The sequence below is a fragment of the Malus domestica genome, chromosome 16 (genome assembly GCF_042453785.1).
Source record: "Malus domestica chromosome 16, GDT2T_hap1".
Taxonomy (NCBI): Eukaryota; Viridiplantae; Streptophyta; class Magnoliopsida; order Rosales; family Rosaceae; genus Malus; species Malus domestica.
This window is the reverse complement of record NC_091676.1, coordinates 3,676,075-3,957,841: the sequence shown is the minus strand read 5'-3', so window position 1 is coordinate 3,957,841 and position 281,767 is coordinate 3,676,075. Positions and strand designations below refer to the sequence as shown.

General features: G+C 39.2%; 24 protein-coding genes, 11 long non-coding RNA genes, 4 other non-coding genes and 5 pseudogenes across 55 annotated transcripts in view; 25 read left to right on the top strand and 19 right to left on the bottom strand.

The window, feature by feature from the left end:
• The window catches only part of LOC103402782 (uncharacterized), a 2,509-nt gene extending 2,055 nt beyond the window's left edge, over positions 1-454 (bottom strand). Inside the window, exons 1-2 of one of the 2 annotated variants that reach the window (XM_008341541.4) lie at positions 243-454; positions 28-137 (exon numbers count right to left, since the gene is read on the bottom strand). In XM_008341541.4, coding sequence (XP_008339763.3) covers positions 28-137; positions 243-303 — 171 coding nt within the window. In that variant the 5' untranslated portion in view covers positions 304-454. The remainder of the gene's footprint in view (positions 1-27; positions 138-242) is intronic. The other variant, XM_029096101.2, reaches the window with a different exon arrangement.
• A 478-nt stretch (positions 455-932) lies between these two features.
• On the top strand, positions 933-3,623 carry LOC103402781 (D-aminoacyl-tRNA deacylase-like). Its single transcript, XM_008341540.4, has 7 exons — positions 933-1,577; positions 1,711-1,774; positions 2,135-2,187; positions 2,363-2,418; positions 2,517-2,591; positions 3,028-3,225; positions 3,426-3,623. The coding sequence occupies exons 1-7, from the start codon at positions 1,008-1,010 to the stop codon at positions 3,511-3,513; spliced, it is 1,104 nt and encodes a 367-aa protein (XP_008339762.3). The 5' UTR covers positions 933-1,007; the 3' UTR covers positions 3,514-3,623.
• Positions 3,624-6,679: 3,056 nt separating this feature from the next.
• Positions 6,680-8,064, bottom strand: LOC103402780 (cytosolic sulfotransferase 5-like). The gene has a single exon (XM_008341539.4). The coding sequence runs from the start codon at positions 7,983-7,985 to the stop codon at positions 6,990-6,992; it is 996 nt and encodes a 331-aa protein (XP_008339761.1). The 5' UTR covers positions 7,986-8,064; the 3' UTR covers positions 6,680-6,989.
• An 18,770-nt stretch (positions 8,065-26,834) lies between these two features.
• LOC139192881 (uncharacterized) lies at positions 26,835-31,241 on the top strand. Its single transcript, XR_011577405.1, has 2 exons — positions 26,835-26,939; positions 30,860-31,241. It is a non-coding gene; the product is annotated as an uncharacterized lncRNA (long non-coding RNA).
• LOC103416624 (cytosolic sulfotransferase 12-like) lies at positions 28,951-30,041 on the bottom strand (annotated as a pseudogene).
• Positions 31,242-35,591: 4,350 nt separating the features above from the next.
• On the bottom strand, positions 35,592-37,695 carry LOC103416476 (cytosolic sulfotransferase 12-like). Its single transcript, XM_070815749.1, has one exon. It carries the CDS (start codon positions 37,408-37,410, stop codon positions 36,412-36,414), a length of 999 nt encoding a protein of 332 aa, XP_070671850.1. The 5' UTR covers positions 37,411-37,695; the 3' UTR covers positions 35,592-36,411.
• A 12,414-nt stretch (positions 37,696-50,109) lies between these two features.
• Positions 50,110-52,923, top strand: LOC103403251 (D-aminoacyl-tRNA deacylase-like). Of its 3 annotated transcripts, XM_070815748.1 has the most exons (7): positions 50,338-50,560; positions 50,662-50,727; positions 51,086-51,138; positions 51,314-51,369; positions 51,468-51,542; positions 51,976-52,298; positions 52,820-52,923. In XM_070815748.1, exons 2-6 carry the CDS (start codon positions 50,712-50,714, stop codon positions 52,259-52,261), a joined length of 486 nt encoding a protein of 161 aa, XP_070671849.1. In that variant the 5' UTR covers positions 50,338-50,560; positions 50,662-50,711; the 3' UTR covers positions 52,262-52,298; positions 52,820-52,923. The 3 variants fall into 3 exon arrangements, 2 of the variants coding, with proteins under 2 accessions (XP_070671849.1, XP_070671848.1); XM_070815747.1 differs by lacking the exon at positions 52,820-52,923 and having other exon boundaries at positions 51,976-52,482; XR_011577403.1 differs by lacking the exons at positions 51,086-51,138; positions 52,820-52,923 and having other exon boundaries at positions 50,110-50,560; positions 51,976-52,066.
• Positions 52,924-59,626: 6,703 nt separating this feature from the next.
• Positions 59,627-60,158, top strand: LOC139187517 (uncharacterized). Its single transcript, XR_011577404.1, has 2 exons — positions 59,627-59,760; positions 59,961-60,158. It is a non-coding gene; the product is annotated as an uncharacterized lncRNA (long non-coding RNA).
• A 13,820-nt stretch (positions 60,159-73,978) lies between these two features.
• Positions 73,979-78,582, top strand: LOC103402778 (uncharacterized). Of its 4 annotated transcripts, none has more exons than XM_029095906.2 (6): positions 73,979-74,202; positions 74,692-74,737; positions 75,852-75,932; positions 76,209-76,810; positions 77,234-78,123; positions 78,229-78,582. In XM_029095906.2, the coding sequence occupies exons 3-6, from the start codon at positions 75,923-75,925 to the stop codon at positions 78,335-78,337; spliced, it is 1,611 nt and encodes a 536-aa protein (XP_028951739.2). In that variant the 5' UTR covers positions 73,979-74,202; positions 74,692-74,737; positions 75,852-75,922; the 3' UTR covers positions 78,338-78,582. The 4 variants fall into 4 exon arrangements, with proteins under 4 accessions (XP_028951739.2, XP_028951737.2, XP_028951740.2 ...); XM_029095904.2 differs by having other exon boundaries at positions 73,991-74,202; positions 76,146-76,810; XM_029095907.2 differs by lacking the exon at positions 73,979-74,202 and adding an exon at positions 74,285-74,486.
• Positions 78,583-79,795: 1,213 nt separating this feature from the next.
• On the top strand, positions 79,796-81,634 carry LOC103402777 (protein GOLVEN 6-like). The gene is made up of 4 exons (XM_008341534.4): positions 79,796-80,040; positions 80,113-80,180; positions 80,326-80,389; positions 80,974-81,634. The coding sequence occupies exons 1-4, from the start codon at positions 79,932-79,934 to the stop codon at positions 81,168-81,170; spliced, it is 438 nt and encodes a 145-aa protein (XP_008339756.3). The 5' UTR covers positions 79,796-79,931; the 3' UTR covers positions 81,171-81,634.
• Positions 81,635-82,935: 1,301 nt separating this feature from the next.
• LOC103402775 (uncharacterized) lies at positions 82,936-85,380 on the top strand. Its single transcript, XM_008341533.4, has 6 exons — positions 82,936-83,416; positions 83,505-83,611; positions 83,828-83,925; positions 84,228-84,439; positions 84,737-84,795; positions 85,002-85,380. The coding sequence occupies exons 1-6, from the start codon at positions 83,035-83,037 to the stop codon at positions 85,032-85,034; spliced, it is 891 nt and encodes a 296-aa protein (XP_008339755.3). The 5' UTR covers positions 82,936-83,034; the 3' UTR covers positions 85,035-85,380.
• A 267-nt stretch (positions 85,381-85,647) lies between these two features.
• BHLH21 (transcription factor BIM2-like) lies at positions 85,648-88,890 on the bottom strand. Of its 2 annotated transcripts, none has more exons than XM_008341532.4 (7): positions 88,457-88,890; positions 88,124-88,208; positions 87,565-87,634; positions 87,374-87,469; positions 86,584-86,960; positions 86,186-86,315; positions 85,648-85,983 (listed from the first exon to the last, which is right to left on the bottom strand). In XM_008341532.4, exons 1-7 carry the CDS (start codon positions 88,554-88,556, stop codon positions 85,882-85,884), a joined length of 960 nt encoding a protein of 319 aa, XP_008339754.3. In that variant the 5' UTR covers positions 88,557-88,890; the 3' UTR covers positions 85,648-85,881. The 2 variants fall into 2 exon arrangements, with proteins under 2 accessions (XP_008339754.3, NP_001280774.1); NM_001293845.1 differs by having other exon boundaries at positions 85,654-85,983; positions 86,584-87,005; positions 88,457-88,867.
• A 748-nt stretch (positions 88,891-89,638) lies between these two features.
• LOC103402773 (uncharacterized) lies at positions 89,639-91,727 on the top strand. The gene is made up of 2 exons (XR_011577540.1): positions 89,639-90,570; positions 91,551-91,727. It is a non-coding gene; the product is annotated as an uncharacterized lncRNA (long non-coding RNA).
• A 6,817-nt stretch (positions 91,728-98,544) lies between these two features.
• Positions 98,545-101,166, bottom strand: LOC139192766 (uncharacterized). The gene is made up of 3 exons (XM_070815433.1): positions 100,119-101,166; positions 99,687-100,019; positions 98,545-98,660 (listed from the first exon to the last, which is right to left on the bottom strand). Exons 1-3 carry the CDS (start codon positions 101,164-101,166, stop codon positions 98,545-98,547), a joined length of 1,497 nt encoding a protein of 498 aa, XP_070671534.1.
• Positions 101,167-101,551: 385 nt separating this feature from the next.
• LOC139192880 (uncharacterized) lies at positions 101,552-103,812 on the top strand. The gene is made up of 4 exons (XR_011577402.1): positions 101,552-101,801; positions 101,978-102,115; positions 102,735-102,792; positions 103,696-103,812. It is a non-coding gene; the product is annotated as an uncharacterized lncRNA (long non-coding RNA).
• Positions 103,813-112,700: 8,888 nt separating this feature from the next.
• LOC103402772 (phosphatidylinositol 4-kinase gamma 7-like) lies at positions 112,701-116,176 on the top strand. Its single transcript, XM_008341527.4, has 2 exons — positions 112,701-113,120; positions 113,558-116,176. Exon 2 carries the CDS (start codon positions 113,829-113,831, stop codon positions 115,752-115,754), a length of 1,926 nt encoding a protein of 641 aa, XP_008339749.3. The 5' UTR covers positions 112,701-113,120; positions 113,558-113,828; the 3' UTR covers positions 115,755-116,176.
• A 2,165-nt stretch (positions 116,177-118,341) lies between these two features.
• On the bottom strand, positions 118,342-121,659 carry LOC103402771 (uncharacterized). Its single transcript, XM_008341526.4, has 5 exons — positions 121,213-121,659; positions 119,359-119,416; positions 119,185-119,268; positions 118,954-119,095; positions 118,342-118,866 (listed from the first exon to the last, which is right to left on the bottom strand). The coding sequence occupies exons 1-5, from the start codon at positions 121,595-121,597 to the stop codon at positions 118,588-118,590; spliced, it is 948 nt and encodes a 315-aa protein (XP_008339748.3). The 5' UTR covers positions 121,598-121,659; the 3' UTR covers positions 118,342-118,587.
• Positions 121,660-123,487: 1,828 nt separating this feature from the next.
• On the top strand, positions 123,488-127,375 carry LOC103402769 (putative pentatricopeptide repeat-containing protein At1g13630). 3 transcript variants are annotated; one of them, XR_011577401.1, is made up of 5 exons: positions 123,488-124,146; positions 124,358-126,443; positions 126,635-127,086; positions 127,172-127,196; positions 127,297-127,375. XR_011577401.1 is itself a non-coding variant. In XM_070815746.1 (3 exons), exons 1-2 carry the CDS (start codon positions 123,696-123,698, stop codon positions 126,409-126,411), a joined length of 2,505 nt encoding a protein of 834 aa, XP_070671847.1. In that variant the 5' UTR covers positions 123,488-123,695; the 3' UTR covers positions 126,412-126,443; positions 126,637-126,775. The 3 variants fall into 3 exon arrangements, 1 of the variants encoding a protein (XP_070671847.1); XR_011577400.1 differs by having other exon boundaries at positions 127,172-127,375; XM_070815746.1 differs by lacking the exons at positions 127,172-127,196; positions 127,297-127,375 and having other exon boundaries at positions 126,637-126,775.
• On the bottom strand, positions 127,244-129,306 carry LOC108171792 (UDP-glycosyltransferase 89A2-like; annotated as a pseudogene).
• A 183-nt stretch (positions 129,307-129,489) lies between these two features.
• Positions 129,490-131,393, bottom strand: LOC103451728 (UDP-glycosyltransferase 89A2-like). Its single transcript, XM_008391144.4, has one exon. The coding sequence runs from the start codon at positions 131,139-131,141 to the stop codon at positions 129,720-129,722; it is 1,422 nt and encodes a 473-aa protein (XP_008389366.3). The 5' UTR covers positions 131,142-131,393; the 3' UTR covers positions 129,490-129,719.
• Positions 131,394-134,151: 2,758 nt separating this feature from the next.
• LOC139192666 (uncharacterized) lies at positions 134,152-134,780 on the top strand. The gene is made up of 3 exons (XR_011576912.1): positions 134,152-134,287; positions 134,407-134,479; positions 134,656-134,780. It is a non-coding gene; the product is annotated as an uncharacterized lncRNA (long non-coding RNA).
• Positions 134,781-137,122, top strand: LOC139192765 (uncharacterized; annotated as a pseudogene).
• Positions 137,123-139,323: 2,201 nt separating this feature from the next.
• On the bottom strand, positions 139,324-140,994 carry LOC103402768 (UDP-glycosyltransferase 89A2-like). The gene has a single exon (XM_008341523.4). The coding sequence runs from the start codon at positions 140,922-140,924 to the stop codon at positions 139,482-139,484; it is 1,443 nt and encodes a 480-aa protein (XP_008339745.3). The 5' UTR covers positions 140,925-140,994; the 3' UTR covers positions 139,324-139,481.
• A 4,713-nt stretch (positions 140,995-145,707) lies between these two features.
• On the top strand, positions 145,708-147,748 carry LOC139192764 (cytochrome P450 94A1-like; annotated as a pseudogene).
• A 5,809-nt stretch (positions 147,749-153,557) lies between these two features.
• On the bottom strand, positions 153,558-154,948 carry LOC114822097 (uncharacterized). The gene is made up of 3 exons (XM_029096154.2): positions 154,785-154,948; positions 154,171-154,211; positions 153,558-153,999 (listed from the first exon to the last, which is right to left on the bottom strand). The coding sequence occupies exons 1-3, from the start codon at positions 154,867-154,869 to the stop codon at positions 153,658-153,660; spliced, it is 468 nt and encodes a 155-aa protein (XP_028951987.2). The 5' UTR covers positions 154,870-154,948; the 3' UTR covers positions 153,558-153,657.
• Positions 154,949-158,981: 4,033 nt separating this feature from the next.
• LOC103402762 (uncharacterized) lies at positions 158,982-161,682 on the top strand. The gene is made up of 6 exons (XM_008341518.4): positions 158,982-159,431; positions 159,642-159,678; positions 160,086-160,322; positions 160,424-160,471; positions 160,733-161,178; positions 161,263-161,682. The coding sequence occupies exons 1-6, from the start codon at positions 159,130-159,132 to the stop codon at positions 161,333-161,335; spliced, it is 1,143 nt and encodes a 380-aa protein (XP_008339740.3). The 5' UTR covers positions 158,982-159,129; the 3' UTR covers positions 161,336-161,682.
• Positions 161,683-162,269: 587 nt separating this feature from the next.
• On the top strand, positions 162,270-167,426 carry LOC103402763 (heat shock protein 90-5, chloroplastic). The gene is made up of 19 exons (NM_001328725.1): positions 162,270-162,542; positions 162,818-162,891; positions 163,126-163,251; positions 163,336-163,429; positions 163,583-163,666; positions 163,776-163,919; positions 164,136-164,252; positions 164,576-164,623; positions 164,709-164,783; positions 164,907-165,011; positions 165,130-165,270; positions 165,569-165,661; positions 165,797-165,874; positions 165,962-166,216; positions 166,329-166,431; positions 166,518-166,692; positions 166,774-166,879; positions 167,044-167,133; positions 167,223-167,426. Exons 1-19 carry the CDS (start codon positions 162,270-162,272, stop codon positions 167,424-167,426), a joined length of 2,385 nt encoding a protein of 794 aa, NP_001315654.1.
• A 1,209-nt stretch (positions 167,427-168,635) lies between these two features.
• Positions 168,636-175,206, top strand: LOC103402764 (DNA-directed RNA polymerase 1, mitochondrial-like). Its single transcript, XM_070815745.1, has 18 exons — positions 168,636-169,727; positions 170,197-170,454; positions 170,537-170,670; positions 170,757-170,823; positions 170,997-171,055; positions 171,160-171,277; positions 171,459-171,572; positions 171,730-171,861; positions 171,944-172,360; positions 172,471-172,521; positions 172,665-172,735; positions 172,914-172,998; positions 173,252-173,404; positions 173,494-173,568; positions 173,759-173,848; positions 173,982-174,144; positions 174,248-174,351; positions 174,484-175,206. The coding sequence occupies exons 1-18, from the start codon at positions 168,906-168,908 to the stop codon at positions 174,592-174,594; spliced, it is 3,024 nt and encodes a 1,007-aa protein (XP_070671846.1). The 5' UTR covers positions 168,636-168,905; the 3' UTR covers positions 174,595-175,206.
• A 240-nt stretch (positions 175,207-175,446) lies between these two features.
• LOC103402765 (amino acid transporter AVT6A-like) lies at positions 175,447-178,345 on the bottom strand. The gene is made up of 5 exons (XM_008341522.4): positions 177,607-178,345; positions 176,794-176,946; positions 176,425-176,628; positions 175,886-176,351; positions 175,447-175,781 (listed from the first exon to the last, which is right to left on the bottom strand). The coding sequence occupies exons 1-5, from the start codon at positions 178,028-178,030 to the stop codon at positions 175,655-175,657; spliced, it is 1,374 nt and encodes a 457-aa protein (XP_008339744.3). The 5' UTR covers positions 178,031-178,345; the 3' UTR covers positions 175,447-175,654.
• Positions 178,346-181,213: 2,868 nt separating this feature from the next.
• On the bottom strand, positions 181,214-181,761 carry LOC139192879 (uncharacterized). The gene is made up of 2 exons (XR_011577399.1): positions 181,626-181,761; positions 181,214-181,380 (listed from the first exon to the last, which is right to left on the bottom strand). It is a non-coding gene; the product is annotated as an uncharacterized lncRNA (long non-coding RNA).
• On the top strand, positions 181,644-183,458 carry LOC108169693 (uncharacterized). Of its 2 annotated transcripts, XM_070815744.1 has the most exons (4): positions 181,644-182,224; positions 182,638-182,746; positions 182,811-183,131; positions 183,220-183,458. In XM_070815744.1, the coding sequence occupies exons 1-4, from the start codon at positions 181,644-181,646 to the stop codon at positions 183,226-183,228; spliced, it is 1,020 nt and encodes a 339-aa protein (XP_070671845.1). In that variant the 3' UTR covers positions 183,229-183,458. The 2 variants fall into 2 exon arrangements, with proteins under 2 accessions (XP_070671845.1, XP_028951792.2); XM_029095959.2 differs by having other exon boundaries at positions 182,811-183,458.
• On the bottom strand, positions 182,138-183,199 carry LOC103403250 (uncharacterized). The gene is made up of 3 exons (XR_011577398.1): positions 183,060-183,199; positions 182,777-182,897; positions 182,138-182,278 (listed from the first exon to the last, which is right to left on the bottom strand). It is a non-coding gene; the product is annotated as an uncharacterized lncRNA (long non-coding RNA).
• A 250-nt stretch (positions 183,459-183,708) lies between the features above and the next one.
• On the bottom strand, positions 183,709-191,711 carry LOC139187726 (putative pentatricopeptide repeat-containing protein At1g68930; annotated as a pseudogene).
• A 477-nt stretch (positions 191,712-192,188) lies between these two features.
• On the bottom strand, positions 192,189-196,115 carry LOC103402761 (transcription factor bHLH49-like). 3 transcript variants are annotated; one of them, XM_070815264.1, is made up of 9 exons: positions 195,864-196,094; positions 194,317-195,300; positions 194,015-194,239; positions 193,881-193,946; positions 193,708-193,776; positions 193,301-193,372; positions 193,005-193,205; positions 192,749-192,842; positions 192,189-192,659 (listed from the first exon to the last, which is right to left on the bottom strand). In XM_070815264.1, the coding sequence occupies exons 2-9, from the start codon at positions 195,226-195,228 to the stop codon at positions 192,622-192,624; spliced, it is 1,677 nt and encodes a 558-aa protein (XP_070671365.1). In that variant the 5' UTR covers positions 195,229-195,300; positions 195,864-196,094; the 3' UTR covers positions 192,189-192,621. The 3 variants fall into 3 exon arrangements, with proteins under 3 accessions (XP_070671365.1, XP_070671364.1, XP_070671363.1); XM_070815263.1 differs by having other exon boundaries at positions 195,436-196,049; XM_070815262.1 differs by having other exon boundaries at positions 194,317-196,115.
• Positions 196,116-213,395: 17,280 nt separating this feature from the next.
• Positions 213,396-217,482, top strand: LOC103402759 (WPP domain-interacting tail-anchored protein 2). 3 transcript variants are annotated; one of them, XM_008341516.4, is made up of 5 exons: positions 213,396-213,942; positions 214,479-215,056; positions 215,160-216,295; positions 216,491-216,686; positions 217,022-217,482. In XM_008341516.4, the coding sequence occupies exons 2-5, from the start codon at positions 214,522-214,524 to the stop codon at positions 217,027-217,029; spliced, it is 1,875 nt and encodes a 624-aa protein (XP_008339738.3). In that variant the 5' UTR covers positions 213,396-213,942; positions 214,479-214,521; the 3' UTR covers positions 217,030-217,482. The 3 variants fall into 3 exon arrangements, with proteins under 3 accessions (XP_008339738.3, XP_017178919.3, XP_008339737.3); XM_017323430.3 differs by having other exon boundaries at positions 213,652-213,942; positions 214,448-215,056; positions 216,491-216,682; XM_008341515.4 differs by having other exon boundaries at positions 213,660-213,942; positions 216,491-216,682.
• Positions 217,483-217,570: 88 nt separating this feature from the next.
• LOC108171265 (uncharacterized) lies at positions 217,571-218,095 on the bottom strand. The gene is made up of 2 exons (XR_003770182.2): positions 217,969-218,095; positions 217,571-217,845 (listed from the first exon to the last, which is right to left on the bottom strand). It is a non-coding gene; the product is annotated as an uncharacterized lncRNA (long non-coding RNA).
• Positions 218,096-219,008: 913 nt separating this feature from the next.
• LOC108169730 (uncharacterized) lies at positions 219,009-220,241 on the top strand. The gene is made up of 2 exons (XR_001786057.3): positions 219,009-219,138; positions 219,247-220,241. It is a non-coding gene; the product is annotated as an uncharacterized lncRNA (long non-coding RNA).
• Positions 219,412-219,493, top strand: LOC114822385 (small nucleolar RNA R160). The gene has a single exon (XR_003770461.1). It is a non-coding gene; the product is annotated as a small nucleolar RNA R160 (small nucleolar RNA).
• LOC114822384 (small nucleolar RNA R160) lies at positions 219,594-219,675 on the top strand. Its single transcript, XR_003770460.1, has one exon. It is a non-coding gene; the product is annotated as a small nucleolar RNA R160 (small nucleolar RNA).
• Positions 220,242-229,945: 9,704 nt separating the features above from the next.
• On the bottom strand, positions 229,946-236,398 carry LOC103408678 (uncharacterized). Its single transcript, XR_011577397.1, has 6 exons — positions 236,229-236,398; positions 235,987-236,059; positions 230,921-230,962; positions 230,719-230,769; positions 230,525-230,600; positions 229,946-230,018 (listed from the first exon to the last, which is right to left on the bottom strand). It is a non-coding gene; the product is annotated as an uncharacterized lncRNA (long non-coding RNA).
• Positions 236,399-242,503: 6,105 nt separating this feature from the next.
• Positions 242,504-242,585, top strand: LOC114822386 (small nucleolar RNA R160). The gene has a single exon (XR_003770463.2). It is a non-coding gene; the product is annotated as a small nucleolar RNA R160 (small nucleolar RNA).
• A 100-nt stretch (positions 242,586-242,685) lies between these two features.
• On the top strand, positions 242,686-242,767 carry LOC114822383 (small nucleolar RNA R160). Its single transcript, XR_003770459.1, has one exon. It is a non-coding gene; the product is annotated as a small nucleolar RNA R160 (small nucleolar RNA).
• A 6,508-nt stretch (positions 242,768-249,275) lies between these two features.
• Positions 249,276-250,118, top strand: LOC139192640 (uncharacterized). The gene is made up of 2 exons (XR_011576872.1): positions 249,276-249,391; positions 249,563-250,118. It is a non-coding gene; the product is annotated as an uncharacterized lncRNA (long non-coding RNA).
• A 2,823-nt stretch (positions 250,119-252,941) lies between these two features.
• Positions 252,942-270,256, bottom strand: LOC103425450 (protein PHYLLO, chloroplastic). 3 transcript variants are annotated; one of them, XM_029095993.2, is made up of 28 exons: positions 269,971-270,256; positions 269,682-269,891; positions 269,399-269,601; positions 269,193-269,310; positions 268,986-269,102; positions 268,718-268,819; positions 268,566-268,625; positions 268,389-268,457; positions 268,065-268,169; positions 267,792-267,986; positions 267,608-267,706; positions 266,661-267,227; positions 266,244-266,468; positions 265,682-265,984; positions 265,519-265,586; positions 265,177-265,335; positions 264,611-264,736; positions 264,368-264,499; positions 264,159-264,276; positions 263,921-264,076; positions 255,859-256,101; positions 255,566-255,733; positions 255,184-255,327; positions 254,592-255,053; positions 254,192-254,491; positions 253,949-254,106; positions 253,749-253,856; positions 252,942-253,647 (listed from the first exon to the last, which is right to left on the bottom strand). In XM_029095993.2, exons 1-28 carry the CDS (start codon positions 270,118-270,120, stop codon positions 253,368-253,370), a joined length of 5,145 nt encoding a protein of 1,714 aa, XP_028951826.2. In that variant the 5' UTR covers positions 270,121-270,256; the 3' UTR covers positions 252,942-253,367. The 3 variants fall into 3 exon arrangements, with proteins under 3 accessions (XP_028951826.2, XP_028951828.2, XP_028951830.2); XM_029095995.2 differs by having other exon boundaries at positions 266,661-267,072; positions 267,608-267,645; XM_029095997.2 differs by lacking the exons at positions 268,718-268,819; positions 268,986-269,102; positions 269,193-269,310; ... (1 more) ...; positions 269,682-269,891; positions 269,971-270,256 and having other exon boundaries at positions 268,065-268,194; positions 268,549-268,606.
• Positions 270,257-281,767: the final 11,511 nt, after the last annotated feature.

Genomic DNA, 281,767 nt, shown 5'->3' with positions numbered 1-281,767 from the left:
ATTGGTGAAGTTTAAATTAGGGATTACAAGATTGTTGAGGTAATCGGCGTATTTGGAGAAGGCGTCTTTCATGGAGGAGGTTTCGGTGGTCATCGTCCTCGCCTTTTTGGGTCCGCTCTGCGACGTCGTATCTGCAACTGTGAGCGAGCCAATTACTCCCAGTGTAAATTCCAAAAAGCTTAACCGGAAATAAAAATACAGAGGAGAGAGAGAGAGAGAGAGAGAGAGAGAGAGAGAGATACTGGAGTGAAGGCGGTGGGGTTTGAGAGCCATCGCGAGAGATAACCGCTGCAACTTCAACATCTATCCCCTTCCCTCCGCTGTCTGCAATTTCTAACGCCCCCTGATCACTGTGCTTTCTTGATGTCGTTTATCTAGCCGCGGACGACACCGCCCTTTATGTCGTCCATTATCAAAGATTTCCGCTTATTCGTCCCACACGCTAGAATGTTTAGTTTTTAGGTTTATTTTAAGCTATGTCCTAAATTTCGATTTTGAAAATCGTCATTACATTTTTGAAAACTTAAAATTCATTCTATTTTACTATTTAAAACTCAATTCTGATTCTATTTTGTTCTTTAAAATTCAAAAGTCGTCTCTATAAATCTCAAAATTGTTCCACATTTATTTTAAATTTATTAATTTTTTATGTAGGTTTGATTTAAGTGCACAAGGCTAATTAATTAATTTTTTTTCATTTCTCCAATTTCTTTTAATTTAATATTTTTTATTGTTAAATGCTAAGAGGAGTAATAGTCAAATTTATTGCATATGTGACATAGTTTTATTGAGTGTTGAGTTACATATATATTTTAGTAAGCAACTATGAATGTCACGGAAAGAGAATCCTGTAAAACGAACAAATTTTGAAGTAAAAAAGTAATGATTTTTGAGTTACAAATATAAAATGAGACCAAAATCAAATTACAAGAGACGTAGTTGTTTTTATCTTGTCAACTTGAATCTTTTCAAATCCAAGCCATTGGACGAAACAGTCAAATGCCCAAATGGCAAAGCTCCTCAACCCGACGTCGTTTAAGGCCATCTCTCACTTCATTGCCAGTCGCGGCAAAACAGTAAACAAAAGCATTTTTCCCCTCCGCAACGCTGCTAGCTGCACAGCCACAGAAACGACAAAGGAGATGGTGACGCTGATCGTGGCGACGACGACCGACCCGGCCTCCATCAACCCGGCCAATGCCCTCCTAGCCATGCCCGGGTGGGACCCCTCCCCTTCCTGTTTACAGGACATGAAGGGGTTTGCTAATGGAGGAGGAGGAGTGAGGGTTTTGCTACACAGCAGGGGAATTGTGGAAGAAGACGACTTGGACAGGCGGTGGGAGGAGGCCACCGGGGAGCGAGTCGACGAGGTGATATTCCTGAGCAAACACACCGCCGTCTCCAACCGTCCGGCACTGACCGTACACCCGATCGGAATCCCTCATCTGCGTGAAGGCGAGGCTGGGCCGCAAGGCGGGAAGCCAGGTTGGGCTGCGCCGCCGAGCCCCCGCATTGGACCCTGGCTCAGGCACCTGAAGAAGCTTGCCCAAGCCCACAACATGGTTCCTGAGTTCGAGGTTTCCTTCTCACTCTCTTGATCTCCGTTTTTAATGCTCGTCATATGTTTGTGTAAATGTGTGTGTAAATGTGTGTGTGTGAGTCTGAGTCTGTGTGTTCATAATTTATACCGTTGTGTATGTTTGAATGTAGATTACATTGGAGGGTACGCATCATGGACCGGTAACGAATACGCCCACTATGTTCGTAGAGATTGGTGAGTTTTTGATGAACCCCGTTGCTCTTATGCTTTTCATTCTGGAATTACATTGCATGATGCTATTTGTTCTTTTTGTTGGAAGGGAAAATTATACATATTTCCATTGCGCGGCATGAATTTTTACTTTCCTCCAATGCGTTTTTAGTAATCTTATGAACATTTTTTTATACCTTTTGATGATCAGTTCGTAGAATTGATTTATTTCGTTCAAAGGGTAAAGTTTACTGCTTCTGCTATTTCTATTGTTGTAACTGCTCGGTCTGAAGTTTCGGCATATGACATGGTTTTTCGTATTTTTTACCATGCACTTGAGGGTTTCTTTGTTTTTTTTTTATTTGTTCCTTCTGGTTGATATAGGCAGTACAGATGAGTACTGGAAAAGGCAGGATGCAGCACAAGTTATTGCTCTAGTTAAGTACACAGTTAACCATTTCAATCATTTGAGCAAGAGTCATTGATACGTCCTACTGTTGAATAAATACTTTCCCTCTTCGTAACGTTTCTAGTTTTCCCTGATCTTTAAAAATAAAAAAATTGAATAAACAACTCATGAGAGTAAATTGGTGGCAATTTCTGTTCTTGCAGTTGGTTTGGGAAGGACTTGGGCTTGGAGGAGGAGCTGCTGTTGGAAACTGGAACGGGTATATTGATTTTCTTGAAAAGCTCATGTCTTTGTTTGCAATTTTAACCAAAGTTTGATGCTTCTCTAACTTCATTTTCTATATTATTGGCGATCTAGGGAGAAGGATAAGAATAAAATTCTTCTTGGATTAGGTGGTGGACATTATGCTCCTCGGCATATGGATATAGTCCTGTAAGTTATAGCATTTTACAGTTTGCTCATATCCAGCTTTATTCTTTGTTTCCTTCTTTTGCGGTTTGATGCATCACTTATTAACTGTGAACTGAACCTCATCATTTTAATTGATTGTGTTGAAGTAAATAGGTAAATAATCTGCTAAAAACAAATGGGATTACTAGACTATAGATGGCACTTTCTTCATCTCCCTCCCCACCCCCCACCCCCCCTCCTTCCCTCTTTCTCCTTCCCTCTTCTCGCTTCCCCTTTCATCTCTTTGAAATTTGTATACCTTTTTTCACATGTGAAAGTCACTTATTCTGTGAATATCTTATACTAGTCTGATTGCTGTCTGGATTTAATATGTAATGTAGAAATATTTATTGATGATGGATAAAGTGGAGAGATTTGGTTTACTCCGTGAACATAGTCCCGTTCTTTGCAAGTACAGGAAAGATGGGGTGTGGGTAGGCCATCTACTTTCGGGTTATTCCTTGCCGATGGAAGATCCAAATCAGTCCAAAGCAGGAACAAATGCAAAAGATACGAAGGACATTGGTGGAACTTGGAAACACGCAATCAAAGCAGCATTTGAGGCTACCCAGTCGGCTTTCCCTGGTGGGGAAGTTATAGCTCATCTTGATCAAAAGTAAGTTAGGTTTTTGTTAATACATGACTTGCATATCAAACATTTTTAGGTCCTAAAAGATGTAATCTGAAACACAAGAAGGTTGAAAGCTACAACTCTTAGGCAAGCCGACGTTTGTTGATTGCATGAGAGATTTTGTTTTCGCTTGTGGAAGTTTTATTGAAATGTTATCTTATACAACTTTTGATTGTTGATTGCAGGAGTTTCAAAAGCTGGCAAAAGAACGCTATAACGGCTTTCTTAGGCGAGCAGAACATCAAAATTGGCAAACCCAACGATTTCAACTAGATTCGATGAATTGCTTTGCATATATAGTGTGATTTTTAACGATTTCTACTAAAACTTGGATGAAGCAGCAAGCAAATATGAATTATAAATGAAACACATATTTTTCCAAATCAGTTTGTCATTGTGATGTAACGTTGAATCTGACTTCTGTGGCTTGAGTTGAGCCCACGAAAAATGCTTGGGCCTATGGGCTTCATCATAAAAAACATGGGCCGCCTTGCGCTGGAAACAGAGCTAAAAATTAATGAAAATTATGAAGACCCAATGCAAGAAAAAAATTAAAGAGCACAGCACTTGGCTCGGCTTTCGGAAGAGTTGCTTACAACGGGCCTATGGGGCGATTCAATTCAATTAAGTACTGATATGCTGTCACTTAGTATTATACTTTAGTGATATTCTTCTTCACTTGTAAGTGAGAGGTTTTAAGTCCTATTCTATCCCCAAAGACGAATTTAAACCATATTATTATGGCTAGTCCAATGTGAGGCTTAATCCACTACGTCTTTAGTGTAGATATTATCGTTTGTTAAAAATTAAAAAGTACTGATATGTGTTTTAATTTCAAGACATAGTAGCGCCTGAGTTTTTAAATGCCGTCACAATGACACACTCAATGCAAAGAAGTTCTTTCGAATCGTCTCATCATTGAGGCACTAAAATATAGTGAAATAAAAATTAGCATTTGGCCTTTGTGAATAAACCTTTCAAGGGGCGTTTGTTTCACCTTCTTAAGTGGGACTGGACTGGCTGGGATTATTGTCCCATGTTTGGTAAGCTTGGGGACTAACTTAAATGAGACTAGCCCGGACTCGTGTGGACTATCTCCCTCGCTAGGTCGTCTTAGCGAAGCTCCCCGAAAACCACAGGACTGCTAAGACTTGCTTCGTCTCCTTTGCGCCGCTTGGCGTCCTCCCTATGCGAAGACCTTGCTTCGTCTACGTTGCGTCTTCTCTCCAACGAGATAACAGCACCACACCAAGACCATTCCCTCGTTTCAAATCCGAGAGAACTACGACAATATTCTCGGCGACCCGACCAAATTGCACCCCTTGCCGTCTGCAACTCCAATCCCTGCCTATGCCCATACCTAGCTCCACCCACCCATGCCGTCTGCAACTTCAATCCTCACCCATGGAAGAACAAGTGAAGTTGGACGGGAAAAGAGGTAAAAGGAAGAGAGAGAGGGATTTGAACGGAAAAACAAAGGGAAGAGAGAGAGGAAGCTGAACAGGAAAGCTCACATGGCTGCCATTAAATTGGCGATTAAAGCTTGAGAGGGAGGGGTTGGGGTTTTTTGGGGGAAGACGGTAGTACTGAGAAAAAGAGGGAGAAAAGGCAGAAAAAAAGGGAGAGGGGAGGGAGTCAATGGGCGGAGATAAAAATGAATAAGGGAAGAAGATGATTCTAGCCAAATGATAAAATAATAATAAAAAAGTTAGTAGATTAGATTAAATTAATGATAAAATATTGTATACATAGATTTAATAATATAATATTAGAATCCTGCTTCTTAATCCGGCACTGCATCAAACGCTTCACTAAGTCAGTCCAGCTTAGTCTAGTCTAAGCCAGTCCAGCTTAGTCCTTAAAGCTAGTCCAGTCCGAGATAGTCCGGTGCAACAAATGCCCCCTCAATGGTCCGAAGTGCTGGATTAGTCTCTGTAGGTGTATTTTATCATTGATTACGTGATTAAGTTTCTTTGAGTTGACAATTAGTAATTATTAATGACAATTGCCAAAAGCATGCATGAACCACGACACTAAAATTAGGGTTCGTCATGCCTTACATAGACAGTCTTTCTTTGGGTGGGGGTCCACTTTAAAGTTTGAGCTACAAGATTTTTTTTTTCCTCTCTCTTTATCCCTTTTCTCTTTAGACGACAGTGCTGATAATGATGGAGTGAGTTTGACAAATTATTTGTGTTGTCACCTTAATAATGATTAAGCTCTCGTTTAACGATCGTTTCGTGTTAGTTTTCATTTGGAGGTAGGAAGAAGAGGGAAGGAAGGATGGTGGTGTACATTTCAATGGCGGAGCCACTAAGGAACTATCAGAATGGTTCCTAGCCAACCTTGCCTTTCTTTTTTCTTGCTACTATAATCAGTTTAGTACCCTTAATATTCAAGTGTGTTCTAAATCGAAACTCTTTTCAGTTATAGGTCAGACCTCATTTTCTCTCTATCCCTCTTGTTAAAGTGCAGTCTTCACTTCTCTTTATTCTATCAAGTTTCGCCACTGAAATTATAGCTCCGCCACTGAAGCGTGAGATTCTACAACACATGAAATTATAGCTCCGCCACTGAGAGTTGTAAAATAAACGTATAAGAAAAGGCATGCAAACTAAAAACTTAAAGCCATGTTAAGTTGTTTCCATTCATTCTTTTTCTTTCTTCCCTCCTTCCACCCTCCAAGCAAAAAAAAAAAATACAGAAGCTAAAAACAAAACAAAAAAGTAATTATTCAATTTGTAGGGAGAGATACACTTGTATGACTCAATTCAAGGACTCCAACTTTCTTCCAATTCACTTACTGAAACTAGAAAAATTCCCTATGTTTTATCATTTTATTTAGTTATCCTAATATTCAAGACTATATTATATACCCATATGGTCCATATTCTAAAGCATCAACTCGAATTAATTATCACAGTTTTGAACATCGAAATAGATCTGATGCAAATCGAAAAGCAAGAGCCTAAGGGAGCAAGAAAGAGAGACAGGGTTGGTGATTCAAGTTACTTTCACTCCTTCGATACTTTCAAGGCTTGACTATTGCCTTTTTTAGTAGTGATCAAACTTTCCTAGGAAGGTGGAACTGGTGGTAATTTTAGTCATTAGAGTTGGATTACTGATTTGCAGAGAGGATGACAAAAAATATTAAGCACTAGTTTATCATTACTTATATGGAATTAATAATTCAATTTCTCATTAGTGACTTATTCCAACGTTTATTAAACATGAGTACTGAGATTATTATAATTCCAGATTTCTCCTATGCTACACATGGAAAAAATAGAGATGAGTTACTACTAGGTAACTAGTTGATATGCGTTACGTCAAGGTTTATTAATACTAGGGAACTAGTTGATCCCATACATTTCCCTTCTTTCACTTCCTCATTAATGACTTCTCAACCCCAAATAAATAAAGATGTCATAAGCAGTAATAAGCAAACCCAAGAACCTTTTTTTTTTGTCACAAGGTGACGTTTTATTACCAACACACCACATATACAAGAGTGGAGGCCTTAAAAACACATAAAGCACACAACAACATTGGCACCTCCAACTACAAACGAAAAGCACAACCTAAAAGATGAGCTCTAAACAGAAAAACACACAAAGAACCCTCACACACAGATAATGGATTGCCGCCGACCTTGGCTATGGCTAAAGCCAGTGACAAAACGATTTACCAAAATTTGAAAAACTCGCTCACAAGGAGACTCACACAGAGAGAAAAAAACGATGCAAACCCTAGAACTTTAGCCCGGAACCATACAACTTCTCTTGAGTAATGGAGTCTAGTTTTTTCACCATCTCAGTGGTCAAATAATTCGTCGAATCTCCAACTTCACCTTTCCTAAAGAATGCACTATTCTCCATACCGGCCGGCAATTTCCCACTTTTATTCACAACCAAATTGCTTAAATTGTCAAAACTACACAACCTTAAGATACCGTCCACAATTCCATGCGTCTCTTCTTCCGGGGAAAATGGGCACCCCAAGAACTCGGCCAGCCTCCTCAGTTGAAGAGCGGGCTCTTGTTTCATTTCCTCAAACTTGATGAAAAATGCACTTTCAGGTCTCTTTAAGCTCTCGTTCCAAAACCCCAGTACATGATCCCAAAAGGGTCCGAACGAACTCACTCCCCGGCAGAACTTATCGAACGCTTCGTGAAGTGACATGGTTCCACTACCCACGGGTCTCAGTTTGTTCACGAAGTGCCAAAGTGAAACAAAAGCATCTTTAGGATCTCTAGACAAGTAAACAACTTTGCAACCGGAATGTTTGACAGAATCCGGCAGAGACACATACGGTAAATGAGTCGAAAAGAGCCTCGGAGGGGCCAGGGAGGAGAGGTCAGGAAGTACCTGTTTGTCAGTGTAGACATCTAACTCCAAACAGGGCACAAGAACATGAGGGTTTTCTGTGAGCAAAGGGTGTCGCCGAAGGTCCAGATAGTGCGCTCGTTTCACTAGGGCAAACAAAATTGCCATGAGCCAAGTCGTGCCTGATTTGGGAGTGGTAACGAGAATGATATCAGATTCTAGAGCTCGAAAGTGTTTCTGGCATGCCAAAACTCCCTGCATGTGCGCAGTTGCCTGCCAAAAACCTTGGTACTTGTGAAGGCTATTTCCAATCCAACCTTTTTCTGTAGGTAGAGAGGATATAAGGTCTTTGTCTTCTTGGCTAGGTTCATTTTCTTGCAAGTATCGGGGAACAACAGGAGGAGGTTGAGGTGTTTTCATGGTATATTCAGAATAGGATAGGCGCAGAAGAGGGGTGTTAAAGGTCGTGGCTGTTTTCTTCAAGGGTTAACTAGCATATATAGTTTGATCCAACATACAGTATTCAACCAACCACAACATAATCTCCTGGCTCAAATTTTCCAACCACAAAATATTATAAAAGAAAAAAAAAAGGACATTGCATGTGCATATAATGATATTAGGAGTTGGGATACTCTTCATATTGTCAATGAATTTTATGATAGAACCTCAACTTCTTTCATAATCTACCTAATTAACGTAACATGAGCAATATTAATTTAAAGAAATTCTAAAGGATTAATATGATTGAAATGATTTGATTTATGTGATTAATCTTGCCATCTTGGCACGGTATTCATCACTAAACCTGGGGCACATGCATGGTTGAAGAACTAAGGAACAGAAAGTACAGGTTAGCAGTTATTTTGTCAAATATAAATCACAAATACATACTTGGGGAACATGCATGGTTGAAGACCGGAGGAGCAGCTAGAGTGTAGCATATCAGTTATTTTGTTAACTGAATTCACAAATACGCACTGACGGGATCAGCTAGAGTGTTGGTATCACAAATATGGCATGAGTATTACCACTATTATGTTGTTTCATGTCAATTTATGTTCTTAATTATATTATTAGCGTGAGACCTTACAGTAACAATATATTCGTGCTATGTAAATTGTTATGTATTCTTTTGCCGTCCACCCTAACCACAATCAAATGGCACATCTTGTCATTAGAGACTTTAGTTTGTTTAACGAATGTTAAAAAAAAACCATAAATTGATTACTTTATTTAGTATATTTACTGCATACGTTTGACATAAGACATTTTGCCAATAATCGAAGATATTGCAAGGAATCATTTCAATCGAAAAGCTAATTTGCTAATAATTGAAGATATTGGATGGAATCATATCTATTAAAAATTAAAAAGCTAATTTTAGTGGGAGTAAATTGTAGAAATGATCCCTCAACTTTAATCAAATTGGAGCAATGGTCCCTCAACTAAAATTTCATTACCATTGGTCCCTAAGCTTATCAATACGTGTAGTTATGGTCATTTTCGTCAACTCCGTTAGAATTTTGTCAAAATGAGTTTTAGTTGAGGGATCATTGCTCCAATTGGGTTAAAGTTGAGGGACCATTTATATAATTTTTCTTATTTGATTTTCCATATTTGCCTCTTGATTTAGCCTTACGTGCATGATACGTGACTCATTTTGACGAAAATTCTAACGGAATTGACCAAAATGACCATAGCTGCACGTTTTGATAAGTTGAAGAACCAATGGTAATGGATTTTTAGTTGAGAGACCATTGTTCCAATTGGGTTAAAGTTGAAGGATCATTGCTACAATTTACTCTTTCAGTGGCAAAGTTGATGGTCTACTTTCAAAATTTATTGATTTAAGTACAATATGTTGAGTAATGTTAAGAAGACTACACATATTGGATCAAGGAGCAATCCATCATTGGATCAAGCTTCACATAACATTCTTTAATATATATATATATATATATATATATATATATATATATATAAGTGTTAGGTACACGTAAACGTAAAATATTAACGTGATAAGGGTCGATGGCCTACAAGTTTGATTCCAAATCTTTTTGCCTATTTGGTATCATCCAACTCAATGAATGGTTTATGTTAAACTAACATTCATTGTTCTTAAATGTTTGTTTAGTGGAGGAGAGTTGACTTAAATGGCATGTGTATTACCATTATTATTATTATGGTGTTTCGTATCAGCTTATGTTATTATATTATTAGCACGAGATATTACAATTACAATATATTCATGCTATGTAAGTTGTTATTCATTTTATTTTCGTCCATTATGTTAAACAGACGTTGAATGAAAGGATAGTATGTGCATTTTATTTTTGACACAAACAAAGATATCACATGCTTGGTGATGTGACACTTTTGTGAGAATTTTGGTTCTTCACCACATATTTACCAAGTCGAATGTTAATTATGGCAAGAAACGTAAGAAAACAAATTAGGGTTAAGTGAAAAAGGAGAAAGGAATTAAGGCTTGCAAATCAAGCCCTTGAGTTCAGACGGCAACTAATCTTCTTGGCGACGATGACAATTCGTTGTAAACTTGGAGAAGAGTTGTATCATTGGATGTAACGTTTATTTGACAAAATAGACGAAAATGACAGTTTTCAAATGACAAAGTGAAACGAAACCAGATTTAAAAGGTGAATGAGACTAAATTGCAATTTTCACTGGACAAATCAATAAATAAGCCTAATGTTTAGAGGAATTGATTAATATGAAAATACATTGCACATATACATCCTTGTATACGACATGGAAATTCACATACATTGGAATTAAAAATACTCGGAGCAATTTTAATTGCTCCATTTTTTTTCTTTCGAATAAGTGATTTTACTTAACCTTTCGGACTAATATTTTTCTTATGTTTGAGCTTAGTTAAGTTGGCAAATGCAGTATACTTCTTTTTATTTCCTCAAATTTGAATTATCCGTCTTCTAATTTGACTGTCGTAAAGATATCATATTTACAATAGATATGAAAATAATTATACTTATGCATCATAATGCAAGTTCAATCCTCACCGACTTCTCCACTCTTATAAACTAATTATTTAACTCATTAACGCTAGTATTAATATATAAAAAACATTTTTACACAACTTGTCAGATAATGATACGAATAAATAAAGGGAACTTTAACGAAAAGCTCCCAGTACTGTTCATTTTAACGAAAAACCAAATTTTTACACGAAAAATCAATCATGGTACTATTCACTTTACCCTTTATTTTGTCCTTATCGTTAAAATTCAATGTTTTCAAGCCATTTTCATTAGTTTTCCCATAAATGAAAATTGCGAGTCAGAAAACAAAAAGATCACTAGTGCACTAGTGTCGATCCTTTTTATATGTTTTTTTTCGTATGTCTCCTTCTTTATTTAATTTCCTTATGAAAGTTTGAAATCTTTTCCTTCTATCAGTTTTTTTTTTTAACATTGAACAATGAACCAATAACTGGTATGTCGTTTGTTTATCTTCGTTTTCTTGTAATAGTTAGCATTTGTACATCCATTCTATTACTAGGGAAATCAAATTATTAGATCATTTTTTATAGAGCACATCATATAGTTTACAAAAAATAATCTAAAAATTTATTATCTCTAACATCACCGTGTGCAATATTCAACTGAAATGCGGATCCTGAGACGGGATGTAGCCCAACCGAAATTTGAGCCGAAGAGAAATAACATAGGAACATTAGCCAATCTAGTCCACATGAGTTATACCAATCCAACTAGAGGTGGCAAACCAACGCATTGAGTTGTTAATGGGTACCCATTAAGATCCATTTAATTTGATTTCACCTTACACCATCATCATCACTACTGATCTCACCTCTATATTATAGTGATATTAAATTAAACGAATTTTGACGTGTACCTATTAGCAATTCAATGGCTGATTTGCCACCTATAAATCCAACCCATTCAGCCTAAAATATTATAAATTATTCCCATTGCACGTGCAAAGACATCAACTTTTCTCTTTGCTTCCTCTTTTGGTCTTTCGCCCTCTCTCCTCCTCTCTTAATTAAACTTGTCTCGTCTCTTCTACCTCATAAAAATTCATGCCTGCCATATTATAAGTTTATTAACAAACACTCAAAAAAACCCCGAGATCAATCTTTTTATGTCGCTCTCTTTTCTTACCTGTTTTTATGCCCAAATTTTCTCTGAACAACGATATTAAATGTTTGTTCTTAGATTTTGGCTTCAAAGTTCAGGTCGCTCTAAGTTTAGATCCTAGAGCCGTCCTTGCTGATACTGTTTGGGTTGGTTGCACGGCACAAGCTACTCAACCAACTTCACAACATTGGCATGATCTTCGTTATATAATGCTCACTTCAATATATAAACAGCATGGACTGCTTCACAAAATGTATTATATGAACTAATTTAAAAATTGTTGAACACATCAATTCTAATTGTGCATGAACATAATCAGAGATCCAGAATCAATCGTGTCACGAATCACTAAGATTTACGAGTGGTGCCCCATGCATTGTATTTGTTAATTAGGTTTTTTTAATCAAATTAGTCAAGTTAATTTAGCAGCATTCGCTGGCCGGAGAAATGTAGCAATATTCTACTTTTTTTGTTTCCGGACAGACGGGGTTATGTAACAATTAAGCCGCCGAAATTCCATAATTAATATAACTCTTTAAATATGGGATAATGTTTTTGGTTGATATGAGCATCCCACGTCCGCATCCCAATCCCACGTGATTAGGCAAACTGCAAGCAAACCATATTTTAACAACAAAAAATGTTTCACATAATAAAGTATTATATCTTAATCATATACTAAATAGAGAACCTTAACGAAAAGCTCCCGATATTATTCACTTTAATGAAAAAACACATTTTTACATTAAAAAGTCAATCTTGATTGTTGAGCAAAAATTGTACACAGTATGTAAACAAATAATTCACTCGATACGATTTCACCCTCGTTCATTTCTTGAAGAGGGTTTTATTAATTCGAGTTCGACCCATTCTAGGCTACGCGCCTATTAATTACAACCCTTCCTTTGGGAAAGGAATACCCTTTTATTATAATATGAATAAATCGTAACTTAGGGATTTGGATGTTTATTTGATTTTGTGACTGCACCTAGGTAGAGCCCTAGATTGCCTACGTACCCTCGTTGAGGGATCAAGTCACTCGTAGTTCCTTGGTATTTAGTACTTCTTTGGTTTTGATGCCTTGTTGCAGTTTTAGCTCGTGCGGGCGAGGACTTTGAGCCATTGGAGCAATAATGCCTTGTGCAGTTTTAGCTCATACGGGCGAGGACTTCATACGGGCGAGGACTTTAAGCCATTGGAGCATTAATGCCTTGTGCAGTTTTAGCTCATGCGGGCGAGGACTTTAAGCCATTGGAGCAGTTGGTGCCTTATGCAATTTTAGCTCATGCGGGTGAGGAGCATTTGAAAATTTGATATGGCTTCATGCCATTTGAGACTTTTCTTTGGCTTCATGCCACTTGGGATTTGATACTGCTTTGTGCCCTTTGAAACTTTTCTTCGGCTTTGTGCCATTTTGGTATTTGATAGTAGGAGTGAATTTAGTTTATATAAACCAGGGATTCGTTTCGGTTTCACGGTTGCGTCTAAAACTTGATATCAGACTGCCTACGTATCCTTAACGGAATCAAATCGGCGTAGTTCGTTGGCTTGATTTCATGGTTGCGTCTGAAAATTGATATCAGACTGCCTACGTATCCTTAACGGAATCAAACCAGCGTAGTTCATATTATTTGAGACTCATCGCGGCTTCGTGCCTTTTAATACTTGATATGGCTTCGTGCCATTTGTATCTTGTAAATTTAATGGGAATATTGATGAACCCACTTTTACTTTGATATTTGACTTTGTCTCGATGCCGTGCTTCTTAGACTTCTTGAATAAATTTAACTTTGATAGATATCATATTCATAAAGCCCATATTACTCATATGGAAGGGCTACGGAAGGGCTACTCTTTTTTTATCTGGATTCGTGGATAGCCTTCCCATTTAATTTGAGGGAACTGTATGTAGCAAGCTTCTTATTTCTTTCCCTTGTACACTTGATTTTTCCAAGTCCAGATGAGACATCACATGGCGTCAAAGTCCTAGCAAAAAAAAAAAGGCTTTTGATGGAATTCTTTAAGAAGTAGCTTCCATTTTTTTTTTTTTTTTTTTTTTTTAATTTTCTTTTGAATTTTCAAACCCATTTGTCATGGGATTTTGAACCCATTTGACTGACAGCAAGCTTCACTTTTATTATAACTTTAAAGCTTCCAAGTTTCAACAACCTCTGTTGCTCTCCACGTGAGGTGCAGGCTTTCCGTTTTTTTTTTCTTTGTAGACTTGGATTTCTAAACTCCGCCTATGTATCTTACATTGCCGGTCCCAAGCCCGGATAAAGGAGGAGGGGAGGGCGTCAGGTAGTCGACAGCCGGCACTCCATGATCACGTCGAATCCTTATGAAAATGAATCCAGAACAAAATCGCGCTAAAGCTAGGGCGTCACCCGTAAGTGGCGCGCTGTGTGGCCCGAGCACAGTGATAAATGAGCAAGGGTCGCTGTATCTCCATCGGCACCCGGATGCAGTGTTAAATGAGCAAGGGGGCCATAGAAACTTCTTTTCGAACGACTCCACTCAAAGTTGTTTGGGAGCATATGCTCCTATCAACTTTACACGGGACACACAAAAGAAGTACTTTGATCCTATTAGACGGGGGAAGGTGAAGAAGCTAGGACAGAAGGGTAGAGTTCAAGAGAGCAAAATGCGTTTAGGAACGTGGAATATAGGAACCTTAACGGGAAAATCTATGGAAGTAGTGGAAGTTATGGTGAGGAGAAGGTTAAATATTATGTGCCTACAAGAAATTAAGTGGGTTGGTAGTAAGGCAAAGGATCTAGAAAACTCAGGGTTTAAACTTTGGTATTCGGGCACAAATAGAACGAGAAACGGTGTTGGCATCATCGTGGACAAGAAATTGACACAAGATGTTGTAGATGTCAAGAGGGTAGGAGATAGAATCATGGCAATCAAGATTGTAATAGGACAAGAACTTATCAATGTGATTAGTGCGTACGCACCTCAAGTAGGGTTGGATGCGAGTTCGAAGGAGAAATTTTGGGAAGACCTTGGAGACTTGGTGCAAGGAATTGCTCAGACGGAGAAGTTATTTATAGGAGGAGATTTAAATGGACACGTGGGCAGGGAGACAGGCAACTATGGAGGTTTCCATGGTGGCCATGGTTTTGGGGAGAGAAACGAGGATGGGGAAGCTATCTTGGATTTTGCAATGGCATATGATCTCTTCTTAGCCAACACCTTCTTTAAGAAGAGAGAAGAACATGTGATCACCTACAAGAGTGGGTCGTCAAAAACACAAATAGATTTTCTCCTAATGAGGAAAGGGGATCGTAGAACTTGTAAGGATTGCAAAGTTATACCAGGAGAGAGCGTGGCTAATCAACATCGCTTGTTGGTGATGGATGTACATATCAAAAGAGTGAGACAAAAGAACAAGACTTGGAAGTGCCCAAGGACTAGATGGTGGAATCTAAAAGAAGAAAAACAAGCCATTTTCAAAGAGAAAGTAATCACCCAGTGTGTGTGGGATAGAGAGAGGGAAGCTAGCCAAATGTGGGATTCCATGGCTAGTTGTATTCGAAAAGTAGCAAAAGAGGTATTAGGAGAGTCCAAAGGTTTTGCCCCACACCAAAAGGAATCTTGGTGGTGGAATGAGGAGGTACAAACAAAGGTGAAGGCTAAGAAGGAATGTTGTAAAGCCTTATACAAGGATATGACCGATGAAAATGGTGAAAGGTATAGAAAAGCGAAGCAAGAAGCGAAGAAAGCTGTGAGAGAAGCTAAGTTAGCGGCTTATGACGATATGTATAAGCGACTAGATACCAAAGAAGGAGAGTTGGATATCTATAAATTAGCTAGAGCAAGGGAAAAGAAGACAAATGACCTAAACCAAGTGAGGTGCATCAAGGATGAGGATGGAAAGGTTCTTGCTACAGAGAACGCGGTTAAAGACAGATGGAAAGGTTATTTTCATAATCTTTTCAATGAAGGACATGAAAGGAGTGCTTCTTTAGGGGAGTTGAGTAACTCAGAAGAGTGTAGAAACTACTCTTTTTATCGTAGAATCCGGAAGGAAGAAGTGGTTGTAGCTTTGAAGAAGATGAAGCATAGAAAAGCAGTAGGCCCAGACGATATACCAATCGAAGTGTGGAAAGTTTTGGGAGAGACAGGTATAACATGGCTCACTGACCTTTTCAATAGGATTTTGAAAACGAAGAAGATGCCAAATGAGTGGCGAACGAGCACTTTGGTGCCTATCTACAAGAATAAGGGCGACGTACAAAATTGCATGAACTATAGAGGTATTAAGCTAATGAGTCATACAATGAAGCTCTGGGAGAGAGTCATTGAGCATAGATTAAGGCAAGAGACACGGGTTTCGGACAACCAATTCGGGTTCATGCCAGGGCGCTCAACCATGGAGGCAATCTATCTCTTACGAAGATTGATGGAAAGATATAGAGATGGGAAAAAGGATTTACACATGGTCTTTATAGATTTGGAAAAAGCGTATGATAGGGTCCCAAGAGACATTCTTTGGAGGATTTTAGAGAAGAAAGGAGTACGAGTAGCATATATCCAAGCTATAAAGGATATGTATGAAGGAGCAAAGACTGCCGTAAGAACTCATGAAGGACAAACCGAAAGCTTTCCCATAACTGTAGGATTACATCAAGGCTCATCCTTAAGTCCTTACCTTTTTGCGTTGGTAATGGATGAGTTAACATGACATATTCAAGATGATATTCCTTGGTGTATGCTTTTCGCAGACGATATAGTGTTGATAGATGAAACTCAGGAAGGGGTAAATGCAAAGCTTAACCTTTGGAGAGAAGTGCTGGAATCTAAAGGTCTTCGCCTAAGCCGATCAAAGACAGAATATATGGAGTGCAAGTTCAGTGCAAATGGAGGCCAAAACGAGTTAGGGGTGAGGATCGGAGATCAAGAAATACCAAAGAGCGACCGTTTTCGTTACCTAGGATCTATCTTGCAAAAGAACGGAGAATTAGATGGAGATCTCAACCATAGAATACAAGCTGGATGGATGAAGTGGAAGAGTGCATCCGGCGTGTTGTGTGACCGCCGTATGCCACTGAAGCTCAAGGGAAAATTTTATAGGACGGCAATAAGGCCAGCGATGCTGTATGGCACAGAATGTTAGGCGGTGAAGCATCAACACATACACAAAATGGGTGTAGCGGAGATGAGGATGCTTCGTTGGATGTGTGGGCACACGAGAAAGGATAAGATTAAGAATGAGGATATCCGGGGTAAAGTAGGAGTAGCCGAAATTGAAGGCAAGATGAGAGAAAATCGGTTACGGTGGTTTGGACATGTGCAACGAAGGCCTACTGACGCTCCGATTAGAAGATGCGACTATGGGACAGAGGTTCAGGGCCGAAGGGGTAGAGGAAGACCTAGGAAAACTTTGGAAGAGACTCTAAGAAAAGACTTAGAGTACTTGGATCTAACGAAGGACATGACACAGGACCGAGCACAATGGCGTTCTAAGATTCATATAGCCGATCCCACTCAGTGACTTGGATTTTCCAAGTCTTCAACCGAGAAGTTTTCCTCACTCGGGAAATTAAGGGAACACTACCCCAACCTACATGCTCCACTCAGAAAGCTTCAACATACAAGCTTCAACAAAAGAAAATTCAAAGAACTTAGCGAAGAAGGTTTTGGTGTAATTTAACACAATACATTGAAATGAAGGAAAACTTATTTATTGATATCCCCGATAAACTACAAATATGTACATATACATGAGTAATAAACAAACAAGAGGGAGCCTTCACAAGGGTTGCTTAGGAGAAGTCTCAGCAGTCGGTAGAGCCCCAGAAAGAAAAGGCACCGGAGGGGGATCTTTCGGAGCCTCAGTACTGGACAGAACCCTAGAAGGAGGAGGCATCAGAGGTTGATCATTTGGAGCTTCATTACGCGGTACAGCCCTAGAAGACGAAGGCAATAAATGCCTTTGGAACAAACCCACAAATCTCTGATGATCAAGTAAAACCTGACCATCAGTTTCCTTCATTTGGTCAAGCTTCCTCTTCATGTTTGTAGCATAGTCATGTGCGAGCCGGTGCAACTGTTTATTCTCATGCTTGAGCCCTCTAATCTCCTGTTTGAGACTCATCACCTCAGCCGCCAATGATTCAACTTGGCGGGTTCGAGCAAATAGGCGTTGGGCCATATTAGACACAGAACCTACACACTGAACACTGAGAGCCAGCGAATCCTTAACAGCTAACTCATCAGACCGTTTGGAAAGTAGTCTGTTATCTTTGGGCGTGAGAAGGTTCCTGGCCACCACCGCAGCAGTCATATCATTCTTCATCACGGAATCCCCAACGGTAAGAGGACCAGTAGGGGAGACGAAGGATGGGCGCCATATGTTGTCTGGAGAAGGCGGGGCTGCCTCTTCAACAAGGTTCAAGTCAAAACGACGGTCGGAGGGGCCAGACATTTTCAAAGGTGTTGAAGAGAGAAGAGGTTGGACAAATCAAGATCTTAGAAGGGCAAGAATGGAGCTTCTACTGGTGGAGATTCAAGTGTGCTTCGGAACTTAATGCCAGCCCCTATAAAAATCTGCACTCGACGGAGCTTCAGAAATCGAAGAGGCACCTGCTCAGAAATCGAAGAGGCGTTTGCTTTCTCAAAAGCTGGGCTGCTTAGAGACCACGAAGGTTGATCTCAGAAATCGAAGAGGCGTTTGCTTTCTCAAAAGTTAGGTTGCTCAAAGACCACGAAGGCCAATCTCAGAAATCGAAGAGGCGCTCGCTTTCTCAAAAGCTGGGCTCCTCAGAGACCACGAGGGCCGATCTCAGAAATCGAAGATGCACCTACTTTTCCAGCCTTGTCAGCACCTGTCACACGCACACTCAGCTTTGCGGAAATTATGGGCATTCTGTCGAAGACTTCTGAGGAAGTAGAAAACACATGAATCTTACTGTTCAATCACCCACTTCCCACACGCAACAATAGCTCATGGGTATCACAGATAACTTTGCCAAAGTTCTCTGCCAAAATTGAGCACGTAAAGCTTGCAGCTCCCACTACATCGCTCTGACCAAGAAAGGTAAAAGAATAGCAAAGAAACAGCACTAACAAAGTTTAGACCCATAAATTTTGAAGGTCTAGCTACCATATTATTACCCACAAGGGTAAAGGAACAGTACCACTGCTGGATAATTGGAAAGTCCCTGTGTGTCAACCTCTGTGCTTCGTGGCAAGGTAGACTAGCAAACATGCCCAACCTTTACTCACACTCGAGAAAACACTACCAATAAGATTGCTTGCTCCAAAATCAAAGAGGCACCGTCCTCCGAATCTCGAGAGCTAGACTCCCAACATGACTACTTTCTCAAAAATCGAAGAGAGGGTAAAGGAACAGTACCATTGCTGGATAATTGGAAAATCTCTGTGTGTCAACCTCTGTGCTTTGTGGCAAGGTAGACTAGCAAACATGCCCAACCTTTACTCACATTCGAGAAAACACTCCCAACAAGATTGCTTGCTCCAAAATCGAAGAGGCACCGCCCTCCGAATCTCGAGAGCCAGACTCCCAACATGATTACTTTCTCAAAAATCGAAGTGACACTGCTCCTCGAATCTCGAGAGCCAGACCCCCAGCATGATTGCTTTCTTAAAAATCGAAGATGCATCGTTCTCCGAATCAATCGAAAAGACGCTCGCTTTCTCAAAAGCTGGGCTGTTTAGAGACCACGAGGGCCGATCTCAGAAATCGAAGAGGCACCTACTTTTCTAGCCTTGTCAGCACCTGTCACACGCACACTCAGCTTTGCGGAAATTATGGGCATTCTGTCGAAGACTTCTCGAGAGCCAGATACCACAGACCACTTTTTCAAAGTGCTCTGACAGAGTTAAAACATGTGAAGCTGGCAGCTCCCACTACTGTGCTATGACCAAGCAGGGTAAAGGAATAGCATTACTACTTGTTAGGGAGACTCCTATATATGTCGACCTTCATCCCCAACGGACAGGCAGACCTGCAAAAATGCTCAACCCTTCCTCATATCTGAGAGGGCACTCCCCACGAAGCCTTTCGAAATATTCAGCTTTCTTTCCCCCCGATAATACCTCTGCAAACAAGCTATACTAGAGCAAGAATATCTCATATCATCAGGGTTAAAAGCAAGAGTATCCCATATCATGCTTTTTCCCTGTCTTTTCCTTTGGCCTTGTTTTTACCTGCAAGACAAGGAGAAAGAGAGCAATCAGTCAGCACTTGGCATCAAGCTTCTAGCCAGGAACTGACTGCCTGGAACCCCTTACCTGATTACTTACCTGGCATTGCTCTCGAGTACTCATCTTCAACATCTTATGTTTCCAGGGAAGATACCGCATCTGCTTGAGGAACAGATAGGGCAAGTGCGAAGGATACAAGGAAGCATGTGGAGACAAGCGTAACAGCACACGTGCCGATACATCCATTACTCTGTCAAAAGCAAAAGTATCCCATATCAGCAGGGTCGAACGTACTCTAAATTTGATGGACTTGTTTTGACCCTCAAATTCTTCAGTCGGCTCTGGAGGAAACCAGAAAACCCTCCAGCTCAGTTCAAGAATAAGCCTGTGGAAAGTTACTTCTTCAAAAGCAAAAGTATCCCATATCATCTCTTCTCATTTTTCTTCTCTTTATCCTTCATGCTGCTGCAAGATGGGGAGAAGGTGAACAATCAGCCGGAGCTCTGATTGCTTACCTTGTCTGTCACCTCTTTCAGCAGATCCCCTAGCTCGGCGACTTGGGGGATTCCTACTACATGGTTTGTATCGTGCTTGACCAAGCCTGAAACTACAAGTAAGCTTCAAGTGAAATTGATACATTACCTTGTGCATCTCCACCAGTTAAAGATACCACCCCTGGATGGAGGAAGAGTACTTCCAGAGAAGATGCCACATCTACCTATGAGACAGATAAGGCAAGTCAAGACGATACCATACTCCGATACTTAGAAGTTTCGTGATTACGAGATCATTCTCTCACAATATTTCCTAATGTCATTTGTACTAAATCATTCACTTGTACTCACTAAAGGAGAGCTTGAACCTATGTACTTGTGTAAACTCTTCACAATTAATGAGAACTCTTCTATTCCGTGGACGTAGCCAATCTGGGTGAACCACGTACATCTTGTGTTTGCTTTCCTATCTCTATTCATTTATATACTTATCCACACTAATGACTGGAGCAATCTAGCGAAGATCACAAAAAGCGACCGTTTTTGCTGCCTAGGATCTATCTTGCAAGAGAACGGAGAATTAGATGGAGATCTCAACCATAGAATACGAGCTGGATGGATGAAGTGTAAGAGTGCATCCGGCGTGTTATGTGACCGTCGTAGGCCACTGAAGCTCAAGGGAAAATTTCATAGGACGACAATAAGGCCAATGATGTTGTATGGCACAGAATGTTGGACGATGAAGCATCAACACGTACACAAAATGGGTGTAGCGGAGATGAGGATGCTTCGTGGGATGTGTGGGCACACGAGAAAGGATAAGATTGGGCATGAGGATATCCGAGGTAAAGTAGGAGTAGCCGAAATTGAAGGAAAGATGAGAGAAAATCGGTTTCGGTGATTTGGACATGGGCAAAGAAGGCCGACTGACGCTCCGGTTCGAAGATGTGACTACGGGACAGAGGTTCAGGGCCGAAGGGGTAGAGGAATACCTAGGAAAACTTTGGAAGAGACTCTAAGAAAAGACTTAGAGTACTTGGATCTAACGGAGGACATGACACAAAACCGAGCGCAATGGCGTTCTAGGATTCATATAGCCGACCCCACTTAGTGGGAAAAGGCTTTGTTGTTGTTGTTGTTGTTGTAGACTTGGATTTCTAGGTCCAAGCATGACTTCACGTGGCATCAGGGAAAAACTAAGTCATACTTAGCCTTATAAAGGTATCTGGAACACTTTTCTTCCTCTAGAGTTTTTTTAAACTCATTGTATATACTTTTTTTCCTTCCTTGTGCAAAGAAACATACTTGAAATTGGAATAAAAGCAGTCGCCCATCTTGCTTTTTTCTTCACATTTCTCAAGCAGAAGACTTCTTCGATTTTTTAGAAGCAGAGCTCTTAAATGACTTGGGTTGCTTGGGTTTTGCTGCGATACATCTCTCTCTCTCTCTGAGATAGGAGTAGGTGGAATAAGAAAGAAGAACTATTAAAGCTGCGAAGCCGGCACTTCAAAGTGTTATGGTATCGTCGTCTCGAGTTCTGCACAAAACTTTTCTTGATGAAAACTTACTTATATCCTTTACTTTTGACTTGGAGCTTCTATCAATCCATTTCATCTTATCTTTTCTTTGTGTTTGTGTCAAATTTCCCAGCAACTTTGAAGACAACTTCCCTTTTTTATTCCCTGCCGTAGTTTTCTTTTTGCAAACTTTACAATCTCCATATTTCCTTCGAATTCTTAGCTCAAAAGACTTTGATGGAACTCTTGAACAATACGTTCTCTTTCTTTTCCCTTTTTCTGGAGTTCTTTTCCTTTACAAACCATCTTTTCCATTTTCTTCTTATCTTTCGAATTCTTGGCATAAAGGACTTTGGGTGGAGCTCTTGAACAACACGTTTCCTTCCTTTCCCTTTTTCTGGACTTCTTTTCCTTTACAAACCATCTTTTCCATTTTCTCCTTTTTCTTGGACTCTATCCCCAATAAGTTTTCATAGGATTTTTAGCCAAAGGCATCCTCCATATCTTGTACCCATGAGTAGCAAAGAAAACACCAAACACGACAATTTCTTTCCTCTTAAGTTTCATCTTGCTATATGTTGCTTCCTTGCTACTTTTCTTCATAGAGACCAAATATGAGTCAGTCAAGGGGAGCAAAAGTTGCATTTTGCTTCTTTTCCCTTGTTTATTTGTCCACAAATGCATCTGTTTTCTCATTGAACCGCAAAGGATGACTTTTCAAATTGCATGGGTTTCTTCTAGCTTTATGCAACACGGCATTTGCCAAACCCATCTCCTTCAAGTCGCATAATGTACGGACGGCAAGTATGGGTTACTTAGACTTTAATTGGAACTTCACGGGGTGGTCTAGGCCACCCCGAAGAAATTCATGGGATTCTTGGAGATCATTTCTACTGCAGCTAGTGGTTCAGAATCTCCACCTCCATCTGTTTGGTGCAAGAAAAATACCAAACAAAGAAACAAAGGCAAAAAAAAAGCTAAAAGAAATATTAGAAAATTTGATTTGTCCTTCTCTTTTTTTTTTTTCCTTTTTTCCTTGCGTTGTGGACCATTGCCAAGCAAAGGGGAATGTCCTGGACCATTGCCTGGTGGTCTTCGGCTGCCATTTTTTCGTTGCTTCTTCCTTCGTGCCCTTCTCTGTTTCTTATATATATATATACAACATAACAAAAATCAAGAGAAAAATAATTTTAACAGGGCTTTGTTTTATACCTGGTGATGAATATTCTCCCTTAGTTCTTGACTTCGAAAGCACGAATGATTAAATTCCTTCTCTTTTCTGGCAGCACTTCGTTGCTCTTGGTATTTTCTCTCAATGTTTCTCTATTTTTTTCTGCAGAGTATCCCCCCTTTTTTCTGTCTGTCCCCTCCTTTACTTGCTGCAGGTGATGCTTATTTATAAGCATCCTAGGAAAGCTCTGGAATTTGCTACGTGGGGGAAGTTGGAGGCCATGATCTCCTGCCACTTTTACTTAACCTCTCCCACGAACTTGTGCAGTTTTTTTTTCACACCCTGTAGAGATGGAGGTTTCTGTGTTGCACGTTTTCTTCCCTCTTTTGTAGGAAGAAATTCATATTTTATTTTTTTATTTGTTTATTTCTGGATGTTGTTTTGTATGTAAGGCTCATCCTCATCTTTTGGGCTGGATTACATTTTGTTTTTTTTTTTGGCCTTGTAGTTTGGTCCAATTTACATGGATTTTATTTTTTATATGTCATGTATTTTTATTGTTCAACACTGATACTATTCACTTTACTCTTTATCTTTATTGTTAAAACTCAAAGTTTTCAAATTTTTTTCATTAGTTTTCCTTACTAAATATTGGTCAATATAAATACAATTCTCCTTTGGCTCTTTGATTAACTAATAAATATATTGCTGATTAATATATTTGGTGAGTCAAAAAATATTTGGTGCGCGCGCACATAAGCGTGTCTTGTGGTTCATGCCGGCCTCCTGCCCCTCGCATGTGGTATCACCTCTGCTGCTTCTTTAGGGTTTATTTATTTATTTATTTATTTTTATTTTTTTCTGGTCAATTGCTACTTCTCTAGGGTTAGGGCATACATGGTAACACACATTTTCCAGTCCCACAAAACATAGTCCAGCCCGATCCCATCTCATCATCCTCCATTTTCCCGTCCCACCAATTCCAGTCCGGCAGCAAAAATGTCTCGTTTGATTTGTATGTGTTGGATGGAACTTACATGGTTCCATTTTTCAGGAATGTGCCGCTAACTTAATTCGATATAATTATTTTTCCATTGACGATATGAAGAAAGTTAAGGTTTAACTATAAAACCAATTGGCAATATGGAAATCAACTTAACTATTTATAAGCACACCCAAGATCTTCTACCCGATGTGAAATTAATACTCTCAGCACGATGAAATTTGGTGTCTTCCATTCTAGAGTAATGGAAAGATGGGATGGCCTGAGACTGAGAGAGGCTGAGGTGGTGAAGTGGTGAAGTGCTGCTACATCTATGCGACGGCCACTTGACTAATTGCCAATTGGTTCATGATTTCTACACAAGAGGCCAACTGGCCTAGGGCGCACCAGACCAGGAAACTTACTAGGAAGGGCATTAGTCATTGTCTGTTAAACTTAGGGCTGGTTTGGTATTGCTGTGCTTTGAAGAAAAAAAACTGTTTCTGCTGTACTGTGAGAATAAGCAATTGTGAAATAAAGTAGCATAGTGTTTAGTAAACTTTTTTGTAAAGGTGTTTATGGGAAAAAAGAAAAAGCAGTATTATAGTGTTTGGTACATTTTTATGTAAAACAACTATGATTGTGTGAAATGACAAAAAATGATATAATACTAGATGTGCCATTAATTTAATTTTCTCCATCTGCATCGAGTAGTCTCTCCCACTACCCACTACTGAACCAGACTTTCCAAAAACCAAAAACATCTATCTAAAAGTCTCCCCTACAACCCCAATTTTCTCAGTTTTTTTTTTTTTTGCTCTGTCTTCTTTTTATGTTCTGCTCCGTTCTTCAATCTCTCTCACCTGTCATCTGATTTGCAGTACATACATGGTCTACCTGCTCAAGGAGTTCATAATATACATCGGGCAGGACCAACGCTCCAGGATGCTGGTTTCTTTCTTCTTTCAGGACTAATCATTTTTTCTTTTTGAAATTGTATAGTGTGAATTTGATCATACGAAGTAGTTTCCTGTATATAATTTTGGGTATTTGGAATAATTGAGTTTTGGTGTCCGTCTGGGCAATCTAGGCTCTCATACTTTGCATAAATACAAAGATCAGTCGCCTGTAAGCGGTGCAATTTGAGAATCTAGGCAAATCTATGATGCCAAAACCGAATCTGGTCCTCGCTGGAAAAGATTGTGGTATTTCTTGCAGCGATTTTGCCTATGTGGGAGTGAAAGGGGATGGACAAGAGATGGGAGGAAGGACAGAGGCAGAAACAACATCTTAGGGTATGGAATTCAAGGTCAATAATGGTGATTGTTGAAGCTGGGAGTGAACATTGTTGTGACGGGATCGACGAGGATGACCTCCCAATTGAAGTCAGCGACGTTTTCCAGTTGGCATTATGTGTAATTATTTAATTGTTTAAGGTCATTTTGGGTGTTTGAAAGTTTCATTAAAGGGCTCAGGGCCTCTTACAAATTAGGTTTGCGCAGAAGCTGTGGAAGCAAAAAAAGCTAGTTTTTCAAAGCTAGCTTTTGCTGCTTTGAACTTTTAGCTTTTTTTCATCCAAAACTGTGAAAAAAAAACTAAAGTTGAATGTTTACCAAACACAAAAAAGCTCCCAGCTTTTTTTGATACCCGTTTTTTTTAAAAGCACCTCAGTACCAAACCAGTACTTAATATGTCCACCAATTTTTCTATTTGTGGAAAATAATGGCAGATAAATGACTTATATGAAACAGAAATGTTAAATGGTAATGTTTTAAATTAATTGTACAACGATAATGTGAATAAATTTAAAAAAACGCATAATAAGTTAAAACAACGTCATCTTGACATCTTCATAGAGGCGATTTCTACTCAGCTATTGAGCCTATATCGACACAGAGAAACCTAATTGAGACCAACCATTAAGTCTCGGACATTGTCTTTCTGCCATGCACTGTCCCCACTATGGCACTATGTGTTGTACCCCATTTGGATGGGTAAACCACGTCCATGAATCGAACCCTATTCAACTGGTGTCCAAATCAGCCATTTTTTTTCTTCTAGGAAGTGTATGCCGTATGGCATGTGCAGTTTCTAAGCCAAAAAGGGTACGTATCTTGGAAGAAGAGCAACTTGTTTTCCAAGTGCCCTAAATTATCTAGTAGATATTATGATAGTGTTGTATTAACCATACACATTGGAAATTTATCATATTCTTCCCTTGTCTGGTACTTTTAGTATTGAGGTCTTTGTTAAATTGAGAATCTTAATTTGGGACAATTCAAAGAATAATGGATCAATTATATATATATATATATATATATATATAGAGAGAGAGAGAGAGAGAGAGAGAGAGAGAGAGAGAGAGAGGCCAGAGTGCACCTGCCTGCAATAAACTCAAGTGTTGCAAACTCATACTGATGCAACGTTAATGTTAAACTTAGCACATGCTGCATAATAAACACAAGTTCATTTCCATGAAATTAAAAAGTTTATTCATTTCCGGATATTTGCATTACGTACTCTTGTTTGAACTTACCTATATATTAATCATCACAGAATAGTCCAATGATTGGGGATGAATTTCATGTCTGTTTACCACACGGCATGTCTTGAAAAGTGTTGAAACGCTTGGTGTATAAGAGGCCACGGGTAGATGCTTTAGTTGGGCGGAGAGAGCTAATCTCTTCCATGTAAAGTAGGAGCCGTGTAGAAGAAGCTTGGTGGTTGAAAATATCTTCAACCATATGCTTTCCATATATGAGAGAGTAAAAAGGAAATATAAATTGTGCAACCAGAGCTAGTTACCAGAGTGTGCAAGCCAAGAGCTTGTCACACCAAGTGTAAAATGAAGGAAACAAGTCTGGGAGCCGACTTCTGAGTTTCGAAGTTTGTATGTTTTCTTCTTCTTCTTCTTTTTTTTTTTTTTTTGGTCAAAATTCCAACAGTTTGTTGATGTATGTGAAAACATTTTATGATTTAAATTATAAAATTATGATATTATGTTTGGGTTTTAGGAAGAAATTAAGAATAAAGCAGGCCACGATGAATGCAGATTAACCCTAAATTGCATATTGGGGTTAGTAAATCGAAAAGAAAAAAAAGTCTTGAAAACTCAAATCCACGAACAACAAGGCGAGATCTCAAATGTATAAGTCAGATTTTGAAGATCCAACTTAAAACAGAAAACAAAAACAAATCTGATGCAAAAAGAAGGCAAAAGTCGATGATTCAAGTTATGTTCACTCCTTCAATACTTTTAAAATGTGACTATTGTCCTTTTTTTTTTTCTTTTTTTTTTTTTGGTAGTAATCAAACTTTCCTAGGAAGGTGGAACTAGTGGTAATTTTAGTCATTAGAGTAGGATACAAATTTCCAGAGAGGATGACAAAAAATATTAAGCACTAATTTATCTTTACTTATATGCATGGAGTTAATAATTTAATCATTCTCATTAATGACTTATTCCCAACGTTTATTAAACATGAGTATTTATTATTTTAATTCGAGATTTCTCCTATGCTACACATAGAAAATATAGAGATGGGTTACTACTAGGTAACTGGTCGATATGTGTAACGTCATTGATTATTACTACTAGGGAACTAGTTGATCCCGTACACTTTCCTTCTTTCTCTTACTCATTAATGACTACCCGTCCCCAAATAAATAAGATGTCATAAGCAGCAAGAAGCAAACCCTAAAACCTTTTTTTTTTTTAGTCAAAAGGTAACATTTTATTACAAACACACTACACGTACAAGAGTTGAGGCCCAAAAACACACAAGGCATACAGCAACATTATGACCTCCAAAACAACTGAAGAAAAGCCCAACCTAAAAGGTGAGCCCTACACAAAAAAACACACAAAGAACCCTAAACGCGTGGATTCTCTCCCGCTGCCGAAGCACCTGTAGTGCTTGCCGCCGACCACGAACCAATCCTTCTGTAAACGCCAGAGATAAGAACTAGCCAAGTCCCTGAAACAAAAAAAGAACCAAATTTCATCGTCCTCTAGCAAACACCCTACTACTTGGAATCGCAGCACCAAGAAAATGAAGGGAAAGTACTCCCAACAAGTAGCAATGTCGAGATCGACACACAGAAAGAAAGTGGTGGTGTAGCAATGTCGAGATTGACACAACCAAACAAAATGGTTGCGGATTGAAGCAATTGTGGAGTAGAGAGAGGACGAATCCAAGTGGGAGAGAAAGAAATTGGTTTGAGCCGAAGCATGAAGGTGGATAGATAAGTGGGAAGAGAAGAAAGGGAAAATCGGAAAAAGAAGCTTTCCGATTGCGCGCAGAGGCTGGTTAAATCAAAGGCATAAGGGAGTGGATACAAAAGGAAACAATGGGCCGGAAAACCGAGAGCAGCAGAGGAGAAAAACAAGAAGAAGAAAGAGGAAAAGAGCTGCCACCGAATCAAGCCATGGCTAGGGCCGGCGGCAAAATGGTTTACTAGAATTTGAAGAACTAGCTCGCACAAGAAGAAAAACTCACCCACAAAGAGAAAGACTCAGACACAGAGACAAAAGATGCAAACCCTAGAGCGGGGTGTATTCAATTGAGATTTTAAGGGATTTTAATTCTTTTAATGAATCTAGGTGTATTTAATCAGGATTTTAAGTGATTATCTAAAATTCCAAGGTGTATTCAATTAGAGTTTTAAGATAGTCTATTAAAATCCTTATAAATCCGAGTGTATTCAATTATGATTTTAAAAAAGTTTATAACATTCCAGGTATATTCAATTAAAAATTGATTTTAAAGAATTTGATAAAGTTGAGAAATTAGAGGGAATTTGAGAGATTTCATAGTGTATTTTAAGCATCCACAAATCTGACCTCTCCCCATGAGATTTTGAGAGAATTAAATCAAAATTTTATATGAAATTTCTATAAATTAATTAAACTCTATAAAAATCCATGAATTTATAAATCCATTAAAATCTTTCAAATTCTCAATTAATCCGGAACCATGAAACTTCTCTTGAGTAATAGAGTTTAGTTTTTTCAGCATCTCAGTGGTCAAATAATTCATCCAATCTCCAACTTCACCTTTCCTAAAGAATGCGCTATTCTCCATACCAGACGACAATATCCCACTTTTATTCACATCCAAATTGCTTAAATTTTTAAAACTACACAACCTTAAGATACCATCCACAACTCCGTGTGTCTCTTCTTCCGGAGAAAATGGGCACCCCAAGAGCTTGGCCAGCCTCCTCAGATGAAGAGCGGGCTCTTCTTTCATTTCCTCAAACTTGATGAAAATTGCACTTTCAGGCCTCTTTAAGCTCTCCTTCCAAAACCCTAGTACGTGATCCCAAAAGGGTCCGACACACTCACTCCCCGGCAGAACTTATCGAACGCATCGTCAAGTGAAATGGTTCCACTACCCACGGGTCGTAGTTTGTTTGCAAAGTGCCAAAGTGAAACAAACGCATCTTTAGGATCTCTACACAAGTAAACAACATTGCAACCGGAATGTTTGACAGAATCCGGCAGAGAAGAATACGGTAAATGAGTCGAAAAGAGCCTCGGAGGGGCCAGGGAGGAGAGGTCAGGAAGTACCTGTATGTCAGCGTAGACATCGATCTCCAAAAACGGCACAAGAACATGAGGGTTTTCTGTGAGCAAAGGGTGTCGCTGAGGGTCCAGATAGTGCTCTCGTTTCACTAAGGCAAACAAAATTGCCTTGAGCCAAGTGGTGCCTGATTTGGGAGTGGTTACAAGAAGGATATCAGATTCTAGGGCTTGGAAGTGTTTCTGGCATGCCAAAGCTCCCTGCATGTGCGTAGTTGCCTGCCAAAAACCTTGGTACTTGTGAAGGTAATTTGCAACCCAAGCTTTTTCTGTAGGTAGAGAGGATATAAGGTCTTTGTCTTCTTGGCTGAGTTCATTTTCTTGCAAGTAGCGGGAAACAACAGGGGGAGGAGGTTGAGGTGTTTTCATGGTGTTCAGAATAGGAAAGGTGCGAAATAGGGGTGTAAGATCTTGGCTATTTTTTCTGCAATGGTTAACTAGTACAGTTTTATCCAATATATAGTACTTAACCAGCCACACACAACATAATCTCCTGGCTCAAATTTTCCAATTACAAAAAATTATAGAAGAAAAAATAAAGGACATTGCATGTGCATATAAGGAGTTGGGATACTCTTCGTATTGTCAATAAATTTTACGGTAGAACTTCAACTTTCTTCGTAATTCACCTAATGTAAAATGAGCTGGATTAATTAGAGAAATTTTAAAAAGTATTAATATGATTTACACGATTTGATTTATGAGATTAATCTTGGCACTATATCACTAAACCTGGGCGCATGCATGGTTGAAGAACTAACTAATAGAGAGTAGGATAGCAGTTATTTTATCAAATATGAATCACAAATACATACTTGGGGACAGGGCCGGCCCTGAGTATTGAGGAGCCATGTGCAAAACTTAGATGGAGGTCCTTCAATTTTTTTTAATGTTATATTTCTTTATTATTATTTTTTTAATTTTTTCATCTATAAAACTAAAATATTACAAGTTACTGCAACAAAAATAAGTTGTTGTTTGATCAGCTAGATGTTTTTCCTTACCTTTAAAGGTCTTAAGTTCGATACACGTTGGATGCTTTTTTGTTATCTCCTGTTTACAAATTTGCAAAAGCTTAAAATATAACAAAACAATATCACTGGGATTCGTACCTTCAAGGTTCTTAAGTTCGATACACGTTGGATGCTTTTTTGTTATCTCCTGTATACAAATCTTTTGAATCTAATTATTTTATATGCATCTGCATACATGTAATGAAAATTTAGGGGCCCTTCCGAATAGGGGACTTTGTGCAGTGGCACCTGTTGCACACCCTCAGGGCCGGCTCTGCTTGGGGACTATGCAATGTTGAAGGACGGAGGAGCAGAGTGTAGGATATCAGTTATTTTGTTAATTGAATTCACAAATGCGTACTGACGGGATCAAAGGACCGATGTCGTTCCACATCGATCGATGGGTTTAGCCCAAACAGTACGAGTTAGTGTTGACAGCACGTCATGTCCCATGCAAGCCTATTTGGTATCACCCAACTTACTGAATGGTTTATGTTAAACTAGCATTCATTGCTCTTAATCGTTTACTTCGCACTGAAGCCATATGAGCAAATATTGGAGGAGAATGACTTATATGTCAAGAGTAGTACTACTATTATGGTGTTTTGTGTCAATTTATGTTCTTATATTATTAGCGCGAGACATTACCATAATAATATATATTCGTGTTCAAGGTTCTAAAAGTCACTAGGCGCTAGTCGGGCGGCGGACTGGGGCCTAGCGCCTAGGCGGCTAGGCGGGCTCCTAGGCGGACTAGGCAGATTTAGGTAAATCTATCATATTTCAGGTAAATAAGTGTCTGCTTCTACTTGAAATATATATAATTTCATCATAAACTACAAAATAGAATGCATATATATCATAAAGTATTGGAACATAATGAAAACATGTGAAATAAGGATATAATGTTTATTCATTCAAGTATGCAAGTCTTTTACAATTTATTGGAAAAAAAACAAAATGCAAAATGAAAGTTATGTATTTTCTATCTAAGTGAGTTGCAACCTAGGCGGGTCTAGGCGGGTTAGGCGGGTTAGGCGGGTGCCAGGCGGGCTAGGCGGGTGCCTAGGTGGTCTAGGTGGTGGGCTGGGGCCTAGGCATTAATCGAGGCGGTGGGCTGGGGCCTAGCGCCTAGGCGGCGCTAGGCGGGGATTTTTAGAACAGTGTTCGTGTTATGTAAGTTGTTAAGTATATTTTTGTCAAGGTCTAAGGTATCCTAGGTAAGACTCGTCTTCAGTGTGGCATGGAAAGGCTAAAGGCATTTCAGCCCACTCTAAGTCTTCCCAAAACTTTCAACTAGAGAATCAGCCCAGAATTAAGACTAGTCCTATTGAAATTAATTGTAAGTGTAAATTCTTGCCTAGTGGCCAAGGATGAAAAGTATGCCAAAAGCACAAGTCTATCTCCTCAAGTATCAACGTAAATGCAGATGATTACATGGTTTAACAACACTTGGAAGGAGAAGGTATTAATATGTTCAACTCACATGAATGCAATGATGATATATATTTTCAGCGAGTTCAATACTAAACTGCGGCTTTTGTGGTTTCTTGTAGGTGGGTAGCAAAAATTGCGCAACAAGGCAAGGTACGTCAGTTACACCATTCATCTAACATAGCTATGTGTATCCATGTCTTGTGCTTCTAGTTTATGTTATATGGTTATATTGTTATAGCCTTGATACAGTAGCTGCCTCAGTGTTCCATCATGGTTCGTCGAACTAACCATGCACACAAATCGCAAGTAAGGTGAAAATATGAGTATCTGAATAATTTATCATCTACTCGAGAAAACAGCAGCAACCTTAATTATAAATTTATAGTTTTATAGGGACATATTCGCATATTTTGATTTAGCTAAAGCAACATGCTATATAACTTTGTTTCATCAATATCAAACAGATAACCTATAAGAAATTAACAGGAAGGGGCCATCCTACATTCTCATGTGAACGTCGTGTCAACGGGTTTCGATCCAAGCTCTACAAATCTAATCCACATAAGCTAAAGCCAACTGTTTTACTAAGAAAACATAAGCAGGAATTGTTCATCAAGCAGCAACCAAAGATAATGATCATGAACCGAAAATACATCCGAACAAAATGCAAGTGCCTATATAAGCTCCTTGAAATACAACCCTTGTCGAAATCAAGAACTCTTCTCCTTAATTAACTAGAACACTCATAGATTATAAGTAATTAATTAGTCAGAATGAGAATGTGACAATCAGGAATTACATTATATTTCAACATCGGGCACTGCCAATAAGAAGGAAGTTGAATCGTCGGAGCCAAGTAGCGGCATATACTCTGATCCTATTACATGAACACCGAAGCAAGCTACAGAAAGATGTAGTACAATGACATTGAGTTACTCTTCTGATAACATAAAAATACATATCGTTGAGAAAGGGATGTAGAATGTGCTTATACGAAAGCTAGCGTTAAATCTAATACGTGAATAAAAACATCACGTACCAATATATGTATGTCTAATACGTGCATAAAAACATCCCGTCCCAATATAGTGTTGAGTATCAATAAATGACAGCTCAACATTGGCTAGTTAGTGAAGCTGCCATATCATACTAAAGTTGTTAAGCTAGATATATGTGTGTATAAAAGCTATGTAATTGTAAGGATTCAATTCATTAAGTCTGAAATACAATTCATACAATTTATTCTTTCTCTCTCTCAATTGTTTCTATCTCAAGTTTTTCATTTTCCTACATTCTTTTTCGCTCTTTGATTCTTCCTCAATGTAGTTAATATACAGTACAACAACACTGAGTTAATCTTACAGAATTTAACTATCTCACATCCATGTAATCTTTGTTATCCAAATTCGGTGAATTTTCTGTTAATTTACTGATATGGCACATAATGAACCCACTCAACCAATACTTTGATGCCACATAAACGATACGTACAAGAGCCCAACAAAATCTACCCCGTCGATCCGCCATCTACTACACCCATCCACCCCTAGCCACACCCCCGTAGCCGAAATTGGCAATGAGGGAGCACGGACCAAAGCGACTTAGAATTGACTTGGTGGTGTGGGTATTTTATGTCAAATTATCAGAGAGACCCAACAACACTTACATTGTGTCCAACTTATTAATTAACACATGCACAATTAGACAGGTATGTAGTTTTATAAAAAAATGTCTTAGTATTAGTTAAATGCGAAGTTAACGTTTTAAAATGCACTTTATATATAAAGGCCAGAGCGTATTTGTTGCAAGAAACACAAGTTCATTTCCATAAAAATTAAAAACTTTATTCATTTCCGGATATTCGCATTACGATGTGCACTTGTTTGGAATTACCTAAGTGTTAAGAGATATCCATAGAGAATTTTTTTTATTCTAGGGTTTAGGATATTGAGGTGAGATTTCCACTTTATTGCGCCCACATCTGCAGCTTTATCCACTTTTATTGGAACTGGTATCCTTTCTGGATCTATGCAGAATCTGCGGACCGTAATATTTGTCTGAGTCATATTATACTTATCGGAATTGGATCCTCTTCTCCTGACCAAGGATTTTGGATTGTTGAATTTTTATTTAATGGTTACAAACAAAGAGGTCCTTTTAAAGTTATAATAATTATAGTCGTTGGATGAAAATCCAACGGTCCAAGATCTTTGGTCAGGAGGATCCTTTCCTTGGGCTTAGGAGAGAATTCAATTCCATACTTATCATCTATTTGTAGTATCTTTTTAATAAAAATAGAATCCGCCAACGTGTGTAGTCTTATCTCTATTAAAAAAATGGTACAAATGATAGTACACATAGATGATAAGAATAACATTTTTTATATTTCATACGTACTTTCCATTTTAGGTTTTGCTTTTCCTTTGTATTTGCATTTCACCAATTTTTCCTTTTCTTTTCAATAAATCATTAATATGTAGCGTACAAATTGTTGTATGCCAAAGGTAAGTTATATACTAAAGAAATTCCTGGAGACTGAGATTTTTACAAAAGATTCCCTGAAAGTATATATTCCCAGCTCTGTCAAGGAGTGCAAAGGATTCGAGCTTTGAAGGAAGCCCATGTAAGCTAGTAGTTCAAGGATGAATTAATGTTGTTTGATGAAGCAACTGAACATCCTTTTGTTTTTTAGGGGGGGGGGGGGGTGGGGGGCGGTGTTATGCTTTTTGACTTCTAAGCTTCCATTTATTCTTTGTTTTAATAGTAATGTCCGAATTTATGCTTGAGTTTTAGGAAGAAAGAATACAGCAGGTAACGATGGATGGAGATGAAAGCGATGAATGGTATTAATAATCCTAAAATTGCATGTTGGGGTTGGTAAATTGAAAAAAAAAAAAAAAAAAAGCTCTTGAAAAGTCGAATCCACGAACAACAAGATGAGATCTCAAATATATAAGTCAAATTTCAAAGATTCAAATTAAAACCAAGAACAAAAAACAGATATGATGCAAATCGAAGAAGAAAAAGTCTGGGGGAGCGAGAAAGAGAACCAGAGTTGGTGATTCAAGTTACGTTCACTCCTTCACTCATTCGATACTTTCAAAAGCGTGACTATTGTCTTTTTTTGTAGTGATCAAACTTCCTAGGAAGGTGGAACTGGTGGTGGTTTTAGTCATTAGAGTAGGATTATAGATTTACAGAGAGGATGATGAAAAATATTAAGCATTAGTTTATCTTTACTTATATGGAACTAATAATTCAACCATTCTATTAGCAACTTATTCCAACGTTTATTAAACATGCGTACTGAGATTATTCTAATTCCAGATTTCTCCTATGCTACACATGAAAAAATACAGATGAGTTACTACTAGGTAATTAGTTGATATGTGTAACGTCAAGGATTATTACTACTAGGGAACTAGTTGATCCCATACACTTTCCTTCTTTCTCTTACTCATTAATGATTTCCCGCTCAAATAAATAAAGATGTCATAAACAGTAGGACTTTTTTTTTTGGTTCAAAATGTGACATTTTATTACCAACACACCACACATACAAGAGTGGAGGCCCAAAAAACACACAAAGCACACTACAACATTATGACCTCCAAAACAACTACAAAAGAAAATCCCAACCCAAAAGGTGAGCCCTACACAGAAAAACACACAAAGAAACCCTAAATGCATGGATCCTCTTCCGCCGTCGAGATAAGAACTAACCAAGCCATGAAACAAAAAATAAATAATATAAATTTCATCATCCTCTAGCAAACACCCCACATGTTGGAACAGCAGCCACCAAGAGAAGGAAAAGAAACTACCCCAACAGGTAGCAGTGTCGAGATCAACACACAGGAGGAAATTGGTGGTGTAAAATCCGAGCCGAAGCACTACGCACAATCTAATATGGCCGTGAAACACGACTAAACAAAATGATTGCGGAATGACGCAATTGAGGAGTGGAGAGAGGACGAATCCAAGTGGGAGAGAAAGAAATTGGTTTGAGCAGATGCGTGAGGGTGGATAGATAAGTGGGAACAGAAGAAAGGGAAAATCGGAAAAAGAAGCTTTCCGATTGCGCGCAGAGGCTGGTTAAATCAAAGGCACAAGGGAGTGGATACAAAAGGAAACAATGGGCCGGAAAACAGAGAGCAGCAGAGGAGAAAAACAAGAAGAAAAAAGAGGAAAAGAGCTGCCACCGAATCAAGTCATGGCTAGGGCCGGCGGCAAAATGATTTACTAGAATTTGAAGAACTCGCTCGCACAAGAAGAAAAACTCACCCACAAAGAGAAAGACTCACACAGAAAGAAAAAAGATGCAAACCCTAGAACTTTAATCCGGAACCATGAAACTTCTCTTGAGTAATAGAGTCTAGTTTTTTCACCATCTCAGTGGTCAAATAATTCATCCAATCTCCAACTTCACCTTTCCTAAAGAATGCGCTTTTCTCCATACCAGACGACAATATCCCACTTTTATTCACATCCAAATTGCTTAAATTTTCAAAACTACACAACCTTAAGATACCATCCACAACTCCATGTGTCTCTTCTTCCGGAGAAAATGGGCACCCCAAGAACTTGGCCAGCCTCCTCAGATGAAGAGCGGGCTCTTGTTTCATTTCCTCAAACTTGATGAAAAATGCACTTTCAGGCCTCTTTAAGCTCTCCTTCCAAAACCCTAGTACGTGATCCCAAAAGGGTCCGGACGTATTCACTCCCCGGCAGAACTTATCGAACGCTTCGTCAAGTGACATGGTTCCACTACCCACGGGCCTCAGTTTGTTCGAGAAATGCCAAAGTGAAACAAACACATCTTTGGGATCTCTACACACGTAAACAACTTTGCAACCCGAATGTTTGACAGAATCCGGCAGACAAACATACGGTAGATGAGTCGAAATGAGCCTTGGACGGGCCAGGGAGGAGAGGTCAGGAAGTACCTGTCTGTCGGTGTAGATATCGAACTCCAAATTGGGCACAAGAACATGAGGATTTTCTGTGAGCAAAGGGTGTCGCTGAGGGTCCAGATAGTGCGCTCGTTTCACAAGGGCAAACAAAAGTGCCTGGAGCCAAGTGGTGCCTGATTTCGGAGTGGTAACAAGAACGATATCAGAATCTACGGCTTGGAAGTGTTTCTGGCATGCCAAAACTCCCTGCATTTGCTTAGTTGACAGCCAAAAACCATGGTACTTGTGAAGGCCATGTGCAACCCAAGCTTTTTCTGTAGGTAGAGAGAATATATCGTCTTTGTCTTCTTGGCTGAGTTCTTTTTCTTGCAAGTATCGGGGAACAACAGGAGGAGGAGGTTGACGTGTTTTCATGGTATATTGATTCAGAATAGGGAAGGCGCGGAAGAATGGTGTTAAAGGTCTTGGCTGTTTTCTTCAATGGTTAACTAGCATATATAGTTTGATCCGACATATAGTACTCAATCAGCCACAATATAATCTCCTGGCTCAAATTTTCCAACCCCAAAAAATTATAAAATAAAATAAAAAGACATGCCTATTTGGTATCACCCAACTCGATCGGGGAATGGTTTATGTTAAATTAGCATTCTTTGCTCTTAAATGTTTGCTTTATTAAAAGAGAATGGCAGGAGTATTATCTATCTATCTTATATATAAACCCAATTGAAAAGTGAATAGTGATTTTGGTGTCATCAAGCTTCAACAAAAAAATTTGGACAAAAATGCCCCCAAGACAAAAAACTTCAAAGGCATCCCAAAATAATGCATCAAATAAGTCAGGGGCATTTTCATCATTTTGATAGTGTATTTTTAATAATTAATTTTTTGGTACATTTTTTTTAATTAGTACCTCACAATAGACTAGTAATAATTTAATTTAATTTCTCTATTTTTAAACACGTTCAAAACATCTTAAGAGACGTGTAATGCCGGTTCTAAAAAAGGTATTTCGCACACGGATAAAAATGTGATTAAATAAGTTGTCAAATGATTGTTTTTTTTAACAAACGATATTATCTACACTAAGGAGGAGGGGGCTTAGCCTCACAATATGCTAGCAATAATATGATTCAATTAGTTGTTTATTAAATATTATTTTCTCTATTTTTAAACACATTCAAAACATTTTAAGATGCGTATAATGCTGGTTATAAAAAATGTATTTCGCATGTGGATAATAATGTGATTCAATTAATTGTTAAATGATTGTTTTTTTTAACCTTTCGTACGCGGATAATAATGTGATTAAATAAGTTATCAAATGATTGTTTTTTTTAACAAACAATATTATCTACACTAAGAGGGAGGAGATGAGCTTAGCCTCACAATGGACTAGCAATAATGTGATTTACTCAATTGTTTATTAAATATTATTTTCTCTATTTTTAAACACGTTCAAAACATCTTAAGAGGTGTGTAATACCGGTTATAAAAAAGGTCATTCGCACGAGGAGGTGGTGGGCTTAGTCTCACAATGAGCTAGCAATAATGTGATTCGATCAATTGTTTATTAAATATTATTTTCTCTATTCTTAATGTAAATTCTATAGAGACCAATTTTATTATGTAAATTCAGCTGCTTCAATTAGTTTATGAAGGGTTTCTTCTAGCATGATCTAAAATTATTTATTTACTTCAAATATTTGACTTTCCTATTGTCAATTTACGCATATAAATACATTTAAAACGTGTAAATCGCGCGTAACATACCGTTATTCAAAAAATGCCTTATGCACGCGCGTGAGCGGGTGCATGAAGGCTAGTTATATATAAAGAGAATGGAAAAGGTGAATAGTGAGTTGGTGTCACCATGCTTCAACAAAAACATTTGGACAAAAATGCCCCTAAAACAAAAATCTTCAAAGGCATTCCAAAATAATACATCAAGTAAGGTAGGGGCATTTTCATCATTTAACAGTATTTCTTTAATAATTTACTTTTTGGTGCTTTTTTTTAATTAGTACCTCACAATAAGCTAGCAATATATATGATTCAATTTCTTTATTTTTAAACACATTCAAAACATCTTAAGATGCATGTAATGCCGGTTATAAAAAAAAGTTTTTCGCACGCGGATAACAATGTGATTAAATAAGTTATCAAATGATTGTTTTTTTTTAACAAACGATATTATCTACACTAAGGGGGAGGGTGGGTTTAGCCTCACAATGGACTAGCAATAATATGATTCAATCAGTTATTTATTAAATATTATTTTCTCTATTTTTAAACACATTTAAAACATCTTAAGAAACGTGTAATGACGGTTATAAAAAAGGTCTTTTGCACACGGATAATAATGTGATTAAATTAATTATCAAATGATTTTTTTTAATAAATGATATTATCTACACTAAAGTGAAGGGGACGAGCTTAGCCTCACAATAGGCTAGCAATAATATGATTCAATCAATTGTTTATTAAATATTATTTTCTCCATTTTTAATGTAAATTCTATAGAGATCAATTTTATTATGTGAATTCAGCTGCTTTAATTGGTTTATGAGGGATTTCTTCTAACATGATCTAAAATTATTCATTTACTTCAAATATTTGACTTTCCTTTTGTCATTTTACGCATATAAATACATTTAAAACATATAAGTCGCGAGTAGCACGCCGTGATTCAAAAAATGTCTTCTGGACCCGCTTGAGCGCGTGCATGAAGGTTAGTCACTATTATGGTGTTTCGTGTCAATTTATATTCTTATATTATTAGCACTAGACTTTATAGTAACAATATATTCGAGCTCTTTAAGTTATTATGTATTCTTTTGCCGAAGTTTGAGATATCCTACATCTGAAAGGGTAAAACTAGTCTCCAGTGTGGCATGGAAAGACTAATGGCTTTTCAGCCCACCCTGACTACAGTCAAATGGGAATTTGGACTCCATCCGGGTCCAAATTATGGGGATCCTAGGGATCTTCGCATCTGAATCATTTATCGTACATCTTGCGGTCAGAAATCATTTGAATTTTATTAATTTAAAATTAAACACAAATAATACCTAATGAAAATTAGCAACACGATATACGATAAACGATTAAGATGTGAGGATTTTTAGAAGGGAATTTTAATGAAAAGCTCATGGTACTGTTCATTTTAACGAAAAACCATATTTTTACACTAAAAAGTCAATCTGGTATTATTCATTTTACCCTTTATTTTGTCCTTATCGTTAAAATTCAAAGTTTTCAAATCATTTTCATCAGTTTTCATTTTTTAGAATGATCACAAAGAGGATCCTCATCCGTCAAATGACATATCTTTAACATTAGAAACTTTAGTTTATTTAATGAATGTTAAAAAAAACCATAAATTGTGTTACAAAAAAAAAATAATAATAATAATACCATATATTGATTACTTTATTTAGTTTATTTACGGTTTACGGCATATACCTTGACAGCAGATAATTTGCCAATAATTGAAGATATTGGATGGAGTCATTTCACCCGAAAAGCTTTGCCAAGATATGGTCCAACAAAAAAATAATTAAAGATGTTGGATGGCCTCGTTTCACCCGAAAAGATTTGCCAAGACATGGTCCAACAAAAAAATAATTGAAGATGTTGGATGGCTTCATTTCACCCGAAAAGATTTGCCAAGATATGGTCCAGCTGGTTTGCCAAGATATTGTCCAACAAAAAAAATAAAGGAAAATTAATGAAAAGAGTTAGAAAATTTTGAGTTTTAACGATAATGACAAAATAAAAGGTAAAGTGAATAATACCAGGTTTGACTTTTTAGAGTAAAAATGTGATTTTTCGTTAAAATGAACAGTACCGCAGACTTTTCGTTAAAACTCCCAAAAAATAATTGATGATATTGGATGGCTTCATTTCTCCCGGAAAGCTGGTTTGCCAAGATATTGTCCAACAAAAAAAATAATTGAAGGTATTGGATGGAATCATTATTTATAGAAAAGCTAATTTCAGTGGACAATGATTGTATGCCCTCCACTTCCGGTGCCCTTCTCATGTCCTTCTGTTTGTGTGGTCACGATTAAGCCACGTCAACATTTTATATTACTATTCATTTTTGTCTTATTATATCTATAAAAAAACAATATAAAATGTTGACGTGACTTAACCATGATCACACAAAATATGAGGGCACAGGAAGGGCACCGGAAGTGGAGGGCAGACAATTCTTGTCCAATTTCAGTGGGGAGGTCTTTTGGAAAAAGTACAAAGTGATACGTAGTACCACGTGGCAACGCCTAATGATAGTACTCACTCATCAAATTATGACGCCTAGAATTGTGATATAACAAAAAATTATCAGTATTTTTAATTAATAATTTCTTTAATTATAAATAGAGTAAATTGTTACAATGATCTTTTAACTTTAATTCAATTAGAGTAATAGTCTCTTAACTATAAATCTATTACCATTGGTCCTTCAACTCATCAAAACATGCAGCTATGATCCCTCAACTAAAAATTCATTACCATTGGTCCCTCAACTTTAACCTAATTATAGCAATAGTCATTCCAACATAACTTATTTTGACAAAATTCTGACAAAGTTAACGAAAATGACCATAACTACAAGTTTTGATGAGTTGAGGGATCCCAATTGTAGCAATAGTCATTCCAACATAACTTATTTTGATAAAATTCTGACGAAATTGACGAAAATGACCATAGCTACAATTTTGATGAGTTGAGAGACCAATGGTAATGAATTTTTAGTTGAGAGACCATTACTCCAATTTAATTAAAATTAAGAAACCATTACTATAATTTACTCTTATCAATAAATTCCAAGCTTATCTCAATCTTCGTTTTCCGAAAAATCATTAACTTCATCTCCTCATTCCTCATCCTTTTTCTCGGCAAGCAGATTCTGTATACCACAAAAAGTAGCAGTAAACAATCCATGACGCATGGGACTAACTATCGAGCCTCGAGTCACACAAATGAACCTTTTCTCCATTCCATTGCATCTCTCATGAGATGATATTGTTCACTTTGTAAGAATAGCTTACATACATGATTATCAACTAACACATAGAATCACAATTAACTGGAGTCAATACTAACGCACAAAAATTAGACACACACCTAAGGATGAAGAAGACATGTTGCTCAAAATAAAGATAGTCTTCTACTTTCACAAAATTGGATGCTTATGCTTTCAATAGGACTCAGCACACTATAAAGCTTGTTTTTTGAGAGCAGGGACCAACCTTTTTATAGTCACATAAGGCATATTGATATTCACCTATTAGGAAAACAATAGGTATCTCAATAACTCATCATTAACTGCAATAAGTCCACTACATTATTGTTTTGAATGTTTCATATAACCTACTATTACAAAAGTCTGTTAACTTAATCAATACACTTCTATCTAAATAATGATTATGTCTACTCAAATTCTTACATTCTCTCACTTGTGTATACATAATCACATAGTATTGAACTGTATGGAATTAAGTTAACAATGATCATTGAGTTTATATAACAAGATTATCAACTTTAACGTAGATGTAATCAACTAAATCAAGCCCAGAACTATAGAAATGTTGATGCATATCAGCTGCATCATTACTTTATAATCATCGAAGCTTAACTCAATTAATCACAAAGCTACATGCCAAATAATGTAGTATAGGAAGTCTCATGTCTTAATACTCTCACATAATTGGTCCAATCTTCAAGTTTACTTAAAAAAAACCTTGTTTATTGCAGTATCAACAAATATAGCTCTTTACAGAATGAGCAAACATTGAATCACAACGTGAAACATAAATGAGAGGATATCAACACAGAAGTGGACAAGATAAGTTTATCATATGTAAATAAAAAGTAATAACTTACTCCCACTAATGAAGATCATCAAAAGATTCAACCACTCCCATCTTTGACACATGATTCTTAAATACTCCCACAGGCAAAGGCTTTGTTAATGGATCGGCCACCATTGAATAAGTGTCGATGTGCTCAACTTCAACAATTTCTTTCCTCACTTCATCTCTTAGCTACAAATACTTTGTATCCATCAACCTTGCAACTGAGGTTTTCTTATTGTTCCTAAAAAAGAACACAGTTGCCTTGTTGTCACAGTAAATCTTCAAAGCCTTTTGAATTGAATTAACAACCTTCATAGCAATCACAAGAGTTCTGAGTCAGAATGCTTGTTTAGATGTTTCATGACAAGCAATGAACTTTAATTGCATTGTTGAAGTAGCAACACATCCTTACTTAACACTTTTCCAAGAAACTGTTCCTCCAACCAAAAGAAAAATAAAGCCACTAGTCGACTTTCCATCATCTGTATAGCCAGCAAGATCTGAGTCCGAGTATACAACCATTTCAAGATTTTCCACTTCGCTATACACCAACATGTGGGCCTTTATTCTTTTCAGATACCTAAGCACCTTTTTAGCAGTTATCCAATGAGGTTCTCCAGGATTTGATTGAAATCTGCCAAGTACGCTAACGGCAAACGCCAAGTCCTGTCTAGTACAAACTTGAGCATACATTAAGCTTCCCACAAGTGACGTATATGGTTTATTTTTCATCTTTTCCTTCTCCAGATCATTTGCAGGACATTGATCCTTGTTCAGTTTATCTCATTTTCCTATCGGCAACTCACCATTTGAATATTTCTCCATGTTAAACCTCTTGAGAATTCTATCAATGTAATTCTTTTGTGAGAATCCTAGGAGCCGTCTCGTTCTGTCTCTGGTTATTTCGATTCCCAGGACAAAATGAGCTTCTCCTAAGTCATTCATTTCAAAGTTGCTAGACAACATCTTCTTGGTATCCATCAGTAATTGCAAATCTGAACTTGCCAATAGGATATCGTCAACATAAAGTACAAGAAAGTTGAATTTAGAACCACTGACCTTGAGGTAAACACAATCATCTAGCTTGTTTTCCTTAAAGCCAACAGATGTAATGATCTGATCAAATTTGATAAACCATTGCTTGGAAGCTTGTTTCAGACCATAAATTGATTTGTTGAGCTTACAAACCATAAATTATTTCCCCTTTTCAACAAATCCTGAAGGTAGTTACATGTAGACATTTTCATATCCCCATTAAGAAAAGCGATCTTGACGTCCATCTAATGAAGTTCAAGATTAAAGCGGGCAGTAAGAGCCATAATAACTCTCATAGAATCCTTGGAATAAACTGGAGAAAAGGTATCAGTGTAGTCGATACATTCTCTTTGAGTAAAACCTTTTGCCACAAGTCTTGCTTTATGCCTTTCAACTCTTCCTTGAGAATCTCGATTGGCTTTAAGGACCCACTTACATCCAATGGGCTTGATGTCTGAAGTTCTTTCAACTAGTGTCCAAACTAAATTTTTTTGCATAGAGTTAAGTTTTTCCTCCATAGCGGATTTCCACAATGCATGCTACTCACTGTTTCATAGCTTGATTAAATGTAATTAGATCACTCACATCACCAAAATCATATTATGTCTCCTATAAATACACCACATAATCGGAAGGAATCCCTGACTTCTTTTGTCTCTGAGATTTTCTGATTGGAATCACTGCATTATGATTTGCCATATCAGTTTCAGTGGGCTGTTGTTCATGATTGACAATTTGGGGATCAACTGTATCATGATCAGCAGGTTGTTCGTTGACTTGCACCTGTGGATTTGAAACTACTAGTGGCAAACTAATAATTTCATTATTAGCAACAGATATATGATCACTATCATTAATCTCTTCAAAAGTGCATTGATTAGTAACATCATCTTCTATAAACTTGGCATTATGTGTTTCATGGATTCTTGTGTGCATATCGGGACAATAAAATTTAAAGCCTTTAGATCTTTCAGCATAGCCAATAAATTGACAACTAATTGTTCTTGGATCCAACTTCTTTTCACTTAGATTATAGATTCTAGCTTCAGCCTTGCAACCCCATATTCTAAAATGATTAAAGCTAGGCTTTCTACCAGTCTAAATTTCAAAGGGAACTTTACTCACTGACTTACTTAGAACTCGGTTCAAAATGTAGTTGGTTGTCTTCAATGCTTCTCACCATAGAAAAATAGGTAATTTGGACCCAGAAAACATGCTTCTGGTTATTTCTTTCAGCGTTCTATTTCGTCTCTCAGCAACACCGTTCTGTTAAGGTGTGCCAGGAGTTATGTACTGAGCCACAATTCCATATTTCTTCAAAAACTGGGCAAATGCTTATTTTTGTTGTCCAGCTTTAATGTACCCACCAAAATACTCACCACCCCTATCGGATCGCACAATCTTAATATGTTTATCAAGTTGTTTTTCAACTTCATTTTGAAATTTTTTAAAACATTCTAACACAACAGATTTTTTAGATATTAAATAAACATAAGAGTATCTCGAAAAGTCATCAATAAAGGTGACGAAATAAGAATTTCCACATTGTTTTAGTCGGGAACGGACCACAAACGTCTGTATGGATTATTTCTAAGAGACTTTGACTCCTTGTAAAACCAGTTTTTTGAACATTTGTTAATTTTCCCTTAAAACAGTCCACACAATCAGAATAAGCATTTAAATATATTTTTGGTAACATGTCCTGTTTTATCAATTGCGTAATTCTTTCTTTTGAGATATACCCTAATCTTTTATACCAAAGCATATAAGATTTTTCGTTAATGAGCATTCTCTTCGAACTACTGCATTCAACATTAAAGCATTCATCCATATAACTGCAATCTAGTTGCCATAAACCATCTTTAAGAAAAGTAGTGACAAGCAAATACTCAAATTTATTTTTATGATAGAATTTGACGCTGTCTTCGTCTTCAACAAAAGAAAAACCTGACTTGACTAATTTTGAAGTAGAAACTAAATTCCTTTGCATGGAAGGTACATAAAGGACACTATTGAGTTCTACAACGAAACCTAAAGAAAACTTTAGTTTGACAATCCCAATAGACTCAACTGCTAGTTTTGATCCATTCCCAACGAAAACATTGTAGAATTCCTTATTTCTTCCCTCTTATTTTATGAAGCCCCGCAAAGAATTTGTGATGTGTACAAAACAACCAGTGTCAAACCACCAAGAGTTTTAAGGGACTAAAATCAAATTTGACTCTAAGCAAACAAACACATTTATTGTACCTTTCTTAACAAGCCATTCTTTGAAACCCTCACAATTTTTCCTTAAGTGGTCAGTCTTTTTGCAGAAAAAACATGGCTTCAGTTCTGTTTTCTTTACATTAAGATTATGTCCTCCTCTAAGGGAGTTAACATTCTTAAAAGGCACATTTGAAGTGGCAAAAGAAGAACCTTTAATACGCTTACCAGAGAAGGAAAATGCAACCTTTTTACCCTTTGTAGCATTGACCAAATTCACTTCTTCAGACTTCTCATTTTTCTGTCTTTCCTCCTCTTGAGCACAGATGGATATCAGATCATTAATGTTCCATTTCTCATTTTGAGTATTGTAGGAAACCTTAAGCTATCCAAACTTGGCAGGTAAAGAATTCAATGCCATATGAACTAAACATTGATCAGATATTGGTACCTCTAACACTTTAAGTTTTTCAGCAATGTCCACCATCTTCAGAATGTGCTCTCTAACACTAGTAGTGCCATCGAACTTCATGGTGGTGAGTGAGGTCAAAAAGTTTCCAGTTTAATTTTTCAAACTTGGCCTTTTGCTCAGCAGTGCTTTCCTCAATAAGAGTTACAGGCTCTTCCTCCCTAATTGCTAGATCATAATCCATGAGACCCAAGAGGATCTCAATGTCCTGTTTCCATTTCTTGTAATTACTTCCATTCACAGTCTCTATGTTAGATAAGTTCATGGAAGTAGTGTTCACAACTAAGGAAAAACAAAAGTTTGTTATTCATAGGTACCAGAATTTCTAACAACAGTAATGTTAAACCAGAAAACGATTAACAACATGTTTCGTTGGTTTAAAAAACAAAAGCTTATATCAATAGTAACACCTTTGGGCATAGACTAAGGATATAATCAAAAGTTGCATAACCAAAACAGAGAACACTTAAACATATATAAAATTCAACACCTTTGTGGTAGATGAAAAATATACAATCTAAATATTCCATGCTTCATTATACACTGATTCATAGTTGGGCTAGACTAAATAATTCCTTTGTGGAAAAATGAATCTATCTAATAACATAGAAATCACAAGTTTAATATCTTAGCAATCTTATAAGAAAACAAATAAATGATCCACTTTAGTAGAAAATCTCACTGTTTCTTAAAAGATTAAACCCAAGTCCAGATTGTTGTCGTAATAGACAAAATTCATCATAAGCAAAATTGATGAATTACATAATTGTTGATTCAAACAAAATAATCAACATGTTTCTTGTATTTAATAGAATAAAACCATACAAAATCTCTAATTTTATAATTTTCTTCAATTAAAAGATAAGAACTTGTTACTTCAAATTATTCCAGAAAAAAAAAATATTCATCCCAGCACCATCAATAAACCAAGAAAAAAAAAATTTAAAACAATTGAATTTGGGAAACAAAAGAAGTATATATACAAACAATTGAGAAACCATAGCATACCTTATCTGATTTATTTCCGAGAAATTGAAAAAAAAATCCATAGTATAAACATGATCATGATGCGGAAGCAAGAAAGACAAAAAGCCCAGGGCAAGGAACGAAAAAACAATGACGGAAGAAGACAGATTTCTACCTTCCATAGCATAAAGTTTTCGAATAGACTGAATAGCTTAGGATAAGAACCAAAACGTCAGTCTTTAAAGCAAAAGCATGCCGTTTTTATATATAAATAATATATATATGTATATATATCAAACAAATCACATACACGGTAGTTTTTGTACTAATAATTCATTTTCAATCTATACTCTCTTATAGTAGTATTGACAAAAATTGAACTCTAAGTGTGTTGATGCTCTGATACTACATGTAAGAATAGCTTACATACATGATTATCAACTAACACATAGAATCACAATTAACCAAAGTCAATACTAACACACAAAAATTAGACACACGCCTGAGGATAAAGAAGACATGATGCTCGAAGTAAAGATAGTCTTCTACTCTCACAAAATTGGATGCTTATGCTTTCAATATGACTCAGCACACTATAAAGCTTGTTTTTGGATAGCAAGGACCAATCTTTTTATAGTCACATAAGGCCTATTGATATTCACCTATTAGGAAAACAATAGGTCTCTCAATAACTCATCATTTATTGCAATAAGTCCACTACATTATTAACCTACTGTTACAAAACTCTATTAACTTAATCAATACACTTCTATCAAAATAATGATTATGTCTACTCAAATTCTTACACACGTTTGTCTGGCGTGCTCCCTATCTAGCTTCAGGACCTGGCTTCTCTGCCCTCCCAGTTCCCATACACTCACATCCCCTCCTATTTGTGCAGTCACGGTTAAGTCACGTCAACATTTTATATCACTATTACTTTTTGTCTTATTATCCCTATAAAAAATCAATATAAAATGTTGACGTGGCTTAACAGTAACCATACAAAATAGGAGGGGATGGGAGTGTATGGGAACCGGGAGGGTAGAGAAGTCGGGTCCCTAGCTTCAACATCACTTCTGCATCCTTGCTCTGCCAAAAAAGGCATAACGTCCTCACAAGTGTCAAAAAATTATTGTCCAAATATGATGCCAAAAACAGAATTGAACCACCAACGAATCGAGAAAATGGAAAGGTGGAAACTGATATCCCGGACTTGACTAGCTGTAAGGATTAAGTTGGACTAATTTAGTGAAGACTAAAAAACATGATAATTAATAAATTTTAATATTATATTAATTTATTCATACCTATTAATATTTTATTCTTAATTCTGTCATTTTTTTTCTTCTGAAAACTCTTCCGTTTCTTCTAAAATCAATTCCGGACTTTGAGCCTTTGAGGTCAAATCAAAACTAACTTTCTACAATTGCATATCAAATCAAAACCAACTCCCCACAATTACAAATCAGATCAAAATCAACTCCCGACAATTTTAAATTCCACAATTTGAGATCAAATGAAAACCAATTCCATAATTTGGCGTCTCAGGCTACTTAACCCATCTTCATCGCCTACGACCCCAAGTTGCTGTTGTCCCAATCCAAGACCTTCGTCGTCTTCATACCGTCGTGGGCATCATGTTCTTTACCCACCACTGGGTTCATAAGGATTTAGTGATTTGGGTTTCAATGGTCATCGTGTTCCTCATCAACCATTAGGTTCACAAAGATCCCGTGATTTGGGTTTGAACGAAGACCATAGGTGGCGACGATTGCCCACAATGTTTGGAGGTGGTGTAGTTATATGGATCTTGTTGGAGGAGGAAGAGACGGAAGAGAGCATAGAAGGAAGACGGTCTTAACTAGTCTCCTCCTTTTCGGGGGCTCTCGCTAAGAACTTTTAGCAAGCCTATTAGTCCACACGAGTCCTCTTTAGTCTCATTAAGCATAATCCCAGTATGTAACAAACGTTGGACTATAGTCCAGTCTAATCCAGTGAGAGTTAAGAAAGCTAAACAAACTCACCTTGAGAGACCTAACTAACACACAAGCACATGAACCACCTTGATTCAAAGGTCCGATTTAAATTTTGATCAACAATCATTCACAGTTTTAAGATTATAATATGATCTAGTATTATAATGTATCCCTCAGTAGATATGCAAGTCATTTTCGGTCTCTTAATGATCCGAAGTTCCATTAACTCTCAAATCTGGTTCACTTAGTACTTTTACTATCATGAAAGTAAATGAAACTGATGTATTGATTAGATCTGGACCTCTACCCTTTGAAGCATACAAGATAAACAAAAGTCATTATCTCAAGGCATAAAAAAGAACTTAATGTGGACTTAACACATTCACGACAATCCTTTGATGATGAGAAGTTAGAGTAACTTCGGCTTAAATACACTCATTCTCCATCTGTCATATAAAGATGGTAGTGGCACGCCTCGGCACTTAGTTAGTTTTAATTACGAACCTCACGGCCTACACCTGAGGGCCGACAAAGGCATCTTTCAAAAATGACTATGTCCTCTTCTTGTAGTCCGACAAGCAAGCGAGAGCCTGCCAACCAAAGTGCCAACTCTTCGAGGAGCTGTGTGCTCGAGCTAGGGACCCTTACCAGTGAAATTCCTGCCCGAACAGCCCGAACTAGCCATGCCTGGGTGGGACCCTTCCCCTTCCTGTTTACAGGACATGAAGGGGTTTGCTAATGGAGGAGGAGTGAGGGTTTTGCTGCACAACAGGGGAATTGTGGAAGAAGACGACTTGGACAGGCGGTGGGAGGAGGCCACCGGGGAGCGAGTCAACGAGGTGATATTCCTGAGCAAACACACCGCCGTCTCCAACCGGCCGGCACTGACGGTACACCCGATCGGAATCCCTCATCTGCGTGAAGGCGAGGCTGGGCCGCAAGGCGGGAAGCCGGGTTGGGCTGCGCCGCCGAGCTCCCGCATTGGACCCTGGCTCAGGCACCTGAAGAAGCTTGCCCAATTCCACAACTTGGTTCCTGAGTTCGAGGTTTCTTTCTCACTCTCTTGATCTCCGTTTTTAATGCTCGTCATCTGTTTGTGTAAATGTGTGTGTTCATATTTTATACTGTTGTGTATGTTTGAATGTAGATTACATTGGAGGGTACGCATCATGGACCGGTAACGAATATACGCCCACTATGTTCGTAGAGATTGGTGAGTTTTTTATGAACCCCGTAGCTCTTATGCTTTTCATTCTGGAATTACATTGCATGATGCTATTTGTTCTTTTTGTTGGAAGGGAAAATTATACATGTTTCCATTGCGCGGCATGGATTTTTACTTTCCTCCAATGCGTTTTTAGTAATCTTATGAACATTTTTTTATACATTTTGATGATCAGTTCGTAGAATCGATTTATTTCGTTCAAAGGGTAAAGTTTACTGCTTCTGCTATTTCTATTGTTGTAACTGCTCGGTCTGAAGTTTCGGTATATGACATGGTTTTTCGTATTTTTTACCATGCTCTTGAGGGTTTCTTTGTTTTTTTTATTTGTTCCTTCTGGTTGATATAGGCGGTACACATGAGTACTGGAAGAGGCAGGATGCAGTACAAGTTATTGCTCTAGTTAAGTAGACAGTTAACAATTTCAATCATTTGAGCAAGAGTCGTTGATACGTCCTACTGTTGAATAAATACTTTCCCTCTTCGTAACGTTTCTAGTTTTCCCTGATCTTTAAAAATAAAAAAATTGAATAAACAACTCATGAGAGTAAATTGGTGGCAATTTCTGTTCTTGCAGTTGGTTTGGGAAGGACTTGGGCTTGGAGGAGGAGCTGCTGTTGGAAACTGGAACGGGTATATTGATTTTCTTGAAAAGCTCATGTCTTTGTTTGCAATTTTAACCAAAGTTTGATGCTTCTCTAACTTCATTTTCTATATTATTGGCGATCTAGGGAGAAGGATAAGAATAAAATTCTTCTTGGATTAGGTGGTGGACATTATGCTCCTCGGCATATGGATATAGTCCTGTAAGTTATAGCATTTTACAGTTTGCTCATATCCAGCTTTATTCTTTGTTTCCTTCTTTTGCGGTTTGATGCATCACTTATTAACTGTGAACTGAACCTCATCATTTTAATTGATTGTGTTGAAGTAAATAGGTAAATAATCTGCTAAAAACAAATGGGATTACTAGACTATAGATGGCACTTTCTTCATCTCCCTCCCCACCCCCCACCCCCCCTCCTTCCCTCTTCTCGCTTCCCCTTTCATCTCATTGAAATTTCTATGCGTTGCATTTACCTTTTTTTACATGTGAAGGTCACTTATTCTGTGAATATCTTGTACTAGTCTGATTGCTGTCTGGATTTAATATGTAATAAAGAAATATTTATTGATGATAGATATAGTGAAGAGATTTGGTTTACTCCTTGAACATAGTCCCGTTCTTTGCAAGTACAGGAAAGACGGGGTGTGGGTAGGCCATCTACTTTCGGGTTATTCCTTGCCGATGGAAGATCCAAATCAGTCCAAAGCAGGAACAAATGCGAAAGATACGAAGGACATTGGTGGAGCTTGGAAACACGCAATCAAAGCAGCATTTTGTAGAGCCAAAAATATTCAAAAGGCGACATGTGGGTTTTTTGGACAAAAAGGACAAAAATACCCTTGCAGTACAACGAGGTTCCTACGCGCAAGCAGCGGGCAACCCTCTTTCAACCAAGACAGAAGTGCCAAAAATAGGTAACAATTCAAAGTCCATCTCATCAAATCCTTTCTACAAGGTAATTCCCAAACACATTCCTTTTAAATTATGTTAATTGGCTAATTAATGGGTTTATTGCCTAATTAACCCATTAATTCTCAATTAAACCATCCATTATATCCAAATAACCACAAAATACAACCAATTCAACCCTAAAACATCACATGGCCGGCCATCCCCTTAATCTTTCTACTTTCCCTATCTTTTCCCACTTTACTACCCCAATTAAGCTAGCTAATTGATTCTATAACCATCCATTTATTCCCTTTATGTTTAATTAGCAAATTTATCATAATAAATTGGCTAATTAAACCTAAATTAAACCTAAAAACCCTAGCCACCTCCTATCCCTATAAATATACTCCCATTCTCACCAAAAAGCTAATGCCAACACTTTGGCAAAAATCTCAAAATTCTCTAAACACTCTTTCTCTCTAAATTCTAACTTTGGCATCGGAGGTTCTTCGGCCAAAGCCCCCCCCATTCATCGTGGGCACGTGAGGCTCTTGGCCTTAACCTAAGGTGTTAATTGTTTTGTAGGTGCAAAATCGTCCAAGATCGAGGAGGAAGAAATTTGCATCCACAAATTGGTGCTTTCATTGAGAGTTGAAATCCATACTCGTAGAAGACTCTCGCACAAAAAGGTTTTTTCTTTATTTTCTAGTCCATTTGAATATTTTTCATACGTTCTTATTATTAGAATTTTTTACTTGCAAAGGTTCTTTGATAAAACGTATAAGCAAAATATAATGGCTAGAAATTTAGAAAATTCCACAAGTGAAAAGTCTAATGTTCAAGAAATGGGATTGCGGAGATCCGTGAGGCTAAATGCGACAACAAGGGGAGCGGCATCATCATCACGAGCTTCCACCATGGGAACCACCGTGGTGGCTACCTCGGTAGCCACCCGCGGCGAGGTCCATGGTGCTTTCACCACGGCCACCATGGGAACCACCGCGGTGGCTACTTCGGTAGCCACTCGTGGCGAGGTCCATGGAGCCTTCACCACGGCCCGGAGATCCGTGAGGCAAAATGCAACAATAAGGGGAGCGGCATCACCACCACGAGTTTCCACCATGGGAACCACCGCGGTGGCTACCTCGGTAGCCACCCACGGCGAGGTCCATGGTGCCTTCACCACGGCCACCATGGGAACCACCGCGGTGGCTACTTCGGTAGCCACTCGTGGCGAGGTCCATGGAGCCTTCACCACGGCCCGAGCCGTGCCATCCAAGGCTCACGGTACCAAGACCACGATCCAAGCCGTGCCATCCAAGTTTACGTGGACCCAAGCCCAAGCCTCGCATTCACATGCACCGCGCATTGAGCAGCCTGCTTCCGTGATCCAGTCTGCTCCCGTCAAGCAACCCACTCTCACGGCCCAACCTGCTCCTGCCGAGCAGCCTGCTCTCGTGACCCAGCCTGCTCCCGACGAGCAGCCCACTCCCGTGGCCCAGCCTGCTTTCGTCGAGCAGCCCACTCCGGTGGCCCAGCCGGCTCTTGCCAAGCAGTCTGCTCTCGTGACCCAGCCTGCTCCCGACAAGCAACCCACTCCCGTGGCCCAGCCTGCTTTCATCGAGCAGCCCACTCCGGTGGCCCAGCCTGCTCCTGCCAAGCAGCCCACTCCCGTGGCCCAGCCTGCTCCTGCCAAGCAGCCTGCTCATGACCCAGCCTGCTCCCGACGAGCAACCCACTCCCGTGGTCCAGCCTGCTTCTTTCGAGCAGCCCACTCTCACGGCCCAGCCTGCTCCCGTGGCTTTCCAAGCAGCCCAAGACTATCGCAACCATCCGGACCTACCATCGAGCCGGGGGCATTCTCACCACATTTTTTCGCGGATTTGACATTTCCCAACTCAAATCTCGCGCCCCACTGCCCAAGGAGGCGCATTCCTTCCAAGCTCTTCCAATCCAAATGGCGAACAACACTTGTCTCGACAAGTCATAGAGTTGACGAGCGCCCTTGCACAACAGAAAACCTTGGTGAATCAACTTTTGCAACGTATCGGGATCCAACGTGCCCCGGACGAGGTATCCCGAAGTAGGACAAGGGCAGACGAACATTTCCAGCAGCGTCCCGGTAAGCAGCCACTCGACCAGCCACGAGCCGAACGTTTGGGCAGTGTACATTCCCGTCTTAGAGCGCGAGGGAGCATGCACTCTCGACTAGGCCCACGGATGAGCATACATTCACGGTTGGGGTTATACTCCGATAGTCAACATGAGCAACCTTCCGGGCAAAGTGTCTATTCGCAGCTAAGCCCACAAGAAGCGTCCTCCACCTCACATCAGAGTAGGCAGCACGACGAATGGAGAGAAGCAGTCACTCAATCCAGCTCAAGTTCAACCAGCAGCCTGCGAAGAACTCGCTCGCCTACTAGGAACGCACCACATGCACGGCATCCGCGGCATAGACGAGCCAAACACATGGAAGAGCAGCTTAGACCAGTAAGTCATGACTGGGGGCAGCCGAGAGCTCCGCTACCCCAACAAAGGCAAATTCAGGAAGAAGTAGAGAGACTCTTGACCAAGCGATTGCATGATTTCCAACGCAACGAGGTCACCGACGAGGCACTACGACGGAACATGACCAACATAAGCAGGTCACCCTTCACGGACGAGATCGAGCAGGCAGAGCCTCCACGAGAGTTCAGCATGCCACATTTCACATCTTTCAAAGGAGATGAAGACCCGGAGAGACACTTAAAGCGCTACCGAAGCGCAATGATCCTTTATCGAAACAACGATGAGCTTATGTGCAAGATATTCGCCACCACTCTACAAGGCGAGGCGCAAGATTGGTTCTACACCCTGCCGCCACAATCCATCCAGAATTTCTACGAACTTTCTTTGGTTTTCACCAAAGAATATTCATCCTATCGCTCGATCAAAAAGAAATCTGATCATTTGTTCAACGTCAAGAAGAACCCAAAGGAGTCACTTCGCGACTATATGAGGAGGTTCAAAGTAGAGAAGGCAAAAATAGTCGGATGCAACGACTCGATAGCTAGAGCAGCCTTCCAAAAAGGACTTCTAGCAGACCACCCGCTATTCGGAAAATTGATCATGAAATAATATCTAACTCTGGCAGACTCTTTTGCTTTGGCAGAGAAGTATGCACTTTGGGATGAGGCTCGCCAATGCACATTCAAGGACTTGAAGAAGTACCCGACATCACCTCCCTAGAAGCAGCGGAGGACTTATTCACATGTTTGACGGTATCTAAAGTAGCAATAAGCTCTACCATCATGCGAGAAGAGATAAGGGCCCGACTACCTGTATTCCACAGTTACCTGTATTCTACAGTTCAAAAGTTCTCCTCGATGTTATTAAAAATTCAAAAGCTAACTTTGGCGATAGTTGTTGCAACCCAGAAGCACAAGTTTTACTTTCAAACGCATGCAATCATCCTAATGACGTACTATTCTGCCCAATCCAGACGCGCGACGATAAAGGCGTAGACCCTGGCGGATGTAAAGTTTTCTGACGAACGCAACACTGGAAAGACACACTCGAAAGCAAGTTTTGTCCTCTTCACCCTAAAAGATTCTACATATGAGCAACATGTACCGGCAGTTGAGTACTATTTCTTGCTGCGCATCACACGGCCATAGCCGACCCTTGCTCAATGATTCAACTCTAGAGTGGCCCAATACCGGCAGTTGAGCATCTCCTGTTGCGTATGACATGGCCCAATCTCCACAGCTCCCTACTGCGTCTTCACGCCGAGCCTAGGTGACGCAATAGAGCGGCCCAACAATGCCTCAGAAGTAGCCGAGCACACTCTAGCTGCGCCTACTCCACCCAATGGAGACTTCTGGCATTTGCATGTCGACGACGCAGAAAAGCCTTCATCACTGCCGGCAGAGAAGGCTCCAAAAATATGGATCCCATCTGGGAAGGTTCGTACAAGATCAGCAGAGTAAGGGGCAAAAGTAATTACACCCTCACCACCATGAAGCGGTAAAAAGATTGAAAAGAAATGGATGGCCTACAATCTGAAGAAGTACCATGTGTGACCTTCCGCTACATCAAAACCCGAAGACTCAATAAGCTCGACGGGCACCACCTCACAAGCTGAGGACTATCCAGTTGTTATGCAGTTCCTACCTTACAGCTAAAGTTCTCGTTCGTTTCACTCGTTTTTCAATGAGAAATTTAGAAGTAATCACAACTTGGCTTGGCTACATGCTTACAACAACTAATCACTCCTGCACTTCAAAAGAAGACTGCGCCCTTCTTAGGGACTCATCGCAGGAATTACGCCCCCCGAGGGACCAACCATGCTCTCCAGTGCGATAGGGTAAACCAATTCTCCGACACCCATATGGGTCAGCTCTCCAAGACGGGAGGATAAACTTTACACTCCGAATATCCAGACGTGGATGAGCCTGGCTGCCCTAGTATAACTAGATGCACGATGGCTTGCGCCGGGATTCCTAGAAGTAGCCGCAATGGTCTTTTTCAAGGCTTAGCTAACTGAAGGATTTTGGGTCTCTTGGCCTAATCCGTGGGGAACCGGGCCCTAGAGACGGAGAGGGCACATTACGCAGTACATCCGATGGACGGCTGCCCTGGAATCCTAAAGCTGCTACCGAGTGCACTAAGGTAGCCTACGGATTCCGGAAGACTGCCTACGGCTTGCCCTTCGAGCAGTGAAGCCGCACTAGACTTATACAACCGCATATTCTTGTGAAAGGTTAAACAAGCTAGCGCGCATATACGAAGTTTTATCCACTGCCGACATGCTACGTAGTCGATAAGCTTCACATCTGCCAAGCGCGGAACAACCTACACCAAGTCCTAAAGTGTTGTGATACTTGCTACGCAACCTACGGAATTAAAGAAAGTCAAGGTTAACAGCCTAGTGGTTACGCGGACTTGTCTGCTTCTGTAAGTAAGGCATCCGGCTGCCAACCCTATGGCTAACAACTTTGCAAAGTTCTACACCAACACCTACAGCTGCATAGGCTACGCGAGTTTGTCTGCTTATAAAAAAGTAGCATGCCTGCCACTGGTCTATCAAGTCTAAAGGTTAGGGCATGAACAAAAGAAGTGAAGATGAAGAAAAACGAAGGAAAACATGTTTATAAACAACTAGCAAAGGCCGAAGGAGTTCAAGCAAGACAAAAGCTACAAGGAAAAACAAAGAAAATCCTAAAGGCTACCTAAAATACTACACTACAGCAGCTTGGACATCCCACGACTACTCGGTCGCCACACCTTCAACAGCCGTAACGCTCTTAGCAGCGGCATCATCCGACGCTTCACCCCTGGCTGCCCTAGTCTGGGCACTAACTTCTCCAACTACTTCACCAATGGAAGCCTTAAAAGTAAAAGCAAACTAACACGGACGCGCTGCAACTCATCCATTCCCTTCTTAGCATAAGCAGCGAAACGAAGCTCAGAAATTGCAAGCTTAAGATCTTGAATCTGAGGCGAATCAATTTCAGCAGCAAAGGGAGCAGGCTTTGGCGCCACTTTAGCAGCAGAGTCCACCTTACCACTCTTCATAATAGCAAGTCTCTACAAAGGTGAACCGGACTTGGCTCCCAAAAAATGTCCTGGTACAGACTTCGGCACTGGGGGCATGATAAAACCTTTACGCTGAGTAATCTTATCCACAATTGTACAAGCCATTCTCAACATGGAAGACGCCACATGCTTAGATCTAGCAGCCTTACATTTCTTCCCATTGGAAGAAGTCATGTCAATCACATACCTCTCGGTAGCAAGCGGACCCTCATGAGCAGCAGAAGAAGTCTTCAGTTTTTTCTTAACTGGCATCTCATGAGCAGGCGGGGAAGATCTCTTCTTTCCATCTTCATTCATAGTAAGCTCCACGACAGCGATCAGACGAGCCAATGCATCCGCCTTGATCCTCTTTACCTCCTATTTCTGGAGCAGCCCACCTTTCTTTCAGCAAAGAGGATTAAGCAGCCAACGACATTCATGGTACTTAGCAAGGGAGTTCAACCCAGTATTCCAGCAGGCAGGAGGCCTGCATGCCCACATTCCAGCAGCCCATGAGACCCGCAATCTCCTTATTTCTCTCAATCGCCAGCCTGGCCCGAGTCAGGTCCAAGAGCCCAAAGGACATGAGCCATGCGGCTTGCCTAGCACTGCGCCCCAGCGCCACAATCCGCGACCCTAGTTGCACAAGCTGCCTTTTGGCTCAAGCCAAGCTGCCCAAACAGTGGTCCCTGCCACGATATCTCCTCGGCCCATGCCGAGCCAACTCCTGGCCCCTGCCAGCTGATGTGCCGCACCACCCTGACGGCTGCCCCGCAATAGCACTATCCAAGAATAAGGCAAGAAAAATTAAATTTTTCTTACATCGGTGCGGCACGAAGAAGACGAAGAAAGCAACGAAAGACGGTCCTTTGCACGGGCAAGATGTAGAAGATTGCTAGAGGAGGGGGAACAAATATCCTCTAAGCTATCTCTCTCTTGTAGGGTAGAATAAATCGCTCTCCAAAGTTGATTTAATAACCCACTTAAGGTGGACTTAAATAGGCTTTGAGAGAAATTTATTTCCCTTTCCTAGAAGGATCTAATTTCCTATTAAAGAGATAATCTACATCAAAATAGGAAGCAGTCCTAAGTTTCCTAAAGCAAGAAAATCTCTACACCTGCCGCCCTTTTCTGCTAGCAGCCCAACAGGTGTGGGGGCATTTGTGGAGCCAAAAATATTCACAAGGCGACATGTGGGTTTTTTGGACAAAAAGGACAAAAATACCCTTGCAGTACAACGAGGTTCCTACGCGCAAGCAGCGGGCAACCCTCTTTCAACCAAGACAGAAGTGCTCAAAATAGGTAACAATTCAAAGTCCATCTCATCAAATCCTTTCTACAAGGTAATTCCCAAACACATTCCTTTTAAATTATGTTAATTGGCTAATTAATGGGTTTATTGCCTAATTAACCCATTAATTCTCAATTAAACCATCCATTATATCCAAATAACCACAAAATACAACCAATTCAACCCTAAAACATCACATGGCCGGCCATCCCCTTAATCTTTCTACTTTCCCTATCTTTTCCCACTTTACTACCCCAATTAAGCTAGCTAATTGATTCTATAACCATCCATTTATTCCCTTTATGTTTAATTAGCAAATTTATCATAATAAATTGGCTAATTAAACCTAAATTAAACCTAAAAACCCTAGCCACCTCCTATCCCTATAAATATACTCCCATTCTCACCAAAAAGCTAATGCCAACACTTTGGCAAAAATCCGAAAATTCTCTAAACACTCTTTCTCTCTAAATTCTAACTTTGGCATCGGAGGTTCTTCGGTCAAAGCCCCCCCCATTCATCGTTGGCGCGTGAGGCTCTTGGCCTTAACCTAAGGTGTTAATTGTTTTGTAGGTGCAAAATCGTCCAAGATCGAGGAGGAAGAAATTTGCATCCACACATTTGATGCTACCCAGTCGGCTTTCCCTGGTGGGGAAGTTATAGCTCATCTTGATCAAAAGTAAGTTAGGTCTTTGTTAATACGTGACTTGCATATCAAACATTTTTAGGTCCCAAAAGATGTAATCTGAAACACAAGAAGGTTGAAAGCTACAACTCTTAGGCAAGCCGACGTTTGTTGATTGCATGAGAGATTTTGTTTTCGCTTGTGGAAGTTTTATTGAAATGTTATCTTATACAACTTTTGATTGTTGATTGCAGGAGTTTCAAAAGCTGGCAAAAGAACGCTATAACGGCTTTCTTAGGCGAGCAGAACATCAAAATTGGCAAACCCAACGATTTCTACTAGATTCGATGAATTGCTTTGCATATATAGTGTGATTTTTAACGATTTCTACTAAAACTTGGATGAAGCAGCAAGCAAATATGAATTATAAATGAAATACATATTTTTCCAAATCAGTTTGTCATTGTGATGTAATGTTAGATCTGAGGCTTGAGTTGAGCCCACGAAAAATGCTTGGGCCTATGGGTTTCATCATAAATTAAATGGGCCGCCTTGCGCTGGAAACAATAAGAATACGGAGGAGTCCTGCGGCTGGACTGAGCTAAAAATTAAAGAAAAATTAATGAAAAGTGTTCAAAAACTTTAAATTTTAACGATAATGACAAAATAAAGGGTAAAGTGAATAGTACCAAGATTAACTTTTTGGTGTAAAAATATAGTTTTCCGTTAAAATGAACAATACCGGGAGCTTTTCATTAAAGTTTCAAAAAATTAATAAAAATTATGAAGACCCAATGCAAGAAAAAATTAAAGAGCAAAGCACTTGGCTTGGCTTTCGGAAGAGTTACTTCCAACGGGATGCCCCTATGGGGTGATTCAAGTCAATTAAGTACCGATATGCTGTCACTTAATATTATACTCTAGTAATATTCTTCTTCACTTATAAGTGGGAGGTTTTAGGTTCTATTCTCGCTAAAGGCGAATTTGAACTATATTATTATGGCTAGTCCAACGTGAGGCTTAATCCGTCACGTCTTTAGTGTAGATATTATCGTTTGTTAAAAATAAAAAAGTACTGATATGCATTTAATTTCAAGACATAGCAGCACCTGAGTTTTTAAATACCGTCACAATGACACACTCAATGCATAGAAGTTCTTTCGAATCTTCTCATCTTTGAAACATTAAAATATAGTGAAATAAAAGTAGCATTTGGCCTTTGTGAATAAACCTTTCCTTAGTCTGAATGCTGGATTAGTCTCCGTCAGTGTATTTTCTCATTGATTACTTGATTAAGTTTTTCTGAGTTGACAATTAGTAATTATTAATGACAATTGCCAAAAGCATGCATGAACCACCACACTAAAATTAGGGTTCGTCATGTCTTACATAGACAGTCTTTCTTTGGGTGGGGGTCCACTTTAAAGTTTGGGCTACAAGTTTTCTTTTTTTTCTCTTTATCCCTTTTCTCTTTAGACGATAGTGATGATAATGATGGAGTGAGTTTGACAAATTATTTGTGTTGTTACCTTAATAATGATTAAGCTCTCGTTTAACGATCGTTTCGTGTTAGTTTTCATTTGGAGGTAAGAAGAAGAGGGAAGGAAGGATGGTGGTGTACATTTCACTGGCGGAGGCACTGAGGGACCACCAAAATGGTTCCTAGCCGACCTTGCCTTTTCTTTTTCTTGCTAATATAATCAGTCTAGTACCTTTAATATTCAAGTGTTCTAAATCGAAACTCTTTTCAGTTCTAGGTCATACCTCATTTTTCTCTCTATCCCTCTTATTAAGGTGCAGTCTTCACTTCTCATCTTTATTCTATCAAGTTTTCTTTGGCTTTAATTGCTTAATTACTCTCAACCTCATATTTAGGTTTTTTGGGTTTGTGCAATGTTTTAGTTCTCTCTATTGAATTTAAGGTTTTTCAATTTTTATGTGTATTACTCCAATGTCTCATGTAGGAGTTCAAATTACCTATACATGTGAGAGGTCCTCAAACACATGAAATTATAGCTCCGCCACTGAAAATTGTAAAATAAACGTACAAAAAAAGGCATGCAAACTAAAAACTAAAAACCATGTTAAGTTGTTTCCATTCATTCTTTTTCTTTCTTCCCTCCTTTCACACTCCAAGCACACAAGAAAAAAATACAAAAACTAAAAACAAAACAAAAAGTAATTATTCAACAAGCCCGAAATCTTATCTCAGAAATATGACCTGCTTGAGAAAATGGAATTAGTTAGAAGATGCATCGAACTACGTATATAATATTGAACACTTTTGACAATTTCTCATCTGTAAGTTTCCACCAAGTTTTTGCTTCTTATAGCAGAATGCCAAGTGTCAATTTTTTAGAATCATGCATATTTTACGTCAACTTTTTTTGAATCACGCAGATTTTATGTCCAACTTTTCTGTATCATGCATATTTAGAGTAAAAATAATCATGTATATTTGACGATAAATGTTATGGAGATTATTTCAAAAGTGTAATTTTTCGTGAACTTTCTATTACCTCATATTTTTTGCACAATATTTCATAATGTTGACAAGAAAATTAACGTTAAACTATGAAATGACAGATAGTCAGCGAAGAGTTCCAATTTGAAAGAGTTCTCTTAGTATTTATATTAAAATGAGAATGGAGTTCAAACTTCAAAGTATTATGTCAAGTTCAACACGCAAGGACAGAGAGATGAACAAACTAAGTCTTTAAGTACTCTCCAATTATTAGAAAGAGAATTAGAAACCAGAAATGCAAGAACGCAATCCAATGCCAGCACAGATCGCTCAGATATCCGCAGCTCCTGGTCATTGCTTTCCATAGTTTCGATCACGAAGGAGAAAGTCAACAATCCAAGGGCCAAGCCTACCCTTTTCTCAATTCGTTGGCAACACCTCCACCATTGGATCAAGCTGCACATGACATTCTTTCATATATATATATATATATATATATATATAGTAAACATAAAATATTAATGCGATAAGGGTTGACGGTCCTACATGTGCGACATTAAAATTTTCTGTCTCTTGGGTACCAGGTGACAACCTATTTGTCTTAATTAGTAAATCCAACAGCATGGAATTAAGCTTGAAGGGTGGGGCGGGGGGTATGATCACTCCACTCTCATCCATGTCGTATCGACCGACCAGGTCACTTTCACATTTGTAGGGGTTATATTCTGGAGGAGACATAGAAACACAACAAATTTGTTATTGTTTTCTGGCTTATAAGCTTATTTGACCTAATTCGTGATTTTGGTATCTCAACTTGAAAATCTATCAATATCACTCTTGAATTTAACTATCTCATATTAATGTAATCTTTATTGTATAAATCTGTTAAATTGTCTGTTAATTTGTTCACTTGACACATAGAGATCCCACACAACCAATATTTTGATGCCACGTCGATAATACCCAAAAGAAATCACTTTTTGAATCCATTAATGGTGGTGCTCTGTTTGGCAGTGTGGAGATTCGAATTATAAGTGAGGCACACATTAATGATAAAAAAATAAAAACCTTTATTTTATTTATTAGAAGAATGAGAATAACGAGCTAGATTCTTGAATCGGGATAATATAAGGTGTTATATCACTGAAGTTATAAATCTCAGTAATACCGAATGCATGTAGAACTGGACATGCACGCATGCATGCAAAGTGTTTTATTATGATTATATAGCATGATTTGGTGGGAACTCTGTGAAATTAATTAATGTTTGAATGGAAGAAATTAGGCACGCAATCTTGTAACAATTTAGCTGTACTTCTATATGTGTGTGTGTGTGTGTGTGTGTGTCATGTTGAAGAGTAAGTTCGTACTGAAATGAAAGAATTGGTAGGTTTGTGGTCCATTAAAAATATTGAAAGATTAAATCTGGAAGGTGTATTTATCAATTAATTTGGTGGAATTAATTTGTTTGGGTAGCATTAATATTGTACCCATGCACTGTCAAAGTACTGTATATATATAAAGTCATGTTGGTAGAGGTAATATCCATAAGTAGTTGTTTTTCTTATAGGTGTAGGTGATGCTATTTGCATACTAATTTCTCTCTCTCACATCCCTCCTTTTAATTTTCGATCGTCGGAATGAATGAATTGAAAAAAAAATTAATGAACAAAAAATAATAAGGATGTGGTGAGAGGTAAAAAAAGATGTGTGAATAACGCTACCATTTCTTATTTGAACATCTAAACGAAATTTATTTTTCCAAATTTAGGGTACATTTATTATTTCATGTATAAGTACAACTTGCCTCAAACATAATACACAGTTCTAAAATACCTTGCCATCTTCTTCTTCAAAAACAAAACTTCAACTTGTAAATAAGGAGTCTCAAATTCTATTCCAATAGATATGAGTTCAATATATAATTATGATTGGCTCATTTTTTATTGTATACCTTAACAACAATTCTCCTTTCACATACTTACTTTTACCTTTTACATACCCTTGTTAAATTTTTGTCATTGATTTGGTGAAATTAATTTGACACACCCCGACCCAGAGGATCAAGGCGTGCTGGCCGTCACGTGAGCGTGACATAACCAAAAGTGCAACACGGAAGCAAGATATAACAGAATATGAAGGAATTCAAATCAATATCTAGTAGAACCACCTACTAGAATAAAAGGATGAGCTATAAGGTAAACACATAAATTCAGAGCATAGGTTTAAGTGCAGTCAAGTAGGACCAAAATAAAATACATCACCCGCAGGTGAGTCCTACATGCAGAATGTCTGTTAGAATGCCGAAAAAAGACCTCGAGAGCCACCAACCGCTAACTAGAACCTGGAGGGGCGCAAAACAAAGATGAGTGGGTCAGTAAAATCAAAGATTTTCCAAAACATTTCATTTAAAACATTTCTAACCCCTCACCGTAAAACCTGTATACTTTCCCAGAAAAATAGTATATAAACATATATATATACACATATCATCAAAACTCAGCTCATATCCATCAACATAACATCTCAGAAATAATATGCCACGCCATGCCAAATATAATCAGAAATGCATCAATATCAATCAGGTGAAATAATAAATCAACCGGAGACCCTACAATGGTCCTGTACGGCTGATTCTAAAGCTCAACATCCCACTCAGCCGGAGTCACCACAGTGACCTATACGGCCCTGCCGAAGTCACCAACTGTGACATGTACGGCACTACACTGCACATCACTCGGAACTACGTATAGTAGTCTGTACGATGAAAGGTGTATAAATACGCTCTAGTGCTTCTCTCATCAATCATCAGCGCGCATAACTAAGGTCACCCACTAGTCGGAATCACATCTAGTGATCTATACGATTAGCATGTCGGAACCCTCACATGGTCTGTACGACATCCACCTACTTGGATCCAAGACGAGCGTGCGGTGTGGTGAATACTAATATAAGCACTAACACCTAGGGTGCAGGTTATGAGCTTTCAATGCAATTCTCATAAAATAACTCATCTGAATAATATAAAAACTCACCTGTGCGTACACCGCGTCAATTAACATATATATGCATCCATTATCAAACTAAATATCTCAACATTTGCATGCATGGCAATTTAAATCATAATTTTCATATAAACGCATTTTCTGGGAAATATAGTTGTATATAGGTAATACGAAAACAAAAATGCCCACTCACTGATAAGTCGATGGATCGTAACCCCCGTGACGTCCCTGGATGCGCTCGTCCTCGGGATAAGTGCCACCTATATGCGAAACAACTATAAAAACGTTAATTTAAACACATAACCAACAATTCGAAATAACTTCTCATACGATGCTCAATTTGGGTATATGAATATACCACATCGACCTACTCGACGTCACGGACGTCGAGAAATTTTTAAATAAATTTTTTGAGGCCACACGCGCCCCCACGCGCCAGGACAGGCACGGGGACACAGGCCCCCACGCGCATCATCCCCAACCTTGGTTCGCCAGACTAGTTTTTCCGGCCAAACTTTAAACGCCTTGTTCTCCTTCGTTTCTCAACCATTTTCTTCGTATTTTATACCAAAATGAAGCCCCAAACATGTAGAGTCACGATACACTATTTTTAAGCTCCAAAAACAACTAAATCTCACCGGAAAAATCCAAGCAAAACCGGCCAAACTCAACCCTCGTGATCCCGACGTCCAAATCCTTCAAACGAAGCACTCCGAGCTTCCTTGGGACCTCACTAAGCTCACTATAAGCTTAGAATTCCCTGAAACACAACATTTCACGTGTGCATGAACAGTGACCAAAAATGGGGGCTTCGGGTTCACGTGAAATTGAAGGTTCCACGTCCTAAAACTAGCACCAATCAACTCAAAACATCACGAGGATGAAGATTCTTACCTTGTTTACTTCGATCCGCTGAGTTTTGGGGGGTTTTGGGTGTGGCCGTACAATATGGGTGTGAGAGAGAGAGTGTCGAGATGGAGGAGAGAGAGAGAGCTACGGGATAGAGAGAGGGTAAAGGTTTAGATGGTCCCTTTCAATCCACACCATCCATCATCTAAATCCCTAACCAAAATTAACAAAAACCAAATTTAATAATCCAACTCATCTTATTTATTTTCTTCCAAAACATATCTAAGGTTAAACCAAATAATGTCACACACATACCTTAATACCCGCTAAGGGTAAATCCGTCATTTCACTTCCTTAATAAGAAAATCCCGGGACGGGCTGTGACATAATTTGTTTGGGTAACATTTATATTGTACCCATGCACTGTCACTGATCAAAGTACTTTATCTGATCCTTAGTTACTAATGTTCTTTGATTGAAACCTTATTAGTTTTCAGATTTTGATCAAGGTCCTTAGCATTAATGCAATAATAATTTTACATGTCAGTTACATAATTTTTAAAATAAAAATTAATAATTGACTTAGGATTTTAAAACTGACACCTTTATTAAACTCCTAAATAATTTTCAATTCAAAACATTTCCAAAAAAAAAAAAATAGAATAAGTTTGTTCCCCTTAATTTTTTAATCTTAAAATGTACCCATTCTTAAATATACCATTTTGTTGTAGTAAAATGATCCCTTTCTTATATAAAATCTATTCAATTTTTTTTCTAATCCATTTTTAAACTTATATGGGTACATTCTTTTTCTTGATTTGAGAATGTATCCATGTCAAGTTTAATCAAAGAAATTTACTAATGTTATTAAGCCTAACATCTATTATTTTTTGTGCGGTTTTGAAGAATGTACCCATATTTTGGTACAATAATTTTTTTGTTAATTTTGATGAATGTACCCCATGTTTATATACATACACACACACGCAATATATTGGAGAGTATAATTTATATTTTAATAATTTTAATCCACAAAATATGGGTTTTTTTTATATTTAAAATCTCATTAATACAGACAACTATAAATTTCAATTTTAAATTTTAAAAATATAGTAACCTACATAGAAATACATTATCACATTAATTTCAGGGATTTTGATCAAAAATTGAAAACCAACACGGTTTCAGTCAAAGAATATTGATAGTTAAGGACCGCATCCAAAGTGTCCCTTATATATATAAAGTCATGTTGGTAGAGGTAATCTCCATAAGCAGTTGTTTTTCTTATAGGTGTAGGTGGTGCTATTTACACACTAATTTCTCTCTCTCACATCCCTCCTTTTAATTTTCGACCGTCGGAACGAATGAATTGGAAAAAAAATTAATGAACAAAAAATAATAAGGATGTGATGAGAGGTAAAAAAAGGTGTGTGAATAGAGCTACCCTTTCTTATTTGAATCATCTAAACGAAATTTATTTTTCCAAATTTAGGGTACGTTTATTATTTCATGTATAAGTACAGCTTTCCTCAAACATAATACTCAATTCTAAAATACCTTGCCATCTTCTTCAAAAACAAAACTTCAACTTGTAAATAAGGAGTCTCAAATTCTATTCCAATAGATATGAGTTCAATATATTATTATGATTGGCTCATTTTTTATTGTATACCTTAACAATAATTCTCCTTTCACATACTTTTACCTTTTACACATCCTTGTTATTTTTTTATCATTGATTTGGTGGAATTCATTCGTTTGGGTAGCATTAATATTGTACTCATGCACTGTCACTGATCAAAGTACTATATATACTATATATATATATATATATATATATATATATATATATATATATATATAAAGTCATGTTGGTAGAGGCAATATCCATAAGTAGTTGTTTTTCTTATAGGTGTAGGTGGTGCTATTTACACACTAATTTCTCTCTTTCACATCCCTTCTTTTAATTTTCGACAAAAATAATAAGGATGTGTTGAGAGGTAAAAAAATGTGTGTGAATACCGCTACCCTTTCTTATTTGAATCATCTAAACGAAATTTATTTTTCCAAATTTAGGGTACGTGTATTATTTCATGTATAAGTACAGCTTTCCTCAAACATAATACTCAGTACTAAAATACCTTGAAATCTTCTTCTTCAAAAACAAAACTTCAACTTGTAAATAAGGAGTCTCATATTCTATTCCAATAGGTTCGAGTTCAATATATAATTATGATTGGCTAATTTTTTGTTGTATACGTTAACAATAATTCTCCTTTCACATACTTACTTTTACATTTTACACACCCTTGTTAATTTTTTGTCATTGATTTTCTCCAATTCATTCGATTCCACAGCCGAAATTTGAGAAGAGTGTAAGAAGTAAAAATGGGGATGCGATAGCACTACCTTTCTAATTATGTAAAAGAAAGAACTTAGGGCTGTTTGATAATTATTTGGTTTTATGTTTCACGTTCTGTGCTTGAAATGTGAAGAAAAGCGTCATTTAGATTTTAGAGTCCTACTTAACTGTATATGGCATGGAGAAGCTTCTTAACCAGCTATCCAAAAACAGCCCCTATATACATATTCCCTTTCATCGCACATGAGAGAGAGTGGGAAAGAAAATACATGAAAACAAATTATTAAGAGTGAAAACAACCTAAATTACATTAACTTGTCTAAGCATTCAAATATTAAAGTCGTGGATGTTAAGCTTGGACGGAAAATGTTGATAGTGATTGTAACTTTTAAATAATGTAGTCATACTATATTTGCATGGTCAGTTGCGAGCCATGACCCGTTATGCCAACAACTCCAATAACTAGTATTGTTAAAACTAAAAATAAAAACTTAAGAGAATTCCCAATCAATTTCACTCTAAAGTTTGCCTTGTTTATAAATTATTCGATTGATTACGAAGAAGTATTGGCAAATAGGAAATTACCCAGTTTCTTGCAAACATGCAATGTCCTTTATTTTCTCGATGTAGATTGATATTCACAACACGCTTCTCACATATGTTGAAGATGAATACTACATTGATAGGAGAAGGGATCTTATATGGACTTATAAGTTAGTTGGCTACTTGTCATATGGTCAATTGGTTTTATGGTGGGACCTCAACTTTCTTTGTGGTATCAGAATAAAATTGTCCCACGTGTGAAGTCAAAATATCTACACGCGCGCCATGTCACCAATGTTGTTGTCCACGTGTTAGATATATATATATGAAATAAAAATTATGTGAGACTTATATCATATACATAAACTTAATAGTCATGGTGAAGATGTTATTCATGAAGGTTTACCAAGCTTCAAAAGCTATTGACTCCTATTTTAGTCTTGTGATTTGTTTTCGTTGAATGGTGACTGAACTCTCCAGCCTCCAGCTGCTACCAGCAAAGTTTTTTATTATTACAAAAAAAAAAAAAAAAAGGTAAGCTAACGTTCATCTGTCTATTTGTAAAACGGACTAGCGGTGGCTTCTCAATTTATAATTTTACACTACGTAATTACGGATAAACATTAACAATTCAACATTTAATCAATATTATCTTTGCTTGAATTGATAATTTACAATCCTCCAACCACTAAAAAAGAAGGCTTATTTTAGAAATACCAGAAACTATTAAATCTCCAATTTTACAAAAGACACACTCAAATATGCAAATATTAGCAGATGATAAGGAAAAGGAAAATAAAAAATAACAGAAACGTTCCCCCTTCCCAACGCTCCATTTGGAGCACACTGCATGAAGACAACATGAAGATGAATAATATATATGTAGTTTAAGTTTCCTTCCTTGAGAATGAACAGAAGAAGTTCGATCCCCAGATTTTATATTGCAGATGCAAAAATCGCACATTGGAAACTTTTATGTAAACAATGTCTGTGTACCGTCCAAAGTATCATGAGAATTTAGTTGGGATTCCCATATGGCCATACGTAGCAGAGACAAGTAAATAATACATAAAAAATAAGGAAAACTAATGAAAATGACTTGAAAACTTTGAGTTTTAATGATAAGGACAAAATAAATGGTAAAATGAATAGTACCATGATTGAATTTTTAGTGTAAAAATGTGGTTTTTCGTTAAAGTAAACAGTACCGGGAGCTTTTCATTAAAGTTCGCTAAAAAATAAGAAAAACTAATGAAAAGGGTTTGAAAACTTTGAATTTTAACGATAAGTACAAAATAAATGGTAAAATGAATAGTACCAGGATTGACTTTTTAGTGTAAAAATATGATTTTTCATTAAAGTGAACAGCATCATAAGTTTTTTGTTAAAGTTTCTTAAAAAATATGCGAATCAATAGAAAAAAAATAAAGAAATAACAAAACAAAAATACAAATTAAAGAAGATGAAGCAAAAGGAGAGTTTTGGAATCCCCATGCAATCGTAAACTGCCACCCTAATTTTGTCTTTGAATACTCGATCGGAGGTCAAAACTCTCGGGCTTTCCATCTACACATGCAGTGATGCATGCATTGTGGTATATTTAAATGTAAAGCCTTTTAAACTATATGAATGAATGCATGCGATGAAGGCCAACCAATTAAAAAAAGTTTGAGTAAATAATGCAAAATTGTATGTAATATTTGAGATTATATATAGGCGGATTTGTGCCATTATTTTTTTACATAACTTTTTATATATGTTTTTATAAAGTTCACTTTGTAATGTATTTGAACAACCGAACCGTTTATCTCTTAGGTGTTCACCAAAAGATTATGTCTTAAAAAAAAGCACCCAAAATCTAAAATCATATGAATGTTGGATTAAGTATTTAGGGTTTCTTTGCAGAACCGTATTCGTCCATTTTATTCACTACAAATGAATGTCTTAATGCTTTTCAATTGGTCCACTTTTTTGCAACGATTATCTATGAATAATGTTCTAAAATATAGATGGTTTAGTCAGATAAAATACATTACTAAGTATGCCAATAAAAATGTATGTTAAAAATTATGTAAGCTGACCATGGGTCCGCCTCAATATATATATACATATATATATAAACATTACTTGGATGTCAAAACTTTTTGTGACCAATTCATAATTTTTTATACTCATAATTGAAACTGTTCATATTATACGTAAAAATATATAAAGATTATCTCCCAAAAAAACAAACATATTGAATCACTTTATAATGCTGGAGTAATAGTTCCAGTTTAAATTCATCACCTAAATGGACCTGACTTATCTACCTTCCCAATTCTCATACACTCTCATCCTCTCCTATTTGTGCGGTCATGGTTAAATCACGTCAACATTTTATATCACTATTATTTTTTATCTTATTATCTTTATAAAAAAAATATAAAATATTGACGTAATTTAACCATGAGTGCACAAAATAAGAAGAGATAAGAATGTATGAAAAATTGAAGGGCAGAGAAGCCGAGTCCCACCTAAATAGGATGAAGGCGTTACCTTTCCTACTACTTATCATTCTAATCCATGAGTTGACATGCTCGATTAATCTTAGAAACTAGTGAGAGCAATGCCAGAAACTAATGAGATCGATGAATGCACCGACTCTCTTATCAGATACACCTGCATACACATATCCCAACAAACTCACTAGCTACCTACTGACTTCATCAATATATTAATATTAATTGGTGCAGTTGGAGATTCACCTACAAAGGAGAATGACATGGTTGGGATATACCTTTTGTAGGGTATACTTAGTGTTTGAAATTTATTTGATAAGGCGATATTTTTGTGAAAAATATCAATAAATAAATATAAATAAATAAATAAAAATATATATATAAAAAGTGAAGTCTAAACTTCACCCCATATTAGATAAATTCTCAAATTTTAAGTAAATCGACAGATATCGTCGATATTTACCGAATATTGGTAAGAGAAACTTATATTTCTTATAAATAAGTGTTTGACATCCCTAAAGTTTCATTTTAAATTTTCATCGGAAAAACTGATATAAATATATCTATTTATATTTCCACAAATTTTCATATCGATATTTCCACGACTACCGATATTTTAAACACTGAGTATATTAATAAAAGACAAGTTCATGTGTTATAATTTAAGTGAAATATTAACATTATATGTTTGTGTTCCCTTAAAAGAAATTGCCTTTACCAAGATACTATCAGTAGTCATTTTTAGCTTCTAATTATTATTTGTACAAAAATATTTTGTATCATATCAAACTCGTTATTTAGAAATTCAAACTTGTATGGCCAAGATGAACCATTTAGTTAGTGAACAACCCGAGACCAGTTAGTTGTGGAAATGATATGGGTCCCATGGAGCATGCGATCACCAGCAATTAGAAAAATATTTACCAATTTGACAAGACACAATTTCAGTAATTCCTAAATTATTTTATTTCTTAAAGTAATGCCGTCGGGATCTTTTGATTTGGATAGGTACTAAATCTATTATTTTGTTCATTTTATTTTAGAATTATACATTGAGAAATATTAAAAAAATTCTCTTAAAATTGCAATTTTATGAATTATTTGTCACTTCATTTTTGTACAATATTTTTTAATATTACCATAAAAATTAATTTTAAACAGTGAGACGACAGAAATTTTACAAATAATTACATTTTGAGAAAATCTCGTTAGCATTTATCTGATTAAAAAACTCTAAAATATTAGTATAAAAGTCTCCTTTCTTCCACATAGACACCCAATCAACTCATTTGATTTATTCTGTTGAATATTATTTTAGATTTGACACTACCTTTGTTTTTGCATGAATTCCCTCCATCCTGCCGACTGCCGCCAAGAAAGCCTCGCGGCTGCCTTCCACCCCGGCGCACAATAGCAAGTACACGTTCAGCCTACACGTGCGTGCAAGCAGCCAATCAAAACATGGTTCAATTCAGAAAGTAAAAAGTTCCCTTTCAGATTTCTACCCAGAGATGTAATCCCCTGCACCCCAACCCACAATACCAACTTTGAACTCATGCCTGGTTTGAGGCTATTATGTATGAAACACTCTTTGATTCTTTGCGGCCATCTCAATTTTTTTACCGGCGAACTAAATAAATTTTAAAAAAATTAATAGATAAAAATTAATTAAAATATGTAAAAAATAAAGAGTTTGTTTGGATGTATTTTTAAAATAATTGTATCTAAAAACACTTAAAGTGTTTTCTGCAAGAAACACCAATTATGTGTTTCTTTCAGGAAGCACTTTAAGTATTTTTCTAGGATTTACTTGCATTTTTATTAAAGATTGTATCTAAAAATATTTTTATCAAAAACACTTTCAGTCATTTTAAAAACACATTTAAACAAGCTCAAAAATCGATGTGTGAATATATGAGTTACCAGTACCATTCCTTGACCGCTGATAGGAAAATATGATTTATATGCTAGAACTTCTTTTGTTAGAAGGGTGTTAAAAACTTTATTTAAAGTTAAAGTACCTCTCTAACAAAAGAGAAGTATTTTTCAACTTTTCTACTAAACACAATTTGTATGTGTTTTTTTTTATGAAACCAATTTTAGTTATTCTAAAAACAATATTCACGAGTTATTTGAAATTTCACTGCGTTTAGAAATGACAAATTAATCAATTGAGTTGTTAATAAATATCACTTAAAACGTTTAATTTGTCATCACCATAATATAAAGACATGTATAATCGAAGGATTGTTCGTCACTTATTTAGAAGTTGTCTTTAGATTCTAACTCTTACATTTACGACTTGTTGTGAGTGGATAAGCCGGATTTCGTATCATTCTATGCATCCAATTGTTGTGAAGTCCCTCCGCTCCGTGATCTTGTACCAATTTAACGGCTCAGATTTCTCGCTCACAGTCTGATCAGAGAAACTGACAGTTGGTGATCGCCAACACAGAGACTTCGAGAGTGGAGAGGATGAAACGAAACTCGTTACGATGGGTCCCACGGAAGTATATTGTATAAATTCCTTTAGAAAATAGAAAACTTTAGATCCCTGAAGCGATGGCGAAGACGAAGATGATGGAATTCTTGTAGAGAGAGAAACAGAGACGAGAGAGAGAGAGAAACAGAGGAGATCATTGACGATCAGATTGGGTTGCAGAGCAGAGCAGAGGCAGTTTGACTCCGCATTGTATGCTCCACTGCGCCGCCACACGCCTTACCTCTTCCAAATTTCTGGCGTCGGCGTTTCCGGCCAGTCAAAGTGGACAGGTAAGAAGTGGAGGTGAAATGAATTGAGATATTAAATGCTGAAACAAATCCCTATTAATTAGGAGAGAAGAAGAAGAAAAGAAAAAGAAAATTCCGTTTAATTACTTTTGACTCCCCTTTGAATTCTCTCTCTCTCTCTCTCTCTCTCTCTATCTCTCTCTCTCCTCTCTATCTCATCAAACTCTTCTCCAAAGCCTACTCCTTTCGGCTCTCTGATTAATCACTTTCATTGAAACTTTAATTGAACTACAGAGTGTTTATGTCTCTCTGTTCTGGGAGCTAAGGTTCACTCTCTCTCTCTCTCTCTCTCTATATATATATGTATATCTGTCTCCCTTTCCTTTCTGTCCTGCAGAATTTAATCCTGAAATTACGATCTGAATTTCTTAGAAATGGGTTTTTTTTTTTTTTGCTGTCCGTTAAATTGAATTTACTTAAATATTTGGGACTAATCACTTTTCTTTTTGGGTTATTTTCTTCTGGTTGTAGTTGTTTCTGAAGAGCGGAAGAGAAAGCTGCTGGTTTCAGTAAAAAGGTACTGACTTTCTTACTTTTTTATAATTTTATCTTCTGGGATCTGATTTAGATCTTTCTTATTCCCCCAACTTTTGTTTTTGGGGTTGTTTTTTACAAATTGCATCTGGGGTTATTCTGCAGACTTCAAAATCTGTGGGGATTTTCCCTTTTTTTCTTTTATTTAATTTTCTTGGCTCCAACCAGTTGGATCTGATCACTGTTTTGCTTGACAAATTGGTGGGTTGAGAACTGGGAATCTTTAAAGGAAAGGCCTCATGAGACTTTTGAATTTTAATATTCATTATTTAGCTGTTGAAAGTTTGCAACTTTTTGTTGGGGTCTCAAAAAAGGTGGGACTTCTATACCTTTGTCTTTTTTGTACAGTGAGAAGTGAGAACTGACTTCAGGAATACATGGTGGCTACCAAAGTTTTTCAGGATACTCTTTCTTGTTTTCGTATGAATGTGTATATATATATATATTTTGCTTTTATCTTATCTACGATGGAAAACTCGCAAAGCGGGAGCCTTGTTGGCTTGGAATTGCCTTTTGTGATTGAAAACTCGATGGGGGGGGGCATTTGTAATTTTTGTTTTTGTTTACATACCAGGGGCTGCCGTGTTAGTTTTCTTTTGTTTCTTTAGGTTGGTCTCAAGGCTGCTCTGTTGTAATCCACCATTAATCTAATCCATTTCTTCCTTAATAATGTAAAGAAAAAGAGGTAGTTGAGGGAAACTTCTGGCTATTAATTATTGAATTGAGTTGTTTAGCATCCTTTCAATTTTACTTTCCTGTTAAGTTATTGTTTGGACAAATTTTCCAAGTATTTTTGTTCCCTGTCCTCCAATTTTACTTTCCTGTTAAGTTATTGTTGGACAAATTTTCCAAGTATTTTTGTTCCCTGTCCTCCTGTTTTTCTCCTGACATTTCGTTTACTTTGGTTCGTGTCTGCTTTGTCACATCTTTCAGATTTTGCGCCGAATCTTGTGATTATGTTTGTATGGAAACCTTCTCATTTCATTTCTGTAACTTGAGCATCCTTGTTTCGGTTTAGCTGCCCGGTTATAGGTTTGTCCAAAGTTGGTCTGTTTGAATTTTTTGCTAACATCTATAAATTACATTTTGATGGGCAGGGTCCATGCTTGAAAATATCGCTTGCCGTAGCTTTAAAGCTTTCAACTGCAGTCCGCAATCTATGTAAACCATGAAACTTGGTAATTACTGGTTATTTTTCCTTTTGGTTTTGACCACTCTGCTGTTAAACTCTTGCAGCAGACATCTTACTTATGAACTTTTGTAGTCTTCCGGAGTTCTATCTTGATATCTTAAGTTGGATAGGGCTATTTTCTCGACTGTGCCTCCCAATGAGTTTTTCGTGAAATAGTACTTGAGTTCAATATTACTCATCTGCATTGTGTTCTTTGTAGGGAGAAAATGAATGCTATGGTGTTCAGATTTCCCTGGCACTGATAATTTTGATGTACTTGCAGAGAGAGAACCAGTGTTTGGTCACTTACCTATAAGCCACATGCCTGATTCGAATCCTTTTAATTGTAATGACATTACTCTGGACTCCGCGGGATTACAGTCAACAAGTCAGAATAGGGAGAAGGAATCGGATTATTATATGGACAAAAGTGTTACGGAATGTGAACTGCCTGAATTGATAATTTGTTACAACGATAGCAGTTGTAATACAATTAAGGACATCTGTATTGATGAGGGATTGCCTTCCCAAGACAAGAGTTGGGTTGAAACCGGGTTGGATGAGAAGGCATGCTGCACCTATTTACCTCCTGATGAGGATCAGAATAAGCAAATGCATGAAGAACAATTGGATATTGTTATTACCTTTCCAGATGATTTTAAATCTACTGCAAAAAATGATTTAGAGAAGGGGTTTTCCATTGCTTGCAATTCCAAGGAGCCAATGGAGAGAGGCGATGCTATAAATGATGGATCAGAGAGGACTGCAATTGACGTTTCCAAAGAAGATTCTTGCCCGGAAAATGTGCAAGGGTTTGGTGCAGGGAACCCTCACTCCAAGTCTTCTAATAAGGACAGCAATGAAGCCGAACAAGAGACTATTCAGGTATATCTCTAACTCTAAGTTTGTATTATTGCATGGTTTACCTCATGAATCTCCCTTGCTTTCGAGTTTTGTTTTCATGGTCTTTTTGCAATACTTAGAACTGAGGCTATCTGGTGCTTAAATAATCATTCTTTATAGGATAAATAAAAAAGCAACTGCTTTTGTCAATTTCCATTTGCACGCATGAAGTGGCTGCAGCGATGATTCTTAATGATGACCGATGTTTATGTCTGCGGTTATGCAGTGTTACGGACAGTTCCATGACTCTCCATTGCTGCGAGAAATAATTAAAAAATTATTCTCTTAACGGAAGTTAGACTCTTAGCTTGATGTTGAGGAAAACTATACTTGTGCATATAAGCTAGAGAGAAAAGAGAGGTGAAATTTTAGAAATTGATGTAGTTTCTTGTGGTTTCAATGCAGATTTCAAGGGAAATAGCAAAGACTAAGAGCCCTGCTTTGGTTTCAGAAACTGAAGAGTCTAACTATATTGAGAAGGAAGCATTGGTTTCTGCAGCTGAAGAATCAAATTGCCTTCTCGGTGAGTTATCTGGCAATAGCAAGGCAGAGAGCGGAAACATTACTTCTGCTTTGGACGTTTCAGCACATGTATCCATTACCACAGATGTGTGTCCTCAAAATGGTGTATGCAATATGCCCATAGATGATGATAGTCATGATGAATGCCAATTTCATCATTGTCTAGCACCTGTGGTTACTGGAAGAGAAGAGTGTCCTGAGAATGGTGTACATCTCGATACTTCAAATACGTTCAACGTTGGTGGTGACATTTCTGATCCAATGATTGTTTCAAGCCAAGTTGAACATCGTTTAGCACCCGTGGTTACTGGAAGAGAGGAGTGTCCTGAGAATGGTGTCTGTCAACATCTTGATGCTTCAAACACGTCCAAGGTTGATGATGACATTTCTGATTCAAAGATTGTTTCGAGCCAGGTTCAACATTATTTAGCTCCTTCGACTATTGCCAGAGATGAGTGTCCTGAGAATGGCGTCTGTCAAGGTCTCGAAACTTCAAATACAACCAAGGTTAATGATGACACTTCTGATTCAAAGATTGTTTCAAGCCAGGTTCATCATTGGTTATCTCCTGAAACTTCATATATATCCATGGTTGAAGATGTGAATGCTGATGCACACAATGCTGCACTCCAATTTCAACTCAGTCTAGGAGAGTCAAGTTTCTCAGCAGCTGGTCACTTCTCGAGCCTCATAACCTCAAGTCCCTATTCGGGCAATGTCTCCCTCCGATCAGAAAGCAGCACCACCAGCACCCGCTCATTTGCCTTCCCTGTGTGAGTTACTCTCAAACTCCTTCCTCTCTTTTGCTTTTCAAACCGCCATCAAGTTCCCGGAACACACAACTGACAACACATTCATATTCCCTCTTTCTCATGCAGATTACAGTCCGAGTGGAACAGCAGTCCAGTTAGAATGGCGAAAGCTGACCGGAGTCATTTGCGGAAACATAGGGGTTGGAGGGGTTGTTTTCTTTGCTGTAGATTCTGATTCTCTCCGAACGCTTCCATCTAACCGTAGTTATTAAGTTCAGCCAGAGTAAATGCTTCATCATAGTTTTATCACATCTTTTAAATTATCATCGTCAATATGTACATCATATTTTCTGCGGCTTGGGATGTAATTTGCAGTAGGTTTAGAGGAGTGTCATGCTTTTTGTTATGCGTGCGCTTTAAGGTGTAAGCAATGACTTATTATTTTCTCTTTAATTTTTCATCCGTTATTTTTTTTTTCCCCATTTTCTTTCTCTTTTGGAAAGAACAAGAAGAATCTTGTTTATATTGAGCTTGGGATGGTTTATGGGTACATACTGTTTTGCTTATAAAGTCTGGTCCAAAATCTACTCCAATACCACTTAACGGAAATTCTCTTCTGCATATTTTTTTTCACGAGTAAACGGTTGAGATTTAATTAAATGAAAAAGCTCTAGTTAAATTTCAGTCGTTCTTTTTTGTGAAATAATGCGCACAAGAGTAAGGCTCCATGGTTATTAAAAATCTAAGGTATCAAGCGCAAGTCTCTTGTCTAGAAATCACTAATGCTTCAAAAGTATTTCTTTATAACACGAACTGTTTATTATAAGTTTAAGTGCTTATTACAAAAGCACGTGGAAAGGATTTTTGAAGAAGCATATGACGTGTATCTCCAAAAATTGCTACTATAATCATGAGGCACTTTTTGAAGAAGCACTTTAACTATTTGAATCTTTTTCTCTCTTGAATAGTTCAGATCTCACGATCCGTAAACTTCAAATACAGAAATCCGGAATGGATCTTATTCTTGCTATCGTTTTTCTATCCTGCTAGGCTGCCATCCTATAAAACAGAAAGAATTTAAATGTGACTACAAATTGAATGATTTATCGACATATACTAGGTGGCCTTTCACACCTTTTGAGCTATGCAGGAGTTGGGAAGTGATGGAATCAAGATTCAAAACACATCATAATATAACAATCGAATCTTTTCTTTCTCCCGATAGGCACGAAAGGGTTGAGACATGGTTGAAGGTAAAAGAGGTATTATCATTTTGGGAAAGACGTACATGCATCTTTCAAGACTCCACAATGATATTTTAGACCAGTAATACATTGTTATATTAGAAGAAGCTTATACTTGATATTGTACTATTAACTCAAGCGTCATGGCAAACGTGTTTCTAAATTATGCATAAATTTTAACGTGATAAAAACTTACATGAATCATTAATATTTAACGAGAAAATAACTTACATGCACCATGAGAATATTGATAATATTTGAAATGAACAAGATAGTTATAAAACAGGAAAAAAAGTGAAAAAGGGCCATACTGAACAGTAGTGTATAGACAAAACCAACCCAAATGGTGTGAAAACCTTTTTAAAAAGAAAACATAGTTAATTTGAGAAAACCAATTTCATCTGCTTGTATTGGAACTCTCCGTATTGTGCTTAGTGTATCTCCTCTCTCTCTCTCTCTCTCTCTCTCTCTCTCTCTCCAGAGTTGCCTACCGGCTACCACTACTGTTGATTGATATAAATCCAACGCCATACCCACAAAAGAAGTATATATCAGTATTCACAGTTAATAATCGTAGATAGTATTATGGAGATTCCATTCTTCACTTTGCTTTGCTTTCTAATCCTCTCCGTTTTGCTAATTACACCCGGATGTGCTTCTCTGCAAACTCAACTTCAACCATCCAACAAACAAGGTACTCTCTCTCTCTCTCTCTCTCTAGATTATATTAGGACTTTCTGAGTAACCTTTTAACATTGTGATGCAGGCAAGAACGAACTGCAGGTTTCTTTCCCTACACTGCCAAGGAAGCTTAGATTGACTGGAAAAGTAACTGTAATAATAATCTCTCTTACAAACATTACTAGCTAGAAGAAACTTATATATATTATATATTAAATAAATATATATATATATATATATATATATATTCTTATTTTTCATCACACCTCCTCATATTATCTGAAATATTTACATGCAGGTTGCAGAACAAGAAGGTAAAAATTCCTCAGCCTACAACAACCACAAGGAAAGTGCTTTAGCAGGTATAATGCTTGTTCAGTTCTCAAACTAATTAATAGTAAAATTGTTTTAATGCATATATTAAAGATGAAAATTTTGGAAAACGTCTTGTAGCTAGGTTTGTTTTGTTCAGCAGTTCCAAATTTGACAAAGGTGCATGTAGCAAGGAAAATACTTGGCTCTATACATGTGTAGCATTTCATTCTTCCTTACAACAAATCATAATGTGATTCATAGGATAGGAGGTGTAACGAGCCGAGTAGTGTTCATGTAGCAAATGGTTTCCAATTTTCAAATTTATTCCCTCTTTAGCTGAGTACTGAAGAAGTACTTAGTTGTACGGAAATAATTTTCACTCTTTTTTTGTGTGTGCACGTTCATGTTTATTTATAATATTTCGATCAAATAAAGTAAAAGAATTAATGGACAAAAATAAACTAGAGTATGTAGAATGCGTTTCGTTACAACTTGCAACTTGCTAGTGTGAATAGCTAATTTTTCCAGGTAAGAATGACACCTAAGCTAGTCAATGACCTCTGTGACTCTGTCATGTATAATATCTTGACATATGTTTTGAGTAAAATATTAAGTGTCATTGACTTTTCAGATGGTAAGAAGCCAAGAATCCAGAAAGAAGAAGATGAAGAAGTGCAGGTAGTGGAACGAAGCAGATCAGTAGAAACATGGCAGGAACAGATGGAGAAGGAGGACACGTCAGAGTTCTTCACCATGGATTATCACAGAGTAAGACGACGACGTCCCATACACAACAAGTCCTTTCCTGCAGTTACAGTTTCTCCATGAAACATGCATGCCTGTCGCCTGTTGACAGATATTGATCGAAATTAGAACAAAACATTTTGGATACGTTAATGCTAGGGTTTGTAATTAGGGAGGAAAATGAGGAGTGTATGTTTTGTTAAGCATCTCTTGTGGCCGACATTAAGGAGCAAAACCCAAGATTTGCTACTAATTAACTAGCTAGGACGACCATATATTATATATAGGTCCCAAATTAAATTAATGATGTTCTTTTTGTTGAGTTGGGTAGGTCTTTGTGGTAGTCAAATGAAGGCTACAAACCCCAACATTTGGTAACATGCTCTCACAGGAATTGCATAGGCGGGTTAAAGTCGGTTGATCAAAACACTGTTTTTGCTCTCTTGTTTTCAAGTTTGATATATCTCTTTTTTTTCTTTCTCGGTAAATTAAAATAGTTTGGAATATTGCTTTGTTTGAAGAATATAATATATTGGAAACCAACATTACTTTACGTGCTTAAGTTTGATTATAGTAATTAAAGTTTTGTTATGTGGCACAAGTGGGTGATTATCTTTGGTAGACTCCTTGTAATTGTCAACTAGTTAATTAAACACTTAGCTTCTTAATCGAGGGAATTATATATTATTATAATATAATGCATGCGTTTCAAGTTTCAACTTTGAATGGTGCCAAAGATCGATGATTCCAAAACTTTGACCTAATTATATACTCTAAACCACGTCTTCAAATTTGAATATTGTTTCCATAGCCATACGTAATTCCAATGGCCAAGGTAGTTTTTGGCCTGATTTGGTACTGAGGTGATTCTGAAAAAAAGTGGGTATAAAAAAAAACTGGCAGTTTTTTTGTGTTTGGTAAACCTCCAAACCCAATGCACAACCACTAACTCCACCCTGCAACTCAAGCCGCCAACATTGAAAAAAAGGTCATCTATGTTGCTAAAATGGTAATTGTTATGATACGGCCATCACCTCCAAACCCAATGCATAACCACCAACTCCACCCTGCAACTCAAGCTACCAACATTGAAAGAAGGTCATGTGTGTTGCTAAAATGGTAATTGTTATGATACAGCCACCACCATCTTCACCAACCACAAAGAAGTACTGGAAGCTGAACTAGTTGGTGAGTTTTGAATATAAAAGTTGTGGCAGGGTTTCGATGGTCGTAAGTTGAGCTTGAAGGTTGCCGGTCTTCATAATCATATTACCCGATCTTCAATTTTGTTTTCCTTTTTATTTGTGAATTTGTTTATTTTTTTTCATCTTCATGTCTTTTTTAAGTTGTTTTTATTATTATTTTAGTGTCCAAGTAAGCTAAAAATTAGGATTCATTTGTTGAAAAATTATCTAGGGCTATCTTGATGTGACATTTTAAATATATTATATACTTATTTGGAATGTTTAAAAAAGTTAAAACCAATTTAGAACGACACTAAAAGATTGAGTGTTTTAGTTTAGAGGAAAGAGATCCTCTTCAGATACCTTCCACCTAATTCTCCTCATCAAACAATTTGGCTCATTGAAATTTGATTCAACGGCTAAAAACACAAATCGACTCTAAAAGTTATAATAGCTTTAACTTTTTGATCAAATTTCAAGGATATGGATTATTTGATGAGAAAAATTAGATGAAAGGGATCCGGAGAGCCTTTTCTAGTTTAGATACTTAATCCTTAATTCAATTTAAGAATATTAAAAAGTAAAATGACAGGTCGATTGATTTTATGTTAGTTAACGACAGGCGTTTAACGCGCGAGCGGCACCCTTCCAAGACAAACCGCTAACAAAACGACGTCGTAATAATTCAGCACCTCTGACGATTGCTAAATCTTGAGGAACACAGTAGCTGAGTATCCAAACAGCAAACGAGAGATCAAACAACAATGGAAGACTTATGGAAGCGAGCGAAGACCTTCGCCGAAGAAGCGGCCAAGAAATCCCAAGCCCTAACCACCTCCGCCAAGATCACCGACCTAGTTTCCGAAACCGCCAAGCGATCCCGCGAGTTCGCCGCCGAGGCGTCCAAGAAGGCCGACGAGATCAAGACAGCGGCGCTTAAGCAGGCCGATCAGATCAAGTCCCTCAACGTCTCCGAGATGATACCTCCCCAGCTCGCCTCGCTCTCGATCGTCAACTCCGCCTCCGCCTCCTCCGCCCCTGAGCCGCCGTCGCCGTTGGAGCTTAAGAAGTTTGGTGTCACCGAGGATCTCAGAGATTTTGTCCAGGGACTCACTTCCGATACCTTCAAGCATTTTCCGGTCCAAGGTATTGGCCGATTTCAGTTCGTTTGTTTGCTGATTTCAGTTTAATTGCTTTGAATTGAGCAAATGTGCGTTGTTCCGAGTTGTTTCAGATGCGGCAGAGGAGGTCTCCGATGTGCCGACGACGGCATCGAATGTAAGGAAAGATCTGACGGAGTGGCAGGAGCGGCATGCGACTTTGGTGCTTACTACTGTCAAGGTCAGTTTTGTAATGTATCTTCTCTATCTTTTTGAATTCTGATACAGCCAAACGCAAACATGGTGTTTAAGTTCAATGCAATCCATCTGAGTTGTATTTCGAACTTTGATTCCCCAATTTATTAAACAATTTGATGACGAAATGCGTTAAAATTTGTATTGATATCGTTATGGACTTGTCGATATCTTCCTGCGAATGCTGATTGCCTTCCTGCAGGAAATTTCAAGGCTGAGGTATGAATTGTGTCCGCGAGTTATGAAAGAAAGAAGATTCTGGAAGATATATTTTACCCTTGTGAGCAGTCATGTGGCTCCGTGAGTAGAAATTCATTTTGGTGAAGCATTTCTCAAACTGAGCAATAATATTATTTGAAAGTTTTATGCAATGGTGTGTGTTTTTTCTCATCTAAGTGAGAAATAACATTAAACATGAGACGATCAATCATCTTGTTTTAGTGTAAAACATCATCATCCGTTGGAAAATTATAGTCTCAGTTTATAGCCTTTTCCCAAAATTAGTGATTTTGGAAAATTATCGGGTGTTTGGAGCTTAAAAATAATTATTTTTAACGGGGAGGGCTTAGTGTTTAGATGACTGACTATGAACTTCTGATCAGATATGAGAAGCAATACATGGAGGAATTGAAGGTCGAGGAAGCAGAGAAACTAAAAGATGATATTGTGAAGCCAACGCCTCCTGTTGGAGGAACCGACAAAGCGGAAGGATCTGAAAAGAACACGAAGCCTTCAGTTTCAAAATCATCGTCAGCTGAACAGGACTTGGATAGTTTCCTTTTGGGTGATCTTGAAGACAGTGATGGGGGTCCGGGTATAGTTCCTTTACCTTTTCACTTGCAACCTGTGTATAATTTTTTGTGCCATGCCCGTGTATGAGTTTTCCCATCATCTTTTAAGTTAGAGGATGCATATACCACTCAACTTATTACTCTAAATTCACCCTATCAAGCTGTGTACTAGCCGTGTTGTGAACAAATCCTTACTAGTCATATGAGTCATACCCTTCCACAGTTCCTTTGTAGTTACGTCGAGACAATCTGCTCTTTTTCTAGGGTTTTCCTTCTTGTGCAATTTACTCTTCAGTTTGTTGACAATTTTGTACTTTCAGATGATCGTGATGATGGTGATCGGAGCTTTGATGATGATTTTGACAAGATCGACAATTCGGTAAGCTTCATTTATCCCATGGTTCAACTATAGAACTTTTTTTTTCCGGGTGTGCATTTTCAATTCCATGTTTTATCTTACATTTATTTTGTCAGTGTTTACATAATCACCAAACCTCCAACTTAGTTCGACCCCAAGGAGTTTGGAAAGTGCCATAAATAAAGTACCGTGCGAGTGATTTGTGCCATTTTAATGGAAACTTGCAGGATGTCGAAGATGAGAAGCACGAGAAGAAATGACAACTGCAACAGAATAAAATGGCTACCATGGATAATATGAAGGAGAAAGCAAAACTAGCTTCTGTAAGACTGTAACAAATAGATCGAAGTAAACCCGAAGCGAAAGACGTCAAGCAGTATTTATTTCTTTATCTCACATTTTTTCATTTTTTAGTTGTAGAGTTGATTACTTTGTAAAACTCTTTAAGTGGGACGCCATATGAAGTCATCCGTTTGTTATATTTGCCGTAGACAGTGACGGGTATTGGTACTCGTTTGCCTACAAATGGGTCGACCCGGTTGCTTTGTTCTTGTACAGATGACCTGATTATTATGTTAAATAATAAATATGGTTCTTATTGTTTAATGTCTATTAGTTCTGCTAATAGTACCGTTATCAATTGGTATCCCTCTCCACTGGTAAAAATATCTCAAGTTTGATTCACTCGGATGGAGAGTTCGATAACTGATCATTTCGGTATGACTCCACAAAGTCAGACACGGTTCTCTTACTTTGTGGAAGGTGTCCAAACGAACGACATGGTCAGACAGCCCTACCCAAGTTTTTCTCGGACTTGGGTAGTGTGTATGGAATGCACATTACGATCCACTTCCCTAGCTAAATGTAAAATAATTTTTGTTTGAGACACGAGCTAACAAGTTTATTACCACGAAATCGCACCTGAACGGCTCCATTTGTTACACTCGAAACAATTGTTCTCGGCATGTGTTCAATGAAATATGTAAAGGGGAAAACCGAGGCACGGCATGTACACTAACCGGAAGATGGGCACTAAGACATCCCAAAGCAGAATAAAGGAGTAAAAATATGGGTGAAATGGGAGAACAAGGAGATGTCACACTGGTTCTACGTCTTGAGGCGCTTATGGGCTTGATCGGAGTCCTCTCCGCTGCCAGCATCCCTAAAATGCGCCGTCGTCTGATTGCTTGAGTGGGGATTATCATTATCCTGGAAAAAAAATTAGAGACTTATCTATCGTTTCTCTACAGGTTGAGAATCCATACTAATGGGTGGAAAGACCGGTAGAGTGTTGTAATTTGAAATGTACAGACCCACATGCTTTCAGAAAGATGGTTAACGAAGAGGGTGGTGAGGGCAGTGGAAAGAAAAGCAAATGAATGGAACCACTTATACTATACCCAAAATATACCTTAGAGGCAGGTGTTACAGAGGGCAGCCCTCGGTTCGCACGATTCCCAAGATCAATCTGCACTGAGATACTAGCCTGCGACAGATCAACACCCGCACTCTGTAGCGCTTGACTCAGAGAGTTTAATAACCTGTTCATAATTTGGGCAGTTTGAACTTAGAACCCAAAGAAACTGATCAAGAAAATGCATGCCGTACACTGTATAACAATATAGTATACAAAACAATAAAGCAAATGTGACCAATAATAAAGGTCTGGAGTCGCAATAATTAATTGACAGGATCGAAGCAAAACGTAGTATGGCAAATATTTCCAAAAGTTAAATGAGACTCAATAGTATGTTTGATTTTCGATGTTTTCAAAATGGTAGGTTCTATATATATTGTTTGAATACTCACCCTTGCGAGTAAACGCTTGAGATGCTTATTGTTCCACCTTCAATTGTCAGCTCCTCCTGTTGGCTCAGTACATCACTAGCGCTAGTGGTGGGGCACTGAGTTGATTGAGCATCAGAAATTTGTCCCTGGAGAGGATGGGCAAGCACACCATCACTTCTGACCGGGGGAGCTATGTTTGGTAGAGGCATAGGCAGCGGAATCCCCTTGTTTACTATCTCAGGTTGCCGATCCACTATTTTGGAGGCAACATCCCTGCTAGGGTCAGATTCTACTGGATTCGGTGTGCTGTTTGCCAGCATGTTCGGATTGATAGAGATGTTACTTTCATCAAATTTTCCAGGAAATGGTAACATTGGTGCAGCGTCACTCTTTATGGCCTGAGGATTTCCAACAAAACTCTGAACACGCCAGTGACTATTTCTCTGTTTCATGAAGGGGGTAAATGTTCGACAACAAAGTAGGTGTCATATTCAGAAGCTATGGTCATTGTCTTTTATTCACCAGAAAACATGAATTTGAAGCAGTTTAATATGATTACACCTTAACAGCAATCGAGCCCATCCCATAATTACCCAATTAATCAACTTTATATGCAAAGAGCCAATGACAACAACTTCAAAATGGAAAAAGATTACCAAAACTGCTTAGCATGAGTCGGGGCATAACTGACTATACTCTTGAAAAAAATTGTAGAATACTTTATGCAGGAAGGCAAGCAGTCAGATGCTCCGTGGTATAATTGCATAAGCATTCAGGTGAACATATCAGTGCACAAGATTCAGAAAATTACCCATGGCATTAATTTTGTCGGCTCAGGACTCCAACCCTGGTATGAACCCTCATATTTGTGTACTTTTTCCTGTAAGTACTGGACATACTCGATCACCTGCAAAAAGATGACAAATAACCAAGTAACCTTAAGGACAGTGTGCTTCTAAAATAAGCTTAACAACTTATGCAGTTTTCATACACAGAACGTACCTCTAGCAGGAATGATGCCGTATCCCTTTTCTGATCACTATGGGGTATTAGATCTCTCAATATCTGGAATCTGAAAGAAAAATTTAAGCTCCCTCAAGCTCTATCAACTAGTAAATTGACAACTCACTTAACCAATTACACGTTTCTTGTTCAAGCAACACCTAATACCATGGATTACCAGTCGCAGAACCAGAACTTCAACATCAATGATGTAACCACCATCTGGACAACCAACAGTTCAAAGACATGGACGGATTTCACCTTAAATTAAAACCATACAAGCTTCACACTTTATCTACCCTTTAGAACTTGAACTAATCAAGCAATGAATTTGTTTTAACGGAAGAAATTACATTCGCAAGGTAACAAGTAAATGCTAAATTAGCATAGCATCATCAACTAATCAGCTAGTTAGCAGTAAGTGTCATCTGTACAAATATCCGAAGCACTGCCAATTACACCAGTAAATTGAATCGAATGACGGATAAAGTGCAATACTCTACGAATACACCAACAGAAACATGAGAATTTGATGAAAAACAATTGCAACAAAGCATACCTCTCATTGATCTTGCTCCTCCTTCTCTGCTCCGTGACGGAATGTTTCGATCGTATAGCACTAGCCTTATCGTTGTTCTTGGCATCTAGTTTCCATATCCAAAATCCCGAATTCCAAATTAGAAAAAAGAAAGGCATGCTCACCTCAATACACCCACAAAATCAAAAGAAAAAAAACAAAGCCAAAAACAGTAAAGGTGAAATATTTCGTACTCAAATTCCAATCAAACAAAGAAGATTACAATTCCCAACGTATAAATCCTAAAAATATAACGTTGGATCTACAAATTCGAAAAAACCATGATCGAAAACAAGGTACAGATAAAAATGTCACCTTTGCTGTTGGAATTGGAAGAAGGGCCCTCTTTCCGGGAGCCAAACTCCTCCTCGTCGTACTCGTCCTCCTCTTGGTTGCCTTTCGCGGCGGTTCTCATCCTCCTCTATGTGAATTCCGATGGGTCTGGATTTAATTTCCAAGACTCTATGGACAAATCTGAAAAATACCCGGACAAGAAAATCTCAGATACGTTACACTCGACGGGGGAATTGGAGATTTGCGGTGTCTGATTGGAAAACTGAAGGCGACGGAGAATTGGGTTGGGGTGTTTTTCCCGGCGGAGCACGGCAGCGGAACCTCCGCGGTTTAGTTGAGGCAGCTACTGATGTTGGTTGTACTCTCTCTCTCTGTCTCTGTCTTTGTCAGTGCCCTGTCACCACCGTGACTCCGTTTACGAGAGAAATTGATGGAGCAAACATTAGCATGTGGGTGACCTCACGTGCTTCCCGTGAGGTCACTTAATAGCCCTTGCCTTTTTACTTTTTAATTTTTTTTTTCTTTTCTTTTTCCTACTTGGCAAGCCATGAGGGTTGATGGATTGAACGGTCACGATGTAAAGGACGACCAAGCTTAGATGATCATAAGGGTTGATGGATTGAAGTTTCTCTCCCAAACTTCGCAGGTGACAGATATCGTGTTTTGTTATTTTAGGAAAATACATGTTCATTAGGAAAAATAATTTCTTTAAATTAATTTGTGATGATTATCTAACATACGCGTATACATTGCAACTTGAACAAAAGCTTCGGTATGGCCCTCTTTCAGTGTTTTAAATGCCGACAAACAAACATATAATATTCTCTCTAAAGTTTTTATTTTAAATTTCCACGTTTTAAAATGAATTTTAATTATTTTCATAAAAAACAACTGATATTGATATTAATATCTATATATTCACTGATATTTCACAAATTTATATATCAATATTTTCATCTGTGCCGATATTTTAAACACTGTCAACTTCTCTCTAATCAGCCCTTAATTCACTTACTAATGATGGCCCTGCAGGCTAGGCCCGTACTCTCGTGCAGTTTTTATGGAGTTCGTGGAGATCCGTCATGCATGGATTACCAATGATTACGAAAAATTGTAGGAAACGAAAGGACGTGCATGGTATGTGGCTACATACATGCACAATAACCCCATCCCCACATACGTACGTGCTTTTGCATGATTTTTGCTAATTAATCTCCTAATGCTATTTATATTACCTCAATCACTCCGTAAGCTTGTTACACATACAAGATGGAGCCTGCATTCGAGTGACAAGTCACACCTGGAGAGGCCAGTCCCCCATTCATCCCGCCACGTGGCAAGCATCCACCGGTGCTTGCCCCCCTCGCGAGCTAATTAAGTGCTAACTCTTAATTAACACCTTAATTAGCTTCGTAATGGAGGGATGAACAATTGAAAACAATCAAACATATGATATTCTGTTCTTCATTGTTTTAAACCGATTGGAAATTGTGAAACTTCAGAATCATATTAGTGACACAGATTCAATGCCTTGTGCTGTTTTTTCACAGAATAATCATTATTCGATTTCGGTTTTATTTTTTCAAGTGATAAAATTGTGGGCAAAGGCATGTCTCTGTGTAGGGCTCTCCTTCTTCCTCTTAATTTGCATCCCAATTTTAATCCTTCTGACTCTTCCATTTTCCATTTCTTTTTTATGGGCACTATTTTTCTGTAAGATTTTATGTTTCTTCGGTTTGTGCCCCGAATTTAGATTTCTAGAAATGAAGTTTTTGGTAAATTACTTGTCCTCTGCTGCAACAAAATTCACAGGAAGCAGCAAATCCAATCCCAACCATGGTCATCATCATCATCATCATAATAATAATCACCATTATAAGATTATTAACGATAATAATGATGAGTTAATAGCCAAGACTCTTGAGGATAAGCAGGAGAGTGTTCAGTTGGATCCGTCGGAGCTTCCTTCTTTATATGAATCCGATTTCGATGTTGAAGATGATCATCATCAAGAGATCCATCAAGAGATCAAAGACAAGGGGGTAAACAATGGTATGAGTCAAATTTGCACGTATGAGGAAGGCTCGTGGCAAATCCTGGTCTCAAAGCCTCGCACAAGGAGAGAACCTCAATCGGTATGTTGACTTTAGTTTATTAACATTTGCCATTCAAGAAATTTCATTTTGTTCCAATTTTTTTAGGGTTTTTCCATGTCTATGCTCTAAAATTGGTTAGGGTTTGTTTGTATGCTTTTGTGGTGCTTGCTTTGTCTTTTCGTGATCGTGATTTGCTATTTGTATTGCTGTCGTGACCTTGCTGTGATGCCACCTTATTGTGTTATTGCCCTATTGTTGTTCTTATTCTTGAAAATCTATCCTACTTCTTCTTCAGAGGGAGAGTGGGAGTGAAGGAAAGAATGGCTTTCGTGAATTAGAAGTTGAGAATTTGGAGGAAATTTTGAAGTTTCCCGACAGCCACTCGAGGGTTTGGAGTGATGACCACTCGAATGACAGTGGCCAAGAATCGCCAGATTTGAATGAGGTTACTTCGGATAAAGTTGGTGCCGATTGTGTGCATGGTTTTCATGAGTGTTGGAAGTTACTGGTTAAATTTACTAAATTTGAAATTTAGTTTTGGTTTCTCTTTGAGAAAGTCATGACTATCACCATAAGATTAAGCGGGAGTGATGGGGAAAAGAGAATTTTAGTGTGCCGGAACACGTAAACTAAGTATAATAATACAATTGATTGAAAACTTGAAGAAAAATTTCAACTAATTGTATTATATGACACTTGATATACCAAACTGTGTTTCCGGCACATTGAAAATTTTCTCGTTAGAGAAGAGGAAATAAGAAAGTCAATAATGATTTTGAAAGTTACGTCCTACGTTAGCCTTTGAAAGAAAATAATATTTAAGTTACCTCGTCGACAAGATTTAGATTTGATTGTTTAATTAGGGATTGGTTTTAATTTTGTATTTGAGTTAACCTTGTATCCTACTTTCTTGTAGAGAAGAATAAAATTGTGCGTGTGTGACATTGTATAAGAAAATTCTGAAATATTTTAGTAAACTTACCTTAACAATTACATTTTTAAATCTTGTTTTGACACAGTTCTATGATGTGTTGTCGTTTTGGAAGAGCAAAGAGAAAGGAGATGCGGATTTAGAAGAAATTACGAATCCAAGATCCACTGTGTAAGATTGAATAAATGTTAGGGACTTGTCGCCTTTTATTTTTGAAATTGTGCATGGCGCCCAGTAATGTTTAATGAACCTCCACCTTTAGTGATTGTTTTTCTTAATTAATCACACACTTTTTCCTAATCACCCTTTCCTTAATTCTTCTAATCAAAGCCAATATACCTTTTGAAACATTATCTGCAGTCTGCAGACAGGTGTGGTAAAATTAAAATACCAATATTAGTTTGAATCATATTCACATTCAAAAGCAGCGCTTATACAAACTTTACAACTAAACCCTAATTATTCAGAAAATTAAAGAACGATGAACTCATCAGTTGACTAGTCGAGCCTAACTTTGTGTGCTGAAGAGAAGTGCCTTGCGGCTACAACCATGGTTGCCTCTGGCCCTGCACTCTTTGCTACAGTTTTATCCTTCCTTACCTTTTCTCCTTCACCGGCCGATGACGATACAAAGATGCAAGAAGCGATCATCAAAACACGCAACATCGACGAGCTCCTGCTTGTCCTCGACCTTAACCATCTTACGACTGTTCTGTCAACGAAACTGAACCAGTATCCTTTTAACTAAAAAAGTAGAACCAGATTAATGGCCAAATAACTTCTGTTTGTTTTTTGATTGTTGAGAGTCATAGCAATCACCTGTGCCCTTTTTATAACCTGAAGTTGCTTGATGGTTGAGTTTTAATATAACCTTGACTAAATATATTGGTTCCGAGTGAAAGCTCCAACCAATGATGGTATATAAGATTGCGACGGGAGACCAAGTCTGGGAATACTTGTAAATCAATACCTTGGGAACTAAATATGTTTAGCTAGCAGTAGCAGTCAAACATGTATATGAATTTCTCAGAGGTTGTACAGGACTCAGAAGTCAAAATAATTTTATAAACAAATGTAAAAACGTGTGGCAAACTTACTCGTTTTGGTCAATTTTGACATGATCAATTCTAATATATGTATATATATTTTTTGAGCTGAAAAGATATACGAAGGACTTAGAGCTAACGGAAGGCTTGACGCAAAACCGAGCACAGCATGAACTTTAGAATTTATACAACCGATCTCATTTAGTGGAATAAATCTTTGTTGTTATTGTTGTGTTGAGCTGAAGGTAACAGGTTAAGTCGGAGTTTAGACATCATCTGGGCTATTTTCTAATGCAGATTAGCTGCGAGCCCCTTTTCTGCGGTGATAACACAGATCCAGTAACATTATTTAGGCCAATCCAATAATCCACTATTTTGATTAGGGAAAAAAATATTACTTTTTGAAAGGCCGATGTTTTGAACAAAACAACTATATTCAGTGAAAAAAAATAGCAATGTATAAAGGCGAGTATAAAATATGAATTTGAAAATGACAACAAAAACTTCAAAGGATTACACTAAAAATGTACAAAATTTGCACACATAACTAAAATATTTCTTCATAAAAATATATGGATATTTTTTGAGCAATTAGCTACAAGAAACATATTTTGAGATTTGATTGCAAAAATTATTGTTGTTTATTTTGTCGCTATTATGTCATTATTTTGTCATCATTACGTCGTTCGATATATGATATGTCATCTTATTGAAAATGATATAGCTAATTTTCCAAAAGTTTTCGAAACTCGCATTATGCTATATATAGGTGCAATGGGTCATGGGACATGAACAACAACATTGGAAGTATTGTGTTTATGCTATTTTGAGGATCCGTTTAAAAATGTTTCTCTAAAATGTGCTTCTGCTCGTAAACTCTTTTATATATTAAAAGTGCGTCAAACTTGTTTACATAAATTTAATTAATTAAGTATCAAGTTCGTCATCCACGAAAGTAAAACTGTTGACCCTAGAAATTACAAAGCCTACGTGGCGCGCAGGCCGAGTATATTCTAAGCTAACTACGTCCTTCGGTGATTGCGGGGCGTGCCAACTCGTCGGCCGAGGCTCGGCCGAGGAGTAAATTTGATGATGCTGCGTTGGGTCGCGCTACTGACTTCTGCGTCTTGCGATTGCGGCCGAGAAAGGAACACGTCTCGGCCTCTTGGGTTCTCGAGCCTGAAGACAAGGCTGCTATTTCTTACAAAGTTCACGAACCGAATTCGGCTTGCAATGTGCCGAATGTAATAACTGTGACACCTCACCTCGCCGAGAAGGCTAATGAGATGACCTCGACCAACAAGGATTCGAAAACCCTTCTCGACCGAGACTTGGATAGGTAATCGACCGTTCTCGCCGCAGTGCTGTTGATGCCAACGGAAGATACTGCGAGACCGACCGACTCTACGGTGACAGAGCTATCTATGCCGACTTAAGATATCACCGGTTGCTTCCACAGTGCTGTTGATGCCAACGGAAGATGTGTCAGCGAAAAAGGAAAAGAAAAAGATCTCAAGTTGTGAGAGTTTGCGCAGGGCAATTTTGTATTGATTTTGTGTGTTTTTCCTGATGCACAGCTTCCGCTATTTATAGCACTGGACCCTGAATCTGAGATAGAATCCTATTCGGACTAGGTTTTCCCTCTCCGGATCAATATCACCTCGACCAGTCCTATTTTCATTAGGATTGTGAACCTAGTCCTTATTCGAGCCCTATCCGCTTCTAGGTTGTTAATCCTGCCGAGACTCCCTATTGTATCAGGACTCGACTTGTCATTGCATTTTGACCTAACCGGCCTAGGTTTGGAAGCCCACAAGCTGAACGATCCATGGTCTTCTTGTCGCAAGGCCTTCCGGGCCGAGAATGATTCTACACTCGGCCCAAACTATTATTTTGGGCCCAAACATTGCCCCCTCGCTTCTGAGGTTCTCGGCCTGCAATCTTCGGCCGAGTTCCGGCCTTGAAGAAGCGAATCTACCATTCAGAATCCTCATACCCGAGTTCCAAGGCGCATTTATTGAGCACGATCGCACGATCTTGATCCTGCTAACCTACTCGCCACGTGGCGTCCTCTAACATGGCCAATCCCACATAATGACGTCTAAGGCGTGCGGCAGCCTGAACCGTCTTGCCATCATGACCATTATCTCAATCCGCGAGCCACTACCTCAGTCCGTGAGCCCATTTGTCATCGTGCGGTCGTCGAACCGTCTTTTCGTTTAGCCGTCACACGCAATCGTGCGCCCCCAAAACCCTAAAACCTTCGGTCTTCTCAACCGCATTTCCCAAATGTTCATCATGATCAACAATTCCTTCGGTCGATTTTGCCCTTTGTTTTGAATTTCGAACGATTGCTCTTCCCCCCACAACCTCTATAAATACCGAAATTTCCTCATTTGTACTTCTACGCTCTCAAACTTTCCGAAATTCTCTGCCATTGATTTCTAGTGCCTCTCCTATTCTGAGTCTTCGTCTTTAAATCCCCAACCCAGAAAACCCTTTTACTCCGGGCTTCTTTCTCATAATGGCATCCTTCATCTCCAAGCTTTCCAGGGAATGTGACCAACATCAGAAGATCCTTGATCGGAGCTCGATCAAGACCATCCGGTTTGAAAACGACATGAACACCCAGTACCAAATCCTGGGTCCTCTCTTCAAGGCTACAATACCGCCGACTATCATCGGCCTTCTACAGGAGCACTGCCTAAAACCCTTGCTTCAAGGGTTTGAATGGTCGCGATGGGATGCGGCTAAACCCCAGGGCTCCTGGCCCTCGACGACCACATCCTGGGCAGCCTGGGTCGTTCGAATGGAACGACTCTTCGGCGAGCAATGGAAGGCCCTTGGCATCTACGACGCCATCCTCCTTTCGTCCATGGAAATCGTCCCCGACAAGGAACTTCTCCAAGCCGCTCTGTGCTTCTGGTGCTCGGCCACCAACACAATGGTCCTCCCTCTGGGTCCCATTGGTCCCACCATCCTGGATATTACTGCCATTCTGGGGACTTCGGCGACCGGGATCCCTGTCGACGCGACCCTCTCTGGGCATCCGTCGAATATCGACCTGAAAACGCTCTTCGACCGTCGGGCCTTCGAGACCTTGAGCCGTGATGGTCATATCCCGTCGAAGGAAGATATTCAGAAGCTCCACAAGAACTTCTGTAATTACAACACCCTCTATCTTCACTTCGCCGGCCGAGGAGAAGAGGACCTGCGAGAGGGAGAACATGAAGCCTTCCTCTTCTACTGGTACAACAAATACATTTGTTGTACCAAGTCAAACAAGTGTTTGGTCGAGAACATGCCGGTAGCCGAAGCCCTGGCTAGTGGTCACGTCTTGGCGCTGAGTTCCAACATTCTCGCCCAACTTTTCCGCTGCCTGGCCGAGGCGACCCTCCAAAAGGTCGACCCGCACCAGAATGGTCCTCTCTGGGTCTTCCAACTCTGGTTGCAGGTATACTTCGCCTCCCTTCGGCCGGCCATAGCCGAATTCTCACCAACAGAGGCGCTTGGGTCTCAACTGGCCTCTCGACCGACACCTCCCCATCAAGCCGAAGAGGTATTTCGGTACCTCTTCGCTCTCGACGACTTCTCCAACGACGAGTTCCTAATATGTCGTCGTCGAAACTATCCTTCCTCCATCAGGCTGCCTATCTCCCCATGGAGCGCGGAGGAGGACGCCGATCTCCGTCAGACCTGGGGGTCGTTTGTGCTTGCCCGCGACCTCCCTCTCGGCTGCGATGGGAAACGGTCAGGATGGGAAGTATATCATCCGAACTTCCTCGCCCGACAACTCGGCTACCTTCAAGGCTGCCCTATCCCCCTTCTCTCCTCCCGAACGGTCCTAAGCCGTGGACGCGAACCTCGTTCCTCTGAGAAGGAATGTAGAACCGCCGTGAAGGAGTTCCAAGAGCGCTGCCAAAAATTCCGCCTTCGACCAGCCACCCCGGAAACCCAATGCACCGACACCTTTGGTGAGTGGTGGGAGAAATACACCCAGGAATTCTTTGGTGCGCCGGTCGAAGACGTGCTTAGCAGACTCTTCAGTGACCGGCCTAAGAAGGCCTCGGCCCCTCATCCTCAAGGTACCGGTTTCATTTTCTTCCTTTCTATCAACCTTGCATATTGAGTTGCCTTACTGAATTGTCTATCTTTTTAGGTAGTCGGCCTTTGAGAAAGACGGAGGCAGTTGCCGCTGCCACGACCGGGAAAAAATCGGTCGTGGCCCAAAAGGACAAACCCGCTGGTAGGGCCGTGCTGATCAAACGGCCTCGCCAAGAGGCCGAGCCGGCTGTCGAGCTTTCCCCGCCAGCCAAGCGGGTCAAACAAATGGCGAAGAAGGGTGCCCGGGAGATCCACGTTATCTCCAGTCACACGACGACTCCCAGTGCTTCTTCTTCCGCCGCCGGCCATTCTGGGGTCGAGAAACAACCGGCCTCGGCCGCAGAGACGACCCCAGCGCGGCCTGCCTCTGTGGCCGGCGCATCAGTTGTACCTCCCTCTGTCGAGAAGGCACCTGTCCCACAACAGGCGGTTTCTACGACCGAGGGAACCTCTCCCAAGAATCCAAAGCCCTCGGTCCTTGTGTTGGACGAGAGCGAGGGGAGCGACGAGGTCCCGCTGGCGCACCGTCCTCATACTCGTCGACAACCTCCTCCAATACCCGAGATGGCGGTTCAAACCGGCCCCTCCCCGGCTAATCGTGGCAAGCGCACGGTCGAGGAACCGATCCCGGTGCCCGAGATGGCGGTTCAAACCGGCCCCTCCCCAGCTAATCGTGGCAAGCGCCCGGTCGAGGAACCGATCCCGGTGGCCGAACCTCTCGTTCCTTCTCAGGACCAGGGCGTCCCTGCCTCCTCTGAAGCAGCTGCGCCAGTCGGCCCATCGGTAGCCGACCGGGGCAAACGGCTGCTCGAGGAACCCGAGGCTACGGCGGAATCGCCGGTCCATCCCCAAGACCAAAGCTTCCATATTCCTCCACAGGAGGTTACCTCGGCCTTTGTAAGTACCTTCACTCGTCTCCTCCTGATTACTTTTCCGCTTTAGACCTCTAAACAAAGAAAATACCAAATGTCAGGTGCCTGTACATTCTTTTCACCGTCAATTCTATGCGCCGAAGGGCGTTATCTATATTTCCTGGCCACCTCAGTGGCCATCAAACGTAGATAACCTCCATCGGCCGTGTGAAGTGAGAAGCAATCTGAGACACTGGGCTCGGCCATTGAGTTCTTTAGGTTCGAGCAACGATCCTGGGGACATGGCCGAGGTCTCCTCTCGGCAGGTTAAAACACGACACCTTCTTGCTATTCTTGTCATGACTTCCTTTAAACTTAACCTTATTTATTTGTGCAGGCTTCATGGGAGGTTGAATTCAAAGCCCTCCTCTCCAGCACGATTGCAGAGTCCGGCCCTTCGGCCGCTCCGACTGATGCTGCCGATCCAAGTGCCCTAACCCAGCTGCGAGAAGTCCTAGCGCTCTCATCATCGTAAGTTCTTGAGCGCAACGGTCTCGATTTGCTCGGCGTGTGTCTGAACGACCTTGGAGCCGATGGTCGCCTGAGCGGAGATGCCATTGTCCGGGCATCGTCTGCCTTGGAGCGCGTTCGGGAGACATTTAGTATCTTCCAGACTGCTCTGAAGGCCGAACAGGACCTGCAAGCCGCCATGGCCGTTCAAGACACCCTCCGTCCGAAGATTGACGATCTACGGGCAAAAGGAGAAACGTTAGCCGAGCTCGACCGTCAGATGGCCGAACTAGCAAAACGCCGGTCGGCCATTGCTTCTGAGCTTGCGAGGGACTTCGAGTCAGGCGGGAAGGATCGCCTAACTGAGTATGCGGCGGCCAACAAACGAGTCGAGCGGCTGAAGCTGGATAAAAAGAATCGGCAAGCCGAAGTCATCATGGCCGACGTGCGGTGGTTGGAGTTGAAGGCTCTGCTCAGCACTCTTCTTCCCTCTTCTCCTTAGATGTATTTGAATGTAAACCAACCGTCCTACTCACTTGTAAATACTTATCAATTTTAATGGATTGATTTTTTACTCACGCATTTCCCAAGTAACTGGATAGTATTTCTTCAAAAACTTCCCATTAATCGGTAATTTGTGAATCACACCAGTCCGATCTTTAAGATGATACGCCCCTTTGCCGTATACTTTATGCACAATGAACGGCCCTTCCCAATTCGGCGACCACTTGCCGAACCTAGGATCTTTTAGTCCTACGGGCAACACCGTTTGCCATACCAATTCACCCTCGCCGAACGTTTTCTGTCGCACCTTTTGATTATAGGCTCGCTCGGCAATTTGTTTTTGCGCCACTAGTAAGTTATAAGCGTCAAGTCGCGCTTCTTCCAAATCTTCTAGTTCCTGTCTCATGGACTGATTATATTCGGCGCTAAACAAACTACTTTGTTCAATTAATCGCAACGAATTTATGCTCAACTCGACTGGTAGCACTGCATCGTGTCCGTAGGTTAATGCGTATGGGGTTGTTGCAGTCGCCGATCGGGGCGACGTTCGGTATGCCCATAATGCCTCGTTCAACTTCAAATGCCACATGCCAGGCCTCTCTTTTATTATTTTTTCGAGGATGCCGATCAACACTTTATTACTTACTTCGGCCTGCCCATTCGCCTGTGGATAATACGGTGTGGACTGCTCCAGCCGAATGTTCAAATTTGCCGTGTATTCTTTAAACCTTTCGGCTGTGAAGATTGTTCCATTGTCGGTTATGATTGTTTCCGGTACACCGAACCGAGTCACAATGTGTTCCTCCACGAAGTCGCAAACTTCTTTAGATGTTAACTCGGCATATGATTTTGCTTCGACCCACTTAGTAAAGTAATCAGTTGCGACTATTATCCATGCATGCTTAGCAGCTCCAGAAGTCGGCGTGATTTTGCCGATTACGTCCATGGCCCATCCTCTAAACGGCCACGGCTTAATGACCGAATGTAGTGATTCGGCCGGGACCCTTTGTATAGGCCCATGGATTTGGCACTGCACGCATCCTCGTGCAAACTCGATACAATCTTTCAGTATTCTCGGCCAAAAATAGCCGTGTCGTCGGAGTAGCCATCGCATTTTCCGTCCAGACTGGTGAGCTCCGCATACCCCTTCATGAACCTCTGCGATCGCCCGAGCACTCTCTTGGGGGCCGAGGCATAGCAGTAACAAACCATCTTCGCCCTTTCGGTACAACTCGTTCTGGTACGTGACATAGTTCATGGCGTGAACCCGTGTCCTGCGACTATGTGTCCCGTTAGGATTATCAAGGTACTGCATAATGGGTTTCCTCCAATCATCTGGTATAGCCTCGGCCGCGCAAATTTCTATAGAGTCCTGCCGATCTAACAACGAAGGCAAGGACATGACCCTGGTGCGGATCACATTGTCTCGTCGGAGGATTTGCTGATTAACCAAGGCCGGGTATAGCTGTCGTAATATTGGTATCTCCCGGCCTAGCTTGCCCCCCATGAGTTGAGCACCGGAGGCGATTTGAGCCAACTCGTCTGCGTCGGTATTATGAACCCGAGAAATATGCTCGAATGTAATACCGTCAAAAGACTCGGCCAAATAGCTGGCGACCATGTGGTAGGGCGCCAGAGTACAACTCATGCAGCGAAAAGACCCATTAATTTGGTTAATCACGAGTTCAGAATCACCGAGGACGAGGGCACGAGTGGCTCGAAGGTCAAGAAGGAGGCCAAGACCAATGACAAGAGCCTCGTATTCGGCCTGATTATTGGTGCACTCGAAATCCAATTTGAGCGAAAAATACCAGCGATCGTTGTGAGGAGATTGAAGGACGATGCCCGCGCCGGCCGAAGACGAAGTACTGGAACCATCAAAATACATCGTCCAATAGTTGTCGCGGGTCACCACCATGCCGATTTCGACGTCAGCATCCCCGAAACCGTAAGGCGAAGGGTGCTGAGCAAGGAAATCGGCCAACGCCTGTCCTTTCACAGCTTTCTGCGGCACGTACTGCAAACTAAATTCGGACAACGCCATTGTCCACTTCCCAATTCGGCCTTTGACGATTGGTCGGGTAAGCATGTACCGGATAACGTCAGTCTGGGCAATGACTTGGGTGACCGACGGGAGCATGTAATGCCGGAGCTTGGATGCGGCGAAGAATACGGCGAGACACAGTTTCTCAACGGCGGGATAATTGATCTCTGGTTGATTGAGATTCCGGCTTAGATAAAATATAGCCTGCTCTCGGCCGGCATCATTGTCTTGCGCGAGGAGGCAGCCGATGGATTCTTCGGCCGCCGAGATATAGAGCTTAAGAGGTTTACCACGCCGAGGGGGAACTAGGACAGGGGGTTTCGTGAGGGATACTTTGATTTGTGTAAACGCCGCCTGATGCTCGCCATTCCACACGAATTTATCTGAGTCCTTGAGTTTCAAAAGCGTGGAGAACGCTTTCATTTTACCGGCCGAGTTAGCAATAAATCGGCGGAGGAAATTGATCTGGCCAAGTAAGGACTGGAGTTGTTTCTTCGTCGTTGGGGGTGGGGCATCGACGATTGCGCGTGCTTTATTCGCATCGACTTCAATTCCACGGTGATGCACGAGGAAACCAAGGAAATTTCCGGCCGACACGCCGAAAGCACATTTGGCAGGATTCATCTTGAGGTTGTGCTGACGCATGCGGAGGAAAGCCTGTCGGATGTGACAGCCCGTCCCTAATTTTAAGAATTTTTAAAGTTTTAATAAAGGATTTTACAAAAATGCCCTTCAAGACACGCACATCATTCGAGGTTAATCGTTGTGTCGTGCCATCTAAGATTTGTTTTCTTGACATATCCTCGTAGTACTCGTCGTTACAGACGCGTAGGCGCAGACGGTTCGTGATTTGGAGTTATATCGAAGAAGTTATTAACGTTTGAAATTTGAAATTTTAAGGAATTATAATTTTAATAAAATATAGAAATTCTTTTATGAAATTGGACGGCCCAGATTTATTGATGAATGAAATGGATGGCTGGGATGAGAAAAATGAAAGTTTTGTGTGGGTGTGTGCGTGGGAAGAACCAGAAAACAGAAAAGAGGAAGAGAGATTGGGCAAAAACTGCCCAATCGGAGAAGAAGGAGAGAGAGCGAATCAGAGGCAGAGAGGGGAAGAAACTGACCAATCGGAACAGGGAAAGGAGGAAGGGAGAGAGGGTGAGAAGCGGAGGAAAAGAGGAAATGGGTTGGGGAGAACCCGTGGGTCGTTTCGACCCGGCGGTGCCCACGCCCAAATTCGATGGATTTCGTCCAAATTTCCGACGAATTGAGTCAAGGTACCACTCCTAATCATCATCTAGGCCTTCCCTCTTTACGTTTCACCCCAAGAATCATTGAATTTCGTTGTGATTTCGCGAAGAACACCCCTACGGGTGCCGCGACCCTTTTGTTTAAATTCTCCAAATTTTGAAATGTTTTCTTTCAATTACTAACACCTTTAGCATTCCTTTAGGACCTAGAACAAAGCCCAAGAGGTAATTGAGGCGTTGGAACAAGTTTGAAGGTCGAATTGGAAACACCCAAATTCTAGGGTTCTTCACGGTTTTGGTGAAATTGAAGCACTTCCAGGCCAAATTGGCCTTGGCCTCAGGTATGAAAGTTGTTCTACTCATTGAGATCTTCAAATCTGAAAATTTTGGTAATTTTTGGAAATAGTTGAATTTTCCGGCGAGCCGGGGGCGGCCAACCGCCACCCGCGGCGGCCCGCGCGGCGGCGCGTGGCCAATGGCCCGCCAATGTCATTATTAGCATGTGATTAAGGTTCTAGGTTCAGTTTTGTTAATTGATGGACGTAAATTGAATAATTGAACCTAGGTTGGTTACGATTCGTGGTTAGGTGAAAATGTGAATTGACGATCCGACCGTTGGATCGTCACCAAACTTTGATACGTTGTAATACGTAATATTTGAGGATTATAGGAACTTACGGATTGGGAATCCAATTTACGGATCTTCTGGAATTGAAGTTGTAAGTTCATAAAATAGAATGTTAACCGTCACTTAGTTTTGGAAATTGACGAAGATCCGACCGTTGGATGGTAATGAAATTTTAGGATGTTGTCCTAGAGGTATATTGTGGACCTCTGGAAGTTACGGATTTGAAATCTGAATTGCAGATCATCCGGATCGAACTACGTAGTGACGTGTCTTATATAAGTTATGTATTCTATCGGCAGAATTTCTGAGGTTGGATTTGATTGTTGTTCTAGGCGCTAATCGTCATGACGCCTTGATGTACGGTGCTAGGGAGTTGTGGGCGAACTCCAGGTGAGTGGGCAGTTTTGTTTTCGTATTACCTATATACTATTGTTTTTCCCAGAAAAATGCTTTTATGCGAAATTATGTTTTGAAAATGCCATGCATAGAATTATTTGGAAAATGTGAATTTCATACGAGTTATATGATTGATATATGATGCATACATGTTGCATGGTGCTGTGGAGGCACAGGTAAGTCAGGTGAGTTCGTTTATTCATTGAATTGTTGTTGTTGAGACGTTTGAGCTCATAATCTGCACCCTAGGTGTTAGTGCTTATATTATTCACCACACCGCACGCTCGCCTTGGATCCAAGTAGGTGGATGTCGTACAGACCATGTGAGGGTTCCGACATGCCAGTCGTACAGACCATTAGAGGGGTTCCGACTGGTGGGTGACCTTAGATATGCGCGCTGATGATATGATGAGAGAAGCACTAGAGCGTATTTTACACCTTTCATCGTATAGACTACCTTACGTAGTTCCGAGTGATGTGCAGAGTAGGGCCGTATAGGTCACTGTGGTGACTCCGGCTTAGTGAGATATTGAGCTATTGAATTAATCGTATAGGACCAACTGCAGGATCTCCGATTGATTCCTTATTTCACCTGATTTATATTTTGATTTATGGCATGGCATGTTTTTCTTGAAAAATGTTAAAGATTTGGGATTCAAGCTTTGAGATTTCATATGGTTATATATCTATATATATATATATATATATATATATATATTTCTGAAAAGTGTTAAAGGTTTGAGATTTGAGCTTTTTGCTTATATATATGTTATATATATGCTATTTTATGGGAAAGTATACAGGTTTTACGGTGAGGGGTTATAAATGTTTTAAATGAAAAGTCTTCGAAAAACTTTGTTTTACTGACCCACTCAATTTTGTTTTGCGCCCCTCCAGGTTCAAGTTAGCAGAGCTTTGGTGGCCACGAGGAATCCAACGGTGTTCTGACAGAATTCACAAAAGTAGGACTCACCCTCGGGTGTGTTATCTTAGTAATTGGAATTTTTTTTTAAAGCTTCCGAACTGTGTAAATGGTTACGTCACTCTCACGTGACGGCCAGCACGCCCTCCTTCGGGACGGGGTGTGTCATCGGAGGTCGTCCAGATGTGTCCGTCGGCGTTTAGATTTGATGACAACGTCGTCGATGTAAACTTCGACGATGGTTCCGATTAAGTCGTGGAAGATGGTGTTCATCGCTCGTTGGTATGTGGCGCCGGCATTTTTGAGGCCGAATGGCATAACAACCCACTCGTAAGTACCGAGTGCCCCCGGGCAACGGAAAGCAGTTTTATGCACATCGGCTTCGGCGATGAATATTTGATTGTACCCAGCATGCCCATCCATAAAGGATAACATCTCATGATTCGCCGCGGCGTCGATTAACAGGTCTGAAATCGGCATTGTATACTCATCTTTGGGAGTTGCCAGATTCAGATTTCTGAAATCGATGCATATGCGCAGTGCACCATTTTTCTTTAAAACAGGAACGATATTCGCCAACCATTCAACATATCGAGCTGTCCGAATAAACCCGGCTTTCAAAAGCCGAACCAGCTCGTCCTTGATGCTGAGTTGCACTTCCGTCGAAAATCGACGCGGTGGCTGACGGAAAGGTTTACATCCGGGCTTAATACGTAACTCATGCTCGACAAGAGTACGATCTAAGCCGGGCATCTCATGGTAGCTCCAAGCAAAGCAATCTTTGAACTTCGTAAGCAAGGCACGAAGCTCATCTTTCATTTGTTGGGGAAGTAAAGCACTAATAAACAAAGGCCGTGGGTCATTGGCCGTCCCAACATTAATCTCTTCCAGGGGATCCTTAACTTGGGGCTGATGGTCTTCGAGCGCGGCCGGGGCGGCTTGAATTTTATCAAGAGACAAAACAGGACCATTATCTCCTTCGGCCAGGAACTCGATGAGGTTAACGCCCGAATTTGGCTGTTTAGATATAGTATACCAATGGGCCAGCAGTCGTTCCATAGTAGATGAAACCGCGGCCCTACGTGCTTCTCGATCGGTGTCAGACATCGGCCTCGGGGAGGAAATTGGCTAATCCGAGTCTCGCCGAATCCTGGTGGACAGTCTCGGCGCCAACCTCGATAGCTTTCTGTACAGAAATCCGAGTCGGCCGACCTTCATCATTGAAGCCTTGCAAAGTAATGTAGCCGACGTGGTCATCATAATACCGTGCTTGGATCATGTTAGTTTCAAAGGGCTGGTTATCGGCTGGGTGAACAGTGACCGATTTGCCGTCCCAAAAAACAAGCACTTGATACAATGAGGAAGGAATACAACTGGTTTGATGAATCCAATCTCGACCGAGCAGTGCATTATACTCGGTTTTGGAATCAACTACAAAAAAAGCGGTCATGTGAGTGCGACCGGCAATAGTCACAGTTAACGGCAGTACACCCTTGGTTTGCGATTTGTCGCCGACGAAACTACTCATTGTGATCCCTGACGGAATAAGTTCATCGTTCGAGCGACGCAAGGCCTTCATGATGTTCAGAGGCAGGATATTGACGGTCGCGCCACAGTCGACAAAAACTTTAGAAACGGGATATCCCTCGATGTGGGCTGTCACATACAATGGCTTTAAATGGTGGAGTGCGGCCGATGACGAACGAGGAAATAATTCGGTCAAAGCGGCCTTCAGACTATCATCTTTCGTTGTTGACTCATCTTCAGCAATAGACACAAAATCCACATGGCCAGTTTCCTCGACGACTACATCACCATCGAGGAAATTCGGTTGAGCCGTGCTTGATTGAAAATCAGCAGGTAACACATGGACCATACTAATTTCCATGTTATCCAAGACTGACGGGCCCATCGGGTTGGGACCCTCCTCGCTAACCTCATCCCTCGTTTGGTCGACGACTGCGGGCTCTGTTTTTGTCAGAGTTGGACAAAAAGACTCCTCTGTCCCTTCTTCGAGGGTTTGAACCTGCGGTGCTGCTTCGGCAGCTTGTTGGCTCTGTGTGACCGCCGCAGGCGAGGTTGAGATCGACAGTGTGCTTGGGGTCAGGACCTGCACCTGCTCTTGGTAGTATAGCCGGGCATCTCTGGTATCGAGATAAGCATCCAGACGTGCAACACGTGCTACTTCATCGGTCGTGAGGCCGAAGAGAGAAACCGCCGAAAATACTTCGAAGTGATATCGTAAATACTGAAGATCCTCCATTGAGAAAGGAAGGTCGGCTGCAACGATATCAGTGTATGGGTCGACTTCAAATCCAAGGACACGGGCTTCTCGTATGTGCTGGAACCTTGCCTTCAATCCCAGGTCAGAGGTCTTCTGGATGATGCGCTCGGCGTCCGGACAAGTCAGGACTAGATCAATGGTGTCCTGGCATGCTTTCGGCAAACCTACAGATCGTTGGCCGAATGTTTCTTATGGAATTCGCGCATATATTCTAAAGCCTCCCCAAGGAATGGTGGATGCAAATTCCGTCGAATTTTAATCAACGGTTCTTGTATAGCTGGCGGGGCTAATTTGCTCTCGGCCTCTTGCCTGAAATGCTCGAGGCGTGCCTTCATCTCCCCTGGGCGAAGAAGAAGTTTGATCCGTTTATCGGCTTCTTCGAACGTGGTCTCGATATCTCGGTCGACCAACCGTTTCCCCTGACCCAACTCTGTCATAATAGCTGGAGATGGTCGTTCATCACCAGTAGCAACTGTGTCCTTCGGCCGCCATTTAGGGACCGAAGTTTCTTGGGCTGCCTGCCGACGGGCCATGCAATCTATCCTCTGGTGCCGGCGTTTCTGGGATTTGGACAACGCGGTGTAGACGCCTTTCGAAGAATGATATGTGTACCAACGTTGATCTTTAGGCTCGGGAGGTTTGAAGGTTTTTTGACTCCGCGACGATTCCGAACTACTAGAATTACGTGTATAATAGTCCTCATCATAAAATGAAGCGCCAAAATCGAGGCGCCGCCTGACTGATGATGTCTCTTCCATCTTCACTTTTGGGCCGAGCCTATCAAAAACCCCTTGAGGTCGGCCGACGCCGGCTGCTTTTTGCTGAATTGCGGCCGTGGGTCGTTCTGTGATAGGCGAAGATGGTTTCTCCTCTGGCTCACTGCCGACCTTCGCTCTACATTTACTGCAAAAAACCGCCGTCCCACTATCTTCATCGGTGCTATAATCCCTCATAGGTTTAACAATAGCGGGTCCTGTTAAAGCTGTAGGTGGTTTGTTCGAACGAAAATCGGCCATGAAACGTGGCCGAGAATTCTGAGTCCGAAAGCCTTGCGTCGCAACAACTTCGGCCTTCCCTTTTCCTTTGTCCTTAGGTAGGTATGCATCGACCATATTCACGGTTGCTGTGGGGAAAGGATCAGCATCAATACTCATCTTCTTCTCTGGAAATTTCAGTTTTCCATTATCAATCCAGCTCTGGACGTTGTCTCGAAATACGACACAATTGTTTGTCGTATGTTTACTTGAATTATGGTATTTGCAATACACCTTTCCTTTAAGCTCTTCGGCCTTGGGAATGTTGTGACCAGGCCGAAGTTTGATAATCCTTGCTGACAACAGTTGATCAAAAATTGCGTCAGCCTTTGTAATATCAAAAGTATACACTTTTGACGGTTTCAATGTTCCTTCAGTGGCCGAGTGGCTTTTGACTTCCCTGGAGTCAACTTGAGTCAAGGCCTTGCAAACGTATGGCTTATCTATTACTATCTCAGCCGCATCCACACTAACGCATTCATCCTCGGTTGACGCATAACTGACAGTAGGATTCTTGTAAATCGTCCCCCGAGACGGAGTTTTCGAAATCTTTTCCTCGCGGAGCAAATAATCATACTGTTCGACATGTTGGGCTAATTCATACATATCCCGAACATTTGCCCCCAAGAATTTCTTTTTGTATTCGACGTCGAGGCCGTTCAAAGCAAGCCGGACGAACTCGACTTCGGGCAAGGGTACTCGGCACCAATTCCTGGCTGATTTGAACCTGGTAAGATAATCCATTGGGGACTCATCTGATGCCTGAGCCATCCTTGCTAATGAAGAAACCGACACCTCCAACCCTGGTCGATAAAACTGTTCGTGGAATTTCTCGACCAACTCCTCCCAGTTTTGGATGGAATTAGGAGGGAGATTGATATACCAAGCAAATGCCGAGCCGGTCAACGAGAAGTTGAACAGCCGTAATTTATGGAAATCACTATGAACATCGCCGCATTGCGCGGTGAAACGAGCCACGTGCTCCAACGAAGACAAGGACGATTCACCGGCAAAAAGGCTAAAATCTGGAATCTTGAAACCTTTCGGATATCCGAACGTTTCTATGTAGGCCGGGTACGGATGGATAAACTTAGGAAACTTCGGCCCTTTCTTCATGGCCGAGTCGATCATCCGCTGAACCTCGGTCATATCAACAGGTGTTGCTTCGACCCTCTGGTCGATTCCGTCCGACCTACTATTTGACCCTCCGACCTTTTCCAAGTCAATTGGTTTGGGCCGAGCAGGAATTGGCTCGGCCTGTACCATTGGTAACGGATTATTTCTTGGTGGCAAGCGCTGGAAAGGATCGAAAGGCCTGCCGTCACTGAATTTACTAACCAGCATTTCGAGCAATCTGGTTTGCTACTCAGTGGAATTGAGTATCACGTCATGTAGCTTGTCAATACCTCGGCTAAACGTCTGCTCGACTGACCGAGACTGCTCGTCGAGTCGCTTTCGAAGAAACGACCTTGTTGGTGGGTCAGATCCTTCACCGCCATCCTCGTCGCAATCCTCCACTATCCCTTCATTGAGAACACAGGTGTTCCTGTTAGGGATTTCTAGACTGCGGTGTTGACCGCCGAGATTAACTTCCCTCTCTCGGCGAGTCGCACTTGTGGACTCAGGTGTCCCGGCGCTAAGGGGATCCTACGCCTGTGGCACACTTTGTCCTACGTTCTGAATCGGTAAATCGGCTGTTGATTTTCCCATAGCTGTTTTCTTTTTTACCGATCGCGTTTCAATTGGCATGAACTTCGTAGTTTTAGCACTGGGTCCCACCGAGCGTGCCAAAATGTTGACCCTAGAAATTACAAAGCCTACGTGGCGCGCAGGCCGAGTATATTCTAAGCTAACTACGTCCTTCGGTGATTGCGGGGCGTGCCAACTCGTCGGACGAGGCTCGGCCGAGGAGTAAATTTGATGATGCTGCGTTGGGTCGCGCTACTGACTTCTGCGTCTTGCGATTGCGGCCGAGAAAGGAACACGTCTCGGCCTCTTGGGTTCTCGAGCCTGAAGACAAGGCTGCTATTTCTTACAAAGTTCACGAACCGAATTCGGCTTGCAATGTGCCGAATGTAATAACTGTGACACCTCACCTCGCCGAGAAGGCTAATGAGATGACCTCGACCAACAAGGATTCGAAAACCCTTCTCGACCGAGACTTGGATAGGTAATCGACCGTTCTCGCCGCAGTGCTGTTGATGCCAACGGAAGATACTGCGAGACCGACCGACTCTACGGTGACAGAGCTATCTATGCCGACTTAAGATATCACCGGTTGCTTCCACAGTGCTGTTGATGCCAACGGAAGATGTGTCAGCGAAAAAGGAAAAGAAAAAGATCTCAAGTTGTGAGAGTTTGCGCAGGGCAATTTTGTATTGATTTTGTGTGTTTTTCCTGATGCACAGCTTCCGCTATTTATAGCACTGGACCCTGAATCTGAGATAGAATCCTATTCGGACTAGGTTTTCCCTCTCCGGATCAATATCACCTCGACCAGTCCTATTTTCATTAGGATTGTGAACCTAGTCCTTATTCGAGCCCTATCTGCTTCTAGGTTGTTAATCCTGCCGAGACTCCCTATTGTATCAGGACTCGACTTGTCATTGCATTTTGACCTAACCGGCCTAGGTTTGGAAGCCCACAAGCTGAACGATCCATGGTCTTCTTGTCGCAAGGCCTTCCGGGCCGAGAATGATTCTACACTCGGCCCAAACTATTATTTTGGGCCCAAACAAAAACTTAAAACCGTCCGCTTATAAGATTGTAACGCTTTAATCATTTTTAAAGTCTCGACCGTCTGCATGGAGGTTGATCCACGTGAACAGTACACGATAACAAAGATGACGACCCTCGGCGGCCTAAAAGAAGAAGCTCTGAATAACAAAACAAGCAGTAAAACTCTCAGTTGTTCTGCGTCTCTGACTCTGACCCTTAAAAATCCAAATCCATGTGCGCCCGCCCACCGGAAACCCTACGCACCCTCGCAGACGGTGACACTGCTCAACAATCCGACGGCGCCACTTGGTTTGCAGAACTGGATAATCTTTGGGCGTTACGTGGCAGGATGCCATTGACTGGAATTTGTCTGTTGTATGTTTGTTTAGGGTTCCTGATATGCTAATCCAATGTGTCGGGTCGCTGGGCAAACCGGTGTGGCTCTGCGATATGTTTTTTTTATGGGTATTCAATTTCATTAGTTTGTCCGCTTTCTGATTAGCAATGGAAAGACAGAATATGTCCAATGAACGTGGCAGAAAATGTTCCACAAATCTAAAGTTGGCAAGTATCATAATTTAAGATTTTAGCATTCATATCTTATGAATCCAAAATTAAACAAATAGATATAATTTTTTTCCAATATCACCAAAGGTTTGTAGCTTAGTTCGTTAAAGTATTTACCTACAAACGATATTTTTTGGGATTTAATTTCTGCTCCCCTTGTTAAAAAAAAAAAAAAAAAAAAACTCTCCAGTAATTGAAAAGGACAAGCGGCTTTCGTGTGATTGAATCTTATAATACATCAACGACGTAAATACTCTCGCTTGCATAACGATTATCTTGTCTTAAACGTTATATTAAGCATGAGTATTTTTGAGTTTGTCTTAAACATTATCCGACCCATCAATATTATCCCTATTACCTATTTGTTAAGGATAAACTGTAGTTTGACTTTCTAAATTAATTTTTGGGTAAATTAATGTCTTGAACTATTTAAAAGACCAACCCTTCGCCGTCAAATTTGATGAAATTTTACCCATTACCGTCAAATGATGGAACGTGACTAGCACGTGATTTACTCTTAAAAGTAAAATTGTATCAGTATTTGACGATAAAATAGATTAAATTTCATTGAATCTACCGATGAATGGTTCATTGGCTGATTTCATGTAGTTGAAAACAATTTATTTATATATAAAAAAGAAGAAGGTGACATGGATAATATCGACAGGTCGGATATTAAAGTAATTATCAGTTTCATTGTCACCATCACGTGGGAGAGTCCGCAGTCTTCCGGAATTTTGTAACCTTTGGAATGGTAATGCATGGAGTACCATCTACCGGCCCAACCTAAACCCTAATATTAATTTAAACTTGTTTAATTAAGAATGTAATCAAGCCATATGGCTAATTGCTATGGGTGAAATGTCGTATTTACTTGATTTAAATTTAGTTCAATGTTGCTCTAATATCACCGTCCTTGCTCTGCTCCAAAAGTGAAAACGTAATTCATACACATTTTTTGTCTTGAAATCATTGTCCTTGTCCAGTTAGCAAAATGATAAAATCCACGATTATGTCTCACTAACAATAAGAGATAAACTAAATGAAGAGACAATATGTTTATTTACTTGAAATTGAAGAAGTCATGAATCAATAGGAGATAAGATGAAAATGAGCTATGTGAAATAAACGACGACTCGTTGAGAATGATTCTGACCTAGTTCATGGTCTGTTAGAAGCAGAAGGCGCTCCGGTGGGATCCTCATAGACAAAAAAACAATCGCACTTAGTTTGATAATGATCGTGTGACATTGCTTATTTGGCCTAAACCAATAAATTCCCTAGATATAATGCAAAATGGATTTTGTTATATAGTTTATAAGAAATCTTTCTATACCAACAATACGAACCAAAGTGTAAAAAAGGAAAATGAGTCATCAACCCCCAATGAATAGAGAATCCTTGATAGTTCTATATCAATGGGCGAAGGAGTGGGTTAAGTCTCACAATGCGCTAGTAATAATGTGATTCAAGTTCACTTTTGACGAGAATCGAACTTAAATCTGTTACTTACAAATGAAGAATAATTCTCCTAAATCATAGCACTAAGTGGCTTTTCAACCGCATTAACTTTGAGGTATAGCATTCTCAATTATTATTTTTTAGGTTTGAATGATATTTAATTTCTTTACGTTCTTCCCATTCATACCAATCTTCTTAGCAAAAAATAAAAACAAAAACAATTACTTGCTTCAGAAATTTGCACCCACCCCACCCAATCTGTAAATTCACTTTATTGACCCGAAAAAGGAGAAATCTACATAATCTTTTTCTGATCCAAAGAAGTCTGAGTCACTTCAAACCGTACGATCAGTCCACCATAAAGCAACACCTGTACTAATTCGTACCCGGCCCCCACAAGTTACCCTGATTCCGCAGCAGGAAAATTTTGCTACTCCCACTCTCCAGGGGCAGCTCTGGTATTTCACAGCCCACATCCAGGGGTAATTTCACCAAATGAACAATTAATTCAACCGTCGAGTCGTCCGTGGGCACGAGGGATTCGTCGGTCATCAGATCGGCATAGAAACTTATAAAATAAAAATTTAATTAAAACCGGCCAATAGGAGGGCGACAAATGCCATGTAATCAAACTAGTTCCATTTTCGAGAAATTTTTAGTTGTGATGGAAACACAAGTAATACACCACATGTTTTAATATAAATGGTGATAAATTTTATTTTTTAAATTATTAACTTTTTAGCACATATATACCACAATTTATATAATGATACGTGGTGTACTACCGTGTATCGGTTTCACTAAAAAATCTTTCCATCTCCTCGTCTCCACATCGAGGACCAATCCCATCGCACGGCCCATGACTCCCCGGGAGTCTACCGATCCAACGACCCACATTACGTGTTCTAGAGTCTTCGAACCAGATAAACAGAAGTAAGAGAGAGAAAGAGAGAGGGGAGAGAGAGAGCGGGGGGTGGTCAGATTCTAACCAGGGTTAGTTTGCTTAACCCAGCTCTACGCGCTGAGTTAAAGATGGTGCCGAGGGGGGAAAGAGACCGCTGTGAGAAGAGAGAGAAGGCGAAGAATAGTTACAGATTCAGAGAGCAAGACGAAAGAAGAAGGACGGCGACGCAGGAAAACTCGCGAGGGTTTTTGTGAGTCGACTCGGACGATTCTCTCCCCTTCCGCCCCCAAGCCTTTCACCTCTCGCGCCGTCCGTTAAGCCTCCGTGATTCTCAGTCAAATTTCAAGGAGGCGCGCGCGCTAAGGATTTCGTCTCGTTGTTTTGACGGCCGTGCTCGCTTCGGTTGATGGCTCTTCCAGATCTTGTATTCTGGTGAGTCGCCGCCTCTGATTACGCTATTTTGTAGCTCAGCAATGGTCAGATTTTGTTCTTCATTGTCGTTTCCGAATTCATTGTTATTTTATCATCGTTGAAATTATGCTCGCGGATCGAATCGCATGCAATTTAGGGTTCAGTAATTTAGATTCGGGGAGCCGAAAATGGAAATTTATGGGATTTAGGTTCAGCGACTAGAATTTAAAGTGTGTTCCGTTTCGAATTTAATCGAAATTTCTAAGAATATTTGGGTCTTGAGAAACTGTGGAGTGTATTTATTTACAGGTTATGGATGCTTTGTTTTTATGTTAATTTATGTGAAGTTCAATCAATTAAGCGAACTGCTTTCTGTATTTGATCCACTCTGTGTTCTAAGATCTACGTATCCATGGAAAAATAATGAATTAATGTCCGACTGTTACGTTTCGATGCAGATTCTTTACTTTTTTGAGGAGGACGACATTGAATTTTCACTGAATTTTGCATTGAGCTCCACTGTAGATTCTTCGGTCTCCTGTTCGTTCCTCAAGGTCTTTTTGCTCACGGAATCTTGGTGGGTTCTGGAAGTCCTTATCTTATGATCGTCTTGGAATCGAGTTTTCTATTCATTCTGTCATCAGCCGCTTTGGAGCTCGGCAACGTTTTGGCTCTCTTCTACCGCCGCCTCTCTTGCCGGCCTCCTAAACTGTCACTTCCGTCTGCGTAATGTCTCGTAAGCTGGACAGCCCTGTACAGACCCAGATGCCAGCGGCACTATTTAGCAATCCGCTCAGTGGGGAGTACCATGGAAGCAAGAGAATGGAAGGGAAGCAGCACACTGGTAGGAGGCGAGTTTTTGTGCAAACTGAAAGTGGATGTGTCTTGGGGATGGATTTGGATCGCAGTGATAGTGTCCATACTGTGAAGAGAAGATTGCAGATTGCTCTCAATGTTCCAACTGATGAAAGCTCGTTGACTTTTGGGGATGTGGTGTTGAAGAATGATCTGAGTGCGGTTAGGAATGATTCCCCTCTTCTTCTCACCAGGAACCTTATGCATAGAAGTTCATCAACTCCATGTCTCTCACCTACTGGAAGGGATCTGCAGCAGAGAGATCGGAGTGGTCCTATAGAGACATTAGGGAACTCAGATCGGTTTGCTAGGACAAAACAAGTGATCAAGGATATGGTGAAGGCCATCAAGATGGGGGTTGATCCAATTCCTGTTCATAGTGGGCTTGGAGGTGCATACTATTTCAGGAACAGCAGAGGTGAGTGTGTTTCGATAGTGAAGCCAACTGATGAAGAACCTTTTGCGCCTAACAACCCGAAAGGTTTTGTCGGTAAAGCTCTTGGGCAACCAGGTTTGAAGCGCTCGGTGCGAGTTGGGGAGACTGGATTCAGAGAAGTCGCAGCTTTCCTGCTTGACAAAGATCACTTTGCCAATGTGCCTCCCACTGCCTTGGTCAAGATCACTCACTCTATCTTTAACATAAACGATGGGGTGAACGGGAATAAGACTCCTCAGAAGAAGCTGGTTAGCAAGATTGCATCTTGCCAGCAATTCATCCAACATGACTTTGATGCGAGTGATCACGGGACATCCAGCTTCCCCGTAACTTCTGTGCATCGTATAGGGATATTAGACATTAGGATTTTTAACACAGACAGGCATGCAGGGAACCTTTTAGTTAGGAAACTGGATGGTGTCGGGATGTTTGGTCAAGTGGAGCTCATTCCAATTGACCATGGCCTTTGTTTGCCAGAAACTTTGGAGGACCCCTACTTTGAGTGGATTCATTGGCCTCAGGCTTCCATTCCATTCACAGATGACGAGCTTGAGTACATAGAAAAACTTTATCCACTTGAGGATTGTGAGATGTTGCGCAGGGAGCTTCCCATGATGCGAGAGGCTTGTCTCAGGGTTTTGGTTCTTTGCACCATTTTCCTGAAGGAGTCTGCTGCATATGGTCTCTGTCTTGCTGAAATAGGTGAGATGATGACTAGGGAATTTCGCAGTGGCGAGGAGGAACCTAGTGAACTTGAGATAATTTGTATGGAGGCGAGGAGGATGTTGGCAGAGAGGGAGGAGGTGCTGTCTCCCAAGGCTGATTCGGGAGATCAGGAGTTCCTGTTTGACATAGACTGTGAGGACGCGGAGGAAGACTACACCTCCAAATTTGCAGCAGATGATTATCTGAACAGGTCATCATCCTTTCCATTTGCAAATGGGAGTGGGCATGGCCGCTCGCTTCTCTCTAAACTTGAAGAAAGCATCGAGGAGGAAGAGGACAGTGAAGTGGAAGAACAAGAGGCATTGGCATATATGCCAACTCCAGAAAAGGTCCCAAGCGTTTCAAAACTTTCTATGTCGCTGAAGAATACAGTTTTGGGAGAGAAGAGCCACCTGAAGTATAAGGGTTCCAAACCAGAAAATGGGTACATGGCGAATACATCATTGGGGCACAGGAGTGCAAACGAGCAGCTTCCTGCAAGCATGAGCTTTGTGAAGCTGGCTGACATGAGCGAGGATGAGTGGACCTTGTTTCTGGAGAAGTTTCAAGATCTGCTGTACCCGGCATTTGCCAAACGCAAATCTGTTACCCTAGGTCAGAGGCAGAGACAGAGGCTCGGCACTTCGTGCCAGTTTTGAGACTGAGGCAGCAACGCTCGCTGCGTGGTGTGTTAGACGTGACTGAAGACCTATAAGATTAGTAGGGTTTGTGGTGGGAGTGCGAGGATTTGTTCCCTTTGTTAAGATTAGATTTGGGTTTACGGGTTTTCCCATATCGGAAGGCGTTTGTAGTGACGAGTGACTGTAGGAGGAACCTGCCGCCGTAAATATTCTTGGCAATCAGCTGAGCGAGAGGAGCTGAGAGTAGAATTGGTTGTGTTTCTTTGTCTTTTGGCTTTTGATTTTTTGATTTCGTTTTCTTTAACTCCTTGATGACGTTGTTGGATAAATAATTTGTAGAATGAAATCAAGAAAAAGAGGGATCATGTAAATTGTGGCTTTGTTTCAAGCTACATGTATTTTCATTTGCCCTTTATGTATGTAGAAAGGTTTCCTTTTTATATGGTTTCGGTCTGATAAAAGCATCTGAATTCTGAACTACCCTTTGTTTTGTTTTTCAATTTTCATCGAGGAACTCCTCTCATAAATTCGAACTTGTATACAAAAAATGCTGGAAAATTGGTTTAACTCACGTCTACATGATACATTATGTGGTATACAAAAGAGGTATAGAATACTAATATATGTTTCGAATGACGTCCATATTTGTTGACAAAAGTCAAGCTGCCGCTGCCACTGCCACCCACAGATGGGTAGATTAAATATTGGTGTGCATTATTTGTCTGAATTTAAGGGATTAATTAATTCCATTTTGAAAAAGAAGCGAGTGTTGGTTACGTCAAGGTTGTTGAAAATTGGAATGAAACCGTAATCGTAATCGTAATCGTATAAAAGCAAGCAAGGAAGGGAGAGATTTTTTCCAAAGAAAATGTTGTGGATACTGACAGAGAAAGCAAAACAAGATATTACCACCACCACATGGAAAAAAAGGTCCCACGACACGAACTCGAAGCCATCACTTGGATAAGACACGTTTTTGCATTTTGCGTTTCTTCCGTCCCTCCGCCAGCGGATTGTTTTGCCTGCTGTTTTCTTCCAACAGTTTCTGGGTTTTTTCTTGTACGCTTCCATGCACTGCATTATTGGTCCCTGATGAAGCTGTCATATGGTATCCAAGCCTGCTTATTTTTCCAGCACGATTGAACTCTAAAGTCCTGAATTTAGACCACTAATTTAACTCCCGAGTTTGGACACTCAAATCTAATCCCCGAAACTCAAATCAAGTAACAAAAAAGGGGTGCCGATGTGGAGTAGTTTTACGTGCGGGCGATTAAAGAATGGTCCCATGCATGTGACGAGACGTATACAATTTATGTTGAATTGAACTGAGGTTTTTTGTATAAACATTTACATCTGTTGTAGTGCATGAGTGATTAAGTTGCGTACGATACGATATTGATTACTAGTGATTGACTCGATCATCTGTAACCCTACTGATTAGGGCAAGTGGGCAACCTTAATTATATGCCTAATTAGTGGTGGGGTTTCATTGCTGTCACTATGAACAAGGTTCATGCTGGACTTTATCTTGAAAGAAGATAGACATTGATTGAAAAATGGGTGATGGGTTCTCAACTAACAATCTCCGAGGGCAGTCAAAGGGCTTCCCATATGAGCTGATCATGAGAATTGTTGTTTGCTTAATCATAGCAGACCCCACACGAATGGATCTTATTAATATTAATTATTATAATTAATAGATAGATTAATCAGGTGATAAGTAATATTATTGGTGGTGGGACGGACGACGGAGACTGCGATGAAAAGGATTGAAAGTGGAAGCCTAATCTTGAAATACCAAGTTGTTGTTTAGTGCTAGTAAATTACTATATTTGCCACTTGGATTTACTAGAAATAGGGTTTAAGATGCAAAGACAAAATTATGCCACCAACAATTCAACAGAGACAGACAAAACGTGGGACTCGGACTTGTCTGCTTGTCTGTCTCCTTATTGATTCTGTCTAGTGGGTGATACTGGTTATGCAGTATATCATCTTACTGTGTTTTCTGGGTTACTCACGAGAGAAACTTATATACATTTCGAATGCCAACGTGATTGACTTGAGGTGATGTCACTGTGGCATTCCAAATGTGTGGAAGTTCTTCTCGTCTTTTACACTTGACCCGGATTATATTTTTGTCAAGGCAATGCTGTCATCTGGAGGAGTTTATCTTATTTTTATACAAAGAGCATATGTGTTCATTATTTCATGTTGAAGAAATTATCACGGCATGGGAGCTTAGAAAGCAGATTTGAAATATAAACATGACACTGGGTGCTTGGATTGGCTGGCTGGTCTAAGGATCAATTGGTCTGGTATTGTGAATTATAAAGCCCATTGATTAGGTTGGGCCTTGCTGTTTCACTTTTTATTGCATTGATTGAACTTCATTGAACTTAAGACATTTCATTTACAAATGAAGATAAATATTACTGATAGTATAAACCGTAGTGCTAGTTGGTGATAGCTAACATGTTCTGTTAGAAAACAACATAATAATTCTAAGGACATTATTACAAAATCTATATACAACAGAGCTACGCCACTACAATTGGTCAGTCACAACTAATTTATTGAACTCATAAAAATGTGTATCTGTCTGTTCTCTTTAATCTGATTTATATATTTATACTGCACCAACCAAATTATCATTCTTTTGGAGTACATATGTGTTTCAGGTCAATCTTCATGGTTCATACTTATACAAGGAAAAGAAAACATAAAATGAGCTGCAGAATATAACTTAATTAAATACATAATTCAAATTATTAATTTATTACACTGGAAAAGCATCTAAAGAATATATATTTGGTACATAATTCAGATTACGTCAAATAAATAGATTTAATTAGATATGTCTCCAAGGTCTTTCTGCAAGGTTCACACATTCACTGTACCTATAACAATCCACCAGATGATCATTTGTCAACCCTGCAGCCTGCATGAACGAGTACACAATCACCGGTCCAACGTATCGAAACCCTCTCTTGATCAAATCCTTGCTCATGGATTCTGCTTTCGGGGTCCTCAGAGGAACGTTTCTGGGGTATCTGAATCGGTTTATGACTGGTTTGTGATTCACATAACTCCAAATGTAGCTGCTGAAAGATCCAAACTCCCTCACAATCTGCATTGGTTAGATAACTAATCAAGATTAAGTACAATGTCAACAACTAATAAATAATTTATATCATGTTCTAGTTTTCTTGCTTGCCTTCAATATGCATTTGGCATTGTTTATAATGCACCTCACTCTGCAGTCTACCAGCATTATTTCTTTGTTGGAAGTTATTTCTGCAATCTCTTTCTCCTCCATTTTTGCAACTTTGTTCGGATCGAATCCAGAAAACGCTTCCCTGCGTTACGAACTAAAGCATAAGATCTATGAAATAGTACCCAGAGTTTTATAAATTCTAGTGACATAGCTAGAAAAGAACTAGGTTACCTGAAAAGCTCCCTTCTTTTCACAATTTCAGTCCAATTGTGGTCCATCAACATACCAGACAGTGCAAGCAGCTCAAACAATTGACTGCATGCAGATAGATAGATTTATTTAATTAATCACCACTTAATTTTTTTGATTAATTAGACTTGAACATAAGAGTCTCGATGGACTTACTTGTCATCGTATGCTGGAACTCCCCAGCATTCGTCATGAAACGCTACATAAACTTTATCTGTGCAATGAAAGAATAGGATCAATGCATGTCTGCATAAAATTCTTTATTTACTCCGGCAAAAACAATTTTATTTTATTTTCTGTGTATATTTATGACAGAGTTACAAATACAACAGAATGACACAATTTGAAACCCATACGAATACAAAACTCTATGTGTATATGTTGCATGTTGCGGGTTTGACGCAAAAAAAAAAAAAAAAAAAAAAAATTTTATTATTAAAGACAAACACGATCCAATGCCACACGTTGTGCAGTAGATAATCAAAAAGTTAATTGTAGTAGGCAAAGAATTATCTAATAGGCTCTAGAGTCAATAAAATGTTAAATGCCTCACATATGTTGTTGAACAGATGTTGTTGTCATTTGTATTATTGTCTTTCAGATATATATGTTAATAACTTGCATGTATCATTAGCCAACTACTTGGTAAGGATGGGCAACGGTTATGGCAGACGGGTAACCGCGGTTATTTATCCATAATTGTTTATATTCACATCTACATAACTGTTTATCCATTAGGTAATTACATAAACGGTTATACCCATAACCATAACCGTTTATAAACGGTTATCCATACTCATAACTGTGTATCAATTTAACTATAACCATTTACCCATTTAACCATAACCATAATCATTTACCCGTTCATCTATTTTTGAACCCCGTTTATCCTTTTTTTTACCCATTTACCCATTTTTTCACCCGTCTACATGTTTTTTTAACAACTTGAAAATTACAAAATAAAAATTTGTTATAATTTTCGTTTTCTGACAATTAAACACCGTTATAGATACATTTAGCATACATTTCCCTATTTTAATCATTTAAGTCCTCATACAATTCCAATAATTGAAATAATAGTTTACGAACGATATTTTTCTGTTAGACCCAAGCAAGTCTTTAATTATAATCCACATGATTACAAAGTAAAACTTCTAAAAACAAAAAGTAGTCATTATCTTGAATACAAGATGATTCAAAGCTCCAAAATATTTCGAAACTAAACACTTTCGAACACGTTCAATCACAAAGTAGTCATTATCTGTATATTTTGGTGCAACTGCAGGTTGTGAAAATTTTAAATTTAATGGATTAAACTAAAAATCAACCAACACTTTTGTTTTTCGTTATGCAAATTGAATTACTTCAGAGATGAGAGTAAAAAACAACCAACATGTTCCTTTTCCATTATGCAAAATTACAAATTATGCAAATAATTGAATTTACATATATTAAATTAAATGGATAAATAGATACCCATTATAACCGCTGATAATACCCATAATTGATGGATACCTGTTATAACTGCAGATAATACCCATAACCGTCCATTTAAATTTCACGGATAAACGGTTATACCCATAACTGTTTATTCGTCTAAACGGTTACCTATAACCGTAACCGTCAACTTTAAATAAGCGGGTAACCGCAGTTACTCAAACCCATGAGTATTTTGCCCATCCCTTCTTGGTAGTGATGAAAGCCCTTATGACTTTCTGTTTATGAAGTTTACTATCATTTTCTATAGATTCCACGTACCAACTCCTACGACCATTTTTCCTTTCCAATTTTCTCCGGAGCAAAGTCATAAACTATTATTATTATTTTTTTTTTCAAATGATGAAAATAGGAAAACTGGAGCCCATCAGGGACCTTGATGAAATTGAAACAATACAGTAAAGATTAGCATGGGTTATGTTCAAGGATGATATACATATCTAAATCGAGAAAGCATGAAAATAGGAAATCAAAGTTTTCTGCAGTATTTGATGAAACATTAATAAAACTCACCACTATTCTTTGTTATCCAATTGCACCTCCTCAACTCCCCATCATTAGCATCCTGAGCCAGACTAATCTGCTGCTGGGCAAGTTTAGCCACTGGAGAATTATACTCTCTTCTTGGAGGTGGTGGTGCAATGAAGCGGAACGCCGCGGAAATCTTCTGATCCAGTGGAAAGGTAGAATCGGTGAGAGAAGAATCATACGAGTTCTCCGACAAGGAGAATGACAAAGATGATGATGAAGATAGGGATAGAGATGAAGTGCTCTTGTGAAGGCCAATTGGGTAAATTCGTTTGAGGTGTTTAGGGTTACTGTTCGTCTTCTCCCTCTCCTTTACAACTTTGTTCTTCTCCAGAAGTACATGTCTTCTTAAAATATTTGCTTTAGACATGTTACTTGCAGAGAAGATGTAAGGAAATAAATATAAATAAATAACTTAACTTAAATGGAGTTGATATGTTGAAGTGGTCTGAGATTTTATATAAGAGTTTGTATGCTTTGAGTTGGTTGGTGAAATGTGAGTTTCATGGATAATTGTGTGTCGCCATTTTTCCTCCTTAGTTTACAAGCAAAATCAAAGATTATAATATCGTAGAAACAAATAGGAGAGGCCAAACATTAATTTTCTTTAAAAGGGTTTTGAAATTATTTATCCCCCTGTTATTTATAAAGATTACCTGAAATATTGAAAGAAGAGAGTAAGAAAAAAGCACTCCTGTGAGAATAGAGGAAACAGTTGACCTAATGGAGCTACTTCTTAAAATATGATTAGAGATATTGATAAGTAATTCTCTCATTTTGTCATATGATTAATTAAAGTTTCTAAGGATATAGGGGATTTGTTGCTTAGGCAATAATTAGGTGTTCTATATGCACCAAATAGAAACCCACTAAACAAACAATAGACCGTACATAAATCACAAGTTAGGTCCATTTTTATTGTCTGTTTAGTATCATCTTGTACCATTTCTCAATTGAAAAGTTTGTATAATAATTCTATATGTGCACTATTCCCTAATAATTACCATCCATTTAGCAAACCATGAATCTTTCATGTTGCCAATATATCAAATATCTCCTTTTTCTGAGAAAGGGGAAGATTGAAAAGTGAAGTTTCTAATGAAAGAGGAATAATGTATTCAAAATCCAGGGAAAATTGTTTATAGTTGCGGTGTTTGTTTCAGAGAGCAAGCAAGTCATGGGTGATGGGTCCATGCCATCCTTAACTCCCACTCCTGTTTCTCTCTGAAGCTGAAGCTTCTGATAGGGTTTGAGACATACTTGTGGCCTGCACAGAAAAAGATATCCCATCATCCATCCAAAGCTTCCTACTCTCTCACTCTCTTTCTATTTTCTTCGTCAAATTTTCTTCTTCCTGGGGGGTTGCTTGGGACGCAATCATATTATTATCCATGAAGCAAACTGGGGAAGTGAGCTTGCCTTAATTTCTGGAGTCTTGGATGCTTTGGAGCATTGAGAAAGTTATTAAGGTGGTGGGATTTTTGAGCTGATTTCATGGTTACATATATTTTCTCTACACGACATTTGTTTGAAGACAGATACATAGAAACTCTTATGTATGCTCAATTTTCTTACTTCTGATATCATTTATATTGATATCACTAATTATTTTGGGTATAAACTTACACGTTAGAACTTTAATTTTGGGTTTTAGATTTTAGGTTTGGATCTCAAAAAACCTAAGATATGAGTGATCAACTCCGGCAAGATAAAAACCTTCAATCTAAGTTGTGTACGGTTTTAAGTAACAACTAACAAATGAAAACCTTCTATCTAAATTGTGTATGGTTTTACTTACCACTTATTAATATGGAATACCATTTGGTTAGGACTTAGGAATATAAATACGAAAAGGATAATACGTATTCACTAGTGCGTGCTGTTCACTTTTTAATTTGTCCCATGAAAAAATGTCATGTGTTTTGTGTTTTTTTTTTAAATAAATAATATTATTTACACTAAGAGGAAGATGTGAGTTTAATATCATGTCTGTTATTTTTCAAAACAAAAAATATTTGTTAAAATACCATTGAATAAAATCAAAAGATGAGTACTCTCTAGTAATTATCCAAATATTATCGATCGAAACATTCCAGCTAAAAGAAATTATTAATAAATCACTCTTTTTTTTTCTTTTTTTTTTTGGAAAACATTAATAAATCACTCTTTGGTCAGCAAAAGTATACACAACGACGCCGGTTCATATGCTTACGTAAGTTAGTTGTCCTGCTGGCAACGACACCCCTCTCTCTCTAAATTTCAATGCGGTAAAACCTTCAAATTGCCGGGAAAGCCAACGGCTTCCTTAAACCCTAGCGCCTCCCTCCGCAGCCGTTCCATCAATAAAGCTTCGATTTTGATCCAACCTCGAACCAATCTCTGGTCTCTATCATCTCAGCTTTCCAGTTTTCCCCGGAACGAAAAAGGGCTCTTGCCCTTTTCATGCTTAAACCCTAATCCCCAATTCCATGCTCCATCACATCCACAAATGGAAGCCCTTACATTTTCTACAAAAATTTCAGATTCTCGCTCCCCTCTCCTCCCTCATCTTCACTAAACCTTCGGCGTCCGCTGCAAAGCTCGAAGACGAGCTCGCCGCCGCCGCCGCCATCCCAAATCCTAGAAACACCGTCTCCGAAGTCATTACCGGCTTGGGAATCTTTGGTTTGAGAAAATTCTTGGGTAATTGTTATTTTAGAACCATGGTCTCAAAGTTGAATCAGCCGGAGGTGGATTTGATTATTGAAAGTTTGAGTCTTGAGAGCTCGGATTCAGCCTTTGGGTTCTTCAAGTTTTTGAGGAATGAGTGTGGCTTTCGGCATTCGAGGATTTCGGAGTTTATTGTTGTTCATGTATTGGCGACGAACAGGCAGTTTCAGGAGTTGCGTTCGGTTGTAAAACAAATGGTGGATGAGGAGGGTATGGTTTTTAACTACTTCTTTATCATATGAATTGTAGCTCATGGATGCAGTAATGAGTTCTTTTGAAGTACTTGAATAGTTCATTAATTGATTTTATATCTTATTCCGGCGAGCTAAACAAAAGAAAGAAATTGATGGTAGTTTTTTACGCTTTTTTCGTTAACATTACTTTCCTCATTGTGGTGTTTATAGTTTGTGATTTGTGATAGGCCCTGGTTCTGCACCTTCACTTTGTGAGCTGCTCTTGTATAGATTCAGGGACTGGGACTCAAGTAGTGTGGTGTGGGATATGTTGGCGTTTGCTTATTCGAGATCTGAAATGGTTCATGATGCCCTGTCTGTTCTTGCTAAGATGAAAGATTTGAATTTGAAGGTTTCGACATCAACCTACAACTGCCTGTTGCATAATTTGAGGCATACAGATATCATGTGGAATGTTTATAATGAAATAAAAGATAGTGGAACTCCAGAGAGTGACTACACTACGTCTATACTTATAGATGGACTATGCCAGCAATCCAGCGTGCAAGATGCAGTTTCTTTCCTCATGGATGCTGAAAGGACGGAGACTGGGCCTTCAGTTGTTTCATTCAATACCATCATGTCTAGGTTCTGTAAATTGGGTTTTGTGGATGTTGCGAAGTCGTTTTTTTGTGTGATTCTCAAGTATGGATTAGTTCCTGATTCGTACAGTTATAATATTCTGATTCATGGGCTATGTGTAGCAGGTTCATTGGAAGAAGCATTGGAGTTCACTAAAGACATGGAGAGGCATGGGGTGCAGCCTGACACGGTAACTTACAACATTCTCTGTAAGGGGTTTCATCTACTTGGTTTGATGAGTGGAGCTCGCAAGGTCATTCAGAAAATGTTGGTTAAAGGGTTGAATCCGGATCATGTTACATATACAATTATGATATGTGGCCACTGCCATGTTGGCAATATTGACGAAGCTCTTAAGTTGCAAAAAGAGATGATTTCAAGAGGTTTTCAGTTGAGTGTCATTGTATACAGTGTACTACTCAGCAGTATGTGTAAAAGTGGACGAGTAGAAGGAGCATTGAGATTGCTGTATGAGATGGAAGCTGTTGGCTTGGAACCAGATCTTATAACATATTCTATCCTCATTCATGGTCTATGCAAGCAAGGAGACGTACAAAGGGCTAGTGAAATATATAGAGAAATGTATATGAAGAGAATCATTCCCAATTACTTTGCACACCGTGCTATTCTGTTAGGTCTGCGTGAGAAAGGAGATATATATGAGGCAAGGAAGTATTTTGATCATCTGACGACAAGGGCTGTGACTGAGGATATGGTGCTGTATAATATTATGATGGATGGGTACGTAAAACTAGGTAATGTTGCAGAAGCGATACAATTATATAAACAAATAATTGAGAAGGGATTAAATCCCAGTACTGTCACTTTCAATACTCTTATCCATGGTTTCTGCAAAACTGGGAAACTAGTGGAGGCTCGAAGGATGTTGGATACCATCGAGCTGCATGGATTGCTACCAAGTCCAGTTACTTATACTACTCTTATGAATGCTAACTGTGAACAGGGAAACATCAATGGCATGTTTGAATTGCTTCAAGAGATGGAAGCGAAAGATGTAGAACCAACTCATGTATCTTACACGGTAGTTATTAAAGGACTTTGCAGACAGGGGAAGCGGTGGGATGCTGTTCACTTAGTTGAGGAAATGTATGCCAAGGGCCTAAGCCCGGATCAAATCACATATAATACAATCATCAAATGTTTCTGCAAAGCTCAAGACTTCGAGAAAGCTTTTCAGTTACACAACGAGATGTTAATGCATAATCTTGCGCCTACTCCTGTTACGTATAATCTCCTCATCAATGGTCTTTGTGTATATGGTGACCTAGAGGATGCTGACAGGCTGCTGGTTTCTCTCAATGACAGCAATATCAATTTGACAAAAGTTGCCTATACCACGTTAATAAAAGCACATTGTGCAAAGGGTGATGTATATAGGGCCGTGGCACTCTTTCATCAAATGGTGGAGAAAGGATTTGAAATTTCCATCAGAGATTATAGTGCTGTAATTAATAGATTGTGCAAAAGGTGTTGGATAACTGAAGCAAAATACTTTTTCTGTATGATGTTATCTGATGGGATTTCTCCTGATCAAGAACTCTGTGAGGTGATGCTTAATGTTTTTGATCAAGGTGGTGATTTCGATTCAGCAGCGGAACTCCTTGCTGAGATGATCAAATTTGGCTTTCGTCCGGATTAATCCATGGCAAAGTTATATTTTTTAAGAATCAGGTAATGTTGTCGTCCACCCTACCCTGAGTTATATCCATAAATTTCATTTTCTTGGCACAACCAAATGCTAAGTACATTCAAGAACAATAGTGATCAATGAAGCATTCATAAACTTAAATTTCTTTTGTACATGATTATGATTTTTATGACTGCAGCAGAAATCTCAAATTAATTGTTTACTCTCTTCGCAGAGTCTTAGGAGCAAGGATGTTCTTGGTGAAGACCGTGTGGTGCTTTCCCATAGAAGCATTAAGCCTAAAGTTAATTCTAGTCAGGAGAAGGCCTACAGAGCTGAAAGTTGAAACCAAGAGTTCTTATACAAGAGTGCCGGCTGACCAGGATTCTTCTGCGCATGCATTCCCGAATGTCAGGTGCTAACTTAGAGTTACTTTAAGATCCTTGTGGAGCCTCGGGAAAATGCTGAGAAAAAAATGATCCCATTGCTGAAACCAAGAGTTGTACACTATCTACTGGAGGATTTGTGTGACAATCTTCTGGCTCGCCCCGGTGACAATGAGGGCAGTTGCCTTTTTTTCAATGTAACCCATACAAGAGTACAGGCTAACCGTGTTGCCCCAGTGTCTGATGCCTCATCAACAACCAGCAAGGGGAAAGCTAGTTCCTTCCTTGAGTTCATATGGAGGTTAGTTTCTTGAAGTGAGTTTCAAAGAATGCACCACTGCATTTGCTTCTGCTTCTCTTTAATTTCTCACTTTCCATTTTTTCAGGACAATCGAAATAGACGCAGCTAAGGTAAATTTATCATCATGCTCTCCTGCCTCATAGGAAAGAACACCATATTACATACGATTCAAATTCATTCAATGTGATCTGAATAATATTTATTTTACAGAAAAGTTGAACATTCTCCTGGACTTTGATACGAAATCTATAAAACGGTATTGGAAAATAACCATTATTTTATTCCCCAATTCCTATTTGTGTTACGGAGCTGCTATTGGCACTCCAAAATCGATCTTTCATGGGCTAGTCTGTTCACCTCACTTTAATTTGACCCAACTCTTTCACAAGCTCGTCCAAATCCTTTGAGGAGCTCCCACCATCTCCCACAGCCGCAACTGCCTTGTCCCTCAGTTCCTTCGCTCTCACCTTCTCAGGTGCTTCCCCACTCATTGACTCAGCAATTGCCTTTCCCAGCTCGGCCGAGTCAGGTACCCCATTGGCACCCTCACACACCTTCACGCCCACGCCCATGTACTCAACCAATAGCTTGGCATTTACAAACTGGTCAGCCTCCATAGGCCAGCTCAATATCAAAACCCCACCCACAATCCCTTCCAGCACAGAGTTCCACCCAGTGGCTGAGAAACCCTCCAACCGCCCGGTGGCCGAGGATCATCACCTGCGGCGCCCAGCCCTTTATCAGCAATCCCCTCCCAGCAACCCTTTCCTCAAACCCATCTGGTACGACTCCGGACCCATCATTCACCTTCCCGGCCAAGCCCGTTTTCACAACCCACACAAACCGAGCCCCACTCTGTTCCAGCCCAGAAGCCAAGGCCTCCATCTGCTGCTTATTTAGCAACGTCTGACTTCCAAAGCAAACATACAGCACAGATCCATCCGGGCACCCATCAAGGCATGCGAGCACGTTATCTTTCCCCGTGTCTCTGTTTGGGTTGGCCCGTTCCAAGTTTCTACCATTAGCGGCGGAAGCAAATAGGCTCAATGGGCCAACTCCGTAAAGATGGGGGTGGCCCATTTTTGTCCTCAAGTGTTGCAAATACTCTCCTTCCAACTCATGAAAGCTATAAAAAATGCGTCCCCAACTTTCGGTATTGGTTAGCACGTTATTCCTCAAACGCTCTGAGTTCGGCTCCGATTCTCTGTAGTGGCGGAACATGGAAGGCAAATGCTCTGCTTTGAACGAGGGTGACCGAGGAATATCGGGAAATTCAGCTAGAGATGACTTGATGACATCTAAATTACGCCAGCAGTGATCTGCAATAGATGCCAAGAAAGCACCGGAAGAGTAGAAAGTGATTCTGCGGATACCTAGCTGGCGGGCCAGGGGCAAGGTCCAGCCGAGGAAGAAGTCGGAGATGATGGCGGTAGGGCGGTTGGGGTGGGAGTTGAACCAGTGGACGATGGGGTCGTGGAGGTTGGTGAGGGCGTCGATAACGGCGAGATTGCCGCGGGGGCCAATATCCTTGACGTTCTCGACACCGGGTGGTATTTTGGGGTGAGGAGGGAATGGGAGGACTAGGGTTTGGACGGAGGGGGAGGGGTTGGCTGAGAGGAGCGGAGTTAGGGCAGGGAGGTTTTTGGGGGTGACCAAGACGGTTACGGTGATGACGCGGAGGAGGAACAGGTGAGTAAGGTGGAGGAGAGGGAGCATGTGCCCTTGCGCAGGGTAGGGAAAGACTAAGATGTGGGTTCTTGCTGACATGGTTGTTGGAAACTTGCTTTGCTTGGACTGTCGATGGCCTTTGTGCATATGGTGACCTAGAGGATGCTGACAGGCTACTGGTTTCTCTCGATGCCAGCAATACCAATTTGACAAAAGTTGCCTATACCACGTTAATAAAAAGCTCATTGTGCAAGGGGTGATGTATATAGGACCGTGGGCAAAAGGACTTCAAATCTCCATCAGAGATTATAGTGCCTTAATTAACAGAGTGTGCAAAAGGTGTCGTATAACTGAAGCAAAATACTCTCTGTATGAAGTTATCTGATGGGATTTCCATTCAGCAGCAGAACTCCTTGCTGAGATGATCAAATTTGGCTTCCGTCCTGATTAATCCTTTGTTTTCTTCCTCTTAAACGAACTCTCATCCCATTTTCAGGTAATGTTGTCGTCCACCCTACCCCGAGTTATATCCATAATTTTCATTTTCCTGGCACAACCATGTTGCAGCAGAATTCTCAAATTACTTGTTTACTCTCTTTGCAGAGTTTACAACTTAGGATCAAGGATGTTCTTGGTGAAGACCATGTGGTGCTTTCACTTAGTACCGGCTAACCATGTTGCCCCATCAACAACCAGCAAGGGGAAGCTAGTTCCTTCCTTGAGTTCTAAGGTAAATTTATCATCATGCTCTCCTGCCTCACAGGCAAGAACAATATACCATTCAATTCATTCAGTGTGATCTGAATAATATTTATTTTACAGAAAAGTTGAACATTCTCCTGGACTTTGATACGAAATCTATAAAACGGTACTAGAAAATAACCATTGCTTTATTCCCCGATTCCTATTTGTTTTAGGGAGCTGCTATTGACACTCCAAAATCTATCTTTCATGGGCTAGTCTGTTCACCTCACTTTAATTTGACCCAACTCTTTCACAAGCTCGTCCAAATCCTTTGAAGAGCTCCCACCATCTCCCACAGCCGCAACTGCCTTGTCCCTCAGCTCCTTCGCTCTCACCTTCTCCGGTGATTCCCCACTCATTGACTCAGCAATCGCCTTTCCCAACTCGGCCGAGTCAGGTACCCCATCGGCACCCTCACACACCTTCACGCCCATGCCCATGTACTCAACCAATAGCTTGGCATTTACAAACTGGTCAGCATTCATAGGCCAGCTCAATATCAAAACCCCACCCACAATCCCTTCCAGCACAGAGTTCCACCCACAGTGGCTGAGAAACCCTCCAACCGCCCGGTGGCCGAGGATCATCACCTGCGGCGCCCAGCCCTTTATCAGCAATCCCCTCCCAGCAACCCTTTCCTCAAACCCATCTGGTACGACTCCGGACCCATCATTCACCTTCCCGGCCAAGCCCGTTTTCACAACCCACACAAACCGAGCTCCACTCTGTTCCAGCCCAGAAGCCAAGGCCTCCATCTGCTGCTTATTTAGCAACGTCTGACTTCCAAAGCAAACATACAGCACAGACCCCTCCGGGCACCCATCAAGCCATGCGAGCACGTTATCTTTCCTCGTGTCTGTGCTCGGGTTGGCCCGTTCCAAGTTTCCACCATTAGCGGCGGAAGCAAGTAGGCTCAATGGGCCAACTCCGTAAACACGGGGGTGGCCCATTTTTGTCTTCAAGTGTTGCAAATACTCTCCTTCCAACTCATGAAAGCTATTGAAAATGCATCCCCAACTTTCGGTATTGGCAAGCATGGCATTCCTCATACGCTCTGACTCGGGCTCCGATTCTCTGTAGCGGCGGGGCAGGGAAGGCAAATGCTCTGCTTTGAACGAGGGTGATCGAGGAACATCGGGAAATTCAGCTAGAGATGACTTGATGATATCTAAATTACGCCAGCAGTGATCTGCAATAGATGCCAAGAAAGCACCGGAAGAGTAGAAGGTGATTCTGCGGATACCTAGCTGGCGGGCCAGGGGCAAGGTCCAGCCGAGGAAGAAGTCGGAGATGATGGCGGTAGGGGGGTTGGGGTGGGAGTTGAACCAGTGGACGATGGGGTCGTGGAGGTTGGTGAGGGCGTCGATAACGGCGAGATTGCCGCGGGGGCCAATATCCTTGACGTTCTCGACACCGGGTGGTATTTTGGGGTGAGGAGGGAATGGGAGGACTAGGGTTTGGACGGAGGGGGAGGGGGAGGGGTTGGCTGAGAGGAGCGGAGTTAGGGCAGGCAGGTTTTTGGGGGTGACCAAGACGGTTACGGTGATACCGCGGAGGAGGAGCTGGTGAGTAAGGTCGAGGAGAGGGAGCATGTGCCCTTGCGCAGGGTAGGGAAAGACTAAGATGTGGGTTCTCGCCGACATGGTTTCTGGAATCTTGCTTTGCTTGAACTCTCACTGTGTGCGCGCTTCTTTCTCGGATGTATACTTTTTTTTTTCTTTTATGGGAAGATGAGGAACACGAAAGCACATTGAGTGGCGTAGAATACGCCAAAGCACAGTACTAGGTTAGGACTTGGGAAAGGATTATCTACGGATTCTTTTCCATCTAATCCATTAAGTTCGAAATTCGAGTCATTAAAATTTGATCCCACGACTACAAATAGGGAACTCTTTTAAACATTTCAACAGTCCGGATCCCAAACTTAGTGGATTAGGTGGAAAGGGATCCTCCTTTCCTATGACTTGTGAGTGATTGACATGTGTGCTTGCAATTCCGTTTCCATTTGCGATTAGCTGTCAAAATAGACTAAGGGCGCGTTTACTAATCCGTAATCAAATTGAGAGGAATTGAATTGAGAATGAATTGGATTGAGAATGAATTGAAATGAGGTAGAATCAGAATCAGATTCTTGTTAAAGTTGGTTACTAAAACTGTCTGGAATCGGAATAGAATTCCATAAAACAGTTTACTAATTCAACATAATAAGAATATAAACTAATATGATTACTAAAATGCCCTTGTCCCAGATCAAATATTTTATATACTTTTTTTTTAATAAAATTTGATATAATATATTGTTTGTACCATACTTGACTAATCTCGAAACTACTGAGCAGCGGTCAACGTTATACCGTCAAGGACCCAGAAGAGTTTCCCTCCAACCAGGAGGCCAATCACAGCGCGACACGTGTCGACATTAAAAGCCAATCATAGCGCAACACGTGTCAACATCATAAGTCAATCACAACACGACACGAGTCAATGTCAGAATGAAAGTAGAAACTCTCTTCTATAAATAGAGATCATTCTTTCACAATATTTCCGAATGTCATTTGTACTAAATCATTTACTAGTACTCACTAAATGAAAGCTTGAACCTGTGTACTTGTGTAAACCCTTCACAATTAATGAGAACTCCTCTACTCCGTGAACGTAGACAATCTGGGTGAACCACGTACATCTTGTGTTTGCTTCCCTGTCCCTATCCATTTACTTACTTATCCATACTAGTGACCGGAGCAATCTAGCGAATGTCACAAACTTAACATTTTCTGTTGTACCAAAATCCTCGCTGATTTTGTGCATCAACATATATAATAGTAAGAAAAAATTAAATTGCTTTTTTTATTTCATAGACACATTAAAATGATTTTGTTTTTTTTTTTTATAAATTTAAGTATTTACTAAAATATCTAAATTTTCTCGCTCAAGTTGTTGTTTATTCTCTTCGGCATATGTATATAGTTATGCATAATGTAAATGAGCATGGAGTTGTGCATAATGTGAATGAAGGACATGGAAAGAAATTGTTAGGAGCATTAGTTAACTCTTCAAGGATATATTTTGTTACATGATGTCAATGAGTAGAATGAATGATTTTACCATTTCAAATCAAAAAACTTGATTCTCCTTAAACTAAAGAGATTTTCACGAGATGGATTTTTTATAATAGTAAATAAATGAAGAAAAAACATTAGGAACAAATAAAGAGTAGGAAATAACTTCATTAAAGTTAATATTTTTCATCAAAGTACATCTATCTAACCGTCATAACCAACCTAAACAAACTAGTTATACCTTGCCTAGGCATCATATTATCAACAAAATATTCATAACCTACCTACACATCAGATTGTCTACAAAATATTCCTAACTTGCCTAAATATCATAATATCAACAAAAAGTAGTTCTTCACCATCATGGTGTCATCGAATTAGTCATTAGCTTTACAAAACATTCACAATTTTCCCTGATATATTATCATGGCAACGAGCATGTCATAGCAAAAAACTAGCATTCATATTCTTTGGACCATCGCTTAGATGTCATTATTCATCCAAGTCTACAACAAAGTAGTCACATATGTACTCTTCCTTTCATCAGACATGTTGAAAAGACCCTCAGAAGGTCATGTTCTTTGGCCAAGAAGTTGGTGACTTTAAATAATTCCATGGGAGCCAAAAACTCCATTTTGCTCAACTCACTGTCAAGTTTTTGTTGCTATCATTGAAGAGAGCTCAACCCACAACCTTGTCCTCAATCTTCCTAATTTCATAAAGATGATGAATATTTGATTAATAAACATTTGTGAGCATAAACTATTAAGGATAAGGTACTCTTCCTAAAAATACAACATTTGTGAGCATAAAGAATTGGGATAAAGTAGTCTTCCTAAACAATACAACATTCAAAGATCACCGGTACACAATCCTGCATATCAATCTTTTTCTTAACAAGTCAAATCATACCAAACAATGATAATCTTGTATCAGATGATCTAAAATGTTGTGAGTCCTATACAAGGTATAAAATATCAATGATATAGGAAATATTGGTAGTCCAAAAACACGGAAATATCGATGGAAATATCGGGATATTATCGATATCAATAAAAATTGAATAAAAATCACGGAAATTGTAAGAAAAACTTGGAAATTTTTATTGAAACTTTGCAGAATGTTTATTTAGTCAATTATCTATTAGTTTATCACAAAAAATTGGAAGGAAATGCATTGCATGATGGATTTAACTAATTTAAGTTGATTATATAGCGAGCTGGCAAACATTGTGAGTGTAGAAAATATTTAGTAATTAATGAAAGAAGTTTAAACACACCATAATCAGGGGCGGAGGGACCATAGGACCACAGTAGTCCTAGGCCCATCCTGCTTTTGTTTATAACTAAAAATTAGTACTACTTATTATTTTATTATTTTCAGTTAAATCATTCATATTTCCTAGACAAACTATCCGGCCCTCTTTAAATATTTTAAGAATATACGGCCCTCTTTTAATAACCCTAAAGCCTACCTATAACCTATTCCAACTTCCAACACTTCATCTTCCATTCATTTTCCTAATACTAAAAATTAGTATTTTATTATTCTCTAATTCTAGCCGACTGTTGCTCTGCTGCTAGTTTGAAAAAATAGTCAGAACACTGCTTCTCTCAGTCTGATCCCTCCCGTGGTACACAAGCCGTACACTGCTTCTCTCATCTATAGCATGTCACAGTCTTCAACCAGTCTATCAATCTATCAGTCTTCAATTTCCATGATCCTCAAGAGTATGAACTTCGAATCTTCATAGTTGTCATTTTCAATTTTTTTTTTATAATTTGCTAATTCATATAAGTTGTCATCTACAATTGTAAATTAATTTAACAAATAATATTTTTTTTTGCAGATTAAAGAATTCAATTATTCCATCATTCCATAAAAAAGACATTGAAGTTTAGTTAATTGGTCAACAACCCAAAGTATGTATTTTACTCTCAATTCCTATTACAATTTTTTGTTTATAAATTATGATTAAATTGATGTCTTGCAATTTCTCTTAACTATTGCCTAATTTGTTTTAGTTTGTAAAATTAGCATATATGTTCATATTTCTTTTAATTTAAAGTTAGTCAATCTATGTTTTTTTACTTTTCAGTTATGGAAAGATATTTCAAAAGAAAAACACAACCTGAGATATTAGAACCGTCTCCAAAGAGTCCAAAGAACAATGAAAGAAATTCAAAACAAACTTGTGTGGATTCTATGGAAATTAACTCGGAAACTCTCCAGTATGATCCTGGATTGCGTAGACCGATTTTGAGTTATCATCCTAATGTTCGAGACCAAGTTCGAAGAGCCTATCTCCAAAATAAACCTTGTCAACCAAAAACCCATGCATTTCCCTACACAAATTTTGGGACAAAGCCTAGAAGGTTCAATCCTGCTTGGTTTACTCAATTTCCTAATTGGTTGGAGTATAGCACATCACAGGATGCTGCCTATTGTTTATGTTGTTATCTCTTCAAACCTGATATTGGAGATCAATCTGGTGGGGATACTTTTGTTGGAGTCGGATTCAAGAATTGGAAGTGCAAGAAGAAACTAGAAATTCATGTTGGAGGACCTAATAGTTCTCATAATAATGCTTGGAGAAACTGTGAAGCCTTATTAAACCAAAAACAACATATTGAAACAGTTATCTCAAAACAAACTGACCAAGATCGAATTGATTATCGAACTCGATTAGGTGCATCAGTTGGTGTTAGTAGAATTCTCTTACAACAAGGTCTTCCATTTCGTGGGCATGATGAATCTGAAAATTCACTCAACCAAGGAAACTTTCTTGAAATTCTACGGTGGCTACGTCATTATAATGAGGGTATAAAGGCTGTCATGCTAGAAAATGCTCCTGAAAATTTGAAATTGACATCACCTGATATTCAGAAGGACATCTCAAGTGCTATTTCATATGAAATCATCAGTGCAATCACTAGTGATATTAATGATTCTTTATTTTCCATTCTTGTTGATGAATCACGAGACAAGTCTTCAAATGAGCAAATGACCATTGTATTGCGCTTTGTGGATAAGGGTCATGTGATAGAGCGCTTTGTAGGTATTGAGCATGTTGCAGATACTAAAGCTTCCTCACTCAAGTTAGCCATTGATGATTTCTTTTCTAGACATGGATAAGAGCATATCAAAATTGCGTGGGCAAGGCTATGATGGGGCAAGTAATATGCAAGGTGAGTTCAATGGCCTTAAAGCACTAATTTTAAATGAGAATGAGTCTGCCTTTTATGTTTATTGTTTTGCTCATCAACTTCAATTAGCTCTAGTAGCAGTGGCAAAAAAAAATTCTGAAATTGGAGATCTCTTTACTATGGTTTCTTCTGTGGTGAATATTGTGGTGGCATCTTCTAAGCGTCGTGATATTCTTAGAGAGAAACATGCTCATGTAGTTTTGGAAGCACTAGAAAATAACGAGCTTTCAAGTGGACAAGGTTTGAATCAAGAAACTACTCTTAAGCGGGCTAGTGACACGCGATGGAGCTCTCACTATAATTGTTTAATCAGCTTGGCTCACATGTTCTCATCAACGATAGAAGTGCTTGAGATTGTAAGAAAAGATGGAACAAGTTCTGAACAAAAATTTGAAGCAAAGGTTCTATTGACTTTTATTCAATCTTTCAACTTTATTTTTTGTCTACACTTGATGAAAAAGGTTTTGGGGATCACAAACGATTTATCGCAGGCATTGCAAAAGAATGATCAAGATATTGTGAATGCAATGAACTTGGTCAATATATGCAAAGGAAGGTTGCAAAGGATGCGAGAAAGTGGTTGGGAATCCTTATTTGATGAAGTTTCATCCTTTTGTGACAAGAATCGTATTAAAATTCCTAGCATGGATGATATTTTTACGAGTGGAGAGCGACCAAACCGAAAAGCTCATCCCATCACAAACGTGCACCATTATCGGGTTGATTTATTCACCGATGTCATAGATAAACAACTCACTGAGTTAAATGATCGATTTACTGAGAAGAATACTGAACTACTTCTTTGTGTGGCATGTTTAAGTCCAAGTAATTCTTTCTCTGCCTTTGACAAAGAAAAATTGATGCGTCTTGCCCAATTTTATCCAAGTGATTTTTCAGAGCACGATCTTGAGTTACTCAAAGAACAGCTTGAGAATTATATTTGGGACATGACCTCTAATAGTGAGTTTGCATATTTGAAAGGAATTAGTGATCTTGCACAAAAGATGGTTGGAACCAAGAAAGATCATACTTATCCGTTAGTGTACTTGCTTTTGACACTGGCACTCATCTTACCGGTTGCAACAGCAAGTGTAGAGCGAGTCTTTTCTGCTATGAATATTGTTAAGAACACCCTACGCAATCGAATGGGTGATTTGTGGATGAACGATTGTTTGGTTGCTTATATTGAAAAGGATATTTTTAATAGTATAGAGGACGAGGCTATCATGCAACGGTTTCAAAATATGAAAACTCGTCGAGGACAATTATTTTAATTATTGGGAATATGTAATATTATCAATGCTATGTTATTTTGAATTTTGGTTACTTTTCATATACATACTATGATGTTTTGGTTAACAGTTTTGTAACTACTATCGATTTAATTTTTTTTAATATTTGTGAGAGGCCCCTCCTAACCCAAAATCCTGGCTCCGCCACTGACCATAATCATTTATATATAATGAATTAGTACAGTAGTTTACACTTTATACATTGCATGGTAAGATACATGAGTGACTTAGTACCACAAAGAGTTCCTATGAGGTTCAAAATTTTCACTATCTTCATCATCTCTATGTGTAGATTTGTTTCTTGCAAAAAGAATTCAAAACAAAACCATATATATAAATATTTTAGCATATTTTCATAAAAACAGAAGTGATATGGTGGTCAAGGTGTTGAAGGAGTAAAATGGGAGGGGTTTGAATCCCTTGGTGTTTTTTTAAATATAGAAATTTATCTTAGATAATAAATATTAGGGTAAATTACACAAAACTACCTCAACTATTAGGGTTTTATTTAATTTTTTTTTTCTGGGTTGCAGGTAGTGGGTGCAGCATGTAACACCACAACCCCCAATTATATGTATAATTTCGTAAGTCCCCTAAAGTTTTATTGAGATTTCATTTTGCCCCCCCCCCATTTTGATTAAATCTGGACCCCTTATCTAGATTCCTAAACATTCCCAAACTGCCACGTGGCATCACCATATCACTCATCACTCTTCTCTCTTTCCGTCCCTTACCCCGTGACCCTCTTTCCTTTCTCTTTCTTCTTCTTATTTCTCTGCACTCTATCTCTCTCTCGAAATCCTCTATCTCTTCCCTTTCTATCGAAATCCTCTATCTCTTCCCTTTCTATCGCCGAGACACACACGGCAGCACCATCGTGCAAACATCATTACCATCGTCATCAAACCTCGTCTTTCTCCCTCTCCTTCTACTCTCCGGCAAGCTTCTTAATCTTCTCCGGTTAGGTAAGCTTCGGGTTTACCTTTTTCTGTTCTAGATTGAAGCTTAGATGTGAATTTTTAATTTCTATCTCATGTTTTTCCAAGGTTTTTGGGACGAAATCGGCTCGGGATTAGGCACACCCATCTCTGGCGAGGCCGTGGGTGTCTAGAGGTGTTCCGACCACCACATGTCGTTTCACGGCAAACGAAAATGATTCGAGTGGGTCCCACCGTCGAACGAATGGGATCCGATGACTGCCACATCGTCGGGAGTCGTTCACCGCCACAGAGAACGACGTAGCGGCGGCCGAGGGTTTTCAAGTCACTGATCTTGTTGAAGACGAGGAGGTGATCGAAGAGGTCGTCGTCAATGGGGGAGTAGGGTTCCATATGACAACGACGAATTCCTCCGATAATATCACAATATATTGACGATAATTAAGTGGATACTCGTGAAAATATCGCCCTCTCACAAAAACGATATTATCGGAGAAATATCGCCGATAATATTTATATTTTGGTCCATGGTCCTATGTAACCTTCAGGAAGATTATTTCTATGGTAAATAAATACTAGTCAACTATCGTTGTGAGGGCGATGATTACGGCGAGATTGGTGAGGGCGCGACATTGGGGTCGTGGAGGTTGGTGAGGGCGTTGATAACGGCGAGATTGCCGTGGGGGCCAATATCCTAGACGTTCTCGACACCGGGTGGTATTTTGGGGTGAGGAGGGGTTGGCTGAGAGGAGCGGAGTCAGGGCTGGGAGGTTTTTGGGGGTGACCAAGACGGTTACGACGATGCCGTGGAGGAGGAGCTGGTGGGTAAGGTCGAGGAGAGGGAGCATGTGCCCTTGCGCAGGGTAGGGAAAGACTAAGACGTGGGTTCTCGCGGACATGGTTTCTGGAAATGTGTTTGGTGGGAGAAGGTGGGTGTTTGGTTATCTGCATAACAAGAGTTTAAGAGAGTATTTAATTTTGTTTTAGATTAGGTTTATATCTAAATTGATTTTATTCACTGATCAATTTTTGTTGGCATCCAGTCAGCAAAAATATGGGTACTACATTTTCTACGTTATCAATTCACAGTTAAATTGGTAGATTGACTAACAGAGATCTGACATTGTAATGAATTCGTAAGATATAACATTGCGCTATTGGTCGTAATGTCCTAATGAGGTACAAAGAGCAAGTCAGTCCTTTTGAGAATTCTAGGATACAATCGGCCCATGTTTATAAGTTTATAACCGTATTAGTATTTCTTTCATCGCATAAACTTGTTGTCATGAGAGATATCAATACTGTTAATATACACCTAATTGCATGTTAATACAGTAATATTCAGTTCTTATTTCTTATAGTTTTACTTTTAGCACAACCAAATCTAGAGTACATTTAAGAACGTTATTAATCATATTATTAACCCCAAATAATAATAATACTTGAAAGGCATCAATGGAGTTCATTTGCCCTCTAAAATGTTGTGAGCTAGCTTGACTTTCGTCCCACTTTAAGTTGGTTCAGCTCTTTCACAAACTCATCCAAATCCTTCGAAGAGCTCCCGCCACCTCCCACCGCCGCAAACGCCTTCTCCCTCAGCTCCTTTGCCCTCACCTTCACCGGTGTCTCCCCCGTCATTGCCTCCGCAATCGCCTTTCCCAACTCCGCTGGTTCCGGCACCGCATCCTCTCCTTCACACACCTTCACGGCCACCCCCATGTCCTCCACCAACAGCCTTGCATTCACAAACTGGTCCGCCTCCATGGGCCACCCCAATACCAACACACCCGCCACTATTGCTTCCAGCACCGAGTTCCACCCGCAATGGCTCACAAACCCACCCACGGCCCGATGGCCCAAGATCAACACCTGTGGAGCCCAGCCCTTTATGATCAAACCCCTCCCACCAACCCTTTCCTCAAATCCATCAGGCACAACTCCAATCCCATCTTCCACTTGTTGGGCCGTGCCCCTTTTTACGGCCCATACAAAACGGACCCTGCTCCGTTCGAGCCCGGAAGCCAAGGCCTCCATCTGCTGCCTATTGGGCAACTTCTGACTCCCAAAGCAAACATAAACCACGGACCCATCCGGGCACCCATCGAGCCAGGTCGCGACATTGGCACCCGACAAGTCCAAATTCAGGTTGGCCCGACATCCGTTACCAGCATCAACTACAGTAGCCGATAACAGACTTAATGGGCCAACCGCGTAAACGCGCGAGTGGCCCATTTTGGCCCTCAAGTGGTCTAAGTACTGTGCTTCCAAGTCTTGAAAGCTATTGAAAACGGACCCCCAACTTTCGGCATTCGCAAGCATGGATATCCTCAAGAATTCGGACTCGGGATCCAATTCTCTGTAGCGGCGGACCACGCTGGGAAGATGCTCCTGTTTGAAAGAGGGCAATCCTGGAATATCATGAAAATTGACAACCGTCGATGCCGACCGAACCGCCTCTAAATTACGCCAACAGTAGTCGAGCACGGCTGCCACGAAGGGCCCGGAGGAGAAGAACGCAATTCTGGGGATGTTGAGCTGATTGGCTAGGTGTAGGGTCCAGCCGAGGAAGAAATCAGAGACGAGAGCCACAGGTGGGTTGGGGTGGGACTTGAACCACTGGATAATTGGGTGCTGGAGTTTGGCAAGCGCATTGATGATGTAACGGTTGCCGTGGTTGCCAATGTCCTTGACGTTCTCGACGCCCGGGGGGATTTCGGGGTGAGGAGGGAAGGGTAGGAGGAGGGTTTCGATGGAGGTCGGGGGGTGGGCTGAGAGGAGTGGGGTTAGGATGGGGAGGTTTTTGGGTGTGATTAGGATGGTTATGGTGAGGCCGTGGAGGGCTAGCTGGTGGGTGAGGTCCAGGATCGGGAGCATGTGGCCCTGGGCTGGGTACGGAAACACCAGGATGTGGGTGTGCTTAGCGATTGACATGGCTTTTTTTCTTGTGCTCTCAGTCAGTCTGGATGCGGGAAGGAAAGTGGGAGGACGACCGTGTAGATATTTTCAATTATTTCCAAGTCAACACACTTTACGACTAGATAGAGCATTCACATGTACACACGTGGAAGAAATTGATACGCGAAAGAGATTCAAATCAAACGCCTAACAAATTCAAAAGAAAAAAAAGTTAGATGATATTCACAAACTCAATTTTACTTTGGAAAATTAAAATGTGAATTGTTTTTCTTATTCTATTGCATAATTATTATTGAGTGTACAATAAGATTAACAATAAAATTAAAATTTATTAATAAATTCATACTCAATAACTAAATCTAATTTGATTCAATGTTTATCCTGCGTTCATTCTGACTAAAACTTTAAGACTCTTGTGGAAAAAACAAGTTTTTTTATCGATGGATGGTGATTTTGAAATTTTAAATCCTTCAACTAAGGTATGAATTGATTTATGCATTTTTTTTGTTTGATTTCAATTTTATTTAGAGTTGAGAAGATGGATTTTTAGGTTTCAATTCACAACCATCATCGCTGGAAGTTGAAAAGATTAGTTATTGCGTTTCGCGCTAACATCGATTGGTTGGCGGCTTCATCTGGCGAAGCCTCCCCTGCCAATTTGGTTTCCTCGAATCCACTCCATCACCATGGTTGAAAATTTGGGCTAACCTAAAGAAACAAGGGTTTGCTATCACTGGAATGATTAAAAATTGGTTCATTAGGAGGCAAATATAAACAATTCAGCAACAGCAGCCATTGGAGTCATAGTGATGAACGCAGCTCCAGTAATGCATGGCGCACATCATCTCAAGAAATTCTCATAATTCCTACTCGCCTTAGTGTTGTACTACATCAACTACGACGTAATGCTATATTGTATTAACGAAAGCATGCCATACTGCTTTATGTTTATGCAATTTTGGATTTTATTTAATGACATAATGCTATATTATATTAACGAGATATTAGTTTGGATAGTAAATTTGGGTTTAAAGAGATATTAGTGTAGACATCGAAATTTCGGTAAATAAATGTTGACCGATAAATCAAAGTGTCAACGCTCATGTATTACATAAATTTTACACGTAGCGTGTGACTCAACGAAAATTGAAATGAGTTGGAAAAGTCATCAAATAGGACACGTGTCAACACCTGGCAGAAACGACTTATTTCATCTGGGATATTATATTCAAAATTAGGCCTTGGAAAATTCTATAAATACAAGCCCATTTCATTCATTTAAGGGAAACCAATTCATATTACACCTTGAAGCTCTGAAGCTTTGAAACTCCGAAGCTCTCAAGCATCCAGGTTCCCGAAGAATCAAGAAAGTGTTCTTCGTTCTTCGTTCATCGTTCTTCCAAGATCAAGCCTCGACGGCCCTTGGATCAACAATCATCCACCTTCAAGATCAAGCCCCGACGGCCCTTGAAGAAAGCGTTCTTCGTTCTTCGTTCATCGTTCTTCCAAGATCAAGCCCCAACGGCCCTTTGGATCAACAATCATCCACCAATTCAAGATCAAGCCCCAACGGCCCTTGAAGAAAGCACCATCGTTCATCATCCGTTCATCCAAGATCAAGCCCCAACGGCCCTTTGGATCAACAACGTCGACAAATCCACACATCCAACCGTTCTTCAAGAGCAAGCCCAAAAGCCCTTGAAGATCCGTTCATCACTGTTCTTCAAGATCAAGCCCAAAAGCCCTTGGAGACCCGTTCATCACTGTTCTTCAAAGATCAAGCCCAAAAGCCCCTTTGAAGATCCGCTCAAATCCACCTTCAAGATCAAGTCCACGGCCCTTGAAGAACGTTCATCCTTAGATCAAGCCCAACGGCCCTTTTGGATCAATCGCACATCCACAAATACACACCTTACGGAGATCGAATCAGAGGATCAAAATAGAGAGAGATTGTAACCCAAAATCATCAAATACAAATATTTGTTTGTGCGCGTCGTTCTTGTCTCTTTCGTTTCAGGAATTTTCCGTGTTCACAAATTGGCACGCCCAGTGGGACAATCTCTGCCTCTCATCTCTTTCTCCGTTCAAGAAATTCAAGCGCACTTCCAAAATTAATGGCATCAAGGAAGGCTCAAACTGTTCCCGCAACCGGCGCAAAGAACAAAAGCGTCCTCGTCGCAACTGGTGTCACTTTGGGCATCACGACTCGAAGCATGGCAAGAGCTACTTCTGCCGCCTCTTTCACCTCTGCATCAACTCTGCCAAGGGAACAAAAGCACCCAAGGCACGAGCCCTTGATCACCTTAGCCTCACTAAGGGCACCAAGGGGGGAAAGCCCAAGGAAATACTCTGAATCCATGCTCTCCGATGCCGATTCAAGCGACAGTTCAGCCATGCAAGTCATGACCATTGGAGCAACTTCAATCGATGAGCAGCTGGCTCAAATGAATGAAGCAATCGCAAGGCTAACCCGAACTGTGGAAGAAAAAGACTTGCAAATTGCAGCACTAGTCAACCGACTGGAGGCGCAGGACAGCGATAAACCCGACCCAGAGGATGATCCACTAAAGGGAGGAGCTGGCGGAGACGAAGAACCCCCGGTGAAGAAAATCGATGGGAAGCCGGAGCCAGACCAAGCAGCGGCACTCATGGGATCTCTTTCTATCCAGCAGCTGCAAGAGATGATCACCAACACCATCAAGGCACAGTACGAAGGGAGCTCAAATACCTCCGGGTTGTACTCAAAGCCGTATTCAAAGAAGATCGACGCCTTAAGGATGCCGAGGGGTTATCAACCACCAAAGTTCATGCAATTTGATGGAAAGGGAAACCCAAAACAGCACGTTGCCCACTTTGTTGAAACTTGCAACAACGCAGGAACCGAAGGGGACTACCTCGCCAAGCAGTTTGTGCGCTCGCTAAAAGGAAACGCCTTTGAATGGTACACGGACCTAGAGCCTGAGTCCATCAACAGTTGGGAGCAATTGGAGCGGGAATTCCTCAACCGCTTCTACAGCACTCGCCGCACTGTGAGCATGCTAGAGCTAACGAGCACAAAGCAGTGGAAAGACGAGCCAGTCATTGACTACATCAACAGATGGCGCACTCTAAGCCTCGACTGTAAAGACAGGCTCTCGGAAACCTCTTCAATCGAGATGTGCATCCAAGGTATGCAATGGGGTTTGCAATACATCCTTCAAGGCATTAAACCACGGACCTTCGAGGAATTGGCCACTCGCGCCCATGACATGGAGTTGAGCATCGCCCATCATGGGAAGAAAGAACCGATCGCCGACTACAAGAACGACAAAGCTCTTGGGACAAAGGTGGAAAAGGCTGCATGGAAACCCACCAAAGAAGCGATGACGGTCAACACATCTCCCGTCAAAATATCCACACGAGGCAAGGCGATTCAAACCGAAGCTTTTCGTGATCAAGAGACGCGTAGACGCACTTTGAAGGAGCTTGAGGAGAAGACTTATCCATTCCCCGACTCTGATGTGGTTGCCATGCTAGATGACCTGTTGGACAAGAAGGTGATCAGTTTGCCTGAGTGCAGACGGCCGGAAGAGATGAATCGTACCGACAGTCCAAGATACTGTAAATTCCACCGCTTCATCAGTCATTCGACAGAAAAATGCTTCGTGCTGAAAGATCTCATCATGAAGCTGGCTCAGAAAGGAATCATCGAGCTAGATCTTGACGATGTGGTGAAGTCAAACTATACCACCTTCACTTCTGGCTCTTCCGACTCGAAGTTTTCACCTCAACCGCTGGGGGCATGCTCCAAGTCAAGCGAAGTTAAAGGATGGGCTCAAGTCACTCCTAAGAAATTGCACAAGAAGCATACGTCTCCTCCACAAGTCCGCCAATCGGAAAGGGGGCAAAGCAGCTCTTGTCAACCTTCAAAACAACGTGAACGTGTTGAAGATGATGAAACTTCGACACGAAGATCGTCCGTCCCCATCACGATGCGCGACTTCTTGCCCGAAGACTTCTTCAATCACGCGGTCAAAGCTCATTGCTATGAAAATTGTGAGGAACGCCTCTTCCGGATTGCTTGACAAAATTCACAAATTCTCCTAGGCCCGCACGAGTCTAAACTGCATGGCACAAAACTCCTGGTCTGCACGAGCATAAAAGGCAACATCAACGCTCCTGGTCTGCACGAGCATAAAAGGCAACCCCAACGCTCCTTGCCTGCACGAGCTGAAACTGCAACACGGCACCAAATGCTCCTGGTCTGCACGAGCATAAAAGGCAACACCAATGCTCCTGGTCTGCACGAGCATAAAAGGCAACACCAATGCTCCTGGTCTGCACGAGCCTAAAAGGTGACAACCCAACGCTCTTTGCCTGCACGAGCTGAAACTGCAACACGGCACCAAATGCTCCTGGTCTGCACGAGCATAAAAGGCAACACCAATGCTCCTGGTCTGCACGAGCCTAAAAGGCGACAACCCAAAGCTCCTTGCCTGCACGAGTTAAAACTGCAAACGGCACAAAAAGAAAAAAAAAAAAAAAAAAAATGTATTTGAACTACGTTTTGACTTGATCTCTTTCTTTGGAAGGGTACGTAGGCAGCTCCAGCATTCGATTTCGAGTTCAGTCACATCAAAAAAAAAAAAAAAAAAAAAAAGGATTTGATTAAAGTCTCATTAGTGAAGGTCAATTTTATTACAAAATTACTTGCAGTTTTCTTTGTACAAATTAAATTACAGTTTCTTTTAAAAAAATAATAATAATAATACATATGTTATCTAAAAAAGAAAAAAAAAATGTATATATATATATATACATGTCTGAGCCCAGCTACAAAATCAGGCCCGTCTCCTCAGACCCAAACCATGAGCCCAACAAAGCTCAGGCCCAGCTCTCAAAGCTCCAATCCGAGTTTTCTCCTCCATCCGTGCCTTCGACTTGCAGCAACACCATCACCTTGGCTACTGGAGACGGGTCCGCACCGGCGATACGACCTGTAGCTCGGCAACAAAGGCCAGAAGATCAGTTCCTTATCAACTCCCCATCAAACACCTTCACTCTCCACCACTCTCTCGGCCGCCGCTTCGTCGTCTCCGCCAATCCCACATTGTCCAGCACATCCTGAAGACCAACTTCCCCAACTACCAAAAAGGCGAGACCTTCCGCACCACCCTCGCCGACCTCTTCGGCGACGGCATTTTCAACGCCGATGGAGATAACTGGAAGTTCCAGCGCCAAGTCTCCAGCCACGAGTTCAACACCAAGTCTCTGCGTAAATTTGTCGAACAGGTGGTCGACACCGAGCTTTCCGACCGCCTTATTCCAATTCTCTCCGTCTCCGCCGCCAGCAGTTCAGTCCTGGACTTCCAAGACATTCTTCAGCGCTTCGGTTTCGACAACATCTGTCGAATTGCTTTCGGGTACGACCCGGATTACCTCCTGCCCTCTCTGCCCGAAGCCAAATTCGCAGTGGCTTTCGACGAAGCCGTGCAAATCAGCAGCGACAGGCTCAGATTGCTGCACCCAATATGGAAACTCAAAAGGGCTCTCGGAATCGAGTCCGAAAAGCGCCTCCGTGCCGTCGTATCAGAAGTCCCCGAGTTCGCGAAAGCCATTGTCAGAGAAAAGAAGCGGGATCTGAGCGAGGCGAAGGTGTTGGAATCTGTAGATCTGCTCTCCCGGTTCTTGAGCTCTAGCCACACCGACGCAAAGTTCGTCACCGACATCGTCATCAGCTTCACCCTCGCAGGCCGGGACACCACATCGGCGGCTCTAACCTGGTCCTTCTGGCTTCTCTCGCAGAACCCATGTGTAGAAAACGAGATCTTGAGGCAGATCAACGAAACGGCGTCGTCTGAGTCAGTAGCGGGAGGAGTTTACGACGAGGTGAAGGAGATGGTGTACACCCACGCGGCGCTGTGCGAGAACATGAGGCTGTACCCGCCGGCTCCCACCGACAGCAAACAAGCGGCAAACGACGACGTTTTGCCGGACGCCACCAAGGCCTCTTCTGATGATCATGCAGCAGCTGAAAAGCATGGCAGTTCAGTACTAGTAAAGAGTGCTGCTACTGCTGCTAAAGCCAAAGACAACCCCGTGATCACTGGAACCAGAAGCTCGAGAAGGACGAGTATGAGTACTGCTCATCACGAGAAAAATAATGGCAGCGCTTCCAAGAAGAAAGCAGCAGCTCCGGCGAAGCCTAAAGTTGCAGCGAAAGAACAAGTGCTAAGGCTATGAACACTTGGTGGTTTTCATTAGCGGCGGCGACGTCCTCCTCCGTGACGGAGTTGAGGCTATGAATGGAAGATCGAATCGTCGGCAACTACCGCAGCAGCGACGGTTGGGTCCTCGTGACGGCAGCAGCGACGACTGGTTCGCTTGAACATCCCCACCCGCCTGCTACAGCTGCTGCTGCTTAAGCTCTGTGCAGGATCCAAGGGTCACCCTCTGCATGGCACAAAAACATCTCGGCTCGTCCTTAGGCAACGGTGTGTCCTCATCTTCGCAGGAAAACAGCAACGGCAGTGCAATGGTTGTGTAGTCGCTGTGCAATGGCGGCGGTGCAGGGCAACAAGAATGCAGTGGCGGTGCAATGGTGGTGCAGTGGCAGTGGCAAACAGCAATGGCGAAGAACCTCAATAACCGCCGTCAAACGACTAGCCAGTCATGAAGCCTCGACTCCAACTCTACGTCGTCTTCGTCCTCCCTGCAAATTCCCCATCCCATCATCAAAATTTATACAAAAAAAAAATATTAAAAAATGGGATGGTGGAACACTGCACCATAATTAAAGAAAAAAAATATATAATAAAATAATAAAAAGATGATGAAGGAACATGGTGCGTCTGGCACCATATGAAGAAAGGGGAAGGGGTGCAGCTGTCACCATAATTAAAGGCAAAAAAAAAAAAATATATATATATATATATATAATAAATAAAACAAATAATATATTTAAAGAGTTATGGTGCATCTGGCACCATGTGCAAAAAAAAAAAAAGAAAAAAAAAAAAGGAACAAATGTATTAAGAGAAATAAAAGTCCATTTTATTTCTAGAAATTTTTACATAAATTTGCATTGTACATACATACAAAAAAAAAAAAAAAAAAAAAAAAAAAAAAAAAATCAAATCAAATCAAATTTACAAGAGGGGATCTTCAAGGACGATCAGGTGCCGCCTCACCACTCGGCAGAGCGCCAGAAATAAGAGGCGCTGGAGGTTGACTGTTTGAAGCCTCACCACTCGGCGGAACTCCAGGAAGAAGAGGAGCCAAGGGTTGATCATTTGGAGCTTCATTACGCGGTACAGCCCCAGAAGACGAAGGCAAATGTTGTTGGAATAAACCCACAAACCTCCGATGATCAAGTAAAATCTGACCATCAGATTCCTGCATCTGGTCAATTTTCCTCTTCATGTTTGTGGCATAGCTATGTGCGAGCTTATGCAACTGTTTGTTCTCCTGCTTGAGCTCTCTAATCTCCTGTTTGAGACTCATCACTTCAGCCGCCAATGATTCAACTTGACGGGTTCGAGCAAATAGGCGTTGGGCCATATTAGACACAGAACCTGCACACTGCACACTGAGAGCCAGAGAATCCTTAACAGCCAACTCATCAGACCGTTTGGAAAGTAGTCTGTTATCTCTGGGAGTGACAAGGTTCCGGGCCACCACCGCAGCAGTCATATCATTCTTCACCACTGAATCCCCAACGGTAAGAGGACCAGTGGGGGATATGAAGGATGGGCGCCATATGTTGTCTGGAGAAGAAGGGACTGCCTCTTCACCAAGATTCAAGTCAAAACGACGATCGGAGGGGCCAGACATTTTCAAAGGTGCTAAAGAAAGAAGAGGTCGGACAAATCGAGATCTTAGAAGTGCAAGAAGGTACAAGCAAAAATTCAAGTGTGCTTTGAAATGAACTGCTTGCCTCTATAAAAAATCAGCACTCGACGGGATTTCAGAGATCGAAGAGGCGAGCTCAGAATTCGAAGAGGCCATTCAAAAATCGAAGAGGCAAGCTCAGAAATCGGAGAAGCATCTTGCTTTTCCAGACGTGTCGGCACCAGTCACACGCAAACTCAGCTTTGCGGAAATCACGGGTAATTTGTCGAAGCGCCGATCCCAGATATCAAAGTGGCGCCAGTCTTTTTCATCCGCGTCATCACCTGTCATATGCACACTCAACTTTGCGCAAATCACGGGCAATTTGTCGAAGATTTTCGGTGAAGGAGAAAGCACGTGAAAGTTTACTGTTCAATCACGCGTTAGTTGCCGACACAAGTGAAAGAATAGTACCTCTACAGGTATTAAGGGACCTCCTATAACTGTCCACCTTCACCTTCCATAGCAAGGCAGACATACAAAACCTTTCTTCATCTCCGAGAATGCCTTCCCAACGAAGCCTCTCGAGTCACTTAGTGTTCCTTATTCCTTGGGGTACCTCTGTAAGCCAATAACTTCAAAGCAAAAGTATCTCATATCACCAGGGTAGAAAGCAAGAGTATCTCATATCATGCGTTCTCCCTGTCGTTTCCTTTGTCCTTGCTCCTACCTACAAAGACAAGGATAAAGAAAACAATATGCCGGAACTTCCACTCAAACTCGGGTAAGGAACCGACTGCTTGGAACCCTTCCCTGATTGCCTGCCTAGCACTGCTCTCGAGTACTCGTCTCCCACTGCTGCTGTACTTCCATAGAAGCTGTCACATCTGCCTGGAGAACAGATAAGGCAAGTGAAAATGATACCTTGCAGCATGTGGAGACAACGTGCAGAAAGAACAAGCAGAGAAGAATGCAGCATGCACAGTCAACTCAGCAGAAGGAGTCCGAACTGAGGAACTCGAGCATATGCCACATTCTGCCAGAAGAATAGATAAGGCAAGGGAAATGATACATTGAAGCATGTGAAGACAAGCACAAAGCACGTGCCGATTCATCCGCTACTTCTTCAAAATCAAAAGTATCTCATATCATCAAAGTTGCAATCACTCTGGACGGTGAACTCGTTTTAACCCTCAAATTCTTGGGTCGACTTACTAGGCGTTGCAGGCTGCACGTGTTGATTCACCACCCTTGAATCAAATCCTTAAAGATCAAGTCACCAACTGGAAGAAGAGCCCATCAATCTTGAAGATCATACCGCTGACCAAACTGCTCAGGTGTGAATTAGAAAGATGGAACAAAACAACAAGTCGTCACCTTCACCTCGTGCCTGCTTGCCATATGTTCAAGTCAACCTTCAAGAATCAAGCCTAACGGCCCTTGAAGAAGCTTTCAGCCAAATTCAAAATCAAGCCTCGACGGCCCTGGAAGAAATCACAAGTCTGATTCAAGATCAAGTGTCTACCACCTTTGAATCAAAACCTAGTTCAAAAATAAGCTGTGGAAAATCAACAATTGGAGGAATCCAGAAAATCCTCCAACCCAGTTCAAGATCAAAGCTGTGGAAAGTCAACAAAGCGCAACAAAATACGTGTCGATTCACCCACTACCAAAGCCAAAGATCATCTACCACATGAAGCTCCTTGTGGTCCAATTTCAACCTTCAAGATCAAGCCTCGACGGCCCTTGAAGAAATTTCAAATAAAAGTTCAAGAACAAGCCTCAACGGCCCTTGAAGAAATTTCAAACGAAAGTTCAAGAACAAGCCTCAATGGCCCTTGAAGAAATCTCAAGCCCAATTCAAGATCAAGCCTCAACGGCCCTTGAAGAAATCTCCAGCCCAATTCAAGATTCAAGCCTCGACGGCCCTTGGATCGACATCTACAGTAAGGGACTTCAAAACGCATCTCCTACACGTGACAAGCACATGTATACGACGTGCCTTGAAGTGGGGGCATTTGTAGACATCGAAATTTCGGTAAATAAATGTTGACCGATAAATCAAAGTGTCAACGCTCATGTATTACATAAATTTTACACGTAGCGTGTGACTCAACGAAAATTGAAATGAGTTGGAAAAGTCATCAAATAGGACACGTGTCAACACCTGGCAGAAACGACTTATTTCATCTGGGATATTATATTCAAAATTAGGCCTTGGAAAATTCTATAAATACAAGCCCATTTCATTCATTTAAGGGAAACCAATTCATATTACACCTTGAAGCTCTGAAGCTTTGAAACTCCGAAGCTCTCAAGCATCCAGGTTCCCGAAGAATCAAGAAAGTGTTCTTCGTTCTTCGTTCATCGTTCTTCCAAGATCAAGCCTCGACGGCCCTTGGATCAACAATCATCCACCTTCAAGATCAAGCCCCGACGGCCCTTGAAGAAAGCGTTCTTCGTTCTTCGTTCATCGTTCTTCCAAGATCAAGCCCCAACGGCCCTTTGGATCAACAATCATCCACCAATTCAAGATCAAGCCCCAACGGCCCTTGAAGAAAGCACCATCGTTCATCATCCGTTCATCCAAGATCAAGCCCCAACGGCCCTTTGGATCAACAACGTCGACAAATCCACACATCCAACCGTTCTTCAAGAGCAAGCCCAAAAGCCCTTGAAGATCCGTTCATCACTGTTCTTCAAGATCAAGCCCAAAAGCCCTTGGAGACCCGTTCATCACTGTTCTTCAAAGATCAAGCCCAAAAGCCCCTTTGAAGATCCGCTCAAATCCACCTTCAAGATCAAGTCCACGGCCCTTGAAGAACGTTCATCCTTAGATCAAGCCCAACGGCCCTTTTGGATCAATCGCACATCCACAAATACACACCTTACGGAGATCGAATCAGAGGATCAAAATAGAGAGAGATTGTAACCCAAAATCATCAAATACAAATATTTGTTTGTGCGCGTCGTTCTTGTCTCTTTCGTTTCAGGAATTTTCCGTGTTCACAATTAGTTTTTTAATTAAAAATAGCATAGGTGTAAAAAGTAAATTGGATGTCGGAAGAGGTTACAAGGGTTGAAATAAAATTGCCCTTTTACTTTTCATACAATTTTTTTTGTTCGTTAGATCAACAATAAAAAAATTAACAAAAATGAATGGAAAGTAAAAAAAAAGGGTGTGTCGATCGGTTCAAGTTTTTGATTGAATTACTTCAACCACACTTTGAAAATTGGCTTTTTCTAACAAGCTAGTAAAAAGGAATTTGTTATCGGAAAACTAATGGCATAAATGTTTACAATTATACTAGAGAGCTATTAGACCCACTATAATGTCTTATTTCTCCATTTACATTATAATTTCACTCATTATAAAAAGTTAAAAGTTGAAATATGATTTCCACACCCACTATTATTTTTAAAATAACCTCGGATATATTATTTCTTCACCCACTATAATTCCTATATGTGAAACATCACATAATTACCGTCTAAAAAAATTAGTTTACTTAACATTACTCTTTTTTAATCCCATAATATACATATTACCTCTATACTAAAATCCAGTGGAAAAGTACTGTTTATTAACAGTGCCGTTCCGGTTTCGTCCCTCATTTTCTTCATGGATTTTCAGCTTTAGTGGGATTGTGCAGTAAATTGTCCATTTTGCCCTTCATGCTAAGTGTCTCCCCGAGGAAGAAGTCAGTGGGTTAGTGTGGGACTCGAACCACTGGATAACTGGGTCGCTAAAGTTGGCAAGCGCTTGGATTACGGGAAGAGTTCCGCGTCTTCCTAAGTCCTTGACGTTCTCGAAGTCGACGCCCGGGGGTATTTGGGGGTGAGGAGGGAAGGGTAGGACTAGGGTTTCGATGGAGGTCCGGGGGTGGGCTGAGAGAAGTGGGGTTAGGGTTGGCAGGTTTTTGGGTGTGACTAGTATTGTTATGGTGAGACCGTGGAGGTCTAACTGGTGGGTGAGGTCTAGGATCGGGAGCATGTGGCCTTGGGCGGTTTACGGAAACACCAGGACGTGGGCGTGCTTAGAAATCGACATGGTTTTTGTTTTCTGCGTGGATGTGGTGTGAAAAGTAGGAAGATCCATCTTAGATAATATTTAGTGTCCAATAAAATGAGATTAGTTGGTGTTGTGGACACAGGTTTGATAACTCTGTTGGTATTGTTTGTTTGTTTTCGTTCCCTTTGAACAATCACCAACAGGTTAGAAAATCGGCAAACATGCATGCAATGATGGTCGTTTGGACAATTTGTTTTTTGTTTTTGTTAGAACAGTGACTGTTTTTAGGGTTGAGATTGGTCGTTTGGCTGGTTAGTGAAAGGGGATTTGGTTGTTTTGTTGACTCACGAACTGGTAGGGATTTGGTCTAGTTCCATAGGTCAATCAAACTTATGAGAGGAATTGACATAACCTCAAACAAATCACAGTGTGTTATATAGTTGTTTCCCTTACTTCAACGGTTAAAATACATGACTATTCTTCCAATACCGCCACATTAGCATTCTAGTTGCATTAACATTCGAGATAGTGCAAATATATTGCAACAAAACCACATACATACAGAATATTGAAGTGTGAATGGAGAGAAAGAATGAGAACGTGTGGCATTTTTCAAATGTTATTCAAAACCTTTATTATAGTATTTCTATTAATTAAAGGAATTTTGAAGAATTATTTAATACCTAAAATATGGTTTTTGATACACACACACAGACATTTACCGTTGTTTATGGCAGCCACAAAATGAGCATAAGAGCATTCACATATACGCAGGCAAAGAAATTTCAAATTTGCAAGAAATCGTGGTGCGAAAAAAAAAAACCAACTAAGAAAGAGTGCAAAGTAAAATTAGAAAGATGCTAATTAATTAGCACATTATTGAAATTAGTATATGAGGCTCTCCAGTCATTATTCATGTTCATGGGATCAGTTATTCTTAGGAGGGTGGTGCCTTGGTGAATGGTAATCCTGACTAAAAGCAACAAATCCTGCATATTCCTGATCATGGTCGACACTTTTCTCAGAAAATCGACTTGCAGTAGTACTTTCTCTGCATTCCACATTGCCGCATGAAGATTTTCCCTCAAGGTCGGAGCTGCTGCTTAAGGTCTTGGAGCTCCTAGTTCCTCTTATAGGGCCGTCCACCGCTACTTTAACGTCCTTCTCTAACCTCGCCGCTGCCATTTTCCTTCCTCCTATCCTCTCGTCCTTCTTAGTTGCAGTAGGAGGACTAACCACTTCATGATGATCAATATCTTGTCGCTGCACCTGTATATCATATATGTAAATATATCGTTAAATCAAACCTATAAATGTATATATACGAGTCTAGAAATTGTTTGAGGATAACAATAAGTATTACAAATCATACAGTTTGGAGTGCTAGATTAATTACATCAAAGTGCAGAGTGTGTAAAATACATCTAATACCGTACGTACCTTTGTAGTCGAAACAACTTTTGTCACAACTGCATTTTCGCCTTCAAATTGTAGAAAATCGCAATGTTATTGTGGATAGTAAGCTTAAACATTGCATAGTAACAAACATAATTTAATTCACAAATATTAAGGAAAAATCAATGTTCTAAAAAACGGCCTCGGCGGTGAGCCGAGGCGTTTTCTTGCAAATCGGTTGGAAAAATCGGATGGGCTTTAGGCGGGCTAGGTGGTTTTTTTTTTTTAATGAAATTAAAAAATAAAATAAAAAATCCTATCTAAGTCTAAGTGGTTTAAAATTGTGAACTTGTTGTACATGTGTCATCTTACAATACTCCTCATTATGGTTATATGGCATATATGCTTAATGTGTTTTTAAATTTTAGACTTGTTGGATACTCATTTTGCATTTTATCATTTTTTTATTATCTTATCCATGGATTTCATAAAAGTATAATTTTTTTGTAAGTGTCAATATGCACTTATTTACAAGATATACAAAAAATTTACCTAAATCTAACTAGGTGTCAGCCTGTCGCCCGATTAGCACCTAGCTTTTTTTAGAATCTTGGGAAAAACGTGAACAATAACACAGAAGAAGAAAGGAAAGTAGATACCTAATTGATGACGGGAATTCGCAGAGATATTCAATATGCTTGCAGCAGAAACAAGCACAAACACCAAGCGGTAAGAAAACTTCATAGGACCGAAATCTCAGTCTAAGCAAGAAGAATTAATGGAATGATATCTTATCAGCACTTCAGTGAGTCGGTGAATGTGTTAAATCTGCAGGATTTCAAAGAGTCAAATGTGTAAAACCCCTAGTCAAATATATAGGTGGCAGCCCCACACACACACACACACGTACTCTAAGTCAATTCAAACTAGCTAGGGGACCTAACTAGGGTTTCCAAAAACGTACATATTTTATGCATATTTTAATTTGAAAAGGTGTGGCCAAGAACACATATTACAAATACTACATAAAACATCGTGTCAACCCATGTGTATTTTGATCTGGGAACGAAGATTTCAAAGCATTTTGAGAGAAAATTTGATGTGTGTTTCTCGAATTTTCAGAAAATTACCCTAACTAGTAGTGTATATATATTTTTTAACCTCTAGAGGAGAAATGTAGGACTATAACGTAGAACGGAAGCTACGGACGTTAAAGTGTTTTGTGCCTGTCTGCCGCCATATACACATACATCGAAGAACTAACAATGAATAACTAGCTTGGCCTAATTTATTTTTGCATGCCGACTCCGAGGTTGCCAAAACCTAAACCCTAATTCCTCAATTCCATGTCTACATTAATATATGATTTTTGTTAGGCTACTGCTTCTAATACCTAGAAACAACTAACAATGAATACGTTAGACCAGCTTTAAAGGAAATGTCAAATTTTAAACATAAAATTTAAATTTTGACAATTTATGTGGCACTTTGACATCATTTAAAGTTTTGTTCTTTAACCAATATGTCAAATTAAATTATTATTTTATTATTTTATAAAATAAATTATTAAACTAATTAAAATTTAATAAAGGACATTTAAATTTTAATGAGCAATCTGTTTACCTTCCTTGATTGAAAAGAAGAAAAAAGTATGATAATTGTATCGGTCAACTCAACATTAATTATAATAACTGATTAAGCTAATTAAAAATTAATAAAATACATTTAATAATTAATAAAAAACATTTGAAGCTGCTGTCAAATTTGACAGCAACATCTTTTGATGCCAATCTATGTCATCGCCACATAGGATTTGACACTTCGGTTGGAGAATATTAGTGTGGTCTTTTTTTTTTTTTACTGTTATAGCTAATGTGTATATTTTGTTTGGCATCTCCTTTGGAGATGCTCTTATGAGTTATAATCCAAATCTTTATGTGTTTGGTTGGTGAGAAAAATAGGTTTGAAAATGAGAAAGGTATTTCATTTCTCGTGTATTGTACGTTTATACTTTAAATTTGTATGGTAAAACGAAGACGCTCATCAAACTCTTGTACGATAAAAATTGCACTACTGGCCTGAGTTGTAGGATTGTGATTTCTTTATTTCGAGTAATTCCTTGTATGCCTAATGAACTTGTACTTTTGTATATATATTGAGCCTCCTAAAAAGAAGAATTCACATCAAATAATGTAGCATAAGCAGAAAAAACCGAAAACACTGCATTGGATCAAATTAGAATAAGAAACATCCATGTATATGAGTTGCATGTAGTAGATTTTTGAATCACTACTCTCTTTCCTATATACAATTAAGTGCTCGCAATTATGTTTAGAACTAATTATTTTGGAATTAGAATATTATTAAAGGGGTTTTATCGATCCAACAAAGTTTTTCAGTGGAGATATCTTTCAGTGGGTATCCCTCGTCTAAAGTGTAACTCTCATTTGTTTTTTACTTTACCCCAACTCATCAAACCGCGTCTAAATGTGTAACTTTTTTCCTGGGTCGGAATTTGTGCAAATGTTATGTGGGTGCATGCCATTTTGCGTATAGCCACCACAATTGTGAGGAGAAAATTTTCAATCTGACTGGCATACGAGGTGGTACATTACGTGTCATTATATAAATGGTGAGATATATGTGTTAAAAAGTTAATAACTTAAAAAATAAAATTTCCCACCACTTACATAAAAACACGTGATGTACCATCCGTGTTCACGTCACAATGAAAAATTTGTCAATCATGAGCTGCATGCCACCACATTTTATAGTAGCTGTTTTGCAAGGGGTAATGGTAGAGAGTTCAAATTTCTAAACCAAATGATTTAGATGTTAATGATTGAATTATTGTTAAGTGTTATTAACATGCTTAAACTTTTTTTTTTCGTGACACATCATTTGGTTTGCAAATTAAATTGATTTCCCTAGCATTACCCTTCATAAGATGGTACGAGGCAACAGAAAGGAGATTGAGATTTCAACGTTAACTAGGTCTACATTGCTTGAAGAATCATTCAATATTAGATCAAATGAGTTTAAGGAAATAATTTTGAATTGTATATCTACATAAACAATGTAAAATTCAATTTGAATTTGAAATAATTAGGTACCATGTATCATTAGAATTCATGAATCAATTTTTGGTTTTTCTATTTATGTGAATCCATGCATTTATATATTTTCTAATATTAAATAGTTTAATTCCTTCCGTTGGAAATATTATATGACATTCCAATGAAGGTGATTTAGTCTTTAAAAGGGTAGTGACTCCATAATTATTTTTTCCTCTGCACTCTTCTCCTCATTTCTAATCTCTAATTTTCTTATAATTTTTCTAGTGTGAAATTTCAAAATGCTAGAAAACAAAAAGGTGTTTGCATGATGAGAAAAAGTGAATGTAAAAATTACTTAGATTTTCTCGTCTGCAACAAGTTGTAACTCAAGTGAGTTCTAGTAAAAGTATAGGTTTATTTTCGGTTGGTCGGTGTTTTTCGCACATTCCCTTTTACATTTAACTTACTTTTCTTAATTTTTGGCTGATAAATAGAATAAATTAAAGAAAACCAAAGACATAGATTAACAATAGTTTGTGTGAGGTAAAATTGATGTATGGATAACACCGCCCTTTTATGAATAACACCACCTTTTTAGTTACGCCTCCTAAAACTTCAGTTTATCTCACTCTGCCATGGCAGCCATATTAGCAATTAAGCGGGCCTCATCATACAACCTCTCAATTTTAACAGTTTTATTGACGAATTTGACGCAAAATGACAAAGTGAAGACAAAATAAAATTTCGAAATACAAAATGACGAAATTTGAGTTTTCGACAACAAATAAAGATCGAAACAGAGTTTCAGTTAAAATAAGCCAAAAGTAAATATAGTCCAATATGTAATCATTTGATGCTCCCTCAGCCATCCCCCACCCAGCCACCCACTCATTTTCTTTTGCTTATTTTTTCATCAATTACCCCACAAATTCATCATTCATTTTACTTTTGCATTTTGGCTCTCTCAATTTTAAAGCCCGCTGGGTTGGAACGTAAGGCAAGTCATAACATGATTCCTGTGGATTTTTTAAGAGCAAACATTCAAAATAAATTTTTAATCTAACTGCAATTCTATGAACTATTTTTGTATATTATTATTTTGGTTTACTACTATGTATTTGCTTTAGAACTGATCCTCTCTCACTTACAAAATAGAGAGATAACAAATGATTTTTTATTTTATTTTATTTTTGAACAAAGATTTTATTATTATTTTTGAACATATTTTCCAACAATTCATTTATTTTCCATTTATTTCAATGAAACCAACGTATCACAATCCATTTGGTAGCTGTAAAATGGCCTTGTTGATTTTATTTTTATGAAAATAAATTAAAGGTATGATTTTTAGGCAATTGATTTGCAAAATTTTTGCTCTTTCTTTTTCCTTTTATTCCTTGGATTTTCTTTTTTGTTGTCCCATATGATTATCCGACAAGAATTCCTTGCTCTACATATCTTGTCGTGTCCTTCAAATCTTTGGCTCTGAATACCGACGTTAATGACTCGTTTGGAAGTGTTTTTTAAATTATTGAAATTGGTTTTGGTGAAAATATTTGTAGAACCAATCCTTAGTAAAAATGCAAGTGAATTCTGAAAAAACACTTGAAGTGTATCCTACAAAGCACAATTTTAAGTGCTTTTGGAACTTAAAAAATACTTTTTTTTTAAAACTGTTTTTGATCATTTTGAAAAAGCACTTCAAAACGAGTCATAATTCAGGCATTTTATCTCTAAAAACAAAATGGAAAACCTTTTTTCTTTTTTAAGAGAATTAAAGCACAAACCTTTTAAACCTTCATGCTTTAAATTCCCATGATTCAAATTCTCATATTTTGCATTTCATATATCACACAGTCTCATACCAAAAAAATACCAACTTCAAAAACAAAAGCCAAACTTTACTCTGCACTACAATTCTCTCCCAAAAATTTCCACGGATCAAGAAATGGGGTCTGCAACATCGTCTATGGCTGCAAAGTTCGCATTTTTCCCACCGGACCCTCCGTCATATGACACGTACATCGACGAACCAACCGGGAAAATGAGGATCTCCGATGTTCTTCCTCGAGACGATGTTGACGTGGTGAAGCTGAGCACAAAAAAAGGGAATGAGATTGTGGCTATGTATGTCAAAAATCCATGTGCTTCACTCACTCTGCTTTACTCCCATGGAAATGCTGCTGATATTGGTCAGATGTACCACATTTTCACTGAGCTTAGTCTTCATCTGGGTGTCAATCTCATGGGGTCAGTATATATCATATCACTTTTCATATGCTTTTCATTCCAATATACGTTCCCACTTAATTTACGTTTCTCGAGAAGTGATTTTTGTGCACAGTTATTTATTTTCAACATTTAAATTAAATAAATCAAACGAAAATAATTTCCGTGTTTAAATGGTATCGATCCAGATTAGTTATGATTTTTTTTCTTTTCCTTGTGCTATCTTTGCAGCTACGATTATTCTGGCTATGGACAATCTTCTGGAAAGGTATAATCTGCCCAGCTAGCCAGTTTCTATATAAATTTCTGGAACTAAATCAATTGTGTCAAATCCAGTGTTTGTTGAACACGTGTCACTGACATGACCTGATTTGGCATGTTCTAAATCCCGATTATTTTATGAAGAACTGTTTGTTTACTTATTTGTTTTGGATTGGGAAAAACAGCAGTTACCATTTAGAAATTTGATGTTCCCAAGTTATGCATGGATGAGAAATTAATGCTTCCTTATCCCCGCGATATATCTCCTCTCTCTCTCTTTCTCTCTCTTTCTCGCTTGTTTGTGAGCTATCAAGTGAGAAAACAAGAGAGAAGATGAGATATATCCCGCTACACGAGATATTTTTTTATCTAATTTCAGACCATATTGACGATAATGTGCCTTTGTAAAATTAGCCAAGTGAGCAGGACACATATGCAGACATAGAGGCAGCATACAAATGCCTTGAAGAGAAGTACGGCATAAAGGAGGAAGATGTTATTTTGTACGGACAGTCAGTTGGAAGCGGACCTGCTCTGGATTTGGCCATTCGTTTGCCTAACTTGAGGGGTGTTGTTCTTCACAGTCCGATACTGTCCGGCCTTCGAGTGATGTACCCTGTCAAGAAAACATTCTGGTTCGACATTTATAAGGTTCGAACCTCGTACTTTTTGCATTCTCGTTGAACAAAATCAAATTTTTTCGTAGACTGGTTTATTGAATTCCATCATGAAATGTTTTGTGTTTGTTGCAGAATATCGATAAGATCCCACATGTCAGTTGCCCAGTTTTGGTGATTCATGTAAGTCTTCATATATTAATTCTTGGAATACTTTGATCCTACCACATTTCTTTGCAATTCAACAGTTGCAGTTTTGGTAAGGACCTTTTGGTAATTCATCTAAGTCTTCATCTATTCATTCCTCGTAAAATGGACGGTAATATTTTAATAAAGAACAGACATCATGCACAAAGAATTTACGTTTTGACTGTGGTCTTTGAATTTTCTAATCCTACCACATTTCTTGGAATAATCCCAAACTCCTTTGTTCAACTTTTATAGGGAACTGAAGATGAAGTTGTGGATTTCTCGCATGGAAAACAGCTGTGGGAGCTTTGCAAAGAGAAATATGAACCCTTGTGGCTCAAAGGAGGCAACCATTGTAACTTGGAACTCTATCCAGAGTACTTGAGGCATCTCAGGAAGTTCATATCTGCCATAGAGAAACTACCCCGTCTTCGAAATTCAACCGAACAGAGTGCAGATCAATCGGAGTCTCCTCTGAAGACCGAAGACAACAAGGACAAGGCAAGATCAAGCACTGACTTGAGAGACAAGTCTAGGTCCAGCACGGGGCAGCGAGACAAGTCCAGGCTCAGCACAGACAGTAAAGAGAGATCAAGAACGAGTACTGAGAAGAGAGAGAAGTCAAGAAGGAGCACAGATCGGTCTGGAAAGGCAAGGAGCAGCATAGATCAGTCGGAGAGAGCTAGAAATAGCTTCGACCGGTGAGTTGATCATTGATATAATTTATGTTTTAGCCATTTCGTTTTCAGTTTTCGCTAACGCCGGCTTAAAATCAATGGTGGCAGATTGGGAGATATGGTGAGGTCAGTTGGATTATGTAACGTAGATTGTCTGAAGCAGGCCGCTTTAGAGGCTTGAGTGCTCTCGTACCTTGGATTGCAATTTGTTTATAGACCAGTACATGTTTGGTTGATGGAATGTTTGGCTCAAGGGAATGCATTTTTGCCCCATATATCTTATCAACTTGTAATAGCTCAATGCAGCGCCACTCCTCGCGGGGTTTTTCTTTCTGATCCGATCCGATCCAATTCAATCCAATCCTAGACGCCAAACTTGACCCTCGAGGCCGTCTCGGTCTCTTGTGATTTATGATCTTAAAATATGTTGCGGGGTTTTTCCTTCTGAGTTTATTGAATGTTTCATTGCAAAAGCTAAATTATACATTCACCATGTTGGAATGTAACGTCAGTTGTAGCTGTGTTTCAGATTGTCTTGGTTGATATAGTTGAGTTGGCAAAAGGAGGGAGAGAATTGCCAAAAGACAATAGAAGCAAAGCATATAAACCAAAGATTGAACTTAAATGGGTACTTAATGGCTAATACAATCGAACAAGCGATTAATAGCTCGATTTGTTAACATTATTTGCTGGGACAGTTTCGTCAAGTTAATTCAATTTTAATTCTGTTCATATTTTTAATAGTTAATCGATGTGAGCCAAATTTAAAACGTATTTAACTTTAAATATAACACAAAGTCGACTAGTTACCATACGACCGGCAAGTTAATTCAATTTTATTGCTAAAATTAGAAAAGAAAAATGGAAAATGAAGAGGATAAGGTTGAAGGTGAAATGGCAGAAGGAATCTGGGCCTCACAAATTCCACAGAAGGAAGCTCCGAGTCCAAACAAAACTGAAAACCCCCAAGTTTTGTAATTTCTAGAACACTCCACCCTACCCTACTTAAAACCTGATAAACCCTCGCAGCTCACGAAAGGGTTTTTACACTCTGTGTTTGGCACAACGGAATCATCGCCTCATCCCCAACGCAACTACTTCTGTTAGGTTTAGGGATGGCTCCAGTTCTGAGCAGAAGCATGGCAACTGCTTCTCTGGCTTCGCTTCCTTCTTCGTCTCCATTCGCGCTCAGAAACCCCAGCAGGGCCTTGAGCCTCAGAAGCGCTTTTGTGCCGCAGAATGGGCTCCGAAAGGGCTTATCGTGCGGCGGATTGAAGTGGAAGGTTGAGAGCAGGAACAGACGAGTGTCCGTCCGCTGCGACGCGGCGGTTGCCGAGAAGGAGGAGGCCACCGATGCCCCCGGTGAGAGATTCGAGTACCAGGCCGAGGTGGGTTTCTCTCCGTTTCTTTAAATTTTGGGTCTTTTGTGTTGTTTCTCAATTGAGCTCTGCGATTTCCAAAATTTGTAGAAGTTTATGTATTTTACTATTTATTTGCAATGAAAATGGATTCCTGTGCTTTAAATTATGGGTCTTTGCCATTGTTTTCGACAGAAAATGAGAATAATAAATGCTTGTTGTTTTCATATTCGTTATCGCGAGGCTTCGGTTTTTGGTGTATGAGTTTTGGAACTGAAAGTTGAAGAGTTGGAAACTATTTGCAGGTGTCTCGGCTTATGGATTTGATAGTTCATAGTCTATACAGCCACAAGGAGGTGTTCCTTAGAGAGCTTGTGAGGTGAGCTTGCATTTCCCTACACTTCATTAAAAGTTCTTTTGGTGATTCATGGCCTATAGGATATGCTCTTTCTGCTTGCAGAATTTGCTTCCTTAGTTTGTTCTTTGAACTTTTTGATAATATAGATTTTAAATTAGGATTGATTCGATTGAACAATGTGCTCGTTATGATGCGTTTTGTGTGTACCTGTTTATTTGGCCGTGTGTTGACTTAATTTTGCATTTCCTGTTTCAGTAATGCTAGTGATGCATTGGACAAGTTGAGATTTTTGAGTGTGACTGAGCCCCATCTGCTTGGCGATTCTGGTGAGCTACAGATACGCATCAAACCTGATCCAGACAATGGGACTGTCACTATCTCGTATGTTGTTTCTAAATCTTTGCTTTATCTTGTCACTGGATGAATCAGTGGGAGATATTTGAAATCTGAGTCTCTGTATTTTAGGGATACTGGTATTGGAATGACAAAAGAGGAACTCATTGACTGTCTTGGAACCATTGCTCAGAGTGGTACTTCAAAGTTTCTAAAGGCTCTGAAGGTTCACTCCTATCTCTCTCTCCCTCTCTCCCCTCGCCGCCCGGCCCACTGAGCATCAGTGAATGCATTATTTTGCACTTTGTTGTTTCTATGTGAATCCTTTTGAGTTCTTTGATGCTTTCGAGTCTTATCTTTCAGCCTTTTATTTTGGTAGGAAAACAAGGATCTTGGTGCAGACAATGGTTTGATTGGTCAATTTGGTGTTGGGTTCTATTCTGCTTTTCTTGTTGCTGACAAGGTATAGTATGTTTTCACACTTATTTTATACCTGGCTATCTGCTCGTAGCTAGGATTCTACTATGGATAGCTGTGTTGCTAATTTTCTTGTATATATTATGCAAAATCAGGTGGTTGTCTCTACAAAAAGCCCAAGGTCAGACAAGCAATATGTTTGGGAAGCAGCAGCTGACAGTAGCTCTTATGTTATTAAGGAAGAAACTAATCCCGAAAATCTCATACAACGTGGAACACAGATTACCCTCTATTTAAGGGTAGGTACCCCTTACTGGCTACTTCATTTCTCATTTCATGGTATTTATTCGTTTGCTTGGGACTTTCCTCGTTTTTTTGGTCATTGAAGTTATTCCAGCTATTGCAGGTGTTGACAGATTGTCATTATTATTTGCTAATTTCTTTTCTACTGATTTCTTTTTGGAAAATTAATTAACTTATGGTGAGCTGTCTTAAATTTAAATTTCTCCTTGCAGCCGGATGACAAGTATGAATTCTCAGAGCCGGCCCGGATCCAGGGTTTAGTGAAGAATTACTCACAGTTTGTTTCCTTCCCCATCTATACATGGCAAGAAAAATCTAGGACTGTAGAGGTGAGGACTGCATTTTCTTCTTCAACAGATCATTTTCCCCCTATATGGCTGGTTTTGGAGGGATTGGTAGAGTTGAATTTTGCATGTGATTGGTTCCTAACGGTTCCATTGTTACTTTTTTACTAGTCGAAGGTGTGCATGAAAAGTGTTCATTGTAGGTGGCAACCCGGAAATATTGTTATCATAAAGTTACTCTTTGAATAAGCCGTCTTCAGTCGATATACTCTTCAATAGCTTACGTTCTAAGCTTAAAAGTATCTGTTCTTTAACAATGAAGCAATTATCACCTTTGCCGGTCCTCATTGAGTGGAAACTTTTGGCAGGTTGAAGAGGAGGAAGAACCAAAAGAAGGAGAAGAACCAAAACCAGAGGTAGTTTTACATGGGATTTGTAATTTTTTGAAATGTTGTTTGATCTTGGTCAATAGTACATTGAAATTACAATGCTCGTTACCAGGGTGAGAAGAAAAAGAAGACAAAAACTGAGAAGTATTGGGATTGGGAATTAGCCAATGAAACAAAGCCTATATGGGTGAGTTGAAGCAATAATATTATTTATTTAGATTCAGTGTGGCCTGTTTGTTTAATGTGCACGTATTTTCTTGCTATACATATTACATCCTTCTTAAAAAAAAATGTTTTTGTTCTTCTGCAGATGCGGAGTCCAAAGGAAGTTCAAAAAGAGGAGTATCAAGAATTTTACAAGAAAACTTTTAGTGAGTTCCTGGATCCACTTGGATACACTCACTTCACCACTGAGGTACTGAAATGACTATTGCTCTCTCTCATCCCCTTTGTCTTATTGTGTGCTTTAATAATTTGGTTGAAACAGACAATATGACCTGTTTGGAGTTTACTTAACTTTGATATCTGCCCAGGGTGAGGTGGAGTTCAGGAGTGTTCTTTATATTCCTGGAATGGGGCCTCTTAACAATGAAGATGTAGTAAATCCTAAAACAAAGAATATACGTTTGTACGTGAAGCGGGTATTTATCTCAGATGATTTTGATGGTGAACTGGTAAGTTTTTACATTTTGGAAACCACTTGTATTTGAGCTTCCATTTTGTTCTTTGTTTTAGTGAAGATGTTTTTTTTGTTGCATATACTGTTGTGCATTAAATTTACATTGTGATTTTACTTTATGATTTAAAAACAATTCATACATCATTAACAATGCTGTTGTTCTACATTTCCATGCTTATAATTTTTTTAAATAGCAAATCCACATTCACATGCATATTCAACTTGTGATGTATAATCTGGAATGTTGAAACTATGGTTCATCGCTGCAATACACTGAATTAGTCTTTTTGCAGTTTCCGCGATACCTGAGCTTTGTTAAGGGTGTGGTGGATTCAAATGATCTTCCTCTTAATGTTTCTCGCGAGATTCTTCAAGAAAGTCGAATTGTAAGACTAAGTTTTTCCGCTAATCTTTTATGCATTTTGTGAAGCAAATGCTATTGTTCTTTGTTTTTGTTATGCATTGGATACTGTTATCAATTTCTATTGTGATCTTAGCCTCCGTCCATCTAATATTTTCAGGTAAGAATCATGAGAAAGAGACTTGTGCGGAAGACATTTGACATGATTCAAGATATTTCTGAGAGTGAAAATAAAGAGGTTGTGGCCAGCAATTGAGTTGTCTTTTCTTCTTCCATTACACCTGAAAATTATTATTGATTGGAAAATGTTTGAATTTGATCCCAGGATTACAAGAAACTATGGGAGAACTTTGGCAGGTTCATAAAGTTAGGTTGCATTGAGGACTCTGGAAATCACAAGCGCATAACACCCCTGTTGCGGTTCTACTCTTCAAAAAGTGGGGAAGAACTGATAAGCTTAGATGATTATGTTGAACACATGCCTGAGAACCAGAAGGCAATCTATTACTTGGCATCAGACAGTCTACAAAGTGCAAAAAGTGCCCCTTTCTTGGAAAAGTTGGTCCAAAAAGGCATTGAGGTATGTGTCGTGTGGAATTTGTGACATGTCGTGTGGAATTTGTGGCATCAATAGGTATGTGTCTCTCTATTTCTTTCTCTCTTTCTGACATTTCGTCTTCTTTTTGTCTTAGGTTTTGTATTTAGTTGAACCTATTGATGAAGTGGCTATCCAGAATCTACAAACATACAAAGAAAAGAAGTTTGTAGACATCAGCAAGGAAGATTTGGAGCTTGGTTAGTAATTGGCCTGGCCTTTCTGTACTACGTCCAACGTTGTAGCTTCCCTGTTGTATCTTTCTCACCAAAAGTTATTATACCAGGTGACGAAGATGAGGTCAAAGAAAGGGAAACTGAACAACAATACACTCTTGTGTGCGACTGGATAAAGCAGCAACTTGGTGATAAGGTGGCAAAAGTCCAAGTCTCGAAGCGTCTAAGCTCATCTCCCTGTGTACTTGTTTCTGGAAAGTTTGGATGGTCTGCCAACATGGAGAGGTATTTTGACTTGACCAGACCAGTGCTGTGAATTGTTCCCTTCCCGTACTGTGATTGTGATAGAACATTTTGCTTCGGCAGATTGATGAAAGCACAGGCCCTTGGAGACACTGCAAGTTTGGAGTTCATGAGGGGCAGGAGAATATTGGAAATTAACCCAGATCATCCCATCGTTAAGGACCTAAAGGTAAGATCACGAATGTTCTCTTCCGAAACACTAATTTAACTCTGCTAACTGGGAGAGGTGCATAAAAACGTGAGAGAGAACAAAAAACTACACACCTTCGTGTCGTGTCACTAGAACTATTCACGACTGAAGTACTGGACTTATATATGGATTGACCATTGCAGGCTGCTTGCAAGAATGCCCCTGACAGCACTGATGCCAAGAGAGCTGTAGAACTCTTGTATGACACAGCATTGATCTCCAGTGGATTCACGGTAAGCTGCAAGCATTTATTTCTTCCGTTGTTGTAATGTGATAGTTTAACAGTAACTTTATGTTCTTACTTCTTTCTTCAACGACGCAGCCCGACAGCCCAGCTGATTTGGGAAACAAGATATACGAGATGATGGCAATGGCCCTCGGGGGAAGATGGGGTAGATTGGAAGATGAGGAGGCGGCCGACGGTACTAATGGGGCAGAATCCGATGCGAATGCCGCTGAAGCGGTGGAAGCACAAGTAGTTGAAGCATCAGAAGTGAGGACAGAGAGTGATCCATGGAGCGATTAGATGTGTTACTGGCATTATAATATGTTAGATAAAAATTTTGGCCAAAACTCAAGGGGAAGATGTGCGTGGCGTGGGGGAAAGTATGCCTTTTGTGTAGCTCTTCTCCCGAATGTTGAATGTTTTGTTATGGACTTGCTTTTACCAATTCGCACCTTACAAAAACGATTCAGTATTCTGGAATCTTAGGGACCTTGGTAACGTTCTATAAAATGATTTTTGAAAAACTCGTATTCTGCATTGTGATTTGAGAATGTCTGTAGCTACGGAGAATAAAGTTGAGATTAGTGTTGGTAAAAATGGTGGTTGGAGTGGCGGTTGGAGTGGTGAGAATAAAGGTGTTAGTAGTGGTGGGAGGTGGCAATACCAGGGTAGAGGGAAATAGCGGAGGGGGAGGGGGGTTGGGGTTGCGGCGGTGGCGATTGCGATGGTGGTAGAGGATGGTTTTGTTAACATTAAGGGTTGTGAGGGAGGGTTCTGAAAATGGTGGTTGAGAGATAGGGATGGTGGTAGAGGTGGTGGTGGCCAGGGTGAGGGTAATGGGATGGAGAATGTGATTATGGTGGTGGCGGCGTTGGTGGTAATGGTGGTGCTCGCAACGGTAAGACAAACTACATTATTGCTAGCTTAATGTGAGGTTAAGAACGTCCCTCTCTTTTAATATAGATAATATCATTTGTTCAAGAAAAAAAGAAAAATGTTGAGGTGGTTTAAATTGAGCCATGAGGTTTTCATTTTCTCAAATTGCCCTTTAAGGTTTTGAAATCGTATCAGTTTATAGTTTTTGATATTTGAATTTCAAAGTCAAATTATCAATTTATTAAAGACTCAAATAATTCATCAGACCAAATGTGTAAATTAAGACAATTTTAAAAGGGAATTGTTATTGGCACTCCAAAAATCTCATTATACACTTCAAACTTTTTATATTTGGCAAGAAAAATACACTTGTGAGGAGTGTAGAATGAGATTTTTGAAGTGTCAATAACACTTCCCTTTCAAAGTCTTAAAAACAAAGTAAAAAAATTAAAACTTCGTGACACATTTTTAAAAATATAAAAGATGCGAAATGTAAGTAGTCCTTAAAAACGAAGAAATTAACCCGAAGCCCACCGCCGTAGACAGACCGACTATTGGGTCAGCCCAATTATAGCTTTGAGTTTTGAAACGGGTCGACTCGGGAAAACATCTAGCCCAAGCCGACGATCCAACGGCTTTATCAAGCACACAGAGAACGTAGGTTTATGCAGGGTTTAAAGGCGGCTACTTGCCCAGTCACTCCTCCTTCCTCCCTCCCTCCTCCACCCATCTCCTCCAGATCGCAGTTTTCCAATTCATATACACATTTTTGTTCCTATAACTAAATTTGTATTTTTCTTATAGCTCCAATTTTTCCTCAATTTTGCTGCTCCTTCGACCGTTGAAGATTTTTCGTTTGATGTCCCTTAATCTTTCATCTACTGCAACTTTGATCTTGGAAATATGTGGAGAAACTTCGCCAAAAAGGTTGCTTCCAGAAAGGCAAATCCTTCCTCACAGTTTCATTTGGGTTCTGCTACTTCTTCTTCAGTGAAATTTTCTCAAGAATCGAGCTTTATCAAGAAAACCAGGCATTTCGAGGCCCGGAATTGTGTAAACAGTCGGTTATTGGTGATGGGTTTTCGAAAAATTGGCGATACAGCTTCCCAGAAGGACGAATTGGGCAGATGCAGTTTGCTGAATCCGAGTTACTTTCATGGCGTTTCTGGGTTTTGTAGCTATGCCAGAGGCTATGCCAGTGCTGCCGAGGCCATTGCGTCGACGGATGGGGATGAGGAGTCGTCGGGGTCTGAAGAAATTCAGGAATTGTTGGAGGATTTGATCAGAGAGAACAACAAGGTGGAGTCCCATTTCAAGCAGCCGAAGAAAGTGGTTGCTGGTATAGGAGTAGGAAAGTACAATCTCCTCCGGAAGAGGCAAATAAAGCTGGAGACCGAAGCGTGGGAAGAGGCGGCGAACGAGTACCAAGAGCTTTTAGTGGACATGTGCGAGCAGAAGCTTGCACCCAATTTGCCATACATTAAGTCATTGTTTCTTGGTTGGTTTGAGCCTTTACGAAACGCCATTGCTGAGGACCAAGAGGCCTGCAGGCAACCGCACAATAGAGTCAGTCATGCTCCGTATATTGATCTCTTACCGGCCGATAAGATGGCTGTTATTACAATGCACAAGTTGATGGGGCTGTTGATGACAAATAATGGCGGAGTCGGGAGTGTCAGGGTAGTCCAAGCTGCTTGTGCGATAGGTGAAGCCATTGAGAATGAGGTATGCGAGCTCACTATTTTCTTATTTGGTAAATTCATGTTTGCCTTTTATTTTTGAAATACGCCGTTCAAATTCTCTAAATTTCTTTCTATGAACATTTTATAGCTGTGCTGAATTTGGTTTTGGTCCTAAGTTGGCTGTACTTTGAACATTTTGGCTAGAATTTTAGTTAGCGATCAACCATCGGTCTGTTCGGTTTGGTAGAATATCATTACTTCAACTCCTTGTATTCATACAAACGTGAACTTCCCTTTTCTAGGATTACAATTTACATGTATTTGCAATGTATGAAATTGAGTCCTTTGATCTCTCATGCCTTCATGACTAGTTGAAGGCTTTTCTCATGAGCTAGTAATGCTTCTTTCAGCATCCGGTGAAAATAATAGCGAAATAATGTTGACAGTACATTTTCCATTTATCGTTGGTTTTGAATGTTTTAGGAGTTAAATATAGTAATCATGTGTATCAGGTTAGGATACACAGGTTTTTGGATAAGACAAAGAAGAAGAAGAACCCTACTGACAAGAAGCCCGAAGATGAATCTGATCCTGTGATCATTGAACAAGAGCAACTGTCAATCAGCGAGCAAGAGAAACTGACGAAAGAACAAGAGAGACTTAGGAAAAAGGTTAACAAACTGATAAAAAAGCAGAAAATGAAGCAAGTAAGGGAGATTGTGAAGGAACAAGAAGACTTAAAGCCATGGGGTCAGGAAGCCCATGTTAAGGTTTGTGATGCTTATAGAAATAATTATGCAAACTATCTTGTTATTGTTGTTGCTATATTATCGTGGTCCTTGTACTTGCCAGGTTGGCTGTCGATTGATTCAGTTGTTGATGGACACAGCTTATATACAACCTCCAGTTGATCAATCAGGAGATGATCCACTTGATATACGTCCCGCATTTGTACATGTCCTTAAGACTATCACTAAAGACACACAGTAAGAATTGTTGGATCTTTTTCCTGTGTCTATCTAGCTCCCCACCAGTTCTATATGCTTCTACTTATGTGGGTTTCTTGTAATAGGAAGACTAGTAGGAGATATGGTGTTATAGAATGCGACCCATTAGTTCGCAAAGGCATGGAGAAATCTGTAAGTAGAACAATTTTAACTGATTTGTCTCATGCTATGATTCTAGTTTGTTTTTTTATTTGTTTTTGTTCTTGCGACATACTTGGGAAATAATCTTTTTTTTTTTCTAATTTGTACAAATGAATTTATACCTGAGTAAAACAACTCTACTGATTTCTGTTCTGTCCAAGCAGGCAAGGCACATGGTCATTCCTTATATGCCTATGTTGGTACCCCCTATCAACTGGACAGGGTATGTAGTGTTTAGATTAGTTGGAGTTTTAGTTTTGAATTAGCTAGATTAAGCACTTCGGGGTTTTTAGCCGACTCTTATTGCCTGTTGGTATACTTTGGCAGGTACGACAGAGGAGCATATTTATTCTTACCATCCTATGTTATGCGAACTCATGGAGCGAAACAACAACGCCAAGTTGTTAAAAGGACTCCTAGGACGCAATTAGAACCTGTTTTTGAGGTTTGAAATCCCCAGGAACTGTTACATTCAGTTTCACTATTGTATCTGCTCCTGCCTTTAGAATTTGTGCACAAGCTATGTTTCATCAGAAACATCCCTTAAATGTTTTCCTCTAGTGCGAGGGTTCTCACTTGTACATATTAGTTTTTCCCCTAATCTCTTGACTGTTCTCTGTATTTAGGCCCTGGATACTCTTGGAAGTACCAAATGGAGGGTGAACAAACGGGTACTTGGTGTAATAGACAGGATATGGGCTAGTGGAGGCCGTCTTGCTGACTTGGTTGACCGTGAAGATGTGGGTTATTTTTAACTGGATTTGGTTTTCATACTTCCAAGCTTTGACAGAAACTATTTTGTTTTGCTTCAACGTGTCATCAACATGTAATTCAGCATCTTGGTATTACTGGTTTTTATCAATAAATAATCTTCATTTTGTTCCTGCTTTAAAAAAGGTTCCTTTGCCTGAAGAACCAGACACAGAAGATGAGACAGAAATAAAAAAATGGAAGTGGAAAGTTAAAGCTGCAAAGAAGGAGAATAGTGAGAGACACTCACAGCGGTGTGACATAGAACTCAAACTTGCTGTAAGAATAATTCCTGTTAAGTTAAATAATGCAGCACTCTTAGATACTCTGATATTAGGTAAGTTTCTCTGAATGGGAATAGGTATCTCGAAAAATGAAGGATGAAGAAGGCTTCTACTACCCGCACAACCTTGATTTCCGTGGTCGTGCTTACCCCATGCACCCATATCTAAACCATCTTGGTTCTGATATGTGCCGAGGCATCCTGGAGTTTGCAGAGGGACGGCGTCTTGGAAAGTCAGGCTTACAGTGGTTGAAGATACATTTGGCAAATTTATATGCTGGTGGCGTGGACAAACTCTCCTTTGATGAGCGAGTAGCGTTTACTGAGAATCATGTGGATGAAATTTTTGATTCGGCAGTCAGACCTCTTGAAGGGAGGCGCTGGTGGTTGGGTGCTGAGGATCCTTTCCAATGCTTGGCAGCATGTATTAATCTCTATGAAGCATTGAGAAGCCCCTCTCCAGAGACTACCATTTCATATATGCCTGTCCACCAGGTAATTTTTCTCTCCGAATATTAATATCGTAATCTACAGACAATATTTGGTGATTTGGTAAAGATGATTTTGTTATCCAATATCGATCTGAGTCTCTTTTCTGTTGCAAGGATGGTTCATGTAATGGTTTACAACATTATGCTGCTCTTGGAAGGGACAAGGTAATGAACCTTTTTATTTTTTAAAGTTAAAAAAGGTTTAATATTCTGTACAGAGCAGTTATACTTGCCTCAATTGCTTGTGTGAGTTTTTGTTTTGTTGATCAAACTTCTCATCTCTTTCTTTCTTTCCTTTTTTTTTTTAGCTTGGAGCTGCTGCTGTTAATCTTGTGGGGGGAGAGAAACCTGCAGATGTTTACTCAGGAATTGCTGCCAGGTAACTGTTTCGCGTCGAGTTGAGTTGAATGGCAAATATACGTTGTTGGCGTTGTTGCATTTTTAAAGATGTAAAAACTTAGAAGAGTAAGCAACCTGATTCATTTCCCTAATACACCACTGATAAGTGGTATCTTTTTTATTAATTCGTCTTAATGATTTTTTTTATGGCTGTGCAGGGTACTCGATATAATGCGGAGCGATGCAGAGAAAGATCCTGCCACTAATCCAAATGCATTGCATGCTAGGCTGTTAATTAATCAGGTTAATATCATTAATTGTGCTTGCAAAATCCAACTTGTATGAAGCTTTTCATTGGATAATAAAGCTGAAATAGTTTGCAAAAAGTTTAAATGTTGTAGAATTTTCCCAGTTTTGATGACTTGGCCACCACAATAAGGTTGCAAACAAATTATTTGGCTTGCTTTGTTAAGAAAAGAATTTACTTGTGCTCTGCTCTTTGCTGCTGCTTAATATGATGTTTCTAATATCTGGCTTGTGTAATGGGAAATTTTAGGTGGATCGTAAATTGGTGAAGCAAACAGTTATGACGTCTGTATATGGTGTTACTTATGTTGGTGCACGTGATCAAATTAAGAGGAGATTAAAAGAGCGTAATAACATAGCTGATGACTCGGCGCTTTTTGCTGCAGCTTGCTATGCTGCAAGGGTAAGTGAATAAAACTAGCGCATGTTTCTGTGTCCAATGTCTCTGTGTCTGTAATGAAGTCTGTATTGATTATTTTACTTTATGAGCAGACCACCTTGACTGCACTAGGCGAGATGTTTGAAGCTGCAAGAAGTATTATGAGTTGGCTCGGTGAATGTGCAAAGGTCTGTTTCATCTACTTTGTCGTCTGTTTGTTCTTCATGAGATATGTGAATGGTTAACTGTTAAGTGCTTCAAAAGCTAAGCACATGCGCAAGGGATAGATGTGGATTCTATATTTGAGAATATCACGTCTTTAACTAAGTCTGTATTGTTCTCATACTAGTCCTGACAGCGATATTTGAACAAAAATAGGTGATAGCTTCGGAGAATCATCCTGTTCAGTGGACCACTCCCCTTGGACTTCCCGTTGTACAACCCTACCGACAATTAGGAAGGCATCTGGTAATAATATTCTTAACAACTTCTCGAAATTTCCAATGTGGCTATATATTTTACTTAGTTACAAAAAGATTCTGAGTTTTTCGTTTTAAGGCGAGCTCGAGCATGTAAATAAGTTGTTGCTTTGAAAATGCAGATTAAGACTTCCCTTCAGGTGTTGACGTTACAAAGAGAAACTGACAAGGTCATGGTTAAACGGCAGAGGACAGCCTTTCCCCCAAATTTTGTGCACTCCCTTGACGGTTCCCACATGATGATGACTGCTGTTGCCTGCAAGAAAGCAGGCTTAAATTTTGCAGGTTTCTACTGGATTTTTATTTTCTATTGTCTTTTACTCTCTCTTGTATAGGGTAGTACTTGTATGCTAGTTGAGTTTTGCCCATTTACTGCTAATGATTACAGGAGTGCACGATTCATATTGGACGCATGCGTGTGATGTTGACGAAATGAATAGGATACTAAGGGAGAAGTTTGTTGAACTCTACGACGCACCGATACTGGAGAATGTGAGTATCTTGAATGATGCTGATTTTGCCTAGTGAAAATTTGAGAAAATACACGTTGGCGTTTCTGACTCCATTGAAATTTGCTCTTCCCATGTATATTGCCTATCTAATTTGTTACTTTTATGTCCACAGTTATTGGAGGGCTTTCAAGAGTCTTTCCCCAACATGACTTTTCCCCCGTTGCCAGATCGTGGAGACTTCGATCTCAGAGATGTTCTTGAATCTCCCTATTTCTTCAACTAGTCCGAGCCAGATGATTGCTAGGCGGCTGTGCCCTTTTTGGTCACTTTAGTTCCCCATATCATTCACAAGGTGATGCAATTTTATAATTTCTCTCATTCAAGGACGTGAGATGGTCAAGGAGAGCGAATTCCGATGAAAAAAAATGCTTCATGTTCGGCTGCAGCTATCAATCTGCTGTTTGTACTTGTACATATGTCAAGAAAGGCTATCTTCACCAATTAGCTGGAGGTATCCCACAGGGCTTGGCCGTCTTCTGCATCCACCATTTGAAGGGATTGGGGAAATAAGATGGTCAACAAGCAGCATTCGAGAAAATTGAGACATCCCCATGGATGTGAATCAGAGAAAAACTAAAGCGCCAACAGAGTTGATTCAAACAAATAGGCGAACGACGTTAGACGAACATTGAGGACGTCTTGATTCTCCGAGTGCAACAGACTAAGGGTGGGCATAAATCGTCAACATAATTGTTGTCAGTTCCGTTTGTAAATTTTTGTTTCGTTACGGTTCATTTCAAGGGAAATGTAGAATAAGTTCATGTAATGATTGTTGATTCTTGCTCAATTTTGAAGCAGAATTCATATGATTTTAAGGTGAAATTTACACAGGAAATTTGAGTATTGTTTTTTGGTTTGACACCTTCCAACGTTAGGCACCAAAGCAACATAAGTTCAAAGCAGTCCTATGAATCAGTTTTACAAGAGCTGTTCTATGAACTAAAACGTGTCGAGATTTCAGAGAGACGGGTCAGCTGTCCACTACTGATTACACTGTTTGCGAAATAGGACGGATGTTGGGATTTTATCACAAGCATCGGTGTAATTAGAAGTTGAATTACTCGGTAGGGGAAAGTGTTCTTCAAGATGACTTAAGGTATTGCATTAGAATTTTCATACGTATAATTATACATACGCGATCAAAGGCTGTATTTTTGCCTTCGCGCTTTGTCTTGCATATATCTCCCTGGAAAACTTGAGTGTTTTCCTGGATTTCAAATGACAATGCTCTACAGGTATAGTCTAGGTTGTTCATCTAACAACAGCCTCTGAACAATGTAAAATCACACCTTCTCTTTGAACAAGGCAGTAGCATTGCTGTATATCGCTATCAGATTCGCAAACACAGCAAGACAGATCATGAAAACGGATAAGATCTTGTCCTTCGTCGTTGCTATGCCATGTTTGTCCCTGAATCACAAAATTTTGATATCGAATGTACCTAAGTTTGCATGCGCGCGCACGTCATTGCTGAACTTGAAAATGAAAAACAAAATGTATGTCACATAACTCACCTTAGAGCGATGGCAGCAGGAAAGATGAATCCGATGCAGACTGTAGCGGTCGCTCCAGAGAACTGGAAAACATCCCAGATGCTGGGAATAAAATTTGCGCCCAAGAAGACGAGAGAAATTAGTCCAATGGTGCTTAATGTAAACCTACAATTGTCGGAAACCAGAGGCCTAGACGAAGGAAAGAGGAGGTCATCCAAGTTAAGTCGCAGTGGATGGAAAATAACGGGAAATACAAGCATGAGGTGGAGGGCATAGCTGATGCGAACGATATCATTGAGCAAAAAGCTGTAAGGGATGCCAAGGTTGGTGTCGAAATTGGCTAGCACATCGTCAAGAGTTGAGTCCCCGAATAGGAGGAAACCGAAAAAGCTGGTCAGAATGTAGACAGTAGAGCACAAAGCCAATGATGTCTTTACAATTGGTTGAATCAAGGAAGTGTCTCCGAGCTCATTGTCGATAGTATGCACTGCAGGAAAATAAATTAAGCTCTTTAGCTTGCAGATAACAGCAGCATGTTGTGGTGGATCAGCTAACCATACCGTTGAAGTGGCAGATGAAGGCCGTCACAAGGACAGGAACAACTGTGAAGAGATTCCACACAGATGCAATATCCGACACGTTAGGGAGGAGCCTGGGCATGGAAATACCTCCGTAAAAGAGTTTAGTAACTACAATTCCTGCAGTAATAACAAGAAAAACAATCGCCAGCGCAACTGCTAAAGCGGATGTGTATCTCAACGAATCTGCAAGCACAGAAAGGAACAAGTTACGTAAACGCTTCATCAACATAATATACTGGGATAGAATTGCAACTCGTAGAGTTACTGACATGAACTATCCAATCACAAGTTTGCGACAAGATGTTCATTTTTGGGTTCAATCTCACAAAAGAAACAGTGGATATGTACCTATTCGCTTCAACGATGCCAATGGAGCAAACACGAAAATGGTTGCGACGAGCAGCACGAAGGTGCGCCCGTTCCACCAGTGTTCACCAAACCAGCCTTCTAACACCCCAGCATGGTGAACTCCAGTTGAAGAAGTTCCGGAAAGCACGTCACCTAAGCCACATGAATATTTGGAAAAGAATAACTGAGAACTACCAATTTTACTCAACTTGCAAGAAAGAAATACAAGTCCCAGCATCTTCTGAATTGATTATTCAAGTGCAGCTTTTCTTATAATTTGGATGTTTAGAATTACACTAGCGATTTTGGCATTCATTCTGTCGCTATATGTGCTCCAAACTGAATATTTTAAGTGAAATTTGCACTCGTGAATTGCGGAAGTTCATATTATAAATCATTATGTAATGAACATATTTGCAAAAAATAATTAAAACTAAGATCGTTTAGTCAATCAATTGTACCAAATAGATAGACGGTTCATTATACTTTTACCAATTCCGTCCATCTGATTTTATACAATTAGATGACTAAACGATAATAGCTTTAATTGATTTTTTTTTGTAGAGAGGACCTTTAAATAGTGATTTACGATATAAATAATTCGATTATAAATGCGAAATTATGTGAATATGCCACAAAGTATTTTGAGGAGTTTCTCCTCAATCTTTGAGGATCCAATTTTGAAACACTTCTAACAAAAGTACTTATAAGGAAAAGTGCTTCCTTAGAAGCCCTAAGATTATGAATTGAACTCAATTAAAAATTTAAACTTCACACCTAAAAATCAGGACAAGAAATAAAAAATCAATTTACCAATGATGATCATGTAGACGATGAGGGTTCCAAGATTGTTAACCAAGATGCACAGCTGAAACACAACTTTCCCAGCTTTCCCAAAAGCATCCCCCATCACCCCTCCAAAAGTCGTAGCCTTCCCGACCCTACTGAACCTCAGCAGCATCTCCACCGACGCCTCCGTCAGAACCGCCACAAACACGATCATCCCAATCCCAACGCCGAGTCCCAACACTTTCATGGTGGCCGGCAGCGCCATAATCCCGGCGCCAATAATGGTGGTCGACAGATTAAACACCGCGCCGGTGAAAGATGCCCCATTAAACTCCCCCGCTGCCGGCTCATCATCTTGGTCCGTCCGCCTTGGCAGCAGCGGAGAATCCTCGTTCGCAGGTTGCTTCCATTTTGTTGGATTCCTGGGATTTTTGCTGTCAGTGGTCATTGCTTGTTAAAGCAAGTGACACTTTCAAAGTCTCTTTCTTTTGTGTGGAAATTCGTAGCCGCTTTGTTAAGTAATCTTGATAAAGAACACGTAACAGGACAACTAGTAATATCAGGCAACCAAAATAAGTGTCTGCTCCCTCGATATTTCAAACCAATTACGCGAAGTAAATGTTAAAATTCAAAGCATGATGTTGTGTTATTAGTTTAGAATGTTACGCGTTGGCGTGAGAATGTAGACAAGCTTTTAGGAAACCATGGTGGTTGGGATGTGCTTATCCATTCAGGTGATGAACAGCTACATTGGGCAGGCAATTATTTGTCGTGTTGTAATAATTGTGCTCCCAAATTCCAATCTTTAGCAAAAATAATTAGGGATGTGATAATATTTTACTTTTCACAAATTCTTTTAATGTTCAATTATCAAATTAGATGAATCGAAGAAAATCTACATATAGAAATTAACCGGAAGTTTATAAGAATTACATCTTAAGTAATTAATGTGTTTCTAATTGGGGCCCCTATAATTGGGACAGTCACTCATTGAATATGTCACGTGATTAATGCTGGGTGCTTGTGGTCTGAACGATAAGAAATGTTAGGTGCGGCGGTGGACCGCCGAGCAGGACGGTGTGCAGTCGGAGATGATAGGATGGATGACGTGTAACAGTTTGAGTGGATGATGAGTCTGGAAACTCCAGCTTGTAGATTTGGTTTGATTGTCTTTCGAAAAACGCTTCAATTTTTGAAAAGTGATACGGTCTAGTGGTATTCCTCTTCACTGATAAGTGAGAGGTTTTAGGTTCAAGTCTTGCTAAAGGCGAATTTGCATCAATTTATTGCTAGCCCATTGTAAGGCTACGCACATCCCCTCCACTTAGTATAAATAATATCGATTGTTTAAAAAAAAAAACACAGTTACTTGTAAGTGCTTTCATAAAACAACACTAAACTAAAAAAATCAAATTATTTCAATTTTCTTATCAAACATTTTCAGAAGTGCTTTTAATTATTTCAGTTATGCAAGGTTCTAGAGAAATTATAAGAACTCTCATAATAAAAATAAATAATGACAAAAACTTTTTTTTTAACTTATATAGAATAATAATACAAAATTATATATTTAATATAAAATATATTGTATATATTAATATGACTATTGTATTTTATAATAAATCTTTTAGTAATTAAACCTTAAAATTATTAAAATAATTTTTTTCTTAACGGGTTGAAACATGTTAACTACGTGTTACCTGCGTGTATACCCGTTAATGACCTAATAAATTATCGTGTTGATCTGAAATCCATTAATTTCCTATCGTTTGTCGTGTCAAAAACTGCTGGGGAGAATCTTACTGAAGGTAATTTCCGAATTCCAGCCAAGCACCCTAACACAGACACTGAAATATTTTGGACTAATAAATCTTTTTATTTAAAATTCAAATATCAGGTGGTGAAGAGCTGAAAATTGAAATGGCAAGTTACCTTGGGGAAATTGTTCTTGGACAAGACAGAAAAACCTAAGTCGCCGAGAAGGTCTCTCCTGCTCTCATCGAAATGGTACAGACGGAAATACAATGGCCAGAAGGACAGCATTCAGAGCTCTCGCATAGCTCTCATCATACCACCCAAATGGAAAAATACTTCAAGAAGCTGGAATTATACAAGTCGTGGTTGAAGAGATGTTCATTAAACAAACCAATGGACTCAAAAAGCAGAAGCAGCTGCAATCCTTGCAAATATATTCGAGTCAGGGCATGAGCTCGAGAACCTCCCCGCTAATTCTCATGGTCACTGCGTGCAACATCATCGATATGCTCAAGAACGCAACTGCCGAGGTATCAGCAATCGGGTTGGAGAATCTTTCAGAGTCAACAAAACTATCAAAACCGCCACAAATCAAGAGAAAGAAGTCGTTGCACCTGCCCAAGTATCTACCTTGTGGATCACCAAGGAGGAGGAATACACCACTGTGCCCGGTTCAGAGAGGGATATGTTCTTCACAATACACATCCGCATTGTTGATGCAACGGCGGTTTAGATGCTGTTAGTGTGTTTGGGGCATGAGAATGCAGAAGTCGGCAGAATGTACGTTGTTGGATGACAAAGTTGATCATGCTGTGCAGCATGTTTTGAATGTGGTGAAAGAGCACAGGAAAGAGGGGCTGTGGCAGAAGTCGTTTTGGGTGATTGAGAAGTTCTTGAATAAATCTATTTTTTTATACAAGCGATACTGGAAGAGGGAGATTCAAACTCGGGGGCCTCGAATGCAAGGGAGAATGTCCTTAACATACTGAGCTACAAGCCTCTTACGCTATGATGTAAATCTTAAATGAACTAATTTTTTATGAATTCTTTGATCGTTCATTGCTATATATATGTCAAACCTGAATCGAAGGTCCATATAGATTAAATCACACACATTCAAAGGCAGTTAGGTGCACTCTATTTTTAGCTATAGCGTTTTCGATCTCCTCCTTTTTGTTTTTCCGTCAGATTTTTAATAAGCCATTAGCTAAATTTGGTTTCAAAGAATTTTTTTGATATAAAGTTTTCCAGAAAAATAAAATAAATTTAAGAGGTATCGGTAACTTTTGTTACGTCAGATATCACATCGAATGACCGAACAGATAAAGTTGACACAATAAGATTCACCCCAACGATAACAAACAAGGCACAAGGGAGGAAACTTGACTCCATCGTTTTACATATAACAAACACGTTCGTTCACGGATTTGCAACCCAATTGTTCAAGAGTATTGATCAAATATTCGCCTGTATCAAAAATAATAAAAAATATAAACACTTTCCTTGGTAAGTTGGCCAAAGCAAATCCTCCCTACTGTGACATTGGTAATACAAACACAATGGAGCAGGTCTTGGCCGGCAATGCTTGAGAACCACTTCAAAATTGACAAAATATAATTCCTTCCGATGATCCAAATTTCAAATGTTGTCCTTCGACCAACAGTATTGTTTCTAGCTTTTGTATTTAGCCTCCATCCTACAACCTAATACAACATTTATACAATGTATATTTGTCTCCAACATAAAAATTTGAACTAAACTTTTACATCCCTTGCATTGCCGGCATGAGATGGTTTTAAAAAAAACCAATATTTTTAATGATCTCCGGCCTTTATATATGTCGACTCTTGCGCAGCTGAGCCTAACAGCAATAGGGTTTTCATCTCTACATCCAGACTCGATTGAGCGAGCACTGGTTCGTTTGGAACATTCTCTGGTTTCTTCGAAGATGGCTTCTTTTTCGATAGAGGAGTTTGTTGGGGACGGGGTTCTGAAAGGACTGATTCCAAAGCTGTTAGATGAAGGCTGGGATGATGTACCGACCTTGAAAATCATGAATACAGATGATATGGATGCATTAAACATGACAGAACCGGAGAAGGTTAGTTATTTAGACTCTTATTCAAGGTTAAGTTTTACATTCGGTTTTTCAGTAATTATCTCCTTAACTTCTGAACATCGAGTACGAATCTAAAAGGCATGTCTTGTAATCACCATATCAATCTTCTTCTAAGGCATTTATTTTCTTACTATTTTTTCTCTAGGATGCATTGGAAATCAGGTCTTACCTGCACGACCGAGCTTTGATGCAATACGGAGATAGGCTCGAGTCCAGTGGGAAATGTCTGTCTGAGCTCCTTAACTTAAGCACTGTACAGCTTTCTTCTCAGTTTGGCATGAAGCGAGGCCATATTGCCCGTTTCATGGACAGAACCAGTGCTTTTGCGGATCACCTACCAAAGTCTCATCCTACCCCTGCTGCAACAGGAAGAATGGGCTTACTATCGAAAAATACTAGCATTCAAAGGAGTTTTCAATCTGTAAATTCTCAAAAGATCCTGAGTAAATTACCAACAAGAACTAGTTCAATTAACGGAAAATCTCTAGAACAATCACTGGCAAGTTTCAAGATCAGGGATGGATACATCTTCAAAGGGATCGTTGCCATGGAGCCAGCTGAACCTAGAGCATGTGGTTGTGTACAACCTGATCCTGTAGCTGACAAAGTTGCTCCATACTCTACCATCGAAAACATCTCGGTTCAGAAGTTGACACCAGAGTATAAGATTGGAATGGAGCATTTGGTGAAAACCAAAACACCTCCGATGAAGGCTTCAGAACTGTGGAGAAACAAACCAGCAGTGATTCTCTGCATTCGACGTCCTGGGTAAAATCTTTTACTCTGCATTTCAACATGTCTTCGTTTTAACAGATCCTGGTACTGTCCATTATATTAGGTGCTAAATTTTCTGTCATGAACTAAAAAAAATAGGAGATATCGTTGATCATAGCTTTCATATAGGGGTGTAATGTATTAAGTAAATATAAGACACTTAAAGACGGAAATTCATAAATTAAAATGAAGAGGCACATGATGCAAGTATATTGCTATAGGATGGTATCATTGTCTTATGGTCCGAAGGGAAGTATATGAAACAGACAAAAAATAATGTACGACCGTGAAAAGCTGGCTCGACTCCACAGTGAGAAATAGAGTCCTATCTAATTCAGTAATTTGAGTCAAAGTATGAGCATCTTTCTTGAAACTAAGTTCTTTTGTATATATTGAACTTGAAACAGGTGCATCATGTGTAGAGCTGAAGCTCACCAGCTATATGCCAAAAAACCGATATTTGATTCACTAGGGGTTCAACTATTTGCTGTTCTTCATGAGTATATGGAGTCAGAGGTATAACTACATTTAATTTCCGACTCTTACCATCAACTTTGGATGACGTAGTGTTTTGATGCAGATAAAAGACTTCTGGCCTCGATATTGGGGTGGTGTTGTATTGTATGATCGCGGAATGGAATTCTTCAAAGCACTTGGTGGAGGGAAACTGCTCAAGGAAAAATTCCTGTCAGGTTTTATTTTCAACCCTCGAGCTAGAGCAAATTACAAGCGTGCAAAAGCTATGGGGATACAGCAAAACTTCAAAGGAGAAGGTGAAATTAAGGGGGGGCTTTTTGTAGTTGGCGGTGGAAGGAGTGGCATTGCATACCAGTTTATTGAGAGGAACTTTGGTGATTGGGCACCTCCAGCTGAAGTCATTGAGATCTGTGCCCAGTTGAAGGTAATTCTTCATGGACTTTTGAATTCTTCCCAAGTCTGCATGAATGATAGACTTTATATACAAAAGCTCATCTTTAATGTTAACGCAGAACCAATAAGAAGCTCAAGAGGACTCCTGTAAGAGATCACAGCAATCTGAATGAAAGTTAGATGACTATTTTCTGCGCACGTGAGATTCACAATGAATAAAAACATATATCTTATAATTCCAGGATAGATACGCATTATGTTTTATAATTCCTTTACAGATGTTGCTTGTACTATTTTGTATGAAGTGTAAAGACATGAGTTTATTGGAAATGCAGTTCAGTTAACAGTTCAGAAGACCCTTAAGAAGCTTCTTTTAAACTTGCAGCAATAGGTTTATCCAAGTAAATAAAGGGTTCACAGCGGATAGTCCTCCAAAACATAATCCAATAAGTCACCAAGTGAAGTTTAATGACTTGCCTTCTCAACCTGAAACAAGTAGAACATGCATGTATAATCATAACTTCCATCTCCAAGTGATGTGATCCTCCTTCTTTGGAGCTTGAGCACAGCTGTTGGAATCTTGAGATAAAAACATTTCCGGTTCATAAACTTGCAAGGATTCAGATCAAAAATAAAATAAAAAATCCTTGCAGGATAGTCACTTCATGCACAAACAGGTCTTAATTGCATCTGTGTATATGAAGCGACACATCTTCTGAAATCAAGGAAACTCTGAATTTGGTCACCCACCTAATAAATATATGGTTTTAAAATCCTCTCCAGCACACTCGCAATCCCATCACCAGAAATCTCCTCTTGAACAAGTTCCATCTTTAAATAGATGGTACCGGACAGCATCTCTTACAAGTATCTCTCTCTTAGTGATCTTGGAAATGTATTTAGTGGCATTGTGACAATCCCCACATACTTGAAGGTTTTTAACTGCTTGTATGGGAAGGCCAGGAGGAAGAAATATCAATCCAAATGCAATTGCAAGCTTCTCACTGTGGTAATTTAGCAACTTCATCTTTTCCGATTCCTCAACATCATGAAGAACAGAACTCATATCTGGCTCATACCCCTCTTCTATCATTTTGCAATTTAGTTCCTCCAGCTTAGCATATATCTGATCCGAAAATGGACTTGACTGGTCATCTGCTGAAAAAATGTGCACTCTGTTCTTATATTTGATCCAACTGCATCCCGGTTCCTTTCTAGCGCCCTCATCCCTCATTCCTCTCCTTAATTTGGCCACCTCATCCCATTTCCCCTTGGCAGCATATAGGCTTGAGAGCAAGATATAGCTTGCAGCATTCTGGGGCTCTAGTTCTAGAAGAGATTCAGCTGCCCATTTACCAATTTCCATATTATGATGAAGTCTACACGAGCTCAACAAGGTGGCCCAACCAATTGCATCTGGACGGAAAGGCATCTTATTTATGAAGTTTTTTGCTTCTTCTAATCTTCCAGCTCGGCTGAGAAGGTCGACGATGCAAGTGTAGTGATCCACAATGGGTGTAATTCCATGTTCTTTCACCATTGATTCAAAGTAGTGATGTCCTTTCTCCACGAGTCCTGCTCTACTGCAAGCTGAAAGAACCCCTATGAAAGTAACTCCATCGGGTTTCAAACAAATCAAACGTCTCATAAGCTTTTCCAAACTGAGCATACCCTGAAACCAAGGCTGTCCAGGAGACTTCGTCCGTGATCTCCATCTCATCGAACAGCCTATGGGAGTCTTCGATGCTTCAACATTTACCGTATAATGTGACAAGTGAATTTGAAACTGTAACAAAAGAAATCAATCCAGAAGCTAGAGCTTGACCATGGAACTGGGCGCCCTCTTCTAAGCTTGCTAGGTTCGCGCATGAGCTAATTACACTTCCCAGCGTAAAGTCATCTCGTTCAACCCCGTTTCTCTGCATATCACAAAAAATTCTTACAGCTTCTTCACTGTACCCATTCTGTCCATATCCCACAAGTAGTGCAGTCCACGATACTACATTCTTGCGGTTCATTCTCTTGAAAACCATTTCTGCAGCTTTTATGCTTCTACATTTGCAATACATGTCAACAAGAGCACTACCAACAAAGATGTTATCTATAAAATCAGTCCTAATGATATTACTTGCCCTCTTGCAAGGCTGATAGGCCTCCACATGCAGTCAGTACGCTACAAATAACAACAACAACAAAACCTTTTCCCACTAAGTGGTGTCGACCATATGAATCCTAGAACACCATTGGGTTGGATCTCTTGCAGTCGGTACACTACCAAACGTATATTGATCCATACTTAAGCCTTATCATTTCTCTAAACTTATCAAGCGCTTTTCCACCTGCACCGTTTTGGTTAAGTCCGGTAATCATTGTAGTCCTCGAAATTGAATCTTTTTCAGGCATTTCACTAAACAAGCATTCAGATTCTGCGATCAATCCACATCGTAAAAGGCCAGTGATCAGTGTATTATACATAACCACATTCTTCTCCTATATTGAATCAAAAACCCGCTTTGCATAAAAAATTAACCCTGCTTTTGAGTACATGTCCACCAAAGGACTACCAACGTCGTACCCAGTGCACAAGGCTCCCGCTTTACGCAGGGTCTGGAAGAGGTGAATGTCGGCTAGCCTTACCCCCATTTATGGAGAGGCTGCTCCCTGTTAGGAATGTCGGTACTACAAGATAGAGAATGCACAAGGTAAAGTAGAAAATGGACACCAAGAATTTATGTGGTTCGGCAATTTATGCCTACGTCCACCAAACAAGGATCAATCTTCACTATATGAAAAAGATGAATACAACAAGAGTAGTCTTACCAAGCCAAAGACAAGGCTTGATGGATACAAGAAAGTATAACACACACTTTCTATCACTCTAAACTTCACTCACACAATGTGTAGTGGAACACTCTCACTCTCACTCTTGAAGTGGAACTCTAGCTTTGGACTTGATCCTTTGCTACTCACTCTTGGTTCTCAATTGGTTACATCACACCCATATTTATAGGTGAGGGCTTGGCATTCTACTAGTTTCTAGTTCCTTCTTCAAACCTCTAGTATAGAAAAATCTAGACTAGCCACATACTTGTAGCTTCTAGATCTTTCCATTTGCAACCAAGGAAGCTAGTACTCTCTAGCTTTTTCCATCAACTTAATAACATGCTAGAATTGTCTAGCAAGCTCCAGCCTCATCTCTTGCTTACTAGAATAATCTAGAACATTGATCATGGGCTGGACCATATACCAACAATCTCCCCCTCCAGTCCATGAGGGAGGAATTCCGATCATGACTCCAAGTTACCTGGAGTCCATCCCAGCAGCCTTAATGCAGAATTCCAACTTTGATTTTGTGACCACCTTTGTCAACATGTCTGAAGAATTATTATCGGTATGAATCTTCTTCAGCTGTAGCATCTTGTTCTCGATAGCATCTCTAATCCAGTGATAACGAATATCAATGTGCTTAGTGCGTGAATGGTATGCAGTGTTCTTGCTCAAATCCAGAGCACTCTGACTATCACAATAAACGCCATAATCACTTTGCTTAAAACCCAACTCTTGGAGAAACCGCTTCAGCCACAACAACTCCTTGCATGCTTCTGTAGCGGCTATGTATTCAGCCTCGGTTGTAGACAAAGCAACACACTTTTGCAACTTGGATTGCCAAGACACGGCTCCCCCTGCAAAAGTAAACAAGTACCCAGACGTAGATTTTCTGCCATCCAGGTCACCTCCCATGTCAGCATCTGTAAATCCTTCCAAGATTGGTTTGGAACCGCCAAAGCACAAGCACATCTTAGAAGTCCCCTTCAAATATCTGAGAATCCACTTAACAGCTTCCCAATGGTCTTTCCCTGGATTAGAGAGAAACCTGCTCACCACACCTACTGCATGAGCAATATCTGGCCGTGTGCACACCATTGCATACATGATACTTCCTACTGCTGAAGAGTAGGGAACAACTGCCATTTTCTCCTTTTCTTCATATGTTTTTGGACACGACTCTTTGCTCAACTTGATATGATTGGCTAAAGGTGAGCTTACCGATTTGGCTGCTTTCATGTTGAACCTTTCAAGCACCCGTTCAACATATTTTTCTTGTGACAGCCACAACTTCTTGGATTTTCTGTCACGAATTATCTCCATGCCCAAAATCTGCTTGGCTGGCCCTAAGTCCTTCATGTCAAAGGACTTAGATAACTCTTCTTTGAGCTTTTTAATCATAAAAGCATCTTGACCGACAATCAACATGTCATCAACATAAAGCAACAAAATGATGAATTTACCTCCAGAAAATTGTTTGATATAGACACAAGAGTCAGCATGAGTTCTCTTGTACCCATTACTCACCATGAATGAGTTGAACTTCTTATTCCACTGTCTCGGAGCCTGCTTAAGACCATATAAGCTTTTCTTGAGCTTACACACCAAAGTTTCTTTACCCTTGACTTCAAAGCCTTTGGGTTGCTCCATATATATCTCCTCTTCTAAGTTACCGTGGAGAAATGCAGTTTTAACCTCTAACTGCTCGAGCTCAAGATCCATGCTTGCTGCCATACCAAGGATAACTCGAATGGAAGTCATCTTCACCACCGGTGAGAAAATCTCATCAAAGTCAACTCCTTTCTTTTGACCAAAACCTTTGACAACCAAACGAGCCTTGTACCTTGTCATGTTGTCGTCATTTTTCAATTTGAACACCCACTTGTTTTTCAATGCTTTTCTGCCCTTTGGAAGCTCCACCAGCTCATAGGTATTATTCTTTAATAAGGAATCCATCTCTGACTCCATTGCCTTCATCCATTTATCACTGTCGTTATGAGCTCTGGCCTCCTCATAAGTTTCGGGCTCTCCATAATTAGTCAACATGATATACTCTGATGAAGAATACTTGGTAGACGGTCTTCGACTTCTGCTGGATCTTCTGACCTGATCTTCATTCTCTTGCGGGGCTAGAGGCTCCCCCTGATTGGATTCTCCTTGAATCTGCTCTTCTTGACTAGGCTCCCCCTGATCAGCAATCTCATGGTCTGGCACATCTTGATCAGGCTCCTCTTGATCAGCATTATCTGATTCTGCAGGCACTTCATTGGCAGTTGCTTCAGGGATGTCATCGTGACTTTCTTCATCTGAAGCTAATGGATCAACTCCTCTGACTGCGCCATCTGGTTGTGCCTCTTTATCCGAATCCCCAATTGTTTGATCTTCATAAAAGACCACGTCTCTACTTCGGATAAACTTCTTCTGGTATGGGTCCCATAATCTGTAACCAAAATCTTCACCGCCATAACCAAGAAAGATGCACGGTGTAGCTTTGTAGTCTAACTTCGATCTCTGCTCTTTGGGCACATGCACAAAAGCTTTGCAACCAAACACCTTCAGATGAGAGTAAGACACATCATTACCAGTCCATACTCTCTCTGGAACATCAAGACCTAATGGTACTGATGGAGATCGGTTGATCAAATAACAGGCTGTCCTTACAGCTTCACCCCAGAACTGCTTAGATAACTTTGCAGTCCTCAACATACACCTGACTTTCTCCATGATGGTTCGGTTCATTCTTTCAGCAACACCGTTATGTTGTGGAGTTCCAGGAACTGTCTTCTCATGACGTATGCCATGTTTTACACAATACTCTCTAAACTGGTGAGATGTGTATTCGCCGCCGTTGTCGCTACGAAGGCACTTGAGAGGTTTCCCAGTTTCCCTCTCCACCATGGCATGGAACTCCTGGAATGTCTGAAACACCTGGTCTTTGGATTTCAACAAATACACCCACACCCTTCGTGAAGCATCATCAATATAAGTAACAAAATATTTATTTCTTCCAAGTGACTCGACTTCCATGGGACCACACACATCTGAATAAACAAGATCTAACAAGTTTCCTTTCTTTGTAGATGGAACAGAAAAACTAACTCTTCTTTGTTTTCCGAATAAACAATGCTCACAAGAGTTTAACGACGTACCTTTGGCAAAGGGAATATGAGACTTCTTTGCCAAAACTTGTAGGCCTTTCTCGCTCATGTGGCCTAGCCTCTTATGCCACAAGTCTAGAGATGAGTCTTCCACAGCATTCAACTCACCTTTCAAAACCTTGGCATTTGACCGGTACAACGTACAACAAAGTCGTGCTCTTGCTACCGCCATTAAGCCTTTAGTAAGCTTCAATTTTCCTTCGCCAATATGGTGATAATATCCTTGTCGATCAAGGGTACCGATGGATATCAGATTGAGACGTATATCAGGAATATGTCTCACATCTTTCAACATCAATTGGCAGCCGAGATTAGTTCTTAAGCAGATATCACCAATTCCAAGAATTTTGGAATAGCTTTCATTCCCCATCTTCACTATGCCAAAGTCACCTTCTTTGTATGTACTGAAGAACTCCCGTTTGGACGTAGCATGGAAGGAAGCTCCATTATCAAAGATCCATTCAATGTCTCTGTCAGAGTTGCCCATATGCAGACATTCACCAACAGACAATATTTCTGGTACATCACCACATATGACAGCGGTGGTATTGCCAGTATCATCTTTCTTCTGATTGTTTCCTTCCCTTTGCTCTCTCTTCCAAACTCGACAATTTTTCTTCATATGGCCTTCTTTGCCACAATGGTGGCATGCACCCCTGAACCTTGACTTGGATCGGCTAGGACTCCTGCCATGACCTCTAGGCCCTCTACTCTTGCTTCTTCCGCGGTTCTCTGTGACAAATACTTGGCTGCTATCTGTGCCAGAAGTCTTTCTCCTTGTTTCTTCATTGAGCATGCTATTTTTAACATTATCAAGAGTAAGAACACCATTAGAAGCAGAGTTACTTATACTCACCACAAAGGTCTCCCAACTGTCTGGCAAGGATCCAAGTAACAAGAGCGCTTGTAGCTCGTCCTCGATCGTCATTTTCATAGTAGCCAACTGGTTGATGATATTCTGGAAATTGTTCAAGTGTTCTGCTACACTTAAACCATCCTTGTACTTCACATTGATGAGCTCTTTGATCAAGAAGGCTTTCTTGGCTGGGGTCTTCTTCTCGAACAAGGACTCAAGCTTCGTCCAAAACTCGCGAGCATTGGTTTCATTAGACACATGGTGAAAAACACTATCATCCACCCATTGTCTAATTGTGCCAATAGCCTTGCGATTCATCTTCTTCCACTCGGCATCGGACATGCTCTCGGGCTTAGCGGCATCTCCTTCAATTGGCTCATGCAAATCCTTGCAATAGAGAATGTCCTCCATCCTTGGCTTCCATGTTACCCAATTGGAGTTGGTGAGTTTGATCATAGTGCCACTTCCTTCCATCTCGTAGTACGAGCCAACCTGGCTCTGATACCACTTGTTAGGAATGTCGGTACTACAAGATAGAGAATGCACAAGGTAAAGTAGAAAATGGACACCAAGAATTTATGTGGTTCGGCAATTTATGCCTACGTCCACCAAACAAGGATCAATCTTCACTATATGAAAAAGATGAATACAACAAGAGTAGTCTTACCAAGCCAAAGACAAGGCTTGATGAATACAAGAAAGTATAACACACACTTTCTATCACTCTAAACTTCACTCACACAATGTGTAGTGGAACACTCTCACTCTCACTCTTGAAGTGGAACTCTAGCTTTGGACTTGATCCTTTGCTACTCACTCTTGGTTCTCAATTGGTTACATCACACCCATATTTATAGGTGAGGGCTTGGCATTCTACTAGTTTCTAGTTCCTTCTTCAAACCTCTAGTATAGAAAAATCTAGACTAGCCACATACTTGTAGCTTCTAGATCTTTCCATTTGCAACCAAGGAAGCTAGTACTCTCTAGCTTTTTCCATCAACTTAATAACATGCTAGAATTGTCTAGCAAGCTCCAGCCTCATCTCTTGCTTACTAGAATAATCTAGAACATTGATCATGGGCTGGACCATATACCAACACTCCCAAGACCAAAGGACTACCAACAAACAGATATAATTCAAACCCAAATTTCACTATCTGCCCGTGAAGCTGTCGACCCAAGTTCACACACCCCTGACTCGACGAAAGCACAAGCATAGTGGAGAACGTAGTCCGGTTCAAATTACCCGGCCCGTCCCTTAACAACAAGCTATAAACTTTCACAGCCTCAGCAATCGAGCCACATGACGCATGCCCCGAAATAAGTGAATTCCAAGACACCCCATCACGGGTTGGCATTCGATTGAAGATCTCTTGCATCACGGAAAGACGACCCGATTTAGAGTAGACAGAGAGAATGGCATTCCAAGGGAAAAGGCTTCGGTGAGGCATTTGGTCGAACGGAAGTCGGGCATAGCTTAAGTTGCCCAATCTGCCGTAGGTGGTAACGAGATTGTTTAGAAGAAAGGTTTCAGGATTAGTCACGGTTTTGATGATTTGGGAATGCAGCTTCTTGGCTTGCGCATGGTTCCTGCTTGGCTGAAAAGCTTGAGTAAGTTGCAGTAGTAGTTTGAGGAAGAAGACATCACCCCAAAGGCCTTCGGCGGCAAACAGAAGCTAATTGTAATTCAGAGGAGGGCATAGAAAAGCAGTGGAAATGCTTCTTGCATGAAGCACGTAAGTAATTCAATGCTTTTAGAACCTCAAAACATTTTTTTCTAAACGCGTCTTTGCATCATTTAAAAAAAAAAAAAAAACTAATGAAAAGGGTTTGAAAACTTTGAGTTTTAATGATAAGGACAAAATAAAGGGTAAAGTGAATAGTACCAGGATTGACTTTTTAGTGTAAAAATATAATTTTTCGTTAAAATGAACAGTACCGGATGTTTTTCGTTAAAACTCCCTTTAAAAAACACTCATTTTAAAAAACACTCCCACACGAGCCATTTGAATGCTCATTGCACCCCGAAGCACGAAGCACACAAGCAATTCAGAACCCCAGAACATTTTTTTCTAAAAGCGCCTTTGCGTCATTTTCAAAAGCACTCCCACATGAGCATTTTGAATGCTCATTGCACCCGAAGCACTTCAAGTGTTTTTCTAGGATTAATTTTCATTTTTACTAAAAAATTTGTGCCACAAAAAGTAAACTAAACATGTTAAAATATGCAACAAGATGAGAGAAGAAATAAATTATAATACTACACTTGACATTGAAAGATATATAATAACAAAACAATTTGTTAATCTAAAAATAACAAAAACATGACCAACATTTCCCATTGCAAATTCCTTGTTACCGCCCATCTCTATTTCTGTACATTCCCTGATCCACTCCCTTCAACACAAACAACTTCACCTTCTCTGCCTCTATACATACCACCATATAATGCTGCTTACAATATCAACGTAACATCTGCTTCTGCATTATGTTTCTGCAAATCGCCTAAAGCCGGAAGCTTCAAATTTGACGGGTTGAGCTTCCGCAAAATATGGCGATGGTATCTTCATCGTCCTAGGTGACGGGGAAAGGGAGAATCATGATCGTTGTTATTTCATCACGGTAGTATTGTGCATGTATGGGGGCGGAACAGTGTCGCGGCATGAATAAGAATCGTATAATCAAAGTTCAACTTTCATCTGGCCCGGTGGCGTTGGTCCTGCAATTTTTTCGAAGAGAAGAGAAATTAGCTCAAGACACTGGAAAGATATCGGAGGCATGTTGTACGTAAAACCTAATGATGCATACCATCCACATCTTGGCTACTCGGAGGAGTACTGCCTCCATAGCTCATCTGGACAACGTTGTGGAGCTCATCCTCCCACACATTTGGTAGCTGTGGCTAAACACAGGAATTATGAAGTTCAGTCGTAAGATTCGTAACATAGAGACTCTGAAAGCTGAGCAGAAGAATAACATTCAGGTGTACATGGTGTATGGGATATTATCCACATCGACTATGAAAGTTCATGTCACAGAAATTTAGCGATCGCTTGAAAGATACCTGAGAAGGCTCCTTGAATCCTCCTGTCATTTGTGTCATTTGGGAACCCATGGCACTCCGAAGTAGATCAGAAGAGCTCCCCATCCCAGGAAGGCCAGCTTGGATAAGTCCCGGTTGAGATGGATGTAGTTGAGGATAAACCATAGGCATATCCGGAGAAAACCCCAACGTAGATGAAGGTCCGATCCGTGACTGAAGGATCTGTGTGGATATGATGTACAAGGGTGAATCAGATGTGGCACAAACATACAGATCATTATTCTGCCTTCCCATGGAAGGCAGGCAAAATGACTTACATCTTTTGCAAGGAGGCCTTCAATGTTAAAATCGAGTCGCGGATTCACCGTAGCAAGCTTCATTGACAAAAACTGCAAAAAGAAGAGGCCGCTGTAAGATATAATCGAATGCCTTACACTAATCAGGAGTACGTGTCTAGCATGAATTTAGAACATAAATTTGAGATTATGGTTAGTAAAGGGCTCATTTATTTGCAATCTTTTCCTTAGAAGCAACACCTTAACCGACATAAACAGGTTAAGAATAGCCCTTCGTGAAGACAGAAAAGTTGAATTCAGTACGAAACCAGTTTCCCAACCAAAACTTTTACTCCTATCCACGAATACACGATGCAGGAAAGACCAATTACACCAGAAATACTAAGAAGCACAACTCGGAAGAAAAGAAATCAAGAAAGTTTTCGTACCTCAACCTGCCGTTGCAATGACTGTACGTAGTTAATGATTTCGTCCAGCATCACTGCCTTCCCAGTTACCTGCATCAACCAGTTGCTTGTCATGAACATGAACTAGGCAACTCTCAGGTGCGAATTTGAAATAAATTAGTTCTTTAAATATTATTCAAGTAAGACAAGACAACCTTGCTGCATCCAGGCACAAGATCTTGAAGAAACTTCATCCTCTCACTGATTTTCTCCCTTCGGACCTGTTCCAAAAAACGATCAAACTCCACCCTAATGTAATAATAAAAAATATTTCGACATAATATCTTACTCTTTCTGCAAGACTATGACTATTTGTTGCCTGGCCTCTTCGTGCTCTAACATGAATATATTCTTCTTTCGGCGGATCAGATGCTTGAGACCCTTGTTTCCCCTGTTTTCCAGTAGTCTTGTTGGGAGTTGAAGCTGGTTGTTGCTCTCCCTTATCTTGAAATTCAGTAATATCCATTGCCGATTCACCGGGTTGTTGTGCATTGGCTTGATCAAGCTCATTAGCCTGTCATCAAAGATAAATTAAATAACATGCATAACGAACAAGGTAAAAAAAAAGGCATTTTCCAGATGGTGGTTTACCTGCCTACTACTCCTTTTCCTTTTCTTAAAGCCCTTAGAAGATGGTTTTGCACCCTCCAGCATCGATGGTTCTTCTTGACCAGCACCGCCACCACCGCTGGAATCAGCTTCATCGGACTCGTTACCAGACCCGCCAATAGCGTGTCTTGCTTCATCATGAGATTTCGCAAGGCTCTCACTTTTCTTCTCATTCTTCAGTGGGCTCCCTTCAGTAGTCCCTTGCTCCATAGGCAAAGAAACATCTCCATTTAGCTCATTCCTTTGAGAATGGACGCCGGGAACTCCTTTCGACCCATTACCGGCTACAAGTTCTTGTGTCCACGGCATCAACCCCCCACCCTTAGAATACATACTCATGGATTCAGGGACACCAAAAGGGTTGACCATATCACTAAAATTCCCGCCATTGAAGCACGAGAACCTCGCAGCCCGCTCAATGAACGCAGAATCCGCTGGAAACTGAGACAAACTCTGTGGGAGCACTCCAGGCCCATTTGGCAAGAACATTCCCCCTTTCAACATCGAATTCGGCGGATTCCAGCACATATCAAGTGCTCTATCAATACCACTTCTCAAAGAGGCAGGAATGCCTTTCCTAATTCCCAATGAGTCCGAAGTGCTTGCACTGGTCTGAACGTTCATGTCACAAAACCCCAGGTCTTGTGCACTGGTTGGGTGATCCCAAAGTGTCGGGTTAAACGATTCCGCCATTGAAGCCGAGGGCCGAGAAGAAGAACCAACTAGATCCCCCTTACTAACTGCCATAGAATTTCCAGTGGCAACTAACCCCATGGATGTATTTGTGAGATTGGAGCCACCAAATCTCCAGTCTGGTGTAATCCCAGGAGAAAAATTCATAGGATCATCATTCCTATTCTCTAATTCAAATTTATCTTGCTCACCCATATCCATGTTTTCTCCAAAGAACGCCAAAAGTAGCCAAAATCTCCCAAATAAAACCCCAGAACCCTAATTTCAGTTTGACTAAAACAGGAGAGAAAAAAGCAAATTAAAAACAGAGGAAGTAAGCAAAAGTATAATTCAACTCAAATAATCTCAAAAGATGTAAACTTTAAACTTGCAATTGAAGGAACTTCAAGCTTCTCCGAGAAAAATTACCTCAGGAGTATCCAGGAAACCCAAAAAGTAAAGAAATAATGTGCTATGTGAAGATAACTACACAAAGAAAAGGGCTTCGAGAGAAAGATCCACACTTGCATTAATGGGCAGAAAAATTCCAAAACAGTGAAACAAAACCCATGTACCCAGAAAAAGCTGTACCAAATTAGCAGCTACCATTTCCAAAGACCACTCAAATTTGCAGTACCATATTTGACAAGAGGAAGCACTCCCAAGGCAGAAGACTAAAAAATGACAGTTCAAAGAAAGGGCTGGTAAAAGTCTAGAAGAACATTGATTTCAGCATAATAAATGCCCCCGTTCAAAACCCTAGTCAGAGTTGCAGGAAACCCTCAGCTCTGAAACACAGAGAGAGAGAGAGAGAGAGAGAAAGAGAGCCAACTTCAAAAGTGTTAAGAGAAAGATACCCGTTTGAGATTCTGTGCTACTTTTGGCTCTCTGCCCTCCATTCAAGCTTTGTACTTGAAACAATCCTCTTATTGAATTTGGGTTTTGGGTTGGCTTTGAATTTGTTCAAAACCCCTCCTGTTTTTTAGCTCGGCAGCTCTGGCTACACTCACTGTCGCACACCCAAAAAGGAGGAGAGAGAAACTGAAGAGAGACTGAAGAGATAGATTGCTTTAGAGAGTGAAAGAAAGAGGAGTAATGGCAAAGGTCTTGCTTTTATACCCACGCTTACATATAAAAGAAAGCTCTAGATGATTAACCACCGCCACTGCCACTGTAAAATTATTAAACACACTCTCTCTTCTCTTCCCCCCAAAACCCATTGCTTTTTTATTTCTTCACCACCTTTAAATTACTACTATTCTAATCTTTATTAGCTTTTATTTACTCACTCTAATTAATATCAGTTTATTTTACTTGAGTTTTATTTATCATAATTTCAGAGAGATAGATGTTAAGAAGATTTTTTTTAAAGTGATCTTATGTTTTTTATATAATATTTTATAAAATTGACACGGAATTAATATTAAACAGTAACTGTCAAAGAATTTATAAAAAATTCAATTTTAAGATAATCTTTTTAACACTTTTCTTATAAACGGTATTATACAAGAGTTTAAACTCGAAAAACAGTATGAATTGAATATGAAAATTCTAATTATTGAGATAATATGTCACCAATTAATATCTGTTTATTTTAATCACTTCTATTTTTTAACTCTGATTTATTCAATCGAGTTGCGCATTATTTAAGCAGATGATTTATTCCAGTTGAGCTAGCTAGCAACTGACATTGCCAACTTTTGCTTTGGGGGGTTTTCTTTTATCTTATTGCGCTGTCCTTCATTGCACCTTGGGACATGAGCTTAATAACGTCTTTAATTTGGTTTGTTTGGTCAAGGCCCTAAAATCTAGCTCGTTTTCACACTGCATTTATTAATGGAGAACTTAATTATTAATTAAGAAATTAATTAAGCCATCTGGTTTATGCAGTCGGCAATCTGCATTATTGTGTGGGAAGATCTACGCCAACCCATCTTGATAGCTTGACCATCTTATCTAGCAGCCTAGCACATTCCATGTTGTATCTGTTTGTTCTATGGTGCATGTACATTGCCTATTATATATGGAATGGGATCCTCTCCGGATCCCTTCCTCCTAATTAGGAGATTCGGAATATTGAAATTTGATTCAACGGCTGAAGTTATTATAACTTTTAAAATCACTCTCTTTTTGTAGCCGTTTGATCAAATTTCAATGGCAATGATTTCTTGATTTGGTAGATTAGGATGAAGGGATCTAGAGAGGATCCCTTTCCATTATATATAGAGTAAATTGTAGTTATGGTCCCTTAATTTTAACTCAATTTGAGCAATAGTCCATCAACTAAAAATCCATTACTATTGATCTCTCAACTCATCAAAATGTACAGTTATGGTCTCTCAACTAAAAATTCATTACCATTGGTCCCTCAACTTTAATTCAACTGGAGAAATAGTCCTTTAACTTTAACCCAATTGTAGCAATGGTTCTTCAAACATAACTCGTTTTGACAAAAATTTTGACAAAGTTGATGAAAATGACCATAATTACACACTTTGATAAGTTGAGAGATACTAATTATATAAATGGTTATTCCAACATAACTTATTTTGATGAAATTCATGAAAAAGACTATAACTACACATTTTGATAAGTTAAGGGACCAATGATAATTGATTTTTAGTTGAGAGATCATTGCTTCAATTTGATTAAAGTTGAGGGACCATTGCTACAATTTACTCTTATATATAACCAAAAAGTGATTTTCGAACTCTCATTGTTTGATTTTTTTTTAGTAAAAATATCGAAGAACAAACAAAAGAAGGGATGCATAAAGGAACTAGAGCGTGAAAATTACTACTATTATATATGCTTCATGTAAATCAGATGGTTAGGTTTTCCTCTGCAGTCTTAAGGTTGTGACCCATCAGTTACGAAATCTTCATTGTTAACAAGCTGCACCTATGGAAGAGATCTTCAGTGTATCATAAATACAATTTGATATACTAGGTGTTATAATATAAGTAATTTAGTACTTAAAAAAATTAAAGTATAGTAAAAAAAAAAAAAAAAAAACTTGTTCAATTTTTTTTTATTAGGTATGGTTTTATGGAGTAGGATTATCTCCCCTCTTTTTTTCTCTCCCCTCCTATTTGAACGGTCACGGTTAAGTCATGTCAACATCTTATATTAATTTTTTTATAACAAGAGAAAAACAAAATAAGAGAATGTGAGAGGAGGAAATGGAAAGAGGAAGGAAGAGAATCATAATCCATGACTTTATACCATTTGATAGAGAGATTTTTCAGTATGACCATCACATGGAGTGGCACACCACATGTCGTTATATAAATGGTAAGATATATGTGTTAAAAAATTAATAACTTAAAAAATAAAATTTTCCACCACTTACATAAAAATAAATGATGTACCATCCGTATTCCCGTCACAACAAAAAATCTCTCCATTTGATGGAGTGTCCCTTTCTCTCCTTCTCTCATGTCATTATTAGTTGGCATTGGGACTTGCAATCACAGTCACCTAAGCCTTAAGATTAATGGATTCTCCTCTCCACTCTCCATTAAAAAACTCCTACCTAGTCTCCCTTCAAGCTATTTAAAAAACACAGACTCGAAAATTTCACTTTGAGATAAATTCTTTTATACTTCAAAGTATCATAAAATTTTGATATTTTGAGATTGTTTCTATAAAATAAAATTAAAAAAAAAAAGTTTGCACATAAACATTGACCAAATTTCGGAGTGCTCTGATAAGAAACAACACTTTCTAAAAGTGATTTTAACCTTTCTAAAAGCATTTGCAAACACTTTCGCTGTAAACCTCATCGTCATAAAGGATATTTGATTTTCCTAAGCACTTTTATTGTAAACCTCAACGGCATAATAGAAATTTATTGAATTAGAAGAAGAAAAATATACCGTCATGAGTGACGTAAACCTTATACATCTTTTCTTGTATTTTTCACTGTATTCTTTTTTCTTTTTTTTTTGCATTTCCAAACGCTCTTTAGCTAGAAAAGAGAAAAACAAGATGGGAAATAAACTAAACACACACAGGTGAGTTGGTCCATATATTATGGTATATAATACGACATAAAAAATGATTTAATTATCTCGATGTGCAGCGTATGAGAAAGAATGAACTGGGTTAGAGGGGATAATTTAAGGAGAAGACAACGAAAACAAAACCCACAGGCTCAGGGTGCTACCGCCTTGTTAAGGAGACAGGGATTAAGATTCCTCCATATCAATTCCTCTTTCTCCAATTAGATTATGAGGAAGCCAAGAACCAGGCAAATGACGTATTGACACGTGTAATGATGTGCTCTTTTATAGGGATTTGGATCCTCTCCTGAGCCCAAAGAGCGAATATTCCTGACCAAGCATTATGGGCCGTTGGATTTTCATTCAACGTGTAAGATCCCACATCGTCCAGAGAAGTAGATCATGTAAGCCTTATATGTATATTCACATCTCTACTTAGCACGAGCCTTTTTGGAAGCTCACTTGCTTCGGGTTCCGTCAAAACTCCAAAGTTAAGCGAGTTTGCGCGAGAGCAATCTCATGATGGGTGACCCACTGGGAAGTTCTCGTCTAAGTTCCCAGAAATAAAACAATGAAGGCGTGGTCGGGACCCAAAACGGACAATATTGTGTTACGACGGACAATATTGTGTTACGGTGGAGTCGAGCCAGGATGTGGCGGGGGCCCGGGCGGGAATGTGATACAACGACTATAATTATTATAACTTTAAAATGATCCCCTTGTTTGTAGCCGTTGAATAAAAATATAACGGCCCACAATGTTTGGTTAGGAGGATCCTCTCCTTGGGCTCATGAGGGGATCCAAATCCCTTTTATAGGAGGTCAATTGATTGAGAGATTTTTCAGTATGCCCTAACACACGGCTAGGTGTACTAAGTGTAAAACTACAATTGGTGAAAATTAAAAAAAAAATAATAATTCAACTAATTGTATGGTGCTTAGTGTACCGTGTTTCCAGCACACAAAAAAAAATTTAATTGATTATAATTTATATAATAGTAGTGAAAGCTGGTTTTTGGTTGGCAATGGAATGGCCCTCCTTTTGGGAAAACAAAAACCAAGCAAGCAACCAAATCACGTCCATGGAATGGCAACATGGGATAATATAAGAGTTGGGGATTCGAGATCTCTTAACTAGAGCTTTAGAATTCTTTAACCTCGATAAAAAATTCTAATTAAATATGTTCATCATTTACTTTCTCTCTCTTTCATACATATGTTCAGAAAAGTAAACTAGTACTCCTTGATCCTTCACCTTGGACTTGCCCTTTAAACGATTGGACAAGCACGTTTCAGACTTATTTGATTTATGTAATTCCATTATTGTACTTACAGACAGTGTCATTTAAGTTTAAACTTAGGCATGCATACAAAAAGTATTGGTGTTTGAACGGCTAAATTAAAATTATCAAAATTGGAACATAAAGATCCAACCGCCTAATACATCATTGCATCTCATTAATTGACATATTGTAAAATTTTCAGTTTTTATCACGTGAATCTTTAACTTTTACTTGTTGTGTTCAAAACTATATTGTAATAACAAAGACACTCTCATTATAGCTATGTACTCGTAAATAAAATTACGAAACAACAATAAGGTTTAATCACAATTAATCAAACTCAGTGCACATTAGCGCATCTATGTTAGTCAAATGAAGACAAGTGTCACTAAAACAAATGCTAGCTGGTCTTGAGTTATCATCCTTCACTAAAACGTCTGTTGTGCATAATTAAAACCCTAGAATTAGAAAATCCATGAAAAAAAATAAAAATCCAACAACGACAGATATTTAAATCATGTTCTTCATAAGGAGAGATTTTTCAGTGTGACCGACACACACATGTCACTATATAAATTGTGAGATATGTGTGTTAAAAAGTTAATAACGTAAAAAATAAAATTTATCACCACTTACATAAAAACACATGGTGTATCATCCCGTATTCCCGTTACAATAAAAAAAAATTCTCCTTCATAAGTTGCAAAGCTATTCCTTCTTCTTCCATTTTTTTTCACTATTTTGTAGATATGTTTATATATATAGAGGAATCCTTTAACAAGAGGGATCCCTATTTTTCAAAAAAAATAAAATGAGGACACCCTCTTGGCCGTTAGATTTGGCTTTAATGAAATTGTGTGGCATGTGATTTAATATCAACCACACAATTTCATTAAAGTCAATTCAACAGTCAAGAAAGTGTCTTCATTTTTTTTTGAAAAATAAAGATCCCTCTTGTTAAAGGGCCTATATATATTTATATGCTTCTAGATGCTTTGATAGAAAATTACTTAATGTGACTCTCGGGGCGTTTGTTTGCCCTCACTAAGTGGGATTGAACTGGACTGGACTAGCTGTTAGTCCAATACTGTGTTTGTTCCATACTAGGACTAACATTAATGAAACTAAAGGGGACTAGCATGGACAAAACCCTTCACTAAGAGGTCTTAGCGAGACCCCCCAATAACCATGGGACTAGCTAAGACTATCCTCTCTCGTCCTCGTCATGCTCAACAACCACTCCGACTCCTCGTCATCTCCGATCATCTAGATCATAATAAAATATTAATAATTTATATATTAAATAATATAATATTAGAATTTGTTATTATCCAACTTCTTAGTCTAACATTGCACCAAGCGCTTCACTAAGTTAGTCCAGCTTAATCTAGTCTAAACCAGTCCAGCTTAGTCCTTGAAACTAATCCAGTTCGAGATAGTTCGGTGTAACAAACGTGCCCTCAAGGTACTAAGTAATTGATTAAGGAAGTACGTACATGATGGAATATGTAGCGTAAAATTGCACAGCGCATTTTGTTTGACTCGGTCATATTCCTAGTGTCACGGGCCATGTGTCAAGAACAAAGAAATGCCCAAGACATCATATATCTAAGCCCATGAAGCCATGTTTTCATGGAAGCTTCTGGAACGTCCCGGAGAAATCAAGAACATGGCGGAGCATTCAAGATAATCTAGGGAATTCCGGAACATTCCACACAAGTGTACATATTTAAAGCCTCACCTAGAACAATCTAGATTAGGCAAGTTGTATCTAGAACTATGCTAGATATTTCTGGATGTAAGTAGGGGATTCTAGAACCCTCCATTGAGGAGGTGACTTAGGCCTATAAATAGGAGGTAAGGCCATTTGGCCAAACCGTCCAAGAATTGTAAGCAATTGTAAAGTTCTCTTAAGTTTCAATACAAAGCTTCATTTCTCCCATCTTCCAAGTGATTTTAGCATTCTCCAAGCTATCTTAGCTTTCTTTGTGATTCGATCCGGGGAAGCGAGGCTTCGAAGGCTTACTTAGCTTGTTCATCGAGGTATTCAAGTCTAAGTGCCGCACGGGCGGAAGGCTTAAAGAGTCATCCCGTGACAGCTGGTATCAGAGCCTAGTTCGTGAATCACTTGAAGGAAAGTAGGATATGGCAAGTGGAGAGACGGTGTCCGGAGTCTCCGAGCTAAGGGAGCGTGCTGTCGAGGTCCAAGACGTTGCCAAGAGCAAGCCAAAGTTAAAGGACTTGCAAGCATCGATGGAGACCATGGAAGAGCGACTCGAGAAGATGGAACGAACCATACTCGAGTTCGATACTCGACTTGATGAGGACGTTGTCGACAAGGAGGAAATCCAAACCATAGTGGACAATGGTAAGGATGAACTGCGTGGCTTGGTGGAAGGGCTACGAGATGAGCTCCTTGGCGCTCTCAACACCATGGCAGACAAGATGCGGAAGGAAGTCCAAGTTCACCTTGACAACATAGAGGCAAGGTTTGTGGCGCTTCAAGAAGAGATAAAGGACACAAGGGAACTTAAGGGAGATGTGGCGTTTTGTAAAGAAGCAGTCGTGAAGCAATTCGTGCAAGGGCCGAGGGAAATCAAGGCGTTGGACTCCAAGGTAATCGACTCCTTTAAACCCAAATCCTATAATGGGAAGAGGGAAGCAAAGGAGCTCGACACATTCGTGTGGAACGTGGAGCGATACTTCAAGTACCTGAAGCTTGAAGATGACGAGTCCAAAATCTCAACGGCAACCATGTTCTTAGCTGACAATGCCCTTATGTGGTGGCGTCGCCGGAGCATGGAGATTGAGCAAGGTACGTTCTCTCTCACCACTTGGGATGAGTTTAAGAAAGATCTTATGCTGCACTTCTATCCCCAAAATGCCAAGTACGAAGCCAAGGAGAAACTAAGGTGGCTCAAGCAAACGGGGAGCGTCAAAGACTATGTCAACGCCTTCGTGAGCTTGTTATTCGAGGTGCCCAACATGTTAGAGGAAGACAAGCTCATGTACTTCATGAGTGGATTGCAAAATTGGGCAAAACTCGAACTACAAAGGAGACATGTGCAAACATTGTCTGATGCCATTGTAGCTGCCGAATCCTTGATTGAGTTTAAATCAAGCCACCAAGGTGATTCCAAGTCCACGGGGAAGAAGGGTAACCATGAGAGAAGTGGGGGAGAACATAAGTCGAAGGACAAGGCCGAGACAAGCAAACCGAAGGAGAAGAAAGCCGATAAGCATGACAAAGGCAAAGGTAAGTCTTGGCAACCCACTTGTTACCTATGCGACGGCCCTCACATGATGCGAGATTGCCCACAAAAGAAGGCCCTTAAGGCCATGGCTTTCAAGGAGGACAAGGCCGAGGAGAGTAACGATGCAACGATGGGATGCATCCGTCTACTGAATGCCATCCAGACAACCCTCCCACAACCTAAGGCTCAAGTTGGGGGAGGATCATTGTTCGTCGACGTCAAGACTGGTGACAAGACGACGCGTGTGTTGGTGGACACGGGAGCAACACACAACTTCATGACGTCGGAGGAAGCCACAAGGCTTGGCCTCCGAGTCACAAAGGAGCCTGGTAGCGTGAAGACGGTAAATTCCGCTGCCACCCCCATTGTTGGAGTTGCGCGCAATGTACAAGTAGGCATTGGCGCATGGAAGGGAAATATCGACTTCACCGTAGTCAAGATGGACGACTATGGCGTAGTCATTGGGTTAGAGTTCATGGACAAGGTACGAGCCTTTCCCATTCCCTTCTACAATATCTTCTGTATCCTAGCCGACGGAAGACAACCTTGCCTGGTGCCATTGGAAAGGCAAGCCAAGAAGTGTACCCAGCACTTGTCGGCAATTCAATTTGCCAAGTCTTGGAAGAAAGGCGAGGCCACATTTCTTGCAACCCTAATGTTGAATGAAGGGGAGGAGAAGCACGGGCCTTTGTCGAAACAAGTGGAAGACGTCCTTGTGGAGTTTGCGGACGTGATGCCTAAGGAACTTCCAAAGAAGTTGCCACCAAGGAGAGAGGTCGACCATGCGATTGAGTTGGAGCCTGGTGCTAAGCCTCCCTCCAAATCACCTTATAGGATGTCGCCACCCGAGTTGGAGGAATTGAGGAAGCAACTCAACGAGCTACTTGATGCTGGCTACATCCAACCCTCCAAGTCCCCATATGGTGCACCCGTCTTGTTCCAACGCAAGAATGATGGTAGCTTAAGGTTGTGCATCGACTATAGAGCATTGAACAAGATTACCATCAAGAACAAGTACCCACTTCCGTTGATCGCCGACTTATTCGATCAACTTGGTGAAGCAAGGTACTTCACAAAGTTAGATCTTCGATCGGGATACTACCAAGTGAGGATAGCCCCTGGAGACGAATCGAAGACGGCGATGGTGACCAGATATGGAGCGTTCGAGTATAAAGTCATGCCATTTGGTCTGACCAATGCCCCCGCAACATTCTGCACATTGATGAACAAGGTATTCCATCCTTATCTTGACAAGTTTGTCGTGGTTTACATTGATGATATCGTTGTCTATAGCAAGACATTGGAGGAGCATGTCAAGCACTTGCGCATAGTGTTCAAGACCCTTCGGGAGCATGAACTCTATGTCAAGAAGGAGAAATGCTCATTTGCCACAAAAGAAGTAGAATTTCTTGGCCACAAGATAAAGGAGGGGAAACTTATGATGGAAAAGGGCAAGATCAAGGCCATTCAAGAGTGGGAACCGCCGACCAAGGTACCAACACTACGATCCTTTCTGGGGCTAGCCAACTACTATCGGAGATTCATAAAAGGGTATTCAGCTATAGCGGCACCCTTAACAGACCTTCTTAAGAAAAACAAGGCATGGGAATGGACGGACCGGTGTCAAGAGGCCTTTGAGAGGTTGAAGAAGGCCCTAATGGAGGAGCCTGTACTAAGGTTGCCCGACCTTAGTAAGCCATTCGAGTTGCACACTGATGCTTCCGACTTTGCCATAGGAGGAGTGTTGATGCAAGAGGGACATCCGATAGCCTATGAAAGTCGCAAGCTAAACAATGCCGAGAAGAGGTACACGACCCATGAAAAGGAGATGACCGCCATCGTCCATTGCCTTAGAGTTTGGAGGCATTACTTGCTTGGTACCCCATTCGTCATCAAGACGGACAACGTTGCCACTAGCTACTTTCAAACCCAACAAAAGCTCACACCTAAGCAAGCAAGGTGGCAAGAGTTCTTAGCGGAGTTTGATTACAAGCTAGAGTACAAGCAAGGAAAGGAGAACGTGGTGGCCGATGCTCTAAGTAGACGAGTAGAGTTAATGGCTACAGTACTCAAGCCGCAAAGCCATCTCTTGGACCGTGTCCGAGAAGGTTTATCACATGACGTCCAAGCCAAGAACATTGTGGAGTTTGTCAAGGATGGGAAGACAAGAAGGTTTTGGCTTGAGGACGGCTTGCTATACACCAAGGGCAAGCGGATCTATGTCCCAAAGTGGGGAAGCTTAAGGAAAGAAATCCTTAAGGAGTGCCATGACTCAATGTGGGCAGGACATCCTGGCACTCACCGCACGTTGGCTTTGGTGAGCGATGCTTATTATTGGCCACAAATGCGGGATGATGTAGATTCATACGTGAAGACTTGTCTTGTGTGCCAACAAGACAAAGTGGAACAAAAGCAACCGGGAGGACTGTTGGAACCACTTCCCACCCCATCAAGACCATGGGAATGTTTAACCATGGATTTCATCACACATTTGCCCAAGTCTGATGGATGTGGATCTATCTTCGTCGTGGTCGATAGATTCACCAAGTATGCCACTTTCATACCCGCACCTGTGGAGTGCACAGCCGAAGTAGCTGCACGCTTGTTTTTAAAGCACGTGGTGAAGTATTGGGGTGTTCCGAGGAGCATAGTCAGCGATCGAGATGCTCGCTTCACGGGTAGATTTTGGAAGGAGCTCTTCAAGCTACTTGGCTCGAAATTAGACTTCTCCACAGCTTTTCATCCCCAAACTGATGGACAAACGGAGCGGGTTAATGCATTGTTGGAGACTTATTTACGGCACTATGTTAGTGCCAATCAACGAGATTGGGCTAAGTTACTTGATGTTGCCCAATTCTCTTATAACTTGCAACGTTCGGAGTCGACGGGGAAAAGTCCGTTCGAGTTGGCTATAGGGCAACAACCCTTGACCCCGAACACGGTCGTGACTGGCTACACGGGGAATAGTCCAGCCGCTTTCAAAACCGCTAAGGAGTGGCAATTAGCCCACGAACTTGCTCGAGCTCATTTGGAGAAGGCTTCAAAGAAGATGAAGAAATGGGCGGATCGCAAGCGAAGGAATGTGGAGTTCCAAACTGGCGACCAAGTCTTTGTGAAGCTCAATGCGTCTCAGCACAAGAGTACTCGTGGCTTGCACAAGAGCTTGTTGCGGAAATATGAGGGACCATTCCCTATCATCAAGAAGGTTGGCAAAGCCGCGTATGTTGTGGAACTCCCACCCCGCCTCAAGTTTCACCCGGTGTTCCATGTGAGCAACTTGAAGCCTTATCATGCAGACAATGAGGAGCCAAGCCGAGGTGAGTCTCATCGAGCACCCCCTTTGATGACGGAGGCATTTGACAAAGAAGTGGAGAGCATTGAAGCCAAGCGTGTCGTGGTGCGACCAAGACAACCAAAGCATGTGGAGTACTTTGTCAAATGGAAAGGGCTACCATACTCCGAAGCAACATGGGAGAAGGAGACGTCCTTATGGCAATATAAGGACTTGATTCAGACATTCGAGAGGCAAGAGTCGACGAGGACGTCGACGGTTTAAGTGGGGGAGGATGTCACGGGCCATGTGTCAAGAACAAAGAAATGCCCAAGACATCATATATCTAAGCCCATGAAGCCATGTTTTCATGGAAGCTTCTGGAACGTCCCGGAGAAATCAAGAACATGGCGGAGCATTCAAGATAATCTAGGGAATTCCGGAACATTCCACACAAGTGTACATATTTAAAGCCTCACCTAGAACAATCTAGATTAGGCAAGTTGTATCTAGAACTATGCTAGATATTTCTGGATGTAAGTAGGGGATTCTAGAACCCTCCATTGAGGAGGTGACTTAGGCCTATAAATAGGAGGTAAGGCCATTTGGCCAAACCGTCCAAGAATTGTAAGCAATTGTAAAGTTCTCTTAAGTTTCAATACAAAGCTTCATTTCTCCCATCTTCCAAGTGATTTTAGCATTCTCCAAGCTATCTTAGCTTTCTTTGTGATTCGATCCGGGGAAGCGAGGCTTCGAAGGCTTACTTAGCTTGTTCATCGAGGTATTTAAGTCTAAGTGCCGCACGGGCGGAAGGCTTAAAGAGTCATCCCGTGACACTAGGAACGTACATCTAATTAAGTTTAACTTAATTAATTAATATTTAGGATGCGAAATAAGATCTTGGGGAGTAGAGGAGAGGAAGAATGTCAGCTGGGCTGGGTCTACAATGGACACACCAGATAATATTATGATCTCCTCCAGAAAAAATTGTGATGAATTTCATGCAAACATCATTACATATAATCATGATAAGGTGCTGGTCGCAATTGAATGATTGTTTTCCAAACTTTTATAGCCTCTTTTGGCTCGCTTTTTCTGAAACCCTAATTCCATAAGATCCACCTATTTATTTTTCTAGCTTTCTGAGTACAAGATGCTTCTTGAAAATGTGGGGGTCTTTCCTGTTCCTTTTTCCCTGGATTTTAAAATTTTTAACTCCCATCATCTCCTGCAAAAGTTGTAAAATGTAAGAGAAATAATGGGACCCTTGTGTGGTAGCATTGCGATAAAAGAGTACCTCACTGCCTGTTCTTTGTCTCTCCATGCATATGTAATGGGGAGAGACCAGAGACCTGCAGGGCAATGCTAATAGGACTCTTTAAACATATTGTAGGTAGAGATAAACGGGTGAAAAATCAGATCATGGAAGGTAGAATGTCGATTCTGATCACGATTTCTAGCTGTAGTAGCAGTACTGATCATATATGTGCATATAAACTGTGCTCAAAATAAGTTGGGATTTGGTACTGTAGAATGTCTAGAAAGCACGTTCCATATCCTCCATGCTCTTTTTCTTCCCAGTAAGGTTTTGTACAACCATCTACTGTGTCACAATGTTGTTGGAAGTTTTGAGACTCTTGTCCCACATTGGTGAAAACAAGATTCCAAAGTACCTTTATATACTTTTTGTCTTCTACAATATTAGTTATGTGTTGGACCACTTGGAATGAGAATTGAGGCTTGGGCCACTATTTCTGTGGATTGGACTTGATGATTATACCATAATATTAATATTAATTAATATTAATTAATCAAGACAAGGGCCTTGGGCCTAAGAATTAAAATTAATCTGATCAATTAGTTTTAATTTCAAATTAAGTTTTTAATTAAATTAATTAAAAACGTTTTGATTAAAGATACAACCTTTTGTAAAGAGTTGTAAAGCTTCAGATACATCCAAAAGGTATTTGAAGAGGTATGAAAGAGCCTATATAACTGGAGTCCTCAGTTCATCATCAATCATCCTTTCTTCTTCATTTTCTTCCGTACAAACTTTCCAGAGAGAGTAAACATACAAAGCAATTCGCTAGAATTCTATAATCCAGTGCGGGTTGTAGGATTAGGTAGTTGTATCCTGGTCGAGCAGACGTTGTAGAACCACAAGCACAAGAGTGGGACGGAATTACTGTTCGAAGGACATAGCTTTTACGCTAGCCTCTACCTTCTGTAATCAAGTTAGTACTTTTGATATTCTCATATTTAATTTTCTGTAGTCGTTGTGTATCATTCTGTATTGCAAGTATTTTTTAGTAATAAAGTATAAATATTTCAAGTTCTGTATTTCTGTTATTTCTGTTTCTAAATTGTTCTCCAACAATTGTTTCGTCGGAATACTTTTGATCGAGTATGTAGCGGTCACATTGCTTTGATTAGCATGTCATAATTGATATTTTATGGACGTCTCAAATAATGTTAATAAATGTATATACTCACTAATTAAAACATGCTTGGTTTGATAAAATCATGCAGCGGTGATGGTCCAACTATATTACTAGAGTTTCTCCTTACTCATACCCATATATATGAAATCACTACCTATTTGAGTTGATCCTAGCATTTTATCTTATAATTATGGGTTAAGTTCCAATAACTACCCAACTTTTAAGGGTTATTTTACAAATTTGTCATAACCTATTAAAACATTCCAAATAACTATCTATTTATTTATTTATTTTTTTAAATGGACGTCGGTTAGGTTCACTAGTTTTAAATAATGACATAGACAAAATTTAAAACGTGTTTTAATTCTTAAGTTATCTATGAAGCTTTGTATCTCCAAATTAACGCATTTTAGCTAATCAAATTTACTGTTTAATTTGGCTAAAAGGGGTCAATTTAGGTGATTAGAGCTCCAAAGATGCCAATTAGTGAAAACCAACTTTAGTGTTTGTCTATCTTATCATTTAATACTAGTAACGTCATCACTTGATGTTGGTAAAGTCCTTATTTAATGTCAGTGACCTAACAAATGTTTAATTTTCAAAACGTTAGATACTTATATAAAATGTTTTAAAAATTGAAACTAATTTAAAATCATCATAAAAGACTGAGTAATTATTCGTACTTTAACTCTATAATTATCATAGACAAATTAAAGTGTTATGTTCAAACCTTACTCAGATTGTACCACGAGTGAAATCTAATGCTCAAACCTTTTGCCTCCACATTGTTCATTGTTTATTTTGGATAATATATGGTTGATTATTTTCCCATAGCAGCTACTGTTTCTATCTATTCCAAACAAGAAAATTCTGTCAATGGTTTTTCTTAGTACTTACACTTACTACGTGTCCACCACTTTAAACAAAATTTGCAATCTCATTACAACTATTTGTTCGAAGTACAAGATCACAAACAAGGTTTCTTGTTTGGTAAAGATAATGTCTTTATCTAATCCCAAAACCCTAATTTAACCTAAACATCGCAAAAGCAGATGAACGTATACATGCAAATGCTTGGAAAGCTACAGGCTACAGCGAGCTAGCTAGTAGTTAAATCAAACCCTAATTTATTGACATGTGGCTTCCGCTGATGCAGACACAGTGGGAGATTGTTTCAATCATTTTGTATTATTTTTTCCTCACTTGATGATACGTGGCTAAGAAAAGATGGAAAATCATTTGGAGGCTTTTAGATTGCTAAGAGAGTGTCTCTCTTTGTAGGGCAACGGATAAGAGTTGTTTGAGCACGTTGTTTCCCTACTTATATGATATCCTCTGCTTGCCGCTTCGAAATTAACGTAGGTATTTGAGATATGGAAGGTCTTGTAATCTAGACTTAAGTGGGTCTGATATGGATATGTATCAGTATATAGGCCTTGTTCGGTATACACGATTGAATTGGAATAGAGGAGAGTGAATTTCAATTCGAAAGAATTATAAGAAGATTAGACATGAAGAAACGTCTTTCTTTTATTTTTTTAGTTTTGGAGAGGATCGTAGTGGATAAATTTTATTCTTGAGTAATCTCTCTCCTACTTCAAGTTGTAAAAAAAAAAATTTTCATTTCTTATTTTAACATATCTTGAAAATAGTGATTTATCAATTTCAATCAAATTTTCTATATCAAACGATGCTTTAGGAGGCTATTCTCACACAAAATATGATAGGGACATCATTTGCATCATTCATTCACATGACTATTAGGCATGATGTGAAGTATAGCCTTGATCAAATAATTTGTAGGTAACCCTAATGGTGATCAAACATTAAGAAAATAAACAAATAAAACAATACAATCAGTGAATGAAACAAGAAGCAGATTGATGAATCGAATACTTTAACTTAAAAACATGGATCAAATTTGCAAGGCTACATCAAAATCCTTGGATATGAATTCAGTTACACATCATGTTCAAAGAGATTAAAATGAGAATACACAACATGAGTGAAAATAAATTGAAGAGAGAAAACCCTTAAAGCAATTATGATATTAAACTTCACCATTGGGGTGAGTCTTTCGGTGATGGTGAAAGTGTATGAAATGGCTAGGATTTTTAGTGTCGATAAAAAGAATGCTATGCAAACATCCTACGGTGTTTTTTTTTTTGTTCTTTGAAATTTTCTTGCATGCTATTGACTCTTAATTTGGAACCAAAGTTTCATCCTAACTAGGTTGCCGATTGGAATAATTTGATCAAAACCACACATCATATGGTTGATCATATTTATGTAAAACGAACTCTTGAAATAGGTTGGTAGTTGAATACGACTTAACTTTTTTATTAGCGAATACGGCCTAACTTAATAAACATGGAAACGGCTTTATAATGGTGAACTCAAAATCCCTGGTCCTATCCCCATTGTTTATAAATCAACATATCAATCGCTGTTACATTTTCCTGACCTTTTAAGTTATTTTCATTTACAGCACAAAACCACATTTAAATTGTAAATTTCACCCTAATTCCAAATTTCCAATTTGTGGTCCTTTTGTTTTGGAACAAGTCATATTGCTCTCAAAAGACAGGCCCAACACTAAAATCGTGGACCACAACACAAGTCCAAAAAGCAAAGCATGTTCCAACTATGGATCATATAAAGCCCCTAGCAGTGACTATTTGTTTGGGGGTTCAAATACGACATAAAAATAAAACGACATGTGTTATAATTAGGTAGATATTTTGAAAAAGATTGGGTGGTGGTCCAAACCTAAATAGTGATCGCAATGTTAAGGAAGTGACAATTAACAAATGGCGACTGAGAAATTCAGACAACCTAACGTGCTTTGCGTCTCTTTGCTTTGCTTGTACAAACTTGGATGCCATTTATTGTGTTTTGGATGGGCTGCAAACTTGGTGCTGCATCAGATTGTTGCCTCAAATTGGAGAAATTCTTACTGTCCAACAATTGGCTTTCGTGATCGTCTGGCCGAAGACACATAAACAAAAGTGAGTTGTTTTTTTACTTTTTCTAAAAAATGGACAATTGGTGGCAAGTCACGGTTATCCATCTTTTCCCGAACCGGAGAAGATATGGAGAATTTCACCCTACCTGTGACCACAGTCAAGCAAACTTACTAGCTATGTGTTACGCTGGTCCGGACTTTAAGAATTTCTTCTCAAATTGGCATATGGAGAAAGCATTGATATTCCATTTTAGGTCAAAGATTTGATTGATTCAAATCACTTCCAACTTGGTCCATAAAAATGTGTTTACGTCCAAGTTCAACCACATAAAAAACATATGGGCCGAATTAGTTTAGAGCCCAACCAAGTAAGCATTCAATAGATAGAGCCCAACCCAAAATTCCAAAGTGGGTAGTTGGTCCTATGAAGATTTGCCAGCTCTGAAAACTCTTTTATTTTCCTATTTTATTTTTATCATATCTAAATTTAAAATGTTAAGAAATATATAAGTCCCTTTGCGAAAAAGTAATATATTAAATTTATGGCATTCATGATCTGAGAAATTTCAGCGTTCGAAAACACGGTTGATACACTAATTATCATGATACAAGTAGTTGAATGTATAAATAAAAAATTCAACGGCTTGTATTTTGACACTTGATGTATCAGATTGTTATGATCCAAGTAATAATGATGAATCATCATTTATTGAAAGACATGATTGACTCCATTGATAAAGTCCTTAACTCAAAGTAAACTATTGAAATCCCAATCGCCTGCAATCAATACCATATCACATGCCACAAAGGCCCAAACTATGCAAATCGTCAATGCAATTATTGCCTCAAATATTAAAACCAAAATTTAATAACTTGGCTCTTCAGTAATAAGTCTTATCAGCTCCTTCCCAAAACAAAATATGAAATGTCTTATCAGCTCCTTCTCCTTCCCAAAACAAAATATGAAAAAAAAAAACATGAATCGTACCCAGTGCACAAGGTTCCCGCTTTACGCAGGGTCTGGGAGAGGTGAATGTCGGCTAGCCTTACCCCCATTTATGGAGAGGGGGCTCCCAAGTCTCGAACCCGAGACCTACCGCTCATGGGCGAAGGCACTTGCCATCGCACCAAGTGCGACCTCTCAAAAAAAAAAAAAAAAAACATGAATGATTAGGTGAAATTCTTATGTCCGACCATTTAGACCAGGTTGGCAGATCACGTCCGCAACCACAACACAAAACAATGAGCTCACCTGCATTTGATTTAACCGACCTTAGGCTGCTCTTGTTTGATTGTATATGTTACTGTATAGAGCAGGAGGGCACAAGAACTTCTCCTCCACGAGTGAGCCCCAAGAATCATCAAAGGTGGACCCGACGTTACGAGTACTGCGTACGTTTTAATGATGTTGTTGTTTATAACTAAATTATTGGAGCGGAGGAGCTGCTGCCTACGTGGGGCAGGTGCCAACGTGCACCGCAGAACACACAACATTCTAAGTACCGCATCTGTATACTTTCGTTTTGCTTTGACCAATTGGTGTCCGCGGCTCTCACCTGTCATCACCTTCACAGATCCCACAGCCTCCCAAACCACCACACCCAGCAAACTCCAAAAAGTCCACCTTGGTTTAACGGTACCGGCAGGTGGTTAAACCCTACAGTTTAGTTCCCTGCTGAGCTCTGAGAAGACCCAGAAAAGCTTTCCTCCCACTTCCAGGTATTTTTCTGAGGACCCAGAGGTTCAAATTTCCCAGACAGCTTGCTTTTGTTGTATGTAATTTTGTATTGCTTTCTCTACATATTTGAATTTTTGCATGCATTTTTAATGCCTCAATTCTGCAGCTTTGTTTATTTAATTTGCTTAACCATTGGAACTTTATGGTAATTTTCTTTGGTCAGAAAACTTTATAGTATTTAGTGAAAGTCTTTAGCTTCAAAACTTTTATGCAGAGCTGTAATGTCGCAAATTTGGGTGTTCTTCGTTATGTTGTCGTATATTTTGTTGGCTTGGCGATATTCTAAACTATTATAATTTACGATGTTCACGTTGATAGAGATTGACTTTGTAAAGTTTCACAACGTTCGCTTTTTAGTTGTTACTTAATCTCGATTAGTCTAATCTGGCGGCGATATTATGGATATTGGTTATGTATGTACCAATGACTATATTTTGGGGCTCATTCGTATCATTTCTTGCTCTAAATTAAGTCTGCCTTGCTCAGCCCTCTCTTTTGAAACTTTTTCGAGATTCAGATAGAAGAGATCAGGTTGCCAAAGCAGGAATTGAGCATTTGGTATGGAAGACCACGCTGTTTGTGATATCAATGTTGGCAGTCCAGAGCTTGAGATAAACCACGTACATGAACGGGTGCCATCTAACGAATCTGGCGTGCAAGAGTTAGAGAGTTCCATGAAAGTTTTGACAAAGGTGGACTTGGACTTGGCATATTCTTCTGAGAAGTTAGCAAATCTCCATGTACCTCTGATGTACCTTTTGGCTCAGCAAAATGATCTCGAGGCAATGGCCACCACGAATAACTATATTCTGGCAGACTTTGTTGAGAAAGTATTGGTGTTCAATCTCCTGTCTAGCATTTTGGATTCTGAGGTACGAGAGCTGGACAATTACATGGATAATCTCCGAGTGGAAATTGTTGATGCGCGTCAAAAAATATCTTCGTGTAGACACTTGGGAGAACTGTACTCTATAATGAAAGGAAAGCTAAATGATTCTGAAGAATCACTAAAGCAATCTCGGCAACAGATTTCTGAGGTCAAGATGCGGTCTGCAAGGTTTCAGAGAACCGTTCTAGCTTTCGCGCATGAAAATTGTAAGTTCAAAGTTTCTGTCTAGTTTGAGAGATTCTTTAAATTCAGATAGCAAAGATGCCTTTTTACTTGGTTATTATTTACTTGAGGCACACATGTCGACAGGGAAAACTGACATTGCCATGGATTTGTCAGAAAATTCTCAACTGTCGAATAAAAATGCAATGTCAAATTTAAGGATGCCTAGACAACAAAGACATAATCTATGGATGCTGGAGAAGTCGCTTTCGAGGGAGCTATATCTTGAGAAGAAATTAGCCGAATCAAGACAGAATGGAAAAGAACTTAAATTGAAGATGCATCATATGGAAGAGGTAGTATTTCGCATGGAAGAAGCAGCAGAAGTTGTTTGGGGAAGGTTTTTAGAGGCAGAAAGTGCTGCTGAGGTTCTCCAGGGGATTTCAAAGGAGTTATTGGGTCGACTGCAGCTTGTTCATTTTAATCTGAATGGTTCAATTCAGCGAGAAAGCGAGTTAAAATTCAATCTTCGAGCTAGTTTAGAAGAGATTAGAGCAAAAGATAATGCTTTGCATAAGCTCGAGAAGATAATGAAAGAGAACATTAAGAAAGATGTTGAAATGGCTGCTTTGAGAGAAAAGGTGATGCTCCTTGAGAAACAGCTGAAAGAGTCACAGCTCCAGCTGAAGAATGCCAATGCCACGAATGAATCGGGTGAAGAGAAACTTGGGGAAATGGAAAGTTTAGTTGTGTCTTTGAAAGAAAATATCTTTGTAGCAGAAGTTAAGGCCGAGAGTGCAGAACTTAAGGTTGCGGAAGTAACAGGAACAAATGTGGAACTCACCGAAGAGCTGAATTTTCTCAAAGGAAGTGCAACTGGCACAGAAAAAAAGGTTGGAAGTCTCGAGAAGCAGCTGAGGGAAGTAGAGATACAATTACAGAATGCGAAAGCATCCTCCGAAGCAAGTCAAGAGCAGCAAAATATGTTATATGCTGCAATTTGGGATATGGAAACTTTGATCGAAGATCTAAAATCAAAGGTTTGCAAAGTGGAGAATAAGACAGAAAGTACTGAGGAGCAATGTATAACGTTGTCTGAAACTAATGCAGAACTAAATGTGGAAATAACTGTTTTAAGGGATAGAGTGGAATTCTTGGAATCGTCTTTGGATCAAGCTAACAATACAAAACTTGCAAGCGCGGAAGAACTCAATTCCAGAATCAAGCTCATTATGGATATGGCAATGCAACTGGCTGTAGAAAGGGAGCGCATCCAAAAGCAGGTATGTCTTGTATAACCAATTCTCTCTTGCGCTCAAGTCCTTGTTTTGAATGAGAAATCTGTTGCTTCAAATCTATGTACAGGAAAATAGAAGTCACTGAATTGCCATCGAAAAAGCACACTCAAGGTGTCCGGGTAAAGAAAAACTATAAGCATATTCATAATAATTTTATTAACTATAGTTTCTTCTGTGCAGATGCATGTCTTAACAATGGAGAAAAAACTTCTGGTAGAGAAATTATGGAACACCAAAAAAGATGCAACTGAGTGCAACAACGAAGACATTGACAACAAAGAGCTTCCACCTTTCAAGTGTACTTCTCCAAATGCTACTTCTATAAAAACATCCGTGGCAGATGTGACAGATTCTTTAGATAAAAGTTTCCAGGCAGGTATTCTTTTCGATCAGTTCCTATTACAATAAATGGACTTGTAAGGGAAATTAAAAGAGAAAACTAAAGAAGGGTCTTCAGTCTTCATGCATAACCAGGAATGCCTAGTGCCTCCCACTTGTATAACTGTAAATTACTAAGGTGTTTACAATATAGTTTTAAGTTGCAGCGGTTGCAACGGATTTTTAAATTCTTTGTTTTCCTTTCAAAATCGTAGAACTACATAATGAACTCGAAGACAGTGTTTGAGATTGACCTTTTCTGTTTTTTTTCATGATTTATTTTCTGATTCTGGACCATTCTTCTCACAAACTCTGCAATATTCCCTGAATCAGGTGGATGAACCGTCAGCAGAGGCACCTGTCTGTGATAATGATGCAGGGGCTTCCAGTTCTGTATATAGTCCCGCTGGCTCGGATTCAGAACTTGACACTGTCGAAGTGGTACAGGCCAAGCGCCTAAGCCTGAAGCACATTCTCATAGTAATTGTTGTCGTATCAGTCATATATTTGCTTAACCAGGAACCTTTCCCCGTTGAAGATTTGTGACGAATAGGCTTTCTCACGACTTTAACTTCACCACGAACCTCTCATATTTGTGACGCATTGTTCCTTGAAATTTTTTTCTGAAGCGCTCTACATTGTGCTGGATGTCTTGTTAGGTTCTGCAGAATAAAATGTTGTTTCAGCAGGAAGTATTGTATTGTTTGAAAATTCGTTTAGTGTACATATAGGTTGGCGAAGTGTAATGATTCAACGGATGATTTAAGGATTAATTGCCTTTGGCGTAACGTGAATTTCGAGTGGTTGCTACTTGGTAATCAGATTAAGTGACCTTTAATCTGCTTATGATCACTAAGATTAGAAGCAAAGCAATAATGCCAATGAAATAAAGGTATTAGTTACTTTTATTACTCAACTCAGACAGTTACATATATAGTACTATAAACTTATCCCCTTGTACACATTTCATGGCAACTGGTCTGGTTGAAAATTGGCTTCAACTTGGAGTTGGGGAGGAAGGTTGCCACCATCACATATGCATTCGCCGTTAACGCAGCGCCAGGGAAATCCTTCGCACACACTGCTGCAGTCTATCATCCCAGGACACCGGAGTTTTCCCCTTGCTTCAGCTCCCGGCATGTTCCACATTGCCATGCCTGTGCAAATTACAAACTAGTTTATACCAATGTGTCACAGTGTGTGTGTGTGTGTGTGAGAGAGAGAGAGAGAGAGAGAGAGAGAGAGAGGTGGGGGGGGGGGGGGGAGAGAGAGGGACTAACAAGCAATTATAGCCAAAAGAAGGACCAAAGAAGCAAACTTGAAAGATGGTTTCCTCTCCATATTGTTCTTGATAGTGTTGTGGACCTGTGGTTGGGGACTTGTAGACTTGCTGGTTTGGTTCAGTATGCAAAGTAGTTCATTTTTCACTTCATTTTATAGGAGACGAAATAAAACGAAATGGAAGGTCAATTCAATTTTTAGATTTCAAAAAAATCCTCTATAATAAATTACATCACGAGAGAATGATTCATTCTTCAATTATGGCAAGATATTAGTGAAAAATATTGATGACATTACCAATTTGCACGCTTGCAATTTTAGAGAGTGTAGTCAAACTCGGATTAAAATCCTAGTATAGTTAATTAAAAGATTTTAAAGATTTTAAAATCCATCCAAATATAAGTGTATTAAAAAAATTAAGATTTTGGAGGATTTCAATAAGTTGTGGATTTTATGGAATTTGACAGCAGAAATTATATATAACCAAGACTAAAAAGAATCTAACCTCACCCCACTAGGATTTCAAATCCTTCCACCACAATCCATTCAAATTCTTTAAAATCCATATGAATTTTGTAGAAGTCTTTAATTCTCTTAAATCCTATAAAATCCATCACTTTTAAAATCCTTTAAAATCTTAATTTGACTACACCCACTTTAGTTGTTGAATAAGTTGTAAAGGGGAAAGAAAATTCATTTAAACGGTCATGTTGTCACGTGATGTTGTCAAAATTTTCACATTATACGAGATAACGGTGGGGTGAAAGTGGTTCATGTTTATAGTTACTTATTTACAATAAATTTTTTTCTTTATTGATACAAGCGATATTGGTGAAGAAGAAAATCGAGCTCAGATCTAGAGTACAAAAATGAAAGATCTTAACTAACTAAGTTATAAGACCCTTCCGAATACACATCAAGCAATATCAGTTGAACGATATTAATCATGTGTTTGTGTCTGATATTGTCAATTCTAATGACTTCCACACCCTTTTATTTTTGGGGTAAAAACAAAAAGAAAAAAAAGAAAAAAGGAAAAGCCAGGAGTGGCGTACGACAAGTCGTTTCTCATGCCGAGTAGAAACCCTAACCCCTAAAACCCCTATAAAACTCTCTCTTCCGGCTGCATTAAGCTCCCGCAAGTACAACTGATGAATTTCCCAATTCAGGTACTGCGCCGTTGCGTATCCCTTTTCTTCAATTTTGATTTCTGTAATTATTGTGTGGATTTTACTGGGATTTTGAAATTATCAAGTTTTAATCTTGTAATGCACCAGATAGCCCCTTGCTGCTTGGAAACATGGTAGCAGGGAAATTTCGAGCAAAGGGTTCGGTGCAAGATTCAACCTTTGGCATCGGTTGTGCAGTGAATCCGAGTGATTTCTCTTGCGTAACTCTGATTTGCCAGAAAATACAAGTACCAGATCTGAAGAAAATGGCAAAGCAAAATGATGAAATCAGATTTATTTTAATCTGAATTTGATGTGGAATTTCAAATCATGCCTTCAAAGTTCTCTGATTGCTTTGCCATATCTTTTAAAGTTTGAGATTTTATCTGAATTTATGGTTTAATTCTTGTGTTTTTACTGTTGCATTTGATATTATATGTATATGGATTTTATGAAGCAAAATGAGGAGATTTATATTGCTGAATTTGATGTGGAACAACCTCATACCATATTGGTCTTCAAAGTTCTCTGATTGCTCATGTTGCTATGTTATGTGGAGTTTTCGATGAATTTACTAGTGTTACTTGTGATCCTGTTTTCTGGAGCCCAACAATTCCCTATAAACGTGACCCTTCTGATTGAATTTGTATGAATTAGTTGAAGCTGTTTAATCTTGGCTTATTTCTACTGTTTAATTTTTATTTTGGTGGCTGATGAGACGAGTTGAAGCGAATGTGAGCACCAAAATTTGCAGTCTGTTATGCATTTGTATTGCAGACTGTCGAGCATGGTGCGATACTGAAGGTATCTCTTTGTTTTTTCATTGCAAACGTCTCTTGTATTTTTTTGTATGACAGCTGAAGCAAAGGTAGGGATACAACATGTTGGCATTATGTCGAGCAATATGCATCAAAACAACATTACAAGCTTGAGCAAAGTAGGCGAACAATTTGCCAACGGATTGCAAAGAAAAAGGATTCCGGTTCCAAGCTGGCTAAAGTTGTTAATCCTTTATGTAAGGTTTTAGTAGATACGATTTCATAAGGCTGAACATCTTTGTACATGAATTTTGGAATATCAATCTGTTGTTAAATGTTATGAAATCCTGGAAGTTTTACTTTTGATGCCAATGGAGATAAATTCTTTCTTGATGAATTCGGGTGCCAACTAGATGTAGAGCCAACTGCCACTGATTCGACTGCATAACAGCGGAATCAGATGTTGTGGCCAATTGCCACTGATTCGACTGCATTACAGCGGAATCAGATGTAGAGCCAATTGCCACTGATTCATCCGCAGTACTGTGGAATCAGATGTAGCGCCAATTGCCACTGATTCATCTGCAGTACTGCGGAATCAGATGTAGTGCCAATTGCCACTGATTCGACTGCATTACAGCGGAGTGAAACGTAGAGCCAATTGCAACTGATTCGACTGCATCACAGCGGAATCCAAACTTGGCCTACAATGTCCGAAGCCCTGGTTTAGTGCCGTTGTTGGTTTAGACCATTTTTGCCACACCCTTTGCTGTTTCTGTTTCTTTGGGGAATGCCGTTGTTTATACTCCGCAAACCAAGTTTCAAGTTTCATCACGCATATGAATATCCACTGGAGATAGATGTGAGCCCGTCCAAAGAAAATTGTTTCTTTCCTCCCCCACCCCCCCCCCCCCCCCCCCCCCCAAAATGCTCCAAATTAATATAGGTGCAAGATCAAAGCCATCATTCGACAAAACCTTTGGACATTGTGTTCAATTTGAGATTAGGTCGAAAGGCACGAAGAATTGTAAACAGGAAGAAAAAGGCTAGCGAGTTATCAAAACTTTGTTTCATACCTACATGCCGAATCACCTAGTACCTACCTCTCTAAAACAGATGATCAACCAGGTCCTGTTGTACCAGATCATACGTCGCGGGAGGATCCTTGGACTGCAAGGCAAACTTTTAACATAATCAAGTCCAGAGACAGCATCGAGTCGAGGGCTCTCATGACAAGAAGAAAGTAGATGACTCCCAACTTTCAACCAACGTTGAAAGAGATTAATATGCAAGTGTAAATATAGTTTTTGTATATACGTATCCCTAATTTCGTCGAAAAACATGTCCGGCTGCTTGCCCTCCCAACAGTTACATATGAAGAAGGATATGGCGGTGCACCGCCATCATTCATCATTCAGTAGATGATGCTATCAATCCGGCCGTCTTATATGTACATGAACTCTTCTCATCCAAGGATTAGTGAGCAGCTCTGTTTTCAGAAATAATTATATCTAATCTTAGTCTAAATTATTTCCAATTTCTTTTTTTTTTCCTTATTGGTGGTATCAAACAATAAGAAATTAGCACTCCCAATTACTTTTTCCTAAATATCAAGTTTAATTTCCACTTCACTAAACTCTAAACAAACTTTCATCTTCAACAAATAGCTAATAGTTTTCGGTACTTCTAACATTACAAATTACCAGTCTTACGTACTCTACATTTGTGTATAAATCTACAATAATTTTTAGGGAACTTTAACGAAAAGTTCCTAGTACTGTTCATTTTAATGAAAAACCACATTTTTACACTAAAACGTTAATCCTGGTACTATTCATTTTACCATTTATTTTGTTCTTATTGTTAAAACTCAAAACTTTCAAGTTATTTTCATTAGTTTTCTTTATTTTTAAGATATTGATCAATAAAACATATTATTCGAATCTTAGTTTGGTGCCGGCAGCTCATATAGAGAAGAGAAAAACCTCGGTTTGAGTGGACGATATGATTTAGCTAGCTAGCCAGTATAAACCATTCAATTAGCACCAAGCATTAAATTATTAATCGACGAGATTTTATTATATCTTGTAGTAATATTACTCGTTAAGTTGCACCTAACTAGGAGTAACTATGTAGCTTATAGGCTCGATCAAGCTGAGTCTACGCATAGGCAGTGCCCATCAAGACATGTTGGAGTTCCTGGAGAACATGTAATCCCATTGCAGTCGGTCTCACTGAAACATTGGCCAATTCGATTTGGTTGCAGCCGACCAGAATCTACTCTCTGGCGTGCGACTGCCTTCTCGTCGATGCATTTGCATTGCCCGTCAACACAGTCGAGCTTTCCAATCGTCGGACATATAATACCGATCTTGGCGCAGTCCGTCTGATTGAAACATTGAGATTGGAGACCATATTGATTTGGCAGGCCAGAGTCACGTGTATTAATATTTGACGCTTGTTGGCAATTGCAGTAGTTGTTGACACAAGTAGCTGAGACGTCGACAGAACATTGAAACGAAGTGCAGTCAGCGTCGGTAGAACAATGACGAACAACGATCACGGCTTCTGAGAATAATGGGGCACCTGCAAAATAACGCATACACAGGTGCTCCGTTTAGAGAACTTTAACTATGTAATACACACTTCTACGTACAGCATTCATTTGCACTGCAGGTAGAGAAATTAACTACTATTAGTAGCTAGGAGGAAAAGCTCACAAAATGCAATGACCAAGAAGACGGCGATCATAGCTATCTTAGACGTAGCCTTTCGCATTTTTTATATATAATTATTTTGTGACACCTTTGATTATATATGTAGTAATGAAGTGCTGAACCCTAGCTTTGAACCATATTTATACTATGGTAGTGTTGACATGTCTGGTAATAAAAGTGCTGAAGAAATCTAGATGTATCAAGTGACATAATTAATTTCCAACTTTAGAGTTGACGATAAGGAAATTAACCTGATATTTTGCAGATTTGGGAATGAAATCCTGATTTTTTCGTGGTTGATATTGTCAACAACTAAATGTTAGATCTAACATGGAAAAGAATGTGAAGTGTTGGAGTAATAGATTTCGACTTTAAATTCTACCTAAACACAAACATATTGTGTCCAAGAATCCATTCAGGCAAACACAATGAGATTTCACAGCTACTTGACCCAAAGAACCATCACATGACTCGCATCCCAAAAATCTACTTGTATGACTCGTACGGTTTGGATTTAAGGTTTATGTTGTTTTTAATTTTGAGAGTATTTGACTCTATTTACGTGTGTGGTTTTGACTATGTTTGAATTTTTTTTTTGTAAAAATCGACATTTATTAAATTAGAGCCTAAAATTTAGGCATATATAGAGCAAAACCTCTATGTAGTAATAATGTTGCGACTATTAGTATTATTACTATGAAGACGTGATTACTTGAAAGACGTGTTGTTACAAAAATAAAATTTGACTTAGTTACAAATTATACTACGTTAATAGTGGAGTGTGTCAATTTTCAAAATGTAGAGATTGGAAAAAAAACACCCTTGTCTCAAGTAGCTAGTCCATGTACATGTGGTTAGAAAAGATATGTAGAAGGGTCATGTTGAAGGTCTTACTGACAATTATTGACATTGTTGTATTACATTTTGAAAATATTATGAAGTGTACCAAATAAGTGGTTCACACTGTATTTACATACTCCCAAATTTCATTTATTCTTTTCCATATTTTCCATACCAAACAAGGAAATTAAATATCAGATATCAATCTTAAACTGTGATTTTGTTTCCTAAATATGATATTTTATTTCCACATCAGGAAACACACTATAAAATCCTATGGGATCAATTACATGATTTACTAGATATATTCAGATTTCTTTGGCTTTTTGACATAATGTGTGAAACTATCAGAAATGTGCATGAGAGCCCTTATAAATATAGATTACGGACTCACTTTACTGAAATAAAAACATCTTTACTGAAAGAAAAACTGAAAGAGTTTAAGCTAGGGTTCGAAAACTGTGAACTGCATAAACTCATCAAGGAGTATGGTTTGGCTTTCTTACAATCTGCATCATTGCAGTATGGTTTTTATACAGTTTTACATACACCCGCATGCCATAAACAATAGTACACGCATGCAATAAATAATGTGAGATCATGCAATATTCTTCTGCCCATCTTCGACAGGACTTCATGGGTTTCATTTAGAATAGTCCTTTCACCATGTCAGCAGCACATGGATTATATGTCAGCAGCACATGGCTTATACTCAGGTAGTTTGAACTGAATATTTGGTTTATCACGCCCCCGCAAGCTGAGTGGGCGCGGACGAACAGGAAGCTTGGAAAGAAGATAACTGAACCGTGCGGTGGACAAGCCCTTTGTTAAGAGATCGGCAAGTTGGTCAGTAGATGAAACATATCCCACAACAAGTTCATTTCTAGTGACTTTCTCTCGAACATAATGATAATCAACTTCCACATGACGCATACGAGCCTGATAAACGGGATTGGAAGCCACTGCCAGTGCACTGATATTGTCACACCACAATTTTGGTGGAGTGAGAGGAAGACGAAGATCACAAAAAATGTGTCTGAACCAAGATAAGGTGGCAGCTGTGTAGGCCATTTGGCGATACTCGGCCTCCGTACTTGAGCGAGACACGCCGCGCTGCTTTTTAGAACTCCAGGAGACCAAGTTATCCCCTAGAAATATGCAATGACCACCAGTGGAGCGACGATCATCAGGGTCACCAGCGTAGTCAGCATCGGCAAATGCTGTGAGGGACAAAAAACTGGGTTTATAAACGAGACCGCGATCATGAGTGGCTTTCAAATAGCGAAGAATGCGTTTGACGGCAACCCAATGTGTAGTGGTGGGCGAATGCATATACTGGCAGACTTGATTCACAGCGAAAGCAATGTCCGGACGTGTGAATAAGAGATATTGGAGAGCCCCAACAATACTTCGAAAGGTTGTTCCATCCGCCAAGGGCTCGCCCTCATACAAACTAAGCTTGCGGCCAGGGAGGGCTGGAGTAGACAAGGGTTTGGCGTCAGCCATCTGAGTTCGTTTGAGGAGGTCCAGGATATATTTTGACTGTGTTAAGTACATGGCCGTTGGCGTTCTCGTAATTTCCATTCCCAAAAAATAATGCAAGGGACCAAGGTCCTTCATGGAGAATTTTCGACCCAATTGATGAATCAAGGTGGAGATGTGAGCTGGATTATTACCGGTGACGAGGATGTCATCAACGTAAATGAGCAAGTAAATGACATTAGTTCCATTGCAGAAAATGAACAGCGAAGAATCTGCCATGGAGGCTTGAAAGCCGAGCTCCTCCAGATGGTGAGAGAAGCACTGAAACCAGGCACGTGGAGCCTGTTTTAAGCCGTATAAGGACCGGCGAAGACGGCATACATGTGACGGAAACTGCGGATCGACAAAACCAGAAGGTTGGCGCATGTAGACTTCTTCATTTAAAGAGCCATGAAGGAACGCATTTTTGACGTCAAGTTGGCGAATTGGCCAGTTAAAATGAAGAGCCACGGAGAGAATGATCCTGATGGTAGCATGAGTGACGACGGGACTAAACGTCTCACTGTAATCAAGCCCTTCTTGTTGATGGAAACCATTGGCAACAAGACGTGCTTTAAATCTTTCAATGGAACCGTCAGATTTCCGTTTAATACGGTAGACCCATTTATTTGGTAGGACATTCATGGAGGGATGAGAAGGAACTAGGGACCACGTTCCTGTGCTTTGTAGAGCATTGAACTCTTCTGCCATTGCCATACGCCATTCGGGAGACTTATTTGCCTGTGTAAAACAAGAGGGCTCAACAAGTTCATTAGTCACATCAGAAACAAGAGCATACTTGGGGTTTGGCTTCTGAATGCCATCCTTTGAGCGTGTAACCATGGAGTGAACAGGTTGAATTTGTCTCTGAGAGGAAGGTGAGACAGGAGCAACACCCATTGCAGTCGTAGGGGATGGAATGGAAGAAGGGGCAGGGAGGTGCGGATTTGGTGGGAAATTAGAGGAAATAGGGTTAGGTTGGGGGGATGGTATAGTGGGATGCATGTGATGGTGCGGATGTGGTGGTAAAGGGCAGGGAATAGGACTAGGGTTAGGTGGGTGAGATAATATGGGGAATAAGTTGGACGGATGTGGGTTTGGTGGTACAGTTGGGAAAATGGGGTTCCTAGAGGGATAATGGAAAGAAGAGGGGTCAATGTTCAGTACCATAGACGATTGGGAGGATGAGGACGTTGTAGAAATGGATTCTTTGTATGGAAAATTGGTTTCATCAAATAGGACATGGCGTGACAAAAAAATGCGACCTGTGGACGTATCTAAACACCTATAACCTTGTTGATTTAATGAATAACCTAAGAAAATGCAACGTTTGGAGCGAAATTGCAGCTTGTTAGTATTATAAGGACGAAGAAATGGAAAACATGCACACCCAAAAACTTTAAGAAAATCATATTGAGGAGATTTTTGAAACAGTTTTTGAAAGGGAGACTCATCATGGAGAACTTTAGTGGGTAAACGATTGATCAAATAGTTTGCTGTATGGAAAGCATCATCCCAAAAAGAAGTTGGTAAGGAGGAATGAGCAAGAAGAGTGAGACCAGTTTCAACGATATGACGGTGTTTACGTTCGGAAATTCCATTTTGTTCAGGATGATGTGGACATGTAAAACGATGTAGAATGCCATGTTGAGTCAAAAAAATTTTGAATTTGTTGTTTACGTACTCCCCTCCTCCATCAGTTTGAAAGGATTTAATTGTAGTGTGGAACATGTTTTCAACCAATTTCTTAAAGGACACAAAAGTGAGAAAAACATCAGATTTTAATTTTAAGGGATATAGCCAAGAGTAGCGAGAAAAATCATCAATAAACACGACATAATATTTAAAACCATTGATAGAAAAAGAAGGTGAAGTCCATACATCGGAATGAACCAATTGTAAAGGAGATGAAGACCTAGAGACAGACAATGGAAAAGGTAACTTGTGACTCTTGCCCATGGGACATGAGTGACATAACTCACTAGTTACAACGCCCTTAATAGGCAATTTGTTCCTAGAAACCAAATTTTGCAAAATATGAGAAGATGGATGACCTAACCTAGAGTGCCAAATTGAATTGGACACTCTAGTTCCTAAAAATGCAGACACGCCTTTAATGGAAGATGAAACACCAGAAAAAGGGTAGAATCCATTCCTACTCGGGCCTTGTAAAAGCATCCTCCCCGTGTGGAGTTCCTGAACACAGTATGAGTTGGGATATAAGGTTAGAGAACAGTTATTATCGGTAGTAAAACGATGGATAGAAATAATATTGGTTGATGCATTAGGGCATAGTAGTGTATTAGGTAATGTGAAAGTAGAGGTAGGTGTACGAATGGAAGTGTTGCCTATGTGTGAAATTTGCAAACCTGTGCCACCAACAACTCCATTGACTTGGTCCATGCCAGTATAAGGATGAGGATGCGCAACAGTAGCTAGATTATTGGTGATGTGAGCATTGGCCCCGGAGTCAAACAGCCATTCCTGTATGGCAGGTGCTGTTGCAGAAGCAGGAGGAGCACGAGCAGCAAAGGCTTGAAGACGTGGTGCAGGGACACGTCCCTCATAAGACATATTTAGGCGGTTGAAGCAGTCAATCGCAGAATGACCATAACGATTACATATTTGGCATTGAATCCGGCTTGTAGTAAAAGTACCTTGGGAAGGAGAGGTGCCAAGAATCCCATCATGTGGGCGGGAGTGGGATACTTGGTGAGAGTTGGACCCTTGGTGATAGTAGGAACCTTGGTGAGAGGGTGAGGAGCTGTAGTGGCGATTGGTAGAGCCGCGACCAGTATTGAAGTTACTACGACCACGGAAGCCAGTAGAGGATCCTCGTCCTCGAGAAGATGCAGGTGCGCGGTTGCCATTGCGAGCGGCGGCAAGGACAGTGAGCCCACTGTCAGTACCAAACGCGGAATGTATTTGCTGTCGTCTTTCAGCGCCAAGGAGGAGGGCTTCCAAAGCACTGTAGGTAATAGCCTCATCACGGGCTTGAGCGGAAGCAACGGTACTTTCATAGGCCGGACCAACGTTGTTGAGGATGATGGCAACGATGTCGGAGTCGGAAACGGGAGCACCAGAGAGAGAGAGGGTATCTGCGAGACAATTAATTTTATCCAAAAATTCAGAAATGGAAGAATCACCTCGGTGAGTATTCATCAACTCACTACGAAGCTGGAGAAGGCGACCGGTGGACTGAGAAGCATAACGATCACGTAGTGTTGTCCAGGCAGAGTGGGAGCTGGTTTTCCCAATTAAAGCAGCAAGCACGGTAGGATGGACGGAGGAGTTGATCCATGACATAACAGTTGCATCCTGTTGTATCCAAGTGTCGAAATCAGGGTTGACTTTGTCAGTGATGTTTCCATCCTCATCTGTCAGCAATGCTGGGGGACACTTACTAGTTCCATCAACAAAGGAAACCAGATTTCGACTGCGGAGGAGAGGTAGCATTTGGGCTTGCCAGAGAGGGTAGTTGGTACGATCAAGTTTGATCGTGAGAAAATTGGAGACATTAGGAAAGGGAATGGGAGAGGAAGATTGAGAAGCCATGGGAGAACGGGGAAAAAAAATTATTGTCGCTAGACTTTAGCTCTTTGATACCATGAAAGAGTTTAAGCTAGGGTTCGAAAACTGTGAACTGCATAAACTCATCAAGGAGTATGGTTTGGCTTTCTTACAATCTGCATCATTGCAGTATGGTTTTTATACAGTTTTACATACACCCGCATGCCATAAACAATAGTACACGCATGCAATAAATAATGTGAGATCATGCAATATTCTTCTGCCCATCTTCGACAGGACTTCATGGGTTTCATTTAGAATAGTCCTTTCACCATGTCAGCAGCACATGGATTATATGTCAGCAGCACATGGCTTATACTCAGGTAGTTTGAACTGAATATTTGGTTTATCAAAAACATCCCCACAGCGTGACGCAACAAGAAAAACATGGAGAAGGCTGCGTTTAAGACGAGTATGATTAGTCGGGTCGTCTTCTTGGTCATTTGTGAGTTCTTTTCTCCCAATTAGTCAAACTCTCTTCCCATAATATATGATTATCGTCCAAGTCGATTGTTTGTAAATTTAAATACATATGAAGGCCGTCTCCAGTGGATTTAATTATTTAAAATCTGCAGGCGTGGCTGCAGGAGCAGAAGCAGCTAAGGCTGTTCAACGATGCAATTCGAACGCCGACTGCAAGACGTATCCATGCGCCTCAGACTTTGTTCTTTGTGTTAATCACGTCTGCACATGCGAAGTCGCAAATGCTATTCACGACGTCGCCGCCGACTGCCGGAGTCTCACCGACTGTAGAGATACTGCAGAAGACTGTCCAAAGGGAAGGGCTACGTGTCATAACGGGAAATGCTTGTGCTTTCTCCCTGAGTTCTCTCAGTCTGGCCTGCAAATTCAAAACGATCAATGTTCCGTTTTGACCGACTGCAAAGGGGTTAAATGTGCTTTGGGAACTATCAAATGTGTCGATGGGGAATGCAAATGTGTGGATGGTTAATGTATATCTTAGCTATACACTAGAAAATAAGCCCGCGCGTTGCGGCGGCAATCACTGTTTTAGGCATAACTGCATGAATAAGACACATTTAACCTGAATAAATTCAACACAATCATCAATGAACAGAGGGACACATGAGTGAATGAGGTCGATAAGATAAGCAGTTTGGCTTTTACATGCATTCAACTGAACATTGCACAATTAGCAGCTTGACTTTGAGAGGGGGGAAGGAACAATCATGTGGAATTTACAGTTTATACGGTGAGACTCGCATAATCTACTCGATCATTGTCGTTCCTATACATTCTTGATAAATTATATGAAAATTCTGGGGAAAAGAAATTACATGCATACATGAAATAAAATTGTATCACAATAGAATTATATTATGAACAAAATAAGAATAGATTGTGTTTACCTAGTGTTTTTCTGCTAGGAAATAAGTCTGGTTTTGCATTAGTTGGAAAGGACCTTTTTTCTGGCAATTTTATAGGATGTCATCAATTTTTTGCGCGTTTGTCTCTATGAAATGTACATTAGATAAGAGTTTGATTAAACATATGAAAAAAATATTGTTTAGTATGGTGTAAACACAAAATTACACGTGTGATGTTGGGATAGCAAAAGCTTTACAAATGAGATTGCAATTGAAGGTTAAACCCCTCAATCATCATATGCATTCACAGAATGTAAACTGATGGCTATGGTTAAGCAGTGATGATGATACTTTTGGTCTAGCATAGTTAGCAATATGTGTAGTACATGCATTACCCTAATTGTATCTTAATTATTAATCATTATAAGACTAAAATCTCCCCTCAAGCTTGTAAAGAAGCTTGAGTTTAAATTCATTTTCCTACTTTGAACAAAACTTTACCCAGATACCTCAAATAATTGGAATCATACAAAAACCAAGCATCCTAGTAGCTAGCTAGTACATGAAATCGTGGTTTCACTGATTATATTAAAAATATTAAGAAATTTTTTAGATACGAAAAAACACAAATAAAGTTTGAAAAATCACTTACTGAATGCCCAAGACAGAGATCCTTATTTCCAGCAACCTTTCCAATCCTGGCTAGCCATCTTTCATGTGGATGACGTCTGCTACACAGAAGAAACAAAACAAAGAGATTTTAGAGATTTTTATTTGGTATATATATTATTTCTCATTGATATTTTATCTAAATTATTATATAAAATTATGAATAGCTAATAAGACCTTGTAATTCTTCTGTACATTGAAGCCCCTCTTGAGAATCCACTGCTTTTCCTGTAGAGACCACATTATGTTAGTAATCGATTAGCATTTAAATGCTGTTGTATATATAAATCTACCGAATGCATGATTAGTTGCATGAACTAAAACAACATGGTTTGACAGTTAAAATGGTCAGCCAAATTATATGTGAAAAAATGCTTACCCAAGTAAACTGAAGATTCATCATTTGATTGTAATTCCCCAGCTAATCAAAGAAAACCAAAAATTAAAACATAAAATCAGCATATATTATGGAAAATAGTCGGAACAAAAGCAGAATTTTACTGGAAAATAGAAATTTGCCTCTTTAGAATATCTTTAGACGAAGAACGTGCAACAAACCTACTTACTTTTAATTTCAAACACACTGTGAGATTTAAAAGATATCGAATAGAAGATATTATTAAGATGGAAAACGTATTCCAGAATGCATGGGGAAACTGTAAATGTAACAAAAACTGTGATGGTGGAATGGAGTAAATAAGTGAAAGTGCAACAAAAGGGTTTAACTGATGACCAGTCATTTATACTTGAGAATGTTCTGAATTGTCAGCTGGATAAAGCTGTTAAAATGTGTTTTGGAATCAGTCATCTCACAGCATGTTTATCTACGCTATTATTTTTTTAACTTCCTTTTATTCAGAATTATGTTTCAGTGTACTTTTGATGGCGTGAAGATTTCTGACAGCACACAAACTTCAAACATGGAGATTTACTTCATTTTAAAAAACTGCTAAATACATTGGGAACTGTTAAAAGCATGAACTACAAATCTGTAGAGAAAAAAGGCTTCCAGATTGGCTTCCTAACATGGTATTAAAAGGGATTTATAAGTGTGCATTGTTAAATCACCCAACACCATGTGTTAACCAAGTAATTTATAGCTAAAGAGCAAGATATGCCACACAAAACCTGTATTTAGATGCCAATCACTAAAAGCTAATAAAAATTCCTAATCTAACCATCCCTATACTAACAGTTTGGAGAAGGATCAGAACTTCTTGTCCAAATTTGTGTTCATTTTATTTCAATTGTCCATCAAAGCTTAAGAAGAATGATTAAATAAAGACAATGGCATGCCAAAGAAAAAATACCCGCCTTTTAAACTTCAGTAATGCATAGTCTTGTTGTGGTTTTTGTTTTTTCTAAATACCAGACTAAGAGAATGGTCAACACCAACATCCTGTGTGTTCAGATAATCGCGAAGTCTAAAATATAAGCTCACAAATATAATCCTAACACAATCAGATCATTGCCAACAAAAAATATCCATTATTAAAAACATAAGTGCATTGAGAAGGTGTAAAAAAGAGTAATGACCATAAAACTAACGATTTCATTCGTCAGTCACATAGAGACAAATTGGTTTGTGGGCTTCACATTGAGGGATAAAGGGACTTATCAAAATAGATCCCACTAACCTCCCTATTTAAAAACATAACATGATTTAGGTGATTAAAACTCATTTGAACGTGAAAACAATTAACTAATTAACCACTTGCACCCTGCTCACAGTGAAAAGCAATTTCAAATCAACAACCATATGAATCCAGATTCATTAAGATGGATGATTGGCTGATAAGAATCCAGGGCACAAATGAAACCTTGCTAAACTTGGCATTTGGTAATTCAAACAACTAAATGAAAGAACAAAATTATGTCCAATAATTCCCAAACAACTACTTTTGCCATAATTTTCTTCTTTCATTCAATTGTTTCAATGACCAAATGGCTAGTTTGCCACGGTTTCATCTGTACCCCAGATTCTTGTAAAACATGAAATTTAAAGAAACATGAAGCTTTAAAGTAACAGAAGCATAAATGAAGTAAAATGGCAATTGGGTTAACAAATCTTGGAATTAAACTAAATCACAAAATGAAAAGCACCTCCCAATAAATTGACATTTTATATTTTTGGCTGGCAAAAAAATATGTATCTTTGATGGAATATGCAAATAAAAATGCAAATTGACAAAAACATTGAAATTGAAATGCACAGAGGCAAAGCAAATTAGAAAACCTTAAACCAAATGACAGCCTAGAAATGGAAGCAAATGTGAACTGTTTTTAATCATTTAGGTTCAAATGATTGGCTGGAGAAGGGGCCATTCTTTGAATTTACATGATAAAAAACAGAACATAATTTAGGTGTTCAAATAACCGAAACTTAGAAAAATAAATTACAAAACAAATTGAGAAAAACAATTAAATTGAAATGCACAGAACAAAACAAATTGAGAAAAACACTTAAATTTCTTTATGCACAGAAGCAAAGCCAAGCAAAAAAGCTTAAACCAAATCACAGCCTGGAAATGTCAGGGCTTCAAAGCATAGACATACTCTAAACCAAATCTAATCAAACGAAATTAAAGCTAATTAAAAGATGACTACATTCAAACATTTCACGAACGAAAGGGCGGGGGAAGGCAGATTATAGCACCGCGAATGAACATACGAAGCAAGAGGCAACAAAGGTTAATCTCACATGTTAAAAAATTCTAAAATCACACTGTCTGAAACGGAAAGCATGGGGAAACAACGTATCGAAATTCAGGACATACCAAAGCCTTGATCAAAAGGTAAGTCTCAAAACATCAATTTTCAAATCGTCCCCTACAGTTGACCAAAGATAAACGCACAAATTTCCAAACAAAGCAAAGAAATCAAAATTTTGTGATCAAAACTAACTAACGAATCATATCGAGACATCTTTGCTTGGTGTGCGGCAATGCTCGAACCCACTATGGGTTTTAAATTATTCTATCCAGTTACAGTGATGGGGTTTCACTGCCAGTTGACGACAAACAGAAAAACCAAATTAAATAAAAAGGTTCATCCAAGAATAGAAAATGTGAAAAAAATAAGGGGAAAAAAGGAGAACCCCAAACTCTATACCTAAAACAGAGCCACAGTGAAAAGAACAGCACAGGAGCAACCAAAAATGTTTAATCATCTTCAATGACAGGCCAACTTTAATTTTTCATTCCCCCAATTAAACCGCTAAACTCACAGAACCTGGGTTTTAAACCAACCTAAGCACATAATGAAACCATTATGCAAAAACAGCAAGCAATGCAAACCATTAAGCGTATATGCAATTTATATATGCAATACCTACTTGCACATTATTATGAATGTCCATTGCGTGGTTTAGTTCAAATCCTCTAGCCTTATACACAACCCATAAGAGCCATTCGGAAACCAAACCCCACCATTTGCAATTTAGCTCACAAACCCAATTGAATCAAAACAAATTCAATCAGGAAACTGAAAGTTCAAAACAGCCTTAATTAACTGAGTATACCAAGAATCAAATTAAACACATTCTTAAAGTTTAGCATCCCAATAATCAAATAAGGAAAAACAACAATGTGTGGACTGTGTGTGTGAGTGCATGTGCTGCATAAGTCTGTAAGTGTATATTGTATTGCTGAGGAAAAACAACAAAATTTTCCAATTGATAAAAAAAGGCATAAGCGTGTGAGTATATATTGTATGTGTTCTGTGTGTATAAGTACATGACAGTGTTTGTGTGACATTGCATGTGCGTGTACTGTGTATGTATATAAAATGTGTGTGTAAGTGTAGGTAAGTGTGTGTACTGTGTGGATAAGTGTATGTGATGTGTGTGTGTATATTGTATGCGTAAGCAGTCTGTGTGTGCAATGTGCATATCAAAAACGGTAAGTGTATTCAGTGTGTATAAGAAGTTACAGTAGGGTAAGGCATATACCAAAATCCTGACATCGTCCTCTCTCTCTCTCTCTCTCTCTCTCTCTCTCTCTCTCTCTCTCTCTCTCTCTCTCTCTCAAACAGTTCCACTCGGTTTCTAACTCACTGAAATGCAAAGGAAAGCTGAATCTACATGCAGTAGCTAAAGGTTCATCCATATTCATTTTTTACACCTTAATTCACACAACCTGAGTTTCAAACCAACCTAAGCACAGATTCAAACCATTATGCAAAAACAGCAACCAATGCAAACCATTAAGCACGTATTCAAACCTGAGTTTCAAACCAAATTATAGTGTTACCTAACAATAAACATAAAATTACATATTCAAATTGATTCGACAGTTTTTAAAGGTTGAAAAACTGAACCAACAGACATTTGTTTGAATATCAAACTCATTGTGGCCACCAACACAACAACTACACATTGATGCTACTTCCAGTACATGCACACAAAGGTAGGGAAAGTCATAACTGGATCAAACATAAAAGACACATTTAAAGAAGATGCTCAAGAAAACATTTTATCGATGAAGATTCGAGAAGGAAAATGGTCAAGAACGAAACTATGAGGAGTATCAAATACCTCACAGGGACACAAAACTACTTGAATGTACTCCAACGAATGTAAATCCAGCATTCTCTACAAACTATCTTCATCCTACATCATCATCTACCCTTAAGCACAACCACTAAAATTGTAAAAGACCTGAAAACCATGATCTACACCACAAATAATACTACTAATCCATAAACCAATCAATCATGAAGCATATTCTTTTATCTTTTCCTAATTTGATTGTATATTGTATTTATTTGCAATGCTCCAAAACAATGAAATGCACATGATTTCCCTTTTCCTCCTAATCTGCAAAAACAAATCAGTAGCCAATCCCAATTTAAATTAAAAGAAAGGGAAAGGAAAAAAAAAAAGACAACTTGAATTCAAAAGATTCTACATGATGTACCACACCACCATTTAGATTCACCATTTCTGACTTTCACCATTTAACGTATTTAGAAAGGTTATAAGGGTGATTTGCTATCTAAGACTCACTTGAGAGTTGGGAGCAAAGTTATAAGTCGCAAGCTCTTGAAATGCAATAATGAATTTGGATAATATTGGACATGGAAGAAAATATCATATGCACAGCAAGCTACAACAACAATTAAAAAAAGAGATCTTAAGCAAAAATCATGAATCCAACTCAAAAATGAAATCTTGCAAATAACATCTCAAACCATAACCCAAATCAAATGCACCAAATCTCACATCAAAAAATAAATTATACAAATTGACATATTGGTAGAAACCCAACAGAGATTTTAGCGAGAGGGAGAGAGGGGGAGAGAGAGAGAGAGAGCGAGTACCAAAGGTAGTGAGATGTGGTTGTAACTGGAAAGCAAAAATAAATTATATAAATTGACTCTAACATTTCTTGACTCTAACAAATTGATACATAATAACAGTTGTTTGGGATATAGATATGGGTGTACCTGGAAAGATTAAAATTCACCATGCATGCCGTATTTGTGGAGGACTTGCTCTAGTTCTCCCATCGTGATATACCTGATAATCAGAATGCATTTTGGCAACATTGTTATAAATAAGATGTTGATGATGATGAGTTATAACCTTACTCCGTGTTATGTACTTGGAATTTAAGAGCATTATGTAAAAGATAAAAAATAAAATAAATAAAATAAAAAAGCACATATCTATCATGATCTCTGCATACCCACTGCTGTCTTTATCGAAGTGTTGGAAGGTAGTGTAGAGATGTTCTCTATCCATCCAGTTCAAGTGCATTGTTGCTGCGATTAGAACTAATGAAAAGACACCAGCATCAGCATCAGCCTAATGAAAAGACATTCATTAGAACTAATGTACGTAAGCACCAAAGAAATACAGAGAGAGAGAAGGAACCTGCTCGTAATGGCAGAGAAGGGTTGAGTAGTGTTTCCTCTTGTCTGCAACAATCTACACACACACACACACACACACACACATATAATTAAGTACATATGATTGTAAAAATTGAAAAATTAATAATTCATATTTAATTTAGTGAAATGAATAACTACAGATAAAATAGATAGCCCAACCTTCTCAAAGCCACCCCTCCTTGTTGCCTCCACATGTAAATGCTCCCCTCTTGAATTCACAAATTTAAACAGCAATTTATATGGAATCAAAGACCCATACTTTATAATTACACTAAAAGTTTAACACCTTTAAATATTCTATACAAAAATAAATAATAAATCTCAGAAATGCATATCAGTCCAAGGTCTCAAGTTCTCAGAGTGGGGAATTAGTGATTAGAACAGTTAATGATCTACTCCTTTTTGGGTATGAACTAATTAGCACAGTAGCCATAAAAATACCAAACAAAAGCTCAATAATTTATGCAATTTGGCCAAAATTTATACAATTTCTAGCAAAACCCAAGACTCAATAATACAAAAGGAACCCAATAAATGATTGAAGCAATATTATACATAACTTATGCAAGTCCAAAGAAACCCATTTGATCAAACTTACTGAATATGGAAAAAAAATTACAATCGAAGTATGGATTAATAATTACCTCAACAGCTAACGGAGCCAAAGCCAAACCCTAAAAATTCGAAGGGCAGAGACAATCACAGAGGCAGGAAAAGACCTTATTCTTTCCCACTGCTGCTGCTGCCACCTTCTCTCTCTAAAAACCAATTGGAAATTGTTTAGAGAGAGACAGAGAGGGTGATGATGATTGGACGAAAAAAGTATGAAAAACTAAAATACATGCAAGTTTGAATTCGAGTCCCAAATTGAAAACAAAAAGGAGGAGTGTAAGGGTGGTTTACCGAGGTCGGAAGCGGTGAGTCTCGTAAGAGAAGCCGATGAGCAGTGGCAGGAGCCACTGCACAGTGAAACGCCTTCGCCTGTGTGTCCTGAGCAGAACGGAGTGAGTGGTGATGTTTTGCCAGAAAATGGAGGCGTTGGTGCGCCTGTGTGTCCTTGATTATATATCAGAATAAACAAAGTCAGAGGAAAATTGATGATTATTGAGCCAGTATTGAATAATGGGTATAAGATTGAAACTTTTGAATGCTCAGCTTGTTTCCAGAAGAAAATAAGCATCCCAAAAAACGAAACAAATCAACTTAACATAAAAGCTTGTCTTACCCGCCTCAAATCAGCCGGAGAACTCATTCTAGAATTTCTATATACCTTCCAATTTTTCCGTAACCTTTACCATCTCAGAATTTCTGAATAGGACATGGATTCTACAACATTAGATAAAACTATCTATACTACACATGTGCAGATCAATTCCAGATAAATTAAGATAAAATCAAGGTATGGAATATATCAATTTAGGGTTGGAAAATAACCTTCAAATTTCAGTGGAGAAAGAGTGAGCGAGAGTTTAAGAGGTGTACCTATAGTGAGTGGGCGAGCGATGCTGCGACTGTGAGAGGCTGAGAAGAACACGGAGATGGGATCAAAGAAGATCAAGGATCTGCAGCAATGTCGCCGAGATCCCCACTCTTCCCTTTCCTTCTCTCTCTGTCGCTCTGTCTTTGTCTCCCTCTCTCCCTCTCCTTTTCCTATCTCTATCTCTATCTCTATCTTTATCTCTATCTCCATCAGCATGGCCTCCCAACTGCAAAACCCTCCAGCGAGCGATCCTTACTCCTCCATCTCGCACTCTCCCTTTCGCGCTGTCTCCCTCTCCCTCTCCCTCTCCCTAGAATCGTACACCCCCTGTGGCTCTGTCTGCCTGCAAGCCGCATGCCTTCCTCTCACCAAATCCCTATCTCTCTCCCTCCCTGTCTCTCTTCTCTCTCTGCTCGCTCGCTCTCTCTCTCTCTCGCGACGGCATGGTGTCACCGAGTCCCACTGCAGCTCAGCAAGAAAGGAAATGAAAGTCTCTAACCCACCCAACCCGTTCGAAACCCTACAGACTAAAATGACCATCGCACCCTGCCTTTCCACGATCATCAACACGCGGCAAGAAGATAAGTGGCAAAGAGAGCCAGTGGCAGCCTCGTAAATAAAATGAAATTCGTGACCAAATACTATTCATTTGTACAGTGCAATTGAAAAGCCTTCTTTAGACTAAAGTAATTATATATTTACAAGTACTTTTGTCCATCTATGTAGCTAAAGGCTAAAATAGCTAGCCGTGCAACTTCAAAATTTAAGCCTCTATAGTGGATTGACAAAAGTTGCAATCTTTCTTTAAGAAATAATAATTGAAATGCTGTAATAATTATAATATGGTTTATTGATCCATATTTTAGTTAAACTGTGGAAGGCGTAAATAAAGTTGAGGTTCCACTATAAAACTAATTGATAATATGAGGAGTAATCCAACCTCTTATAAGCCCTTGTAAGGTTTCTCCTTTCACCAATGTGGGACTCTTATACCTCACATTCTCACACGCCCCCTCATGTGTGGCGAATGTTCAAGCCTAACACGTGGACAACACGAACGGGGTGGCATGGAGCATGTGTAAACCATTGGGCTTCACATGTAGGTCAACATGCTCTGATATCATAAAGAAAGTTGAGATTCCACCATAAAACCAATTGGCAACACCCTAATATGGAAAGTAGCTCAACCTCTTATAAGCCATTGCAAAGTTTCTCATTTCACTAATATGAGACTCTTTTAAGCGATGATTTATAAAATTTGAATTTGGATGCAAGAGAGTGCGTCACAATTTTAATTAGGCAATGGACCTTTAGTTTTCTAAATTATTTTGATATTTTTTATAAATAAAAAAGAAATATAAAGCCTGCAGCCCCCTTTTGGGGGTCACGACTTCACCAAAAAGTAATGGGACAAAAATGCCCTCTAAACTAAAAAGTTCCAAAGAAACTCAAAATAATGTAGGGATATTTTCATCATATAAACAATATTTTTTTAATACTTAATTTTTTTGTACAACGTTTTTTTTTTTTATAATTAATACCTTACTATGGGCTAATAATAAAGTGATTCAATCAGTTGTTTATTAAATATTATTTTCTCTATTTTTAAACACGTTCAAAACATCTGAAGAGGCGCGTAGTACCGATTATAAAAAAATGATTTTTTGCACGTGCATAATAATGTGATTCAATTAGTTGTCAAATGATTATTTTTTGTTTTTGTTTTAACAAATGATATTATCTACACTAAGGAGGAGAGGGTGAGCTTATCCTTATAATAGGCTAACAATAATGTGATTCAATCAATTGTTTATTTTTTTTAAACACGTTCAAAATATCTTAAAAGGCATGTCACATCCCGGCCCGAGCCCCTACCATATCCTGGGCTCAACTCCACCATAGCACGATATTGTCCGTTTTGGGCCTCGACCACGCCCTCACGGTTTTGTTTCTGGGAACTCATGCAAGCAGAACTTCCCAGTGGGCCACCCATCATGGGAATACTCTCGCGCGAACTCACTTAACTTTGGAGTTCTGATGGAACCCGAAGCCAATGACCTCCCAAAAAGCCTCGTGCTAGGTAGATATAAGAATATACATATGTTGACCCTAAAATCTACCAAGCCTACGTGGCGTGCAGGCCGAGTAACTAATAAGCTAACTACGTCATTCGATTGTATGCGGGGCGTGCAAACTCATCAGCCGAGCTCAGCCGAGGAGTAAAATTTGTTCATGTTGTGTTGGGTGCGCTGCTGACTTCTTGATCTTGCGACTGCGACCAAGGAAGGAAACGTCTCGGCCTTCAGGTTCTAGAGCCTGAAGACAATGCTACTAGTTTTGTGAAGTTCAATATCAAATTTGGCTTTCAATGTGCCAAATGTAGTAACTTGTAACACCTTATTTCGCCGAGAAGGCTAATGAGATGACCTCTGCCAATAAGGATTCAAAAATCCTTCTCGACCGAGACTTGGATAGATAACCAGTCGGCATCGACGCAGTGTTTATCTAAACTGAAGGTGCTCCGTGGTCGGCTGATTCTACGGCAACAGTGTTGTTTATCCAAACTGAAGATGTTCGCTGATTGCCTTCACAGTGTTGTTTATCCAAACTGAAGATGTGTTGGCAAAAAATAGAATAAAAATCTCAAGATGTTTGAGAGGTTTCGTGTAGAGCGAAGGTTTGCGCAGGGCAATTTGTGTGTTGGGTTGGAGGTCCCTTTTACGTTGCACAACGCCTTGTATTTATAGGGTTGATATTTGCTTGACACAGCTAGATAATTGTGGAGTCCAACTGCAACTCTAACTTGCAGAATGAAATATGATCCGTGTGACTGACTTTTCAAATAAAAACTCATCTAGGTTTATCCGATCATGACCAAAAACCTAGCCTATCTATGCTTCTTATCATAACTCCATCACCATCAAATCCTAGGCTTATCACATCACCACATCATCACCAAAAACCTAGCTTTCCTAGGCTCTCATCATCTTTTACCAAAACTGCCACATGCATCTTGAACTTCAAATTCATTTTTGATTATCACCATATTTTAAATAGATAATATCTCATCATGCATGCTTCATTATCTGATACCGTGCCGGATTTAGAGTAATATTAGGTTCAAATAATTTAATATATTACTAAGAGATAATATCATGATTAAAATTACAATATTATTTTTTAATAATAATACAAAATTATTTCAACCACTTTATCATTCAACGGCCTTATTTCAACATATAAGGCTTACATGATCCTCACCTCTGGGCGATGTGGGATGTTACACGGTGTGTACCGCCAGTGATAAAAAAAGGTATTTCGCACACGCACAATAATGTGATTCAATCATTTGTTTATTAAATATTATTTTCTTTATTTTTAAACACTTAAAAGGCGTGTAGTGTCGATTAAAAAAGGTCTTTCATACACGCATAATAATGTGATTCAATTAGTTGAGTTTTGGAATTTTATTGTTTGATTGTTTCTTTAGATGGCTGTGTATCATAATAATCACAGCGAACCAATAATGTTGAGTTTTTATTTTTTTGCAGTTGGTGATGATTTTGTGAAAAATACAAACTCACTTAGCATAGTGAAAAATGTAGATATAAAATTATGGAGCTATTTGGGTTCTCTAAAATTTTATTAGTAATTCTAAATACAATTACATGAGTTGGTTTAAATAGAAAACAATCATAACCCAAAAGGAAAACAAAAATAAAAATATATAAAAATATCAAATTTTCCCTAATACTCTAATAACCCGATTTTGCTTGCAATATAATAAAAATTCGTCTAGTAGATTTCATCATTTCCTTTCAGCTTTTTTTCATGTTTCCCTGTTAGATTCATCATTTCTTTGTTGAGGATACTAAACATGAAAACTAAGGATTGTCATCCCCAAGCCTTCAATTTTCCTAATATCCAGTTTACTTTTCTTATCGGTAACTCTGGGGTTGGAAATGACTTATATCACTTGATACTTTTTAGAAAAATTAGATTTTCTCACCACTAAAAGCCTAAACTAGCTACTAGAAATGCCAACAGTCCTATAGTATAAATTAAAACAAAAGCCTTGAAATCGATCATCACATCATCCGAAAATTCACAGCATAATTTGAATGAAATGGAGAAAGATGTAGGCAGCCATATTTGATGGTCGTTTTCTTGGTCACTGCTTCTTGTGAGTTTTCTTAACCACTGATAGTCTAGTGAATGGAGTATTTTGTGTTGCCTTTTTATTTTGCAGGTAAAAATCTCTCTTCCGGCTGCATTAAGCTCCCACAAGTACAACTGATAGATTTCCCACGTCAGGTACTTCGCCGTTGCGTATCCCTTTTCTTCAATTTTGATATCTGTAATTATTGTGTGGATTTTACTGGGATTTTGAAATTATCAAGTTTTAATCTTGTAATGCACCAGATAGCCCCTTGCTGCTTGGAAACATGGTAGCAGGGAAATTTCGAGCAAAGGGTTCGGTGCAAGATTCAACCTTTGGCATCGGTTGTGCAGTGAATCCGAGTGATTTCTCTTGCGTAACTCTGATTTGCCAGAAAATACAAGTACCAGATCTGAAGAAAATGGCAAAGCAAAATGATGAAATCAGATTTATTTTAATCTGAATTTGATGTGGAATTTCAAATCATGCCTTCAAAGTTCTCTGATTGCTTTGCCATATCTTTTAAAGTTTGAGATTTTATCTGAATTTATGGTTTAATTCTTGTGTTTTTACTGTTGCATTTGATATTATATGTATATGGATTTTATGAAGCAAAATGAGGAGATTTATATTGCTGAATTTGATGTGGAACAACCTCATACCATATTGGTCTTCAAAGTTCTCTGATTGCTCATGTTGCTATGTTATGTGGAGTTTTCGATGAATTTACTAGTGTTACTTGCGATCCTGTTTTCTGGAGCCCAACAATTCCCTATAAACGTGATCCTTCTGATTGAATTGGTTGTTTTTGAGATATGGACATTTAATAAATATGTAAACGCGGTTACAAAGGATTTCTTTACTCCTTGTATGAATTAGTTGAAACTGTTTAATCTTGGCTTATTTCTACTGATGAGATGAGTAGCTAGGAAGAAAAGAAGACGGCGATCATAGCTGTCTTAGACGTAGCCTTTGGCATTTTTTATATATAATTATTTTGTGACACCTGGGATTATATGTGTAGTAATGAAGTGTTGAACCCTAGCTTTGAACAATATTTATACTATGGTAGTGTTGACATGTCTGGTAATAAAAGTGCTTAAGAAATCTGGAAGTATCAAGTGACATTATTAATTTCCAACTTTAGAGTTGACGATAAGGAAATTAACCTGATATTTTGCAGACTTTGGGAATGAAATCCTGATTTTTTCGTGGTTGATATTGTCAACAAAGAAATGTTAAATCTAACATGGAAAAGAATTTGAAGTGTTGGAGTAATAGATTTCGACTTTAAACACAAACATATTGTGTCCAAAAATCCATTCAGGCAAACACAATGAGATTTCACAGCTACTTGACCCAAAGAACCATCACATGACTCGCATCCCAAAAATCTACTTGTATGACTCGTACAGTTTGGATTTTAGGTTTATGTTGTTTTTAATTTTGAGATTATTTGACTCTATTTACGTGTGGTTTTGATTATGTTTGAATTTTTCTTGTAAAAACTGACATTTATAAAATTAGAGCCTAAAATTTAGGCATATATAGAGCAAAACCTCTATGTAGTAATAATGTTGCGACTATTAGTATTATTACTATGAAGACGTGATTACTTGATAGATGTGTTGTTACAAAAATAAAATTTGACTTAGTTACTAATTATACTACGTTAACAGCGGAGTATGTCAATTTTCAAAATGTAGAGATTGGAAAAAAAACACCCTTGTCTCAAGTAGCTAGTCCATGTACATGTGGTTAGAAAAGACATTTTAAAAATATTATGAAGCGTACCAAATAAGTGGTTCACATTGTATTTACATACTCTCAAATTTCATTTCTTCTTTTCCATATTTTCCTTACCAAACAAGGAAATTAAATATCAGATATCAATCTTAAATTTTGATTTTGTTTCCTAAATATGATGTTTTATTTCCACATCAGGAAACACACTATAAAATCCTATGGAATCAATTACATGGTTTACTAGATATATTCAGATTTCTTTGGCTTTTTGATATAATGTGTGAAACTATCAGAAATGTGTATGGGAGCCCATATAAATATAGATTACGGACTCACTTTACTGAAATAAAAACATCTTTACTGAAAGAAAAACATCCCCACAGCGTGACGCAACAAGAAAAACATGGAGAAGGCTGCGTTTAAGACGAGTATGATTAGTCGGGTCGTCTTCTTGGTCATTTGTGAGTTTTTTCTCCCAATTAGTCAAACTCTCTTCCCATAATATATGATTGTCGTCGAAGTCGACTGTTTGTAATTTTAAATACATAAAGGCCGTCTCCAATGGATTTAATTATTTAACATCTGCAGGCGTGGCTGCAGGAGCAGAAGCAGCTAATGCTGTTCAACGATGCAATTCGAACGCCGACTGCAAGACGTATCCATGCCCCTCAAACTTTGTTCTTTGTGTTAATCACGTCTACACATGCGAACTCGGAAATACCATTCACGACGTCGCCGCCGACTGCCGGAGTCTCACCGACTGTAGAGATACTGCAGAAGACTGTCCAAAGGGAAGGGCTACGTGTCATAACGGGAAATGTTTGTGCTTTCTCCCTGAGTTCTCTCAGTCTGGCCCGCAAATTCGAAACGATCAATGTTCCGTTTTGACCGACTGCGAAGGAGTTAAATGTCCTTCGGGAACTATCAAATGTGTCAATGGGGAATGCAAATGTGTGGATGATTAATGTATATCTTACCTATACATTATATATTTACAAGTACTTTTGTCCATCTATATAGCTAAAGGCTAAAATAACCGGCCGTGCAACTTCAAAATTTAAGCCTGTACGGTGGATTGACAAAAGTTGCAATCTTTCTTTAAGAAATAATAATTGAATTGCTGTAATAATTATAATATGGTTTATTGATCCATATTTTAGTTAAACTGTCGAAGACATGAAGAAAGTTAAAGTTTCATCATAAATTAATAATATGAGGAGTAGCTCAACCTCTTATAAGTCATTGCAAGGTTTATCCTTTCACCAATGTGGGGCTCTTATACCTCACATTCTCACACGCCCCCTCAGGTGTGGCTAATTAATTTCCAAGCCTAACACATAGACAATAGGAACGGAGTGGCGTGGAGCACGTGTAAACCGTTGGGCTTCACATGTGGGCCAACATGCTCTGATATCATGAAGAAAGTTGAGGTTCCACAGTAAAACCAATTGACAATATGGGAAATAGTCTAACATTTTATAAACTCTTGCAAGGTTTATTTTTTCACCAAAATGAGACTCTTTTAAGGCAATGGTTTATAAAATTTGAATTTGAATGCAAGAGAGCGAGTCACAATTTTAGGCAAAAATAGACCTTTAGTTGTCTAAATTATTTTGATTTTTTTTAAATAAAAAGAAATATAAAGCCAGCAGCCCCTTTTTGGGATCATGGCTTCACCAAAAAGAATTGGGACAAAACCCCCATACAAAAAAGTTCAAAAGAAGTCTAAAATAATGCAGGGGTATTTTTGTCATATAAACAATATTTTTTTAATAATTAAATTTTTTGTACAGTGTTTTTATAATTTTTTTTTTAATTAATACCTCACATTTTTAAACACGATCAAAACTTCTTAAGAGGCACGTAATGCCGATTATAAAAAAAGTCATTCGCATGTGTATAATAATGTGATTCAATTAGTTGTCAAATGATTGTTTTTTGTTTTTTTTAACAAAGATATTATCTACATTAAGGGGGGCTAGCCATAATATGATTCAATTAATTGTTTATTAAATATTATTTTCTTTATTTTTAAACACGTTCAAAATATCTTAAGAGGCGTGTACCGCCAGTGATAAAAAAGGTTGTTCACACTCGCACAATTATGTGATTCAATCATTTGTTTATTAAATATTATTTTCTCTATTTTTAAACACTTAACATGCGCGTAGTGCCGGTTATAAAAAAGGCTTTCGCATGCTCATAATAATGTGATTCAATTAGTTGTCAAATGATTTTTTTTTAACAAATGATATTATCTACACTAAGGGGAGGGGGTGGGCTTAGCCTCACAATGAGCTAGCGATAATGTAATTCAATCAATTGTTTATTAAATATTATTTTCTCTATTTTTAATGTAAATTCAATAAAATGTAGATGAACATTGAAGGACCGATTTTATTTTGTGGATTCAATTGATTGGTTTATGAAGGATTTCTTTTAGCATAGTCTAATATTATTCATTTAGTCCACATATTTGACTTTCTTTTTGTAATAAAAAATATTGAAGCAATTCATGCATATAAATACATTTAAAATGTATAAGTCGCACGTAGCACGCCATGATTCAAAAAATATCTTTTACATGCGCGTGAACGCGTGCATGAAGGCTAGTAAAAAGAAACAGAACCATTGTAAAAGTCAAAGGTGAGGGGCATAACCTAATTAAAATAGCCAATTCATATGTGGCAAGCTTCATGTGCCTTTTGAACATAGCTACCATGCTACTTCTCAATTTTGGTGAGTTTTGGAATTTTATTGTTTGATTGTTTTGATTTTTGATGTTTCTTTAGATGGCTGTGTATCATAATAATCACAGTGAACCAATAATGTTGAGTGTTTTTTTTTTTTTTTTTTTTTTTTTTTTTTTTTTTTTTTGCAGTTGGTGATGATTTTGTGAAAAATACAAACTCAGTTAGCATAGTGAAAAGTGTAGATATAAAATTCTGGAGCTATTTGGGTTCTCTAAAATTGTATTAGTAATTCTGAATACAATTACATAAGTTGGCTTAAATAGAAAACAATCATAACCCAAAGGGAAAACAAAAACAAAAATATATAAAAATATCAAATTTTCCCTAATACTCTGATAACCCGATTTTGCTTGCAATATATAAAACTTCGTCTTGTAGATTTCATCATTTCCTTTCAGTTTTTTTTTTTTTTTTTTTTTTTTTTTTTTCTCATGTTTCCCTGTTAGATTCATCATTTCTTTGTTGAGGATACTAAACATGTATTGACCCAAAAAAAAAAAGATACTAAACATGAAAACTAAGGATTGTCATTCCCCAAGCCTTCAATTTTCCTAATATCCAGTTTAATTTTCTTATCGGTAACTCTGGGGTTGGAAATGACTTATATCACTTGATACTTTCTAGAAAATTTCACCACTAAAAGCCTATACTAGCTACTAGAAATGCCAACAGTCCTACAGTATAAATTAAAACAAAAGCCTTGAAATTTATCATCACATCATCCCAAAATTCACAGCATAATTTGAATGAAATGGAGAAAGATGTAGGCAGCTATATATGATGGTCGTTTTCTTGGCCACTGCATCTTGTAAGTTTTCTTAACCACTGATAGTCTAGTGAATGGAGTATTTTGTGTTGCCTTTTTATTTTGCAGGTAACCATTATTCTCATAATCCGGCGTTGCTCTGGAAACAAATAATGTTCGTCACATGAGACAATGTTACAAACAAACTGACTGCAAGAAGGTGCATGCTCCATGTCAACATTAACGGGAAAGCTCGACTGTGTTTTTGGTCAATGCATGTGCGTTGATTCGCCTTGATCAAGTCATACGTTCATCTTCACTAATAAAGGTCTTAGCTACATTTTCTCTGCTTGCTATTTAAAATAAGGGTCTAAGCTAGCTAGGTGTAATTCAATATGAATGTTGTATTAGCAAGTATGTTCCAGGTGTTATACACTCGGTTCGCTTGTTTAACCGGTATATTATTGGTTGAAGGTGATTAGAATACTCATAACGTAATAAAATTTTCCAACTATCAACTATGAATGACAATGTGTAGAAAAACTATGGATGACAGAATCTAAAGAGAAACAGTTCGAACGAGTTTTTTTTTCAAGTGAATTACGATATTCAATAAAATAGAATACATTATGGATCTTAGGAAAAAAAATAAGGTTCTGTAAAGATGGAAAATGGTTACGCCTTGATTGATGTAAGCTACGTTGGCACCAAATCAATGTGTGGCCGTACGGTTAAAAAATTGATCAAAGAAGGAAATATATATTTCCCGAACAAAGCTTTTCTATTTCACATCTTCTTGGATATGAAGGATGTTTGAGGTTCCATTATAAAATTAGTTGGGAATATGAATAGTAATTCAACTTACTTATAAGTTTATACAAGACATCTTCTCCTATCAATATAAGATTCATTCTCAACACTATATTAGATTACGCTATGATTTATGCCAAACCTTTGAGTGTGATATTTGACTTACATTCAAGAATTTTGTCTTCTTCTATATATTCAGTTATTTTTCATGTTGGATTCAAGATTCCTTTTTTTATGGATTCAAAGCATGAATTATTAATTCTTTCGTTTCCAAATTCAGAACTTTTTTCTACACATTCAGTTTTTTTCATCTTATTGGTAGCAAGGAAACTTTGAACTTTTTCATTACCAAATTCAAATTTTTTCTATATATTCAGTTCTTTTCTAGAGGTCGCACTTGGTGCGATGGCAAGTGCCTTCGCCCATGAGCGGTAGGTCTCGGGTTCGAGATTTGGGAGCAGCCTCTCCATAAATGGAGGTAAGGCTAGCCGACATTCACCTCTCCCAGACCCTGCGTAAAGCGGGAGCCTTGTGCACTGGGTACGACCTTTATTCAGTTCTTTTCTATGTTGGATTCAAGATTTCATTTTTATATATGGATTATAAGCAAGGAAATTGTGAATTGTGAATTCTTAATTATTTCATTTCCAAATTTGGTCTCTCTTTTCTAATGTTGGATTCAAGGCTTCTTTTTTCTGGATTTGGAGCAAGAAAATTGTGAATTCGTAATTCTTTCATTCCAATTCATATATTTTCTATATATTCATTCAGATATCTTCCATCTTGGATTCAAGATTTCTTTTTTATTGATTTTGAGTAAGGAAATCGTGAATCGTGAATTCTTAATTCTTTCATTCCCAAATTCAGATTTTTTTTTCTATCTATTCAGTTATTTTCCATGAATTCAAGACTTTTTTTTATGGATCGGAGTAAGGAAATTGTGAAAGCTCAATTCTCAAGATCTTTCATTCTCATATTCAGATATTTTTCTATATATTTAGTTTAATTTTGGGAAATCAGTTACACGACTAGTTATTTCTCGATTTCTCTAACGATCAACTTTCTTAAAAAAAAAAACTTCCACAAATATACCAACGCCTATAATATAAATATAGCCCAAGGGTCTCACCACCTACGTATACTGCAAAACAAGCCTTGAAATTGATCACTACATCTATCAAAGGTTGACACAATAAACAAAAACATGGAGAAGGTTACCTCTAAGGCAGCTATCATCTTCGCATTCTTCGTTATTGCATCTTGTGAGTTTTTTTTAAGTAGTTTTAGTTTATCTTCGAATACAATATTATAATATTATCACACAATTTGTATGAAAGAATGTCTAATGCAACATTGTCCATTTAGCGTGTCGAAATAGTATTTTATTTACATAATTAAAAGTCTCTAAATGGAGTGTGGTTTTTTATTTGCAGGTGTACCATTGTTCTCAAAAGCCGAAGCAGTTCCAAATATTGATCAGGACGATGGGCAAATTGGTACATGTTCCAATCAGACTGACTGCGATAAGATTAATTATCAATGTCCATGGGGAAAGCTCCTCTGTGCTGATGGTGAATGCAGATGCCCTCGCCGCCAGCTAAATCAAATTAACAAATGTTCCAACCAGACCGACTGTGACAAGATTAATTATTTATGTCCATCGGGAAAGCTTTCCTGTGTTGATGGGCAATGCAAATGCGTTGGTTATCTGCTGCCAAATGAAATTGGTAAATGTTCTAAACAGAAGGACTGCGACAAGATTAATTATTTATGTACATCAGGAAAGCTTCAATGTGTTGATGGGCAATGCAAATGCGTTAACTTGCCCTGATCGAGCCATGCAGTATCTTAGCTCTCTCCTAGTTGCACACATAAGCGAGCTTGGGTGCAACTTAAATGTTCAATTAGCAGAATAAGTATGTATTAATCTTCTTTCTACAGAAAGATAGAAAGAATGTTGAAAAAAAAAATTTAGTTATCTCTTTCTTATGAATGGTTTACATATAGCCTTCTTCATGTTTTAAGAGTAACTGAAATATGTTTTAAAAATATGGTTTTGTCCATCAATCTCTTAAGAATAATTTAAACAGCATTAGTCCCAATATAATCGAACAAGATTACATAAGCTTGACAGTTTTTTATATTAGGCGTATACCGAAAAACAGTGCCCAAGGTTGCATAAGTTGGTTGGCAATCATCACAATTACTTGTAGCAAAAAAGTAAAAATAAAATAAAATCATCACGTTTTAGCTCTTGCATGATATTTGCTTCGCCAAAATTTTATCAAGTCATTGTTATAGTTATTCAGTATTCATTTTCACTTGAAAATGAGATGTTTTATGTTCGAATCCCATAGATAGCGAGTTCGATACATTCTCCTTCCTTTCCCACTCCTTATATAAATATCATTGTAAAATATTGTTCTATAAGAAAATAAAAATAGATAAAATTAACTTTTTATACTAAGGAATCGCTCATTATGTATAGATTTTCAAAATAATAGATTTATTCTAAGATTTCCTTAGCAATGATACGAAACAAGAAAATTAAGGATCATCATTCCCAAATTACACTATATAGAGTTTAGGAACCAAATTACCCAAATTACATTGTAAGAACTACTAGAAATGTAGCCCAGAGAGATCACTCAATACTACCTTGAAATTGATCATCACATGACATCCATCCAAAAGTCGACATACAATTATCTAACCCGACTATGATCAACCGGCCGGATTATCATCTTCTTCGTAATTCTTGGGAATGTGTGTGATCCTACACGAAAGAACTTGTCCCATTGAGTGTTCTTGGATCTATTTTGTAACCAAGAGAAGAGAAGTGAATGTATGGTTTCGATGTCTTCTTCTAAGTGAGTAAATCTAACTAACTATTGAAAGCATGCATATTTACTAATGCAGAATATGTCTTTTGGTGTATTAATGTTCACATCTTGTTTTAGGGTTTGATTGTTTTCGATCCTTATTAATTCCAACAAGTTGTACTAGTACACTAGTTGTATATTACAGAAATAAAGGTCTTTAATTAAATAGAGATTTTTTTTTTTTATTTATATCGCAGACGCAGGTGTAATATTATTCTCAAGGTTACCAGGAGCAGAAGCCAGGCAATTGGATAAGATGTTCTATCACCAATGACTGCAATACGTTTCCACGCGATTCAAAACGTAACAAGTGGTTTGACAAGCATTGCATATACCTCGCAAATAGCTTACTAGATTCCACCGAACTATCCTACATTTTTAATGAACATTTTAATTAATATTTTTCTCCATGCCAAAAAAAAAAATGGACAATGTTAAAGGAAAGATATCTACTATAATGGACATATGTACAAAGTCAGACCCTTAAATTCTCTATATATTTCTATGTGATAGTAATAAAGAGCGGATGATAGCAACCAAAGGAAATCGTTCACAAGGCTAGCCGGTTAAATGGATAAGTTGTGTAACAAACAATCCTTGTTCCTTTCGTCAAGTGGCATGTTGATATCTGTTGTTAAGAATCCATTTAAATTATAACAAATTTATGATGTGGCATAAGATTATTGGGTAATTAGGATGTAGATGTGCATGGTGGCTTCCTAACAGTCACTAAATATACGTACTTTAAAGATATGTATCCAAAAAGCACCCTAATGTTTTGGAAAGTAATTAATTAACCTACCATTTTTAGCTCTAACCTCTATCTATAAATACAACCCCATAGGGCTCACTTAGTATAAAGCAAATTAACCTTCAAATTCTCCGTGGGTGTCACAGAAATCATAAAAATATGGAGAAGGCTGCATCTAACATAGCTACTTGGGTCCTCTTTTTGGTCATTGCAACTTGTGAGTTTTCTCACTATTTATGTGTTTCAATATTAATTAGTGTTTGTAATACACTAGCTAGTAGTAGTACTGATAATTCATTGTTTGCAGTGTAGCATTGCCAAATTTGGCAGGAGCAGTAGCCCAAGAACAATGTTCTACCGACAGTGAATGCAATCAAACCGAATGCACTACTGGTCCAGTTTTTTGCATTGAAAACAAATGCACATGTTCAGAGCTTGTGGATGCGCCGACGCCGGTGCCTGAAATTGCCGAACCACCTCAAATTAGTCGTAGGGCTTGTTCTACTGTTCGCAACTGCGGAACAGTATTTTGTACTAGGGAATGTCTCAAATGTTTTAAACACCGATGCGTATGTAAGGGTCATCCATGCCATTAACTTTGATCTCCTCTATGCAAATCAATCAAGTATTGTGAGCAGCAATAAATAATAAATAATATTTCTTTAATCTAAAATAGTTTTTTCGATCATCTCTGAAAAATTGTGTACTATCTTCTTTGCTATTATTTGTATGAAAATATAATAAAGGATCTGAGAGAACTCGGAGAGAAGAAAATGCTAAAATCTTGATAACTTTGAAAAAATGGACTAGATTGTGTACTAGCTTAAAACTAATCTGAAGATTAGCAGCTAAGCATGCTTAGCTGAGCTATTGAAAACCAATTCATATCAACCTATAAGTAAACAATTTTCTTTATTGTTAAAGACATAAAAAAAAAAGCAAAAAACAAGAAAGTTGTACTACGTTGGATTATTGTTTTATAATATTTTTTTATTCAATATATTTTTACTAAGGAGTGAGAATCAAATAGTATCGTACTCACCATCATGAGATTCGAACCTAAAACATCTTATTTTCAAGTAAAGATAAATGTTATTAAACTGTAGTAAGTGGCCTAAGAGTAGTTTTCTGTTTAATGAAGATATGTTGTGTGACGAATTTTCTATTAAAACCCCCTCCTTAAATGCAACGGTATATTGATAATTCAACACAATGAGGATTACAAGAGGATTACAATCTTAGAAAAAGAGTTCTTGAGTGAATCCAGCAGTTTGGTTAAAAAACGATGTTCTTCTGACTCTCGGTGCAACAAAACCGAACGCTCTTCAGGCACAGTAATTTGCCTCGACATCAAATACACATGCAGAGTTTTTGGGTGGCTCTGAGCCAGCACCAGAAATCGTTCAGTCACCGGAAACAGGCCGATGTTTGACTAGCCGTGAAGGTAAAATGAAGTGCGTTGGCGACAACATCATGTAGCGATGGAAAATGCAGTTGCTTAGACAGACAGCAAGTTGGCAATATTCGTTGCTATGCTTCTGTATGGACATCCCCAATGTATCCATCACAAAGCAAATGCGTAAAAGAGCGAAGAAAGAAACATCTCTAAATTGCCTTCTGGTTTTGAATCAAACTCGAGTTCACTCTCCCCAAAAATCGTCTCAACGTGCTGATTACAGGGAGAGGGTTCTCCAGATGAGCAGCATGTCCGCAATCTGGAATCTCAACTATCTCATAGATGTCATGACGAGGGCTGTCTCCACTCGCCGTGCCACCAGCAATTTCACAGGACATATCCTCAGCTATCGCCTTGAACTTTTTATCCTCCTCTCCAACAATTAGCAAAAGGGGTGTTTTGCAGTGCTTCAAGTCTTCCCACAATGGCCTGACATGCAAACAAAGTATAATTCAGATTTCAAAACGTACCTAGTATAAGTATTGTAGTGTGGGAATCAAATAATCAGTAATATGGTCAGGGAAGCTTACGGCTGCCTCCCAATACTTAAACCGGAAAGCACTTTCGCAAGACTATGCACATCTTCATGATGCAGGCGGCTGGAAACTATCTGACGAAATCGGGGATGGACTCTTAAGCTGTTCAAGTTACACATAAGGTTACTGATGCGTGTAAGTAATGGCAAATCTAATAATCCAAACACCGTTAAGGCTGAAAAACTTAAAAGCACCTGTTCCACAGCTCTCCGGAATACCAGGTGTCTATGAAGAGCTCTAAGCCGTGATCAATAAGGATGCGAGCTCTAGAGTCATCTTTAGCTCTACGAATTTTTCTTGCCACTTCATCTTTTAACCCAGGGCTTCCAGATATTACAACAGCTCCATTGACCTTCATAACAAAATTCCCACTATTGTTAACAACACTTAAACTAAAGCTAAATTTGAAATGAAAATCTTCAAAACTGTAGACATACTTTGTCGGTACACCTCAATGCCATGTACGGTGCAATCCTTGCTCCCATAGAGTAACCCACAATAGTAACCTTTCCAGGCGTAATATGTTTAATCACTTCACATAAAAGATCGGCAACAACCTCAATTGACAAACCTGAATCCTGTACAGCATCGTTATCGCCATGGTTCTGTATCTTTGTTCCACCATGACCAGGAAGGTCAATCGAAATGCATCTTGCACATCCTGAAATCGCCTTCATCATAGCAATCCAATCTTCACCAGTTCCAAGAAACCCATGAAGAAATACAAAAACATTTTCCTGCATGAGCATGATTTTGGTATAGTGAGCATGCAGTATAGGAGATGTAATACATGTAAGCTGAGACGGAGAGTGTCAAGGATATGAATTTTTTACTAACATTGTATCTTTCTCCAATCTCGTGGACTATGATGGAATAAGAGAAAGCCCTTGAATCTACAGTAAGCTGGAATACGCGGACTTGCTCTCCAGTAAAATTTCTATGAACTACATTGCCATTTATTTGAAATTTTTGAAGAACTTGATCAGCATCAGCAACAGATGCTTCTATGAAGCCACTGACTGGATTACAACCTATCTTGAGAGGAGTGGTTGTTACATCTTCTTTTAGCCAGCGGTATGTTCCTAAACCATGGGCTATTGATGGGGCCAATTCATAATTCATCATTTCACAGATTTCTGAATTTTTCAGGTTGAGATAACAGCAAAACTGAATATATGCTGACAAACCTAGGCCACTTTCAAATGCAGCACTAACAACAGCCATTTTCTGGTGCTGCTGAGCCCATTGGGCAATTATTGCCGCATTTTCAAAGCCACCAACAACACTAGGTTTAATAACCTGAAAAAACCAATATGAACAACCTAAATCAGGATACGCCCTTGAAATTTTACCAAGGGTCATAAATTTCAGTAACAAAGACATCAAAATGCAAAAGATACTAATGAGCAATGCATAAACTGCCACTTACAATAGCTACTATTCCTGGATGGGTGTACTTCATTAGCTTGTCAAGTGGATGTTCTCTAATACTGTCAATAGTTTCATCCAGTGCCACGGGTAACCCGCTTTCTTCACAGAATTTGACAATATCACCTTCGTTTTGAACAGGTTCCTGAAATAAATAAATAGTCATAAGGTCAACGAAGACATTAAAAATATAGTCACAAGCATCATTAATCCTAAATTCATACTTAACAATGGAAGATGAGGCACAAGCCGCACAATGTTAAATGATCAAAATTAAAAGTACGGCAACCACATAAAATTTGATCAGAAATAGATTCCATCCCTTGGGACGCAGTTGTAGAGTAGAGTAAAAACGATAAGTTAACAAAATTTTTAGAGTATACCTCAATATACTGCAGATCACAATCCTTTACCAAGGAACCAAATTGGATAGCTTCTTTATATGTCCAGTTCCGATTGGCATCTGCACGAACTTCAATCTGGTACCCAACTTTCTTTCTTACTGCCTGTATAACTGCAGCATCGTGCAAGGGACTCCCCTGACGTGCTACCTGTTGCAAAATCATTGGAAAGCCACAAACCAAAGCCTTTACTTTTTTTTGCATAATAAAAAAATTCAATTTGACCATAATCTTTGTAAAATTTCAATATACGTTCAGAGAGAAGAGAGAAGTACCTTCAGCTTTACTGCAGTAAATCCTTCTTCAACAAGTGCTGCTACAACATCAGCTACTTGTGTGGGCGTTCCATTGGAATCAACTAGGGCACAAATCTGAACTGTCATCGGCCTTTCAGATATACCTCCTTCAGCTTTCAAGGGATGGAGTAGGCCTAATAAGTTGGAACCTTGCCTTGTCGCTAATGCATTGAGAATTGCCATTTCCAAACCACATCTAACACTAGGCAAGAGCGTGCATGGCTGTATCACAGTCAAAAGCATATGTTCTATGAAGATATATTTATAACATAGCTCAATCTTTTTCCCTTTCTGATAAGTACATTAAAAAAAAGGATTTCCCTTTCTAATAAGTACAACAACAACAACAACAACAAAGCCTTTTCCCACTAAGTGGGGTCGGCTATATGAATCCTAGAACGCCATTGCGCTCGGTTTTGTGTCATGTCCTCCGTTAGATCCAAGTACTCAAGTCTTTTCTTAGGGTCTCTTCCAAACTTTTCCTAGGTCTTCCTCTACCCCTTCGGCCCTGAACCTCTGTCCCGTAGTCACATTTTCGAACCGGAGCGTCAGTAGGCCTTCTTTGCACATGTCCAAACCACCGGAACCGATTTTCTCTCATATTTCCTTCAATTTTGGCTACTCCTACTTTACCTCGGATATCCTCATTCCCAATCTTATCCTTTCTCGTGTGCCCATACATCCCACGAAGCATCCTCATCTCCGCTACACCCAATTTGTGTACGTGTTGATGCTTCACCGCCCAACATTCTGTGCCATACAACATCGCTGGCCTTATTGCCGTCCTATAAAATTTTCCCTTGAACTTCAGTGGCCTACGACGGTCACACAACACGCCGGATGCACTCTTACACTTCATCCATCCAGCTTGTATTCTATGGTTGAGATCTCCATCTAATTCTCCGTTCTCTTGCAAGATAGATCCTAGGTAGCGAAAACGGTCACTTTTTGTGATCTTCGCTAGATTGCTCCGGTCATTAGTGTGGATAAGTATATAAATGGATAGAAATAGGAAAGCAAACACAAGATGTACGTGGTTCACCCAGATTGGCTACGTCCACGGAATAGAGGAGTTCTCATTAATTGTGAAAGGTTTACACAAGTACATAGGTTCAAGCTCTCCTTTAGTGAGTACAAGTGAATGATTTAGTACAAATGACATTAGGAAATATTGTGGGAGAATGATCTCGTAACCACGAAACTTCTAAGTACCGGAGTGTGGTATCGTCTTGACTTACCTTATCTGTCTCATAGGTAGATGTGGCATCTTCTCTGGAAGTACTCTTCCTCCATCCATGGGTGGTATCTGTAACTGGTGGAGATGCACAAGGTAATGTATCAATTTCACTTGAAGCTTACTTGTAGTTTCAGGCTTGGTCAAGCGCGATACAAACCATTTAGTAGGAGTCCCCCAAGTCGCCGAGCTAGGGGATCTGCTGAAAGAGGTGACAGACAAGGTAAGCAATCAGAGCTCCGACTGATTGTTCACATTCTCCCTATCTTGCAGGCAGCATGAAGGATAAAGAGAAGAAAAATGAGAAGAGATGATATGGGATACTTTTGCTTTTGAAGAAGTAACTTTCCACAGGCTTATTCTTGAACTGGGCTGGAGGGTTTTCTGGTTTCCTCCAGAGTATAAGGCCGACTGAAGAATTTAAGGGTCAAAACAAGTCCATCAAATCTAGAGTACGTTCGACCCTGCTGATATGGGATACTTTTGCTTTTGACAGAGTACTGGATGTATCGGCACGTGTGCTGTTACGCTTGTCTCCACATGCTTCCTTGTATCCTTCTCACTTGCCTTATCTATTCCTCAGGCAGATGTGGTATCTTCCCTGGAAACATAAGATGTTGAAGATGAGTACTCGAGAGCAATGCCAGGTAAGTAATCAGGTAAGGGGTTCCAGGCAGTCAGTTCCTGGCTGGAAGCTTGATTCCAAGTGCTGACTGATTGCTCTCTTTCTCCTTGTCTTGCAGGTAAGAACAAGGCCAAAGGAAAAGACAGGGAAAAAACATGATATGGGATACTCTTGCTTTTAACCATGATGATATGAGATATTCTTGCTCTAGTATAGCTTGTTTACAGAGGTATTATCGGGGGGAAAGAAAGCTGAATATTTCGAAAGGCTTCGTTGTGAGTGCCCTCTCAGATAAGATGAAGGGTTGAGCATTTTTACAGGTCTGCCTGTCCGTTGGGGATGGAGGTCGACATATATAGGAGTCTCCCTAACATCAAGTAATAATGCTATTCCTTTACCCTGCTTAGTCATAGCACGGTAGTGGGAGCTGCCAGCTTCACATGTTTTAACTCTGTCAAAGCACTTTGAAAAAGTGGTCTGTGGTATCTGGAAAGCTGATGTTGCGTGTGAAGATTACAGACAAGCTTTATCCAAGGAGATCCAACTCTTGAAGTTGGGAAAGTGGTGCCTCTTCGGTTTTCGAACAAGCAATCCTGTCGGGGATCTGGCTCTCGAGATTCGAAGAACGATGCCTCTTCGATTTTTGAGAAAGCAATCCTACTGGTCTACCTTACCACGAAGCACAGAGGTTGACACACAGGGACTTTCTAATTATCCAGCAGTGGTACTGTTCCTTTACCCTCTCTTCGATTTTTGAGAAAGTAATCATGTTGGGAGTCTGGCTCTTGAGATTCGGAGGGCGGTGCCTCTTCGATTTTGGAGCAAGCAATCTTGTTGGGAGTGTTTTCTCGAATGTGAGTAAAGGTTGGGCATGTTTGCTAGTCTACCTTGCCACGAAGCACAGAGGTTGACACACAGGGACTTTCCAATTATCCAGCAGTGGTACTGTTCCTTTACCCTCTCTTCGATTTTTGAGAAAGTAATCATGTTGGGAGTCTGGCTCTCAAGATTCGGAGGGCGGTGCCTCTTCGATTTTGGAGCAAGCAATCTTGTTGGGAGTGTTTTCTCGAATGTGAGTAAAGGTTGGGCATGTTTGCTAGTCTACCTTGCCACGAAGCACAGAGGTTGACACACCGGGACTTTCCAATTATCTAGCAGTGGTACTGTCCCTTTACCCTTGTGGGTAATAATATGGTAGCTAGACCTTCAAAATTTATGTGTCTAAACTTTGTTAGTGTTGTTTCTTTGCTATTCTTTTACCCTTCTTGGTCAGAGCGATGTAGTGGGAGCTGCAAGCTTCACGTGTCTCAACTTTGTCAGAGAACTTTGGCAAAGTTATCTGTGGTACCCATAAGCTACTGTTGCGTGTGGGAAGTGGGTGATTGAACAGTATGATTCATGTGCTTTCTACTTCGCCAGAAATCTTCGACAGAATGCCCATAATTTCCGCAAAGTTGAGTGTGCGTGTGACAGGTGCTGACAAGGCTGGACAAGTAGGTGCCTCTTCGATTTCTGAGATCGGCCCTCGTGGTCTCTGAGCAGCCCAGCTTTTGAGAAAGCAAGCCTCTTCGATTTCTGAGATCGGCCTTCGTGGTCTTTGAGCAGCCCAGCTTTTGAGAAAGCAAACGCCTCTTCGATTTCTGAGATCGACCCTCGTGGTCTCTGAGCAGCCCAGCTTTTGAGAAAGCAAACGCCTCTTCGATTTCTGAGATCGACCCTCGTGGTCTCTGAGCAGCCCAGCTTTTGAGAAAGCAAACGCCTCTTCGATTTCTGAGCAGGCGCCTCTTCGATTTTTGAAGCTTCGTCGAGTGCAGATTTTTATAGGGGCTGACATTAAGTTCCAAAGCACACTTGAATATCCACCAGTAGAAGCTTCATTCTTGCACTTCTAAGATCTTGATTTGTCCGACCTCTTCTCTCTTCAACACCTTTGAAAATGTCTGGCCCATCCGACCGTCGTTTTGACTTGAACCTTGTTGAAGAGGCAGCCCCGCCTTCTCCAGACAACATATGGCGCCCATCCTTCGTCTCCCCTACTGGTCCTCTTACCGTTGGGGATTCCGTGATGAAGAATGATATGACCGCTGCGGTAGTGGCCAAAAACCTTCTCACTCCCAAAGATAACAGACTACTTTCCAAACGGTCTGATGAGTAGGCTGTTAAGGATTCTCTGGCTCTCAGTGTTCAGTGTGCAGGTTCTGTGTCTAATATGGCCCAACGCCTATTTGCTCGAACCCGCCAAGTTGAATCATTGGCGGCTGAAGTGATAAGTCTCAAACAGGAGATTAGAGGGCTCAAGCATGAGAATAAACAGTTGCACCGGCTCGCACATGACTATGCTACAAACATGAAGAGGAAGCTTGACCAGATGAAGGAATCTGATGGTCAGGTTTTACTTGATCATCAGAGATTTGTGGGTTTGTTCCAAAGGCATTTATTGCCTTCGTTTTCTGGGGCTGTATCGCGTAATGAAGCTCCAAATGATCAACCTCTGATGCCTCCTCCTTCTAGGGTTCTGTCCAGTACTGAGGCTCCGAATGATCCCCCTCCGGTGCCTTCTCTTTCTGGGGCTCTACCGACTGCTGAGACTTCTCCTAAGCAACCTTTGTGAAGGCTCCCTCTTGTTTGTTTATTTTGACTCAAGTATATGTACATATTTGTAACTTATCGAGGATATCAATAAATAAGCTTTCCTTCATTTCAACGTATTGTGTTAAATACACCAAAGCTTTCTTCGCTAAGTTCTTTGAATTTTCTTTTGTTGAAGCTTGTATGTTGAAGCTTTGTGAGTGGGGCATGTAGGTTGAGGTAGTGTTCCCTTAATTTCCCGAGTGAGGAAAACTTCTCGGTTGGAGACTTGGAAAATCTAAGTCACTGAGTGGGATCGGCTATATGAATCTTAGAACGCCATTGTGTTCTGTCATGTGTCATGTCCTCTGTTAGATCCAAGTACTCTAAGTCTTTTCTTAGGGTCTCTTCCAAAGTTTTCCTAGGTCTTCCTCTACCCCTTCGGCCCTGAACCTTTGTCCCATAGTCGCATCTTCTAATCGGAGCGTCAGTAGGCCTTCTTTGCACATGTCCAAACCACCGTAACCGATTTTCTCTCATCTTTCCTTCAATTTCGACTACTCCTACTTTACCCCGGATATCCTCATTCCTAATCTTATCCTTTCTCGTGTGCCCACACATCCAACGAAGCATCCTCATCTCCGCTACACCCATTTTGTGTACGTGTTGATGCTTCACCGCCCAACATTCTGTGCCATACAGCATCGCCGGCCTTATCGCCGTCCTATAAAATTTTCCCTTGAGCTTCAGTGGCATACGGCGGTCACACAACACGCCGGATGCACTCTTCCACTTCATCCATCCAGCTTGTATTCTATGGTTGAGATCTCCATCTAATTCTCCATTCTTTTGCAAGATAGATCCTAGGTAACGAAAACGATCGCTCTTTGGTATTTCTTGATCTCCGATCCTCACCCCTAACTCGTTTTGGCCTCCATTTGCACTGAACTTGCACTCCATATATTCTGTCTTTGATCGGCTTAGGCGAAGACCTTTAGATTCCAACACTTCTCTCCAAAGGTTAAGCTTTGCATTTACCCCTTCCTGAGTTTCATCTATCAACACTATATTGTCTGCGAAAAGCATACACCAAGGAATATCATCTTGAATATGTCCTGTTAACTAATCCATTACCAACGCAAAAAGATAAGGACTTAAGGATGAGCCTTGATGTAATCCTACAGTTATGGGAAAGCTTTTGGTTTGTCCTTCATGAGTTCTTACGGCAGTCTTTGCTCCTTCATACATATCCTGTATAGCTTGGATATATGCTACTCGTACTCCTTTCTTCTCTAAAATCTTCCAAAGAATGTCTTTTGGGACCCTATCATACGCTTTTTCCAAATCTATAAAGACCATGTGTAAATCATTTTTCCCATCTCTATATCTTTCCATCAATCTTCGTAAGAGATAGATTGCCTCCATGGTTGAGCGCCCTGGCATGAACCCGAATTGGTTGTCCGAAACCCGTGTCTCTTGCCTCAATCTATGCTCAATGACTCTCTCCCAGAGCTTCATTGTATGACTCATTAACTTAATACCCCTATAGTTCATGCAATTTTGTACATCGCCCTTATTCTTGTAGATAGGCACTAAAGTGCTCGTTCGCCACTCATTTGGCATCTTCTTCGTTTTCAAAATCCTATTGAAAAGGTCAGTGAGCCATGTTATACCTGTCTCTCCCAAAACTTTCCACACTTCGATTGGTATATCGTCTGGGCCTACTGCTTTTCTATGCTTCATCTTCTTCAAAGCTACAACCACTTCTTCCTTCCGGATTCTACGATAAAAAGAGTAGTTTCTACACTCTTCTGAGTTACTCAACTCCCCTAAAGAAGCACTCCTTTCATGTCCTTCATTGAAAAGATTATGAAAATAACCTTTCCATCTGTCTTTAACCGCGTTCTCTGTAGCAAGAACCTTTCCATCCTCATCCTTGATGCACCTCACTTGATTTAGGTCCCTTGTCTTCTTTTCCCTTGCTCTAGCTAGTTTATAGATATCCAACTCTCCTTCTTTGGTATCTAGTCGCTTATACATATCGTCATAAGCCGCTAACTTAGCTTCTCTCACAACTTTCTTCGCCTCTTGCTTCGCTTTTCTATACCTTTCACCATTTTCATCGGTCTTATCCTTGTATAAGGCTTTACAACATTCCTTCTTAGCCTTCACCTTTGTTTGTACCTCCTCATTCCACCACTAAGATTCCTTTTGGTGTGGGGCAAAGCCCTTGGACTCTCCTAATACCTCTTTTGCTACTTTTCGGATACAACTAGCCATGGAATCCCACATTTGGTTAGCTTCCCCCTCTCTATCCCACACACATTGGGTGATTACTTTCTCTTTGAAAATGACTTGGTTTTCTTCTTTTAGATTCCACCATCTAGTCCTTGGGCACTTCCAAGTCTTGTTTTTTTTTCTCACTCTTTTGATATGTACATCCATCACCAACAAGCGATGTTGATTAGCCACGCTCTCTCCTGGTATAACTTTGCAATCCTTACAAGTTATACGATCCCCTTTCCTCATTAGAAGAAAATCTATTTGTGTTTTTGACGACCCACTCTTGTAGGTGATCACATGTTCTTCTCTCTTCTTAAAGAAGGTGTTGGCTAAGAAGAGATCATATGCCATTGCAAAATCCAAGATAGCTTCCCCATCCTCGTTTCTCTCCCCAAAACCATGGCCACCATGAAAACCTCCATAGTTGCCTGTCTCCCTGCCCACGTGTCCATTTAAATCTCCTCCTATAAATAACTTCTCTGTCTGAGCAATTCCTTGCACCAAGTCTCCAAGGTCTTCCCAAAATTTCTCCTTCGAACTCGTATCCAACCCTACTTGAGGTGCGTACGCACTAATCACATTGATAAGTTCTTGTCCTATTACAATCTTGATTGCCATGATTCTATTTCCTACCCTCTTGACATCTACAACATCTTGTGTCAAGGTCTTGTCCACGATGATGCCAACACCGTTTCTCGTTCTATTTGTGCCCGAATACCATAGTTTAAACCCTGAGTTTTCTAGATCCTTTGCCTTACGACCAACCCACTTAGTTTCTTGTAGGCACATAATATTTATCCTTCTCCTCACCATAACTTCTACTACTTCCATAGATTTTCCCGTCAAGGTTCCTATATTCCACGTTCCTAAACGCATTTTGCTCTCTTGAACTCTACCCTTCTGTCCTAGCTTCTTCACCCTTCCCCGTCTAATAGGATCAAAGTACTTCTTTTGTGTGTCCCGTGTAAAGTTGATAGGAGCATATGCTCCCAAACAACTTTGAGTGGAGTCGTTCGAAAAGAAGTTTCTATAGCCCCCTTGCTCATTTAACACTGCATCCGGGTGCCGATGGAGATACAGCGACCCTTGCTCACTTATCACTGTGCTCGGGCCACACAGCGCGCCACTTACGGGTGACGCCCTAGCTTTAGCGCGATTTCGTTCTGGATTCATTTTCATAAGGATTCGACGTAATCATGGAGTGCCGGCTGTCGACTACCTGACGCCCTCCCCCTCCTCCTTTATCCGGGCTTGGGACCGGCAATGTAAGATAAACTTACACGGCGGAGTTATTTCCCTTTCTAATAAGTACATTAAAAAAAAGGATTTACCAGTATTCCCAGGTTGGTCCATATCCAAGAAGAAAAAGAGCCCTTTAGCAGAGGAAGGAAGCAACTAATCTTAGCTCCTTCCATCATATGAACTAGTAACCTCAGTTGCTCTTCTACATCGAGCAGGTTTTCTCTGTGGATATCGAGAGGTGAAACCTGTTTAATTAAAGTCATCAATGGTAAAATAAGGATTATAGAAACACAAGTGGATTAGTTGAAAATTTGTACCAAAACTAACCTCGCCAAACCCAATGCTTCCATCCTCAAGATACAAAGTTAAAATGAACCCTTCTCTGTAGAAGCTGGTTTCATTTTCATCAACAGAAACCATAGTAGGAGGAGCACAGAGTGGTATACTGTCCAAAACAGAATAAAAATATATCAAATCCTTCTTTCCAAGCATAATTAAAGAATATTAAAAATTTATTCCATCAGCAAAGAATTCACCTAAATACTGAATACTCCATTCTATGGACTCTATAAAGCAAAGTGCCATCTGCTGGTGAGTCTTGAACAGAAATCCTTGAGGAGAGGCTCAACGCATGATCTGCTGCTTGGCACGCAAACTTTCTTAAAGTACTGAGATAAGATATATTTTTTTTATAAGTACTAAAGAGGGAAAGAATATGTCCGCAGTCAGTTAATAAGCTGATAAAAATAACTTATCATCAAGGTAGCGTAACCACAAACCTGTGAAAGGTGGCATTGGCTTCTATGCAGCTCTCAACTTCAATGACACAATCTACCTCATTATCTTGAGATGTCAATAATGCATCTTCAAGCTCCACCTTTGTCTTCACATGTAGATGCATCACACTGAAATAATTGTTTTGAAGTCTTAAAAACAATGGGTTTACAGTTTGGTGAAAGGAATTCAACGATGAAGATGGAAAATGTAAGCATTGGTGCAGTTGATCAACTATCAAAATCATATATGCAAGCACATTCTTGAGACAATTTCAAATTCCATATATCTCGGATATTCACACTAATATACCCCATATTCCCAATAGGCCGTGTGTTGTTTCAAGGTCGTTCATTGCTTGGTGATGCCCTAAATGGGTGATCATTACTCCAACACCCTCAAACCCTATTCTTTCATGTTAACTATCTATCGAATTACTTTGCAAGTGGCAACTTTAAGCACCTCCAAATCGAGCAATTACCTCACACTGAAATCTAGAAAGAATAATTTATGACCACATGAATATCGCATGTCAACCAAGTTTATAGTTCAGATATATAAAGATTTTTACCCATGGGCCGCACACAGGTTGTGGATTGAAACATTGTGAGAGGTGTAGAAGTATTGATTTAGTATGCTTGGCTCAACTCTATCCGCTATAGGAAGGAGACTGAATATTGCACCACCATGATTATTGATCACTAGTATCGTCATTGGTTTCCGCAATGTCCTTCATCACGTAGTAAATTTGTTAAACCGAGAAACAAATTCTTTGTCTGGATTATAAGACAGCAGAAAGAAAAACCAAACATGCAGACGATACAAAAAAAGCATGCGATGGGGAAAAAGAGAAGGGAGCAATAGACCAGAACAGAACTTACAAGCCTGGAAAACCAATAGATAAGCATCCTACCTCTGGTTCACAATTGCCAAGCCATTTGTATCGTGGAGGAAAGAAACATCCCCAATCACGCAAAGCACCTGAACATAACACAAAGGAAAAGGCATTCAAGTACAGTTCACAAGAATAAACAATGGTAGTTACAAGAAATGAGACCAATATAAAAAAAACTTACTCGTTTATTGCATCCAACAGCAAAGCCAACAGCTGTGCTGAGTAACCCATCAATACCACTGGCACCCCTATTCCCAGCCACCCGAATCATATGACAGGGTAGTTCTAATTTTGAAATCATGGATGCAATATTATGACTACAACCTGACCAACCACATCCGTACATATCTGCATCACGTATCGCCATACTGTTCCCAATGAAAAGAGCAGACTCAGCTGAAAGGGCTTTGGATATTACGCTTGCAACTTGAGGTTCAGTCAAGAAGTCTCTGGCATAAATTTGGAACGACAACTCCCTCGAAACCTATAATATAGGAAAAGGGCACAGAAAAGAAAGATATTAACAATGCAGCCAAATTTTATCAGTTTTCTTCCAGAATCCAGACAGAACATGTATGCATGAGAGAGCTACTAAAGAGTTTCAGATGGAAAATAAAAATGCCTGGGTGCAATTTAATGTTTAGTCCTAGGGTTGGAACATATCAAAATCAGGATGAAAGCAACACAAAAAACGCCAAATTATTTTAAATAAAAAATAGAGCCTCATTCTTGTGATTCATTACCATCACATTTAACGTTTGAAGATAAGTGCTCCATTCTTTGCTCATACAGGGAAGCCCAGCTTTGCATAAACAATCAGAAAATTCAACAATGCTACTTTGGATTCTATGGGTTACAATATGAGAGGGATCATGACGAAATGGATGCTTGTCAACCAAGATATATGAGCAGGGAAAGCAGTCCTCTAGCATTTTAGCAACACGCTTGCTTGTAATCCTACTCCCAATCTGTTTGTAAAAAAAATAAAGGGATTAAATAAAAAAGAAGAGAATATAGCTCCTCAAGCAATTGGCATCTGTAGTACAATCCGCAGGGTTCAAGAATATTACTGAGTTACGAATATACTCTTGCAGTGGCAAATTTAACACTTGAGGCAATAAGAGTAAACTGAGTGAAAGAGGTGGGTCGTGGACGCATACCTGAATAATCAGATCAAAATTTATCCAACTACTCATGGAATCTGAAAGTAGAGCATGGTCAAGATGATCAACAAACAACAAATCATCTCCAATTTCAGGAAAAGAAGTCAGCAGCTTTCTAAATCGTAATCCTGACAGGATGTCAGCTACAACAGGCCATTGAAGGTGTTTAACCAAAAGAAGAACTGCCCACATCTCATCTTCTGAATGGATTGCACCAATTAGTAGAATCCCTTTATTAGTCCCTCTAATTAGATTTAGAATCTCTGACATTTGCCCACAACCATCATCATACGTGTGAGCACTCTGTAGTTTAATATACTTAGTAAACGGCTCGGTGCTAGACATCCAAAAGTCTAATCCTTTCAAACAACTCGTCATCCATTTGCTAGGGCTATTTTCCAGTGGCTCCCTGAAAGGACAGTTAATATGAACGGGGCCACACGGTGATGAGGTTGCCCAATGTACAGCAGAGTCAAGTGTTGTAAGTACCATCCTTGCTGAAATATGATCGGTGGCTGCTGGAAGGCTGAAAAAAAACCTCACAAAAGAACCAAAATGGTTTACCTGGAATGCAAATTCAAAATTGTCAAACTAAAGAGTAAACTTAAAGCAATGTTAACTAGCTTTTCATGCAACTTCATTTTAGCACCAACTCAACATTACATGTTTTTTTCTTAGTGTTAGTATTAGACTCAAATCCATCATTTCCATCAGTCTCTACTCATGCATTGGATAGTTTATAACTGCAAGATGTAATCAGATAGCTTCTTGGAAATGCATAGTCGTTAAATTCCCAAGAGTATTATCAGTATAGCAGTATAGCGCACACAAATAATATATAAATATGTGCATATTTTTATTAGAAAAAAAAGCCATACCGTAAAACAACATGCATTTTCCATGAAACAAACTACTGGAAAACTCAAATTAAGTTTTCTATATACCTGATTGATAGCTTGGTTTGCTCCAGCATCATGCAATTCTGCAGGACGGTCAGCTGTGAGCAATAGGAGTGGTACAAAATCTTGACTAGCTTCAACAACCTGGACATGTGTTGAACGACACTTGGAAAACTACAATAAATGAGAAAATAGATTACTATTTATGAACAATGACGAGTAAACTCACAGCAGGAAGAAGGTTTGAAACTGCAGTTCCAGATGAAGTTATGACTACTGCTGGCTTCTGAGATCCTCTTGCATAACCAACGGCATGAAATGCAAGTGAGCGCTCATCGTAACATACGATGCATGTAATAAGAGGATGAGTGGATGCAGCAACAGCAAGAGGGGATGATCTTGATCCTGGAGCTACACAAAAATACTAGAACAAAGATGAAGAATGAATCAGGAATACATACGACCTACAAAGGTAGAAAGATTTACAAATAGGTAATCTCACCGTCAAACCAAGTCGAGAACATTCTTCAATTATAAGTGATGCCCAAACAGTATTGATGTTAGCACAATCTTCAACTGAGTAGCACATTTTATTGGCATGATCCAACTGATAGTAGAAAAAGACACAAATCCTGAACAATATTCACCCAAGTTTGTTCCCTCCGACAATATCAAAATAAAAACTCAATGTAATGTAATCAACAAAAGAATATATTTAAGAATAAAATGTACGTGGCATGTCTTCTTCCAAGCAATTAGTGTTTTCTACTTCAAGTGCTCATAAGCATACAAAGTTCATATAACCATATGCTTTACCGAGACGTACCATGTTGCTAGAAACTGCAATGGTAGGTGAAAGCTTGATACAAAACTGGCAGGAAAACGGAGTCTCTTTCTGCAAAGCAGTAAATGATATCAACTCAATCAGCCTAAGAATGTTTCAACTGAAAAAACTAATAAAATAACAGTAGAAAATGAATATTTACCAGGACAGGGGGGATACCAGCGTCGTGATGTTAGCCACAACATATTTTCCGCTTGATGACAGAGAATTCATGTATACCTTCAAAATTTTGTCATTCAGAAACTAGACAAAAGAGAAACAAACTGTTGGTGAAATAAATTATGAAAAATCTTGATCTTCATAGTTCATACCATAGGAACAATTCCATCCTCATGAAACTTGAGCTTTCCAAGAGTACGTCTTATATTCATGGAGTGGGAGCTCTTTGGCGCGGGCCAACAGTGACAACTAGCCTGAAAAGGTATAGCGTAAACAACATGATGAGTAGAACTTAAAGTTGTGAGTTGTGACTGCTGCTTTCAACTACATATAAAATCAGGAAACGTGATTATTTCATATTTGGGGAAAGAACTAAATAGCACAAGAGTGGAAAAAGGAGAGACGACAACCACAGGATACCTGGTCGAAACATAACTCGAATGAATGAATGGCTTCCTCAAATGTACAAACGGAAGAGTCACTCCAAGCAATTGTTGCTGCTAAAACAGAAGCGCCCTCGTACTCATGTAACTCAATCTGTAAGGCAATATTTGTAAGTTAAATAGTAGTATCATCATGCTCATAACGACGCATTGAACAATCAAACCAACAAGCATGCACATTTACCTGAGGAACAAAACAGTAGTAAGAACCTGCTTCATGTTTTATGAAAGATGACTCGTGGTCGTAATTAATATCCACCAAACCATAAGCCATTACAGAGGTTGATTCATTTGAAAGATATCTACAAGAAAACTATGCATAAGTAGATTATACTACATTATCATACAACGGTGATCAATTGACAATACAAAAGAAAGACAAGAACTAACCTTTTGACCGAAGAAGAAGATGATGAAGGTGCAAAGTGAACCGCGGCACCAATTCCGAATACTCCTCGAGTTTCATTTGCATACAGCGACTTATAACTCGGGTTTTCGGCATCCTTGCCAATGAAAAACAGAGGATAAACCGCAGACGTCTCCGGTTGACTGCAAAACCAGTACAAGGCTTTGGCACTCGGGGGGACGGCCACCTGCCAAATTCGCCTTCAAAATCCACAATTCAAAGCACAGTGTACGAGCAACCAATCAGAAACCCGAGATTTTTAATTACCTGAAACCTATGAATTCCGGTACAAGTGGAAGGAGGATTGAGCTTCAACTCCTCAACGGCCTCTCTGATCTTTTCAAGTCCTTGCTGAAGAGTCAAAGCCGGAGGCAGCGTCCGCGTGACGCCGGTCTCGATCACCAAGTCTCCGTCCTCGGCTTCCGACACTTGACCAACTTCGATCGCCGGGCCGTCGAATCTTACTCCTCCAACGGCCTTAAAAACAAAAGCAATACGAAATATCAAACAAAAGTTACATGATTCAAGTGAAAAGGAGAATGGGGAGAAAGATGACCTTGGAATTAGGGTTTGGAGGGAGACGAAAATGGCGGGATTTTGGGTTGAAGAACGGGAAAGGAGGTGGCGGTGAGGGCGGCATTGTGCGCGGGAGAGACAGAGACCTCTTGCAACATCGGAAAGAGAGAGGATTTGTGAGTAATAGCATCGAATTTGAGAAGGAGAAGAAGAAAAAGGGAGGGAAGTTTCAGAGAGAGAGAGAGAGATACAGAGAAAGAAGAAGAAGAAGGTGGAGAGGAAGAAGAGGATAAGGAAACAGTGTCGTCTCTGCTGCTGTTGCTGTTGATGTTTCTGTTCTGGTGACCGTTATAAATTTGCATTCAAGAGAATGTGGGCTGGATAATTGGGCCTATTACTGGGCCCAATTTAATGTCGGTGGTCAGTTGGATTTTTGTGTGGGTGAATTTTGTAGGATCTCCTTTCATGGGAGCCATTGCCTTGTGTGCCATTTTGGTCACGAGCATGATATGTGTCTGCATGCCGATGTTTTCACGCAAGGTATCGGCTCTCCGGCCCGACAAAAACATGTTCGTCATCGTCAAAGCATTCCCCTCCGGCCAGGGGCTGAGCCACCAAGGGACTAGGGTAGTCCTCGGCCCATCCTGACTTCATCTAAAGTGTGAACCTCATGGAATAAAATAAAGCAAACGACGTCGTTAAGCTGTTTTGATTTTAAATCTTTTTTGCTTTCTAATGAAACGATAAGTTTGGCAGGGGAGTTTTAAAAGAGATGTGCAATTTTAAATGGAAAAAGCAACCCCACTTCTGGTTCAATTCTCTCACCTAACAGTAATATACACCCTATAATTTTCTAAAGCAACCCACCTTCTTTATTTGCAGACATCTCCCCCTTTTCCTTCTTTTTTCTACTTCTTTGTATTTTCTTTAGCCTTCCACAACCTACCTCTTACTTGGTTGTCTGGGTTTTTACATTTTTTTTCTTCTAGTATTGAATTCAAGAGATTTTTTTTTCAATTTTGTGAGGATTACACAAATTGCATATGTCAACATGTTATGAATTCAACTTTTTACACACACACACTTGTGAAAGGCCCCTCCTCATTCAGAATTCTAGCTCCGCCAATGCCTCCGGCGTCATACTTGCCAAGGGACGGGGTACGTACATGCACGTTTTGCCCGACTCGTTTGATTGCTTGAGATCCGAGTGGTTGCCCGAACATCCGTGGAGGAAGTTTCCATTCACAACGTTCGTGGAAATGCTTTTTAGGCCATGCTCACTCTCATGGTGGACTCGTTTTCGATGAGTCACTATAGGAAATATTTAGTTCGCGGTGCAGCTCGTGGCGGAGAGGAGGAGAGTGCCAAAAATATATAGGTTTTCTCAAATTGCTGAGACATCGTGTTGTCGCACAAGTATAAATATTATGAATTGGTGTTTTTTTTTTTTTTTTTTTTTTTGTTACAGGCTCAAAAACTTTTCATCATTTGAACTGCAATCTAAATTTGCGTAGTGCATTCAACTAAATTAAATCTGTTGATAGAGCATAACTTTGAAACTAAGTTGGGGTTTGAATCATTTTTAACTGAGTTGGAGTGTTGAAGCATGCAGGTATTGAAACTAGCGGTTGTAGTGCACTCTGTAGTGATTGGATTATCAATGGATGCATCTGATAACCCATGCACAATCAGACCACTCATTGCTGCCCTTTGTTTCCATCAATTATTTGAAGGTCTGGGCCTTGGTGGATGCATAGTACAGGTGAGATCACCCAACTAATCTACCGTCCCTTGTATAATTAATTCTAAAACATGCTTCAAATTAATGTTGCTTGCAGGTTGAATATGGTATCAAGACGAAAGCAATAATTATGTTCTTCTCAGCCACACCACCATTGGGGATAGTACTAGGGAATTCACTGTCAAATATATACTGCGATGACAGTCCGACTATATGGCTGCTAAATGCAGGGCTGCTCAACTATATGGCGCTGGTGGATCTCCTAGCAGCTGATTTCATGGGGACTAAACTACAAGCAAACGTGAAGCTCCAAATATAGTCTTATATTGCGGTCTTTAAGAGCAATTCCACCCATGGAACCCTTTCCCCTGGCAATCCACTATTCAATCCACCCTATTAAACAGTAACTGCCTTAAATGAATAGTAACTATCATTAATGAACAGTAATTGCCATTTACATCTCCACCCTTGGAACCCTCCTCCCTGTCAATAAGCAATTAAAATAATAGTTTTTTTTGTTTGTTTAAATAATAAAAAACCCCTCTCTCTCTCTCTCTCTCTCTCTCTCTCTCTCTCTCTCTCTCTCTGACACAAAAAAAATAAAAAATTGCAAAGCCCTCGGGCCACAGGCCCGTCGACTCCCCACCCCCCCTTCGCTCGGGCTCCCACCCTCACTCGGGCCCTTCCCCGCTGGAGCTGCTCCCACCGGCCCTCAGGCCCTTTCTCCTCCCCTGTCGCACGAGCAACCAGCATCCGCTGGAGTTGCTCTAAGGGGCAGGAGGCATGTCAGTAATGGCCATATGGGCTTAGCCTTGCAGATGAACGATAATGTCAAACAGATTAATAAGATAGAATAGGATCGTGCTAGCTAGTTAGCTGTTTATGTATCAATTGGCTGTGATATATCTGCATGTACACTAGAATTAGAAATTTTGAGAATTTTAATTTATTAATTTTTCAATCTTTAATTGGCAACGAGTTTGCATCCTTGCATGACATTCTCCTGAAATCTCTTAACCAAATAATAAAGGAAGTTTAGGTTTTGCCATAAAACCAATTGATAATATGAGGAGTAGCTTAACTTACTTATAAGCTCATGCGAAGTCTCTACTCCTATCAATGTGAGATTTATTCCCAACACGCTCCCTCATGTGTGATGAATTTTCAAGCCAAATACTTGGACAATACAAACAGTTTGTGTGGCCATTGAGCTTCACACATAAAACAACCTGCTCTGATATCATGATAAAATCCATGAAAAAACCCTTGAGATCCGATCTATAAAACAGTGTGAATCTTCGATAGAAAGAAAAGAGTGAACAGAGAGGAACTAAGCTTCTTTTCTTACTGATTTCATTACATTATAAACTGGCTTATACCAGATCTACACACACAAATCACTAATTACCATTATCAATAATTACTTAACTAATAATGTCAACACTAATTAACTTGCTGAGCTGTCACTTGGTTTTCAATATGGTGCTGAAGAATGTATGCGAACAATGAAAGGGGCTTGTAAGTTGTAACTCGGGAGTGTTTAAAAGTGTTTACTCTTGCACCCCGATGCAATATTAAAATTTTGAATTCCCTCTCCCCCATTGTGGTTCTAATCACTTCTTGGACAACCGACCAATCTTCTTTTCCTTTTTGGTAAGAACTACCAACTAATATTATAAGTTTGCCAAACCGAACTGCTAATTAATTAACTAGTACAGGGTTACTCAACTAAGCTGAGCCATTCGTTTCCAGCTCTAGAGAAATTACTATCGCCATTTGCATGAGTCCATGACTGGTTGATTATTTTAGTCTCTTTGCTGTCTTGATGTTATTGGCCTGAGTTTCTCAGCTTTCCATACAATACATCGTCATGAGTATGCAGTGCATGCTCTGAATTTGATAGCCTTTACTTTTCTAGAACCAAAAGGGTCACTAATTGACCAGCACTAACACCTAAAAGTTAATGGATCCGAATTAAATTAGCAACAACTCCGGTTGTGGCAAAGTCCGATATCTAATTGTTACAAGTGAGTCATGTTGTAAAAATAGTTTTGCGAAAAAAAACTCTTTGTTGGCGAGTCTGATATCTAATTGTTACAAGTGAGTCATGTTGTAAAAATAGTTTTGCGAAAAAAATCTTTGTCACGCTGTAAAAATAGTTTTGTGAAAAAGTCTTTGTTAGGATGTAAAGGTAAAAAAATCTCATATCGGAGAAATGGACGACGTTGTAAGGATTTATAGAATTTGGCTAAATGATCAAGAACTTTAACTAGAATTGGTTGTTTTTATTGTTTAAAATTAATGAGGAGTTCTTGGGATTTATACACTATGTGTATTTATTTATTTTCTATTTTTTACGAATTTCTTTTTATAAGAGTATAAATTTATAAAATTTGGCCAAATGATAAAAAAACACTACAAAACAAATTGTCATTAGTGAGGGTCAAATGTTGTCGGAAAAGGCGTTTTATACACTATGCGTCAGAAATTGTCCCATTATAAATACTTTTTTTCCGACCATCCGTCGAAAATACTTTATTATTGACACACAAGACCTGTCGTTAGTAGTTAGTTTTTCGTCAAAATAAAAAATTGAAAACGACAAACTTTAAAGTTTAACTAGAAGTGGTGGTTTATGTTGTTTAAAATTAATGAGGGAGTCATGTGTTCGAAATGCTATGTGTGTGTTTTTTATTTTCCAATTTTAACAAATTTCTTTTAATAAGAGTATAAATTTATAAAATTTAGTTAAATGATCAAGAAGTTTAATTAGAAGCAATGGTTTTTGTTGTTTAAACTTAACGAGATGTCCTGAGCTCAAAATGCTATGTGCATTTTATTCTTTACAATTTTCGAAATTTCTGTTTAGTTGTTAATTTCTTTTTAAGTACTAGCTAGTAGCTATGTGCAGCTTTTAAACATTCATTCTAGTTCAAGTCTAACATTCAACAAAGAGTAATGCGTAGACCAAATTTACAGATCATATGACGTGCCACAAATAGGTTTAATTTAGTGCTCATTCATTGCTTATGCATATCAATTAAAGACTCGAAACTATGATTATTTTTTCTACTTCCATATTGACAAAGTTAGTAAATAAGAAAAATTACCTCAAAATTTACATAAAAACAATTTAAATGTTAAGATAAAAGGAAAACAAAACTCATCATCTCTCTATTTGTAAGCTTGGGGTTTTTCGGTTCCCTTCTTATAATACAAAATAAATTAGTTTTTCCGTGTTTCTATATTATTGAGTTTGGAGTGTTTTTTTTAAGTATAATTTTATCATAGTCTTACATGTGAAAACAAATATTTTTTCTTATATGAAGTAGGGCACATTTTTTAGCATTGTCTCATACTTCAAAAATCGAGGGAAATTAGTTGGAACTTCGAAGGGTTATTCAGTATTCCAACTTGAGATGTGATATCCACACACCCTATTTTACTTCTAACACACATTTTTAATTTTCGGCCGTCGGATCAGATGAATTGAAGAAAATCAACAAACATAAATTATCAAGAAGTGTGTGAGAAGTAAAATGAGGTATGTGAATATCACACCCTTTCCAACTTATCGTTTCCAATGATGCACAGATGTGCCATCTACCAGTACTACCATTAACATTAGCTAGTGGCTAGAAAGTTCGAAAGAAAAATGCTATTAGCTAGAATCATAAACAAATCTGAAATCGTGGTTATAAATGGAGGCAGATTGTATATCCTCCTGTTTGGGTGCTTTTTTCATCATCTTTTATTTTGTGCAGTTACAGTTAAACCACGTTAATATTTTATATTAATTTTTTTATAGATATAATAAGATAAAAAACAATAATAATATAAATTGTTGACATAGCTTAACAGTGATCGTACAAATAGAAGATGATGGGAAGATCATCCAAACAGGAGGGCAGACAATCTGCCTCCGTTATAAATTTTCTCATGCTCACGGGTCAGACGTCACAAAGAGTGAAAGATGGAGAGAAGTCTCATTCCAAAAATAAAATTGGAGAAGACAACCTAACAGTGTCCCTCGATGCAACCAACCAAAGAGACGTTCATTCCACTCTAGACCTTTTCAAAAGCCTTGCCTTTAATAAGTGGATTTTGTTTGCCTTATGAACATATATTATAGAGAGTTTTAATGAAAAATTCATGGTACTGTTTATTTTAACGAAAAACCACATTTTTACACTAAAAAGTCAAACATGATACTATTCACTTTACCTTTATTTTGTCCTTATCATTAAAACTCAAAATTTTCAAATCATTTTCATTAGTTTTCTTTATATTATATATACCATTTTCTTCTCAAATTGTTTTTTTTTTTTTTTTACAAATAGTCGTTCATGTTTTATATTCTCTAAGTGACCTCTAGTTGTTAATGGATGTCGAATTTTGGCACATTATTAATTTTTTTATATACTTTTGTTTATTTATTTTTTAGGTATGCTAAAGACAATCGTTTATGTTTTATATTCTCTAAGTGACTTCTAGTTGTTAATGTATGTAGAAATGATTTTGGCATGTTATTAATTTTTTTATATACTTTTGTTTATTTTCTTTTCATATGCTAAAGACAGTCATTCATGTTTTATATTCTTTAAGTGACTTCTAGTTGTTAATATATGTAAAAATGATTTTGGCACGTTATTATTTTTTATTTTTTACATACTTTTGTTTATTTTATTATTAAGTTTTTATTTATTTATTTGACCCAAATGTTAAAAATCAACAAGAATACATGTATGCATAAATCACTTCTTTATCGCGTACATAGCAATATATTCTTCATCTCTGCACTTAATTTTTTATGCACGCCTTTATTTATTTTAAGTCTAATAATATAATTTTAATCACTTTAACTACAAAATCGATCATTGTCGCACTAACAATAGATTAATTAATTAATCACAATCGGTGGCTTTTATCCACATGAAATTAAATGGGCCAATTAATCTAAGTAATGGAAACAGAGTAATACTATGGAGACTAAATTTGTAAACTAAATGATATATCATCAATAAAAAATGAGCATGATTATCAACGTTTAAATAATAATTCAATCATCAACTTCCATGTCATTTAGTTTACAGAATTTATTCTATAAATTTAATCTCTCTAATATTATTCAATAAAAACACCAAAAACGTTGAAGTTGACAAACTTACGCATGCACTTTTGTGGAGTTAGGTTCAAAGATGACGATCATAAGCTCACAAACAACAATTAAATTAATTGCGCATTTTCTACTCGATGCAAGTGCATTTGCTGTCATGAGCAAATTGGCAGCCAGTTTTTGGTGGATCATGGACAACATGCTTGTGGCTCTCGATGTTTAGAGAACCCTCTTAATCATTCTTATAATTAAGAATTCAAATTGATTCATCAATATTGTATAGATGATTTGTTTGGATCAGCATCTTAATCTCCATATGATCATGGTTAATTAAAAAGGAATTTGGGATCTTTAGCTAGCTAGGGAGAAACCAATCAAATATCAATATTCGAGAATTACTTTGGCTAGCTTATGCTAAGTTGCACCAAGTATGTAGACTTTCATGATTGATAAATGTATTCCAAAGGGGATTGAGATGGATCATTGTGGCAAGTCTTCTGATTGCAAATTTGGTCTATATTAGAAACCAATGTGACTTTAGGATTGTACTGGGAAGCTTATATTACTGTCACGGTACTCAAAATTCAGGGGTGTGTTTGTTCATCGAATCAAGCCTATATTAGAAACCCATGTTTAGTACGTAATTAGTTTTTATTTGCGCCACTAAAAAAATTGACATAGGCCACGACATACCGTGGCTTATAAACAGTCACAAATATTTTCTCTATTGCCTAACAGTGGCCTATACTCAAATTTCCAGTAGTGTGACTTTTTGACGGACGTCCAAAACCCATAAAATGAGAAAGAGGATCCTCTCCGGATTCACTTTGCTAGGATCCTCATATCCTAACCGTTCATAGTACATCGTGTAACTAGTTTTCGTTAGATACTATTTGTGTTTAATTTTAAATTAAAAAAAAAGTTAAATGATTTCTGACCATACGATATACGATGAATGACTAAGATATGGGGATCCTATCCAGATGGGATCCAATTCCGTACAATGAAAGCTTATTTTGAAGTGATACCATAAATTCCTAGGGTTTTATAGGGTTTTTTTTTTTTTTTTGAAAAGGAGGGTTTTATAGGGTTAAGTTACATTATAAATAGATCATCTTGGCTTTATGTTTTGTACTGTTCGATTATTAATTCAATAAACATGAGTTTTCTCTAGTGAATTTTAGGGTTTGGTTGTTGTTTTCTAGCGAAGAAATTATGTTCAATTGTTCTTGATATATTCAACAACATTAAAAAGAATCAAACTCGTATGACTATTATATTGTTGTATTTCTAGAAAGTAACAATGTTGGTGTCATAATATACATCCTGGTATTTTAAAACAGGAGAATTCGACTCAATGTATTTATTCACGCCAATAAACATATGTCAACCTTAAAATTCATATGGCACTACTATTACCTTGTTAAGGATTTCATCAGAGTAAATCTCATTATTACACAAAAACCCATCGCTCTCTAAAACATCTAAAACAACTTTAGTTTCCACATTGGAAGTGGATTATGACCTTAAATTAAGTTGCGTAAGCACACAAAAGACAATTAAGCATGGATATTAGGATTATTTTAGAATAATATGGGTCCTTATCCCAATACAAGACAAATGATACTCCATAAACAACAATGTCACAAGAAAAGATTTGGAGAATATATATAGAATAACAGATCTAGCCGAGCTAGCTAGGTGATACTTAAATTATAGATTATGGAATAAAATAAATGGGATCGTATATTAGATATAATCTAGCAGAAGAGAAAATTGGTGATGAGCTTATCCTGTATGGACCAATCACTACAAAGTGTTAATGGTGATGACTTCAGGTAGGGAATTGGAGGAAGAAAGAAAAGTTGTAGTTGCTTGAGTGGGGGGAAAGTGGAGACAGTGCAAATGTGGTACGAGTGTCGGTTCCAGAAAATAATTAAATAAGACTATATATTTTGGATTAGGATGTTTTGCCAAAATAATTTTTGTGGTTGATATAACTCTTTATTTTAGTCATTGAGATTTGAAATTAATATAAGTGATAACTAAGTTTGTCCATCATCAGTCATTTTGATTATTCTGTAAAAAGTTTTGTTATATAAAGACCAAAATGCCAAAGTACCTTCAATTTTAGTCAAAAATACCTTTAATTTAATAAACAATTAGCCAAATAATTGGACAAAATTGAGTGTATTTTTAACATTTTATCCTTGTTTAAAGGAGATTTTTCATGAAATGACCAAAGTGATTGATGGGAGACAAATTCAAGAACCATTTCTATCGATTTCAAATCTCATGAATTAAAATGAGGAATTATGCTAATCTCATGGGCCATTTTGACTAAAAAGCCTTAAGATAATGCTAGAAATACCAAAATTTTAAACTAATTTACAAACCAAATGATGTAGATCAAATAAAAAATAAACACGCTAATTAATAATTAAAAATAATCAAACCATCAATATTCACATCATTTGATTTACATGATTTAATTTAAAAATTTACCCTAACAAGATATAGAGGTCGATGTTCACTTGCAGTGACCGTAGGCAGTGACGTGAAAGAAGAGGATCCAGTAAGTACTGAGTGAGTGGTGATTACTCTCCTACATGTTCTGGATTAAAAAATTTGACCAAAACGTTTTCGTTTTTCATGTTTATGAATGTTAGTGGATTTTTAATGTTACATAAATTAATTATTTGTTCTTAGTAAAAAATGAAGATAGAGTCTTTTAGCTTTATTCTTTTTTTTTCTTTCTTTTGTAACTTTTGTAATTCTTTTCTTGTTAATTCATGTTTATTACCCTATTCACTAAGAGTGATAATAAGCCTATAGTTAGTAGCATTTTTTCCATCATCCTTCTATTCATTATCCACTACCTAATTTCTTTTACAACTATTATTTTCTCCATTTACTCCATCTTTTCTATTTTTACTTATTGGACAAGGTGGTGTTTGTGTGGTGGAACTTTGGACTCTTCCTTAACTTTGTAGGTTTGAGTCAAACAACGATTCGGTTGGACTGCTGTATCATGGAGGGGACAAGTCAAGGGATATACAGCTGCACCGGTTCATGGACTTTGTCAAACCGCAGTGGGCTTGAATCTCCTTAAAAATAACAAGATACTCGCGTCTCAACCCAATTTTATACGTGCTTCTTAAAAGAATATCATAATTTTCTTCTAATTTTCACAACAATAAACAATTATTGTGGCGTGCCACATCGTGGTAATAATTTTCTGCAATGTCTTTCTCAAAACCACACCGAAAGTTATACACAGTAATTTTCTGCAATGTCTTTCTCAACACCATTATAAGGAACCAAGGAAAAAAGTTTCACACGGTAAGTGGCAGATTGAAGAATTTTTCTCGGGAACAAGATGAAACAAGTAGAATCATTTTGTGCAATTTCCCATGGCTCTCTACTCTATATCGGCCTTTTGACGAATATTGTTAAGTATCGGACTGCATGGCAATCATATGCTCAAGATTGCATCAAAAGAATAATGAAGAGTTGGGGCAATTAATTGAATTCACTTGCCCTAATGAGAAATTGCATTTCATTTTGTTCTGCAATTGATCTGATGAACTTTTACACTATGTTTGGATGAGGAAAATAAACTTGAAATTTGGATAAAAATCAGAATTTATAAATTGACATGTACCAATTCCTTTGTTTGGATTTATAACATAGAAATTTAGAATTTCCGCATGGAAAAAAAACTTGGAATTTGGGGCCTCCAATTTCTAAGTTTAAATTCCATGTAAATAGGTGTCATTTCCCAATTTCTATGATTGGGAGTTTAAAATTAACAAATTCCGTTTTCAATCCATTGTTCTTTTAGGTTAACCAAACAACAAAATTCACAAATTCTAGAAAATAAAATCCCGTCATTTCAATTTTCGTCATTTTAAAATTCCTTAGTAATCTTAAATTTCTTCATCCAAATTGTGAATCATAAGTTTAAGAAAAAACTTCATTGTGAATTGTAAGTTAAATTTCTTCATCCAAATTTTGGATCACTTTTACAGGTTAATATTTGAAAAAAAAATCAACCAAATTGTGAATCGTAAGTTTAAGAAAAAACTACAAAAGGGAGACTAACAAGACATACAACACATGTATAATGCCTCAAAGGGGACTCTCATGTGATCAGTCTATGTTAATTAGCTCTGTGTGTGAACATGAGAGAGAGAGAGAGAGAGAGAGAGAGAGAGAGAGAGAGAGAGATAGAGAGAGAGAGAGGTGGGTTGGTGGCCTCAGACTTTGCTGGGGCTGGCCGAGTTGACGGGCCAAGCAAATGGCCGAGAGTGGCCCTAGTGGGTTGGTCCACCCGTGCACCCACGCGAGAGAGCTTGAAGAAAAAATAAACAAATTAGACCCCACTGTGCACACACAATAATCATATCGGTTGCCCTCCAAATTCCCAGATTGTTTAATTTTTGGCACCGGAAATAGGCAGCTGTTAAATCCAGTACCCCTCCGTACGCAACACTTTGCCCACTCTTATGATGCTCCCCTCTCTCCTGTGTCTGCATATTTTATCTGTATCTATCTATCCACCAGCCATTACAAAACCCTAGCTAGCTGCTACTGCAACTTGTATAGATATAGACTAGGCACAAACACAAAAACTTTGGGAGAAAGAAGAACACCATTGTAGCAGCCATGGCTGCATGTTCATGTGAATCATGTCTTTTGCTTTCTCTCTTTATTCTTTTGTTGTTTTCTTTTAATGTAGGACCCCAAAATTTTCAATTTTCTTCTCTCTGTGGGATTTTTATTTTGATTTATAATGAGGTTGTGTTTGATGATCAAATATATGTTTGGTCATGGAGAGGAGCTACATAGGCCTATCCGTGGGAAATTGTTTGGCACATTTTAGGTAGTTCTTTTATCTTTGTTGATTTACTTTTTTACTAGGGTAAGCAATGCCACCTCTTCTCAGGAAGAGAACCTTGGGTCATGATGCATGACCAT

Bases quoted from the DNA above. Each gene is read 5' to 3' on its own strand.
- LOC103402780 (XM_008341539.4), bottom strand. From the start codon at position 7,985: ATGAAAACACCTCAACCTCCTCCTGTTGTTCCCCGATACTTGCAAGAA.
- LOC103425450 (XM_029095993.2), bottom strand. From the start codon at position 270,120: ATGCTATTACTCACAAATCCTCTCTCTTTCCGATGTTGCAAGAGGTCT. The intron at 268,820-268,985 runs GTATCCTGTGGT...ATACCTTTTCAG, and splicing joins TCGAGTTATGTTTCGACCAG to GCTAGTTGTCACTGTTGGCC. The intron at 267,228-267,607 runs GTATATAGAAAA...TTTGCATTCCAG, and splicing joins CAAACCAAGCTATCAATCAG to GTAAACCATTTTGGTTCTTT.
- LOC103402765 (XM_008341522.4), bottom strand. From the start codon at position 178,030: ATGACCACTGACAGCAAAAATCCCAGGAATCCAACAAAATGGAAGCAA. The intron at 176,947-177,606 runs GTAAATTGATTT...CATGTGGCTTAG, and splicing joins CGTCTACATGATCATCATTG to GTGACGTGCTTTCCGGAACT. The intron at 176,352-176,424 runs GTATGGTTAGCT...ATTTTCCTGCAG, and splicing joins CTTCATCTGCCACTTCAACG to TGCATACTATCGACAATGAG.
- LOC103402762 (XM_008341518.4), top strand. From the start codon at position 159,130: ATGGGGTCTGCAACATCGTCTATGGCTGCAAAGTTCGCATTTTTCCCA. The intron at 160,323-160,423 runs GTTCGAACCTCG...TGTTTGTTGCAG, and splicing joins TCTGGTTCGACATTTATAAG to AATATCGATAAGATCCCACA. The intron at 160,472-160,732 runs GTAAGTCTTCAT...CAACTTTTATAG, and splicing joins GCCCAGTTTTGGTGATTCAT to GGAACTGAAGATGAAGTTGT.
- LOC103402771 (XM_008341526.4), bottom strand. From the start codon at position 121,597: ATGTCTAAAGCAAATATTTTAAGAAGACATGTACTTCTGGAGAAGAAC. The intron at 119,417-121,212 runs GTGAGTTTTATT...TTCATTGCACAG, and splicing joins TTGGATAACAAAGAATAGTG to ATAAAGTTTATGTAGCGTTT. The intron at 119,096-119,184 runs GTAACCTAGTTC...TTCGTAACGCAG, and splicing joins AAAAGAAGGGAGCTTTTCAG to GGAAGCGTTTTCTGGATTCG.
- LOC103402777 (XM_008341534.4), top strand. From the start codon at position 79,932: ATGGAGATTCCATTCTTCACTTTGCTTTGCTTTCTAATCCTCTCCGTT. The intron at 80,041-80,112 runs GTACTCTCTCTC...ATTGTGATGCAG, and splicing joins TCAACCATCCAACAAACAAG to GCAAGAACGAACTGCAGGTT. The intron at 80,181-80,325 runs GTAATAATAATC...ATTTACATGCAG, and splicing joins GATTGACTGGAAAAGTAACT to GTTGCAGAACAAGAAGGTAA.
- LOC103402764 (XM_070815745.1), top strand. From the start codon at position 168,906: ATGTGGAGAAACTTCGCCAAAAAGGTTGCTTCCAGAAAGGCAAATCCT. The intron at 169,728-170,196 runs GTATGCGAGCTC...CATGTGTATCAG, and splicing joins GTGAAGCCATTGAGAATGAG to GTTAGGATACACAGGTTTTT. The intron at 174,352-174,483 runs GTGAGTATCTTG...TTATGTCCACAG, and splicing joins ACGCACCGATACTGGAGAAT to TTATTGGAGGGCTTTCAAGA.
- LOC103402772 (XM_008341527.4), top strand. From the start codon at position 113,829: ATGTCTCGTAAGCTGGACAGCCCTGTACAGACCCAGATGCCAGCGGCA.
- LOC103402759 (XM_017323430.3), top strand. From the start codon at position 214,522: ATGGAAGACCACGCTGTTTGTGATATCAATGTTGGCAGTCCAGAGCTT. The intron at 215,057-215,159 runs GTAAGTTCAAAG...ACATGTCGACAG, and splicing joins AGCTTTCGCGCATGAAAATT to GGAAAACTGACATTGCCATG. The intron at 216,296-216,490 runs GTATGTCTTGTA...TCTTCTGTGCAG, and splicing joins GGGAGCGCATCCAAAAGCAG to ATGCATGTCTTAACAATGGA.
- LOC114822097 (XM_029096154.2), bottom strand. From the start codon at position 154,869: ATGAAGTTTTCTTACCGCTTGGTGTTTGTGCTTGTTTCTGCTGCAAGC. The intron at 154,212-154,784 runs GTATCTACTTTC...TACAATTTGAAG, and splicing joins GAATTCCCGTCATCAATTAG to GCGAAAATGCAGTTGTGACA. The intron at 154,000-154,170 runs GTACGTACGGTA...TATGATATACAG, and splicing joins AAGTTGTTTCGACTACAAAG to GTGCAGCGACAAGATATTGA.
- LOC103402775 (XM_008341533.4), top strand. From the start codon at position 83,035: ATGGAAGACTTATGGAAGCGAGCGAAGACCTTCGCCGAAGAAGCGGCC. The intron at 83,417-83,504 runs GTATTGGCCGAT...GAGTTGTTTCAG, and splicing joins CAAGCATTTTCCGGTCCAAG to ATGCGGCAGAGGAGGTCTCC. The intron at 84,796-85,001 runs GTAAGCTTCATT...GGAAACTTGCAG, and splicing joins TTGACAAGATCGACAATTCG to GATGTCGAAGATGAGAAGCA.
- LOC103402781 (XM_008341540.4), top strand. From the start codon at position 1,008: ATGGCAAAGCTCCTCAACCCGACGTCGTTTAAGGCCATCTCTCACTTC. The intron at 1,775-2,134 runs GTGAGTTTTTGA...TGGTTGATATAG, and splicing joins CACTATGTTCGTAGAGATTG to GCAGTACAGATGAGTACTGG. The intron at 2,419-2,516 runs GTATATTGATTT...TTGGCGATCTAG, and splicing joins GCTGTTGGAAACTGGAACGG to GGAGAAGGATAAGAATAAAA.
- LOC103402769 (XM_070815746.1), top strand. From the start codon at position 123,696: ATGCTCCATCACATCCACAAATGGAAGCCCTTACATTTTCTACAAAAA. The intron at 124,147-124,357 runs GTATGGTTTTTA...GATTTGTGATAG, and splicing joins ACAAATGGTGGATGAGGAGG to GCCCTGGTTCTGCACCTTCA.
- LOC103403251 (XM_070815748.1), top strand. The intron at 51,139-51,313 runs GTTAAGTAGACA...CTGTTCTTGCAG, and splicing joins CAGTACAAGTTATTGCTCTA to TTGGTTTGGGAAGGACTTGG. The intron at 51,543-51,975 runs GTAAGTTATAGC...TTGCAAGTACAG, and splicing joins CGGCATATGGATATAGTCCT to GAAAGACGGGGTGTGGGTAG.
- LOC103402778 (XM_029095904.2), top strand. From the start codon at position 76,157: ATGCTATGGTGTTCAGATTTCCCTGGCACTGATAATTTTGATGTACTT. The intron at 76,811-77,233 runs GTATATCTCTAA...GTTTCAATGCAG, and splicing joins CCGAACAAGAGACTATTCAG to ATTTCAAGGGAAATAGCAAA. The intron at 78,124-78,228 runs GTGAGTTACTCT...TTTCTCATGCAG, and splicing joins CGCTCATTTGCCTTCCCTGT to ATTACAGTCCGAGTGGAACA.
- LOC108169693 (XM_029095959.2), top strand. From the start codon at position 181,644: ATGCAATACGGAGATAGGCTCGAGTCCAGTGGGAAATGTCTGTCTGAG. The intron at 182,225-182,637 runs GTAAAATCTTTT...AACTTGAAACAG, and splicing joins CTCTGCATTCGACGTCCTGG to GTGCATCATGTGTAGAGCTG. The intron at 182,747-182,810 runs GTATAACTACAT...GTTTTGATGCAG, and splicing joins ATGAGTATATGGAGTCAGAG to ATAAAAGACTTCTGGCCTCG.
- LOC103402763 (NM_001328725.1), top strand. From the start codon at position 162,270: ATGGCTCCAGTTCTGAGCAGAAGCATGGCAACTGCTTCTCTGGCTTCG. The intron at 162,543-162,817 runs GTGGGTTTCTCT...AACTATTTGCAG, and splicing joins GATTCGAGTACCAGGCCGAG to GTGTCTCGGCTTATGGATTT. The intron at 166,432-166,517 runs GTTAGTAATTGG...TTATTATACCAG, and splicing joins CAAGGAAGATTTGGAGCTTG to GTGACGAAGATGAGGTCAAA.
- BHLH21 (NM_001293845.1), bottom strand. From the start codon at position 88,556: ATGAGAACCGCCGCGAAAGGCAACCAAGAGGAGGACGAGTACGACGAG. The intron at 87,006-87,373 runs GTAATTTTCTGA...TTCATGAAACAG, and splicing joins CGACAAAATTAATGCCATGG to AGAAATAGTCACTGGCGTGT. The intron at 85,984-86,185 runs GTATATTTTGGG...TTTTTTTTCCAG, and splicing joins CTGTAACACCTGCCTCTAAG to GATAATGATAATCCCCACTC.
- LOC103402768 (XM_008341523.4), bottom strand. From the start codon at position 140,924: ATGTCAATCGCTAAGCACACCCACATCCTGGTGTTTCCGTACCCAGCC.
- LOC103451728 (XM_008391144.4), bottom strand. From the start codon at position 131,141: ATGTCGGCGAGAACCCACATCTTAGTCTTTCCCTACCCTGCGCAAGGG.
- LOC103416476 (XM_070815749.1), bottom strand. From the start codon at position 37,410: ATGAAAACACGTCAACCTCCTCCTCCTGTTGTTCCCCGATACTTGCAA.
- LOC103402761 (XM_070815262.1), bottom strand. From the start codon at position 195,228: ATGGATATGGGTGAGCAAGATAAATTTGAATTAGAGAATAGGAATGAT. The intron at 193,947-194,014 runs GTAAGATATTAT...TTTTTGGAACAG, and splicing joins GTCATAGTCTTGCAGAAAGA to GTCCGAAGGGAGAAAATCAG. The intron at 193,777-193,880 runs GTTGTCTTGTCT...TGGTTGATGCAG, and splicing joins TTGTGCCTGGATGCAGCAAG to GTAACTGGGAAGGCAGTGAT.
- LOC139192766 (XM_070815433.1), bottom strand. From the start codon at position 101,166: ATGCGTCAGCACAACCTCAAGATGAATCCTGCCAAATGTGCTTTCGGC. The intron at 100,020-100,118 runs GTACTCTGGCGC...ATACCGACGCAG, and splicing joins GTCTTTTCGCTGCATGAGTT to ACGAGTTGGCTCAAATCGCC. The intron at 98,661-99,686 runs GTTTGTTACTGC...TTGTGCATAAAG, and splicing joins GTACCGAAAGGGCGAAGATG to TATACGGCAAAGGGGCGTAT.